Raw genomic sequence first — 242,712 nt, 5'->3', positions numbered from 1 at the left:
TGTGCCAAGCCAATTTTTTATAGCTGACCAAATTTTAAAACTCAGATTCTATTATTTAACCAGTTGTTTAAAAATTTTGTTGTTTTTTGTTGTAATTTCAGTGTGTCACTGGATTTTGTCATTAGTTTGGGACTGTTAGAGAACTTCTTATCAAATCATTTTCAATTGTTTACCTTTCTCTGTGAATTGTCCACTTGTTTTCCCTTTATATTTCTTTTTGACACAACAAAAAATGGACTTTTCATCATTCTCTGGCTCTGCCTGCTGCAAAAAAAAACAACAGCCGCGACAACAGCAACAAGTATTGGATTGGGGGGCTCTGGGCTAGTGATGATCATCTTTAGCAAAAGGTTTTGCCAAAAAGAACAAGAAAGAAGAAAGAAAGAAAGATAAGAAAAGAAGGAAACGAAAGAGAAAGAAAAGAAAGGAAGGAAGGACAGGACGGAAGCGGAAGGAAGGATGAAGGAAGAAGGACGACGAAAGAGAAGAAAGAAAGAAAGAAAGAAAGGAAAGAACGAAAGCACAGAAAAGAAATGATCGTAATCGCAAGGCTTGTTTAAAATAAAAACAAAAAAAAACTACGATAAAACTATAGGGCTGGAAGGGGGCATGGGAGGAGATTTTGTTGCAAATATTATTCTGTTTGCTTGTCCTCGGTGTTAACGAACGTTTCTGTTTAATTTGAAAAATCATAAAGATACACGTTATGATTTTTACTTTTGTGATTAGAACCTGCATTTAACAGATTTTGAAAAAGCATCAACAAACAACAGCCACTATCAACACCTAAACAAATAGAATCTGATTCATTTCAAGAGACACAAAAAAGATACAGCAGAGAGAGAGAGAGAGCAGAAAGAGGATGCAGGCACAGCAGGGAGAGAAGCGGCTCATGCAGGGCGCTCGATGTGGGACTAATCCAGTGGACTCCGGGATCACCGCCCTGGGCACAAGGCTGGCCTAAACCGTGCCGCACTGGGGAGCTCTATCCATGATTTTTGAAACAAAACTCGGTTAAGCTGGAATATAGGAAGCTCCTTAATTGTATAAAGGGAAAGAAAAAAGAAAAAGAGAAACGAAAAGACGGAAGGAGAAAGGAAAAAGAGAAAGGAAGAAGAAAGGAGGAGAAAGACAGAGAGAGGAAGCGGAGGGAGAAAAAAAAAACGTGAATTTAAACAGCCCAACCATATTATTTATTATGGAATGTTGGCAGCTTCTATTTCCATACGAGGGCAAAACTCAGGTCCATTTCGTCCTGTCTCTTCAGCCTTGTGTGGCCGGCCCGAGCTAGCCGGTAGCGGCTTTTGAGAAACACTGTACATTGATTATGTGTTTCGTAACTCACCGAGATTCGTGAAGAAAAAACAGCAGAAGAATGTTAAAGACAAATTATTAGATATCGCAGAGTATTAGCAGGGTGGCTGACTTTAAGGTCGATATAGTTTTTTTACACAGTCAAATGGATTCTATAAGTTTTAGAGAGATACAACTCAGACAATGCCACTTTTTTTAACAGGTATCAGTACAAGAGCAAACAACACTCTAGAATATCTTGGGATAAATGCAAGAAGGATTAAAGATCTGAATGTACAAAAGGAAAAACTAAACACTAACTGACAGGTTAAAACCGTTAAGTGAAAAAACTACCTAACTGGAGAGACATTCATGTGGTGAATGGAGGGGCGGGTGTCCTGAGATAGTCACTGTCCCCTAGCTCATCACCGATTTAAAGAACAATGCAACCCAAACCGTTACAAATGAGGCTTTCAAGGGAAAGTGGCCTGCTTATTCTGCCGTTTTATACGGAATGGAAGACTAGGAAGCTATGCTGACGATTACGACTAAGATTGGGGACTTGCCCAAACCAAGATCAGGATGTTCATAATCAAGAGTAAAGACCGTAAGGTGGTTGTCTGGGGGAGTAAACACTGTGCACAGTTTATAGACAATTTATCAATGTGGAACGAACGGTGATGCTCAACACGTGAGACCACGCAACTGAGTGGAACAAAAGGTGAGCTCAGGCACGCGCCAAATGTATGCCGGCTGGTGGGTACAGGAATCCCCCCACACACCCGGGAACCGGGGAGCACTCCGACCGCTACGCAAGTGGTGCAATGGGGGACCCTGACATGGGGAGTATGGAGATCTTAAAAACACAAAACGTTGAATTTTGTAAAGGTGAGTTACAGATATGCCAGGCCGAGGAGGAATAAGTTAATATGCACGCACAATGTCATAATTTCCATCCAAAGAGAGAAAAGCCTGCCAGCCCTGTGTCCGGGAAAGCACAAAGTTTTCACTTCACTCAACGAGTTAGGTCTGGTTTGTAACGCCTCCACACCAGGCAGAGGAGATGGGGGCGGGGCGGACTTTGTGGAGAAGCTTGATGGGAACTCAAAGCTCAATGGTCGCTGGCCTCAGCTTTGGAGTGGAAGGCAGTCGTGGAAGCTCATGGCTTGTGGGAAGGGCGGGACTACAGATAGAGAGTAGAGAGGAAGAGCGAGTGAGACGAGAGACAGCTGGGTCCTCTTCCCACCATCTTGTCCCTGCTGTTGGATTCTGATTCTATGGGAGCTGAGGTAACCTTACCTCAGTACGGCATTAGGAATGCGGACCCTCGAACCCTTCGACCCTCGTTCTCACCACCTCTTTCACCCCTCCGTCCTTTCCTGCTATTCCTCCCTCCCTCCTGCTTGGTATGAACCAACTGTTTCTTTCTCCTCCACCTCATCTGGGAGGTACCTCCGCCAGCCCTGATACTACCTCGCACTCTGCCCCACTCCCCGCCGCCCCCTCCCCAACCAACAAACCACAAATGCCTTGTGGGAGGCAAACCCTTGCCTCATCCCCCTGACCCCTGTTCCTCTGGAACTGAGGTGTTGGAGTCATGTCCTGCCTTTGATTCTGCTGTGGTAGTGGGCAGCGAATGATTGGCTGCCTGAGATGCTGGTGGTGCACCATGTGTGAGGTGGACCAGGGAGGTGGACCATTGACGTGTGAAGCGGACGAGGAGTTGTGAAAGATTGCTGAGAGGTTGTTCAGGAATACGTGGGTTTGCATGAAGCAAAGAGTGTGTTGGGAGAAGAAGCACATTAGTGCAGTGAGGAGTTTGGCTGTTGACTAGATCAGGGTCGGGCATTGGATAGGGGTCTCACGAGGATCTTGATGAAGTCCCAATAATTCATTTCTGCTTTGTTTCTGTATCTTGCAAGAAGCACTGTGGCCAAGTTCAAAAAGGGTGTTGCCTGTGTTCTTCTCTAGGATGTTGATGGAATCTTGTCTCACATTTAGATATTTCATCCATTTTGAGTTTGTCTCTGTGGATGGTAAGAGAATGGTCTAGTTTCATTCTTCTGCATGTGGCTGTCCAATTTTCCCAGCACCATTTATTGAAGAGACTGTCTTTTTCCGGTGGATAGTCTTTCCTGCTTTGTCTATTAGTTGACCATAGAGTTGAGGGTCCACTTCTGGATTCTCTATTCTGTTCCATTAATCTATGTGTCTCTTTGTGCCAGTACCACACCGTCTTGATGACGACAGCTTTCTAGTACAACCTGAAACCTGGCATTGTGATGCCCCAGCTATGGTTTTCCTTTTAATATTCCCCTGGCTATTCGGGGTCTTTTCTGATTCCACACAAATCTCACAATGATTTGTTCCAACTCTCTGAAGAAAGTCCATGGTATTTTGATAGGGATTGCATCAAATGTGCAAATTTCCCTGGGTAACATTGACATTTTCACAATATTAATTCCTCCAATCCATGAGCATGGAATATTTTCCATCTCTTTGTGTCTTCCTCTATTTATTTCAGAGGTGTTCTGTTGTTTTTAGGGTATAGATCCTTTACCTCTTTGGTTAGGTTTATTCCTAGGTATCTTATGCGTTTCGTGCAATTGTAAGTGGGATTGGCTCATACGTTCTGTTTCTTCAGTCTCATTGTTAATGTATAGAAATGCCATTGATTTCTGGGCATTGATGTGTATCCTGCCACTGCCAAATTGCTGTATGAGTTCTAGCAAGCTTGGGGTAGAGTCTTTGGGTTTTCTGCATACAGTATCATGTCATCTGTGAAGAGGGAGAGTTTGACTTCTTCTTTGCCAATTTGAATGTCTTTTATGTCTTTTTGTTGTCTGATTGCTGAGGCTAGGACATCTAGTACTATGTTGAATAGCAGTGGTGAGAGTGAATATCCCTGTCTCATTCCTGATCTTAGGGGAAGGTTCGCAGTGTTTCCCCATTGAGAATGATATTGGCTGTGGGCTTTTCGTAGATGGCTTTTAAGATTATGAGGAATATTCCTCTATCCCTACACTCTGAAGAGTTTTGATCAGGAATGGATGCTGTATTTTGTCAAATGCTTTCTCTGCATCTATTGAGCTGATCATATGGTTCTTGTTTTTCTCTTGCTGATATAATCAGTCACATTGAATGCTTTATGAGTGTTGAACCAGCCTTGCATCCCGGGGATAAATCCCACTTGGTCATGGTGAATAATCTTCTTATTGTATTGTTGGATCCATTGGCTAGCATCTTGTTGAGAATTTCTTGCATCTGTGTTCATCAGGGATATTGGTCTACAATTCTCCTTTTGGATGGGGTCTTTGTCTGGTTTTGGAATTAAAGTGATTCTGGCCTCATAGAACGAGTTTGGAAGTCTTCCATCCCTTTCTATCTTTCCAAACAGCTTTAGTAGAATAGGTATTGTTTCTTCTTTAAACGTTTGATAGAATTCCCCTGGAAGCCATCTGGCCCTGGACTTTTGTGTCTTGGGAGGTTTTTGATGACTGCTTCAATTTCCTCCCTGGTTATTGGCCTGTTCAGGTTTTCTATGTCTTCCTGTTCCAGTTTTGGTTGTTCGTGGTTTTCCAGAAATGAGTCCATTTCTTCATTGCCTAATTTTTGGCGTAGAGCTGCTCATAAATAGTTTTTAAAATCGTTTGTATTTCCTTGGTATTGGTGGTGATTTCTCCTTTCTCATTCATGATTTTATTAGTTTGAGTCTTTCTCCTTCTTTTTAATAAGGCTGGCTAATGGTTTATCTATCTTATTAATTCTTTCAAAGAACCAACTCCTGATTTTGTTGATCTGCTCCACAGTTCTTCTGGTCTCTATTTCCTTGAGTTCTGTTCAAATCTTTATTATCTCCTTCTTCTGCTAGGTGTAGGGTCTATTTGCTATTTTTCTCCAGCTCCTTTATGTGCAAGGTTAGCTTTTGTATTTGAGTTCTTTCCAGTTTTTGGATGGATGCTTATATTGCGATTGTATTTCCCTCAGGACTGCTTTTGCTGTATCCCAAAGATTTTGAGCGGTTGTATCTTCATTCTCATTAGTGTCCATGAATCTTTTTAATTCTTCTCTAATTTCCTGGTTGACCCTTTTATCTTTTAGCAGAGTGGTCCTTAACCTCCATGTGCTTGAAATCCTTCCAAACTTCTTCTTGTGGTTTAGTTCTAGCTTCAAAGCATTATGGTCTGAAAATATGCAGGGGATGATCCCAATCTTTTGGTATCGGTTCAGACCTGTTTTGTGACCCAGTATGTGTTCTATTCTGGAGAAAGTTCCATATGCACTTGAGAAGAATGTGTATTCAGTTGCGTTTGGGTGTAACGTTCTGAAATATCTGTGAAATCCATCTGGTCCAGTGTATCATTAAAGCTCTTGTTTCTTTGGAGATGTGCTTAGAAGATCTGTCGATTGTAGAAAGTGCTGTTCAAGTTGCCTGTAAGTGTATTATTATCTAAGCATGTCTTAACTTTGGTTATTAATTGATTGATATACTTGGCAGCTCCCACAGGGGCATAATATTCATGATTGTTAGGTCTTCTTGTTGGATAGATCCTTTAAGTATGATATAGTGTCCCTCTTCATCTCTTACTACAGTCTTTGGGATAAACTGTAATTTAACTGATATAAGGATGGCTACCCCTGCTTTCTTTTGAGGACCATTTGAATGGTAAATGGTTCTCCAACCTTTTATTTTCAGGCTGGAGGTGTCCTTACATCTAAAATGCGTCTCTTGTAGACAGCAAATAGATGGGTCTTGCTTTTTTATCCAGTCTGAAACCCTGTGCCTTTTGATGGGATCATTAAGCCCATTCACGTTCAGAGTGACTATTGAAAGATATGAATTTAGTGTCATCATGATACCTATTCCGTCCCTTTTTGTGCATTGTTTCCTTGGGCTTCCTATTTTTTACAGAGTCCCCTTAATGTTTTCTTGCAGAGCTGGTTTGGGGGTCACATATTCTTTCCGTTTCTGCCTATCTTGGAAGCTCTTTATCTCCTTTTATTCTGAATGAGAGCCTTGCTGGATAAGGTATTCCTAGCTGCATGTTCTTCTCATTTAGGACCCTGAATATATTCTGCCAGTCCTTTCTGGCCTGCCAGGTCTCTGTGGAGAGGTCTGCTGTTAACCTAATACTTCTCCTCTAAAGGTTAGGGATCTCTTGTCACTTCTTGCTTTAAGGATCTTCTCTTTATCTTTGGAATTTGCAAGTTTCACTATTAAAAGTCGAGGTGTTGAGCAGTTTTTATTGATTTTAGGGGGATCTCTCTATCTCCTGGATCTGAATGGCTGTTTCCCTTCCCAAGTTAGGGAAGTTCTCAGCTATGATTTGTTCAAATACACGGTCTGGTCCTCTGTCCCTCTCGGCGCCCTCGGGAACCCCAATTAAACATAGATTTTCCTTATGAGGCTGTCATTTATTTCCCTTAACCTATCCTCATGATCTTTTAATTGTTTTCTCTTTTTTCCTCAGCTTCCTTCCTTGCCATCAACTTGTCTTCTATGTCACTCACTCCTTCTTCTACTCTACTTCTACTTCGTTAACCCTCATCGTTCGGAACTCCATTTTGGATTGCATCTCATTTAATTGATTTTCAGCCTGATTAGATCTAAATTCTGCAGTCATGAAGTCTCTTGAACCCTTTATGCTTTTTTCTAGAGCCACCAGTAGCTTTATAATTGTGCTTCTGAATTGGCTTTTTGACATTGAATTATAATCCAAATTTTGTAACTCTGTGGGAGAGAGTACTGTTTCTGATTCTTTCTTTTGTGGTTAGTTTTTCCTTCTAGTCATTTTGGTCAGTGCAGAGTGGCCAAACAAGTTGTACTTGATAGAAGAACTCTTCTCACTGTAGCATTCCAGCTGTTCTCTTTTAAATGTCAGGTTGAATTCGTAGTTTTTCAGGATGATTTGAAAGTTATCTAGGTAAGTTGGTAGGGACAGGTGACTTGGGGACCCTACTCTTCCACCATCTTGCCCCGCCTCCTCTAATTCTATCTTCTATATCACTTATTTATTCCTTTGCTTCCTCCACCCAGTCAGCTTTGAATCTCAGTTAGTGCATTTTCATTTTGGCTTGATTGGTTTTATGCTCTTTTATCTCTGTGGTAAGAGTATCCCTGATGTCTTCTATGTTTTCCTCAAGCCCAGCTAATATCCTTATGGTTGTTGCTTTAAGTTCTTGATCAGGATTATTACTCATATCTGTTTCAATTAGATCTCTGGCTCTGACCTTGTTCTTTCCTCTGGAATGAATTCTTCTGTCTCTGCACAGTGCCTAGGTCTCTGTCTTCTACATATTAGGAAAGCCTGTTTATGTTTCCTGCTTCTGAGAGTAGTGGCTTCATGAGGAAGGTGTCATATAATGTCCAGAGCTTGCTGCTTGGTCCAGGGTCTCTAGGGTATGCTGCATGCACTCTGCTGTTGTGTTATGGCTGCTCTATTCCTCAGGGCAGTCCTCAGCAGAGTTTCTCCTTGCCTGCAGTGGGGAGTTTTGGACCTTGGCCAGAGTGTGGTGATCTTTAGATAGGTGTGCTCTGGTCTGCTTGCTAAAAGAGACCTGGTCCTTTTTCCACTAGAGCTGAAGCAGAACTCTGTGATCATTAGATGTAGTGGTGTGGGGATTTGTGTTGGTCTTCTGGGGGAGAGGCCTGCTGTACTAGTTCTCAGGCACAGCTGCCCAAGGAAAGCAGCACCAGCAGATCACAGAGGGAAGGGGTTGTAAACAGATTAGGCAGCCAGTGTTTTCACTGTGCTATTACCCAAGTTAGTTTATGCTGAGGCGCAGGGGAGTGAAATGGCACCAGCCAGCTCCTTTGTCCCTAGAGAGGGGAGTTTGTGCTTGCTGCTGTCAGAGAAGCCCTCCCAAAAGAGCACACAATTTCTCCCAGTGCATCTTAGGTGTTTTTCTGATCGCTGTTCTCATACTGTCTGTGTCCAGGTTGCTACACAATGCAATTTTGGGCTCTAACCCAGGCTAGCTGAGTTTCAAAACCCCAAGCCTTAGGAACCTGGTGCGGCAGGGATTTGTGCTTGTCCTCTGGAGGAAGGTCTCACTAGGACTGATGCAGGTTTGACCCAGGAGGGCATTCGCACCACGCTTGCACAGGAGCATGGGGTTTGGAGCACGCACCCCAAGGAGCCATGTCCCACTGCCCGCAGCAAGTGTCTCTGTGCCTATGCTGAGGGGTGGTGGGGGAAGGAAATGACGCCCACCAGCTCTTTTATCCCCAGAGAGGCAATGCCACCTCCCTCAGATGTGCTCTAAGAAGGGGGAACTGTCTCTCTCAGTGCATCTCAGGGGATGCTCAGATCGAGCTGTCTGCCCCGGGTTACATGCCTGCCTTCTCTACAGGAGAACTGCAGTGCCCTCAGGCATGCCACAGACCTCCAAAACTCCAGTCTTTGAGCCCCACTAGCTGTAAACATTCATAAAAATCAGCCTCTTTTGTTTTCCCAGTCAATGGCTTTGGGGAAGTGTTTTCCTTGTGGGATCCCCTGTGTGCTTCTCTCTCTTGCCTCTCTCCACTATCAGGGTGCTCTCCCTTGTGCAGTGCCTATGATCTGTTTCTCCCCCAAACCACATCTCCCCACCTCCTACCTTCCACGGTGTGGACTCCTCCCTCCCGCTAGTTGTGCAGTTTGTTCTGTCAGTCCTCAGATTGATGTCTTGGGTATTCAGAATGATTTGATATTTATCTGACTGTATTTGAGGGACGAAGCGAGCCTAGGGCCCTCCTACTGCTCTGCCATCTTTCTCAGATTTTCTTCATCCATCCATCTGTTGATAGACATTTAGATTGTTTCCATGTTTTGGCCATTGTAAATAAGCTGAAATGAACATGACGTGATGACATCCTTTCGAGACAGTGATTTTGTTTTCTTCAGATAAATGCTCTGAAGTGGAATTGCTGGATCAGATGGGAGGTTTATTGTTAATCTTTTTGAACATTATCCATACTGTGTTACATAGAGGAGACACCAATTTACATCCCCACTGATAATGTATGATGATTCTCTTTTCTCCAAATCCTCAACAGCACTTATTCTTTCTTGTCATTTGATAATAGCCTTTCTGACAGGCATGATGTCCTATCATATCTCATTGTGGTTTTGGTCTCCAACGCTCTGATGATTAGTAATGTTGAATGTGTTTCCATGCACCTGTTGGCTATTTGTATGTCTTCTATGGAAATATACCTCTTTAGATTTTCTGTCCATTTTTTTCTGTCCATTTTTTATTGTGTTTTTTCCCTATTGCATTGCATGAATTCATTATATATTTTTGATATTAGCACATTTTTATGTATATGATTTGGAAATATTTTCATGAATCAGTTGCCTTTTCATTTTGTTGACAGTTTCCTTTGCTGTACAGAGGATTTTGATTTGATGTAGTCCCATTTTTTAAGTTTACTTTTTGTTGCTTGTGGTTTTGATGTCAAATTTAAGAAAAACTTTTTGAAGAACAATGTCAGGTAGCTTACTCGTTATGTTTTCTTTAGGGGTTTTATTGTTTCAGGACTTCTGTTCAAATGTTTAATCAATTTGGGGTTGAGTTTCATGTATGATGTAAGATAGCAGTTCTCTTCTTCTTCTTCTTCTTCTTCTTCTTCTTCTTCTTTCTTCTTCTTCTTCTTCTTTCTTCTTCTTTCTTCTTCTTCTTCTTTCCTTCTTCTTCTTCTTCTTCTTCTTTCTTCTTCTTTCTTCTTCTTTCTTCTTCTTCTTCTCTCCCTCCTCCTCCTCTTCTTCTTCCTCTTCTTCTTCCTCACCTTCGCCCTCATCTTCGCCTTCTAGTCCCTCTCCTCCACCACCTCCTCCTCCTCTTCTTTTTCTTCTCATGTGAGACTGTTTGGTTTTCTCAACACCATTCATTGAAGGGACTGTCCTTGCCCCATTGTACATTCCTGGCACTTTTGTCAAAAATTAATGGTCTACATATGCATGGAGTTATTTCTGAGCTCTCTATTCTGTTCTACTGTTGAATATGCCTGTTTTTATGCCAACGCCATACTGTTTTGACTACTGTAGTAGTTATACAGTTTATATAGTAGTGATATAGTTTCAAATCAGGAAGTATAATGCTTCAAACCCAGACGTATAATGCTTCCAACTTTGTTTTACTTTCTCTAGATTGCTTTGGCTATTCAGGACATTTTGTGATTCTACATAAATTTTAGGATTGCTTTCTCTATTTCTATAAAAAGCCATTGGGATTTTGATACAGACTGGATGAATCTGTAGGTTCCTTTGGGCAGCATGGACATTTTAACAGTATTAAATCTTCTAATCCATGACTTCTTCAATTTTTTCCATCGACATCTTATGGTTTTCTGTGTGTTGGCTTTTTAACTCTGGATCAATTTGTTCCTTGGTATTTTGATGCAATCATATTTGGATTGTTTCCTTAATTTCTCTTTCTGATGATTTGTTATTAGTGTGTAGAGGTGCAAAAGATTACTTTACTTTGATTCTGTATCCTGCAACTTTTTTAAAATTCATTTTTTAATTTTTTTTTTTGGTGGAGTCTCTAGAATTCTCAAATGGAATATCACATCATTTGCAAATAAACAGTTCTACTTCTTCCCTTCCCAGTTTGGATGCCTTCTGCTTATTTTTTCTTGGCTAACTGCTTTGGTTAAGACTCCTATTATGATAATGAATAAAAGGGGAGTGAGAGCGAACATCCTTGTCTTTTTATGGCCTTAGAAAATTGCTTTTAGCTTTTCACCATTGAGCGTGATGTTAGCTGTGTTCTTGTCATATATGGCCTTCATTATGTTGAGACGTATTCCCTCTATAGTCACTTCGTTGAGAGTTGTTGCCATGAATGGATGTTGCATTATGTCAAGTGCTTTTCCTGCATCTATTGGGATGGTCATGTGATTTTTTATACTTCATTCTTTTCTCTTTTTTATTAAGATTTTATTTATTTATCCCTGAGAGACACAGAGAGAAGCAGAGAGATAGACAGAGGGAGAAGTAGGCTCACAGGGAGCCCGATGGGGACTTGGTTCTGGGCCCCGGGATCACACCTTGAGTCAAAGGCAGCCGCTCAACCGCTGAGCCATCCAGGCATCCCTATACTTCATTTTCCTAACATTGTATTATATTGATTGACTTGTAGATGCTGAACCATCCGTGTATTCCTAGTGTCAGTCCCTCTTGTTTGTGGTGTATCATTTCTAGTGTATTACTGAGTTTTGTTTCCTAATATTTTGTTGACAGATTTCGCATCTATATTCATCAAAGACATTGGCCTATAATTTCCTTTACTTGCTGTGTCCTTGTCTGGTTTTGGTGTTAGGATCATGCTTGAATCATAAAATGAGTTTTGAAGTGCTCCCTCCTCTTCAATTTTTTTAAGAGTGTTAGGGAAGAATTGGTATTATTTCTTCTTTTCTTTAAGATTTTATTTATTTATTCATGAGAGACACAGAGAGAGAGAGGCAGAGGCACGGTTAGAGGGAGAAGCAGGCTACATGCAGGGAGTCTGATGTGGGACTCGATCCCAGGACTCCAGGATCACGCCCTGAGCTGAAGGCAGACGCTTAACCTCTGAGTCACCTAGGTGTCCCAAGTATTATTTCTTCTTGAAATGCGTGGTATAATTTATCAGTGAAGCCACCTGGCCCTGAACTTGTATTTGTTGGTAGGGTTTGACTACTGATTCATTCTCTTTACTAGAAATTGGCCTATTCAGTTTTTCTATTTCTTCATGACTCCATCTTGATAGGTTATATGCTTTGATAAATTTAACCATTTTGTCTAGATTATCCAATTTGTTGGTTTATAATAGTTCATGGTGGTCTCTTGTGATCCTTTACGTGCTAACATTTGTAACATGTCTCCTTTTTCATTCAGTATTTTATTTATTGGAGCCCTCTTTTCCTGGCGAGTCTAGCTAAATGCTTGTCAGTTTCTTAAGCTTTAAAAAACTAGCCCATTGTTTATTGAACTTTTCTATTGTCTTTTAGCATCTATTTCATTTGTATCCACTCATAATTGATATTTCTTTAATTCTATAAGCTCTGGGATTTGTTCTTCTTTTCATAGTTTCTTGATGTTTAATGTAGGTTGATTTGGGGGATCTTTCTTATTTTCCTAACATACATGTTCATTGCTATAAGGTTCCCTCTCCATCAGTTTTGGTATGCTTTATTTACATTTTCATTGGTCTCAAAATATTTTTTTTATTTCTGTTTTGATTTCTGCTTTGACCTATTGATCATTCATAAGCATGTGGCTTAGTCTCCATGTATTTGTGAATTTTCCAGTTTCCATCCTGTAATCGTTTTCTAGTTTTATATCACTATATCCAAAAAGATGCTTGATATGATTTTAATCTTTTAAAATTTCTTAGGATATACTTTGTGGCCTAATATATGATGTACCTCAGGGATGTTCCATAAGTGCTTGATAAGAATGTTTGTTCTATTGCTGTTGGTTAGAATGTTCCATAAATGTCTGTTAAGTCCATTTGGTCTAATGTATAGTTTAAGTCCAATGTTCTTTAATTGATTTTCTGTCAAATCTATCCACTGTTGAAAGTAGGGTATTAACCTCCCCCGATTATTGTATGGTCTTCTATTTCTCTCATCAGGGCTTTTAATATTTTCATTTTTTATTTTTTTATTGAAATTCAACTTGCCAACATATAGTATAACACCCAGTGCTCATCCCATCAACTGCCGCCCACAGTGCCCATCACCCAGTTACCCCATCCGCCTCCCCTTCCACTACCCTTTGTTCGTTTCCCAGAGCTAGGAATTGGAGGGCATTATGCTGAGTGAGGTAAGTCAATCGGAGAAGGGCAATCATCATATGGTTTCACTCATACGGGGAATATAAGAAATAGTGAAAGGGGGATCCTTGGGTGGCTCAGCGGTTTAGTGCCAGCCTTTGGCCCAGGGCGTGATCCTGGAGTTCCAGGATTGAGTCCCACATCAGACTCCCTGCATGGAGCCTGCTTCTCCCTCTGCCTGTGTCTCTGCTCTCTCTCTCTCTCTCTCTCTCTCTCTCTCTCTGTGTCTCATGAATAAGTATATAAAATCTTAAAAAAAAGAAATAGTGAAAGAGATTATAAGGGAAAGTGATTGGGAAAAATCAGAGAGGGTGACAAAACATGAGGACTGTTAATATTTGCTTTATAAATTTAGGTGTTCATTTTCATGTGCACAAATATTTACACCTATGACTTCTTGTTAGATTGACCTGTTTATCATTATATGTGACCTTCTTTTGTCTCTTGATAAAATCTTTGGCTTACAATCTATTTTTATGATATAAGTAGAGTTATCCCTGCTTTCTTTTGTTTTCCATTTGCATGGAATATTAGTCCTTCCCTTTAATGTGTGTATGTCCTTAAGGCTGAAGTGATTCTTTTGTAAGAAGCATATAGTTGGATCATGCCTTTAAAAAAAAATTCAGTCAGTCACTCTTGTTTTACTTATTTATATTTAAAGATTTTATTTATTCATTCATGAGATACACAGAGAGAGAGGCAGAGACATAGGCAGAGGGAGAAGCAGGCTTCTCACAGGGAGCACGATGGAGGACTTGATCCCAGAACCCCGGGATCACACTCTGCAGCCAAAGACAGATGCTCAACCACTGAGCCACCCAGGCGTCCCAAGCCACTCTGGTTTTAGATTATAATACCTAGTCCAGTGATATTTAAAGTAATTATTGACAATTATGGACTTACTATTCATATTTTGTTCATTGTTTTTGTTTTGTAATTCCTTGTTCTTTTGTTCTTCTTATAGTCTCTCTTTTTATACTTGATTTTTATCTGTAGTGGTACACTTTGAATCTTTTCATCTTTTGTGTATCTACTATAGAATTATGTTTTGTGGCCTTCATAAAGATTATTATCAAACATGCTATATTTATAGCAGTCAATTTTAAGGGGATAGCAACTTAACTTTGAATGCACACTAAAGCTTTACATTTCTATTCTCCCCTCTCAAGACAGTTTATGTTCTTGATGATTCTATGTGGAACTGATTTTTAAATTTTCTTTTCAGATTATTCTTTATTAATGTGCAGAAATTAAACCAGTTTTTGTGTGTTGATTTTGTATTCTGCAAATCTAGTGAATTATTTTATTAGTACTAAAGGATTTTTTTAGATTTTTTTAGGCTTTCTTACATATATGTTCATGTCATGTGTGACAGAGTTAATGTGATATTTACCTTTACAAATGTAAGCCTGTTTTTTTCTTTGCCTAATTGTTCTAGCTAGGTCTTACAAAATATTTTTAAAATTTTATTATTTTTATTTTATTATTTTTATTTTTTAAAAGATGTTTTTTATTTATTCATGAGAGACACACAGAGAGAGGCAGAGACACAGGCAGAGGGAGAAGCAGACTCCATGCAGGGAGCCTAATGTGGGACTGGATCCCGGAACTCCAGGATCACGCTCTGAGCGGGGGCAGATGCTCAACTGCTAAGCCACCCAGGCGTCCCTAGGTCTTGCAAAACTATGTTGAATAGAAATGGTGAAAAACATGATCCCTGTCTTATTCCCAATCTTAGAGAAAAGCTTTTCCATTGTGCTATTATTCATGTGCTTTCCTTATATGGTTTTTATCATGCTAAAGTAGTTTTTTCTAGTCATGGTTTGTTGAGTGTTTTTATCATAAAAGAATCTTGAACTTTTATCCAAATTTTATTTTATTTTATAGTTTTTATTGAAGTTCGATTTGCCAACATACAGTATAGCACCCAGTGCTCATCCCGTCAAGTGTTCTCCTCAGTGCCCATCACCCAGTCACCCATTAGAAAGGACGAATACCTACCATTTACCCAAATTTTAATTTAAATTCTAGTTACTTAACATATTGTGCTATATTGGTTTCAGGAGTAGAATTTAGTGATTCACCACTTACATATAGCAACTTGTGTTCATCATAACAAGTGCTTTCCTTAATTCCCATCACCTTCTTAGCCCATCCCCCACCCGCCTCCCTCCATCAACCCTCAATTTGCTCTCTATTGTTGAGTCTCTTATGATTTGTTCTCCTCTCTCTTTTTTTTCTCCTTCCCATATGTTCCTCTGGTTTCTTTCCTAAATTCCACATGTGAGTGAAAATGAATGAAGCCATATGGCATTTTTCTTTCTCTGAATGACTTATTTCACTTAACATAATACCCTCTAGCTCCATCCATGTCATTATAAATGGCAAGACTTCATTATTTTTGATGGCTAAATATTTCATTATATACATATACATATATATATATATATATATATATATATATATATAATCAAATCTTCGTTAACCATTCATCAGTCAACGGTCACTTGGGCTCTTTCCACTTTTAGCTATGGAATGGGAGAAGATACTTCCAAAGACATATCTGATAAAGGGTTAGTATCCAAAATCTATAATGAACTTATCAAACTCAACACCCCAAAATCAAATAATGTAGTTAAGAAATGAGTTGAATGACACATAGAACAATGGAACAGAATAGAGAATCCAGAAGTGGACCCTCAACCCTATGGTCACCTAATTTTCGACAACGCAGGAAAGACTATCCACTGGAAAAAAGACAGTCTCTTCAATAAATGGTGCTGGGAAAATTGGACATCCACATGCAGAAGAATGAAACTAGACCATTCTCTTACACCATACACAAAGACAAACTCAAAATGGATGAAAGATCTAAATGTGAGACAAGATTCCATCAAAATCCTAGAGGAGAACACAGGCAACACCCTTTTTGAACTTGGCCACAGTAACTTCTTGCAAGATACAGCCATGAAGGCAAGAGAAACAAAAGCAAAAATGAACTATTGGGACTTCATCAAGAGGAAAAGCTTCTGCACAGCAAAAAACAGTCAACAAAACTCAAAGACAACCTACAGAATGGGAGAAGATATTTGCAAATGACCTATCAGATAAAGGGCTAGTATCCAAGACCTATAAAGAACTTAGTAAACTCAACAGCAAAGAAACAAACAATCCAATCATGAAATGGGGAGAAGACATGAACAGAAATTTCACCGGAGAAGACATAGACATGGCCAACAAGCACACGAAAAAATGCTCTGCATCACTTGCCATCAGGGAAATACAAATCAAAACCACAATGAGATACCACCTCACACCAGTGAGAATGGGGGACATTAACAAGACAGGAAACAACAAATGTTGGAGAGGATGTGGAGAAAGGGCACCCTCTTGCACTGTTGGTGGGAATGTGAACTGGTGCAGCCACTCTGGAAAACTGTGTGGAGGTTCCTCAAAGAGTTCAAAATAGATCTTCCCTACGACCCAGCCATTGCACTGCTGGGGATTTACCCCAAAGACACAGATGTAGTGAAACACTGGGACACCTGCACCCCGATGTTTCTAGCAGCAATGCCCACAATAGCCAAACTGTGGAAGGAGCCTCGGTGTCCATCGAAAGATGAATGGATAAAGAAGATGTGGTATATGTCTACAACGGAATATTACTCAGCCGTTAGAAATGACAAATACCCACCACTTGCTTCGATGTGGATGGAACTGGAGGGTATTATGCTGAGTGAAATAAGTCAATTGGAGAAGGACAAGCATTATATGGTCTCATTCATTTGGGAAGTATAGAAATTAGTGAAAGGGAATAAAGGGAAAGGAGAGGAAATGAGTGAAAATATCAGTGAGGATGACAGAACATGAGAGACTCCTAACTCTGGGAAACAAACAAGGGGTAGTGGAAAGTGGGCGGGGGTTTGGGGTGACTGAGTGATGGGCACCGATGGGGGCACTTGATGGGATGAGCACGTGATATGCTATATGTTGGCAGATTGAACTCCAAAAAAAAGAAAGAACTGAGTTGAAGACATGAACAGACATTTTTTCAAAGAAGACAAACACATGGTTAATAGACATGTAGTTGCTCAACATCACTCATCATCAGGTAAGTACAAATCAAAACCGCGATGAGATATTACTTCACACCTGTCAGAATGTCTAAAATTAACAAAAGTGAAAACTGCAGAGGTTGTCAAGGATGTGGAAGAAGAGGAACCTTCTTACACTGTTGGTGGGAATGCAAACTGGTGCAGCCACTCTGGAGAACAGTATAGAGGTTCCTCAAAAAGTTAAAAATAGAACTACTCCACAATCCAGCAATTGTACTACTAGGCATTTGCCCAAAAGATGTAAAAATACAGATTGTAAGGCGTAAATGCACTCCAATGTTTATAGCAGCATTATCAACAAAAGCATTGAATTTTATTTTATCAAATATTTTATCTTCATCAATTTAGATAATCATTTCCCCTTTTCCTCTGCTTATTTGATATAAACTGTATTTTATTTATTATGTTTAACAAACCTTGCATTCCAGGAATAAACTCCATTTGGTCATGGATCCCCGAAGATATGATTTCTACATCTAGAAAGCTAAACGTTTCTTTCCCCATAGCATTTATTATCTTCTAATATCCCTTTACTGATTTATTTTATTTTGGCTCTCTCTCTTCACTAGAATATAAGGGTAATTATGTGTATCTATTTTGTTTTGTGCTCTACCTCACATGCTTAGAAGGCTGCCTAAACATAGAAGGCCCCCAAAAGTATCTGCTGTGTTGAGCCATATTGATACCCTGAGTCCTGAGGTCATCTTCAATAAAACTGACAACTTCCCCTGAATGCTCCAAAAGGCCAGTATTTCACTGCCAGCTTTGTTTACCAATTTATTCTAGCACCAGAATGCCAGACAGATCATATTAGTGCACAATAAATTATTTTCAAATCAATGCATGAAACAGCATTTGGAAATCGTGCAACGTAATTCACTTGGTGAACAAATAAAAGGAGAAAACTACACATATCAATAGATAATATAAATGCATTTGATAATAAGCCATATATATATGGCTCATAAATATATATTTATGAGAGAGAGAGAGAGAGAGAGCGAGAGAGAGAGAGAAAACAGCAGGCAGAGTGGCAGGCAGAGGGAGAAGGAGAAGCAGGCTCCCTGCTGAGCAGAGAGCCCAATGTGAGGCTCGATCCCAGGATCCTGAGATCATGACCTGAGCTGAAGGCAGACTCCCGGGTGCCTCAAAAACCTAATATTTTTATAGCACTCTAATAAGCACTCTGTGTATACTTATTAATTTTATCTCCGCAGGAATCTCACAGTATAGGTGATATTGTTATCCTTATTTTGGAGATGAAGAAACAGAAGGGTGGATAAATAAGTAATTTGCCAATCTACACAGCTGATAAGTGCCAGAGCCTAAGATTTCAGCACAGGGATCCCAGTTCCAGCATCTGTGCACCCAAACTCTATACTCTACTGACTCTCTGGAAAACTATTCTCAGCTAATTCTAAGGAAACCTTCAAGTAGTCAGGTAGGTTATCAGGATGGAAATGCCAGAATCTGTGAGTTAACATTCTTCCAAATGATGAAATTCTAAATCTATTTCTATTTAAAATTGATTAAATGAGAAGAATACTCTATCATCACTCTTTTCAACTTTGTTTTAGGTATCTTGATGACATCAAATTTCAAGAAAAAAATGGCCTTCTCAACCTATGGGACCTATGGACTCAAGGTATACTGGCAGTCCCAAAAACATTCCACCTTTTCTCTTACCACACTGGATCAGGCACACATACATGTATGACTTCTACTCAATATCACCTCTTGCTAATGGTGGTGATGGAGAACTCATATGTCTCCTTGGACTAAGTCTCACCTGGTTATCATATAGACTTATGTGCTTTTTAGGCAGTATATCATAGTATAGAACATGCAGGCAAAAAATATTAGTTTCTGGCTCAAACTTCCTAGATGTGGGTGATTTTAGGCAAACTGCATCATTGACATGAGCCTTAGCTTCTTCATTAGGAAAATAAGGGTACTAACACCCACTAGAATAGGTTGTTGTGAGGAATCAATGAGGTCATGCAGGACAAGGAGAATGTGCAGTGCCTGGCACATGGCACACTCAAAGCAGAACCACTAGTTTGAAATAAAGTCAGAGTAGATATAATCTATTTCCTCCATTCAATACCATATAATGTGTTTTACTTCTCCTTTTCACATTTGTGCAATATGCAAAGAAAACCAAAGTTCTGAGACCTGCTCCTTATTTGACATATGCACAGTTTGGGGACATATTTATATCCACAGATGAGTCTTCACTTTAAGTGAAGGTTTGAGTAGCTTGTCTGAGACTGAGTTGCCTTTTATCTGGGAGAGAGTGAAATAATATTCCATATACTCATTCTGCCTGTCATGGAATATAGTAAGAAATCATTACTTTGACTTGAGAGAAGAGCTGGAAAGAAGACAGGATTCAAGAACACTCAACAAGCTGCAAGTCTCTTTAAAATAGCTCTGTCTTGGGCTTCACACCTAGTGCCTGCCAGAGGGACAAGTATAATGCTAACACATATTTATTTCACTTCCTGCACTTACATTTTCAAATGTTCTCTTTGCTAAATTTGATATTTTGTTTAGACAAAAGTTCTCTCTTTTATAGGACCTGGAAAGACAGGACTGGAAGGGAACAATATTTGTCAAAGGCTTACTATGGTGCGAGACACTTTACGCAACAATACACCAAGGTAAAGGAAGCAGGGATTATATCCAGGAGGTCAATTATAGGAGGATTGTCACTCTGTCCTCTTTGACTGTTGCTATAGTTCTGAACTTTTTTACAATATGAGAAGATATGAATTCATGTTCATGACTGAGATTGATTTTTCAATAAGAACATGCAGGTATTCTTTATCCAGAGTCATATGTTAGGAAACATTTGATGACAGTTGAGTATAAGAATATTTGATTGCTATAGTCATAAGAGGATAAGAGTAGACATAGCTATCCATTTGTTAAATCAAACGGAAGCTGTATTTTGAGGATGTTGGCTCCAAGAACCTATCACCTATAAAGATTATTATCAAAAATCCATATTACTACAGAATTTACTTCCATTGTGCAGGCTACTGAAGGACAATTAATATGAACATAAGAGACCAAGAAGTGTATTTAACAGTTCATTTATGAAAGTCAGGAATTGTGATCTGTATTAGTAAAGTATCCCAGAAAATAAAAATAGTTTCTCTGTCTCTATTTATCTCTCTGTCTCTCAAGATAGAGACTAGATAGAAGAGAGGGGGAGATTACTCTTAAGGAATTTATTCACACAATTGTAAGGCCTGGGAAGTCCAAGTACACTGGCAAGTTGGAGACCCAGGGAAGAGTGGGAATTTGAGTCCAAAAGCAGTCTGCAGGTAGAATTCCTTCTTCCCCAGGGGAGGTCAGTCTTTTCACCTTTTTCATTTAAGGCCTTCAACTGATTGGATGAGGCCCACCCACATAATGAAGGGTAATCTACCTTGTTCAAAGTTTACTGATTTAAATGTTTATCTAACCTAAAAAGTACCTTTGCAAAAATGCACACAATACTGTTTAACCAAATATCTAGATACCATGGCCTAAGCAACTTGACACGTTAACCTTCACATGATGTTCTGTATTTTATCACAGCCTATGAGGTTTTTCTTTTTATTAAAAGTTGTTACAGATAGTAGGCTAGTTTTATTTTTAACTTTTTGAGGAACCTCCATACTGTATCCCACATCGGCTGCACCAGTTTGCAATCCCAACAGTGCAAGAGAGTTCCCCTTTCTCCACATCCTTGCCAACAAGTGTTGTTCCTTATATTGTTAATTTTAACCATTTTGACAGGTGTGAGGTGATAGTGTGGTTTTGATTTCTACTTACCTGATGACAAGTGATGTTGAGTATCTTTTCACATGTATAATTGCCATCTGGATGTCTTCTTTGGAAAAATGTCTATTCATATCTTCTGCCCATTTTAAAATTAGATTATTTGTGTTCAGTGTTGAGTTGTATAAGTTCTTTATATATTTTGGATACTAACCCTTTATCAGATATGTCATCTGCAAATATCTTCTCCCATTCCACAGGTTGCCTTTCAGTTTTGTTGATTATTTCCTTTTGCTGGGCAGAAGCTTTTTATTTTTTATCTTTTATCTTTTTATTATTAATTTTTTTATTTTTAATTTAATTTAATTTTATAAATTTATTTTTTATTGGTGTTCAGTTTGCCAACATATAGCATAACATCCAGTGCTCATCCCATCAAGTGCCCCACTCAGTGCCTGTCACCCAGTCACCCCCACCCCCCACCCACCTCCCTTTCTACCACCCCTAGTTCTTTTCCCAGAGTTAGGAGTCTCTCATGTTCTGTCTCCCTTTCTGATATTTCCCACTCATTTTTTCTCCTTTCCTTTATTCTCTTTCACTATTTTTTATATTCCCCAAATGAATGAGACCATATAATGTTTGTCCTTCTCCGATTGACTCATTTCACTCAGCATAATGCCCTCCAGTTCCATCCACGTTGAAGAAAATGGTGGGTATTTGTCGTTTCTAATGGCTGAGTAATATTCCATTGTATACATAAACCACGTCTTCTTTATCCATTCATCTTTCAATGGACACCGAGGCTCCTTTCACAGTTTGGCTATTGTGGACATTGCTGCTAGAAACATCGGGTGCAGGTGTCCCGGTGTTTCACTACATCTGTATCTTTGGAGTAAATCCCCAGCAGTGCAACGGCTGGGTCGTAGGGAAGATCTATTTTGAACTCTTTGAGGAACCTCCACACAGTTTTCCAGAGTGGCTGCACCAGTTCACATTCCCACCAACAGTGCAAGAGGGTGCCCTTTCTCCACATCTTCTCCAACATTTGTTGTTTCCTGTCTTGTTAGTGTTCCCCATTCTCACTGGTGTGAGGTGGTATCTCATTGTGGTTTTGATTTGTATTTCCCTGATGGCAAGTGATGCAGAGCATTTTCTATGTGCTTGTTGGCCATGTCTATGTCTTCCTCTGTGAGATTTCTCTTCATGTCTTTTGCCCATTTCATGACTGGATTGTTTGTTTCTTTGCTGTTGAGTTTAGTAAGTTCTTTATAGATCTTGGATACTAGCCCTTTATCTGATAGGTCATTTGTAAATATCTTCTTCCATTCTGTAGGTTGTCTTTTAGTTTTGTTGACTGTTTCTTTTGCTGTGCAGAAGCTTCTTATCTTGATGAAGTCCCAATAGTTCATTTTTGCTTTTGTTTCTTTTGCCTTCGTGGATATATCTTGCAAGAAGTTACTGTGGCCAAGTTCAAAAAGGGGTGTTGCCTGTGTTCTTCTCTAGGATTTTGATGGAATCTGTCTCACATTTAGATCTTTCATCCATTTTGAGTTTTACTGTGTATGGTGCAAGAGAGTTGCTTAGTTTCTTTCTTCTGCTTGTGGATGTCCAATTTTTCCAGCACCATTTATTGAAGAGACTGTTTTTTTTATTCTCCAGTGGATAGTCTTTCCTCCTTTGTTGAATATATTAGTTGACCATAAAGTTGAGGGTCCACTTCTGGATTCTCTATTCTGTTCATTGATCTCTGTGTCTGTTTTTGTGCCAGTATTTTCATGAAGTCCCAATGATTATTTTTGCTTTTCTTTCCCTTGCCTCAGGAGACATATCTAGAAAGAAGTTGCTATGGCTGATGTCAAAGGTGTTACTACCTGTGTTCTCCTCTAAGAATTTATGATTTCCAGTCTCACATTTAGGTCTTTAGTTCATTTTGAATTTATTTTTGTGTATGTTCTAAGAAAGTGGTTTCAGTTTCATTCTTTTGCTTGTTGCTGTCCAGTTTTCCAAGACCATTTACTGAAGAGACCATCTTTTTCCCATTGGATACTCTTTCCTGTTTTGTCAAAACTGACTATAGAGTTGTGGTTCATTGATGGCTTTTCTATTTTGTTCATTGATCTACATGTCTATTTTTGTGCCAATAATATACTGTTTTGATCACTACAAGCTGTACCATATGATGTGAAGTCCAGAATTTTGATGCTTCCAGCTTTTCTTTCCTTTTTTTCAGATGGCTTTGGCTATTCAGGGTGTTTAGTGTCACATACAAATTATAGGATTGTTTGATTCAGTTCTGTGAAAAGTGCTGTTGGTATTTTTATAGGAATTGCATTAAATGTGTAGATTGCTTTGGATGGTATAGACATTTTAATTATATTTGTTCTTCCAATCCATGAGCATGGAATGTCTTTCCAAATGGAACTGCCCCACTCTCCAGCAATTGCACATAGATATTTACCCAAAGAACACAAAAATACTAATTCAGAGGGATACATGCACCACGATGTTTATGGCAGAATTATCTGCAATAGCCAAACTATGAAAACAGTCCAAGAGTCCACCCGCTAATTAATAGGTAAAGAAGGTATGGTATATAAATACAATGGATAAAAAAATACAATGGAATATAAGTCATAAAAAAAGAACAAAATCCTGCCATTTACAATGATGGACAGAGCTAGAGAGTATTATGCTAAGCAAAATAAGTCAGTCTGAGAAAGAAAATATCATGTGATTTCACTTACATATGAAATATAAGAAACAAAACAAATAAGCAGGCAGAGGGAAACGAGAGAGAGGCAACCAAGAAACACACTCTTTTAAAAAAAAGATTTTATTTAAATTCCAGTTTGCATATAGTGTGACATTCATGTCATTTGTATAATATAATGATTCAAACTTCTATATAACACCCAAGGCTCATCACAAGTGCACCCCTTAATCTCCATCACCCATCTAACCTATTCCTCCACTCACTTACCCTCTGGTCACTATCGGTTTGTTCTGTATAGTTAAGAGTCTGTTTCTTTCTTTTTATTTCTCAGATCCAGTGTTAAGGTTAGGAACAGGGTGAAGGTTAGGTTTAGGGTCAGGGTGAGGGTATGTGCCTGGTATCCTGCAGTTCAGAGATCTCTCAGAGTGTTAGGTTTAGGGTAGCATTAGGGTAAGAGTTATGAGTAGACATCAGGAGCTATGGGTTACAGCTATGCTTAGTGTTAGGTTTAGGGTTAGGGTTATGGTGTGTGCCTGGTATCATGGTACTTCAGAGATCTCTCCAGGGAATAATACCCTATACATCTGTTAGAGTGAGAGCAGACATGGCAGCTATCTACTGAGCTAAGAAGAGAATTTGGGCCTCAAAATGTTTTTTTAAATTCACATTCAATTGTTCCTTCTGTTTTTATCTCTACCTTCACAGCCATTTTCAGAAATATTACCAATTCTTAAAGATTTAGTATCTTCTCAAGAATGGAAACACTCTTGAGAACAAACTGGTGGTTGCTGTGTATGAGGTGGGTAGGGAGATGGATTGAAAAGGTGATGGGGATTAAGGAAGGCACTTGCTGTGATGAGCACTGGGTATTGTATAGAAGTGTTGGATCACTATGTTGTACACCTGAAACTAATATTACACTATATGTTAACTAACTGGAATTTAAGTAAAAACATTAAACAATCAAAAAATAATGAAAAGCAGAGAAGCAGCCTGGTTATTTTGGAGAATATACAAACATTTAAGAGTAGGTAATATTTCTGAAAATGGTTGTGAAGGTAGAGACAAAAATAGAAGGGACAATTGAGTATCTACTTAAAGAGTATTAAGAGCCTTGAAAACCCCTCCTTGCCTCAGGTCAGTATATAGCTGCCATGTCTATTCTCACCCCAACAGAAGTCTGGGGTTTTATACCCTAGAGAGGAGCCTGAAGTGCTGAATGCCAGGCACATACCGTAACCCTAACCCTAACCCTAACCCTAACCCCTAACCTCTAACCACTAACCCCTAATGCCTAAACCTAACCCTAACCCTCTGGAGAGGTCTCTGAACTGCAGAATACCAGGCACATATCCTCATCCTCACCTTAACCCTAAGCCTAACTCTAACCTCAACTCTAGATCTGAGAAAGTGGTTCCTGATCCTATCATGAGAGAAGGTGAGAAACAGCCTATTTATTCTGGAGAAGATCCCAAACATTTAAGAATTGGAATATTTCTGAAAAATGGTGTGAAGGTAGAGATAAAACAGCAGGAGTAATTGAATATCTATTTAAGAGTATTTAGAGCCATAAATCGCCTTCTTGCCTCAGCTCAGTCCATGAATGCCATGTCTATTCTTACCCCAGCAGAAGTCTGGAGTTTTATTCTCTGGAGAAGTCTCTGAACAGCAGGATGCCAGGCACATATCCTGACCCTAACCCTAACCTTAACCCTAACCCGTGATTCCTAATGCCTAACCCCTAATGCTAATCCTCACCGTAAGCTTCTGGAGAGATCTCTGAACTGCAGGATATAAGGCAAATAATCTTGCCCTGGCCCTAACCATAACCATAGCCATAAACATAAGCATAGCATAACCATAAGCAAAACCATAACTCTGGCCTTAATCTTAACTTTAACCCTAGAACCAAGGGGGAAAAGGATATAGTGTGTATACACACACACACACACACACACACACACACACACAGTGGAATATTACTCAGCCATTAAAAGGATTAAAGTCTTGTCATTTGCAATGACTTTAGATGGAGCTAGAAATTCTTACGCTAAGTGAAATGAGTCAGTCAAAGACAAATACCATATGATTTCACTCATATATGGAGTTTAAGAAACAAAACAAATGAACAAAGAGATAAAAAGAGGAAAAACAGGGATCCCTGGGTGGCTCAGCAGTTGAGTGTCTGCCAAGCTCAGGGTATGATCCTGGAGTTCCGGGATCAAGTCCCACATCAGGCTCCCTGCATGGAGCCTGCTTCTCCCTCTGCCTGTGTCTCTGCCTCTCTTTCTCTCTGTGTCTCTCATGAATAAATAAATAAATCCTTTTTAAAAAATTTTTAAAAAATTTTTTAAAAATAAAAGGAGGAAAACAACAAGAATCTTTTTTTTTAATTTTTATTTATTTATGATAGTCACACAGAGAGAGAGAGAGAGAGGCAGAGACACAGGCAGAGGGAGAAGCAGGCCCCATGCACCGGGAGCCCGACGTGGGATTTGATCCAGGGTCTCCAGGATCGCACCCTGGGCCAAAGGCAGGCGCCAAACCGCTGCGCCACCCAGGGATCCCAAGAAAGAATCTTAACTATAGAGAACAAAGTGCTGGTTGTCAGAGGGGAAGTGGGTAGGGCATGAATTAAATAGGTGATGGGGATTAAGGAGTGCATTTGCTGTGATGAGCACAGGGTGATGTGTGGGAGTGTTGAATTAATATATTGTACACCAGAAACTAATATTACACTATATGTTAACTAACTGGAATTTAAATAACTTTAAAAACAATTATTATGGATACATGTGTATGCTAGGTTAAAATAAAGAGACATCTGGAAAAGGTAGGTGTACTACGTGGGATGTCACTCCATAGGATGTCAACCCCACTCCATGGGGGAAAACGCTGCCAGTAAACTGGTGCAGAAGGTAAGAACAAAAAGGGTAGTGATATCATATAGGAATCCTGTGGTACAGACACCTGTCTCAACCCACCAGTGGATTATTTAAAATATGAAGAATAAACACTGTGTTCAATTGATATGCCTAAATCTCTTTGTGTGTCACTTATTGCTGATGGTGACAACATTCAACTTTTGTTCCCCTCTGTAAACATAAAGTGCTTTCATAGTTGGAACCTCCTTATATCTTACAACATTTCTAGGTGTGTGACAGGGTTAGGTTTTATTCTATTTTACAGAAGAGGTCAAGGAAGAGGGAAAAAAACTAAACCAAAGCTCTAATGATACTGGCACAGGGACCCATCTTTCCTGATAGTTACTTCTGTGTCTCCCTAGCAGGCCCATTATGATGCAGTGTTCTATGGCCAATAAGGTGCAAGCAGATTGGAGTCAGAGTACCTCAGAAATGCTAAGGAAGTGGAGGCACCAGGTATCTTTAAGGAGAGGAGTGGGTGGTAAGTATAAAAAAACCACAGAATTGTTTCAAACTTTATTAAGGAGGTATTAGACCCCCAGATCTGTTCTATGACCCACTCAACCAGAAAAACTGTTTTCCTTTATTCCTCCCAGAAGAACATGGGAGGTTTACCTTCTGGAGAGATTTATTTGGGGGAAGTTGTGGGCTTGGGTGTTCCAGGCATAGAGAAAGCCAGGGGTGAAACATGACCCAAAAGAATTAGGTGAAATTTAGAACCCTGAATGCCTACTGTGTAGCCTGGCTACACAGCCCAGGCTACACAGTACTTTCGTCTGTGAGAACTCACAGGTATACTAGAGCTCCAGGCAGGAATATACGTTTTGCCGATGCAATCTTATCAGCCTATGAACCATGTCTGATCTAGAAAGCCTTGAGGTCAGCCACAGCCTGTTCTGGTTGTATGTCACTCAAACTAAATTAAGCTGAAGGTGATCCAGACGTGTTTTCAGGCCTTGAGAAATCTGACTCACAGCACTACAACCAGCATAATCAACAGTCTACACTTCTGCAATGGCCCCTATAATCCCTAAACCTAAACCTTGTGAGGGGGCCAAGTGTTGTACAGTGTCATGGATACACCTCTGGGGAAACAATAGGTCCACATTACAAGAGTACTGGTTTAATAAATTCTGACCTTCTTTTCTAATTTTTCTCAGACCCATGCAAGAACTCAGGAAAAAGTTAGCTGGCTGTACCTGCTAATTATCATGACTATAATTGATGAAGACACTGGTAACAAATCATTGCCTTACCAGGGCCCTAGACCCCAGATATTAGATAGGGAGCCCCAGGGGAGTTTCTGCCCCCACATTCAGGTTCTCACTGTTACCCAGCTTCTAATAGGTATCACTTGAGAAGAAGGACACTGGATGGTAATTGAAAACTCTGGTTATGTTGACATGTTATTTATTCTCTCATGATTTCTAAGGCATTTGCTTCTTTTCTGACACCCACAATATATGACAGTTATCACAAACGAGACTTAATTTGATGGGAAGAGGGCAAGTAAGTGAATTATACTTACAAAAACCTCAAAAATGCCTTTTATGTTACATACGCATTAATATCTCAATGTATAAAATTTTATCACACACACACTCAATACAGAGGGGCAATAAGGCAATAGAGACGGTTAATAATGATACTATTGAACAATGTAATTCAAGTGATTTTTGTTTAATTGCTTACACTTTTTTCTGTATATCTATGATTTAACAAAGATTCTCCTTTTCAAAATGCAAGAGGTGGTAATTTTTTACGATACTAGAAATATGGAAAAATATGCTTAAAGTTTTAAAAGTCACCGTTACTTCACCTATGAAAGATGTGACAATTCTATCTTTCCCTTTTATTAGGAAAACATAAAAAGATTTAAATTGTACGATACAAATGCTGTATTTCCCTCACAAACATATGCCCAAACCAACATTGTTAAGATATTGGTTCAGTTTCGTCTCTTGTTTCTACTGTGCACCTCTAAAAACTGAGATTTCCGTTATTAAACAATATTTTAATCATGATGGACATTCAGGTTCATCTCATGGCTTTGGAAAGTCACCTTGATCTTCCTCAAATAGTTAAACAGTTGTTACAAAACTATTCACCTAAATAATGTCTACTCTCCTCAGTGATTGAAAGTCTTATTATCATTTCACTAATATTTGTGTGATTTTGCTACTGTTTCTTGTATCTTCTACTAACAGGACTTGTGTCAATATGAATGGATGTTTGTATATGGCAGTGTAAGTGTGGCAACACAGTTATTTTTGCAGTTAGTTGCAAGGGCTAGATTATGTGATGTTGTTTTATCCAAGGTGCTTTATGTGGTTGGCCACACCCTGGGAACTCTTATCTCTTGACTTTGGCAGCAATGTTCTGTCAAAAAGACTCATTATCATACGTTGTGTGTCCTCGTTTTCTTGATTTCCTGGAGCTCAAATATAGCATAGGTGGTAAAATTGAGCAACAAGCAAAGTACATGGAATTTAAAAAAATGTTCTTAATCAGTGTCTTATGTTTCAGGAGCTAGAGGGAGAGGACATCCACGCAATTCATGGGCCTCCAAGGTATCTAACTACAAGTTAAAAGAAGGGGACAGAGAAGCACAATGATTAAGCTGACCTCTTTAGCTTTTAACTTAGGATATAATGTTTTAGCTTTTTATTTTGTGGAAATATTTAAATTTTATATTGTGTGACCTGAGTTTTATAGTTGTGTACTTATACGCAACGGGTAAGAGAAAGACTTGAACAAATTAGTTCTTCATTTTCTACTTTAATTTGTCTTATTAGGGGAAAATGGCATGCCACTGTTTAAATACAAGATAAACCTTGGAATCTGGCTAAATATGTTTCAAAATTGTGGAGAGTCACTGTGTGGAAACAAAGGAATGGAACAGAGAGAAAGGATAGCTGGATAGGCCAAGATCAGCAGTGCCAGTGCAGTTATGGCCCAGGAAACACCTCAAATGAGTCAGCTGAACCAGACAAAATTGAAGAGTAGAGAAGCATTTAGACAGAGGAAGTCTGTTGTATGCAACACATTACAAATGAAGGGGACAAAAATATATCTATGTGGAAAAATGGAAATGATAGGCAATTGATAAAGTAAATTCAGTAGGCATAGGGGAATTCTTCAATCCTCTCAATTACCTCAGACATTTAAATTTACTCAACAATGGAAAACAGACTTTTGGCTCTCACAATGATAGACTGCCACATGGTAAGCACTCAATAAACATTTTTTAACAAGCGAACGAGCAAATACAAGAAAGGCTTTCTGCATTGGGCAGTGGCATCTTAGATCATTTGAAGAGTTGTGGGTTGCCTGGATGAACACTAACAATGATTTATTTTATTATAGAAGTATCCAATTTGTTGGGGCAGATCCCACAGTTGTCACAAAAAAAGATTTTCTATTTTAGTAAAGACAAAGAAATAGACATTTCTGCTTATTTTTCAGAATAGGATCTATGCCAGTAGAATGGCATGAGGACTTTTCCTATTAATCTAGGAGAAGTAAAGTGAAACTATCAAGTGCAACAATTATATTATTTAGGAGATTTAGACTCAATTGATGCATCTATTGTCCAGATTGTGTTTTCTAAGAATAATTTCCAAATAAAAACAAACCACTCTCAAACAGGGGGTGGGGGATGTGCAAAAGGGATCTCATAGCTCAAGAATCTAATGGTGAAGGGAAAGAGCGGATAGACTTCAATTCTAGACTCAGCCTTGTATACACAGTATGACATCACTTAAGGAAGAACCCTGGGTGTCTTTCCCAGGTCTGAGTTGAAGAGAGAAATGACATGGCTGGTAGGGACTACTAGAGTGAGGATATTTCCTATCTTTCTACAGGCTGTCAACAATCCAGATGAGGAACATGTGGCCTTTGTTGTGTTGATTGATATTATGCAGAACCAATCTGAAGACAGTGGCTTGCCAAGCCAACCTGCTGCTCCCCGTGAATCTTGGAAGACCCCATTCAGGAGAACTTTGGATTGTTTTACAAAATGCTTTGGGTGACAGCAATGTCCCAATCTCTAGCTCTCTTGATTTCTCCCTTCCAAACTGTCTCCCCTTTCTGATAAACCAGGAGAATCCCTAGGTTTTCTAACTTTAAGGTTCTCCCAGGACCAGCTGACCTTCTTCTTTCCTTCATAGGAAAGGATATAATACAAACACAAATTCCATGATTTGAGACCATGTATGTTACAAACACAGACCCTTAAATATAAATATTCCTCTACTACCACATTCACCTAATTTTTACCATTATTCTCTTGGTTGTTTTATAATAATGCTGGCATGCTTGCTTATTTTTCCCTTCATCATATTTGTAGCATCTGTTTAAAATAGGCAGCACCCTCAGGGATGGAGGTTGTCAGGGTTGGTGGGAGTGGGGAATTCACTATAGGGAGATACCACTTTACTTAGCCCTCTGAGGCTATACCTCCACCATCTAGGGGCACTACTGCTTGTTCCTGACTCATTCATGGAATAGAAAACTGTGACCAGTAGGCAGTGATTTAGTTTTTCAGGATTCCCCCCCCCCCATACACACACACACACAGACGTCAGTTCTCATACTGAGTGGGACTATTCCATGAAGGGTTAAGAAGAAATAATACCTGTCTACTCAGCTATCAATCTTCAGCGCTATCATCTATCTATCTATCTATCTATCTATCTATCTATCTATCTATCTATCTCTATATGCCGACACCTCATATATAAGGGAGATGAGCAATGATTCAAAAGGAGCAGCGTTAGGAGAGAAGTTGCTTCAGGATTCTAGAGAAAGTTTACCTTAAACTTTATTATTGTAATGAACTCATGACCATCACCACTCCACTGTCAGACAGAATCCCACCAACAACATATCACCCCCAACATCAGGTTGTTCTTTCTTATTTGGGATTTTTTTTCTTCCTCAGCTTCTCTTGAAAGGTAACAGAACATAACATTCTCAAGGAAAGAAGAAAAGTTTTGAAGCATAACTGACCTTAACTTGACAAACTTGGAGGAAGACTCCAGAGAATTCATTTGAGTAATTTTCAAAATATTCTAGAGTGAAAATGTATTATTACTTGCTACATAAAATTATTAAAAGGCATTTAACAACACTTAATTAGAAGTCTAAGTGAACATCACAACTTAAAAAAACTTTTATCAAAGCCTATGTCTCTCAACTCCACAAGATAAAAAAGCCAAAACCATATGCCACCACAATCGCATATATATATATATATATATATATATATATATATATATATATATATGCCTGTTTTTATGCCAATGCCATACTGTTTTGACTACCGTAGTAGTTATACAGTTTATTTAGTAGTGATATAGTTTCAAATCAGGAAGTATAATGCTTCCAACCGAGACGTATAATGCTTCCAACTTTGTTTTACTTTCTCTAGATTGCTTTGGCTATTCAGGACATTTTGTGATTCTACATAAATTTTAGGATTGCTTTTTCTATTTCTATAAAAAGCCATTGGGATTTTGATACAGACTGGATGAATCTGTAGGTTCCTTTGGGCAGCATGGACATTTTAACAGTATTAAATCTTCTAATCCATGACTTCTTCAATTTTTTCCATCGACATCTTATGGTTTTCTGTGTGTTGGCTTTTTAACTCTGGATCAATTTGTTCCTTGGTATTTTTGATGCAATCATATTTTGGATTGTTTCCTTAATTTCTCTTTCTGATCATTTGTTATTAGTGTGTAGAGGTGCAAAAGATTACTTTACTTTGATTCTGTATCCTGCAGCTTTTTTAAAATTCATTTTTTAAATTTTTTTTTGGTGGAGTCTCTAGAGTTCTCATATGGAATATCACATCATTTGCAAATAAACAGTTCTACTTCTTCCCTTCCCAGTTTGGATGCCTTCTGCTTATTTTTTCTTGGCTAACTGCTTTGGTTAAGACTCCTATTATGATAATGAATAAAAGGGGGGTGAGAGCGAACATCCTTGTCTTTTTATGGTCTTAGAAAATTGCTTTTAGCTTTTCACCATTGAGCGTGATGTTAGCTGTGTTCTTGTTATATATGGCCTTCATTATGTTGAGACGTATTCCCTCTATAGTCACTTCGTTGAGAGTTGTTGCCATGAATGGATGTTGCATTATGTCAAGTGCTTTTCCTGCATCTATTGGGATGGTCATGTGATTTTTTATACTTCATTTTCTTTTCTCTTTTTTTATTAAGATTTTATTTATTTATCCCTGAGAGACACAGAGAGAAGCAGAGAGATAGACAGAGGGAGAAGTAGGCTCCTCACAGGGAGCCCGATGGGGGACTTGGTCCCGGGCCCGGGATCACGCCCTGAGTCAAAGGCAGCCGCTCAACCACTCAGCCACCCAGGCGTCCCTATACTTCATTTTCCTAACATTGTATCATATTGATTGACTTGTAGATGCTGAACCATCCGTGTATTCCTAGTATCAATCCCTCTTGTTTGTGGTATATCATTTCTAGTGTATTACTGAGTTTGGTTTTCTAATATTTTGTTGATGTATTTTGCATCTATATTCATCAAAGATATTGGCCTATAATTTCCTTTACTTGCGTGTCCTTGTCTGGTTTTGGTGTTAGGATCATGCTTGAATCATAAAATGAGTTTTGAAGTGCTCCCTCCTCTTCAATTTTTTAGGAGTGTTAGGGAAGAATTAGTATTATTTCTTCTTGAAATGCATGGTATAATTTATCAGTGAAGCCACCTGGCCCTGAACCTGTGTTTGTTGGTAGGTTTTTGACTACTGACTCATTCTCTTTAGTAGAAATTGGCCTATTCAGATTTTCTATTACTTCATGACTCTATCTTGATAGGTTGTATGCTTTGAGATTTTAAGCATTTTGTCTAGATTATACAATTTGTTGGTTTATAATAGTTCGTGGTGGTCTTGTGATTCTTTTTATTTGTGTGCTAACATTTGTAACATGTCTCGTTTTTCATTCAGTATTTTATTTCTTGGAACCCTCTCTTTTCTTGGTGAGTCTAGCTAAATGCTTTTCAATTATTTAGTCTTTTTAAAATATTAGCCCTATGTTTATTGAACTTTTCTATTGTCTTTTAGTGTCTATTTCATTTGTATCCACTCATATTTGATATTTCTTTAATTCTATAAGTTGTGAGCTTTGTTCTTCTTTCATAGTTTCTTGATGTTTAATGTAGGTTGATTTGGGGGGATCCTTCTTATTTTCCTAGTATATATATCTATTGCTAAAAGGTTCCCTCTTAGAACTTGCTGAATCCCCTCAGTTTTGGTATGCTGTATTTACACTTTCATTTGTCTCAAGATATTTTTTATTTCCCTTTTGATTTCTGCTTTGACCTATTGACCATTCATAAGCATGTGGCTTATTTTCCACATATTTGTGAATTTTCCAGTTTCTATCCTGTAATTGTTTTCTAGTTTTTATCATTGTATCCCAAATAGATGATTGATACAATTTTAATCTTTTAAAATTTCTTAAGATATCCTTTTGATCTAATATATGATGTATCTTAGGAATGTTCCATATGTGTTTGATAAGAATGTTCGTTCCGCTGCTGTTATTTAGAATGTTCCATAAATGTCTGTTAAGTCAATTTGGTGTAATGTATAGTTTAAGTGCATGTTCTGTAATTGATTTTCTGTCAGATCTATCCACTGTTAAAAGTAAGGTATTAGCATTCCCCCAATAATTGTATGCTCTTCTATTTCTCTCATCAGTGCTGTTAATATTTGCATTATATATTTGTGTTCATTTTTATGTGCACAAATATTTACATGTATGACTTCTTGTTAGATTGACCCATTTATCATTATAAGTGACCTTTATTGTCTCTTGTTTTGTCTTTGGCTTACAATCTATTTTGTATTATATAAATAAAGTTATCCCTGCTTCTTATTGTTTTCCATTTGCATAGAATATTAGTCCTTCCTTTTGGTGTGTGTATGTCCTTAAAGCTGAAGTGAGTCCCTTGTTAGAAACATATAGTTGGATCATGCCTTTTTAAAATTCATTCAGCCACTCTGGTTTTAGAGTAGAGAATATTGTCCAGTGATATTCAAAGTAGTTATTGACAAGTATGGACTTACTATTCATAATTTGTTCATTGTTTTCGTTCTGTTTTGTAATTCCTTTGTTCTTTTGTACTTCTCTTAGTCTCTTTTTTTTACTTGATTTTATCTGTAGTGGTATGCTTTGATTCTCTTCTTTTTACCTTTTGTGTATCTACTATATGATTATGCTTTGTGGTTACCATGAAGATTATATAAAATATGCATAACAGTCAATTTTAAGATGATAGCAACTTAACTTTGAATGCACACTAAAGCTTTATATTTCTAGTCTCACCCTCCAAAGATAGTTTATGTTTTTGATGGTACAATTTTCATCTTTCTACTGGAAGTGGTTTTTAATTTTCCTTCCAGATTATTAATGTGCAGTAGTGAAACTAATATTGTGTGTTTTTATAGTCTACAAATTCGGTGATTTTGTTTATTAGTACTAAAGGATTTTTTGTAGACTCTAGGTTTTCCTACATATATGTTCATATTATGTGTGACAGAGTTAATGTTATATCTACCTTTCCAAATACATGCTCTTTATTTCTTTTTCTTGCCTAATTATTCTGACTAGGTCTTCCAAAACTGTGTTGAATATAAATGGTGAAATATCATCCTCGTCTTATTCTTTATCTTTTAGAAAAATCTTTACCATTGTGTATGCTGTTAATCATGAGCTTTTCTTATATAGCTTTTTATCACATTGAAGTATTTTCTTTCTAGTCATAGATATTGAGTTTTTCATCATAAAAGAATGTTGAATATTTTTCTTCCAAATTTTTATTTATAATTCTAATTACTTAATATATAGTGTAATATTGGTTTCAAGTGTAGAATTTAGTGATTTATCACTTACATGTAACACCCACTGCTCACCACTAATTTGTAACTTCATTACTACCCATAACCCATTACCCATTACCCCTTCCCTCGCCCACCTCCCTCCATCTACTTCACTTTTTTCTCTATCATTAAGAGTCTCTTATGGCTTGTTCCTCTCTTTTTTATCCCTTTCCTATATAGTCCTCTATTTTGTTTCTTAAATTCACATATGAGTCAAATCATTTAGTATTTTTCTTTCTCTGACTGACTTACTTCACTTAGCATAATACCCTCTAGTTCCATCCACATCATTGCAAATGGCAAGATTTCATTCTTTTTGATGGCATATATATATGAAATATCAGCTGATGGACACTGGGGCTCTTTCCATAGTTTGGCTACAGAATGGGAGAATATATTTGAAAATGGCATGTCTGATAAAGGGTTAGTATCCAAAATCTATGAAGAAATTATAAAACTCAACGCCAAAGAAACAAATAATCCAGTTAAGAAATGGGCAGAAAACAGGGATCCCTGGGTGGCGCAGCGGTTTGGCGCCTGCCTTTGGCCCAGGGCGCGATCCTGGAGACCCGGGATCGAATCCCACATCGGGCTCCCAGTGCATGGAGCCTGCTTCTCCCTCTGCCTGTGTCTCTGCCTCTCTCTCTCTCTCTCTCTCTATCTCTGTGTGTGACTATCATAAATAAATAAAAAATTTAAAAAAGAAAGAAATGGGCAGAAAACATGAATAGACATTTTTCCAAAGAAAACATATAAACATGTAAATGGCCAACAGTTACATGAAAAGATGCTCTATATCACTCATCATCAGGGATATAGCATTTGTATGCTATATCAATATTATTCTGCACTGGGTGGTAGGGTAAGATAAAAGTCTGACTTCGGCTCAAATCATGATCTTGGAGTCCTGGGGTCGGGCACACATTGGGCTCCGTGAGACGTCTGCTTGAGATTCTTTCCCCCTCTCCCTCCAACCCTCCCTCTGCTTGTGTTCTCTTTCAAAAAAAATGTTTAAAAAATAAATTGATGATGTGATTTCACCTCACATCTGTCAAAATGACTAAAATCAATAACACAGGAAACAGATTTTGGTGAGGATATAGAAAGGGGAACCCTCTTTAAATGTTGATGGGAATGCACACTGGTGCAGGAATTCTGGTAAACAGTATGGAGGAATCTCAACAACTTACAACTAGAACTACCCTATGATTGACCAATTGCACTACTAGGTATTTACCCGAAGGATGGAAAAATACAGATTCGAAGAAGTACACGAATTCTGAGGTTTCTGGCAGCATTATCAACAAGAGTGTATAATTTTATCAAATATTTTCTCTTCATCAGTTTAGAAAATCATGCTCCCTCTTCTCTTTATTTTGTATGCTATATCAATATTATTATGTTGAACAAAAATTGCATTCCCAAAATATCCCATTTGGTCATTGTTTATCATCCTTTTAATGTGCTGTTAAATTCCCTTTGGAATTATTTTGTCGAAGATTTTTGAAACAAAGTTCAAAAGTGATAATGATCTGTATTTTTATCCTCTCATAGTATCTTTTTCTGCTTTGAGTATTAGAATAATGCTAGAACCATATTTTGAAAAAATTTTAAAGGAATTTGGCATTAATTTTTCTGTAGATGTTTGGTACTATTCACCTTCAAAACCACTTGTTCCCTGGGGGGTTTCTTCGATAGGAAGTTTCTGATTGCTGATTCTGATTTTAACTAGCTACTCAATTTTGACATAAGTTGTTATATATTTATGATTTATTTGTATTGTATTCTGTGTTTCTGGGGAGGTATTCAATTCTTCCAGGTTAACCAATTTGTTGTCATACCAGTTTTCATACTATTATAATTATTTTTATCACTATTCTATTATTGTAATGCCTTTTCTTTCACTACTGTTTTGGTTATTTGAGTCTTCACCTGTTTGTAAATCTAATTAAAAGATTGCCAATTTTCTTGTAGTTTATGAGAACAAACTTCATTTTGCTGTTCTTTTCTATTGCTTTTATATTTACTATATTTATCTCTGCTCTAATCTTTATTATTGCTGTCCTCCTTGAGCTTTAGTTTAGTTCTGCATTCCTACTTATTCAGTGTGTTACCCGAGACAGTTGATTTAACATCTTTCTTCTTGATTTTTATTTAAAGCAAATAAAACTAAATGATATATGGTAGCTATTACAAGACATGCATTATACTGACAACAAAAAAAATACACAAAACGACTCACCAATTTCTTATTATTCCTACACTTTCCTGTTACCTATGTTCTTCAGGTTATGCCCATTTGTTGTACCTGCCCATGTATTGTACCTGGAAATGCATCCCTTCCCAACTCTGCACTAATTGACCTGGCATAAGTAGCTTGAAATTGGCAAATGCTACAACACAAGGCATTTCCCCCCAAGTCACCCCTTCCTCCAGAAAGCCCGTTGTTAAACACTTACAGGCATACCCCTGGTTGAAATTGATCCACTCTGCAGATACTCTCATGTGGTGGATATCCTCAGATCCAAACAATGCCGTTGTAGAACACATGAGAGTCGAGGCCTAACCCACACTATTTATTCTACAAAGTGATGTTTTGAATCTGTGAACTGGAGGAGTACATGACAAAATAGATGGATATTTCCTCATTTATGACAAAGTCCTAAGATGCCCATAATTTGCCACCATGAAGAGGCTTTTTAAAAAGGCATAGAGCAGTGTACCCACACAAGTGCGCTTGTGTGCATACATTTATGAGGTGTGGGGAAGTGGAGTGGCAGGGGGGCTGAAGTATCAGTATCAGGTCTAAAAGGTTCTGCATAGAAGGACAGGCGGGACTCAGAAAAATGAAAGGGTACAGGATAAAGAGACTCACTCCTTCTCTCAGTCTCCATCACTTTATTTCTCTTTTCCTCCCTCTTCTCATGCCACATCCTTTAACCCCAAATAGAATTTCCCTTTTACCAATTCAGCTGTGAGACTGTGGCGCACCTAGGATGCAGTTGCACAACAGGGCTTTAGTCCTTTTCCACGTGACACAGCTTCCTTCCTCTGTGATTATGTGGGCTTGTTTATCTAATATCTGGGAGAAGAGGGTTTCGGGTCACTGCTTTAAGGGGCAAATCAGGGAAGGGAGGAAAGCTTGAGATGGATGTCAGTCTTCCCCTATGTGCCAAGTGGCTTTGCATGTTTATCTGGCAATAGATAAGATTGATTAGAAGCCTGACTTCTCAAGGCCTGAAAGCGTAAGTTGTCATCACCATCAGTCATCTTGGGTAAATATGAGGGAAGCAAGGAAGGAGGGAGAAAACACGATGGGAAATAGTGATGGGGCATATCCAATTGAGCTTTCTGCCTTTGGGGCAGGGTCGCCAGTTCTTCCTTTGTTTGGAACATCAGCAGAGGACTGAGAAACAAGTGGAGGTAAGATCGGATCCACTACTACATGTTGTTACCTTGAGTACAAAACAAAGAGACTATTTTTGAGACTCTTCTGACTGGATGTCTGCTTTTTCAAACTTTGAGCCTTTCATTCAATGGTTTGGATATATAGAGATAGATAGATAGATAGATAGATAGATAGATAGATAGATAGATAACTTTTTAGAAGGTAAATTATTAGCTAATTCAGGGCCTGGTAAAGAGAAGGGAGTCCTCTCCCACCCATCTTTGACTAAAAATTTCCCCCAAAACACTTGTGCAAGTGGGGGGTAATAATACCTAGCTCAGAGACCTGCTGTGAGGCTATATGTCTTCAGCATACAGGGGGCACAAAATCAAGAAATGATATTGATTCTTCCTCATATTTCATGGGTCCTTCAAAAATAGGCTCTGGGTCTAATTCACCTCCCCTCTTTGATTCTTCTGGCCCTGGTTGGCTTCAGTGTCCCCCACTGTAAAATACACATTGGACTAGAATCAGCCTGGCATTTGCTTGGTCATAGTTGGCCTGAATGGATGTTTTCCTTGGCTCATGTAGAGGTCTTAAAGAGGAAACCAGAGCCAACATTTTAAAATTGAGATATTTTATGTAGATATCTGGAATTCCATTTTCTCTTGAAAAATCAGGAGATGTGGCAATGCAGAGTCTACATTCCTGCATGGCAACAATCGGCTAGAGCCAGATGCCACCTGGCCCCTTAGGTAGAAAATGCACTGTCAGTTGACCAGAGCCTATCTGGGCTGTTCCACTCATTTATAAGACCTGCTTGACCCTGCAGACAACTCAATTTGGGGCCCTATGGACAGATGGAAAGTCTGTGCCAGGCAGAGGGTAGGCACTTACTTGCTCAATGAGTAAAACCCTTAACACCATTTTCTTTTCCCCACTACCATTTTCTTCTCTAGTTGTGTTACAAAATCCCAGTTATTGGTGGTCAGGCAAGATGCCAGAGGAGTAAGATCCCCAAGACACCTGTTCCCACCAACTTAGCTAGATAAGTTTCAAATCATCCTGAAAACCTACGAATTCAACTTGACATTTAAAGAAAGAACAGCTGAAACATTACAGAGAGAAGAGTTTGGGCTTGTAACAAGTACAACTCATTTTGAGCCACACTACAAAGAAGAACTTACCACAAAAGACAGAATCAGTAACAATACTCTATGCCACAGAGTTACAGAATTTGGATTACAATTTGATGTCAGAAAACCAATTCAGAAGCACAATTATAAAGCTACTGGTGGCTCTGCAAAAAAGCATAAAGGATTCAAGACAATTCATGACTGCAGAATTTGATCTAATCAGGCCGAAATTAAAAGTCAACTAAATGAGATGCAATCCAAACTGGAGGTCCTAAAGACGAGGGCTAATGAAGTGGAAGAAAGAGTGAGTGACATACAAGACAAGTTGATGGCAAGGAAGGAAGCTGAGGAAAAAAGAGAAAAACAAAGGCCATGAAGAAAGGTGAAGAAATAAATGACAGCCTCAGAAGGAAAAATCTATGTTTAATTGGGGTTCCAGAGGGCGCTAAGAAGGACAGGGCACCAGAAAGAATATTTAAACAAATCATAGCTGAGAACTTCCCTAACTTGGGAAGGGAAACAGGCATTCAGATCCAGGAGATAGAGAGATCCCCCCACCAAAATCAATAAAAACTGTTCAATACCTCTACACTTAATAGTAAAACTTGCAAATTCCAAAGATAAAGAGAAAATCCTTAAAGCAGAAAAGACAAGAGATCCCTAACTTATATAGGAGAACAACAGAGACATTGAAAGCCAGAAAGGGCTGGCAGGATATGTTCAGGGTCCTAAATGAGAAGAACATGCAGCCAAGAATACTCTATCCAGCAAGGCTCTCATTCAGAATAGAAGGAGAGATAAAGAGCTTCCAAGATAGGCAGAAAATGAAAGAATATGTGACCGCCAAATCAGCTCAGCAAGAAATATTAATATTCCTCTTTCTGTAAAATAAGAGGAAGCCCAAAGAAGTAATCCACAAAAACAGGGACTGAAGAGGTATTATAATGACACTAAATTCATATCTTTCAATAATCACTCTGAACGTGAATGGGATTAATGATCCTATCACAAGATGCAGGATTTCAGACTGGATTAAAAAGCAAGACCCATCTATTTGCTGTCTACAAGAGACTCATTTTAGACATAAGGACACCTCCAGCCTGAAAATGAAAGGTTGGAGAACCATTTACCATTCAAATGGTCCTCAAAAGAAAGCAGGGGTAGCCATCCTCATACCAGATAAGTTAAAGTTTATCACAAAGACTGTAGTAAGAGATGAAGAGGGACACTATATCATAATTAAAGGATCTATCCAACAGGAGGACCTAACAATCATGAATATTTATGCTCCGAATGTGGGAGCTGCCAAGTATATCAATCAATTCATAACCAAAGGAAAAACATACTTAGATAATACTACACTTATACTGGAGATGTTACCACAGCACTTTCTGCAAATGACAGATCTTCTAAGCTCAACATCTCCAACGAAACAAGAGCTTTAAATGAAACAGTGGACCAGATGGATTTCACAGATATTTACAGAACTTTAGATCCAAACGCAACTGAATACACATTCTTCTCAAGTGCACATGGAACTTTCTCCAGAATAGACCACATACTGGGTCACAAATCAGGTCTCAACTGATACCAAAAGATTGGGATTGTCCCCTGCATATTTTCAGACCATAATGCTTTGAAACATGAATTTAGTCACAAGAAGAAATTTGGGAGACATGCAAACACGTGGATGTTAAAGACCATCCTGCCAAAAGATGAAAGGGTCAACCAGGAAAAGAGAGAAGAATCAAAAAGATTCAAGGAAACTAATAAGAATGAAGATACAACCATTGAAAATATTTTGGGATACAGCAAACGCAGTCTTAGGACGGAAAAACATCACAATAAAAGCATCTCTCAAAAAATTGGAAAAAACTAAAATAAACAAGCTAACCTTGCACCAAAAGGGACTGGAGAAAGAACAGCATATAAAACCTACACACAGCAGAAGAAGAGAGTTAATAAAGATTTGAGCAGAACTCAATGAAATAGAGACCAGAAGAACTGTAGAACAGATCAACAAAACCAGGAGTTGGTTCTTTGAAAGAAGTAATAAAATAGTTAAACCATTAGCCAGCCTTATTAAAAACAAAAGAGAAAAGCCTTAATTAATAAAATCACGAATGAAAACTGAGAGATCACCACCAATACCAAGGAAATACCAACGATATTAAAAACATAGTATGAGCACCTATACGCCAATAAATTAGGCAATCTAGAAGAAATGGACGCATTTCTGGAAAACCACAAAGTACCAAACCTGAAACAGGAAGAAATAGAAAACCTGAACAGGCCAAAAACCAGGGAGGAAATTGAAGCAGTCATCAAAAACCTCCCAAAACACAAAAGTCCAGGGCCAGATGGTCTCGCAGGGGAATTCTATTAAACGTTTGAAGAAGAAACAATACCTATTCCACTAAAGCTGTTCCAAAAGATAGAAAGGGATGGAATACGTCCAAACTCGTTCTATGAAGCCAGCATCACCGTAATTCCAAAACCAAAGGCCCCACCAAAAAGGAGAATTATACACCAATATCCCTGATGAGCACAGATAAAAAATTCTCAACAAGATGCTAGCCAATAAGATCCAACAGTAGATGAAGAAGATTATTCAACATGACCAAGTGGGATTTATCCCTGGGTTACAAGGGTGGTTCAACACTTGTAAAGCAATCAACGTGATAGATGGTATCAGCAAGAGAAAAAACAAGAACCAAATATGATCCTCTCAATAGACGCAGAGAAAGCATTTGACAAAATACAGCATCCATTCCTGATCAAAACTCTTCAGAGCATAGGGATAGAGGGAACATTACTCAGCACCTCAAAAGCCATCTACGAAAAGCCCACAGCCAATTTCATTCTCAATGGGGAAACACTGGGAGCCTTTCCCCTAAGATCAGGAACAAGACAGGGATGTCCACTCTCACCACTGCTATTCAACATGGTACTAGAAGTCCTAGCCTCAGCAATCAGGCAACAAAAAGAAATAAAAGGCATTCAAATGGGCAGAGAAGAGGTCAAACTCTCCATCTTCGCAGATGACATGATACTGTATTAGGAAACCCAAAATACTCCACCCCAAGCTTGCTAGAACTCATGCAGCAATTTGGCAGTGTGGAAGGATACAAAATCAATGCCCAGAAATCAGTGGCATTTCTATAAACAAACAAAGAAAGAGAAATTAAGGAGTCAATCCCATTTACAATTGCACCCAAAAGCCTAAGATACCTAGGAATAAACCTAACCAAAGAGGTAAAGGATCTATACCCTAAAAACTACAGAACACTTCTGAAAGAAATTGAGGCAGACACGAAGAGATGGAAAAATATTCCGTGCTCATGGATTGGAAGATTTAATATTGTGAAAATATCTATGCAATCCAGGGCAATTTACACATTTAATGTAATCCCTATCAAAACACCATGGACTTTCTTCAGAGAGTTGGTACAAATCATTTTAAGATTTGTGTGGAATCTGAAAAGACCCCGAATAACCAGGGGAATATTAAAAAGGAAAACCATAGCTGAGGGCATCACAATGCCAGGTTTCAGGTTGTACTACAAAGCTGTGGTCATCAAGACAGTGTGGTACTGGCACAAAAACAGACACATAGATCAATGGAACAGTATAGAGAATCCAAAAGTGGACCCTCAATTTTATGGCCAACTAATATTCAACAAAGCAGGAGAGACTATATCTACTGGAATAAAGACAGTCTCTTCAATAAGTGGTGCTGGGAAAATTGGACATCCACATGCAGAAGAATGAAACTAGACCACTCTCTTGCACCATACACAGAGATAAACTCAAAGTGGATGAAAGATTTAAATGTGAGACAAGATTCCATCCAAATCCCAAGGGAAAACACAGGCAACACCCTTTTTCAACTTGGCCACAGTAACTTCTTGCAAGATACATCCATGAAGGCAAGAGAAGCAAAAGCAAAAACGAATTATTGGAACTCTATCAAGGTAAAAGGCTTCTGCACAGCAAAGGAAACAGTCCATAAAATTAAAAGACAACCTACAGAATGGGAGAAGATATTTGCAAATGACCTATCAGATAAAGGGCTAGTTTCCAAGACCTATAAAGAACTTATTAAACTCAACAGCAAAGAAACAAACAATCCAATCATGAAATGGGCAAAAGACATGAACAGAAATTTCACCAAAGAAGACATAGACACGGCCAAGAAGCACATGAGAAAATGCTCCACATCCCTTGCCATTAGGGAAGTACAAATCAAAACCACAATGCGATACCGCCTCACATCAGTGAGAATGGGGAAAATTAACAAGAAAGGAAACAAACGAATGTTGGAGAGGATGTGGAGAAAGAGGAACCCTCTTGCACTGTTGATGGGAATGTGAACTGGTGCAGCCACTCTGGAAAACTGTGTGGAGGTTCCTCAAAGAGTTCAAAATAGATCTGCCCTACGACCCAGCCATTGCACTGCTGGGGATTTACTCCAAAGACACAGATGCAGTGAAATGGCAGGACACCTGCACCCCAACGTTTATAGCAGCAATGTCTACAATAGCCAAACTGTGGAAGGAGCCTCGGTGTCCATCGAAAGTTGAATGGATAAAGAAGATGTGGTCTATGTATACAATGGAATATTACTCAGCCATTAGAAACGACAAATACCCACCATTTGCTTCGACGTAGATGGAACTGGAGGGTATTATGCTGAGTGAAATAAGTCAATCAGAGAAGGACAAACATTATATGTTCTCATTCATTTGGGGAATATAAAAAATAGTGAAACGGAATAAAGGGGGAAGTAGGTAAAATGAGTGGGAAATATCGGTGAGGGTGACAGAATATGAGACACTTAATTATGGGAAACGGTCAAGAGGTGGTGGGCAAGGAGGTGGGCGGGGGTTGGGGTGACTGGGTGATGGGCACGGGGGGGTACGTGATGGGATGAGCACTGGGTGTTATGCTATATGTTGGCAATTTGAACTCCAATAAAAAAAAACATTAAAAAAAAAGAAATCCCAGTTATTGAGTATGGGGGTTCTCACTTTGGAATATAAATTGAAGAAGTCCGTCAGAGTCACGATGGTCTACATTATACTGTGGTAAAAAACAACACCTATATCTCACTGCCGTACAACAATAAGGGTTTATTATTTGTTCACACACATAATCCTAGACACAGAATGAAAACGTCCTTGTATTTTGACAAGCATGGATACATACATAAGCGCACGGCTATGTTTGCGATCACAAGTCAAATGAAAACTCTTGGATATGAACAAATGACCTTTCACAGAACCCTATTGAGAGAATGATCAGCTTCAGTCGCACAACCATGTTTTTCTAAGAGACATAAAAAGGCCCCAGAATCCAAGGCAGTAAGGGATGGCGGTACAAGAATATCCACCCTCAGCCAAAAATTGCCCCCTATAATAAAAAGGGCCTGAAAAAGCCTGTAAAAGAACCTGCAGGTTAAAAAAAAAAAACATGTTAAGCATACTGGACATTAAACACTTTGCAAATGCATAAATAAGCAGTACTCTAGTGAGGCCTTCTCTTCTGGGCTTCTAGCTCAAGAGGGAGATGCACCCCAGATGTCCAATAGGCAGAGAAATAGTGGTGGCTGGCCTGGGTCTCAGAGAGGGGCTAGGAGGCTGGAGTCCTGTATCTCCAGCAGGAGCTGCAGATAGAAAGGAAGGCATCAGAGCCAGGTCAGATCCATTTCCTCTCCTGGCTCCCCCCTCTTTTTTGTTCCACCCAATCTAGGCTTTGTCACCTGGACTTACAGACTACAGCACAGAACTCTTCCTCGCTGATTTGCTCATCTCAGGTCTTGCCTCCTCCAGTCCCTCCATCAGAGCCACCACATTTCTTTCTGTTGAGCCCAATATCTTTGAATATACTCCTCCCTAGCTCACACATTCCCTGCCTCCTCACCACGCACAGTTTCTGGTCTAGCCCCTAAGCCTGGCATTCCAGACCTCTGTGATTGGCAGCCTCTCCGGCTTCGCCCCCTTCTGTTCCAGCAGTTCCTCCTTCACTCAGGTTGCTGCTTCACTCGTGCACCATACCCCATCCAACATTTTCGTCTAGGAATGACCATCCTTCCCTCTCAGCCTTCTCAGGCATCTACCTCTCCTCAGACTTCCTCTGTTCCTTCCTCTCCAGGCTCATCAATGAAATTTAGCCACAAAACACAAGGGAAGTGTAAAGGCATCCAGGCTCCACATGGAGACTGGAATCAGAGAGCAGATCACCCTCCAGCCTAGGCTCTCATCACCTATGCATATCCTGCCCACCACAGCAGAACTGTAGGGGTGTGGATAGAAAGCTCTGGGCTGGGAGTGAGGGGACCTGGGTGTTCCACTTGATAGGCTGCATGCCCCAGGGCAAGTCCCTGCCACTCACGGGGTCTCGGTTTCCTTGTTTCTTGATGCTAGGGTGCTAGGGGCATTTGCTGTTGAGCACGGAGCTCGATTGAGTGAGCAACCATCAACTGCCATCTCCAGCATCAGACTGAGGAGCTTGGGTGCCTGGGCCCAAGGAGGTTCAACCCACCAACTCTGACCTCCCAGTTAGGCCCTGCTTACCACAATGCCCTCCCATTTCCCAACCATCCCCACCACTCCACGTTCTCCTTTCAAGGACCGGGCTACCTGCTGCCACGCAGGGCTGTAGCAGGAAGATGGAGCCAGAAGACTCCTGGGTAGAGTCTCTCAGAATCAGCAGAGCCTCGGCTGCTTCCAGCTTCCGCTGCCACTCTGAGGCAGAAACCAAGTCCTGGTCAGAGGCTTCAGGAGCCTGCCAGGGAAAGGGTGTGAGAGGATGGGAAGCGAAAACCCACGCCTCCCCACCTCATGTGGCAAGTGCCCCTTCAGTCCCGGGTTCTGCTCAAGGCCCCACCCCCACCCCAAGGCCATCTGCTCTTCCCATTCACTAAGCTTGGCCCCTGCCAGGGTTGTGGACCCCGCTATTTTCCCAGAATCTGTGGCTGCAGTAGGACAGGGCCAAGGATGGCACAGGGCTGGAGGACCAGGGTTGAGCATCTAGAAACAAGAAGAGAGGCCAGAGGATTAAACCCTCTGGCAGGCAGACATATACTACCAGTAGAGAGAGACAGGGCCAGGACTTTGCAATATCTGGATGTGGGAGTCTGAATGCCTGCTGGCTATTAGTCGTTGTGGCTCGCACAAGTCCTTTCCCCTGTTTGGTCTGTTTTCCTTCCCTTTCTATGTCCTTCTTCTGTATCTCTCCTGGAACACTAATTCCTGCCAGCATTTCCAAAACTCCCAGGGCCACAGTGACGATTATGGGAAATCACAGGTGTCTGTGTTTTAATGTGCAAGGCACCTGGAGGGATGTGATCGCTGTCCCTTGTGCAGGGACTGGTTCTCACCTCCATATTCCCCAATCCCCATGGAACTTGAAGGACCAGCTTGGCTCATCTAATGGGCAGGAAGCTTTCTCTAATGACCTCTGGACTCCCCACCCCGGGCCTTGTGACCCTCACCATCGTGGCCCTCCTTTCAGCAGGACCTTCTATCCCATCAATGTGTTTCATGTGGAATAATAGCCTCCATTAGTTGAAGTCCTGCTATGGTGGCACGCCTTGGCTTAGTCCTCTTGTCAGTGCTATAGGTGTAGGATATTGTCCCTATCAGTACACCGCTAGGGAAACGGAGGCTGGGAAGTGTAATGTCACTTGTCATAAGCCTCACGAATAGGCAATGGCAAGGCTGGGAGAGCCCTGCCCGTGCCCGCTAGTCCGATATGCTGCCATCTCCACACGCCCCTCCTCCTCCCCCTGCCACTTCTTGTCCTGCTCCTCTCCTCCCCCTCCTTCTCCTCCTCATTGGCTGCCTCCTCCACTCCTTCCTTCTCTCTCCCACAACATCAAGCACAAAGGCTGGGCACACAATAACATAATATACAACTAGCTCCATGTCCCTTCTCACTTTACTCACAGGCTGCGCAGGGCAGGGATCCTGTGGGTCTTCCTCGAAACAGAAATTGTTAGTTGCATCCTCAAGGCTGCTGGAGTCCAAGATGGAGACAAAGGTTTTGGGGCCTGACCAGTCAGCAGAGCTCCTTGGGTGCTTGCCTGCAGGAGCAGAGAGCACAGGGTGGAGTCAGGCACCAGGCCGGCCACGGAGAGGACATATGTATGGGTATGTTCTGGGATGAGGATAGGAGCCCAGAATGTCAGGGCTGAGAAGACCTGGAAGACCAGCCAGTTCCCACTCTTTATTTTCCACCTGAGGAACCGAGGCCCAGAGAGCAGAAATGGTATTTTCCCAAGGTCACACGGCAAGCTGCAGTAGGGTTAGGGAGGGAACCCCTGTCTTCAGGACACAGAGAAGAGTCTGGGCAGTGGGTGAGATGGGAACCTCCCCCACAGGCCCCAGACTCTCCTTACCTCCCCGGGGGCTGCACAGCGGTGGGCCTCAAGCTGGGACATGAGGTTCTCCTTCCCAGCTGTGGGAAGCTGGGGACACTTTAGGTGAGCCTTTCCCCCTGACCCCACCCCACTCTTCCTCACCCCCAGTCTGAGGTCTCATCTCATTTAGATGGACCATTTAGACCACCCCACCCCCCATTCTCTCCTTCGCACCCACACTTGGTAACTAATATTGATGAAGTTTTATAGGTGGGACAGCTAAAGGACCGAGGAGTAACTTGCCAAGGCGACATCAAAATTGGGTAGTAGGACTGGTGACAGAACTGCTCAATGATCCCTAACCCCAAACTCAGATGTTCTCCCTGGCCAGAGACACTCACTGATGACTCCTGCTTGAATGGTCAACTTTGTGACATGGCCGTGAGCTTTGGGAAGGGAGGCCCCACTCCTTGTCAGTCCTTGAGCCAGATGCCTCTTTAGGTGTGCCCCCTGCTCCTTGTTCAAGGCACTCTCAGCAGGCAAGACACTGCGGTGCTCCCTAAAGTGGGGAATTGCAGGCCTACAGTCAGTCACATTTAGAGGAGGCCCACGCACCCACCCCCCCCCCACACACACACACACCCTTTGTCAGACACCATACTCACGAGAAAAAGGCACACTTGTGACAATCGCAGGCCTGGAAGGGGCAGAAGTGCTCCTGGTCCTTGATTTGCTCAGTGAAGCCGTGGTTGTAGCAGTGGACACAGCGACTTACAGCTCTTTTGGGGCCAAGTTCAATCCCCCATGGGGCTCCGGTCTCAAGACCAGTGGGGGAGTCTGAGGGGCAGCAGGGCACAGCAGGCGTCTCATTGGGATCCATGGTTCTAGGGCCAGGAGCGGAGGTCAGGATGGCTACATGATCCCCTTACCCTCAACGTACTTCCTCTGCCCTTTGAAAACCCCACCTGAGGTGCCTGGCTTTCTCCTTCACCCAGCTCACCGCTGAAATCAGATCCCATCCACCCTTCTTGCTCACAGAGCCTCCTTCCCAGGAAGCCCCACTCACACACAGTCTCATTCCAAGAAACTCTTGGCATGGTTCCTGTAAACTTTCAATCCAATCATTATTCTCGTTGCTTTCCTTCACTCTACATAGACCCCATGTTCAGGCATACTCATGCACTCTTGTGCCCCCTTCAACAATTACTGCCCTCCCCTTCCCGTGTATCATCCTGTACTCAGCCATACTGCACTATTTTTCCTGGTCTCCACCTCCGCAATTGTCTTCCTGACCTCCTGCATTCATTCACTCCCTACTCATGATTCTAGCCCTAGCCCCCCTAGCCCCCCTCCCCCCTGAATTCTATTATTAGTCTCATGTATGTCCTACATTCAACTTTCCTCTCACACCTCATTCGGACTCTCTTCTTGCACCCTACCGTAATCTTAATTATTTTCTCACACACACCCCCTTTAAGCTGACACCCCCTTTGCGCACCACGAAATTATATTATGATGCTGGATCCCAAGCCCCTCTTTCAATAATTATTTTTATTCATCCCTTCCAGTATTTAGTGACCAGATCCTCGTTGAGCCCCCTATCCAATGCCAGACCCTGATCTAGTCAACAGCCAACTCCTCACTGCACTAATTGCTTTCTTCCGCCAACACACCCTCTTTGCTTTCATGCAAACCCACGTATTCCCTGAACAACCTCTCAGCAATCTTTCACACTCCTCTTTCCTCTTCACACTTCAATGGTCCACCTCCTGGTCCCTCACACATGGGGTGCACCACCGCATCTCAGGCAGCCCAATCATTCGCTGCCACTACCACATCAGAATCAAAGGCAGGGACATGAGCTCCACCTCAGGTTCCAGAGGCCAGGGGTCAGGGGGCTGAGGCAAGGGTTTCCTCCCACAGGCATTTGGTGGTTGTTGGTTGGTGAGGGGGGCGGCGGGGAGTGGGGCAGAGTGCGAGGTATATCAGGAGCTGGCGGAGGTACCCCACTGAGGTGGAGGAGAAGAGACACAGTTGGTCATCCCAAGCAGGAGGGAGGGAGGAATAGAGGAAAGGACGGAGGGGTGAAAGAAGGTGTGTGGAGAACGAGGGTCGAAGGGTCGAGGGTCCGATTCCTAATGCCAGCTGAGGTAATGTTACCTCAGCTTCCCATAGATCAGAATCCAACAGCAGGGACAAGAGGTGGGAAGGAGGACCCAGCTGTCTCTCGCTCTCACTCTCTCTCTCTCTCTCTCTCTTTCCCGCCCTTCCCACAAAGGCCAATGAGCTTCCAGCGCTGCCTTCCACCTCCCAAGCTGAGGCCAGCGACCAATGAGCTTTGAGTTCCATCGAAGCTCATCCAACAAAGTCCCGCCCCCTCTCCTCTTGCCTTGGTGTGGCGGCTTTACCAAACCAGACTCTAACTCGTGAAGTGAAGTGAAACTTTGTGCTTCCCAGACACAGGCTGGCAGGCTTTTCTCTCTTTGGATGTGAAATATTACATGTGCGTGCATATTTAACTCATGTCCTTGGTATTCTGTAACTTACCTTTACAAAATTCACCGTGTGTTTTTAAGATTCATCCATACTCCCCTGTCAGGGATTGTCAATGGGCGGCGGGGTCCCGGGTGGTGTGGGGGGATTCTGTACCCCCAGGGTACATTTGGCGGTGCCTGAGTCATTTTGTTCCATCTTTGCGTGTCTCCGTGTCTGAGCTCCCTCTTCTGTTCCACAGATAAATTTGTCTATAACTGTGCCAGTACTACACCATCTTAGTTTTTACCTCTTGATATGACATCCTGATCTATGGTTGGGCAAGTCCCCACATCTTATTCGTAATCTTCAAGCATATCTTCCTTATTCTTCCCTTCCAGTATAAACGTCAGAATCAGCATGCCACGTTCCTTGAAAGCTCATTTGTAACGGTTTGGGGTTGCATTTTCTTTAAATCTGTGGATGAGCTAGGGGACAATTGACTATCTTCAGGACACCCAGCCCTCCTAGTCACCAACATGGCATGTCTCTCCAGTTAGGTAGGTTTTCCTTAACGTTTTAACCTTTCAGTTTAGTGTTTAGTTTTATCTTTTGTACATTCAGATCTTGTACATCCTTTCTTGCATTTATCCCAAGATATTCTAGAGTGTTGTTGCTCTTGTACTTGATACCTGTTTAAAATGGCATTTTCTGATTGTATCTAACTTATAGGAATCCATTTGACTGTTTAAAAACTATATCGACCTTAAAGTCAGCCACCCTGCTAAATACTCTGCGATATCTAATAATTTGTCTTTAGACATTCTGCTGTTTTTCACGAATCTGTGAGTTACAGAAGCACAGTAATCAATGTACAGGTTTCTCAAGCCTCTACCGGCTAGCTCGGGCCTCCACACAAGGCTGAAGAGACATGACGAAATTGGACCTGAGTTTTCCCTCGTATTAAATAGAATGCTGCCAACATTTCCATAATAAAATATGTTTGCTGTTTCACTGTTTTTTTTTTCTCCCTCCCTTCCTCTCTCCTTTCTTTCTTCTCCTTTCTTCTTCCTTTCTCTCTTTCCTTTCTCCTTCCTTCCTTTCTTTCTCTTTTCTTTTTTCTTTCCCTTTATACAATTAAGGAGCTTCCCTATATTTCCAGCTTAACGAGTTTGTTTCAAAAATCATGGATAGAGGCAGCCCCAGTGGCGCAGCGGTTTAGCGCCGCCTGCTGCCCAGGGCGTGATCCTGGAGACCCTGGATCGAGTCCCACGTGAGGCTCCCTGCATGAAGCCTGCTTCTCCCTCTGCCTATCTTTCTGTCTCTCTCTCTCTCTCTCTGTATCTTTTTTGTGTCTCTTGAAATGATCAAGATTCTATTTGTTTAGTGTGTTGATAGTGGCTGTTGTTTGTTGATGCTTTTTTCAAAATCTTTAATGCAGGTTCTAATCACAAAAGTAAAAATCATAAACGTGTATCTTTATGAGTTTTCAAAAATTAAACATAAACGTTCAGTTAACACCGAGGACAAGCAAACAGAATATATTGGCAACAAAATCTCTCTCATGCCCCCTTCCAGCTATAGTTTTCTTAGTTTTTTTTTTTATTTTAAACCAGCCTTGCTATTACTATCATTTCTTTTTCTTTCTTTCTTTCTTTCTTTCTTTCTTTCTTTCTTTCTTTCTTTCTTTCTTCCTTCCTTCCTTCCTTCCTTCCTTCCTTCCTTCCTTCCTTCCTTTCTTTCTTTCTTTCTTTCTTTCTTTCTTTCTTTCTTTTTTGGCAAACCTTTTGCTATAAAGATGATCATCCCAGCCCCCCATCCAATACCTTGTTGCTGTTGCTGCTGTTGTTTTTTGCAGCAGCAGAGAATGATGAAAAGTCATTTGTTTGTTGTGTTCAAAGAAATATAAAGGGAACAAAGTGGACAATATCAAGAGAAAGGTAAACAAATTGAAAATGAATTTGATAAGAAGTTCTCTAACAGTCCAAACATAATGACAAAATCCAGTGACTGAAATTAACAACAAAAACAACAAAATTTTTAACAACTGTTAATAGAATCTGAGTTTTAAATTTGGTCAGCTATAAAAATGGCTTGCTCACACACACACACACACACACACACACACACGCAAACATTTTAGATGGACATATGCTAAGAAATATAAATTTAAAAACTTTATTTCAGTTACAGAATGTATATCAGAAAATTATGACACCATATATTATATTTTACACAAAGCAGAAGATCTTCAACTAAGTCTATATAATACAAGACCTTTCTGACAATATGAACAAAGAATTGATTCAAAATCTGAAAAAAGTCAAATAACTTATTTTTACCACACTCGAGTTATGAGACATGAGACCCTGGCCAATTGATAATTCAGGTACATTTTGTCTCCAAAGGCTTTCCAATTAGCAAAGCCATATTTGTAGCTTTAAAAAATTGAACTCGGGCAGCCCGGGTGGCTCCGTGGTTTGGCGCTGCCTTCAGCCCAGGGCGTGATCCTAGAGACCTGGGATCAAGTCCCACGTTAGGCTCCCTGCATGGAGCCTGATTCTCCCTCTGCCTGTGTCTCTGCCTCTCTCTCTCTCTCTCTCTCTCTCTCTGTCTCCTCTCTGTGTATTCTCATGAATAAACAAAATCTTTTAAAAATAATAAATAAAAACTAAAAATTGAACTCATGGCACAGATATTGTGGAATCCGTTCTATCACTTACAATAGAATTTGAGCTAATATCAGGAGATATTACAAAAAAATAGTTTCTGTCATGAAGGAGAACAATCTAGCTGTTATGCTGGAAATCAAATTTCATTGTTGTTTTAAAGCAAGAGCCCAATGTTTCTCTTACTCATCTTCCCACTGTGTGAACAATATTGAGACGATGGATACTTAAGTTCCTAAAGTAGACTATATGTCAATTATGGATATAATTATTAATGTCATTCAGTAAATATGTGCAAATGCAGTGAATCATTGAAGGTTAATTTTGTCAGTGTTGTTAGAGGTTCGTAAGTTTTATGGATGTTTTCAAAGAACCAGATTTTTGTTTCATTGATTTTCCCTATTATTTTTTGTTTTCAACTTTATTGATCACTGAACCTATTTGTTTATGAGACATATACAAATATACTGTATGTTATTGCTCATATCTGAAGTCTAAAAAAGCTGAATTGTAGAAACAGAGAGTAGAATGTGGTAACCAGAATGTGGTTACCAGAATGGAAGTTGGGGAAAATGGGGAGATGTTGTTCTAAGGATACCATGCTCCACTTAGAAAATGTATTACTTCTGGAGATGTAATGCATAGCATTTTGATTATAGTTAACCATACTATATTATACACTTAAAAGTTGCTGAGAGGGTACATCGTAAATATTCTCATTACAAAAATGAAATTATAATTATCTGAGGTGATGAAGGTGTTAGCTAACATGTTTGCTATATTGCATGTATCCATTGCAATATATATCAAATCAACAGGTTGTACAACTTCAGCTTACACAATGTTATATGTTAAGTGTATCTCAATAAAGCTTAGAGGAAAGAAATAAAATGCACTCAGATTGGAAAGAAAAATAAAAATGTTTCTATTCACAGACACCATGTTTATCTATGTAGAAAATCCAAAGGAATCTACAAAACAAACTAAAATGACTAAGAGGCAAAATTAGCAAGATTACAGAATACATACTCAAGATATGAAAAATGAATTTTATTGTTTATATACTATCAATAATTAGAAATTGAATTTTTCATTTCTTAAGTCACAAAGGAATATAAAATAAATATATAATCAATAATAAAGCTAAAAGCTGGCTCTGGGAAAGACTAATAAAATAGACAAACTTTTGGGCAGGTTCATTCTACAAAAAAGAGAGAAGTCACAAAGAAACTATGTCAGGAGTACAAAGGATGACATAATCAGATTCTGAGGAGACTTAAAAGTTATAAGCAGCTTTGCACAACTTTATACAAATAAATTCCGACCCCCAAAGGATATTTGGCAAGATCTGGAGACTGGCTATTACATCTAGGGATGGGGAGGACGGTACCATGGACATCTAGTTGATAGAGGCCAAGAATGATGCTAAACATCCTACAGGTGCAGGACAGCCTCCACAACAAAAAATCATCAAGTACAAAATGTCAATAGTGCAAATATTAAGAAACCCTGACCTGAATTAAATTGGCAGGCTTCTATGGAAACATTAATAAACAAAGTGACCAAAGAAGAATTGAAAATCTGTATAATGGAATTGAAATAGTTTTCAAAAATCTACCTATTCCCAAAAGACACCAGGTGAGAGAGTTCTATCAATACTTCACGGAACACAAAATTTTCATTTCATATAAACAACTTTAGAAAATAGAAAAGAAGGGGAAATTCCAAACTTATTTCACAAGCAAGTATAACCTTAATATTAAAATCAAACAAGGACTCCATAAAAAATAATATAGGCCAATATAATGTAAAAATTAAAATGAAAAAATCCTAAATAAAATTAGTGAATTGAATCTAGTGCATATTAAAAGGGGAATCCATCTTAACCAAGTGTGCTTTATCTTAGCAATAAAAATATGGTTCACCATAAGGAAACCTAGCAATATAATTCACACACTAACCAAGTAAAGGAATAAACAAATGATTATTTTCAATACATGCAGGAATATCATTCAATAAAATTCAATATTCATTCATAATACTATTAATATTAAAGCTTTAGGAAGCCAAAGAGAAAAAGAAATTATTTTAATGTAATAAATGTTATCTTCTAGAAACCTACTGAAGACATATTTAATATGAAACATTAGAAACATTAGAACCAATCTATTAAAGTCAAGAACAAGGGGCGCCTGGGTGGCTCAGTCAGTTATGTGGCTGCCTTCAGCTCAGGGAGTGATCCCAGAGTCCTGGGATGGAGCCCCCCATCCCCCCACCCCCACCCCAAACCCGGCAGCCAGCTCCCTACTAGATGGGGAGCCTGTTTCTCCCTCTCCCTCTGCTTGCCACTCCCCCTGCTTGTGCTCTTTCTCTTTCTCTCTCTTTGTCAAATAAATAAATAAAAATCTTAAAAAATATAAAGTCAGGAACAAGAAAGTATAACCAGTATCTCCACTGTAAGTGTTCTAAAGATTTGGAAGGTAAAGACACAACTGTTACTATTTGCAAATGATATGCTACCACTCTAGAAAATCCAAAATATCACTTTCAAACATCTAGTGAGTTAACACGAAAAGTGGATATAAGATAAACATACAAACATATTTTCCTATACATAATAACTAATTAAAATGTAATATCAGGAAGAAATCTTAATAGCAGCAGAAACTACAAAGTACTAGGCATTAAACTTACAAAAAAACCCCCTTACAAACAAAAAGGGCACAGCCTTCATGGAGAAAACTATAAAGTTTACTAAAAGAAATAAAAGAAGTCCTGAATAAATATACATTATTTGTAGACAGGAAAGTATTTGATAGTATTTATACTATCAATATGTCCATTCTTCCCAAACAAATCTATAAATTTAATGCAATTACAATAAAAATCAGGATTTCCTTCAAACCTGACCAAATAATTCTAAAGTTCATATGAAAGATTAAAGATTGATAATGGCCAAGGCACTGCAATATTGATGAAGGAATGGAAAAATAGATTAAAGGAAAAGACTAGTGATCCAGAAACAGGCCCATGTGTATAATCAAAGTAGCATTTCAATACAATAGGAAAAGAATAACTCATTAAGTGGCTAACCATTTAGGAAAATACTAAGTTAAATTTCTTTTTTTTTTTTTTTTTTAATTTTTATTTATTTATGATAGTCACAGAGAGAGAGAGAGAGAGGCAGAGACACAGGCAGAGGGAGAAGCAGGCTCCATGCACCGGGAGCCCGACGTGGGATTCGATCCCGGGTCTCCAGGATCGCGCCCTGGGCCAAAGGCAGGCGCCAAACCGCTGCGCCACCCAGGGATCCCCTAAGTTAAATTTCTATCAAAATCCACTTATAAAAAACAATTAGGAATTAAAAGAGTTATAGATAAAAAAGGAAAACAAAGTATTAGAAAACTTGATAATGTGTTAATGATCTTAGGGACAGAAAGGCTTTATTAGTTTTTTAGGGATGCCACTAAAAATTACCACAAACTGGGCGACTTAAAACAACAGAAATGTATTTTCTCACATTCTGGAAGTCAGAAGTCCAATATCAAGGTGTCAGTAGAGTTGGTTCCTCCCAGAAGCTCTAAGGGAGAATCTGTTCTATGTTTCTCCCCTAGCTTCTTGTGGTTGCTAGCAATCTTTGGCATTCCTTGGCTTATAAATACATCACTTCCATCTCTGGCTCTGTCTTCACATTGCCTTCTCCTTCTTATGTATCTTTCCCTTTTCTTTTTTTAAAATGATGTATTTATTTATTCATGAGAGACAAGGACTAAGAGAGAGAGAGGCAGAGACACAGGCAGAGGGAGAAGCAGGCTCCTTGCAGGGAGCCTGATGCGGAACTCGATCCCGGATCCCGGGATCATGACCTGAGCTGAAGGCAAGCGCCCAACCTCTGAGCCACCTAGGCGTTCCTCCCTTTTCTTTTCTTTTAATTCTTTTTTTTAATTTTTTATTTATGATAGTCACACACACAGAGAGAGAGAGAGGCAGAGACACAGGCAGAGGGAGAAGCAGGCTCCATGCACCGGGAGCCCGACGTGGGATTCGATCCCGGGTCTCCAAGATCGCGCCCTGGGCCAAAGGCAGGCGCCAAACCGCTGCGCCACCCAGGGATCCCCATTCCTCCCTATTCTTATGAGGACACTTGTCATTGGATTTAGGAGCCAGTAGGAAATCCAACAGGATCTCATCTCCAGAACCTTAATTACATCTACAGAAGCCCTTTTCCAAATAAGGTCACATTCACAAGTTCTGGGTGGACATATCTTTTGGGGACTCACCATTCAACCTCCTAGAAAGGCCTTCTAAAATAAGACAAAAGTGAAAAGACTCATAAATTTGACTTCATTAAAAAATAAAAAATAAAACACCATAAAATTGCAAATAGACAAACTACTTATGGGAAAACAAGTACAATATCTCTTTTAGATTTCTTTTTAAGAAAAGCTAAAATGCAAAATACATATATTTTTTTAAATTCCTGTAAATCAATAAGAAAAGCAGCCCAATAGAGAAATGACTAAGTATCTAAAGAAGAAATAAACTAAACATAATATAATAAAATATAAATTAAATTAAACATAAAAAGATGCTTAATGACATTAGTATTCAGGTAAACAAGACTTAAAGATACCATTTTGTACCCATTGGATTGCTCAAAATTAAAATCTAATAATATCAAGTATTGGTAATAATGGAGGAAGTGGAGATTCATTCACTACTGGTTGGTACAAGTAATTTAAATGGCTTTTTGGTTATATCAAAATTTTAAATGCCTGTTTTCAAAACACCTGTATGTATTCACAAGACATATAAACAAATTCCTTGAAGTAGTGTTTTCAAAAGCTCAAACCTGGAAACAAACAATGTAAATGCTCATCAATAGAGAAATGCCTAGTTCTATAGCAAAAAAAAATGAAAGGTGCTTTTGAAAAATTTTCAATTCCTTAAAAAGTTCCAAGGTCGAAATATCTATGAACTTTTTGTATTGTAGCAAGTTGTTCTGTTATGTACACACTTTAGTACAGATGGCTATTTTGAGAGAGTGTAAGCAAAACCAGTCATAACAAATGGATTTTGTATTTGCAAGGTTTGTTTTTCTCTCAGCATGTTATCATTTTGAGCTACATTTTTGAAAGCACATATGACAGGTGTACTTACCAACTGTGCCTGAAATAATTGTTTTTTGAAAAAAATCTACCACTGCAAATCTCTAGCTTCCTGTCCTTTCTTCATGTTGAAATTATTCCTGCATAAATTTACTTCATATTACTCAGGTGTATTTATTTATAATTTATGTTCTGCCTACTTTTTGAATGATTTTAAGATAGCTTTTTAAAATTCATAGGTAATAAGACAATTAAAGATAGCTCAAACTCAAAGTGTATGTGAGGGAAGGGTTCTCAGTAGAAACATACATATGCCTTAACTCTTGGTAATTTATATTAAATTTAGTTGTAAACTTCCTGGTAGGAGCATTGATTAAAAGAGGGACTATTACAAGTTAAGGAGAGCTAATAACTATTTTCTTTTTCTCATCCTAAGTTCTGAAAAGTACTTCTTGCATGGTTTTTACCTATCTAGGAAAAATGTCCTCTATAAAACTTTTGCAAAAGCTGCAGAGATGTTCCTCATATCCTAACATACCCTTGATAATGTCTTTTAGTGTAAATGTTAGTTGATTTTTGGGCTTCGTATTATTTTGTTTATTTTTGGTGAGAGTTGGCTAATATGGTCCAGTTATATTGCCTTCTGCTCTGGTGAAAATTAAAATATTTAATAAAGTGTTTATTAAAAGATGGCCCCCTTACCACCTGCAAAATAATTTAAAAAAATAGAGAAATGCCTACGTAAACATCATGGTGTATGATAACATGACTAGATCTCCATGATATAATTTTGGATGAATAGGGCAGTCTGTACAACAGGAAGTAGAGTATAATAGTGTTTATGTTAAAAAGAACACACACACACACACAAAAAAAAGAATACACAGAAAACAAGAATATTTTATATACATTTCTACATATACATTAATCCATAGGAAAAAAAGTCTGGAAGGATACAAGCCAATCTCGTAACAGTGGTTCCCTTTGGGAAGGGAGATAGAGAAGCCCAAGATTGTGGGTGATACACAGAAAGAACATCAATCTTATCTGTAATGTTTTAACTTTTTTCATGAAGAAATGTGTTTATATACTACTTATACAATTTTTCTAAAAATTGAATGGGAAATGATGGAAAGAAGATAGTGTATAAAACTTTTCTTTCGGGATCCCTGGGTGGCGCAGCGGTTTAGCGCCTGCCTTTGGCCCAGGGCGTGATCCTGGAGACCCGGGATCGAATCCCACGTCGGGCTCCCAGTGCATAGAGCCTGCTTCTCCCTCTGCCTGTGTCTCTGCCTCTCTCTCTCTCTCTCTCTCTCTCTCTGTGACTATCATAAATAAATAAAAAAAAATTTTTAAAAAAAACTGTTCTTTCAAGAAATTTAATAATAAAAGATTTATTATTACTTAATAATAAGAGAATAGCTAAGCAAACTGAGGGACATGTACTAGAGGGAAGATTAGTACAGATATTAACATAAACTATAAAGCATGGAAATATTTATAAAATATGAAGTTTTAAAATTTTTGGACTTTTGAAGATTAATACAATAAAAGCTTCCAGGTAATATAAAGGACCAACAATAAAATGTTCCCAGGAACTTGGAAATAAAATTTTATCTGAGAGTTAAACTATAAAAGTAATATACATTGAATCAAATAAAAAAATCACCTTCAAAAAACATAATGGCTTCCAGACCAGCAAGCCTTGGTTATAACTTGATTGATAATTTTGACCTATTTAAACAATGTGTCCATGAACCATGGAAGCACAGAAAAGGGAGAGTTGGCGAAGCCAACATAGAGCTGACTTGGTAGTTACTTAATCTTCCTGTGCCCTAGTTTCTCCATCTCGATATTAGTATTTACTTCATACAGTTACTGTATAAAACAAAATAGCACTTGGTAAGGAGCAAGGCTTATACATTATTTAAGTTAGGGACCCATGGTGATGAAGCCAACATAAACTGTCACAGTTCTATTTCTCATTATCGACCAGCATTCTGGTTTCCATACATCAGTCTCATAAGGAAATCGGGATGAGTCAGCCTCCTGAGTCTGACCAGTTCTGGGACACTGAGGAGATCATGTTTCTAAGGCTGAAGGATTAAATTTTTTTTATGATAGTCACACAGAGAGAGAGAGAGAGAGAGGCAGAGACACAGGCAGAGGGTGAAGCAGGCTCCATGCACGGGGAGCCTGACGTGGGATTCGATCCCGGGTCTCCAGGATCGCGCCCTGGGCCAAAGGCAGGCGCTAAACCTCTGCACCACCCAGGGATCCCCTAAGGCTGAAGGATTAAATACTCAGCCTGTATTGAGGTTGAAAGCACCAAGGTAATGCCATCCAGCCAGACTTCTTGTTAGCCAGCCAGTTATCTTTCTTGGTGTCACCCTACCTTTAGTATTCCTAATCTATTCATACTTCTAAATAATTTGGTGTGGGGGAGATCTGTGCAGAAGGAATAAAAAGACTAGAAAAGTTACACTAAAATATTAGCAGGTGGTTGTGTGTGTGAAGGAATTATGGGTGATTTACTTGACTCTTCTATACTTTCCAAGTTTTCCCTAGTGAGTATTTATTATTTTAATATTTTTAGAACATTTTTAAATTATAGTAATGTGAAGAAAAAGAGCACTAGGTGAAGGAAACAAATATAGAGACAAGGCTTCCGAGGCTACAAGCTGAGGGGAAGATGTCAGGGAGTAATGGCCAGAGCAGGGAAGGTCAAGGACTCTTTCCTCCAAAATGAAGTAGTTTTCTCTGGAAAGACTTTTTATCCCGCTGTGCACTTGGGCCTTGAAATGGCTCTTTATTTGCCAGTCCTAGCATTTGCGTAGCAACTGACTGCAATGGAAACTATTTGCTTGAGAATTCTAAATGTATCACTCTAATTGTAATACTGACTGCCTGTTGAAACTGAAAGTTCCAGATCCGAGTTTTTGAACATTTCATCATTCTTCATCATCAACACTACCAAATATTTGCTAGTCACCTCCTTGGTGCCAGGCTTGATGCTAATTTGGGTAAGGGTGTTCCAGGTGTTGAAAGGGAGGGAGCTTGTGAGAAGAGACTAAATTTAGAGAAATAAAAAGGTAAATGAAAATGAAAAATCACTGTACCAGGTAGGTGGCTAGAGACGCCTTAGAATCACAGATTCTCCGAGTTGGATTTGAAAGGTCAGTCTAATTCTCTTACCCTGAGATTCAGACAGCAGTTGTTACTTAAAGTGAGCTTTGAAAAGGCGTGCAGACTTTGCCTAAGCGGAGATCAGGCAAGGCGGTTGAGGGCAGCAAACCGAGGGAACAAGGGCCCTAAGGCCCCGGGACACTCTGCGGGGTGAGGACCGATTACCATGTGGAAAATGATCAGTGTTACCTGCAGGCCTCTTTTCTATCCTCCCTTTAGCCTCTTTATTTTCGGCTGAGTCTTTGTTGCCTCAGCCCTGTGACCTACGGGTGCCTGAGGAAGCCTTCCAAAGCAGTTATGCAATCTCTGCCAAGGCGGTCCTGAGGCACCGCTCCCTCCCAGCCCAGTTAGGTCCCCACTCCGGGACTAGTTTCCTCAAAACTCACCACTGCCCCCTCCTTCCCAAGCCTGGCTATTCACCAGTTTCTATGGAATAAAGTACCTCTTGTTTGGTTTGGGTCAGAGTAAGGAGTTTAATCCGACTTTTTGTCAAAAGTATAAAATACAGTAAAACCCCGGAGATTCCACTTCTTTAGACCCTGCCGCCATCGTGCAACTTGCCTTTGAGGTCTGAAGTTACCATAGGTTTCTAAAACTAGGCCGACGGAAGAAATGGCCTCCTCAACATCCTGGGTGCACAGCAAGAATGGAAAACTTCAAAAGTCGTTTGGAGGTGTTTCGAAAGTAAACCTCTGGAAGCATATTGCCTACTGTGAAACATTCTCGGCCGCAGAGTGGGCGGGGGTGCTGGGGGTCCGCGCTTGCGGGGCGAGCGAGGCTAATCCCTAGGTCGCAGCGCACAGCTGCCAGGACCCGCGGCGCCCGCCCCGCCTCGTGCTCGCGTCTCCCGCAAGGTGGAGGCGGCGCTGCCTCCGGTGACCATTGCCGGCAGCTGCGCGGGAGCCTCTGGCCGGTAGCGGTGGCCGTGGCCGTGAATTCAGCGGGGGATGCAAGATCCTGGCTTGGAGGCTGGACGGGAGTAAGGGTGGCAGAGAGCAGCCCCGAGGGAGCTAAGCGGGACCGCTGACCGCGGGAGTCTCAAGCACTTGCTTTCGTGCGGTGGGCTCCAGAGGCCGCTATCGCGTGGACTGCTAGCGCTCCAGGCCTGAGCAGTGGGAGGGCTCTTCCGGGGCCTAGCACTCGGGCTTCCCACCGCGGTGGGCGGAGCTGCATTGGAGCCTCCTAACTTGGAGGACCTCAAGCGCCTCTGGCGCACAGGCTGTTTCTCTCTGAGGGGATTGGAAACGTGGCGTAATGAGGAGCCGGAGTAACTCTGGTGTCCGACTGGATGGCTACGCCCGGCTTGTACATCAGACCATCCTGTGCCATCAAGTAAGTGGAGGGGTGTTCCCCCGTAATCTTCTAGGATGTGCAGTGTGATAGCCTAGATGGAGACCGCTGGGTGAAACATTCCCCCCGCCCCGCTCCGTGTGTGTATGTGTGTGTGTGTGTGTGTGTAGCAGGTTCTCCCACACATCCCTAGCTGGGGAAGCCATGGAAGACCCTGAAAAAAAGATAGGTGTTGGGCTGAGAACAGAACTAGGGTCAAGCACCGTTAGCTTGAGCCCTGAGCCTTGGCTTCCATGCCTGCCCCTCCCCCATCTGCTAAGCCACCAGCAGGGCTCCAGGGGGCACAGTTGAAATACGCGTTGAAGCTTGTTTGTTGACAACCCCCTCCTCTGCCCCAGGTTTGGGCGTCATCTTCCTGTCCTCCATCCAGAGAAGAGAAGTAGGGGAACATTTAGCCATCTTAAGACTAGACTAATGTGAAGATTTGAAGTAACTTGTATATACTGTTAATTATATATTTTTTCCTACTCCTTTAATGCTAGTCTTCCATTGATAGTTTATTCTTTCTAACTGGAAAGCTAAAATACTGCCTTTCTTATAACGATACTGACATTTCAGACTCGGCAAGGCTTCAGCTAGCTTTTTCTCTTTATTCAAGATAGCATTTGCTTGCACTTGGTCAGAAGAGGAGGTTATAAAACTCAGGAGTAGTGAAGTAGAAGAAAGACCAAAGTTCCTAAGTAACCCATTTGATAGGTTTGGTCTCCTCATATTATTAACACCGTATGGTTACCTGCCTGTCCTGTTTTTCTTGGTCTTGCAGAATCCAGTAACTGGATTGCTTCCAGCCAGCTATGATCAGAAAGATGCCTGGGTCCGAGATAATGTGTATAGTATCTTGGCTGTGTGGGGTTTGGGCCTGGCCTATCGGAAGAATGCTGACCGGGATGAGGATAAGGCAAAGGCCTATGAACTGGAGCAGGTATTCAGAATAAATATACAAAGAGATCTGGAGCTGTGTGTGCTAGTGGGTGTGGGAGGGGGGTTTGGAGAGTAGGGATTAAAGTAAACATAGCCCCCAGGAGCTAAAAGAACTGTATTTTGCCTTTCTCCCTCCCTCTTCACTTTCTTGAAATTACATTCCAAAAAGCTTTCCTGTATTGTACTGAATTTTTTTTTGGTGTAGTGGAAACTTGAAACTTGCTGATTCAGGCAGAGAGGGCACAGTCTGTTCTGTTATAGTGGAAAAGCCTATCCTAGGATCTTTGCTGAAATTTATAATCCTCTAAGTAAAGGTATTTTGCAGCCTCAAGCATATTTATTCACATCGAGAAGAATGTTTGGGGACAGGTATTTATGATTTTACTTCATTTTTAAAAATGATACGTGATATTTGTCTGAGGATAATGGACACAAATTAGCAGACCTTCACAACTAGACACAAGTAAAGAATTTGTTGATTTTTATACCTATGACCACCATTTCAGAGCCTGTCCTCCTCCCTTAGCAAAATAAGGCCAGAGTTAGCAGATGCCTCTAAGCCAACTTTTAAGGCCCTTCACCTTTATAGAAAGTAGCATCCTTTATAGAACTATTTAGACAGAAAGTGCTGCATTCTCTTGAATGACCCAGAAAATTATATTCTGGGCTATGTAGGTCTCAATGCTGTCACACTCTGTTTCGTAAGGTAAGTGTGAATTCTTTTCCATTGGTGGAGAAGATTCTACACCAGCCATTTGCTCAAGTCTTATCCTTCAGACTTAGGCAATCTGAGCTCTAGTCTTCATCTATAAATCAGAATATTGAGATTTGGTTATTTTTAAGGGTATCAACATATTGCGAGTTTCAGGCCTTGGCAATAGGGAAGTTTCACCATGTCCTCTGCAACAGCAGGTATTTGTTTGTTCCTTCAAGCCATTATTGAGAGGGACTTAGGCCCATCAGAAAAAAATGGCCACTCACACACACACAAAAAAAACTGTTGGAATTTTTGCTCCAGCTCAGGAAGTACAGATCAATATTTTTATGACTTATAAAAATAATACATAACCATTGTAAGAATTTAGAAAAAATGGAGGAGTATTTTAAAAATTCAGTAACCCTACTCCTCCTTCCACCCATGAAATCTTACATCCTACTGTAATATTTTGCTATTTTGATCTCAGTATTTTGTTTGTTTAGCTAGAGATATTAATATCAGTGAAACAATACCCATGATTTGATACCTAGTACAAGTTGACCAATTTTTTTCAATACTATTAGAAGAAATCTTTTGTCTCCTTGATGACTAATCATTCTGCAAAGTTAACATCTTTCCTTCTATGATCCAGGAAGAAAGAATTTTACAGAGGAAGGGGAAAAATTAAGGAAACATTGAATTACTTTAAAATTTTAATGTTTCATTAATTAGTTTTTAACATAGCCCAAAAATATTTTTCCTACTATTTCAGTAATAACTTCAAAATATCTCAAAAACATTATGGCAGTAGGAAACATCTTCAAAATAGAAACATTTCCCTGGGAATCCTAAAATTTCTATGGACTTTCATTGTGAATTAAAATAGATTTTATTATCAGGTCTCATTAATTTTCTTTCTCTGAACCGACTCAGTTAATTCAGACCAGGGATCAGAAAACCATCTCTATAAAGGGCCAGATAGGAAATATTTTTGGCATTGTGGGTCACATGTGATCTCTGCCCAACTACTCAGCTCTTCGGTTATTGCACAAAAGCAGCCAGAGATTTATTTACAAAACACATGGTGAGCTAGATTTGTCCCTAATCTACATGAGTGGTTCTAAACTCTGGCTGTACAGTGAAACCATTTGGGAAGCTTTTAAGAAATACCCTTACTGGACCCCACCCTAAACAATTTAGATAAATCTCTGGAAGTGAAGCCTTTAATATTTTTAAAAGGCATTAATATTTTTTAAAAAGTACTGATTCTAAAGTGCAGCTAAGGATAATAAGCACTGATTTATGGCTAATAAATGAGTATATATTAAATTCAGAAAATCCATACATTAAATTCCCACCTACTGTCAACTCTCCGTTACTGTGTGGATTTTCCCAAACCACTGATGGTTAATCATTTTTACCCTTCCTTCCAACTCTCACTTTGGTTTCTAAGAAACAATGTCAGAGAACTAAAGAGAATTAGGAGACAAGGGTTTAGGTGGCTATTCGATCTTAGATTGAGAATATAACTATATGAAAACATGTATGTTTTCACAAATGCCCTTTGCTCTTAGTCACATAGACATACACCCATAAAAATAAATAGGCACACAAATAAACACAGCTCTTTGGATGCGTGAAGTTCTGCTTCTCCCTTAGTTTTGTTCTCTTTGTGTAGTCTCTTATCTTTTCTTAAGAGTTTAACTATTACCTTTGTAAGAATGACTTCCAAAACCCCATCTTACCTCTGATCTCACTTCTTATTTTCATTGTCTTCTGTTCCATTGCACCTTCATATCCTATGGCTCCTCAAGCTCAGGATGTCTGAAACCCCATGTTCCCTATTAAAAACAAACAAAAGAGACTACCAAAAAGAGCAACTCAGCGTACATCCTTTATTCTCTTATTGGTATCCTTGTTTTACCTTATTCACGTGGGCAACATTATTTAGGAATTTCCTATAGTCTATTCCATGGAACATTAGGTCAACTAAGTTTGGGGATATGTTAAACAGTGGGTTTCTTTACTCCATTATTCCTCAGAACCTTTGATGTACTAATGTGCATTTCAAATCTAAGATAAGGTTGGGTTTTACAAACTTTCCAGAATTTTTTGGACTAACTAGTGTTCTATAAATCAGTGTTTGTGGGGCACCTAGGTGACTCAGTCAGTTAAGCATCTGCCTTTGGCTCAGGTAATGACCCCAGAGTCCCGGGATTGAGCCCACATCTGGCTCCCTGCCCAGCAGGGAGTCTGCTTCCCCCTCTGCCCCTCACCCTGCTTGTGCTGTCTTTCCCACTCTTTCTCCCACAAATAAATAAATAAAATCTTTTTTTAAAAAGTGTTTGAAAAGTGCTGCCGTGTGGGGGATTTTTTACTTGTCCGTTTTGCCTTTTGATACATGCAGACCAAAGTCTGTTGATTCTTATAATTTTTCTTGAATTCATCTCCTCATTTCTATTCCCTTCTGCCTCAACCACAGTCTAGACTTTGATCACTTAACACCGTTGTGAAAATTTTAATTCTATCATTTGCATTCTCAGCAATTTGTGGCTCTCCTTTCCCTACAAGTAAATCCAGATGTTTTAGATTGATAGGCAGGACTCTCTAGGGGTTGGTCCTAGCCTGCTTTTTCAGTATTATATCATTCTGGTGCCCTGCATTGTCGCCCCTGGTGCCAACCATGTTGGTGTCTTCAGTGTTCCTCTAACAATCCTGTAATAAAAATATCTGACATTTGTGTAAATACTGTTTATTTTACTACATATTTCCCCATAATTACTAGTATTTTATTCTCATAACACCCTGTGATTTAGGTATTATCTTCCTTAATTTACAAGTGAAGGGATTGAACCTTGGAGATGAAAGTGGAATTTGGTGGTGCCATGAATACAACCTGGATATTATGACTTCAGATTAAGTCTTTTTGAATTTTTCTCCATAGAAGTCATGGACATTTTCACCTCCAGATCTTTTTACAAGTTGTTTCTTCCACCCACAATGCCTGTTCCCTTCCAATCTGAACTAATAACTCCCCTTTCAAAGCCCAGCACCAGTCCCACTTTTTCTGTGACTTCTGTCCTCATAAGACTACCACTCAATTGTACAGTGACCACTTCTTTCTCGGAACTACTTTCTTGGAACTTCTAGATCACTTGTGATCTGAAACACTCAACATGTTCACTTTTCCATGTAGCAGACTTTGTGTAATTATTATGTGGCAGGCCCTGTACTAGATATAAAAAACAAAATGGGACAAAATGTTTATATTTAGCTTTCATTTTATTTTTAAAATTTTTAATTTATAGAAAAGTTATAAGAATAGTAAAATGACCATATTTACATATACTCTTTATCTAGATTCACTAAATTATTAACATTTTGTCATATTTGCATCCTCCCTCTCTCAAAATGTACACACACACACACACACACAGTTTTTTTGATAAGCGATTTGGGAGTTCTTGCAAACATGGAATGGACATTTTTAAAAATAAAGCCTTCTTGAGGTGCCTGGGTGGCTCAGTCCGTTAAATGACCAACTCTTGATTAAGGATCATCAGGTCATGATCTCAGGGTCATGAGATAAAGCCCCACCTTGGGCTCTGTGCTGAGCATGGCTCTCCCTCTGGCCCTCCCCTGCTCCACGCCCCCCCCTCTAAAAAAATAGTAATAATGAAGTCTGCTTAGTCTGTTGACTTAAGGTTTTATTTCTTAACCTGGTCTCTATCCCTTTTTCTTAAGGAGTTGATAGTCTAATGGGGGAAACAGATACATAAGCAAATAGTTAAACACTACATTAGGATAGATACTATAGGTACTATATCTATAGGAGATAAGTACAGTACAAAGTTCTGTGGGACACAGAGGCAGAAATATCTTTACCTTGAACAAAGCAAGGAAGGATGCACAGAGGAAATGGATTTTAAAGGATAACTAGGAGTTGTTAGGTAGACTATGTTTATAGTTTAGGGTTTTTTTTTTTAATTTTGTGTTCTGTCTCCCTTATTTTTATGTTCCACAAAGTCTGATAGACTGTTTTGTATATTTTAGATGCCCAACAAACATTTGATTGTACATATACCTGGAGAGAGAGATTAATACTTACATAGATATGTTTGTATATAGTTATGTATCCTTATATGTCAGTTTACAAATATATAAATTCATATCCTCAAAAAGCATAGGTGAGAAGAGGGTGTCACTTGATGTGGTTAGAAGCCCTAGCATATTAATGAACATATATAATTAATGCTGACTAGAGCACTGAAACCGAAAATGGCCACTTTGGGGGAACACAAAGTACAGATAGCTTCCTTCATTCCTGCATCCCCATGCTTTCTATTAATTTTATCTTGACTTGTAAGCTAGAACTTGAGAACAGACATGGCTGACAGTGGCCATTCCAGGAGGACAAAAGTGGAATCAGGAATTCCCCACTGGGTCCATGATTCTCACATTTGCTGTTTAGGTTAACAGGGCACCTGGGTGACTCAGTCGGTTAAGCATCCAATTCTTGATTTCACCTTGGGTCATGATCTCAGGGTCGAGTTGTGAGATCGAGCCCCTGTCAGGCTCTATGCTGGGCATGGAGCCTGCTTCAGATTCTCTCTCTTCCTCTGCTTCTACCCCTCCCTGCTCTTGTGTGTATGCACACACACTGTCTCTCTCAAAAAAAGAAAAGAAAGAAAAGAAAAAAAGAAAATGTAGATGGCAGCAGCAGGGCTTGATGGTAAAGAAAGTTAAAAAAAAATGTGATAGAAACCTGTAAAGTATGTGGTAACATATAGAAGATAGTTCAGAATTGAATCAAGTTCCCCACAGAGGAGGCTGTGTTAAATGGTTTCTCTAACAGGGTACATTAAAAGGATGGTCTCTTTCATTAGGGTCAAAGTAGTGTTAGAGATTTTCTTATGGGATTGCAGTCAATTTCATTATTTATAATAAATGCTTCATGCTTTAAAAGGTGACGAGATCATATACTGCTTGCTTGTTCTCTCGTGCGCAGGCACACTCACTTGCTCTCTAGCACACGCACATTCTTCCCTCCCATATATATTTACTTATATATTTATATATTTCTTCCCTTGATTTGTAAGGAGAAGGCACCATTTGTAGACAGAAATTACTTAAGAAAGGGAACTCTCCCAAGGAAACACTTTTTTTTCTCAAAAAAAGACTACATAAGGAGTTGGAGTATAATTTAATAGACACTTATTCTTATCATGCCTATTGCTTATAGTCCCACTTCAGTGTTTTGAAGGGATAACAGAGTGATCTGGCTCCCAAATAGATTAGTTTTCAGAGGTGTCCTGAAGTCACCTCTGAGCTAGCACCTCTGATGCTATGTTTTCCAAAACATATTGCCTACCCATGCCACTGTTGATGGCCCTTCTAGTGTCATGTCCTATAACTAGTATAGCATATTATTACTATACTATTTATAATTAAATATATTATTATTACTGTGTTATAGTATGCCAACTAGTATAGCATATAATTAGTGGTCAGAATTTTGGAATGTGATTGGAAAACTAAGTGCTTTAGAAATTGCCAAGCCCTTGTAAGAGAAAGAGTGGTAACTTGAGACTGAAGAATGACTGTAGCTCTTTTTTTTCATGGAAAAGAAGTTGAGTTGTGCTAACAATTCCCATTTACACTTCTGAATTGAAGTGCATTAATTCTTTAAGGAAAATGTACAGATAAATATATCTGTGAACTCCTGAAGAGAAGTCTTGGCTACTTTAGAAGAAAAAAAAATAATGATATTGACTTCTCTAGGCCATAAGATCTATTATAGAATATCCCCATAGCTTTAGGACTTTTGAGCTGACTTGCCTCTTTTCTCCAGGCAGAATGTCCTCTAACAGGATGGTTGGCTTGGTTTTACATAAGCCTGTTAGAGCTTGGAGTTGTTTTTGTTTTTGTTTTGACTTGAAGAAAGCACCAACTGAGCTTTTGATTCCACTTTTAGCTGCAATTTAGCTCTTCTGTGTACCTATAAAGTAAATGCCATGTAAATAGGAACCCAGGATAGAGTTACTTGTTTTGAAAAGGTCATGTACCAACTGCAGTTGCTGAGTAAGTGTTCTGCATTTAGGGATGTTTATAACAGTCTTGTTTCCATTTCTTTCTGCAGAGTGTAGTGAAGCTGATGAGGAGCCTGCTGCACTGCATGATCAGACAGGTATGGTATTGTTAACAGCTCCCTCGCTAATAAAAGCACATTGTAATAGTGTCTCTATCCTTTAGGAAATGTTTACAGCTTATATTTTTTCAATTTCACAAATAGTAGACAATGATTTCAGAAAATTTGTGGAATGGAGGAGGGAAATGTCACTCATGATCTCACCACCCAGTTACCACTGGCATGTTTCCTTCCAGTCTTTCCACCCCCCTCTATAAATGACTTTTTAAAATACTTCATCGTTACTGTACATGTAATTTTGTACATTGACTAAAGATGATACACGCCTATAAGCCCTCATATGATACCCTTGGGACCAAATAAATTTTAGAATTCAGACTTTTTCAGATTGTTTCAGTACAGTGCAAATACTGTATATTATACCTTCAACAGGTCCAGAACAGCACTGTCTCATCAAAAATATTAATCTCTCCATAGGGAAACATGGAAGCATTCTCACACTAAGTGGAATTAGTAAAAACTACAAATAGCTCCACATCAATTTGAATTAAGTGTTGCCATCAAATGAATTTTGGCACAAAATTTAGAGGAATAACCTTTGTGGCAGTGTTTTGGATTTTAGGATTGGAGATTAGTGCCTAAGACTTAGATCTCCTTGCATTAATTTGCATTTTCCTGACCTTGAATGAAATTGAGCTTCCTTTCCTGTGTAGATTGAAAATTTGCATTTCCTCTATTAATTGCCTATTAGGTCCTTTTTCTATTTTTCTTTTGAGCTGTCTCTTTCTTGGCTATTTGAGGAGTTCCTGTACATTATGAATATTAATGTTTTGTCACATACACTGCAAATTTTTTTAACAGACTGTGGTTTATCTTCTGGATTTGTTTATGTTTTTGTTTTCATCCGAAAGTATTTTACTGAAAAAAAAGTGTTTTACTTTTATCCTAGGAGATCTTTACACTTGTTGCACACATTGAACCTCAACTGACTTTTTTGAGACCAAGATTATATTTTGTTAGAAGAAGCAGTCAAGGCCCAGATTAATAAAGTGACTATCCACAGGCACACAACAAGTCTAAAGTAGAAAGAAATCAACTTCAGACTTCTGAACTTCTTTATCAGTGCTCTCTCTCCTGGGGTATCTCAATGCCATCATTTCTTTTTTCCCCTTCTTTGCTCCTTTTTTTTTTGTATTTTAGATAATTGTATTTTCTACCTTACCAAATAGGTTTAAAGCTACTAACTTCATGAACCTTATTTAAAGGTTTAATAGTTTCTATCATATATCAAATGCACATATAATCAAATCTCAATTTTAGGAATGAAGTCTCTCAGTTGTCCCTTGCCCAGTGTTTCCATTCTGACCTCTCGTTTCAGCATATGTTCATATGTTTTCTCCGTTACTTCATGTATCTTCCACCCAGCTCTTTTCATTACTCCTTCAAAATAGATTCCCTTAATAATCCCCCTGATTTCCCTCAAAATTCCTACCTCTGTTTCAGGAATAAATGTATCTTTTTTATGACTCAATTGTCTCTTACTAGACTGTTAACACCCAACCACTGCATCTCAGTTTATATCTACAGTGTGCCCAGTCAATCATATGAAGAGTAAAAGAGAGGTAGTGAGTAGGAAATAGCTGGCTTTAACTGGCATTATTTTATAACTAATTGCTTAAACTAAAAAAAAAAAACAGCAACAGCAGACTTTCCTACTTGTGTTAGTATGGGGAAAAAGAAGTAACAGTGTATTTTAAATATTCACAATTGCCTGAAAACCAAATGCAATGGTATATGTTAGAGTATTACAAAAGTGTGGCATATGGGATGATTTTTCTACATTGCCTTCTTTTACTGTTCTTGTTTTCTTCAGGTGGATAAAGTAGAATCCTTCAAGTATAGTCAGAGTACCAAGGATAGCCTCCATGCTAAGTACAATACCAAAACCTGTGCCACTGTAGTGGGTGATGACCAGTGGGGACACCTGCAGTTGGATGCTACCTCTTTGTACCTGCTCTTCTTAGCACAAATGACTGCCTCAGGTCAGTACCAGGACAGAATTACTGGGGGCCACAGCAATGTGAAGCACTGACTCTGGTACACATGGTTTCTCCAAAGGTGTTGACCAGAAAACGACATAGCTGTTTACATTGCATAAAGATACATGGTGGAAACACAATATTTTGTAAATTATATACAAGGAAACAACTCTTTGAGGTCTAGTTAGTATTCCTTTACCCTGAAAAACAAGTCTGGGGTACTGATTAATATTTTTTGAATTGAGAACCAGGAAATCTGGAGTGGATTTTTTTTGGATGGACATTTTTATCTTTCATTAATCCTCACATACCATGAGATGGTGAGATGGGAAAGAAGGGCTAGGGTTTTCTGCTTGTTCTCATGCTATACACTGACGATCCTCTAGTATTAATATAAATTGAATTACCTACTTTATACTACTCTTTATGTATATATTATAAATAAGACATCTATCTAAAGGCAATTTAAGTTATATTAGGGGATTAATTTAAGAATTAGAATTAAAATATTTATTTTTTATTATTGAATAATATACCCTTTTCAGATGGTTTTGTTATTAGCCTTAGATGCTTTACCTGAAAAAGGACAATGTAAGAACCAACATAATTCCCTTTTATTTCTCCTAACTTGGAGAGGATAATGAGTTCTGATTACACTCAGTTTGTAAATTAAACAGGACCTTTTCCAGATCTTCCTGAGTAAGTAAATATACTCAGAATACCACAGTTTTGACACTCGAATTTATCTTCCTAGCTGGCTATAGAGCTCCAAAGTACTAAGGACATTCAGGGTAAGAAGTGTCCCGGAATATTCTTATTCTACTTTTCTTGCATCAGTAAATATCTGGTGATAAAGCCTTCCCGTTTTCCCTCTAGAATGCACAGCCCAGAAGTTGAATTACCTTTTATTAAAATTATAACATGGCTACCCACACACTCCCATCTTTTGGAGGGGAGTTTCTTTCCTAAATAAATATATTTTTAGGTTTTATGCATTTAAACAGAATGGAAGCTATAACTCCATTTCTTTTTTTAAGATTTTATTTATTTATTCATGAGACACACACACACAGAGAGAGAGAGAGAGAGAGGCAGAGACACAGGCAGAGGGAGAAGCAGGCTTCATGCAAGGAGCCTGATGCGGGACTCGATCCCGAGACTCCAGGATCAAGCCCTGGGCCAAAGGCAGGTGCTAAACCGCTGAGCCACTCAGGGATCCCCTATAACTCCATTTCTAATATTCTTTTAGTACCAACTCTGGAGTGTTTTTCTACAATGCAAACTGTCTAAATATTTCTGATGGTTTTCATTTTGAGTCCAGAAAGGAAGCAGAAATATACTAAAGAGGCTTGTAGGAGACATATTCATTCAACAAATATTTGTTGATTTCTGACTTAACATTTGATTTTCACCTCAATAAGCTGACTTTGATAGGTACTTGGAAAAAGTTGGATATGATTCAATCAGGCCTTTGCAGAATAAATATGAATAAGTAGAATTTCACAAGTCAGAGAAGGAAAAGGAATAGCATGGCTACAGCACAAAGTTGGAAAGATATTGGCCACCAAGGTAAGACTAGTTATCTTCTATGGCTATAGTGTAAGATAGATCTGGAAAAAATACCAAAAGATGAAGCTAGAAGGTTGGAGCTAGCTATTTAAGAGCCTGTAAATCATGCTAGGTAGTTTGGAGTTTAGTCTATAGTCATTAGAGAACCACTCAAAATAAATAATCAAGAAACTTTCAGATGGTTCACTCCAGTAGCAGGAGGATGGATTGAATAGGGGAGAAAATTAAGATGGAGGACTTAGTTAAGAGGTTAGTGAAATACTTTAGGCAATAAATGATGCAGAACATATATAAGGCAGTAGCCTTGAGAATGAAAAGGATATATATGAGAGATGATCAGTAGATAACGTATGAAAGATCTTCATGGAAAATTTTCATCTTTCATGGGAACAATTCTCTGCACATTTTTGAACTTTTAAAAATCTCAACCTTGGTTAAAAGAGAGTCTTAGAAATTGACTGCCCTTCTCCCCAGCAAAATAACCATAAATTGTGAAAATAAAGTTTAAAAAAAACCATTTAGTCACTAGAAATTGTCTGAAGGGCATACAGCAAGTAGAGAAACATTTATTCAAGCATATCTAAATCTTGGTAAGAACAGTGAGGGTGTGGCATTTAGACCACAGCCTCCCTCGCCCCAACTCATCAGGACAGAAGCACTACTCAGCGTGGATGCAGACCAGAGTATAAGGCTTACTCTTCCCCTAGTTCCCAGTTTAGGACTATGATAGATATCTCCCCAACAGTGGTTGCCAACATTTCCCATCCTCCTCACCTGTGTGTTCCAGAAGCTCTGATCTAGCCAAAAATAACTAAGAGGTCTGGAACTCTGTTCCATTCCTCAGTTCCACTCATGGAGCTTAAATCTAGGCAGAGCAGTCCAAGAATAATAGGCCTGGCCCACCTTGCTGGTAGCATGGAGGGAAAGGCAGGCCACAAGAACAGAAAAACTCCATAGTTCTTCCCAAGAAAACTGACTTTAGTGGGAAAGTTAAAGTCTAAGGGCACTCTGAAAAACTGGAGATTTTTGTTCTAAGAAATTAAGAGGAGTCTGATAGCTCAATAAGAGCAACAAACTAAACTGTAGACTAGCTAGAAGTTTTAGCAGAGAACCAGGGACAGAGATAGTTAAAAAGAGTTATCCTAGGGTTAGAACAAGTATCAAAGTCTGGCCTCAAAATCCTGAAATGGAGCTTGAACTTAATTGGATGAGACTGTGCAACAGTCTGTACCTCGGGGCACTATACAATTTAATAGAGCCATCAGCTGGCAATTGGTGGAGGTTAACAGCTGAGTATGAAGACATGTAATAGATCACAGAAGACTAAACAAAAACTGTGGTCTTCCTTGGGTGACTGTATTATTCCCAAGGCTACGTCCTCTGAAGAACAGCTTCAGAGGCCACATACTGCTAGGAGCCCAATGCAGGACTTGACCCTGGGATCATGCCCTGAACCAAAGGCAGATGCTCAACCCCTGAGCCACCCAGGCGTCCCGAAAAATAGATTTCATTGAAATTGTCCAGCCAATTCACTTAAACAAATAGCAGATAAACATAAACAAGCCCCATATAGGATAATATCAATATACCTACAGAGTTTCTATAACTATGTTATCTGCAATATCTAGTGTTCAACAAAAATGTATGACACATGCAAAAAAATAGGAAAGTCTGAGACAACACAAAAAAAGCAGGTAACAGAAACTGCCTTTGAGAGGAAACATTACATTGAATTTAGAAGACAAAGACTTCAAAGCAGTTACTATAAAAATGTCCAAAAATCTAAAGGATGCCATGCTTAACAAGTTAAAGGAAAATATTATGAAAGCATTATATCAAATAGATAATATCAATAAAGAGATAAAAAATGAACCAAATGGGAATTTTGGGGTTGAAAAGTACAGTAACTTTTTTTTTTCAAAATTTTATTTAAATTCTAGCTAGTTAACCTCTTGTGTAATATTGGTTTCAGGAGTAGAATTTAGTAATTCATCACTTACCTATAACACCCAGTGCTCATCATAATAAGTGCCCTCCTTAATACATATCACTCATTTAACCCATCCCCCAGGCACCTCCCCCATTAACCCTCAGTTTGTTCTCCGTTGAGTCTCTTAGATTTCCTTCCCTCTCTCTTTTTTCCCTTCCCATGTGTTCCTCTGTTTTGTTTCTTAAATTCCACATATGGGTGAAAAAATATGGTATTTGTCTTTCTCTGACTGATGGATTTCACTTAGCATAATACCCTCTAGCATCATCCACGTCATTGCAAATGGGAAGATTTCATTCTTTTTGATGGCTGAGTAACATTCCTATATATGTACATATAAATACACACACACACACACCACATCTTTTTTTAAGATTTTATTTATTTATTCAGGAGAGACACAGAGAGAGAGAGAGAGAGAGAGAGAGAGAGAGAGAGGCAGAGACACAGGCAGAAGGAGAAGCAGGCTTCATGCAGGGAGCCGGATGCGGCATACGATCCTGAGACTCCAGGATCACGCCCTGGGCCGTGATCTCACCGTGATCCTGACTCCAGGATCTCACCGCTGAGCCACCCAGGCATCCCCACCACATCTTCTTTATCCACTCATCAGTCAGTGAACATTTTGGCTCTTTCCATAGTTTGCTTATTGTTAATAATGCTGCTATAGATACCAGGGTGCATATACCCCTTTCCATCTATTTTTTAATTCATTGGGTAAACACTCCCATAGTACAGTTGATGGATTATAGCATAGTTCTATTTTTAACTTTTGGAGGAACCTCCATACTGTTTTCTAGAGTGGCTGCAGCAGCCTTCATTCCCACCAGCAGTGTAAGAGGGTTCTCCCTTCACACCCTCGCCAACATCTGTTTTTCTCTGAGTTGTTAATTTTAGCCATTCTGACTGGTATGCTATGTTATCTCATTGTGGTTTTGATTTGCGTTTCTCTGATATTGAATGGTGTTGAGCATCTTTTCATGTGTCTGTTGGCCATCTGGATGTCTTCTTTAGAAAGATGTCTATTCATGTCTTCAGCCCACTTCTTAACTGGATTATTTGTTTTTGGGGTGTTGAGTTTGATAAATTCTTTATAGATTATGGATACTAATTGTTCTAAAGAGAAAATCCACAGCACCATACTCTCATTTTCAAAGGGGAAAAACACTTTATTAATATTATAAAAATCTAATAAAAACAGAAGAAAAGGGAAATCTGCACATAGATAAGGACAATAATAAACAGAAAAGGAGAATAAGATAGAATTACATCAAATTGGGTACTTAACAACATCCAATCTCATTAGCTGAGGAACTCTCTTGGAGATAGCCAGGCTGGAGACCCAGTTGAGAGGCCTGAGCAGAGCATCCTCCCCTCAGGTGAGAGTTCCAACTGACCATCTCTGGAAGGGCTGTATTCATAGGGCAAATGATGGAGTCTGAAGTTAAACAACTGTTTGCTTATGTACAGTTTGCCTATGTTATTATGTCTTTACATATTCAAGGATCCTGGCTAGGTGTGCTTGCCTCCCCTCCCAGATTCCATTATAGGAGGAGCAGCCCAGCAAGGCAAAATTTATAGCTCTTGGTGTCCAGACCAGAAGGGCCAATTCTGATCTAGAGGCCAGCTAATGTCAACTAATCAGGCTCCCAAGGCCACATATGCAGCACAAATCTCACAAATAACATTCTTTAGCCTACCTGTATATGTGCAGGTTGGGGTGTTCAGTTATGCAGGACAAATCACAGAAACCTCTATCCATACAATACACTAACCCTTTATCAGTTAAGTCAATTTCAAATATCTTCTGCCATTCCATATGTTGTCTTTTAGTTTATTCTTAAGAGTTTCTTTATTAATTTAAGAGAGAGAGTGAGTGCGAGAGAGAACACAAGCAGGGACAGAAGGAGAGGGAGAAGTAGACAACCGTCTACTTTGAGCAGGGAGCCCAATGTGGGACGATCCCAGGACCCTGGGATCATGGCCTGAGCCAAAGGCAGATGCTTAGCTGACTAAGTCACCCAGATGCCCCTTTTGCCTTTTAGTTTTGTTGATTATTTCCTTCACTGTGCAGAAGCTTTTTATCTTGATGAGGTCCCAATACATTTTTGCTCTTGTTTCTCTTGCCTCCGGAAATGGGTCTAGTAAGAAGTTGCTACAGCTGAGGTCAAACATGTTGCTTCCTGTGTTCTCCTCTAGGATTTTGATGGTTTCCTGTCTCCCATTTAGGTCTTTCATCCATTTCTAATTTATTCTTGTGTATTGTAAGAAAGTGGTCCAGTTTCATTCTTCTGCATGTAGCTGTCCAGTTTTCCCAACACCATTTGTTAAAGAGACTTCTTTCCATTGGTTATTCTTTCTTGCTTTGTTGAAGATTAGTTGACCATATAGTTGTGGTTCCACTTCTGGGCTTTCTATTCTGTTCCATTGATCTATGTGTCTGTTTTCAGTACCAGTACCATACTGTTTTAATGACTATAAATTTGTAATGTAGCTTGAAATCTGGAATTGTGATGCCTCCACCTTTGTGCTTGCTTTTTCAGGATTGCTTTAGCTATTCAGGGTCTTTTGTTGTTCCATACAAATTTTAGGATTGTTTGTTCTAGCTCTGTGAAAAATGCTGGTTGTATTTTTGAAAATTTCACTAGAGAGGCTGAACAAATTTGAGCTGCCAGGAGAAAGAATCAGCATACTTGAGGATATATCAACAAAGATTATGCAATCTGAAGAACAGAAGAAAAAAATAATCGAGAAAAATAATAGAACCCAAGAGAAATGTAGGACACAATTTAGAGCATCAACTCATATGGAATGTGAGTATCAGAAGGAGAGTAAGGAGCAGAAAATATATTCAAAGAAATCATGGCTGAATTCACCTCAAATTTGATGAAAAATATTGATCTATATACATCAAAGAAACTCAGTGATCTGCAGGTAGAATAAACAGAGATCTACACCCAGAAGCATAATAGTAAAAATATTAAAAAGCCAAAAATAAACAGAACATCTTGCAAGCAATATGAGAAAAATGACTTGTCATGTACAAGGGAACCCAAATAAAGTTATTAGCTGACTTCTGTTCAGAAAAAAAATGGAGGCCCAAAGGAAGTGGAATGAAGAGACAAACGAAAAAATAGACTCTTAAATACAGAGAACAAACTGGTGATTGCCAGAGGGGAGGTTGGTTGGGGGTGGGAATGGGTGAACTAGATAAAGGGGATTAAGAGTACACTTAACTTGGGGCACCTGGCTGACTCAGGAAATAGAGTTGAGACTCTTGGTCTCAGGGTCATGAGTTGAAGCCCCATGTTGGACATAGACCTTACTTTAAAAAACATAGGTAACAAATTTTTTAAGAAGAGTACACTTGGGGTCCCTGGGTGGCGCAGCAGTTTGGCGCCTGCCTTTGGCCCAGGGCGCGATCCTGGAGACCTGGGATCGAGTCCCACATCGGGCTCCCGGTGCATGGAGCCTGCTTCTCCCTCTGCCTGTGTCTCTGCCTCTCTCTCTCTGTGACTATCATAAATAAAAAAAAATAAAAAATAAAAAATTCTTTAAAAAAAAGAGCCCTGAAAAATGTATAGACTTGTTGAATCATGATATTGTATACCTGACACTAATATAATCCTGTATGTTAATTGCACTTGAATTTTTTATTTAAATTCAATTTGCCAACATATAGTATAACACCAGTGCACTTCACATCATATGCCCCCCCTTATAATTGAATTTTTTAGATGAAAAAATAGAGTAAAAATAATTATAAAACATAATATGATTCCATATATATCCTTTCTTAATTGATCTAAAAATCAATTGTATAAAACAGTGTAATTGTGTTGTTGGAGCTACAGCATATAAAAGTGTAATATATTTGATAATAACAAAATTAAGGAGGTATGCAGGAATGAAGCAATATTGAGTTAAGGAAATAATACCAAATGGTAACTCAAATCCACAGGAACAAATGAAGACCACCAGAAGTGGTAAATTACAAGATTAATATTACAAAATATAAATATCTATTTTCCTCTCAGCTTCTTTAAAAGATATAAAATTATATAGAGAGATTTGAGATGATGGCGGCTGAGTGGGAGGACCCTAAGCTTGTCTAGTTCCACAAGATAGATAGATAACTATCAAATCATCCTGAATACCCCAGAAATCAACCTGAAGACTGACAGATCAAATTCCACAATTAAGAAGAAGCTGTAGAAGACACATCAAAGAAGGTAGGAATTGCATAGACATGCTTTAGGGGAGAAACAGATCGTGGGTGCTGCCAAAGGGAGAGAGCTATGGTTGCAGAGAAAGGCAAGAGAAAGAAAAGAAGAGGGAGGGAGGGAAGTAGGGAGGAGAGAAGGAGAGAAGGGTAATGAGAATGCATAAGGAGAACATTTCCTCAAAGCCATTGATTGGGAAAATGAAAAGGGCTTACTTTCTTGAGTTCTTACAACCATTAGGGCTTAAGGACTGGAATTTTAAAGAGCAGCAGGCTTGACTGGGATGGAGCCATGAGAGCACTGCCCTACTCCTAGATAGAAGGAGGGAAACAACCAGGGAGGGGGCAGATGGCATGGAAGCAGCAATCTGAAGGGCACTTGGATACACAGAGGGGAGATTATTTGCACTTCCTGGAGTGTGTCCCTGAGAGGTGGAGTTCAGGGAGATTCCTCTCAAGGACAAAGGAGTTGTTTGGCACCATTTCCTTCCCCCAGCCTTCACCCATATAAAACAATTAATAATAAACATAAAGGAACTCATTGATAATAATACAATAATAGTAGGGGACTTTAACATCCAGTTTACATCAATAGACAAGATCATCTAAGCAGAAAATCAACAAGGAAACAATGAATTTGAATGACACACTGGACCAAATGGACTTAACAAATATATTCAGAACATTCCATCCTAAAGTAGCAAAATACATATTCCTTTCACATTCACATGGGATATTCTCCAGAGAAGATCATGTACAGAACAGACCTAGGTCACAGATCAGGCCTCAATCAATACAAAAAGATTGAAATCATACCATGAGTCTTTTCAATGCTATGACTGCAATGCTATGAAACTTGAAATCAACCACAAATAAAAATTTGGAAAGATCACAAATACATAGAGGTTAAGCAATATGCTACTAAACAATGAATGGGTCAACCAGGAAATGGAAGAAGAAATTTTTTTCAATACATGGAAATAAATGAAAAGGAAAACACAATGGTCTAAAACTGCTGAGATGCAGCAGAGGCAGTCCTAAGAGAGAAGTATATAATAATACAGGTCTACCTTAAGAAGCAAGAAAAATTTCAAACAACTTTACCTAAAGGAGCTAAAAAAAGAACAACAAAAATTAAAACCAGCAGAAGGAAGGAAATAACAAAGACTAGAACAAAAATAAATTATATAGAATATTTAAAAACACAATAGGACAGATCAATGAAACCAGGAGCTGGTTCTTTGAATATATTAATAAAAATGATAAGCCTCTAATCAGACTTATTAAAAAGAAAAGAGAAAAGGCCCAAATAAATAAAATCACAAATGAGAGAGGAGAAATAACAACCAACAACACAGAAATACAAACAGTTATAAGAGAAAATTATGAAAAACTATATACCAACAAATTGGACAACCTGGAAGAAATGGATAAATCCCTAGAAACACATAAACTACCAAAACTGAAACAGGGAGAAATAGAAAACTTGAACAGACCAATAACCAGGAAAGAAATTGAACCAATAATCCGAAAACTCCCTACACACAAAAGTCCAGGGCCAGATGGTATTACCAAACATTCTACCAAACATTTAAAGAAGAGTTATTACCTATTATTCTCAAACTATTCCAAAAGAAAAAAAATCAGAAAAGGAAGGAAAACTCCTAAATTCATTCTAGAAGGCCAGCATTACCCTAATACCAAAACTAGATAAAGACACCACACACAAAAAAAGAACTACAGGCCAATATCCCTGGTGAACACAGATACAAAAATTCTCAACAAGACACTAGCAAACCAAATCCAACTATACATTAAAAAGAATCATTCACCACCATCAAGTGAGATTTATTCCTCAGTAGCAAGGGTGGTTCAAAATTCTCAAATCAATCAACACGATACACCACAGTGATAAAAGAAAGAACCACATGATCCTTTGAATAGATGCAGAAAAAGCATTTGACAAAGTACAATATCCATTCATGATAAAAATCCTCCACTAGTAGGGTTAGAGGGAACATATCTCAACATCATAAAGGCCATATATGAAAATAACACAGCTAATATCCTCAATGGGGAAAAACTGAGAGCTTTCCCTCTATGGTCAGGAATAAGACAAGAATGTCTATTCTCACCACTGATATTTAATACATACTAGAAGTCCTAGCCATGGCAATCAGACAATAAAAAGAAAAGGCAGCCAAATTGGTAAGGAAGAAGTAAAATTTTCACTATTTTCAGGTGACATGATACTGTATATAGAAAACCCTAGAGGTGCCTAGATGGCTCAGTTGGTTAAGCGTCTAACTTGTGCTTTTGGCTCAGGTCATGATCTCATGGGTCATGGGATTGAGCCCCATGTCGGGGCCCCCACTAAGCAGGAAGCCTGCTTCAGATTCTCTCCCTCTGCCCCTCCCCCAACTCTTTCTTTCTGTAGAATAAATAAATAAATCTTATAAAAAGAGCACTCAAAAGACTAACAAAAAATTTCTAGAACAGATATAGGAATTCAGTAAAGTCACAGGATACAAAATCAGCATACAGCAATCTGTTGCATTTCTATACACCAATAATGAAGCATCACAAAAGAGAAATCAAGGAATCAATTCCATTTACAATTGCACCAAAAACCATAAGATACCTAGGAATAAGCCTAACCAAAGAGATAAAAGACATGTACTCTGAAAGCTATAAGAAAGTGATGAAAGAAATTGAAGATGACACAAAGAAATGGAAAAACATTCCATGTTCATAGATTGGAAGACTATTATTAAAATGTCTGTATTACCCAAAGCAATCTACACATTTCATGCAAACCCTATCAAAATATCAATAGCATTTTTCACAGAGCTAGAACAAATTATTCTAAAATGTGTAGGAACCACAAAGACCCCAAATAGCCAGAGCAACATTGAAAAAGATAAGCAAAGCTAGAGGCATCACAATTCCAGACTTCAAGTTACATTACAAAGTTGTAGTGATCAAAACAGTATGGTACTGGCACAAAAATAGACCCATAGATTGTGGAACGGTATTAAAAAATCCAGAAAAGAACACACAGCTATATCGTCAACTAATCTTTGATAGTGAAGGAAAGAATATCCACTGGAAAAAGGCAGTTTCTTCAACAAATGGTGTTGGGAAAACTGGACCACTTCCATATACCATGCACAAAAATAAATTCCAAGTGGATTAAAGAATAATCCTAGAAGATAACACAGGTAGTAATCTTTGTGACATCAGCCATAGCAACTTTGTATTAGATATGTCTCCTGAGGCGAGGGAAGCAAGAGCAAAAATGAACTTTTGAGACTTCATCAAGTTAAAAAGCTTCTAGGGACTCCTGGGTGGCTCAGCAGTTGAGTGTCTGCCTTTGGCTCAGGGTGTGATCCTGGAGTTCCAGGATCTAGTCCTGCATCAGGCTTCCTGCATGGAGCCTGCTTCTCCCTCTCTCTATATGTGTCTCTCATGAATAAATAAATAAAATCTTTTAAAAAGGATAAAAAGCGGGATCCCTGGGTGGCGCAGCGGTTTGGTGCCTGCCTTTGGCCCAGGGCGCGATCCTGGGGACCCGGGATCGAATCCCATGTCGGGCTCCCGGTGCATGGAGCCTGCTTCTCCTTCTGCCTGTGTCTCTGCCTCTCTGTCTCTCTCTCTGTGACTATCATGAATAAATAAATAAAATCTTTAAAAAAAGGATAAAAAGCTTCTCTGATTAGCAAATGAAACAATCTACAAAACTAAAGGCAGTCTGCAAAATGGGAGAAGGTATTTGCAAAGGACATATCTGATAAAAGGTTAGTATCCAAAGTATATAAAGAATTTATAAAACACAACACCCTAAAAACAAATAACCCAGTTAAGAAATGGGCAGAAGAAATGAATAGACATTTTTTCCAGAGAAGACATCCAGATGGCCAACATACACATGAAAGATGCTAAACATCATTTATCATCAGGGAAATACAAATCAAAACTGCAATGAGACATCAACTTGCACTTGTGAGATTGACTAAAATCAATAACACAAGAAACAACAGGTGTTGGCAAAGATGTGGAGAAAGGGAACTCTCTTGCACTGTTGTTAGTAATGCAAACTGGTGCAGCCACTCCGGAGAACAGTATGGAGGTTTTCTAAAATTAAAAAAAAAAATTACCCTGTGATTTAGCAATTGCAATACCAGGTATATACCCAAAGGATACAAAAGTACTAATTCAAAGGTATACATGCACCCTGATGTTTATAGCAGCATTATCAACAATAGCCAAATTATTGGAAGTGTGCAAATGTCCATTGACTGATGAATGGATGAAGATGTGATATATATGATGGAATATTACTCAGGCATAAAAAAGAATGAAATCTTCCTATTTTCAATGACATGGATGGAGCTAGAGTGTATTATGCCAAGTGAAATAAGTCAAAGAAAGATAAATACCATGATTTCACTCATGTGGAATTTAAGAAACAAAACAATCTTGGGCCTGGGGGAGAGAGAGGCAAACCAAGAAACAGACTGTTAACTATAAAGAACATACCAATGGTTACCACAGGGGAGGTTGATGGGTTGAAGGGTTAAATAGGTAATGGGGATTAAGGAGTGCATTTGCTGTGATGAGCACTGGGCATTGTATGTAAGTGTTGAATCACTAAATTCTATACCTGAAGTTAACAGTACACTGTATGTTAACTAACTGGAATTTAAGTAAAAACTTAAAAAAATGGAATTCAAAAGTGATGTCACTTCCATGACTAGTTTACAAAAGATTGTTACTCCTGTTTTGCTAGCAAACTATTACTTTCTCAGCTTGCACATTTTCATAAAGCAAGCTGCCAAATTGGAGAGGTCTAGATGGCAATTGACAAGAGGAAATGAGGCCCTCACTCCATAACAATGAGGAATTTAATTCTAGCACCAACCATGTGAGTTTGAAAGCATATCCTTCCCCCTTGGAGCCTTGAAATGCCCAAAGCCCCCTAACAACTTGGCTGCAGCATGGGAGATAACTTGAGCCCCAAGACCCATCTCAGCTCTGCCTGAATTCCTGACCCACTGAAACTGTGCAATAGTAAATATGTGTTCTTCTAAGTCAAGAAATACCAAATCATATGAAGTAACAAAAAATGTATTGTTGAGTTTTTAACATATATACAGATAAAAGGATTTAAAAAGATATATTAAAAAAAAGATATATTAAAAAAAAGATATATTATGCCCACAGCAGCTATAAAAAGCTAGAGTAACTAATCTCAGGGAAAAAATAAGAATTTAAAATAAAAACTATTACTAGAGTTAAAGAGGAGCATTTTAGATTGAGAAAAGGATCAATCCATCAAGAAGGTATAACAATTATAAATATATATGCATTTAACAACAGAACCCCAAAATACACGAAGGAAAAACTGGCAGAATTGAAAGCAGAAATAGATAATTTAACAATATTTTGAACACTTCAATACCCCATTTTCAATAATGCATAGAACAACTAGGAAGATCAGCAAGGAAAAAGAAATCTTAAGCCAACCAGACCTAACACATCTATAGAACTCTTCATCCAACAACAGAATGCATATTCTTCCCAAGTACACTTAGAACACTTTCCAGGATGGGCTATATGTTAGGTCATAAAACAAGCCTTGAAAAGTTTAAAAGGATTCAAATCACACAAAGTATATTCAATGACCAAAATGGAATGAAATTTGAAATCAGTAACAGAAAGAAATTTGGGAAACTCACAAATATGTGGAAATTAACACACTCTAAAAAAATTTTTAAGTGTTTTATTCTTTAAGAGAGTAGATTGTGTTCCATATATGCCAAGGTCCACTGAATTCAACAAGTTTGTGAACATGGATGTGTGTGTAACATCATTGGCACTGAATCAGTTTGGTTTCAGAAAGTGCCAATAAGCTGGATAAGATGGCATCATTAGGCAGAGTCTTTTAGAAAAGGATGATAGAGTCCCAGTTACCTGGCAAGAAGTCTTTCCAGAAACAATGGGAATCACCTAAGAATCTCCTCTCATTTTCCTTTCTTTTCCATAAATTAATAACAGCTTACAAAATTAATTCCTTTTTAATCAAGTCAGTGTCTAACACAATGAACCTAAAGAATGAGTATCCAGTAACGTTTCAAACACTGTTTTCAACTAATTTACAACATTTGGTATGCTTGTAATTGTTGTGATTTAGAGTTATTTTTTCTTCTTAAAACATGATAGTGTTTACTTTTTAATAAGCAACATCACTGCAAAGTTACAATAGGATCCCCTAGGAACAAAATAATTTTAAAACATGAATTCAGTTACTTATCACAACAATCCTATGCAATAGGAACACTATTATCCTAACTTTATAGTAAACTGAAATATAACGAGATTAATAATTTATCCAAAAGCATCTTATTGGTCTAAGGATAAACTCCAGATTCCTTAGATTTTTCAATCAAGATCCTCCATAATCTGGCCCCAAATGCCTTTTTAAAATTAGATCTCACTCCTAACTGAAAATAGTACTTATTAGAACCTACCACATCTTCTGCTTCTTGCCTATAAGTCTCAGTCCCACCACTGTCCCACCCAAGATGCCCTCTTCCTTGCCCTTTGCCTACCTGGATTTTCCCCATTACATAAAATTCTGCTCTAGTGTCAGCTCTTCCATGGAGACATCTCTGATCATTCTCACCCAGTGGCATTCACAAGACAACCGACTCTTGCCAGTACTACCTTGTAACTTCTCTTGACATAGTGCCTTATATTGTCATTTAAATAAATAACATACTCCTAAATAACCAATGGGTCAAAGAAGAATCACAAGGGAAATTAAGATTTTGAGCTGAAGCAAAAGGGATATACAACATACCAAAAGTTATGGGAAGTACAAAAAAACAGAGCTTAGAGGGGAGTGTATAGCTGTATGTGCCTATATTACAAAAAATAAGACCTCAAATCAAGTAATTTAATCTTCCATCTTAACACACTAAAAAAGGAAGAGCAAACTAAATCAAAAGCATACAAAAAGAATGAAATATGAAATTTTAAAGCATAAATTAATGAAATAGGGTTCTTTGATGGCTCAGTCGGTTAAGCCTTTGACTCAGGTCATGATCCCAGAGTCCTGGGATCGAGTCCCACATAGGGCTCCCTGTTCCACGGGGAGCCTGCCTCTCCCTCTATCTCTCCCTCAGCCTCTGCCTCCCTCTCTCTCTGTCTCTCATGAATAAATGAATAAAATATTTTTAAAAAGAAATTAATGAAGTAGAGAAACAAATGATAGAGATAATCAACAAAACCAAAGTTGATTCTTTAGAGAGATCAACAAAACTAACAAACCTCGTCTGACCAGGAGAAAAAGAGGACTCAAATTACTAAAATCAAGAATAACAGATGAGACCCATGTAGAAATATGAAGAATTAATACTGTGAACTTAATGTTTACCAACAAATTGGACTTTGATAAGGTGTACAAATTTCTAGAAAGACACAAATTACTGAATCTGACTCAAGAAGCAAAGGAAATCTGAACAGATTGATCATAATTACAGAGATAGAATCAGTAATATAAAACTTCCCACAAAGAAAAACCTAGGCCCAGATAGCTTCACTGATAAATTTTACCGAACATTTAAAGAATTGTTACCAATTCTGCACAAATGCTTCCAAAAATAGAAGAGGAAGCAGCACTTGCAAACTCATTCTATGAGGCCAGTATTTGACACCAAAACCAAAGACATCACAAGAACAATATTATTCAGCCATCAAAAAGAATGAAATCTTGCCATTTTCAATGATGTGGATGGAGCTAGAGTGTATTAGGCCAAGCAAAATGAGTCAGTTTAGAGGACAAATACCATATGATTTCAGTCATATGTGGTATTTAAGAAACAAAACAGATGAACATAGTAAAAAGGAGAAAAATATATAGAGAGGCTAACCTAAGACTCTTAACTACAGAGAACCAAGAAGTTGCTGAAGGGGATGTGGGTAGGGGGAATGGGCTAAATGGGTAATGGTATTAAGGGAGGCACTTGTGTTGAGCACAGGTTTTATATGTAAGTGATGAATCACTAAATTCTACTCCTGAAACTAATATTACACTGTATGTTAACTAATTAGAATTTAAATAATAACTTGAAAAAAAGAAAAAAAATATGGATAGACTAAAAATAAAATGAAAATGAAAAATAAATAAACTTAATTGTTTCTTTTAAAAGCCTTATCTCCAAATACAGTCACACTGGGGATTAGGGCTTCAACATATGGATTTCAGGGTGACACAATTGAGTTCATAACAAGCACTTAAGGTAAATATAGGAGTTAATCTTCCTGACCTTGGATTAGACAAGGCCCTATTAGATATGGCATCAAAAGCATAAGCAACTAAAGAAAACATAAGCTGGAATTTATCAAATTAATAACATTTCTGCTTCAAAAGATCTCTTCAAGAAAGTTAAAAACTACTCAGAATATGTTAGAAAGTATTGACAAATCACATATCCGATTAAGGATTTGAATCTATAACATATAAAGTACTCCACAACTCAATAATAAGAAAGATAACCTCATTTTATTTTATTTCTTTATTTTTTTAATTTAAATTCAATTTGCCAAAATATAGTAGTACATCATTAGTTATTGTACTACATCCAATGTAGTTTTCAGTAATTCATCAGTTGTGTATGACCTAATTTTAAATGGTCAAGGAATCTGTATTGACATTTCTCCAAAGAAGATGTTTAAATTGCCAATAAGTACATGAAAAAATGCTGAACATTATTAGTCACTAGGACCAATGCAGATCCCGATAATGAGATACCATGTCACACCCCCTCCGATGGCTATAATCACAAAGACAGAAAATAACAAGTGTTCCTGAGGATATGGAGAAAATGGAATCCTCATACACTGTTGGTAGGAATGTAAAATGGTGCAGCCACTTTGGAAAATAGTCTGGCAGTTCTCAGAAGATTAAGCAGAATTACCATACGGTCTAGCAATTTCACTCCTAGGTATATGCCCAAAAGAAATGAAACAATAATCACTCAAAAGCTGTGTATATCCACGAATGTTCATAGCAGTATTATTTATAATAGCCAAAAAGTGGAAACAGCCTAAATATCCATCAACTGATAATTGGATAAATATGATGCATTCACACAATGGAATTTTTTTAGTAATAAAAAGATGAAGCACTGATAACATTCTACAACACGGATGAGCCTTGAAAACATTATGCTAAGTGAAAGAACTCAAAAATGAAAGGCCATATATTGTATGATTGGTATGTAAACTGTGGAACTTCTTTGCAGAATAACTTGGTAATGATTATCAACATTTAATACACACATAGTAAAGTATTTAGGGAGAAGTATACTGATACTTGCAACTTACTTTGAAATGTATCAAAAAGATGGATTGATGGATAGATAAGTGATAGAAAAGTATGGTAAAACATTAATACTTGGATCCAGATGATGTACATACAGATGTCCACTGCAAGATTTTGTCATTTTTTTCTGTTTATTTGAAAATGTTCATAATACAATTTGGGGAAAAATAATACACATAAATCTGTGACTCAGCAGTTCTAATAATTTACCTTGGGAAAAAAAGAATTTACTGAGGAAACCTTGAGAAAAAGAGAATTTACTTGATACACTGGTACATGTGCACAAAGGTGTATATATATTCATTACAGCATTGATTATAGTGATGAAGCATTAGGTACAACCTAAATGTTTTCAGTAGGAAAATGGTTATATGATTAGCCATTTAGTAGAATGCCATATAGCCATTAAAAAAATAAGGCAGGTATCTTTAAAATTGTCTCTAAGATATATATGGGAAAAAGTTAGATACAATATAGTATATTACTCTTTGATGATTTTTATATATGCATAGTATTTCTCTGAAAGGATAGAGGAAACTGGTGAGACTGGTTTCTTTCAGAGAAGAGGTTTGGCAAGGGAATGATATAATTCTGGGTGGGAGAAAGACTTTCACAATATGCCTGTTGGGAGGGGTTGGGAGGACAGGACAGGGAGGGGTTGGGAGGACAGGACAGGGAGGGGAGTTAGTTTTGTTTTGTTTTTCTTGAAAGGAGTTAGTTCTTTTTTAAAATATTTTATTTATTTATTCATGAGAGACACAGAAAGAGAGGCAGAGAGAGACAGGCAGAGGGAGAAGGAGGCTCCATGCAGGGAGCCGACGTGGGACTCGATCCCGGGACTCCAGGACCACGTCCTGAGCCGAAGGTGGCGCTAAACCGCGGAGCCACCCAGGGATCCCCAGGGAGTTAGTTTTTAAAGAAAATGGATCATACTGTATATATTGGGAAGCAGTATAACGTCTTGGTTAGGAACTCAGTCTCTGAAGTGAAACAGAAGTTGATAGTTGAGTCCTGCTTCATTATTTATTAGTTAAATGATCTTAGGCAAATATTTAATCTCTCTAAGCCTCATGGAGAAAATACAGGTACCCACCTCTTAGGGTTGATGTAAAAATTAAATAGATAATTCATGCAAAACATTCCATTTGTAAGCTATAACTATCTTTGCATAGTTTATATTTAGAATAATTATCACTTTTATTACAAATGTATAGTTTTAATTTTCCTTAAAATAATAATCTTTATCTACTTCTTGCTTAGTATTTAAACTCCCTCCAACTCTTTTTTGAAATATTTGTCTTTCTTCTTCCAGATACATTAAGGTACATTATAAATTAATTACCTATAGAATTAGAAGTCTGAGGCTTTCTTTTTTTTAAGGATTTTATTTTTTTATTGATGAGAGACAGATGAATCTCTGATTATCTCTGAGAGAGAGAGAGAGAGAGGCAGAGATACAGGCAGAGGGAGAAGCAGGCTCCATGCAGGGAGCCTGAATGTGGGACTCGATCCCTGGTCTCCAAGATCACGCCCTGGGCTGAAGACGGTGCTAAACCGCTGAACCACCCGGGCTGCCATGAGGCTTTCTATGGAAACCTACAAATAATAGTTAAAATTCTTCCATGTTATAATATGCTGGTATCTCACGTAGTTGAAGGCTAGCCTAGGTCTGATTTGTGGTTTCACTTTTATGGTTTAGGAATCAAAGTGCCTTTATTGTTTCAAAAGCAGGAATAGGATTACTTGGGAATAATGGGATCAGTTAGTTACTATGGCTGCCTATAAAGCCTATAGTGATAATTGACCAGCTCTGTATCTTCATTCTCTTTTTACTCAGGACTTCATATTATCCACAGCCTAGATGAAGTCAATTTCATACAGAACCTTGTGTTTTACATTGAAGCTGCATATAAAACTGCTGTAAGTACTCATTTTGGAATTGATCTTAAACATATGATGTTTATAAAAATACTGGACAACCCATTCCTTCTCCTAATGCTACCCCTCATAGTAAACCAATCTATAAGGCTTCTAATAGAAATTGCCTTCAGCCTCTTTATTTATTAAGCTTGATCATCCTGTTTGCCTTCTCTCCAAGGGAGTTACAGAGGCAAAAGGGTCAAGATGCTGTATGCTTCCACTCTGTAAAGTGTGGAAAGTGTCAAACTCTGTAATATCTCATGTTAAGTATTTGAAAATCTGGAGCTAAATTGTGGTCTTATTTTAATAGTCTATGGAGCAAGATGACTAGGGAGTATAATGGGTCAATTAGCTTCTTAGAAATAAAATTTAGTCATGTGTTTGATATTATCTATAGACATTGATTCAGTGCTTACTATACAAAAAAAATGTTTCTTTTTCTCACAACTACCATATGAGGTAGGTTTATGTTAAATCATATTATATTTAACCTCTCCTCTCTCAGGGATCACTGTTCTTCATTGCATAATGTTTGTTGTATTTAAAATGGCTGTGTCCTTTCCCCTTTATTCCCTGTCACTATTTTTTATATTCCCCAAATGAATGAGACCATATAATGTTTGTCCTTCTCTGATTGACTTATTTCACTTAGCATGATACCCTCCAATTCCATCCACATCGAAGCAAATGGTGGGTATTTGTCGTTTCTAATGGCTGAGTAATAATTCCATTGTATACATAAACCACAAAAATGAGTGGGAAATATCAGAAAGGGAGACAGAACATGAGAGACTCCTAACTCTGGGAACCGAACTAGGGATGGGGGAAGGGGAGGTGGGCGGGGGGGTGGGGGTGACTGGGTGACGGGCACTGAGGGGCACTTGATGGGATGAGCACTGGGTGTTATTCTATATGTTGGCAAATTGAACACCAATAAAAATAAATTTACAAAAAAATAATAAAATAAAATGGCTGGGTCATAAATAATCCAGTGTTTTTTTAGTCATTTATTTGCTTAATTTGTTTAGTTGTTTATTTAGCTGTTTTATGTGTGTGGTAAATCCGTGACTTGTCACTCCATATTTGCCAGAAGAATAAGCTTAACAGAGACATATTTGATACAAATAGACATTATGTATTGACTGATCACTTTACCTTCCAGTACCATTGGCCTGCTCTGGTCCAGGGTACAAGTCAGGCTTCTCTGGCCTCTCCATTGCAGCCAGGGGTTGCAGCAGGAGAATTAATTATATGTGCCTTCTCATACTCTAATCATTCTGCATAAATTAGGGTAGAGCTGGGTTTGGGGATAAGTGAGGCTAGCCATGGGATACATATGGCTTACCTTCCAGAAGCTTCCCTTTAACTCAGAGTTTTTATATAAAAGGTAATTTAAGGTAAATATAGAAACACATATAGGTTTATGTGTGTATGCACACATACATGTATACACATCACATGGGTATTTCCAAATTCTGTTCAATGAGAAGGCCTAGAAGCAACACCATAGTGACAACGAGCACCGGTGCACAGGTCTTGGATTATAACTGTTCGTTCTGTAATAAGAGAAACCAGGATTCCTTGTAGAAGAGGCTGATTCTAGGGCTGGGGTGAGGAAACTACAAGGTGAAACTACATTATCTTATAGTGACAGAAAGTGAGGAAGTGTTCAAAAAGAATGGGGTATGTCAAAAGGGTTGCAGGGCCAACCTGCAAGAACTCCCAATGGCTAAAGCTGGAACAACTTGAGCAATGAAACAAATAACAATAATAGTTTATTATAACCTAGAGAAGAATCTAAAGATCTATCAGTTCATGCTGATATAAATAAGTAAATAAATAAATTAGGGAAAAAGGACAGCTCTTCCTTAAAGAAGAATCACAGTTAACAACTGAAGAGGTAATGAAGGAACTAAAAAATCACCATTGTGACACCACTGTCATGACTGTTACAGACAGAATTCACCAATGGATGCTAAATTAGTGGGCAGATGTTTGAGGAGATAGAGGATATTTGCATGGTTGTCAAGTATCATTCTCAAGATAGTTATTAATCACAAAGGGGAAAATAATAATTTACACTTCGGACTGAGAGTACTTGGATTCTAATCCTAGCTCTGTCACTTATTAGCTGTGTGGCCTTGGGTGAGTCACTTAACCTCTCTTTGCACCTCAGTTTCATTGTCTATAAGGATTAAGGAAGATAGTAGTATAAAGTGCATAGGTTAGTGCATGGTACATTGTCAATGCCAATAGAGAGTAAAAATAGAATATATATTTAAGATAAAACACTGGGGTGCAGTTTAGGCTCCATTTTCTAGACCTGAGTATCTGCCTTGATGAAACATTTTGAGAAGCACTTGTCTACATGGACTGAGTTATAGTTCTTAGGCTTGATTAACTGTTGAGGAGTCTTCCAACTTCATAGAGGTCACAATAGAATTTAAAGCTATTAGGGAAAGAGCTACAGGGGCAACCCAACTCATTGGCATCTCCTTAATAAGCATTGTGGGTACATGTATGTATGACAAATTAGCTACTATGTGAGCCTTTTATTCAAGAGTTGTGTGTCTAGTAAGCATTTAATAGTAATGACTTGCTAATGGTATGTTGGTTATTTTATGCTAGGACTTCGGGATATGGGAACGTGGAGATAAGACTAACCAAGGGATCTCAGAATTGAATGCCAGTTCAGTTGGAATGGCAAAGGTAATTTGCTTTGCTTTGTTTGTACCAAGTGTGGGGTCAGGAAATACATCTTTGCCATAGAAAGGCTTAACGTGAATTTGGATCATCATCAAATTGTTCCTTTTAAGACACAGCAAAAATTTGGATTCTCCCATAAAACTATGGACATGTAAGTAAAGAAAGATTCATTTCATAAGCTCCAGATTTGTATGTCCAATGGCTTTTGTAGCATATCTCTACTTATATATACCACAGAAACTTCTCATAACATATATTTTAAAGATTTATTCATTTATTTGAGAGAGAGAGAGAGAGAGAAGTGAGTGCACATACACACAGTGGCTGGGTGGAGGGAGGAAAGAGAGAATCTCCAGCAGGCTCCCCACTGAGGGCAGAACCCAACACGGGGCTCGATCTCATGACCCTGAGATCATGCCCTGAGCTGAAATCAAGTCAAGATGCTTAACTGACTGAGCCACCCAGGCACCCCAGAGAACATACCTTAAACTAAATTCATCTTCTCCACCATTACAAAAATGAAGAGGCCTAGCATTTCTCGTGTGCTGGTGTCATACTTGCAGCTACCCTGCCAAAACAATGGTTTATTATAAATTTATCTGTGTCATGTTCAAATTATTTTTAAAGTATGATGCTTGGCTTGATAATACTATAACTTTATCTTATGCTGTATCTTTTTTAAAATGCAGTTTTAAAGAATTCAGCCACTGGAGATAAAAAAATAAAACAATAAAATTTTAAAAATAAAATGAAATATTATTTATTTATTTATTTATTTATTTATTTATTTATTTATTTATTCATGAGACACACAGAGAGAGAGAGCAAGAGAGAGAGGGAGAGAGGCAGAGACACAGGCGGAAGGGGAAGCAGGCTCCATGCAGGGAACCTGACATGGGGCTTGATCCCGGGTCTCCAGGATCAGGCCCAGGGCTGAAGGCAGCGCTAAACCGCTGAGCCACTGGGGCTGCTCGAAATGTATTTTTATTGAGATGTAATTGACATATAACTTTGTGTAAGTTTGAAGTATCCAACATATTGATTTGATACGTTCTTATTGTAATATGATTACCACCGAAGTGTTAGATAACACCTCTATCACATCATATAATTATCATTTTTTTGTGGTAGGAATGATTAATATTTAGTCTCTTAGCAATTTAAAAATTTATAATACACTATTATTGTTCATATTCACTGTGCTGTGCATTAGATCTCCAGAACTTATTTATCTGCTGGTTGCAAATATTTTACCTTTTTAAAAAAAGATTTATTTATTTTAGAAAAAGACAGAGAACAAGCACATGGGGGGAGAGGCAGAGGGAGAGAATCTTCAAGCAGACTCCCCACTGAGCATAGAGTCCCATGTGGAGCTCAATCCCATAACCCGTGAAACTATGATCTGAGCTGAAACCAAGAGTCAGTCGCTTAACGGACTGATCCACCCAGGCGCCCTGCAAGTTTGTACCTTTAAACAAAATCTCCTTGATTCCTCCATCCCCCAACCCCTGGTAACCACCATTTTGCTGGGTATTTTTAATTTGGCTTTTTAAGTTCCACATATAAGTGATATAGTACAGCATTTGTCTTTCTCTAACTTCTCTCACTTAGCTTAATGCCCTCAAGTCCATCTCTGTTGTCAGAAATGGCAGGATTTCCATCTGTCTCATAGCTGAATGATACTCCTGTGTGTGTGTGTGTGTGTGTGTGTGTGTGTGTGTGTGTGTGATGTCTTCTTTATCCACTGCATCTGTTGACAGTGTTTCTGTATATTGGCTATTGTGAATAATGCTTCAATAAACATGGTGGTGCATATATCTCTTTGATATCCTCTTTTCATTTCCTTTGTTTATATACCCAAGAACAGAATTGCTGGATCAATCAATCATATGATAGCCCTATTTTAAGTTTTTGAGGAACCCCCATAGTGTTTTCTGTAGTGGCAGAACCAATTTGCATTCCATCCAACAGTGTACAAGAGCTCCCTTTTCTCCACATTCCCATGCCAACACTAGTTACCGCTTGTCTTTTTGATAATAGCCATTCTTACAGGTGTGAAATGATATTATATTGTAGTTTTGATTTGCATTTCCCTGTTGATTAGTGACTTTGAACATCTTTTCGTGTACCTAATGGCCATCTGTATGTCCTCTTAGGAAAAAATATCTATTCAATTCCTCTGCTCCTTTTATAATTGAATTTTTTAAATTATTGAGTTGTCTGAGTTCTTTATATATTTTAGATATTAACTTCTACAGTTTGCAAATATTTTCTCCTATTCCATAGGTTGCCTTTTTATTTCTTTCATTGTTTCTTTTCTTGTGCAAGAACTTGCAGTCCCACTTGTTGATTCTTGATTTTATTTCTTGTGCTCTCAGTGTCATATCTAAAAAATCATTGCTAAGACCAATTTAAAGAAGCTCTTTTCATATGTTTTCTTTTAGAAGTTTTACAGTATCAGGTCTTATATTTAGTCCATGTGAAGTTAATCTTTGTGAGGGTGTAAGGTAGGGGTCCAGCTTCATTCCTCTGCATGTGGTTATCTAGTTTTCTCAACACCATTTGTTGAAGAGACTGCTCTTTCTAAATTGACTGTTCCTGGCTCCCTTATCAAATATTGACTGTAAATGCAGGGGTTTATTTCTGACTTTTATTCTGTTCCATTGGTCTATGTGCCTACTTTTATACCCACATAATACTATTTTAATGACTATATCTTTGTAGTATAGTTTAAAATCAAAATGTATGATGTCTCCAGCTTTATTCTTCTTTCTCATGATTATTTTGGCTATTTGGTGTCTTTGTGTGATTCCAGACAAATTTTAGGATTCTTTATCTATTTCTGTGGGAAAAAAATGACATTGGAACTTTGATAGGGATTGCATCAGATCTATAAATGGCTTTTGGTGGTATGGACATTTTAACAATATTATTTCTTCCAATTCATTGAACATGGCATAGCTTCCCATTTGTTTGTGTCTTTAATTTCTTTCATCAAAGTGTTGTAGTTTTCACTGTACAGATCTTTCACCTCCTTAGTTAAATTTACCCTTAAGTATTTTATTTCTTTTGATGCTATTGTGAATGGGATAGTTTTCTGTATTCTTCCTGCAGCCATTTTTGGCTGCTAATGTACAGAAGTGCCCCTGATTTCTATATGCTGATTTTATATCCTGCAACTTTACTGAATTCATTGATTGGTTCCAACAGGTTTTGGTTGAATTTACAATTTTATGTATATAATATCATATCATCCTCAAGTAATGACAATTTTACTTCTTCCTTTCTGATTTGGATGCCTCTTATTTCTTTGTCTTACTTAATTGCTCTAGGTAGGACTTCAGATATTATGTGGAATAAGAGTGGTGTGAGTGGGCATCCTTGTCTTGCTCCTGATCTTAGAGGAAAGGCTTTCAATTTTTCACTGTTTTTTTTATTTGGATTCCGGTTAGTTTCAGGTGTACAATATAGTGATTCAACACTTATGTTCAACACTTATATACAACACCTGGTGCTCATCACAAGTGTTAGCTGTGGGTTTGTTATATATGGCCTTTATTATGTTCAGATATGTTCCCTCTATACTGAACTTGTTGAGGGTTTTTACCATGAAAAGATGTTTACGACCTCCATCTTAACTGCTTCTGGGATAATATGGGAGGAAAAAAAAAACCTTCAGAGGCCCCTGAAAATAAAGAATGCTACATTGTTATTTTCTATTCTGCTGAACATATTCAAAATGACTTCATATGCACTGATATGATACTGGTGTACAGGGAGAAGAAATCTATATCTTTTGCTGAAAATGTCCTTTCTTTCTTTGCTCTTCATAGGCAGCCCTGGAAGCATTGGATGAACTGGACCTGTTTGGTGTGAAAGGTGGGCCCCAATCAGTTATCCATGTCCTAGCTGATGAAGTACAACACTGCCAGGTAAGAGAATAATGAACCACATTATAAAAAGTTTTACTCTTACCCAGACTCAGAATGAGCATGGCCATTAGAATAAGGAGACCTGAGAGTACACAATCTGATTTATTACTATCTGCCAAAAGTATCTTATCCAAGCTTCCTATACTGAGTTAAGTTTGATATAGCGTGAACTATAACATAGATCATAGTCCCGAACCATAGTTCGCTCATCCATGGCTATAAAGGGATCCTATCATAGTATGTGGAATTCTAATTCACAGTTGTCATATCAAGGGTCTGTGGGCTCTGTTCCTTTCCTAAATATACCAAGAAAACAAGAGGTGACTGATTTTGAGTAATCTTCTTGATAGTGGCTTTGAAACATTCTCTTATCTCCAGTTGTCTCTAGGCATAGATGTTTGGAGATTAGACTGTTTAAGTGGTAAATATGTATCCTCAATTTTGTTTAGGGTTACTCTCTGTATTGAAAGAGTAAGGTTCTTCTCGTTGGCAAGATGACTTTCTCCCTGTCTTCAAACCCTGATTAAATACCCATAATAAATATAAACTTATCTTCTCATTTTAAAAATGTGAAATTTTCCCTGGAAAAGATAAATGTCAGCAGTGTAGGAGCTGATCCTTCCACATCCTGCTTCTTGGCAGCTACATCTTCTCTTATCTTTGTACTTAAATGGTTGCTAATGGAGCAAGGGGACTGTGGACAAGATGATGTTTAGAGTATTCTTTATCCATGAGCAGCTGCTTAAGATTCAGGATTAGGAAGCATTGAGAGCAGTATTAAGACGAGGCATGATTTACAGAAATAGCTAGTTTTCTAAGCTCTTACTTAGAAATTATTCTTGAATTATTATCAAATTCAGTGTTGAATATAATTGAACCATTATTATGGTATAATGTTTAGATTTTTCTCCCGAGTGATCCTCTTCCACATAATCTTTTGAAACTAAAGCTGTTTGTTTTATAATCCCAAGTTGTTTACTAATATGCCAGTTTTGACTTCCTTTCTTCCTTTTTAGTCTATCCTTAATTCGATACTCCCCCGGGCTTCAACATCCAAAGAGGTAGATGCTAGTCTGCTCTCAGTTATTTCCTTCCCAGCCTTTGCAGTAGAGGATAGCCAGTTGGTAGAGCTCACAAAGCAAGAAATCATCACCAAGCTTCAGGTATGTCCATATGTGCCCTTCTTTTCTTTAGAGCTTTGACTTTAAGGAGAAACTAATATCACTGGGGGTTCTGAGTCAGTGATATTACCAAATGATCAGTGTTAATACCACCAGTAATAGAACATATTGACATCATGTATCCCTGATACAGTGTACTGAAAAGTGCACAGCACCAATGTGGTATCCATGCAACTAATGCGTTATCTTAGTCTAATCATGAGAAAACATTAGACAAGACCAAATTGAGGGCCATACTACAAAATAACTGATGAGTTCTTTAAGTGTCAAGGTGATGAAAAACAAGACTGAGGAACTGTCACAGATTGGAAGAGACTAAGGAGATGTGACAACTGAATGCAATGGGATCCTGAAATGGATTTGGGAACAGAAAAAAAAAGCCATTAGTGGAAAAACTGGTGAAATCCAAATAAGTTCTGTACTTTGGTTAATAGCATTGTACCAAGGTTAATTTTTTAGTTTTGATAAATGCCCTGCAGTTATGTAAGATGTTAATATAAAGGGACAGTGGATGAAGAGTAATGGGGATTCTGTACTGTTTTTGCAACTCTTCTGTAAGTTCTCAAGTTATCTCAAAATTTAAAAAGATATGTTGTCTTTTTTAAAAAAAAAGCCTGTTGCTCTCTTATGAACTGTGTGAACAGGACCACATAGATTAGCAATTGGGCTGTTACAGACTTACCCTATGGTGGAAAGTGATGGAGAGGATAATATTAGAAATTCTGCTTTAGTGAAGAGCCCTAGACCTCACTTCAACCCACATTGATGGCTGAAATCAGTTTCTGCTGCTGGGCTGATATCGAGGGTTTTTTTTTTTTTTTTAAGATTTATTTATTTATTTATTTATTTATTTATTTATTTATTTATTTATTTATGAGAGACACAGACTGAGAGAGAGAAGCAGAGACATAAGCAGGGAGCCCGATGCGGAACTCGATCCCGGATCCTGGGATCACGACCTAAGCCGAAGGCAGGCGCCCAACCGCTGAGCCACCCAGGCGTCCCTCAGAGGGTTTCTTTTAAATTACCTTTTATTATTTTTTAAATATTTTATCTGTATTGGTGATAGGTTACAATTGCACATGTTGCAATTATATGGATTCATTATATGGATATACAAATGGACATGCTTCCAACTTTTTTCTCTGCATTCCCAGGGTCGTTATGGTTGCTGTCGCTTTCTACGAGATGGATATAAAACCCCTAAAGAGGTGGGTTTCTTTTCCCCAAAACAAGTACAAAGTAGAATGGTCACTACTATCTGCAGTCTCATTCAGAGAAAATACTTAACTCATTGGTGGTACTTCAAATAATCACTAAGTAGGATAACAATAACTGATGTTTGCTCCCTTTGTTGGGGTTAGTTGCCTTTATGTTTTTTGTTTGTGAGCCTTTATAGATCAAATAAAATAGAGGAAGGTGTAGTTCTTCCACTTCTTGGAGCTGGTTGGTTTCAGAAAAAAAAAAAGCTACTGATAGGTGCTTAAATCAGTGGATGAGAGGTTAAGCAGAAACAGAAGATTTTGAATAGTCTCAAAGTATCTCCCTCCCAAATACTGAATAATTACAAAGGGGAAAATCTTTCCTTCAGTATATATTTCTGGCCCCCTTCCACCTTTTGCAGTTGGTTAGTTCTGAACAATACCTGATCTTGAAAAGTTAACATCCTTTTGTTCCACTTGTCAAAGGTTCTCCTTGGAATTATCAATGGAGAAAAATCAGTATTATTAAAGGGAATGAATGGTCAATAAGAAGCACTTTACTGGCAATGTAAACATTGTTTAAGGCCTTTTTTCATTATTGAGCTCAAACTCTTCTGATCTACTTCCCTTATTCTACTTTGTTCTTTAGCCCCATTGATTTCTATCTCTACCAATCTGTTAACATTATGCTCTGAAATATCATCAGAAGCTCCTAAGTGATCAATCCAATAGCCTTTTCTCAGTCCTTATTGAACTTGACTCCTCTGTAGTCCATTACTGTTACCTGCCCTTCCATTTTCTTGAAATTCTTTTCCCATTTCATTTCCACAGTACTACACTATCCTAATTATTCTCCTTTTGACTTCCCTCACTGAACTATGAGGCTTTACCAAGATTCTGTTCTTGGGTCATTTGTTTACTATATGTAGGTGCTACAACGGTAACTTGTCCTTCAAGTGTTACCTCTACGAGGATGATTCCCAAACCCTCATCTCTTGCTGTCCTTGTAAACATTTCTATTTGTATGTTCTTATGCTACCTCAAATTTAACAAATATAAAATAACACTCATGTTTACTATAAACTAATCTCACTTCTTCATATACCTGCCTGTAGCATCATTCTTATCCCAGTTCTACTAGTTACAAGTCACATCACAAAGTACTCGCTAAGGGAGGAGGAGTATGTACTGTGCTCTGCCTTCTCTGAAACAAGCTCTCAGAAGTGAAAGGCTGTATTCTGATACCTCTGAACTAAAGATGTAAGTCTGACTTTGCAGTGATAAGATAGACTTTGTTTATTGTGTTCTTACCAGGATCCCAGTCGCCTGTACTACGAACCATCTGAGTTGAAGTTATTTGAAAATATCGAGTGTGAATGGCCACTGTTCTGGACATACTTTATCCTTGATGGGGTCTTTGGTGGCAATGCAGAACAGGTAATATACTGGGGAGACAGCTTTTCAGCAGAATGTCTTTGTCTTGCAGTTAATGGCTGTGCTGACCCTGTGACAAAATGGGAGTTCCCTATTAGGAAAGACAGTCTTCTAGAGACTAGCAGTTGAGAGCACTAGGTTAAGAGTTGGAAGACCTTTACATTGCCATTGCTCAGACTTGGCTTTTAACAAATACGGAGAGCAAAACAGCAAGCCCTGTCCTCTTGCCTCAGCTGTTAGAGGTATTTCACTTTACTTCCTGGCTTTGTGTATCTTTTATTTTTTAAATTTATCTTGGAAATGATGTTCTAATGTTAGCCCCCTCAAAAACTCCCAAAACAACAACCCGTTTATACCTGTCCTTGCCCCCTGAAAACATGGTCATCATCACTTTTTGAGCTTCATGAATAAAGTAATTTAGAAACCATCATTGGAAAATAAACTGGGATATTTGATCAAGTAAGTTTAGTGTCAGGTGTTCTACAAACTAGCTGTGGTCTAAACTTGGACATAAATCCAACACATTTGGAAGTCACTTATATTTGGCTACATAAAACACAATTTTGTGTAATTTGAATGCTTTGGCCAATATTAATCTGTAACTGCCAACAGGATCTTAAATAATAGGGTTACACCAAAAGTTTCAGGGGCCACAGAGTGCTGTTTGATTCTAAATTTCAGTATTAAGGAATATCCTCTTTGAGAAAGCAAATAAGATAAGTGGTAATAAAAATAGACCACCCTATTTTGACCACCCTATTTTCATTCTACCATTTTTCTCAGTCCTTCTCAAATTCCACAGAATTTTTTATAAAAAAAACTTCTCTTGCTCAAAAAAAAGGTGTATTTATCAGATGTGCCTACTAAGTACAAAGCACAATCACGTTTTTTTTTTTTTTTGGACTCATTGGGGTAAAAAGAGTTGGGAAACTTGGATTCTTTTTTGTTCTTTTTTTTCTGGCTTCCCTCCTGACTCTTGAATAGCCCAAATATAGTCATGGGCTTTTTCCGTTTCTCTGTATACAAATAGTTTTTCACTCTTCTTTGAAGAAGAAGATGTCCCTAAAGTTTTTTGAATTTCACAGATGAAGATACTCCATAAGCACAAAGGACAGTCAATTCAGCTGTAATGAGACATATATGTTTCTTGAAAATCACCATGCTCTGCATATTTGAGAAATAAAAACTATAGGGATCATGGGAAAAGGAGGTTGGGACCCAGCACTTAAAAAGTTTGTCAGAAATACATTTTTAAAAAATGCTAGGAACCTAACAAACACTGTCATAACTTTATGCATGTTAAACAGTTAAGAAATACATGCATACCACAGTTGATATGGCACTTGTACCTTGAAAGGGACCTTAGGTTTGCTTGTGGATATGTGCCAGCTCACCTGATGGGTTCCCACGCCCACCACTCTGTGTGCCAGAAGAAGAGAAGAAGAAAGACAGCAAACAGTGAGGGAAAAGAGAAAAAGAACATAGAATATACATGATGAATAAAAAATAAGCTGAGAAGAAAGGGGAAGAAATTAAAGAGAAGGGAAGGCACACAGAGTGATGCAGCTAGGGTGACCACTAGAAGGGAGCAGCACAGAAGTTATTATGAAGCCATAGAAGGAGTATTGTCTGAAATCGGATGGAAAATTCTAACAGGGCACATGGATGGGTGTGGTTCATTGTCCTCCTGGGGCATGTTCATGTGTAAAGTGTTTTGGGTATTCATACATGGTCAGTTCAGCTGAGAGTACTCTCAGGTCAAAACTGTGCATAAGCAAATGTCAAATTCGTGCTGTGCTCAAAGTGTTCCCTAATATATCAAATGTGTTGGAAAAAATTTGGGTTTTCAAAACAACTGTTATAGCAGAACTGTTTCTTTCCACCATAAATTGTAGTGATTTTTTTCTTTTTGTGTGTTTTTTAAAATTTTTATTTATTTATGATAGTCACACACACACACACACACACAGAGAGAGAGAGAGAGAGAGAGAGAGAGGCAGAGACATAGGCAGAGGGAGAAGCAGGCTCCATGCACCGGGAGCCCAACGTGGGATTCGATCCTGGGTCTCCAGGATCGTGCCCTGGGCCAAAGGCAGGCGCTAAACCGCTGCGCCACCCAGGGATCCCTCTTTTTGTGTTTTGTATTTTTTGCTTTTTATGTATTACTAATCTAATCTACAGCAAATTGTTAAGCAAAAAATGTGAACTTCACTCTACTGAAAACTTAATTTTCTAGTTAAATATGGTTTTAAAAGCCAGTACCTGTAAAGACAAGAAGCTATATTTAGAGTGGTGGATAAAAACAGGCCTGTGAAGGCAGGCTGACTTGGGCTCAAATCTGACTCAACCTTACTATTTGCTGTGTGATCTTCCACAAGTTCATAACCTTTTTGAGCCTTATTTTTTTCAGTAAAAGGGCCTTAATTGCATGTATCTCCTAAGATGGTTATTAAAATTAAATATGTTGAAGCACACAAAATCTCTAGCGTAGTATCTGGCCTTTAATAAACATTTCATAGATGCTTAGTAAATGTTACTTTCTTTCTTTTCCCTTTTACTAAATGAATCCTTTACAATAGGAACTTCTTCGGCTACAACCCTCTGACATCCCCCAAGGGAACTCTATATAAACTTTTTTCCCCCTTTCTTATACTTGCAGGTTCAAGAATATAGAGAGGCTCTTGAAGCAGTCCTCATCAAGGGAAAAAATGGAGTTCCACTTTTGCCAGAGCTATACAGTGTTCCTCCAGACAAGGTGAGTTGGACAGTGCCATAACATGGAGCAGGGAGAAGGAGAGCAGTACCTCGATAGAAGTGCCTCATTTGAGTCAAATAATTTTTAATTTTCTGACTTTAATTATCAAAAAGTTTGTCTTTAGGTATAATGTGATGAAAATATGATTTTATTCCTTTGAAACTAAACTTTTAAAGCAGTCTCAGGTATGGCACAATTGTACAGTGAGACAAGGGCGAGACCAAACATTCCAATGATAGTTTCATGGGTGTATACTTATCCTCAAACTCATCAAGATGCATATGTTAAATACGTATGGCCTTTTTATATGTCAACCATACCTCAATTTTAAAAAATTAATGGTTCAGAGATTGAGTTTTTTTAAAAAATGAGTGGGAAATATCAGAGAGGGTGAGAAAACATGAGAGACTCCTAACTCTGGGAAATGAACAAGGGGTAGTGGAAGAGGAGGTGGGCGGGGGTTGGGGTGACTGGGTGACAGGCACTGAGGGGGGCACTTGACGGGATGAGCACTGGGTGTTATACTATATGTTGGCAAATCGAACTCCAATAAAAAATAATTTTGAAAAAGACAAACCTTAAGGTTAAAAATGGTACGGAGTTCAGTAGGCAGAACTAGAGTGATGTTCTGTGTGAACTCTCAGGATTTGGTATTCTCTGCTTTGAGGCCAGTAATCTTGGATTGTTTGAGTAGATCAGGTTTGGAAAATGAAGTATGTCTCCATTTTCCTGCAATGCTGGTTGGGAGTACCATTGTTCCTCTTCTCCATTTCTAAGGAGCATTAGCCATGGGAGAGTTGCAGTCTTCCACTCTGGTGGCGATGGATGGAATAAACTACTAGCAACATCAGCAGCATCACCTGAGAGCTTGTTAGAAATGCAGATCTCAGGCCTTCCTCCATAGCTACTCAGGCCGAATCTGCCTTTGGACAAGATCCTCAGGTGATTTGTATGTACACACAGTTAGAGGAATACTTCCCTAGACTGTAGTCGTAATGCTTGACTTTTCAGTGCATTGCATAAGTAACTGTTTTCTAAGGCATGAGTCACAATCCAGATTCAGCCTTTTTGTTGTCTAGTATCTTTAACCTTCTATCACCTTTCATGTGGCTTCTTTATCTTTTCTTTTAGGTTGATGAAGAATATCAAAATCCTCACACTGTGGACCGAGTCCCCATGGGCAAGTTGCCTCATATGTGGGGTCAGTCTCTGTACATCTTAGGAAGCTTGATGGCAGAGGTAAGGGGAAACCTCAAGACTCTTCCACTTTTTTCTGCTTTAGTCAATATAATAATCAGATTTGTGAGTAGCTCATTAAATCTGGATCTGTCCTTTGCTTTTATATTCTCCTTTAATTATATATTTTCCTCCAGACCAGGTCGTTAGAGTGGGAGCATGGCCAGTCCTTGACAAAATTCTTTTCCCCCTGGCAACCATGTCTCTCATACTGCCCAGGGCTTCCCACCTTGGGACTGTACTTGGAACTGCTCTCGGATCAGGGCCTAGATCTCGCCCTTTCAAAACACCCTTCACCCTAGTGGCTTGCCTGGTGACTGATACATGCACCTGTGCTTAGATAGTAATGATGATTGATAATGTATTTAAGTACTAACTGTTTCAAGCAACATAATGTTTTATTATTTAATTGAATAAACCAATAAGATCATTTTAGGCACCATGAAAAGTGGTTGGGAACATCATAGTTTTAAAAATTTATTGTTTGTTTACTTTTTGCTGTGGGACTAAAACATTTAACATAAATGTTTTTTATGTTAAATTCAGTTGAAACAGCCCCCTTTTTTGCTTTAAAAAAAAGATGTATCTATTTATTTTAGAGAGCACGTGAGCATGGGGAGAGGGAGAGAAATCCTCAAGCAGACTCCTTGCTGAGTGCAGAGCCCCACGTGGGGCTTGATCCCAGGACCCCAAGATCATGACCTGAGGTGAAATCAAGAGTCAGATGCTCAATAACTGAGCCATCCAGGTGCCCATCAGTTGAAACAGCTCTGAATGAAGCACTTGGGAATTTTGTACTTTATTTCCAGCTTATTTCTGATATTGAGAGCTGTGTTGAGGGTTCGCTTTCTCAAAGTTTTCCAGATATACTGACAAATCTGTTTCCCCATTGTAGGTTATTATGGTAAGCTATAACTGAGGCTCCTAGAAGATCCAGGGTAAGACTTAGCTATCCTTTCTGAGCCAGAGTTTTTGACCTGTTTGTGTATGACTATTTTCCACAGCTGTTTTCTTTCACTCTGCTTTGGTTTTTTTCTCAGTTTTATTGAGATAAAATTGATATACATCAATGTGAATTTCAGGCATAGAACATAAAGTTTTGATTATCTTTAGTTGATATTATGAATAATGAGCAGAAAGATCAGTTAAAATAATCCCGACCTGATGACTTTCTCATTCAATGCTAAAAATAAATTAAATGTGTGAAAAAAGGAGATGAATGGTGTTTTTAAGGGTAAAATGGGTGAGTTTATCCCACTTAATCAAGGATAGACATTCAAGTCAAAAGATATCTACTGGTGCGCCTGGGTGGCTCAGTCAGTTGAGCATCTGACCCTTGGTTTCAGCTCAGGTTATGATCTCAGGGTCCTGGGAAGCCCCACTTTGGGCTCTGCACTTAGTGCAGAATCTGCTGGAGATGCTCTCCCTCTTCTTCTCCCTCTGTTCCTCCCCCTGCACTCTTTCATTCTCTCCAAAACAAATAAATAAAATGTTTTTAAAAAGATATATGCTGAGCAGAAAGTATAGCAGTCACATGAATGACTGAGAAAACAACAAAACTTAAGTTATTGATAATAAGCATTGTGGTCTGATTGTCTAATTATATACACCAGAGGAGGTAGAGGTTTAACTAAGAAAACTTTCTGCTTATCCTTTGTACCCCATCTTGTACCACTTTCTGCCTTAATTAATGAAATTAATTTGGATGTGAATTCAGGAGTTCAAACATTTTTTATATAGTGAAGGTATTTGTTTCCTTTCCATACCTGCCTCTCACATGTTTTTGGCACTGGTATATTGTTTCTCCTCAAACATTAGCTTTTTCTCTGAGAAATAATAATCTGTCTTTTTATGGTTTTTCCTTAGGGATTCTTAGCTCCTGGAGAAATTGATCCCCTGAATCGAAGGTTTTCTACAGTACCAAAGCCAGATGTTGTGGTTCAAGGTATGGATTCTTATTCCCAGCAGTAGAAACTTTATATTAAGGATCTGCTGTGGACCAGTGAATGATGGCTTTATTGTTTAGCATGTGTTTTGTTAGTCTTCAAAAAGTATACAATGGTTTTAAGATTGCTATTAATCTCAATCATGAACAAATGCTTAAAAACTGATGTTATTTGACACTCTTAACCACTTTTTAATTCTAGAAACTCTTTTCATTGTCATGATATTATAGCTTTTAGATGATCTCTGCTTTCTTTCTGAACATTCCTTCTGTGCTTTTTCTGTTAGTACTCCTTTATTCTCATGCCCTTTTAATGGTTGTGTTCTTAATCTTATATTGTTGTCTTTCTGTATTTATACTCTAGTTTGCTAGTGTTGCCTCCTTCATAATAAATTTGCTTCCATGGATCCAACTATTCCTTCTTTGGAGAGTAGTGGAACTCTTCATTTTTTTGTTCCTAACAACTTAAATTTTGAGGTATCTTCTCTATGCAAAACACTGGGCTAAGGTCTATAAACATTTTAAGAATTCTAGTCCCAACGTCTATAAAATATCTTTACCACTTATACTTCAAATGCAAAACTGACCTCTTTTGTATCCATTCCATCCTTTCCCCTCTCCCATGAAAAGTAGATCTTTCTACTTTTCTTATCTCTTTGAATGACCTCACTATTATTTTAGTTTCCTGGGATATAAAATTCCAGGTGATTTTTGACTCTGCAAGGACACAATTCAGTATGGTATTAAGTTCCTATAAAATTTCTCTGGTCACTTGACTTTCTGGTTGGCAGTATATGGCAAATAATCCTGTGCATTTTACTCTTCCCTTCTCATGAGGTACCTTGTTCTCCTTTGAGGCTTATGCCATCTGGTTGTATTGATCTCCTGGTTGCTCTAATTCATTCATTTAGCTTACAGCCTTCTTCTTTGCAAACTCCTGCTCTAGTGCTAGATCTCAACATCAGAAAAAGTGCCATCTAGCATTTTAGCCTCAAAATTCTTGGATACTTATAACCCTAGTCACCTTTCCCTCCACCTCTATGTTACCCACTCATTTTGAGGACCAAACTTTAGAACTATTCCACTTCATATATCGTCCATTCAAAAAAATTCCAGTTTATGGTCATAGCTATATATTATTTCAATTGTCTTCTTCTTCCCATGACACTTGTCTCTATTTTCTCCAAGTCTGCTCTTCCCTATTTGTTAATCATTGAAATATCTTAATCACCCATGCACCATAATTCTACTACACCCACTAGAAAAACCATAGCCCCGCCTCAATCTTACAGTCTGGGAGGGAGGGGCAAGATGGCGGAAGAGTAGGGTCCCCAAGTCACCTGTCCCCACCAAATTACCTAGATAACCTTCAAACCATCCTGAAAATCTACGAATTCGGCCTGAGATTTAAAGAGAGAACAGCTGAAATGCTACAGTGAAAAGAGTTCACGCTTCTATCAAAGTAGGAAGACGGGGAAAAAAGAAATAAAGAAACAAAACATCCAAGGAGGGGGGGCCGTGAGGAGCTGGGCTAAGGCCGGGAAGAGTGCCCCCAGGACAGGAAAGCCCCATCCCAGAAAAGCAGGAGCTTCACCAATCATCCCGGGCGGAAAGGCAGGTGCAGGCAGGGAGTAAGAGCAGGATCCCAGGAGGGCGGGGATGCCCTCAGGCTCCCTGGGACACTAACAGACACCTGTGCCCTGGGGGAGAGTGCGCCGAGCTCCCTAAAGGACCGTAGCGCGCGCATGGCTGGACGCGGGAGAAGCTCTGAGGGGCTCAGGCTGTGGCTACACGCGGAGGGCCTGCGCGGCCCCGGAGCAGCTCCGAGGGGCTGGGGCGGCGGCTCCATGGAGAGGGGGCTGCACGGCCCGGAGCGCGAATCCAAAGGCGCAGGCCCGGGAGCACAGTGCGCTGGGGACACAGCCCAAGATCCTGTCTCACCCCGTAATAGGCAGAGGCCAGGAGGGCACAGGACAGCAAGAACTCTCCCGCCCGGAGCTGAGCAGATCAGCGGCCCCGCCCCCCGAGCATCCAGGCCCCTGCAGACTGAGAGCTCTGTAGTTACTGCCGGAGCTGAATCCAGGGCTCCAGAGCTGGCCGCTGCCACTGCGGTTGTTCCTCCTGGGGCTTCACAGGATAAACAGCTTAAATATCTTTCGCTGAGCAGCTCCCCCAAGTGCTAACACCTGAAAATCAGCACAGCAGGCCCCTCCCCCAGAAGACCAGCTACACGGACAGGGGAAAAACAAATTATTGACCAAGCAGCACTGGAAAGTTCCAGGGGAAGTCAAGGGAATACAGTATACAGAATCAGAGGATGCACCCCCTTGGGTTTTTGTTTGTTTGTTTGTTTTTTCCTTTTGTTTTGTTTTTGTTTGGTTTGGTGTTTTTTTTTTTTTATCTTTTTGATTCCCGTTTGCTTCCCACCCCCCCTTTTTTTTCTTTTTATCTCTTTTTCTTCTCTTCTTTTTTCTTTTTTCTCTTTTTTCTTCCTTTTTTCTTTTTCTTTCCTTTTTTCTCTTCTTTCTTTTTCTCCTTTTGCCAATACAACTTGTTTTTGGCCACTCTGCACTGAGCAAAATGACTAGAAGGAAAACCTCACCTCAAAAGAAAGAGTCCTCTCTCCCACAGAGTTACAAAATTTGGATTATAATTCAATGTCAGAAAGCCAATTCAGAAGCTCTATTATAAAGCTACTGGTGGCTCTAGAAAAAAGCATAAAGGACTCAAGAGACTTCATGACTGCAGAATTTAGATCTAATCAGGCAGAAATTAAAAATCAATTGAATGAGAAGCAATCCAAACTAGAAATCCTAACGACGAGGGTTAACGAGGTGGAAGAACGAGTGAGTGATATAGAAGACAAGTTGATGGCAAAGAGGGAAACTGAGGAAAAAAGAGACAAACAAAAGATCATGAGGATATTTTAAGGGAAATAAGGGACAGCCTGAGGAAGAAAAAATCTATGTTGAATTGGGGTTCCCGAGGGTGCCGAAAGGGCCAGAGGGCCAGAATATGTATTTGAACAAATCATAGCTGAAAACTTTCCTAAACTAGGAAGGGAAACAGGTATTCAGATCCACGAAATAGAGAGAACCCCCCCTAAAAATCAATAAAAACCGTTCAACACCTCGACATCTAATAGTTAAGCTTGCAAATTCAAAAGATAAAGAGAAGATCCTTAAAGCAGCAAGAGACAAGAAATCCCTGACTTTTATGGGGAGGAGTATTAGGGTAACAGCAGACCTCTCCACAGAGACCTGGCAGGCCAGAAAGGGCTGGCAGGATATATTCAGGGTCCTAAATGAGAAGAACATGCAACCAAGAATACTTTATCCAGCAAAGCTCTCATTCAGAATGGAAGGAGAGATAAAGAGCTTCCAAGACAGGCAGGAACTGAAAGAATATGTGACCTCCAAACCGGCTCTGCAAGAAATTTTAAGGGGGACTCTTAAAATTCCCCTTTAAGAAGTCCAATGGAACAATCCAAAAACCAGGGACTGAATAGATATCATGGTGACCCTAAACTCATATCTTTCAATAGTAACTCTGAACATAAACGGGCTTAATGACCCCATTAAAAGGCGCAGGGTGTCAGACTGGATAAAAAAGCAGGACCCATCTATTTGCTGTCTACAAGAGACTCATTTTAGACAGAAGGACACCTACAGCCTGAAAATAAAAGGTTGGAGAACCATTTACCATTCAAATGGTCCTCAAAAGAAAGCAAGGTTAGCCATCCTTGTATCAAATAAACTAAAATTTACCCCGAAGGCTGTAGTGAGAGATGAAGAGGGACACTATATCATACTTAAAGGATCTATCCAACAAGAGGACTTAACAATCCTCAATATATATGCCCCGAATGTGGGAGCTGCCAAATATATCAATCAATTAATAACCAAAGTTAAGACATACTTAGATAATAATACACTTATACTTGGTGACTTCAATCTAGCGCTTTCGACACTCGATAGGTCTTCTAAACACAACATCTCCAAAGAAACGAGGGCTTTAAATGATACACTGGACCAGATGGATTTCACAGATATCTTTTTTTTTTAATTTATTTTTTATTGGTGTTCAATTTACTAACATACAGAATAACACCCAGTGCCCGTCACCCATTCACTCCCACCCCCCGCCCTCCTCCCCTTCTACCACCCCTAGTTCGTTTCCCAGAGTTAGCAGTCTTTACGTTCTGTCTCCCTTTCTGATATTTCCCACACATTTCTTCTCCCTTCCCTTATATTCCCTTTCACTATTATTTATATTCCCCAAATGAATGAGAACATATAATGTTTGTCCTTCTCTGACTGACTTACTTCACTCAGCATAATACCCTCCAGTTCCATCCACGTTGAAGCAAATGGTGGGTATTTGTCATTTCTAATAGCTGAGTACTATTCCATTGTATACATAAACCACATCTTCTTGATCCATTCATCTTTCGTTGGACACCGAGGCTCCTTCCACAGTTTGGCTATCGTGGCCATTGCTGCTATAAACATCGGGGTGCAGGTGTCCCGGTGTTTCATTGTATTTGTATCTTTGGGGTAAATCCCCAACAGTGCAATTGCTGGGTCGTAGGGCAGGTATATTTTTAACTGTTTGAGGAACTCCACACAGTTTTCCAGAGTGGCTGCACCAGTTCACATTCCCACCAACAGTGTAAGAGGGTTCCCTTTTCTCCGCATCCTCTCCAACATTTGTTGTTTTCTGCCTTGTTAATTTTCCCCATTCTCACTGGTGTGAGGTGGTATCTCATTGTAGTTTTGATTTGTATTTCCCTGATGGCAAGTGATGCAGAACATTTTCTCATATGCATGTTGGCCATGTCTATGTCTTCCTCTGTGAGATTTCTGTTCATGTCTTTTGCCCATTTCATGATTGGATTGTTTGTTTCTTTGGTGCTGAGTTTAATAAGTTCTTTATAGATCTTGGAAACTAGCCCTTTATCTGATATGTCATTTGCAAATATCTTCTCCCATTCTGTAGGTTGTCTTTGAGTTTTGTTGACTGTATCCTTTGCTGTGCAAAAGCTTCTTATCTTGATGAAGTCCCAATAGTTCATTTTTGCTTTTGTTTCTTTTGCCTTCGTGGATGTATCTTGCAAGAAGTTACTATGGCCGAGTTCAAAAAGGGTGTTGCCTGTGTTCTTCTCTAAGATTTTGATGGAATCTTGTCTCACATTTAGATCTTTCATCCATTTTGAGTTTATCTTTGTGTATGGTGAAAGAGAGTGGTCTAGTTTCATTCTTCTGCATGTGGATGTCCAATTTTCCCAGCACCATTTATTGAAGAGACTGTCTTTCTTCCAATGGATAGTCTTTCCTCCTTTATCGAATATTAGTTACCCATAAAGTTCAGGGTCCACTTCTGGATTCTCTATTCTCTTCCACTGATCTATGTGTCTGTTTTTGTGCCAGTACCACACTGTCTTGATGACCAAAGCTTTGTAGTACAACCTGAAATCTGGCATTGTGATGCCCCCAGATATGGTTTTCTTTTTTAAAATTCCCCTGGCTATTCGGGGTCTTTTCTGATTCCACACAAATCTTAAAATAATTTGTTCTAACTCTCTGAAGAAAGTCCATGGTATTTTGATAGGGATTGCATTAAACGTGTATATTGCCCTGGGTAACATTGACATTTTCACAATATTAATTCTGCCAATCCATGAGCATGGAATATTTTTCCATCTCTTTGGGATTTCACAGATATCTACAGAACTTTACATCCAAACTCAACTGAATACACATTCTTCCCAAGTGCACATGGAACTTTCTCCGGAATAGACCAATACTGGGTCACAAATCAGGTCTGAACCGATACCAAAAGACTGGGATCATCCCCTGCATATTCTCAGACCATAATGCCTTGAAATTAGAACTAAATCACAACAAGAAGTTTGGAAGGACTTCAAACACGTGAGCTTAAGGACCATCCTGCTAAAACATGAAAGGGTCAACCAGGAAATTAAGGAAGAATTAAAAAGATTCATGGAAACTAATGAGAATGAAGAAACAACCATTCAAAATCTTTGGGATGCAGCGAAAGCAGTCCTGAGGGGGAAATACATCGCAATACAAGGATCCATTAAAGGATTGGAAAGGACTCAAATACAAAAGCTAACCTTACACATAAAGGAGCTAGAGAAAAAACAGCAAATAGATCCTACACCCAGCAGAAGAAGAGTGTTAAGAAAGATTCGAGCAGAACTCAACGAAATCGAGACCAGAAGAACTGTGGAACAGATCAACAAAACCAGGAGTTGGTTCTTTGAAAGAATTAATAAGATAGATAAACCATTAGCCAGCCTTATTAAAAAGAAGAGAGAGGGATCCCTGGGTGGCGCAGCGGTTTGGCGCCTTTCTTTGGCCCAGGGCGCGATCCTGGAGACCCGGGATCGAATCCCACATCGGGCTCCCGGTGCATGGAGCCTGCTTCTCCCTCTGCCTGTGTCTCTGCGCCTCTCTCTCTCTCTGTGACTATCATAAATAAATAAAAATTTAAAAAAAGTTAAAAAAAAGAAGAGAGAAAAGACTCAAATTAATAAAATCATGAATGAGAAAGGAGAGATCACTACCAACACCAAGGAAATACAAACGATTTTAAAAACATATTCTGAACAGCTATACACCAATAAATTAGGCAATCTAGAAGAAATGGACGCATTTCTGGAAAGCCACAAACTACCAAAACTGGAACAGGAAGAAATAGAAAACATGAACAGGCCAATAACCAGGGAGGAAATTGAAGCAGTCATCAAAAACCTCCCAAGACACAAAAGTCCAGGGCCAGATGGCTTCCCAGGGGAATTCTATCAAACGTTTAAAGAAGAAACCATACCTATTCTACTACAGCTGTTTGGAAAGATAGAAAGAGATGGAGTACTTCCAAATTCGTTCTATGAGGCCAGCATCACCTTAATTCCAAAACCACACAAAGACCCCACCTAAAAGGAGAATTATAGACCAATATCCCTGATGAACATGGATGCAAAAATTCTCAACAAGATACTAGCCAATAGAATCCAATAGTACATTTAAAAATTATTCACCACGACCAAGTAGGATTTATCCCCGGGACACAAGGCTGGTTCAACACTCGTAAAACAATCAATGTGATTCATCATATCAGCAAGAGAAAAACCAAGAACCATATGATCCTCTCATTAGATGCAGAGAAAGCATTTGACAAAATACAGCATCCATTCCTGATCAAAACTCTTCAGAGTGTAGGGATAGAGGGAACATTCCTTAACATCTTAAAAGCCATCTACGAAAAGCCCACAGCAAATATAATTCTCAATGGGGAAGCACTGGGAGCCTTTCCCCTAAGATCAGGAACAAGACAGGGATGTGCACCACTCTCACCACTGCTATTCAACATAGTATTGGAAATCCTAGCCTCAGCAATCAGACAATAAAAAGACATTAAAGGCATTCAAATTGGCAAAGAAGAAGTCAAACTCTCCCTCTTCATCGATGACATGATACTCTACATAGAAAACCCAAAAGCCTCCACCCCAAGATTGCTAGAACTCATTCAGCAATTTGGTAGCATGGCAGGACACAAAATCAATGCCCAGAAATCAGTGGCATTTCTATGCACTAACAATGAGACTGAAGGAAGAAAAATTAAGGAGTCAATCCCATTTACAATTGCACCCAAAAGCATAAGATACCTAGGAATAAAGCTAACCAAAGAGGTAAAGGATCTATACCCTAAAAACTAAAGAACACTTTTGAAAGAAATTGAGGAAGACACAAAGAGATGGAAAAATATTCCATGCTCATGGATTGCCAGAATTAATATTGTGAAAATGTCAATGCTACCCAGGGCAATTTACACGTTTAATACAATCCCTATCAGAATACCATGGACTTTCTGCAGAGAGTTAGAACAAATTATATTAAGATTTGTGTGGAATCAGAAAAGACCCCGAATAGCCAGGGGAATTTTAAAAAAGAAAACCATATCTGGGGGCATCACAATGCCAGATTTCAGGTTGTACTACAAAGCTGTGGTCATCAAGACAGTGTGGTACTTGCAGAAAAACAGACACATAGATCAATGGAACAGAATAGAGAATCCAGAAGTGGACCCTCAACTGTATGGTCAACTAATATTCGACAAAGGAGGAAAGACTATCCACTGGAAGAAAGATAGTCTCTTCAATAAATGGTGCTGGGAAAATTGGACATCCACATGCAGAAGAATGAAACTAGACCACTCTCTTTCACCATACACAAAGATAAACTCAAAATGGACGAAAGATCTAAATGTGAGACAAGATTCCATCAAAATCCTAGAGGAGAACAGAGGCAACACCCTTTTTGAACTCGGCCACAGTAACTTCTTGCAAGATACATCCACGAAGGCAAATGAAACAAAAGCAAAAATGACCTATTGGGACTTCATCAAGATAAGAAGCTTTTGCACTGTTGATACAGTCAACAAAACTAAAAGACAACCTACAGAATGGGAGAAGATATTTGCAAATGACGTATCAGATAAAGGGCTAGTTACCAAGATCTATAAAGAACTTATTAAACTCAACAACAAAAAAATAAAAAAATAAAAAAAATAAAATAAACTCAACACCAAAGAAACAAACAATCCAATCATGAAATGGGCAAAAGACATGAACAAAAGTCTCACAGAGGAAGACATAGACATGGCAAACACGCACATGAGAAAATGCTCTGCATCACTTGCCATCAGGGAAATACAAATCAAAACCACAATGAGATACCACCTCACACCAGTGAGAATGGGTAAAATTAACAAGGTAGGAAACCACAAATGTTGGAGAGGATGCGGAGGAAAGGGAACTCTCTTGCACTGTTGGTGGGAATGTGAACTGGTGCAGCCACTCTGGAAAACTGTGTGGAGGTTCCTCAAAAAGTTAAAAATAGACCTGCCCTATGACCCAGCCATTGCACTGTTGGGGATTTACCCCAAAGATACAGATGCAATGAAAAATCAGGACATCTGCACCCTAATGTTTATAGCAGCAATGTCCACAATAGCCAAACTGTGGAAGGAGCCTCGGTGTCCATCGAAAGATGAATGGATAAAGAAAATGTGGTTTATGTATACAATGGAATATTACTCAGCCATTAGAAATGACAAATACCCACCACTTGCTTCAACATGGATGGAATTGGAGGGTATTATGCTGAGTGAAATAAGTCAATCGGAGAAGGACAAGCAGTGTATGTTCTCATTCATTTGGGGGATATAAATAATAGTGAAAGGGAATATAAGGGAAGGGAGAAGAAATGGGTGGGAAATACCAGAAAGGGAGACAGAACATAAAGACTCCTAACTCTGGGAAACGAACTGGGGGTGGTGGAAGGGGAGGAGGGCGGGGGGTGGGGGTGAATGGGTGATGGGCGCTGAGGGGGGCACTTGATGGGATGAGCACTGGGTGTTATTCTGTATGTTGACAAATTGAACACCAATAAAAAATAAATTTATTATTAAAAAATAAAAAATAGGGGATCCCTGGGTGGCGCAGCGGTTTGGCGCCTGCCTTTGGCCCAGGGCGCGATCCTGGAGACCCGGGATCGAATCCCATGTCGGGCTCCCTGCATGGAGCCTGCTTCTCCCTCTGCCTGTGTCTCTGCCTCTCTCTCTCTCTCTCTGTGTGTGACTATCATGAATAAATAAATAAAATCTTTAAAAAAAAATAAAAAAAATAAAAAATAATAAATAAACTGATAGACATCAAAAAATGAAAAAAATCTTACAGTCTGCACATTCTTTTTCTATTAAGTTTTTTATTTTTGTTTCTAGTATAGTTAACATACAATTTTTTATTAGAATCAGATGTACAGTATAGTGATACAACCATTCTGTACATTACTTAGTATTCATTATGATAAGTGTACTCTTTAATCTCCATCACCTGTTTTAACCATACCTCCCACCCACCTCTCCTCTGGTAACCATAAGTTTGTTCTATATAGTTAAGCTTCTCTTTCTTGGTTTCTCTCTCTCTCACTCTCTCCCATTGTTTCTTGTTTTTTTTTCTTAAATTCCACATATGAGTAAAATCACATGATATTTCTCTTTCTCTGACTGACTTATTTCGCTTAGCAGTATACTCCCTAGCTCCATCCTTGTTGTCACAAATGACAAGACTTCATTCTCTTTTATGGCTGAATAATATTCCATTGTGTGGAATGATCAGAAGCTTCTTACTTTGATGTAGTCCCAATAGTTTATTTTTACTTTTGTTTCCCTTGCCTCTGGAGACATATCTAGAAAGAAGTTGCTATGACCAAGGTAAAAGAGGTTGCTTCCTGTGTTCTCCTCTAGGATTTTGATGGCTTCCTGTCACACATTTATGTATTTAATCCATTTTGAGTTTATTTTTGTGTATGGTGTAAGAAAGTGATCCAGTTTCATTCTTTTGCATATAGCCGTCCAGCTTTCCCAGCACCATTTATTGAAGAGACTTTATCCCATTGGATTTTCTTTCCTCCTTTGATGAAGACTTATTGACCATATCATTGAGTTTATTTCTGAGTTTTCTATTCTGTTCTATTAATCTATGCGTCTATTTTTTTTGCTAGTACCATATTTTTTTATTATTACAACTTTGTAATATAACTTGGACTCTGGAATTGTGATACCTGCCATCTTGTCTTCTTCTTTTTTGAGGTTGACCTGCCTATTTGGGGTCTTCTGTGTTTCTATACAAATTTTAGGGTTGGCTGAGTGAAGTAAGTCGATCAGAGAAGGACAAACATTATATGTTCTCATTCATTTGGGGAATATAAATAATAGTGAAAGGGAATATAAGGGAAGGGAGAAGAAATGTGTGGGAAATATCAGAAAGGGAGACAGAACGTAAAGACTGCTAACTCTGGGAAACGAACTAGGGGTGGTAGAAGGGGAGGAGGGCGGGGGGTGGGAGTGAATGGGTGACGGGCACTGGGGGTTATTCTGTATGTTAGTAAATTGAACACCAATAAAAAATAAATTAAAAAAAATTTAGGGTTGTTTGTCCCAGTTCTGTGAAAAATGCTGTAGGTATTTTGATAGGAATTACAATAAATCTGTAGATTGTTTTAGGTAGTATAGATATTTTAACAATATTTGTTCTTCTAAACCATGAGCACGGAATGTCTTTCCATCTCCTTTCATCATCTTGAATTCCTTTCATCAGTGTTTTATAGTTTTTTTTTAAAGATTTTGTTTATTTATTCATGGGCGACACAGAGAGAGAGGCAGAGCCGTAGGTAGAGAGAGAAGCAGGCTTCCAGCAGGGAGACTCAATCCCAGGACCCCAGGATCATGACCTGAGCCAAAGGCAGATGTTCAACCACTGAACCACCCCAATGCCCCCAGTGACTTATAGTTTTCACAGGTCTTTCACCTTTTTTGTTTAGTCACAGATATTTTATTGTTTTTGATGAAATTGTAAAAGGGACTGTTTTCTTAACTTCATTTTCCGTGGCTGCATTATTAGTGTATAGGAATGTAAGATTTCTATGCATTTGTTTTGTGTCCTGGGACTTGTCTGAATTCATTTGTCAGTTCTAGTATTTTTTTGGTGGAGTTTTTAGGATTTTCTAGATGGACTATCGTGTTATCTGCAAATACTGAAAATTTTATTTCTTCCTTACCAATGTGGATGCCTTTTATTTCTTTTCATTGTCGGATTGCTGTACCTAGGATTTCCAGTACTGTGTTGAATACAAGTGGTAAGAATGGACATCCTTGTTATTATTGACCTTAGGGGAAAAGCTCTCATTTAGTCCCCACTAAGGATGATATTACTGTGAGTTTTTCATAGATGGACTTTATTATGTTGAGGTATGCCTCTAAACTTATTTTGTTGAGAGTTTTTATCATAAATGGATGTTGTACTTTGTCAAATGCTTTTTTTGCATAAATGATCATATGGTTCTTACCCTTTCTCCTACTGATGTGATGTATCCTGTTGATTGATTTGCAAATATTGAACCAACTTGCATCCCAGGAATAAATCTCAATTGATCATGGTAAATGTGTTTTTTGAAAGAACTGTTGGACTCAGTTTGCTAGTATTTTGGTGGGGATTTTTGAAAGCATATTTGTCAGAGATATTGGCCTCTAGTTCTCTTTTTCTATACTGTTTTCATCTGGCTTTGGTATTAGGGTGATACTAGCCTCACAGGATGAATTTGGAAATTTTCTTCCTCTTTTAACTTTTGGAATAGTTTGAGAAGACTAGGTAGACTAGGTATTAACTATCTTTAAAAGTTTGGTAGCATTTTCTTATTAAGCCCTCAGGTCCTGGACTTTATTTATTTATTTATTTATTTATTTATTTATTTATTTGTTACTGATCAATTTCATTGCTGATAGTTGGTCTGTTCAAATTTTCTATTTCTTCCTGCTTCGGTTTTGGTAGGCTGTATGCTTCTAGGAACTTATCTTTTTCTTCTAACTTGTCCAATTTGTTGGCATATAGTTTTTTATACTGTGCTCTTACTTTGTATTCCTGTGGTGTCAGTTGTTATTTTTCCTCTTTCATTTCTGAATTTCTTTATTTGCATCTTTTCTCTTCTTGATAAGTCTGATTGGAAGTCTATTAATTTTGTAAATCTTTTCAAAGAACTAGCTCCTGCGTTCACTGATCTGTTCTATTGTTTTTTCAGTGTGTACATTACTTCTGCTCTAATTCTTCATGATTTCCTTCTGTCTGTTGTTTTGGGTTTTACTTGTCCTTCTTTGGCTAGATCCCATAAGTGTAAGGTTACACTGTTTATTTGAGATTTTTCTTGCTTTTTTTTTAATTTATTTTTTATTGGTGTTCAATTTACTAACATACAGAATAACCCCCAGTGCCCGTCACCCATTCACTCCCACCCCCCGCCCTCCTCCCCTTCCACCACCCCTAGTTCGTTTCCCAGAGTTAGCAGTCTTTACGTTCTGTCTCCCTTTCTGATATTTCCCACACATTTCTTCCCCCTTCCCTTATATTCCCTTTCACTATTATTTATATTCCCCAAATGAATGAGAACATATAATGTTTGTCCTTCTCCGACTGGCTTACTTCACTCAGCATAATACCCTCCAGTTCCATCCACGTTGAAGCAAATGGTGGGTATTTGTCATTTCTAATAGCTGAGTAATATTCCATTGTATACATAAACCACATCTTCTTGATCCATTCATCTTTCGTTGGACACCGAGGCTCCTTCCACAGTTTGGCTATCGTGGCCATTGCTGCTATAAACATCGGGGTGCAGGTTTCCCGGTGTTTCATTGCATCTGAATCTTTGGGGTAAATCCCCAACAGTGCAATTGCTGGGTCATAGGGCAGGTATATTTTTAACTGCTTGAGGAACCTCCACACAGTTTTCCAGAGTGGCTGCACCAGTTCACATTCCCACCAACAGTGTATGAGGGTTCCCTTTTCTCCGCATCCTCTCCAACATTTGTTGTTTCCTACCTTGTTAATTTTCCCCATTCTCACTGGTGTGAGGTGGTATCTCATTGTGGTTTTGATTTGTATTTCCCTGATGGACAGTGATGCAGAGCATTTTCTCATGTGCATGTTGGCCACGTCTATGTCTTCCTCTGTGAGATTTCTGTTCATGTCTTTTGCCCATTTCATGATTGGATTGTTTGTTTCTTTGGTGTTGAGTTTAATAAGTTCTTTATAGATCTTGGAAACTAGCCCTTTATCTGATATGTCATTTGCAAATATCTTCTCCCATTCTGTAGGTTGTCTTTGAGTTTTGTTGCCTGTATCCTTTGCTGTGCAAAAGCTTCTTATCTTGATGAAGTCCCAATAGTTCATTTTTGCTTTTGTTTCTTTTGCCTTCGTGGATGTATCTTGCAAGAAGTTACTATGGCCGAGTTCAAAAAGGGTGTTGCCTGTGTTCTTCTCTAGGATTTTGATGGAATCTTGTCTCACATTGAGATCTTTCATCCATTTTGAGTTTATCTTTGTGTATGGTGCAAGAGAGTGGTCTAGTTTCATTCTTCTGCATGTGGATGTCCAATTTTCCCAGCACCATTTATTGAAGAGACTGTCTTTCTTCCAATGGATAGTCTTTCCTCCTTTATCGAATATTAGTTGCCCATAAAGTTCAGGGTCCACTTCTGGATTCTCTATTCTCTTCCACTGATCTATGTGTCTGTTTTTGTGCCAGTACCACACTGTCTTGATGACCACAGCTTTGTAGTACAACCTGAAATCTGGCATTGTGATGCCCCCAGATATGGTTTTCTTTTTTAAAATTCCCCTGGCTATTCGGGGTCTTTTCTGATTCCACACAAATCTTAAAATAATTTGTTCTAACTCTCTGAAGAAAGTCCATGGTATTTTGATAGGGATTGCATTAAATGTGTATATTGCCCTGGGTAACATTGACATTTTCACAATATTAATTCTGCCAATCCATGAGCATGGAATATTTTTCCATCTCTTTGTGTCTTCCTCAATTTCTTTCAGAAGTGTTCTAGTTTTGAGGGTATAGATCCTTTACATCTTTGGTTAGGTTTATTCCTAGGTATCTTATGCTTTTGGGTGCAATTGTAAATGGGATTGACTCCTTAATTTCTCTTTCTTCAGTCTCATTGTTAGTGTATAGAAATGCCACTGACTTCTGGGCATTGATTTTGTATCCTGCCACGCTACCGAATTGCTGTATGAGTTCTAGCAATCTTGGGGTGGAGACTTTTGGGTTTTCTATGTGAGTATCATGTCATCTGCGAAGAGGGAGAGTTTGACTTCTTCTTTGCCAATTTGAATGCCTTTAATGTATTTTTGTTGTCTGATTGCTGAGGCTAGGACTTCCAGTACTATGTTGAACAGCAGTGGTGAGAGTGGACATCCCTGTCTTGTTCCTGATCTTAGGGGAAAGGCTCCCAGTGCTTCCCCATTGAGTATGATATTTGCTGTGGGCTTTTCATAGATGGCTTTTAAGATGTCGAGGAATGTTCCCTCTATCCCTACACTCTGAAGAGTTTTGATCAGGAATGGATGCTGTATTTTGTCAAATGCTTTCTCTGCATCCAATGAGAGGATCATATGGTTCTTGGTTTTTCTCTTGCTGATATGATGAATCACATTGATTGTTTAATGGGTGTTGAACCAGCCTTGTGTACCAGGGATAAATCCTACTTGGTCATGGTGAATAATTTTTTTAATGTACTGTTGGATCCTATTGGCCAGTATCTTGTTGAGAATTTTTGCATCCATGTTCATCAGGGATATTGGTCTGTAATTCTCCTTTTTGGTGGGGTCTTTGTCTGGTTTTGGAATTAAGGTGATGCTGGCCTCATAGAACGAATTTGGAAGTACTCCATCTCTTTCTATCTTTCCAAACAGCTTTAGGAGAATAGGTATGGTTTCTTCTTTAAACGTTTGATAAAATTCCCCTGGGAAGCCATCTGGCCCTGGACTCTTGTGTCTTGGGAGGTTTTTGATGACTGCTTCAATTTCCTCCCTGGTTATTGGCCTGTTCAGGTTTTCTATTTCTTCCTGTTCCAGTTTTGGTAGTTTGTGGCTTTCCAGGAATGCGTCCATTTCTTCTAGATTGCCTAATTTATTGGCGTATAGCTGTTCATAATATGTTTTTAAAATCGTTTGTATTTCCTTGGTGTTGGTCGTGATCTCTCCTTTCTCATTCATGATTTTATTAATTTGAGTCTTCTCTCTCTTCTTTTTAATAAGGCTGGCTAATGGTTTATCTATCTTGTTAATTCTTTCAAAGAACCAACTCCTGGTTTTGTTGATCTGTTCCACAGTTCTTCTGGTCTCGATTTCATTGAGTTCTGCTCGAATCTTTATTAACTCCCTTCTTCTCTTGGGTGTAGGATCTATTTGCTGTTTTTTTCTAGCTCCTTTATGTGTAAGGTTAGCTTTTGTATTTTAGTTCTTTCCAGTTTTTGAATGGATGCTTGTATTGCGATGTATTTCCCCCTTAGGACTGCTTTTGCTGCATCCCAAAGATTTTGAACGGTTGTATCTTCATTCTCATTAGTTTCCATGAATCTTTTTAATTCTTCCTTAATTTCCTGGTTGACCCTTTTATCTTTTAGCAGGATGGTCCTTAACCTCCACGTGTTTGAGGTCCTTCCAAACTTCTTGTTGTGATTTAGTTCTAATTTCAAGGCATTATGGTCTGAGAATATGCAGGGGACAATCCCAATCTTTTGGTATCGGTTCAGACCCGATTTGTGACCCAATATGTGGTCTATTCTGGAGAAAGTTCCATGTGCACTTGAGAAGAATGTGTATTCAGTTGAGTTTGGATGTAAAGTTCTGTAGATATCTGTGAAATCCATCTGGTCCAGTGTATCATTTAAAGCTCTCGTTTCTTTGGAGATGTTGTGCTTCGAAGACCTATCGAGTATAGAAAGAGCTAGATTGAAGTCACCAAGTATAAGTGTATTATTATCTAAGTATTTCTTCACTTTGGTTAATAATTGATTAATATATTTGGCAGCTCCCACATTCGGGGCATATATATTGAGGATTGTTAAGTCCTCTTGTTGAATAGATCCTTTAAGTATGATATAGTGTCCCTCTTCATCTCTCACTACAGTCTTTGGGGTAAATTTTAGTTTATCTGATATAAGGATGGCTACCCCTGCTTTCTTTTGAGGACCATTCGAATGGTAAATGGTTCTCCAACCTTTTATTTTCAGGCTGTAGGTGTCCTTCTGTCTAAAATGAGTCTCTTGTAGATAGCAAATAGATGGGTCCTGCTTTTTTATCCAGTCTGAAACCCTGCGCCTTTTGATGGGGTCATTAAGCCCGTTCACATTCAGAGTTACTATTGAGAGATATGAGTTTAGTGTCATCATGATATCTATTCAGTCCTTGTTTTTGTGGACTGTTCCACTGAACTTCTTCTTAAAGGGGAATTTTAAGAGTCCCCCTTAAAATTTCTTGCAGAGCTGGTTTGGAGGTCACATATTCTTTTAGTTGCTGCCTGTCTTGGAAGCTCTTTATCTCTCCTTCCATTTTGAATGAGAGCCTTGCTGGATAAAGTATTCTTGGTTGCATGTTCTTCTCATTTAGGACCCTGAATATATCCTGCCAGCCCTTTCTGGCCTGCCAGGTCTCTGTGGAGAGGTCTGCTGTTACCCTAATACTCCTCCCCATAAAAGTCAGGGATTTCTTGTCTCTTGCTGCTTTAAGGATCTTCTCCTTATCTTTGGAATTTGCAAGCTTCACTATTAAATGTCGAGGTGTTGAACGGTTTTTATTGATTTTAGGGGGGGATCTCTCTATTTCCTGGATCTGAATGCCTGTTTCCCTTCCCAGATTAGGAAAGTTTTCAGCTAGAATTTGTTCAAATACATATTCTGGCCCTCTGTCCCTTTTGGCGCCCTCGGGAACCCCAATTAAACGTAGGTTTTTCTTTCTCAGGCTGTCGTTTATTTCCCTTAATCTATCTTCATGGTCTTTTAATTGTTTGTCTCTTTTTTCCTCAGTTTCCCTCTTTGCTATCAACTTGTCTTCTATGTCACTCACTCGTTCTTCCACCTCGTTAACCCTCGTCATTAGGACTTCTAGTTTGGATTGCATCTCATTCAATTGATTTTTAATTTCTGCCTGATTAGCTCTAAATTCTGCAGTCATGAAGTCTCTTGAGTCCTTTATACTTTTTTCTAGAGCCACCAGTAGCTGTATAATAGTGCTTCTGAATTGGCTTTCTGACATTGAATTGTAATCCAGATTTTGTAACTCTGTTGGAGAGAGGACTGTTTCTGATTCTTTCTTTTGAGGTGAGGTTTTCCTTCTAGTCATTTTGCTCAGTGCAGAGTGGCCAAAAGCAAGTTGTATTGGGAAAAGGAGAAAAAGAGAGGAGAGAAAGAAGGAAAGAAAAGAGAGAAAAAAAAGGGAAGAAAGAAAAAAAACGAAAAAGAAAAAAAAAGAAGAAAAAGAGAAAGAAAAAGAAAGGAGAAAAAAGGGGGTGGGGGAAGGAAACAAATCAAAAAGCAAAACAAAACAAAACAAAACAAACAAACAAACAAAAAGAACCATGGGGGAGTATCTTCTGATTCTGTGTACTTTAAGTCCCTTGGCTTCTCCTGGAGGTTGTCAGTCTAGCTGGTGTTCTGGGGGAGGGGCCTGTTGTGCTGATTTTCAGGTGTTAGCAGTTGGGGGAGCTGCTGTGCCCCTGCCTGGTGCAGGGCTCAGTGGGGGTTGTTTACCCCGTGAGGCCGCAGGAGGAACAGCCCCAGTGGCGGGTCAGCTCTGGAAACCTGGATTCAGCTCCGGCAGGAACTCCGTCTGCAGGGCCTGGAGGCTCCGGGGCGGGGCCGCTGATCTGCTCAGCTGGGGCAGGAGCGTCCTTGCTGCCCTGGGCCCTCCCAGCCTCTGCCTGTCCCGGGGGGAGGCGGGATCCTGGGCTGTGTCCCGGCGCCCTGTGCTCCGGGGCCTGCGCTGGTGGATTCGCGCTCCCGGGCTGCGCAGCCCCCTCCGCGGAGCCGACCCGAGCCCCCCGAGCTGCTCCTGGAACCGCGCAGCCCCCTCCGCACGGAGCCTCTTCCTCAGCCCGAGCCCCTCCGAGCTGCTCCCGGGGCCGCGCAGCCCCCTCCGCGGAGCCGCCGCCCGAGCCCCCCCCCCCCCCCCCCCCCGAGCTGCTCCGGGTCCCGCCGCCCACGCTGCAGCCCTTAGGGAGCTCGGCGCACTCTCCTGGGCTCGCAGTTGCTCTGTTACTGTCTCAGGGAATCCGAGGGCATCCCCGCCCTCCTGGGTCCTGCTCCAACTCCCCGCGAGCCCCTTTCCGCCCGGGAAGGTCGGTGCAGCTCCTGCTCCTCCGGGACGGGGCTCTCCTGTCCTGGGGACACTCGCCCCGGCCTCAGCCCGGCTCCTCGCGGGGCCCCTCCCCCTTGGAGGCCTTTGTTTCTTTTCTTCTTTTTCCCCCGTCTTCCTACCTTGATAGAAGCGCGAACTCTTCTCACTGTTGCATTCCAGGTGTTCTCTCTTTAATTCTCAGGCCGAATTCATAGATTTTCAGGATGATTGGAAGGTTTTCTAGGTAATTTGGTGGAGACAGGTGATTTGGAGACCCTACTCTTCCGCCATCTTGCTCCTCCCTCCAGATTTTTCTTGCTTTTTGAGGTAGACTTGTATTGCTGTAAATGTCCCTCTTAAAAACACTTTTGTTACATCCCAAAGATTTTGGAATATATATATATATATATTTCTTCATTGGCATTCGATTTAGGAACATATAACATACCACCCAGTGCTCATCCCAGCAAATGCTCCTCTCAGTGCCCATCACCCAGTCACCCCAACCCCCCGCCCACCTCCCTTTCCACCACCCCTTGTTCGTTTCCCAGAGTTAGGTGTCTCTCATGTTCTGTCACCCTCACTGATATTTCCCACTCATTTTCTCTCCTTTCCCCTTTATTCCCTTTCACTATTTTTTATATTCCCCCAATGAATGAGACCATATAACGTTGGTCCTTCTCCAATTGACTTACTTCACTCAGCATAATACCCTCAGTTCCATCCACGTCGAAGCAAATATCCACTCATCTTTCAATGGACACCAAGACTCCTTCCACAGTTTGGCTATTGTGGACATTGCTGCTATAAACATTGGGGTGCAGATGCCCTGACGTTTCACTGCATCTGTATCTTTGGGGCAAATCCCCAGCAGTGCAATTGCTGGGTTGTAGGGCAATTCTAATTTTTAGCTCTTTGAGGAACCTCCAAACAGTTTTCCAGAGTGGCTGTACCAGTTCATATTCCCACCAACAGTGCAAGAGGGTTCCCCTTTCTCCACATCCTCTCCAACATTTGTTGTTTCCTGTCTTGTTAATTTTCCCCATTCTCACTGGTATGAGGTGGTATCTCATTATGGTTTTGATTTGTATTTCCCTGATGGCCAGTGACGGGGAGCATTTTCTCATGTGCTTGTTGGCCATCTGTATGTCTTCTTTGGTGAAATTTCTGTTCGTCTTTTGCCCATTTCATGATTGGATTCTTTGTATATTTGTTGTTGAGTTTAATAAGTTCTTTATAGATCTTGGATACTAGTCCTTTACCTGATAGGTCATTTGCAAATATCTTCTCCCATTCTGTAGGTTGTCTTTTAGTTTTGTTGACTGTTTCTTTTGCTGTACAGAAGTTAAGTCCCAATAATTCATTTTTGCTTTTTTTCCCCTTGCCTGGATGTATCTTGCAAGAAGTTGCTATGGCCAAGTTCAAAAGGGTGTTGCCTGTGTTCTCCCCAAGGATTTTGATGGAATCTTGTCTCACATTTAGATCTTTCATCCATTTTGAGTTTATCTTCGTGTATGGTGTAAGAGAATGGTCTAGTTTCATTCTTCTGCATGTGGATGTCCAATTTTCCCAGGACAATTTATTGAAGAGACTGTCTTTTTTCCAGTGGATAGTCCCAAAGATTTTGAACAGTTGTATCTTCATTCTCATTAGTTTCCATGAATCTTTTTAATTCTTCTCTCATTTCCTGGTTGACCCTTTCATCTTTTAGCAGGATGCTCTTTAACCTCCACGTGTTTGAGTTTCTTCCAAATTTCTTCTTGAGATTGAAGTCACGTTTCAAAGCATTATGGTCTGAAAATATGCAGGGTACAATCCCAATCTTTTGGTATAGGTTGAGACCTGATTTGTGACCCAGTATCTCATCTATTCTGGAGAAAGTTCCATGCATGTGCACTTGAGAAGAATGTGTATTCAGTTGCGTGTGGATGTAAAGTTTTGTAAATATCTGTGATATCCATTGGGTCCTGTGTATCTTTTAAAGCTCTTGTTTCTTTGGAGATGTTGTGCTTAGAAGATCTGTCATTTGCAGAACGTGCTGTGTTGAAGTCTCCCAGTATTAGTGTATTATTATCTAAGCATGTCTTTCCTTTGATTATTAATTGATTGATATACTTGGCAGCTCCCACATTAGGAGCATAAATATTCATGATTGTTAGGTCCTCTTGTTGGATAGATCCTTTAAGTATGATATAGTGTCCCTCTTCATCTCTTACTACAGTCTTTGGGATAAACGTTAATTTATCTGATATGAGGATGGCTACCCCTTCTTTCTTTTGAGGACTATTTGAATGGTAAAGGCTTCTCCAATCTTTCATTTTCAGGCTGTAGGCATCCTTAAGTCTAAAATGAGTGTCTTGTAGAGGGCAAATAAATGGGTCTTGCTTTTTTATCCAGTCTGAAACCCTGGTCTTTTGATGGGATCATTAAGCCCATTCATGTTCAGAGTGACTATTGAAAGATATGAATTTAGTGTCATCATAATACCTATTCAGTCTCTGTTTTTGTGGATTATTTCTTTGGGCACCCTCTTTCTTTTACAGAGTCCCCCTTAATATTTCTTGCAGAGGTAGTTTGGGGGTCACATATTCTTTCAGTTTCTGCCTATCTTGGAAGCTCTTTATCTCTCCTTCTATTCTGAATGAGAGCCTTGCTAGATAGAGTATTCTTGGCTGCAGGTTCTTCTCATTTAGGACCCTGAATATATCCTGCCAGCCTTTTCTGGCCTGCCAGGTCTCTGTGGAGAGGTCTGCTGTTAAGCTAATTGTTCTTCCCATATAAATTAGGGATCTCTTCTCTTTTGCTGCTTTAAGGATTTTCTCTTTATCTTTGGAATTTGCAAGTTTCACTATTAAATGTCGAGGTGTTGAAAGGTTTTTATTGATTTTATGGGGGGATTTTTCTATCTCCTGGATGTGAATGCTGTTTCCCTCCCCAAAGGAGGGAAGTTCTCAGCTATGATTTGATCAAATATGCTTTCTGGTCCTCTGTCTCTCTCGGCACCCTCTGTAACCCCAATTAAACATAGATTTTTCCTTCTGAACCTGTCATTTATTTCCCTTCACCTTTCCTCGTCTCTTTGTTTTTCTCTTTTTTCCTCAGCTTCCTTCCTTGCCATCAACTTGTCTTGTATGTCACTAACTGTTTCTTCCACCTCATTAACCCTCGTCTTTAGGACCTCCAGTTTGGATTGCATCTCATTTAATTGAATTTTAATTTCAGCCTGATTAGATCTAAATTCTGCAGTCATGAAGTCTCTTGAATCCTTTATGCTTTTTTTCCAGAGCCACCAGTAGCTTTATAATTGTGCTTCTGAATTGGTTTTCTGACATCGAATTGTAATCCAAATTCTGTAGCTCTGTGGAAGAGAGTACTGTTTCTGATTCTTTCTTTTGTGGTGAGTTCTTCTTTCTTGTCATTTTGCTCAGTGCACTGTGGCTCAAAATGAGTTGTACTTGTTAGAAGCGCAAACTCTTCTCTCCGTAACGTTCCAGCTGTTCTCTCTTTAAATGTCAGGTTGAATTCATAGGTTTTCAGGATGATTTTAATGTTATCTAGGCAAGTTGGTGGGGACAGGTGACTTGGGGACCCTACTCCTCCACCATCTTTCCCCGCCCCTTTCCATTGTGTTTTCATTTTCATTTGTTTCCATGCAATTTTTTTTATTTCTTCTTTGATTTCCTGGTTGAACCATTCATTGTTTAGTATCATGTTATTTAACTTCCAAGTATTTATGCTCTTTTTATATTTTTTTATGGTTGATGTCTTTCATCAGAAAAGGTGCATCGTATGACTTCGACCTTATTAAATTTGTCAAGACTTATTCTGTGGCTTAATATGTGATCTATTCTGGAGGATGTTCCCTGTGCACTTGTAAAGAATGTGTTTTCTCATGTTTTAGGATGAAATGTTCTGAGAATATCTGTTAAATTCAAATGGTCCAGTGTGTCATTTACAGCCACTGTTTCATTGTTGATTTTCTGTTTGGATGAAATGTCCTTTGAAGTAAGTGGGGTGCTAAAGTCCCCTACTGCTATTTTATTCCTATTAATTCATTCCTTTATGTTTGTTATTGATAGTTTTATGTATTTGGGTGCTCGAGTGTTTGGTGTATAAATATTTAAAATTATATTCTTTTGGACTGACCCCTTTATTATTAAACAGTGTCCTTTTTTGTCTCTCGTTACAGCCTTTGTTTTAAAGTCTAATTTGTCTGATATAAGTATTATTACCCTAGCTTCCTTTTGATCTCCATTTGCATGATAAATGTTTTCCTATTCCCTCACTTTTAATCTGAGGATGTCTTTAGATCTGAAAGGAGTCTCTTGTAGGTAGCATATAGATGGGTCTTGTTTTTTTTATCCATCCTGTCTTCCTAAAACTTTTTATTGGAGCACTGGGTACATTTACATTCACAGTAATTATTCTTAAATATGTATTTATGGCCATTTTGTTGTTTGTGGTTGTTTTTGTAGTTTTTCTCTGATCCTTTCTTGTCTTGCTCTCTCTCTCATGGTTTGTTGGCTTTCTTTAGTGATATGCTTGGATTCCTTTCTCTTTATTCTTTGTATCACTATTACTGGTTTTGGCTGGTGATTACCGTTAGGTTTGCATATAATATCTTCTGCATAGAGCAGTCTTTATTACATTGATGGTTGTTTATGTTTGAATCCATTCTTTATTCCTGGTACTCCAGGGATTATCTCCTATGTGTGCTGTGTATGCCCTGTTCTTGTGTCCTAGACTCTTTTTCCTGAGTCTGGTTGTCTGCAGAGGCTCTCTTTGTCTGCTGTGGGCAGTGTTTGGTCCTCAGCTGGGCGAGGCATGTTTTAGCAAGGTATATGCCTGTCAGCTTGCAAAATGAGACCTGCCACCACCACTGGAACTTCAGTCCCACAGAACATTCAGATCAGGAGATATGGTGTTGGTGGGGTTTGTACCTGTGTTATGGGGGAGGGGACTTGCAGCACCATGACTGAGGCAAGCATGACTGGGAAGGGTGGATCCACCCAATCATGGGCATGACAGGGTTTGGTGTAAGCAAGTTATGTAGCAAGTTTCAGCACTGTGCTGGTTCCTGCAGGTGGCCACGTGTTTATGCTGAGTGCTGGAGGAGAGAAATGGTGCCTGCCAGCTCCTTTGTTCCTAGAGAGGTCTCCCTGTAATCCCTATCTCTCCATAACATATTCTTTTTTTTTTTTTTTTTTATGATAGTTACAGAGAGAGAGAGAGGCAGAGACACAGGCAGAGGGAGAAGCAGGCTCCATGCACCGGGAGCCCGATGTGGGATTCGATCCCGGGTCTCCAGGATCGCGCCCTGGGCCAAAGGCAGGCGCCAAACCGCTGCGCCACCCAGGGATCCCTCCATAACATGTTCTAAGATGAGTAAATAACTCTCCTTCACATCTGTCCCAGCATTTTTTAACCTGCTACTTCCTGCTGTATCCCTGCTGGCTGTTTGTCCTGTAGTCTCATAAAGGGCAGGCATTTGACTTCTAATGCCTTCTGGGTTCTCCCAGAGCCAAGATTGCTGAGTGTTAAAATTCCAGCTTTCAGTCCTACTGGTTGTGAGAATTCACAAAATTCAGCCGAACATTATGGGGATTCTTCTTCCCTGTTCAGGCGCCCTGGTGTGATAGTCTGTTTTTTGCTCTTTTCTGTGCAACTAGCTCCCTCCCCACTGCAGATGGCCATGGTCCATTTTCCTCCCAAACCATGTCTTCACCCTTACTGCTTTTTTGAAATGGCCTCTTCTCTACCTTCAGTTGTGGAGTTTGTTCTGCCAATCTTCAGATTGATGTGAGTGTTATCTAGTTGTATCTATGGGACGAGGCAATCTGATGGTCTTCCTACTCTGTCATCTTCCTAGCCTCTTACAGTCTGCATTTTCTGATCCTGTACCTGGCCTGCTAAAATCTACTGGAAAAAAATCACCAAATGAACATATTATAGCACAGTAATTCTACAGTCTCCAACTCAGCTAGATTCACAGTTCCTCCTATTAATCCTTGTTCTTACTATTATTCAGCATTTTCATTCTTTTCTTAAGATTTTATTTATTTATTCATGAGAGACACAGAGAAGCAGAGACATAGGCAGAGGGAGAAGCAGGCTCCCTGTGAGGAGGCTGATGCAGGACTCCATCCCAGGACCCCAGGATCATGGCCTGAGCCAAAGGCAGACACTCAACCACTGAGCCACCCAAGCATCCCTTCATTCTTTTCAACCGCTATTCCAAACCTGTTTCAACACCCATCCCTTGTTTTTATCCTGTTTCTTGGCCTACTACCAAGGTTAGATATTTCAGTCTAGCTAGATAATCTTGGTATTCTGATTGTTGTCAGTTTCCCAGCCCCCCACCACACTCTTACTTATATTTTCACTCATCCTTGTCTCCTTTTCTCTGGTCTCAGAAGAGGTGTTTCTTCTCTTAAGGGCCAACTCCTCCTTCTATTGCCTGGTCCTTTCCTCTTCCCCATCCTTCCTAGAGACCTACTCTTTCCTGTCTCATCCTCTCTGTTGGTTCTGGGTTTTAGTTCATTTACATATTTATCTTCCTTTATTTATCCTAGCCTTCCTTCCTCATCCTAATTTTGCTTCTTTATATTCCATGCATTCTGCAGTCCTTTCCAGACTAAGCTCATTACTCCTCTGAAATTGCTTTTGCTTAAGTTATTGAAAAATTTAGTAGGTATTTTTCAGTCTACATTTTAGTAGATGTTTCTGTTTCATTTATTGTTTATCTTTCTGGAAACTCTTAACTCCCATGTCTTCTGTGATACCATCTCCTGGATCTCCTTCAACCTAAATTTTGTAATTTTTTGTCACATTCTGGGCTTCCTCTTCTCTTTGCCCTTAACTTTTGGTATTCCTGGGAGTTTTGTCCATACACCTTCTTCTGAAAATATTTGTTCTTGTCTCCCAGCTTCCTCTTATTCCAAACCTTCTCCCTTTTCCTATGTTCTCAGTTCTTCACTCTCAGAAGATGATTTCACCTCCTATATCATAAAGAAAAGATAAGCCTTCGGACAAGAGCTCCTCATTCCCACCCCAGGCTTTTCTTCATCTGCCCATTTCTTACATGTTGAACTTCCTCGAGGTTATATTCTTTTTCTCTATGTATTCTCCTTGCCCATCTCATCTCTTTATATGCTAATGACTTCTGAATCTATATCACTGTTCTTTAAGACAGCCCCACTTGGATGTCTCACATGCACTTTAAACTCAACATGTCTAAAATTACTCCAGCTGCCCCCTCCCATTATATTACTCATGCCTGCTTTTCCCCCTATGTGCCTTGTCCTGAAAGTCACACCATTCTCTTAGTTACACATATAAATACCTGGGGAATCATTCTCAGTATCTCCCCCTCTCTCACCTCCTGTATTCAACCAGTTAACAAATCCTGATTTCTTTACCTTAAATTGATTCTAAAATCCATCTTGTCCTCTCCAGTACCAATGTCATGATCTTAGTCTAGGTAATCATCTCTCATTTGCATTCATGCAATAAATTTTTTAAAGATTTTATTTATTTATTCATGAGAGACCCAGAGAGCGAGGCAGAGACACAGAAGCTGCTCCCCTGCAGGGAGCCCCATACAGGACTTGATCCCAGGACTCCAGGATCATGCTCTGAGCCAAAGACAGATGCTCAACCACCGAGCCACTCAAGCATCCCAGTGCAATAAATTTTTAGGTAGTCTCCCTTTCTTCAGTATAGGCCCACTATTATCGACCAGTTTATTCTTTACTCATCAACATGAATATGGTCTTTTTAAGGTACAGATATGGATATATTAATCCCCTGATTACAACTGCAAAGGTTTCCATTGCCAAACTCCTCCACATGATTTTTAAAGCCCTTTATGATCTGGTTCCTGACCCTGTCTCCATTGTCATTTTTTACGATGGCCCCTTCACACTCCATGCTCCTGCTGTAAAGAACGTTCTATAGTCCCTAGATCTGCCTTGTTCCATGTTGCCCTTGAGCCATTGTCTAAGCTGTTTCTTCCATCTGGAACAACTCCCTTTTACCTTCACCTTTGCCAGATTAATTTCTACTCAGGCTTCTAGCAGAACTCATTGTCAGTGTCATTGTCTCCAGGAATCGTGTCTATCTCTGTACCCATAGCTAGCATTTGGCAGTGCCTAGTATATAGGTGGAATTTTCTACCTTGCCATCAACTTGTCTTCTATGTCACTCACTTGTTCTTCTACCTCGTTACCCTTGTCGTTAGGACCTCCAGTTTGGATTGCATCTCATTTAATTGATTTTTAATCTCTGCCTGATTAGATCTAAATTCTGCAGTCATGAAGTCTCTTGAATCCTTTATGCTTTTTTCTAGAGCCACCAGTAGCTTTATAACTGTGCTTCTGAATTGGCTTTCTGACATTGAATTGTAATCCAAATTTTGTAACTCTGTGGGAGAGAGTGCTGTTTCTGATTCTTTCTTTTGAGGTGAGTTTTTCCTTCTAGTCATTTTTCTCAGTGCAGAGTGGCCAAAAACAAGTTGTACTGGAAAAAGGAGAAAAAGAGAGAAGAGAAAAAAGAAAAAAGAAAAAAGAAAAAAAAAAGAAAAAAGGGGGGGGAGCAAACAGAAAACAAAGAACAAGGGGGAGTATCATCTGATTCTATATACTGTAAATCCCTCGACTTTCCCTGGAACTTTCCAGTGCTGCTTAGTCAATAACTTGTTTTTCCTCTGTCCTTCTAGCTGGTCTTCTCGGAGAGGGACCTGCTGTGCTGATTCTCAGGTGTGTGCACCTGAGAGAGCTGCTTAGCCCCCTGCCCGGTACACAGCTCAGTGGGAGTTGTTTATCCTGTGAGGCCCCAGGAGGAACAACAGTGGCAGCGGCCTCCTATCCAGCCCTGGAGTCCGCTCCCGCAGTAACTACCACAGCTCTCAGTCCGCAGGGGCCTGGATCCTCCGCGGGCGGGGGCTGCCCATCTGCATAGATCGGGCTGCCCAGCGGCAGGAGCATTCTTGCTGTCCTGTGTCCTCCCGGCCTCTGCCTGTCTCAGGGGGAGCGCCAGATCTTGGGCTGTGTCCCCCAGCACCCTGGGCTCCGGGCCTTGCGCCACTGGAATCACGCTCCTGGGCCACGCAGCCCCCTCCGTGCAGAGCCGCCACCTGAACCGCCCCCAGAGCTGCTCCTGCCCCGCCGGGCGCGCACTGCAGCCCTTTAGGGAGCTCGGCTGCGGTGTGTGGCGCACTCTCTCCTGGGGCACCAGGAGAGGTTCTCTGTTAGTGCCCCTGGAAGCCTGAGGGCATCCCCGTCCCTCCTGGGGTCCTGCCTGAGCTCCCTGCAAGTGCCTTTCCATCCGGGAAGATTGGCTTCTCCAGGATGGGACTTTCCTGTCCTGGTGGCCCTCGCCCCGCGGCCTTAGCCCGGCTCCTCGCGAGGCCCCTCCCCCTTGGATGCTTTTTTATTTCTTTATTTTTTTTCCTTCTTCCTACCTTGATAGAAGCAGAAACTCTTCTCACTGTAGCATTCCAGCTGTACTCTCTTTAAATCTCAGACCGAATTCGTAGGTTTTCAGGATGATTTGAAAGTTGTCTAGGTAATTTGGTGGGTACAGGTGACTTGGGGACCCTACTCTTCCGCCATCTTGCCCCCTCCCCTAGGTGGAATTTTCTAAATATTTTATAAAACATAAAGTAAAAAAAACAAAAACAAAAAAAAAAACAAAAAAGCTCAGCTGTTGAGGTTGAAAGTGTTCCTAGCACCCCAGAGTGTTGTTCATTTGCCTCTCTTTCAGTCCTCTCTACTCCTGCTACCAACTGCATTGCCTTTTGCAGATCCCTGAAGCTCAGTAGAATGCAGTTTGGACATCATTACCCAAGGATAAAATACAAAATACTTAGAGTGACATATATGCCCTCCATAAAGATCTAGCCTCTGTCTGCCTTTCCACTCTTTTTTTTTACCACTGTGCAAACTATTTTATGCTACAGCAATATTGAAATGTATGTAGTTCCTCATCTCCCCACCACACACATTCTTTTTTCATTTTCGTGTTTTATGATCATTGTGTACCTTGAACCTAAAATGGATTTCCCCATTCCTATTCACTTCTTTCTCCTGGCTAACATTTATTCTTTCAAATTCAGCTTAGACATCAATTCTTTCAGAAAGCCTTTTCTGAAACTGCTCTCTACCTATCTCAGACTTGATAGATGTTGCTCTTTGGAGCTTACAATGTTTTGTGCATATCTCTAGTTACGTAGCAGCTTATTTTACAATCAGCTTGTGTGTGTCACTTCCATTACACTGTAAGCTCTTCAAGAGAAAGACTAACTTACCCATCTCTTTATCCCTAGTGCCTAGCATAGTACTTCATCCATTTAAGTGCTTAGTAAATGTTTGTTAATGAATGGATGGATGACCACATGTGTTTTCCTGGACTTTCCTTAGCCCACTACCATTCTTCCTTTGTACATTTTTCCTGGAGAATATTTGTCATTTTCATGTTTCCAGTATAATTAATCAAGATTGTGTTATGTCCAGAGGGCCCTGTGATCATCAAATCCTGCATATTCTGATGCAGACTACAGCAACACAATACTATAAGGTTCCCAAGATAGACACACATCACACACACACACACACACAGAGAGAGAGAGAGAGAGAGAGAGAGAGAGAGAGAGAGAAAGAAGATAATTGCAAAGAAAAAGAAAGTAGCACTCTTTTAGCGAGGTTTTTGTCCTAAACACTCAACACAGAAAATATTGGTAAACTTGAATGTACCAAATGGTACCTTCATTTCCACATAAACCCAATTCAACACACCTACCAGCATTGGAGACAGGATCAGGGCACATGTTTGCCTTCAGTGCTTAGTGTCAAGCCAACTGAGGCCCCACTCAGGTTATTAGCCCCAGCCAGGTATCTGTCCCCTAGAGGGAAAGTAAACACAAAAGTCAGGGAGCTGACTTGGCCTCCTCCCTTGTAAGTATGATAAGCATGTTAGAGACACGAATATAACAGGAATAAAAGGGAGCTGTCCAGGCTTGGCAGGCTCAGAGTCTGGAGAAGTGGTATCCCTACCCACCTGCCAAGCCCAAAACGACTACACACAGTTTCAACTATGGCATCTCAATTTTTTATTCTCAATTTACCTTGTCTTCTACCATTCTCTGACTACAGGGTAATTCTTATTATTTGGGTGTTCTTTACTACCCTCAAAATCCTATCTGGTCTTAAGGATATGAAAGAGCCTTGGAGAATCAACTTTTACCAAAGCTGTAACACACCTCATGTTGGATTTTTCCCCTATTTAAACATTGAATCTCAGATATAGAGTGTGGCATTCTCTAGGAGCACATATGTACTTAGCCAAAAAAGCAAAATCTAATTTGTAGTCATGAAGCCCTTTTTCCTTTTCCATTTAGGTAATAATATTATATACCTAGTGTGATATTTGTTTCATCAAAGTTCCTCAATAACTGTTAATTTCCTCTCATTTTCTTTCTCTTCCCTTCAAAAGAAATTATATGGCTTGAGAGATCTTTAGGTTTCTATTGAAATAAAAGTTTCTGTTGACCTCATCTTTTTTCCTTCCCATAGTTTCCATTCTAGCCGAGACAGAAGAAATCAAGGCCATTTTGAAAGACAAGGGAATCGATGTGGAGACCATTGCTGAGGTATACCCTATCAGAGTACAACCAGCCTGTATTCTCAGCCACATTTATTCCAGCCTAGGTAAGGAGATCGGCCTTAATAATCAGTCATTATAATCATCAAAGCATTATTCCATACAGGCTGTTTTTTTTCCTTTTTATTTTGTACTGCTTTGTTAAACTGGATCTGAGAAGGAATTTAGAGTCTCTAGAACCTAAGTTCCTAACCCAATATATCCTGAGCAGGTTTGGTAATTTTAGATGCGTTTATGAGCTCTGGCATATAGGCCATGACTGTTAGCAAACTATTGTTTCTTCATTCCAAGTGCATGCTTAACTAACATGATCTCCCCTTTCTTGAGACTATATTTCCATTTTGAATACATGCTAATTTTATGTAAAGTAATAACCAATGAACATTTTCAAGGTCTTTTACACCTTGTCATGTAGTGAATTGGTTGACAATATTAGAAAATTCCACTTCATCTAATACTTATTTTAATTAATACTCAATTTTTAACATATTAAACTTAATGATAGACTAAGCAGATTACTACAAATTACAAGTTTACACAATTTATTACAAATTTTATATTAAACAAATTGCTACACTGTTAACTTAAAAAAAAAGGATCTCAAATCCCCAAAGTACCCTTGTGGAAGACTGAATAACGGCCCCCAAAGGTATCTAGGTCCTAATTCCTGGAACCTGTGAATATTAACTTATATAGCAAAAGAGACTTTGCAGGTATGATTAATTGAAGGAGCTTGAGAGGTGGAGAATTATCCTGGATTTTCCAAGTGGACTTTAAATGTAATCACAAGTATCCTTTTAAAAGAAAGGCAGAGGGGATTCAGACTATAGAAGGTAAGATGTGTGACAACAGAAACAAGAGATTGGAGTGATGCAGCTATGAGCCAAAGATTTCCAAGGAATGCCCACAGCCCCTAGAAGTTAGAATTGGTAAGGAACAGATTCTCTCCTGGAGATTTCCAGAAGAAAACAACCCTGTTGATGCCTTGATTTTGTTTTTAGTCCTGAAAGCCTCATTTTGAGCTTCTGACCTCTAGAAATGTAAAAGAATAAGTATGTGTTGTCTTAAGCCACCTAGTTTGTGGTAATTTCTTAATAGCAGGAGCAGGAAAGTAATACAGATTTTGATATTGGGACATGTGGTGGTGCTGTAACAAATATCTAAAAAATGTGGAAGTGGCTTTGGAATCAGGTAATGCATAGAGGCTGGAAGAATTTTGAGTCACACGATAGAAAAAGCCTATATTGCTTTAAACAAGCTGTTGGTAGAAATAAGGATGCTAAAGGCATTGCCAGTGAAGGCTCAGAAAGAAATGAGGAACATGTAATTGCAAACTTGAAGAAAAAGATCTTTGCTGTATAGTGACAAAAAGATTGCTAGCTGAATTGTGTCCTGTGTTATGTGGAAAACATAACTATAAATTATGAACCTGGATATTTAACTAAGGAGATTTTCAGGCAAAGTGTTGAAATCATGGCCTGTTTTTTTTTTTCTTGCTGCTTATAGTAAAAGGAAAGAGGAAAGAGATAATTGAGGGAAAAACAGTTAAGCAAAAAGGAGTCAGGACTTGATGAAATTCTCAGATTGGCAAAAATGATAAAATTTGGAAATTTGCTGTCAGAAAAGAAATGCTCTGGAAAAGAATTCAAGGTTATGGCTGGACAACCTTTTGCTAAGGTTGACTAGAAAAACCAAAAGATCAGTGTATTCATTCATACAGCGGGCTCTTTGAAGAGATAAGGCTGTGACTTATGGATTCCCTCAACCATATTAGCAGAATCTAGGAATAGAGATGTGATTATCCCAGGAAAGATCTTGGAGAGGACCCTCTTGTCTAATGGCATGAACCCCCCATGACATATATATAATACCCACAAAGTTTTTGAGAATGTTATATATGCAGAAACACTGACAAACTGTACTGAAAGGGACAGAAAGGGGACAAGATTAAAGAAGGATATTGGACTCTCAAAATTGTATAGCCAGGAAGCAGGCTGATAAAGCTACTAAGCTATAAACAAGTGCTACTCTTCAAGAAAAAGGAAGAACGACTTCAAGGGAGGTGCCTTGGGCCCAGACGGCAGAGCCTCAAACCACAGAGAATTACTACTATGCCTTGAAACCTAATTGAGTAATCCCAGTTGGATTTTAAAACTGTCTGGGGCTGCTGACTCCTTCCTTCCATTTTCTCCCTTTTGGAATGAGAATGTCTATAATTTATATTCTATGCCTGTATTTTTAGAGAACATAACTTGTTTTCTAGTTTCAAAGGTCCACAGATGGAGAGGAATTTTGTCTCATACCCATATCCTCACCCATACTTGATTTAGCTGATGAGATTTGGGGCTTTATAAATAATGATATTCAGAAGAGATTTTGGACTTCAGTTGATGCTGTAATGTATTGAGAGTTTGCGAAATGTTGGGATGAGGTGAATGCACTTTGTAAGTGGGAGGCATGTGAATCTCTAGGGGCCATAGGAGGGACTGTGGAAGGATGAAAAATGCTCCCCAAAGGTATCCAGGGTCTAATCCCTGGAACCTATGAATGTTACCATATAGCAAAAAGGGAATTTACAGGTGATTAAATTAAAGAGATTGAGATGGGAGGGTTAGTCCAGATTATCCAGGTGGACCCTAAATGTAATCAGAAGTGCCCTATTTATAAGAGGGAGCCAAAGGGAGATCTGCCTATAGAATTAGGAGATATGAGGTCAGAAGCAAGAGATAGAAGTGATAAAACTACTAGCCTTATCCTCTAGAAATTGGAAGAGGCAAGGAACAGATTCTCTCCTGGGGCCTCCAGAAGGAACCAGCCCTGCTGACATTTTGATTTTTTTTTTACCTTTTAATACCCATAAAAGATATTAAAGTATTTTGGACCTCTGATGACTTTCAGAGCTATAAGAGTTTAAATGTGTGCTATTTTAAGCCACTGAGTTTGTGGTAATTTGTTATAGCACCAGCTAGAAATTAATACAATCTTAAATCAAGCCAGAAAAGGACAAATTTATAGATTATATCCTAGATAATAGATTGTCACTTATAAATCCAAAGCCTACTTTGTGTGTATGTGTATATATGTGTGTATGTGTGTGTACTTTCTTTATATATATGTATGTGTGTATATACTTTTCTTCTTCACCAAGAATGGTCAGTGAGTAATTACAGCCAAGCCAAGTCTTGTCCAGCTCAAAACCAGTCTCCTTTCCTTTTTACTAACACCTATTTTAGATACTCAGCTTCTACAGCAGTTATGTAGGTCTTAATTGAGTTGGAATCAACTAAGGAGGAGATGACCAACAGTCAGAGATGACTTTATCTGTCTCTCCTAAGCACTCATGTTTTATGCCAATAGGGCCTTAACTCCTCGTTAATATTATATCTGACTTTAGGAATACGCAGATTTCCCCCTTCTTCCATCCTAGCTATAATGTACAAAATTCCTTTTCTTTTTAATTCAAGTGCAAAGTTGAAATTTTCTAAAACTTTACCTTAAAAAAATGGGAAACTAAAATATACATACTTAGAAATTAACAAATTAATTGAATATAGATCTCAGACCCTAATTTCTGAAATCTAGCCACAGCTTAATTTGACTATTACAAAACACTGAACCCCTAGTTCCCTTCCCTTACTCAACTCTATCCAAGATAAATTCCAAGACCCTGAAACTTCTGAGATTAATTTGGGTTGATTCTTTACAAAGTGGAATGGGTATCTTAGTCCTTCCCAGACTTTGCTTCCTGTTTTTTATTTTCTTGGCCATTCCCACTAGCCTCAGACTATAATGTGCTCCTACTTTCCAAATACCAGTCCACTAAATCTGTTGACATAAGGAAGATATTTCTCTATCTAGTCCAAATCTTATTCCAGGAACAGTATAGTTGACCTTCTTTGCCCCTCTTAGAAGTCTTTATGGTTTGGAGTTCATGCAAGTGCTATTGGTGCCTTTGACCTGATTCTCTTTGATTCTCACTCAGAAGATGATAAGTTTATTTTACCCTTTGCTTTTTCACACTTATTATTCTAAATTTAGTGTAATCTTACTAGGATATAGGTAGCTTCCAAGCTCTGGGCCGTCATTCTTGGAATCTACCTGCATCATATCACATCTTTCCAACAAATTGAAGCAAACACCTTACTGGTCACTTTTTCAAAGTGTGCACTTTGAGGCACTGAGAAGTTATTATTTCCCAGTCAAAGGAAATGAAGACAGATGGTCTTGAATTTAATGAGTAATTAACCATTACAGGGACTCCAGTAACAACCTGCCTTTACTTTCCAAATATGTTCCTTCATTTGCTTCATTCATTTATTCTTTCATAAGAATCTGTTGCTCACTTATTATGCATCAGGCACTGGGCTAGATTCTGTGGGTGACATAGACATGTAACCAGCTAATTATAATACAATCTTATAAATGCTATAGTAATGGTGTTATATACAAAGCACAGGAGAAAGAAGATAGATTTGTCTGGAAGTCACAAAAGGAATGATTTGATAACTTATCAAATGAGTAAATCTTCAAAATATTATCATAGCAACAATTTCACAATTACAAAATTGCTTTAAGCATACATCAAGTGAAAACTGTAATACCACCAAAAAAAGAAAAGGGAGAGAGAGAGAGATTTCTTCACCAGGCATGTTCATGTATATATGTTAACTAAATGGGAATGTCTGCCTCGCCTCAAATATTTCAGTTCCATATCTTTATTAAATTTTTTTAAAGGATGAGATTGATTGGGGCATGTAGGTGGCTCAGTCAGTTAAGTGTCCAGCTCTTGTTTCAACTCAGGTCATAATCTCATGGTTGTGGGATGGAGCCCCATCAGGCTATGTGGTCACTGGGGAATCAGCTTCTCTCCATCTCCCTCTCTCTTTGCTCCTCCCCCCTGTTCACCCATGCTCACTCACTCCCTCTCTCAAATAAATAAATAAATAAATAAATAAATAAATAAATCTATCCTTTTTTTTAAGTATGAGATTAATCAACTTTAGGAACATAACTTCACAAATATTCAACTTAAATCTATATAATTCTAATTTTTCTAATGTTACTGCATTTAGATACATTTATAGTTACAGTGTGTGCATATTGTGTTTTTTCACTTATTCTTTTTGTGTATTTTTACGTTTTGAAGGACCTATGTATTATTATTCCATCAAATTAAACTAATTGTTCCCTAGTTATTAAATACTTGAATTGTTTCCAAAGCCCTTATCATTCTACGAATGCCTTTGTATAGGCTTTCAAATATATACTCCTGTTTCTTTGGAGTATATTCTCAGAAAAGGGATTCTGGATAAAAGAAGATGGACAGCTTTGTAGTTCTTGTTTTATGTTGCCCTATTATTCTTTAGAAAGACCAACCAATTTTTAGTGACATCAGTAAATATAAAATATACCTTTTTATTTTTACTACTTTACCAACATTGAATTTTTATCACTTGTTTTTGTTAGATTAATAGTTTTGCTACACATGCTATTTTAATTGCCTTTCTTTAATTCTTGGTGAAGGTATACATTTCTTCATATCTGCTTTATTTTTTTGAAATTGTGTTTCCTATGGCTTGCATATCTGGCAGGATCTGCACATTTCCATATATATTTATCAATCCTTTAAGTATACCTTATGGTAAGCTTTTATCAATGAAGTTTGTAATGTATATATTTTCTGTTCTGTAACTTTCTTTCAGATAATTATTTTCTTGCCTTTGTGCAAATTTTTGAACATCAAATACATCCACTTTATCATCTATATCTTTCATTTCTTCAGGAATTGTAAATTTGTCTCCTAGTTTCATTTGAATAGATGTGCTATGCTCATTCTCCTCAGTTTTCATAAATAGTAAGTTATGGTTACAAATTGATATATATATGTCAAATGCAGGGACCTGGAAAGTAGAGAAAAGTCACCTACAAATATAACATTCATGGGAAACCACTGTTTTTGTTTTGGAGTGTTTGCTTCCAATCACTTTTTTATTAAATAAATACACAGTTGTTTTTAGAAAAATGGTGTCAGAAAGAACAATCTTTGCTATTTGTACTTTGCAACATAATAATGTATGATGAACCCTATTATATTTTCTTAACCTCTTACAACACTATTTTAATATCTGTTAGCATGATTTCAATATTTTTGATGTATGGATGATAAATTGTTTTTGTAAGTTAAGTAGACTTTTTTCCTATTTATTTTGTAAATTATGTATATTCTTTTACCATTTTTCTACTGGAAAATTGTAAATTTCTTATTGCTTTAGACAAGATTTTTTATATATTAGGGATGCTAACACTTTGTCTTCCACAAGTTATTGCAATACTTTGCTATTTTATTATTTGCCTTTTAATTTTGTATTTTATTTTGATATATAAAGGTTTTACATTTTTACATAGTAAAATTGTCTTCTTTTTGTTTTCTTTGCTGTTATGCTTAGAAAGATAGATTCATCCCTAGGTCAAATATATTTTCACTGTATTTTCTTAGTTTTTTATAGTTACAATTTTACATTTATTTTTTTATTTATTTATTTTATTTTATTTTATTTTATTTTAACAATTTTACATTTAACTCTTAGTCTAGAATTTTAATTTTAGTTTACCTTATGACGTAAGAATCATAACTTGCTTGCAAAATACTTAGCCGGTCTTTCCAGCACTATTGATTGAATACTTCATATAAAAACTGTTGAAATGTCACCTTAATCATTTACTGTACATACATAGACTCACTAACACATGTATGTGTGTGTATGTTACTTTTTGGTGCTGTTGGTCACAGTTCCTCCTTTCTTAGCACTACACTTTTTTAAGTTGTCAAGCTTCAGCCTCTTTAATAATTGGGGAAATGTAAGACAAAACAAACAATGAGATAAAAGTTTTTCCCATTAGTTTTACAAAAGTTAAGATTGATAATATCCAGCGCTGGTGAATATGTGGAGAAATGAACAATCTCAGCACTCCTGGTAGTGTAAATCAGAGGCAATTTGGCATTACCTATAAAAAATTTTAATGCACGTATCTTTGACTAACAACTTTACTTAGGAGAATCTATCCTATATAATACTCATACAAGTGCACAAGGATATATGTACAAAGCTGTTCATTACAACATAATTTGTAATAGCAAAATGAGAGAAGCAAACTAATATGTATGAACAAGAATGGCTGAATTGTGATAGGTTGTCACAGTTAAAAAGAATAAGGTAGACTTTCAGCTTCTAGCTGTGAAATGGTTTGTATCAGATTAATCTTCATACTAAGAACAACTACAATGGCTATATTTTAAAAATAAAGGTAAATGAGAGCATTAGAAAATAATTAAGACAGCCAGACTTGAGAAACCAAAATCCTGAAGAAAAGAGAACCTCAGAAAAGTAAGCACCATTCTTTATTCTCTGTGCAGTTTCCTTTGAGGCATTTGCTGATTCTTAAGCTGTGCTTGCATGGGATGAGAGGCCAAAAAACCAAGTACAAAATCTCACTGTTAGGAAAACAAAAATTTTATTTCAGAACCTTTCTTTGTGGAAGAAACTATAATAAACACTCCAGGCTTCCAGCAGAGTCCCTGAAGGGTGAGCTACATGCTAAAAGTAAAGGCAAGTCACAAATAGACCAGTTTCTCTGAAACACAAAGCCTAAAACACAATCTTCTCAATCACTGATATGACTAAGATGATCTGCTGTGTATCTGCCTGCTAAAATAAACTAAATCACCTTTGGAAGAAAATAATATCATCCAGAGCCCCTCCAATGCTTTGTGCAATGTGTTCAACATTGAAAACATATAATAAGATATGCTAGGAAACCAAATAAATGAAGGCCAAAAGAAAAAATACAACCAAAACAGATATACAGACTTCTAATTAACATAGTATTGGAAGTTCTAGCCAGAACAAGTAGGCAAGAAAAAGAAATAAAAGGCATCCAAGTCAGAAAGGAATAAGTAAAAAATGTTTGCAAATTACATGGTCTTACATGGGCTTACGTAAAGAAAACCCTAAAGATTCTACTAAAAAAAGTTAGAACATATTCAGCAAAATTGCAGGATACAAAAGCAACACGCAAAAATCAATTGCATTTTTATACATTAACAATAAACAGTCCAAAAGGAAAATTAAAAGAACAATTTCATTTACAATTATCAGAAAGAATAAAACAGTTTGGAATAAATGTAACCAAGGAAGTGAAAGATTTGTACACTGAAAAGGATAAAATGTTTATGAAAGAAATTAAAGAAGACAGAAATAAATGGAAAGGCAGCCATGCTCACGGATTAGAAGATGTCAGTACTATCCAAAATGATTGATGGACTCAATGCAATCCCTATCTAAAACCCACTGATATTTTTAGCAAAAATAAAAAATTTCATTCATATGGAATCTCAAGGGACCCCAAAACAATCTTGAAAGAAAAACAAAGATTGAAAACATATATTTACTGATTTTATAACTTACTACAAAGTGACAGTAATCAAGAGTGTACTACTGGCATAAAGACAGATCCATAGGAAAAAAATTAAATGGAATAGAAATCCCAGAAATAAATCCTTACAGATATAGTCAAATGATTTTTGACAGAGGTACCAAATCTATTCAGTGGTGAAAGGTCAGTGCTCAAGATACTGTGTTAGGAAAACTGAATATCCATGTGCAAAAGAATGAAGTTGAACCCTAACTTTATACCATATACAAAGATTAATTCAAAATGGAGCAAAGAAAACATGAAAGGGTCAACCAGGAAATAAAAGATGAAAGGGTCAACCAGGAAGTTAAGGAAGTATTAAAAAGATTCATGGAAACTAATGAGAATGAAGATACAACCGTTCAAAATCTTTGGGATGCAGCAAAAGCAGTCCTAAGGGGGAAATACATCGCAATACAAGCATCCATTCAAAAACTGGAAAGAACTCAAATACAAAAGCTAACCTTACACATAAAGGAGCTAGAGAAAAAACAGCAGATGGACTCTACGCCCAGCAGAAGAAGAGAGTTAAGAAAGATTCGAGCAGAACTCAACGAAATCGAGAGCAGAAGAACTGTGGAACAGATCAACAGAACCAGGAGTTGGTTCTTTGAAAGAATTAATAAGGTAGATAAACCATTAGCCAACCTTATTAAAAAGAAGGGAGAAAAGACTCAATAAAATCATGAATGAGAAAGGAGAGATCACTACCAACACAAAGGAAATACAAATGATTTTAAAAACATATTCTGAACAGCTATACGCCAATAAATTAGGCAATCTAGAAGAAATGGACGCATTTCTGGAAAGCCACAAACTACCAAAACTGGAACAGGAAGAAATAGAAAACCTGAACAGGCCAATAACCAGGGAGGAAATTGAAGCAGTCATCAAAAACCTCCCAAGACACAAGAGTCCAGGGCCAGATGGCTTCCCAGGGGAATTCTATCAAACGTTTAAAGAAGAAACCATACCTATTCTACTAAAGCTGTTTGGAAAGATAGAAAGAGATGGAGTACTTCCAAATTCATTCTATGAGGCCAGCATCACCTTAATTCCAAAACCAGATAAAGACCCCACCAAGAGGAGAATTATAGACCAATATCCCTGATGAACATGGATGCAAAAATTGTCAACAAGATACTAGCCAATAGAATCCAATAGTACATTTAAAAATTATTCACCACGACCAAGTAGGATTTATCCCCGGGACACAGGCTGGTTCAACATTCGTAAAACAATCAATGTGATTCATCATATCAGCAAGAGAAAAACCAAGAACCATATGATCCTCTCATTAGATGCAGAGAAAGCATTTGACAAAATACAGCATCCATTCCTGATCAAAACTCTTCAGAGTGTAGGGATAGAGGGAACTTTCCTCGACATCTTAAAAGCCATCTACGAAAAGCCCACAGCAAATATCATTCTCAATGGGGAAGCACTGGGAGCCTTTCCCCTAAGATCAGGAACAAGACAGGGATGTGCACTCTCACCACTGCTATTCAACATAGTATTGGAAGTCCTAGCCTCAGCAATCAGACAACAAAAAGACATTAAAGGCATTCAAATTGGCAAAGAAGAAGTCAAACTCTCCCTCTTCATCGATGACATGATACTCTACATAGAAAACCCAAAAGCCTCCACCCTAAGATTGCTAGAACTCATACAGCAATTTGGTAGCGTGGCAGGATACAAAATCAATGCCCAGAAATCAATGGCATTCCTATACACTAACAATGACACTGAAGAAAGAGAAATTAAGGAGTCAATCCCATTGACAATTGCACCCAAAAGCATAAGATACCTAGGAATAAACCTAACCAAAGAGGTAAAGGATCTATACCCTAAAAACTACAGAACACTTCTGAAAGAAATTAAGGAAGACACAAAGAGATGGAAAAATATTCCATGCTCATGGATTGGAAGAATTAATATTGTGAAAATGTCAATGTTACCCAGGGCAATTTACATGTTTAATGCAATCCGTATCAAAATACCATGGACTTTCTTCAGAGAGTTAGAACAAATTATTTTAAGATTTGTGTGGAATCAGAAAAGACCCCGAATAGCCAGGGGAATTTTAAAAAAGAAAACCATATCTGGGGGCATCACAATGCCAGATTTCAGGTTGTACTACAAAGCTGTGGTCATCAAGACAGTGTGGTACTGGCACAAAAACAGACACATAGATCAATGGAACAGAATAGAGAACTCAGAAGTGGACCCTCAACTGTAAGGTCAACTAATATTCGACAAAGGAGGAAAGACTATCCACTGGAAAAAAGACAGTCTCTTCAATAAATGGTGCTGGGAAAATTGGACATCCACATGCAGAAGAATAAAACTAGATCACTCTCTTGCACCATACACAAAGATAAACTCAAAATGGATGAAAGATCTAAATGTGAGACAAGATTCCATCAAAATCCTAGAGGAGAACACAGGCAACACCCTTTTTGAACTCAGCCACAGTAACTTCTTGCAAGATACATCCACGAAGGCAAAAGAAACAAAAGCAAAAATGAACTATTGGGACTTCATCAAGATAAGAAGCTTTTGCACAGCAAAGGATACAGGCAACAAAACTCAAAGACAACCTACAGAATGGGAGAAGATATTTGCAAATGACGTATCAGATAAAGGGCTAGTTTCCAAGATCTATAAAGAACTTCTTAAACTCAACACCAAAGAAACAAACAATCCAATCATGAAATGGGCAAAAGACATGAACAGAAATCTCACAGAGGAAGACATAGACATGGCCAACATGCACATGAGAAAATGCTCTGCATCACTTGCCATCAGAGAAATACAAATCAAAACCACAATGAGATACCACCTCACACCAGTGAGAATGGGGAAAATTAACAAGGCAGGAAACCACAAATGTTGGAGAGGATGCAGAGAAAAGGGAACCCTCTTGAACTGTTGGTGGGAATGTGAACTGGTGCAGCCACTCTGGAAAACTGTGTGGAGGTTCCTCAAAGAGTTAAAAATAGACCTGCCCTATGACCCAGCCATTGCACTGTTGGGGATTTACCCCAAAGATTCAGATGCAATGAAACACCGGGACACCTGCACCCCGATGTTTATAGCAGCAATGTCCACAATAGCCAAACTGTGGAAGGAGCCTCGGTGTCCATCGAAAGATGAATGGATAGAGAAGATGTGGTTTATGTATACAATGGAATATTACTCAGCCATTAGAAATGACAAATACCCACCATTTGCTTCAACGTGGATGGAACTGGAGGGTATTATGCTGAGTGAAATAAGTCAATCGGAGAAGGACAAACAGTGTATGTTCTCATTCATTTGGGGAATATAAATGATAGTGAAAGGGAATATAAGGGAAGGAAGAAGAAATGTGTGGGAAATATCAGAAAGGGAGACAGAACATAAAGACTCCTAACTCTGGGAAATGAACTAGGGGTGGTGGAAGGGGAGGAGGGTGGGGAGTGGGGGTGAGTGGGTGACGTGCACTGAGGGGGACACTTGACGGGATGAGCACTGGGTGTTATTCTGTATGTTGGTAAATTGAACACCAATAAAAAATTATTTTATTAAAAAAAAAGGAGCAAAGACCAAAACCTAAAATTATACAACTCTTAGAAGAGAATACAAGGAGGAGAGCCTCATAACATTGGATTTTGCAATTATTTCTTGGATATAACACCAAAAGCACAGACAGCAAACAAAAGTTAGATAAATTGGACTTCATTAAATGTAAAAAATTTATTTGCATCAGAGTACACCATGAAGAGAGTGAAAAGGCAACATACAGATTGACAGAAAACATCTGCAAATCTTATATCTGATAAGGAAATATCCAGACTATACTGAGAACTCCTACAATTCAGTAACAACCAAAAAACCATCACAAAACCATGTATAGATTCAATGCAATCCCAACAAAATTTCAAGTGTTTTTCACAGAAATAGAAAATACAATCCTAAAATTCATATGGAACCATGAAAAACCCTTTATAGGCAAAGCAATCCTGAGAAAGAACAAAGCTGGAGGCATCACACTTCCTGATTTTAAACTATATTACAATGCTGTAGTAATCTAATCTAATTCATGGTATTGCATAAAAATAAACACATACACAAATGGAACAGAATCAAAACCCAGGAATAAACCCATGCATATATGGTCAACTAATATGTGACAGTAGAGCCAAGAATACTCAATGAGGAAAGGATAGTCTCTGAAAAATGGCACTGGTAAAATTAGATGTGGTTACATGAAAAATATTGAAATTGGGCCACCATCTTACACCCTGACAAAAATGAACTCACAATGGGTTAAGGGCTTAAATGTTAGACCTGAATCTGAACAACTCCTAGAAGAGAACATAAAGAACATAAAAACATCTCAACATCAGTGTTGGCAAGGATTTCTTGGATATGATACCAAAAGCACAAGTTAAAAAATCAACAAGAGGGACTACATCAACTAAAAAGCTTCTGCATAGAAAAATAAATAATCAAAACATGAAAAGGCAGCCTATGGAATGGGAGAAAATAGTTCCAAACCATATATCTGATAAGGGGTTAATATCCAAAATATATAAGGGAAAAAATCCCAAAATACGTAAGGAACTCATACAACTCAGTAGCAAAAAAGCAAACAATCCAATTTAATAATGGACAGAGGACTTGAATAGACATTTTTCCAAAGACATCCAAATGGCCAACAGGTAAATGAAAAGAAAAAGGTACATCATTATTATCAGTATTTAACAGTGAAATACAAATCAAAACTACAATGAGATATTACCCCACACCCATTAGAATGGCTGTTATCAAAAAGGAGAGAAATAGAGATAACAAATTCTGTCAAGGATGTGGAGAAAAGGGAACCCTTGCACACAATTGGTGGGAATGTAAATTGATATAGCCATTATGGAAAACTGTAGGAAGTTCCTCAAAAAAAATTTTTTTCCTCAAAAAATCAATAATAGAATTACCGTATGATTCAAAAACCCCACATCTAGGTATATATCCAAAGGAAATGAAACCATTATCTGAAAGAGATATCTGCACTCCCATGTTGCTTGTAGCATTCATTAGTCACAATAGCCAAGACATGGCAGCAATCTAAATGTCCATCGATAGATAAATGGGTAAATAAACTCCTAACAAAGGAGAAACAAACTCCTAGAAACAGAATAGAATGGTGAGTACCGGGGGCTGAAGAGTGGAGGAAATCAGGAAATGTTGCTCAAAAAGTACTAACTTTCAATTATAAGATAAATAAGTTTGGACAACTAATGTACATTATGGTGACTATAGTTAACAATACCATATTGCATACTTGAAAGTTACTATGAGAGTAAGCTTAAGGTTCTCACCAAAACAATAACAAAATGGCAATTATGTGAAGTGAAGGATATGTTAACTAACCTTATTTGGTAAACATTTCACAATATATAAATGTATCAGAACATTACACTGCACATCTTAAACATACACAATGTTATATGCCAGTTATATCTCAATAATGCTGAGGAAAATTTATTTTTTAATTTTGTTAAGATTTTATTTATTCATCCATGGGAGACACAGAGAGGGGGGGCAGAGACAGGCAGAGGGAGAAGCAGGCTCTCTGCAGGGAGCCCGATGCAGAACCAATCTCAGGGCCCCAGGATCACGACCCCAACGGAAGGCAAACGCTCAACCACTGAGCCACCCAGGCGTCCCTGGGGGAAATTTTTTTAAATTAAAAAGCCCAAACCCAATTAAAAAGGGAAAAAGACTTGAATAGACACTGCCCCAAAGAAGACATACAAATTGTCAATCAGCATATGAAAACAAGTTCAACAACACTAATCATTAGGAAAATGTAAATCAAAACCACAATGATGTATCACTTCACACCCATTAGTATGGCTATTGTAAAATGAATGAATGAATGAATCCATCCATCCATCCATCCATCCATCCATCCATCCAGAAAATAACAATGTTGGTGAAGATGTGGAGAAATTTCAATCATTATGCTCTGTTGGTGGAAATACAAAATGGTGCAGCTATTATGGAAAACAGTATGGCAGTTCCTTATAAAATTAACAATAGAATTGATCCAGCAATTCCACTTCTGCATATATACCCAAAGGAAGAGAAAACAGGAAATGAAACATAGGTTTGTTCACCAGTATTCAAAGTAACATTAGTCACAGTATACAAGAGGTGGATATAACCCAAATGGCCATTGGCTGTTGATTGAATAAACAAAATTATATATATATATAATATATTATTATAATTGTATATATAATATAACATGTTAATTTATAAATGTAATTTATAATGTATGTTTATATAGAGTACTATTCAGCTTTAAAAGGATGGAAATTCTGACACATGCTAAAACAGGGATCAACCTTAAAGACATGCTCAGTGAAAAAATTCAGATACAAAAGGATAAATATTGTATGATTCCACCTATATGAAGTGCTTAGAATATTCAAACTTGACACAGAATATAGAATGGTGGTTGCCATTAAGGGATTAAATGTTGGTTGCCAGAAGGGGAAGGTAACAGGGAGTTATTGTTTAATAGGTATGAAGTTTCTGTTTGGGATAAAGTTCTGGAGATGGGTAATGGTGATGGTTGCAGAACAGTGTGAATAAACCTAATGCCAATGAACTGTGTATCTAAAATAATACGTTTTATGTTGTATATATGTTGGTACAATAAAAATAAATTTAAAAGTTTAAGTTAAAAAGCAGATAATTCACAATTTGGAGTTATAAAACAGTTTCTATAAACTATGTAGTATGTTTAAGAATAGATTTGGAGATGGATTTCACTAGACAAATGAAAAGTATAAAAGAATCAAATAGAATTCCAATACTAAAGATTACAATAACTGAATTGGGAATGCAACAGATGGGATTAATACCACATGAGAAACAGCAGAAGGGAGGATTGGTGAACTGAAAAATAAGTTAGTAGAAAATATTCAGATTAAAGCACAAAAGAAAGAGAAAAGAATGGAAAATTGAAAGAGCATTATAAGACAGATATAGTGGAAGGTCTAGAGTCCAAGAACAAGAGGAAAGAATGGAACAGAAATTGTATTTGAAAAAATAATGACTAAAAGTTTTTCAAAACTGACCAAAGATATTAATTCATACATTCAAAAAGGCTAAAAAAATCTGTCAGCAAGATAAATAAAAAGGAAAACAGCCTAAGCATCTAATAATGAAACTTCTGGAAACCAAGACAAAGAGAAAAATCTTTAAAATAATCAGAGTTAAGAAAAGAAACCTTGCTTTCAAAGGAAGAATGTTCAAACTTATAGCATACTTTTCAATAAACCAATGAACTCCACAGGACAATGAATGATAAATTACTGGGAGAAAATAACTGCCAGGCCAGAATTTTATATCTGGGAAAACATCCATCAGAAATAAAAATGATGTGGGACATCTGGGTGGCTCAGTCAGTTAAGTGGCTTCCCTTGGCTCAGGTCATCATCTCAGGGTCCTGGGATCAAGCCCCTTGTCCTTTTTCAGCTCCCTGTGCAGCAGGGAGTCTCCTTCTCCCTCTGCTCCTCCTCCCTGCTCACCTCTCTCTCTCTCTCTCTCTCTAATAAATAAAAAGTCTTTTTAAAAAGAAAAACTATATAAAGTCATGTTCAGATAAGTAACAATTGAGAATGTATCACTAGCAGACTCATAGTAAAAGAAATACTAAAGTGAGTTCCTTAGACAGAAAAAAAAAATGATCCCAGACAGAAGCATAGGAAATGCAGGAGGGAATAAAGAGAAAAAGAAAGTGTAAATATAAAATACTATTGACTGTTTAAAGCAACACTAATAACAATGCTTTGTGGACAAAATAAAAGTAGAAGTGAAATACATGACCAAAGTGGCAAAAAAAGGGGGGGGGGCAGGCAGAATGTGAATGGAGTTAGTGTTATAAGTTTCTTGCATTATTCAGGGAGTAGTAAAAGTACAGATTTAAGATACACTCTAATCAGTCAAGGATGTATGTTTTAATCTCTGGGGCAACTTTTCTCAAGCAGAGTTCCATGACAAAATTAGACTTTAGGTTTTTTCAGTTCCCCCAAGGGTTGCACATATTAGTTCCATTTTAAATACAAAGAAAGCAAGTTAATTTCTACAATCAATGTCTAAAAAATTAGAACATAGTACACTGGTGGAGTCTAGTTGAGAATAGCTGTTCTGGAGTAACCATCAAAGGAATAATGAAAGAATGTTTAAAAAGCTGATGGAGATGAAATGATGTAATAAAATTTGTGACTAATCCAAAAGAAAGTGAGGAGCAGAAAGGAATAAATAGAACAGGTGAAAATCCTGTAGCAATTTGTTAGATTTAGGTTGGCTCAGAAGATGATGGAGTAGGAGAACCCTAAGCTCACCTCGTGCATGGATGCCACTAGATAACACTCAGAGCAGCATAAATAACCCAGAAAATGACTAAAGGTAGGGAAGAGGCCACATCACAGAAGTATGAAAGGTGAAGATATGGTTTAGGTGAAGACAGGCCATGACCACCTCTGGTGAGCAAAGAGCCAATGGTGTAGAAAAGGGCAAGAAACAGATTTTCACAATAGGGAGCACACAAACAGGGAAGACGAATCCTCATAACATTTACGTGTGAAAGTGAGGGGGGTTGAATTTCCTGAGTTCCTAAAACCAGTGGAACTTAAAGCCTAGAATTTTAAAAATTAACAGGGTTGTCTCTGGAAAAGCCCCAAAAGCATTAGGAAGCTGAGTCCCCGCCCTTAAAGAGAGAGCACTACAGCCTGTGCTGATACAGCATAGAACCAACAGTTTGAAAAACACCAGGGGCAGATGGAATGGAGAGTGATTTTCTTATCTCAGAGTGTAGCCTGGAGATACAAGGACCATGGGGAGATTCCTCCAGCAACACAGAAGCTGGCAGGTGCCATTTCACTGCCCCAACCCTGAATAAACAATGGCTACCTGTGGAAACCAGCACAGCCCTGACACTTGTTACCTAACTTGCTTGCATCAGACCCCCTCCCCAGTGTGTCAGTGAATCCACCCTTCCCAGTCATGCTGGCCTTGGTCCCCACTCTGTGGACTCCTTCACCCAGAAGACCAGCACAAACCCTGCCAATGCCACATCTTTTGACTCACACATTTTGTGGGTCCTCAGTTAAAGCGTCAGGCATGGCAAGTCTCATTACACAAGCAGACCACCATACACCTTGTTAAAACACACCTCATCCCTAGTGGGAACAAAACACTGCCTGCCCAAAATAGGCAAACAAAGCCTCTTGAGAAAACCAGACTGAAGGAAAAAGAGGCCAAGTTTCAAGAGCAGAGCCCTAGCAACACACATAGGAGACACTCAAGAAGCGCCAGGCCCTGGGAACAAAAGACACTGCACTGCAGGACACTACAGGACCTTTTCTTCAAGGTTATTACCATTAAGAGCAACAGAGATAGCTGACTTTCCTAACACAGAGAAACAGACACAGAGTTAGACAAAATGAGGAGACAGAGAAATATGTCCCAAATGAAAGAATAGGAGAAACCTAAGTGAAAGCCTAAGTGAAACCTAAGTGAAAACCACAGCAAGAAACCTAAGTGAAATGAATATAAGTAATATGACAGAGAGAATTTAAATTAATAATCATAAAGACACTCACTGGACTTGAGAAGAGTGGAGGATATCAGTGACACCTTTAACACAGAGATAAAAAAAAAACAGAGATCAAGAACACAATAAAAACAATAAGAAATATACTTGATGGAATAAATAGCAGGCTAGAGGAAGTAGAGGAAGGAATTAACCTAGAAGATAGATAGAGATTAACCTGAAGATAGGTTATATATAACCTAGAAGATTAACCTAGAAGATACATGTAAAGTAACCAAGCTGAGCAAAGGAGAGGAAAGAAATTTATACAAACTGAGAATACCCCAGGAAGTCAGTGATGGCTACCAAGCATAATAACATTCAAATTATAGGGATTCCAGAAGAAGAGATAGAAAAGGAAGTAGAAATTTTATTTAAAGAAATAATAGCTGAAAACTTGCCTAATCTGGAGAAGGAAACATCCACATCCAGGAGGCACAGAGCTCCCCACAAAAAAAAAAAAAAAAAAAAAAAAAAAAAAAAAAAAAAAAAAAAAAAAAACCCTAGGAGGTCCACACCAAGACACATAAATTAAAATGGCACCCAGTGCTCATCACATCACAGTGTTATTTGCAAATGATAAATTATTGAACACTATATCTGAAATTAATGATGTACTATATGTTGGCTAGTTGAATTTAAATTTTTTTTAAGATTTTATTCATTCATGAGAGACATATAGAGAGAGGCAGAGACATAGGCAGAGGGAGCAGCAGGCATCCCTAATTGAATTTAAATTTAAAAAATGAAAAAGGCCAAAAAGTAGTGATAAAGAAAGAATTTTAAAAGCAGCAAGATAGAATAAGACAATTACATACAAGGGAAGCCCTATAAGGCTATCAGCAGATTTTTCATCAGAAACTTTGCAGGCCAGGGGCACCTGGTTGGCTTAGTCTATTAAGCTTCTGCCTTTGGCTCAGGTCATGATCCTGGAGTCCCAGGATCAATCCCTGTGTTGGGGTCCTGGCTCAGTGGGGAATCTGCTTTCTCCCTCTGCTCATTCTGCTCATGTTTCTCTCTCTCTCTCTCTCTCTCTCTCTCTCTCTCTCTCTCTCTCTCTTTCTCTCTCTCAAATAAATAGATCTTTAAAAAAAAAAAAGAGGGATCCCTGGGTGGCGCAGCGGTTTGGCGCCTGCCTTTGGCCCAGGGCGCGATCCTGGAGACCCGGGATCGAATCCCACGTCGGGCTCCCGGTGCATGGAGCCTGCTTCTCCCTCTGCCTGTGTCTCTGCCTCTCTCTCTCTCTCTCTGTGACTATCATAAATAAATAAAAATTAAAAAAAATTAAAAAAAAAAGAAATGTTGCAGGCCAGAAGAGAATGACATGATATATTCAAAATGCTGAAAGGGAAAAATGATTTTATAGCAAAGCTATCATTCAGAATAGAAGGACAGATAAAGATTTCCTATACAACAAAAACTAAAGGAATTCATAACCACTAAACCAGCCCTACAAGAAATCTTAAATGGAACTCTTTGAGCGGAGAGGAAAGACCATAAGTGAGAAAACTAATAAGCACAAAAGCAGTAAAAATAAATGTTTCTGTAAAAATCAGTCAAGGATTAATAAAGTAAAAAGATGTAAAATAAAACACCAGGTGGTATATCTAAAACGTGGGGGGTGGGGAGGAATAAAGAATGAGTTCAAACTTAATGACCAACTTAATATAAACTGCTCTATGCAGATGCTATATGCAAATTTAACAGTAACCACAAATCCAAAACCAGTAATAGATTATCAAAGAATAAAGAGAAAGGAATCCAAGTATATTACTAAAGAAGGGCAACAACCATGAAAGAGAGCAGAAGAAAGGATCAGAGAAAAACTACAAAACAACCACCAAACAAGTAACAAAATGGCAATAAATACATATCTAAGAATAATTACTATGAATGTAAATGGGTTAAATGCTCCACTCAGAAGACATGGGGTAACACAGGGAATAAAACAAACAAACAAACACATCTATATCTTGCCTACAAGAGATTCCTTTCAGACCTAAGACACCTGCAGACTGAATGTGAGAGGATAGAGAAACATTTTCGTGCAAAAGGATGTCAAAGAAAGCCGGTAGCAATACTTAAACAAAATAGAATATAAAACAAAGACTGTGGGATGCCTGGGTGGCTCAGTGGTTAAGCATCTGCCTTTGGCTCAGGTCATCATCCTGAGGTCCTGGGATCAAGTCCCACATCAGGCTCCCCACAGGGAGACTACTTCCCCCTCTGCCTCTCTCTGTGTGTCTCTCATTAATAAATACATAAAATCTTTAAAAAAAAACAGACTATAGCAAGAGACAAAGAAGGACACATATATTAATAAAGAAGACAATCCGATAGGAGTATATAACAGTTGTAAATATTTATGCACTGAACATGGGAGCACCCAAATACATAAAACTGTTAATAACAAATATAAAGGAAATAATCAGTAATAATACAGTAATAGTAGCAGACTTTGCCACTCCACTTACATTGATGCGCAGATCATCCATACAGAAAAGAAACAAGGAAATAGTGGCTTTGAATGACACACTGGACCATATGGATTTAACAGATATTTTTAGAACATTTCATTCTAAAGTAGCAGAATACACATTCTTTTCAAGTGCACATGAAACACTCCCCATAATAAATCACATATTAGGCTACAAAACAAGTCTCAACAAATTCAAAAAGATTGAAATCATACCATGCAACTTTTCTGAACACAATGCTATGAAACTAGAAGTCACAAGAAAAAATCAGGAAAGACTACAAATACGTGGATTTTTTTAAAGAAAACTACTAAACAATGAATGAATCAACTAAGAAATAAAAGAAGAAATTTTAAAAGTACATAGAAACAAATGAAAATGAAAACACAATGGTCCAAAATATTTGAGATGCAGCAAAAGTGGTTCCAAGAGGAAAGTTTATAGCAATATAAGCCCACCTCAAGAAGAAAAAAAAATTCAAATAAACAATCTTTACATTTAATTTTTTTTATTTATTTATCTATTTATGATAGTCACACAGAGAGAGAGAGAGAGTCAGAGACACAGGCAGAGGGAGAAGCAGGCTCCATGCACCGGAAGCCCAACGTGGGATTCAATCCCGGGTCTCCAGGATCGCGCCCTGGGCCAAAGGCAGGCGCTTAACCGCTGCGCCACCCAGGGATCCCACTATCTTTACATTTAAAGGATTAGAAAAGAAAGAATAAACAAAATACAGACCCAGCAAAAGGAAGGAAATAATAAAGATGAGAGCAGAAATAAATGATATAGAAACTAAAAAAAAAAAAAAAAGACCAACAATTGCACAGATCAATGAAACCAGGAGCTGGTTCTTTGGAAAGATTAACAAAATTAATAAACTTCTAGCCAGATTCATCAAAAAAAAGGGATAGGACCCAAATGAACAAAATCAGAAACAAAACAGGAAAAATAACAACTGACATCACCGAAATGCAAAGGAGTATAAGAGAATATTATGAAAAACTATATGCCAACAAATTGGACAACTTAAAAGAAATGGATAAATTCATAGAAGCACATAACCTACCAAAACTGAAGCATGAATAGAAACTTTGAACAGACCAACAGCCAAGAATAAAATTGAATCAGTAGTCACAAAAAACTCCCAAAAAACTAAAGTCCAGGACCAGGGGGCTTCACAAGCAAATTCTACCAAACATTTGAAGAGTTAGTACATGTTCACCTCAAACTATTCCAAAAAAAAATAGAAGAGGAAGGAAAACTTCCAAATTCATTCTGTGAGGTTAGTATCACCTTGAAACCAAAATCAGGTGAAGACACCACAAAAAAGAGAAATAAGCCAATAACTCTCATAAATATACATGCAAAAAATCCTCAACAAAATATTAGTAAACCAAACCCAACAAAACATTAAAAATCTTAGAGAATGATCAAGTGGGATTTATTCCCAGAATGCAAGAGTAGTTTAATAGTCACAAAACAATCACTTGGTACATTACATCAATAAGAGAAAGGATAAAAACCATAAGTTCATTTCAATAGATGCAGAAAATGCATTTGACAAAGTACAACATCCATTTATGATTTTAAAAAACTCTCTTTAACATAGGTTTAGATGAAACATACCTCAAAATAATAAGGGACTTATATGAAAAATTCACAGCCAACATCGTACTCAGTGGGAAAAAAAAAAATGAGAGTTTTTCCTGTAAGGTCAGGAACAGCATCGTACTGTAAGTCCTAGCCACAGCAATCAGACAACAAAAAGAAATAAAAGTCATCCCAATCAGTAAGGAAGAAGTAAAATTCTCACTATTTGCAGATGGCATGATACTATACATAGAAAACCCTAAAGATTCCACCAAAACACTATTAGAACTCATAAATGAATTCAGTCAAGTCACAGGAAACAAAATCAATGTACAGGAATCTGTTCAATCCTATACATTAATAATGAAGCAGCAGAAAGTAAAATGAAGGAAACAATCCCATTTAAAATTGCACCAAAAACAATAAAGTATCTATGACTAAACTTAACCAAAGAAGAGAAAGACCAGTACTCTGAAAACTGTTAAATGATTAAATAAATTCAAGACAACACAAATGGAAGGATACTCCATGTTCATGGATTGTAAGAACAAATGTTTTTAAAATGTTTATACTACCCAAAGCAACAATGGAATATTAGCCATTAGAAATGACAAATACCCACCATTTGCTTCAACGTGGATGGAACTGGAGGGTATTATGCTGAGTGAAGTAAGTCAATCGGAGAAGGACAAACATTATATGTTCTCATTCATTTGGGGAATATAAATAATAGTGAAAGGGAATATAAGGGAAGGAAGAAGAAGTGTGTGGGAAATATCAGAAAGGGAGACAGAACATAAAGACTCCTAACTCTGGGAAACGAACTAGGGGTGGTGGAAGGGGAGGAGGGCGGGGGGTGGGGGTGAATGGGTGACAGGCACTGAGGGGGGCACTTGACGGGATGAGCACTGGGTGTTATTCTGTATGTTGGTAAATTGAACACCAATAAAAAATAAATTTATTATAAAAAAAGTTTATACTACTCAAAGCAATCTGTAGATTAACTGCAATCCTTATCAACATACCAACAGCATTTTGCACAGAACTGGAACAATCCTGAAATTGTATAGAACCACAAATGACCTTGAATACCAAAGCAGTCTTGAAAAAGAAAAACAAAAGTGGAGGTATCACAACTCCAGACTTAGTTATATTACAAAGTTAATATATAATTATAATTATAAAAAATAATTATATAATATACAATTAAAACAGTATAGTACTGGCATAAAAGTGGACTCATGAGCAATGGAATGGAATAGAAAACTCTGAAATAAACCCACAATTAGGGGTCCTTAACTGGCTCAGTTGGTAGAGCATGCGATTCTTGATCTCAGGGTCCTAAGTTCAAGCCCCATGTTGGGTGTAAAGCTTACTTTAAAAAAATAAGAAAAGAAATAAAAAACAAAACTCTGGCAGATGAGTTAAAAATAATAATAAAAAAATAAACCCACAATTATATGGTCAATCGTTAACAAAGGAAATGGGAAAAAGTGTTCAACAAAAGGTGTTGGGAAAACTGGACAGCTACATGCAAAAGAATGAAACTGGACCACTTTCTTACACCATACAACAAAACAAACTCAAAGTGGATTAAAGACATAAATGTGAGACTTCAAACCATAAAAATCCTAGAAGAGAGTGAGTACAGGCAGCAATTCCTTTGACATCAGCCATAGCCATATTTTTCTAGATATGTCTCCTGAGGCAAAGGAAATAAAACCAAAAATAAACTATTGGAAGTACATCAAAATAAAAGGTTTTTGCACAGTGAAGGAAACAAAGGTTGTTAAACCTTGTTTAAAACAAACCTTTTAAACAAGGTTTAAAAACCCAGACAACAAATAATTTTTTAAAATGGTCAGAAAATTTGGAAAAATTTTTCCAAACAGGACTTACACAAGGCCAAAAGGCACATGAAAAGATGTTCATCATCACTTCACATTTAAGGAAATGCAAATCAAAATTACAGTGAGCTCTCACCTCATACCTGTCAGAATAGCTAAAATCAACAACAGAAGAAACAAAAGGTGTTGGTGAGGGTATGGAGAAAAAGGAATCCTCATGTTGGTGGGAATGCAAACTAGTGCAACCACCAGTAGAAAGTAGTATGGAGGACCCTCAAAAAGTTAAAAATAAAACTACCCTATGATCCAGTTATCACACTATTGGATATATACTCAAAAAATAGGAAAACACTAATTCAAAGCAATACATGCACCCTTATGTTTATAGCATTATTTACAGTAGCCAAATTATGGAAGCACCCACATGTCCATTGGTAAATGAATAGATAAAGAAGATAGGGGAGACTATAGGTTAGCAAATTGAATTTAAATAAAATGTTTAAAATTTTTTTAACTAGAAAAAGAAGATAGGAGAGACAAAGTTGGCAGCAGAGTAGGAGGACCCTAAGCTTGTCCCACAAATACAACTAGATCACTATCAAATCATCCTAAATACCCTAGAAATCAACCTGAAGATAGACAGAACAAACTCCACAACTAAAAGGAGAGAAGAGGTCACATTGAAGAAGGTAGGAAATGTGGAGTTGTGGTTTAGGGGAAAAACAGATCCTGGCTTCTGCATCAGGAAGGGAGTCTCATCTTGGAGAAGGATGAGAGAGAGGGGAGCACCAAGGGAGTGCACAAGGAGAATAGTCCCCGTATACATTGAATTGGAAAGCTAAAGCACATGAATTTCATTAGTTCTTACAACTAGCAGGGCTTAAAGCCTGGAGTTTTAAGGTCAGCAGGCTAAGCTGGGATAGACCCCTCCAAGAGCACTGTGCTGCTCCTGGAGAGAAGGCAGGCAAACAACCCAGGGTAATACAACATGGAAATAATGATGTGAAGATTGTCTACAGCACAGAGTGGGGACATTATTTGCTTTTCTTATATGTCCCCAAAAGGCAACATTCATGAAGAAATCTCTCCAGGAACAAAGGAGCTGGCTGGCATATTTTCCTTCCTCTGCCCCTCAGCATAAACACAGATCCACTGGTTGGAAGCAGCCATGTGCAAACACTGGATATCTAAGTTTCTTACACTAAGCCCCACCCCCTTGAACTACAGTGGAACTGCCTTTCTCAGCCATGCTTTTCTCTGTCCCAGCACAGCTGGGAAAACCAGCACAATACCCAGCCCACACCACATGTCCCAACCAGAGAGGTTTGCAGGGCCTCAGTTTTCATGAAAGCGGTGTCAGGTCTCATTTCACAAGCAGACCAGAGCACACCTAGTTAAAACTCACCACACTCAATACAGGGAGGAAACAATGTCCACAGAAGGCAAAGAGAGCCTCTGCAGATGACAGGCTGGAAGGATAAAGCAACACACACTGGAGGCACTCCCTGAAGCACCAGAATCTGGGCACTACAAGATCTGAGTGAAACAGATAGAAGTAACATGGCTGTTGAGGAATTTAATACAACAATCATAAGGATATTCACTGGGCTTGAGAAATAAATGGAAGATACCACTGACACCCTTACCACAGGGATAAAAAAAAGTTAAAAAGAATCAGAGATGAAGAATGCAATAAAGGAGATTGGAAAAATGCTTAATGCAATGAACAGCAGGCTGAAAGAAACAGAGGAATAAATTAGTGACATAGAATACAAAATAATAGAAAACAATGAAGCCACACAAAATAGAGAAAGAAGAATTATAGAACACAAGAATAGACTTAGGTTATTCAGTGACTCCATCAAATGTAATAGCATTCATATTTATAGGAGTCCCAGAAGAAGAAAAGAGATAATTGGGGGCAGAAAATTGAGGAAATAATAGCTGAAAACTTCCCTGATTTGGGGGAAGGAAACAGACATCCAGGTCCAGGAGACACAGAGAATATTAAAATCAACAAAAGCAGGCCAACACCAAACCATATTGTAATTAAATCTGCAAAATATAGTAATAAACAAAAACCTTAAAAGCAGCAAGACAAAAGAAGTCCTTAACTTAGAAGAGAAGACCATAACACTAGCTGCAGATTTCTCAGCAGAAATTTGGCAAGCCAGAAGAGAGTGGCATGATGGGAAAAATCTGCAGCCAGGAATCCTCTATCCAGCAAGGCTATCATTCAGAATAGAAGGAAAGAGAGAAAGAGTTTCCCAAACAAACAAAAATTAAAGGGAATTCATGACCACTAAACCAGCCATGTAAGAAATATTAAAAGGGGACTCTTTGAGTGGAAAGGGGAGACTAAAAGTGACAGTATACAAGCAGGAAACAAAAAAGCAGTAGAAATGAATATTTCTGTAAAAAAGTCAGTCAAGGAACTCATTTTAAAAGGGATATAAATGATAACTTAGACTTAAAATGTGGGGAGGAGAGAAGAAAATAATGGGCTCAAACTTAGTTGAACATCAACTTACTATAGAGTGCTATTTGCAGAAAAGTTTGTATACAAACCCAATGATAACCATTTATCAAAGACCACTCATAAATGCAAGAATACAGAGAAATTCAAATATATCACTAAAGAAAATCAACAACACAAGAAAGAAAGGAGGATCAGAAAAAATCTCCAGAAACAACCAAAACAAGAATTAAAATGGCACTAAATACATATCTATCAATAATTACTGTAAATGTAAATGGACTAAATACTCCGATCAAAAGACATAGGGTGTCAGGATGGATTAAAAAACAAAACCTATCTGTAAATGCTGCCTACAAGAGATACATTTTAGACCTACAGACAGCTGCAGAATGAAAGTGAAGGGATAGAGAAATATCATGCAAATGGATATCAAAAGATAGCCAGAGTAGCAATAATTTTAAAAGACAAACTAGACTTTAATAAACACACTGGGGCAGCCCCAGTGGCGCAGCGGTTTGGCGCCGCCTGCAGCCCAGGGCGTGATCCTGGAGACCCGGGATCGAGTCCCACGTCGGGGTCTGCTTCTCCCTCTGCCTGCTTCTGTGTGGTGCCTGCTTCTCCCTCTGCCTGTGTCTCTGCCTGTGTCTCTGCCTCACTCTCTCTCTCTCTCTGTCTCTATGAATAAATAAAATAAAATCTTTAAAAATAATAATAATAAACACACTAAGAAGAGACAAAGAAGGTCACTATAATCGTAAAGAGGCAATCCACTAATAGGACATAAAAATTATAAATATTTATGTACCCAATGTGGGGTCACCAAAATATATAAAATATTTAATAATAAATGTAAAGGAACTCATTGATAATATAATAATAGTAGGAGACTTTTACACTCCACCTATATCGATGAACAAACAGATCATCTAAACAGAAAATCTGCAAGGAAAAATGGCTTTGAATGACACACTGGACCAGATGGACTTAACATCTATTCAGAACATTCCATCCTAGAAAAGGAGAATGAACATTCTTTTCAAGTGCAAATGGAACATTATCCAGAATAGAGCACATATTAGACCACAAAACAGGTCCCAACAAATACAAGATTGAAGTCCTATCTGTACCTTTTGTGACCACAATGCTGTGAAACTAGAAGTCAAATACAGGGGGAAAATCTGGAAAGACCACAAATATAAGGAGATTAAATAACATGCACTAAACAATGAATGGGTCAACCAGGAAATAAAAGAAGGAATTTAATGAAGCAAATGAAGATGAAAACACAATGGTTCAATCCTTTGGGATGCAGCAAAAGCATTCCTAAGAGGGAAGTTTATAGCAACACAGACCCATTTCAAGAAACAAGAAAAATCTCAAATAAACAACCCAACCTTACACCTAAAGGAGCTAGAAGAAGAACAACAAACAGCCTAAAGCCAGAAGAAGGAAGAAATAATGAAGATTAGAGCAGAAATAAATGATACAGAAACTAAAAAAAAAAAAAATAGAACAGATTAACGAAAGCAGAAGGTGGTTATTTGTAAAAATTAATAGAGTTGATAAACCCCTAGCCAGACTTATTAAAAAGAAAAGAGAAAGGACCCAAATAAATAAAATCATAAATGACAGAGGAGATATAACAGAGGATCCCTGGGTGGCTCAGAGGTTTAGCACCTGCCTTCGGCTCAGAGTGTGATCCTGGGGTCCCAAGATCAAGTCCCACATTGGGCTCCCTGTGTGGGACCTGCTTTTCCCTCTGTCTCTGTCTCTGTCTCTCTCTCTCTCTCTCTCTGCCTCTCCCTCTCTCTCTCTCTCTTTCTCTATCATGAATAAATAAATAAAATCTTTAAAAAAATAACAGCCAACACCACAGAAATATAATTATAATATTATGAGAAACTATATGCCAACCAACTGGACAACCTAGAAGAAATGGATAAATACCTAGAAACATACAAACTATGTTTGTAAACTGAAACCATTAGAAATAGAAGAGTTGAACAGACCTAACCAGCAAAGAAATTGAATCAGTAATCAAAAAGCTCCCAACAAACAAAAGTCCGGGACCAGATGGCTTTACAGACAAATTCTACCAAACATTAAAGAAGAATTAATACCTATTCTTCTCAAACTATTCCAAAAAATAAAAAGAGGAAGGAAAGCTTCCAAATTCATTCTATGAGACCTGATTAACCTGGTACCATCACTAAATAAAGACACCACCAAAAAAGAGAACTATAGGCCAATATTAGTGATGAACATAGATGCAAAAATCCTCAACAAAATCCTAGCAAACCCAATACAACAATATATTTTTAAAAATCATTCACCACAGTCAATTTGAGTTTATTCCTGGGTTGCAAGGCTGGTTCAATATTTGCAAATAAATCAGTGTGATACATCACTTTGAAATAGAAAGGATAGGGGTGCCTGGGTGGCTCAGTAGGTTAAGTGTCTGACTCTTGATTTCAGCTCAAATCATGATCTCAGGGTTGTGGGGTTGAGCCCTGCATCAGGCTCCATACCGGGCTTGGAGCCTGCTTAAGATTCTTTCTGTCCCTCTCCCTCTGCCCCTCCCTACCCTCTCTTCCTCTCGTAAAAAAAAAGAAAAAGAGAGAAAGAAGAAAGAAAGAAGAAAGAAAGAAAGAAAGAAAGAAAGAAAGAAAGAAAGAAAGAAAGAAAGAAAAAAAGGAAGGAAGGAAGAAAAAGGAAGGAAGGAAGGAAGGAAGGAAGGAAGGAAGGAAGGAAGGAAGGAAGGATAAGAACCACATGGTCATTCCATATATGCAGAAAAAGCATTTGACCAAGTATAACATCCATTCATGATAAAAACCCTCAACAAAGTAGATTTAGATGGAATATACCTCAACATCATAAAAGCCATATATGAAAAATCATTGATGATATCATCCTAAATGGGGAAGCACAAAGCTTTTCCTCTACCATCAGGAAAAAAAACAAGGATGTTCACCTACCCCTTTTCTTCAACATAGTACTGGAAGTCCCAGCCACACCAGTCAGACAACCAGAAGAAATAAAGGCATCCAAATCTGCAAGGAAGAAGTCAAACTGTCACTATTTGCAAATGGCATACTATATATAGAAAATCCAAAAGATTCCACCAAAAATCTGCTACAACTGATAAGTGAATTCAGTCAAGTCACAGGTTACAAAATCAGTGTACAGCAATCTGTTGCATTTGTATATACCAATTATGAAGAAGCAGAAAGAGAAATTAAGGAATCAATGTCATTTACAATTGTACCAAATACAATAAGATACCTAGGAAAACCTAAACAAAGATGTAAAAGACCTGTACTTTTTAAACTATAAAATACTGATGAAAGAAATTGCAGAGGACACAAACAAATGGAAAGACGGTCCATGCTCATGGATTAGAAGAAAAAATATTGTTAAAATGTTTGTATTTCTGAAAGTAATCTACACATTTCATGCAATCCCTATCAAAATATCAACAATATTTTTCAGAGTTAGAATCCTAAAATTTGTATGGAACCAGAAAAGACCCCAAATAGCCAAAACAATCTTGAAAAAGAAAACCATAGTGAGAGACATCACAATTCCGGATTTGAAGTTATATTACACAGGTGTATAATCAAAACATTATAATACTGGCAGGAAAAATAGACACATAGATCAGTAGAGCAGAATAGGAAACCCGGAAATGAACCCACAACTCTACAGTCAATTAATTTTTGACAAAGCAGGAAAGAATATCCAGTGGGAAAGACAATCTCTTCAATAAATGTTGTTGGGAAAATTTAACAGCAACATGCCAAAGAATGAAACTGGACCACTTCCTTACAACAGACACAAAAATAAATTCAAAATGGATTAAAGACCTAAATGTGAGACCTGAAACCATAAAAATCCTAGAACACAGGTAGTAACTTATTTTTTTTTTCACATTTTTAAAGTAGGCTCCATGCCCAATGTGGGGATTGACCTCACTACCCTGAGATCAAAAGTCACATGCTCTACTATCTGAGCCAGCCAGGTGCCCCAAAGTAGCTTTTTTGACATCAGCCTTAGCAACTTCTTTCTAGGTATGCCTGAGGCAAGGGAAACAAAACCAAAAATAAACATCGGAACTACATCAAAATAAAAAGCTTCTTCACAGCAAAGGAAACAATCAATGAAACTAAGAGGCAACCTACAGAATGGGAGAAGATATTTACAAATGACAGATCTGATAAAGAGTTAGAATCCAAAATATATAAAGAATCTTATACAACTCAACACCTAAAGAACAAATAATCCAATTAAAAATGAGCAGAGGGCATAGACATTTCTCCAAACAAGACATCCAGATGGGCAACAGACATGAAAATATGCTCAAATCACTCATCATCAGGGAAATACAGACCAAAACTACAATGGAATACCACCTCACACCAGTCAGAATGGCTAAAATCAACAACATAGGAAACAACAGGTGTTGGCGAGGATGTAGAGAAGAGCAACCATCTTGCACTGTTGGTGGGAATGCAAACTGGCACAGCCACTCTGGAAAACAGTATGGAGTTTTCACAAAATGTTAAACATAGAACTACCCTGCAATCCAGCAATTACACTGTTAGGTATTTGCCCAAAAAATACAAAAATACTAGTTGAAAGGGATACGTGTACCCCAATGTTTATAGCAGCATTATCTACAACTGCCAATTTATGGAAACAGCTGAAGTGTCCATAGACTGATGAATGGATAAAGAGGATGTGGTGTGTGTGTGTGTGTGTGTGTGTGTGTGTGTAATGGAATATTACTCAGTCATAAAAATGTGTGAAATCTTCCCATTTGCAACAACATGGATGGAGCTAGAGTGCTATGTTTCATGCAATAAGTCAGTCAGAGAAAGACAAATACCATATGTTTTCACTCATGTGCAATTTAAGAAACAAAACAAATGAGCAGTGCAAAACAAAGAGAAATAAACAGACTCTTAAGTATAGAGAACAAACTGATGGTTATCAGAGGGGAGGTGGGTGGAGGGATAGGCTAAATAGGTGATGAGAATTAAGGAGTAGACTTGTCAAAATGAGCACACTGGGTTATTTATGGAATTTTGAGTTATTATATTACACACCTGAAACTAATAACTATGTTAGGGAACTGGAATTAAAATACAACTTTTTAAAAATGCAAATAAAGAATGAAAAAATGTAAGATTTAAACCCAAACATTCAGTAATTGTGTTAAATGTAGATGGACTAAATGCTTCAGTTAAAAGATAGAGATTTGTCAGATTAGATTATAAGGTAAAACCCAACTTTATGCTGCATGAGAGTCTCACCTGAAGTATAAGGATGCAGGTTGAAAATAAAAGGATGTAAAACAATATTCCATGCAAATGGTAAACAAATTGAAGCTGATGTAACTATGTTATAATCAAGATATACTAAAGGCAAGAAATATTAGTAGAAACAATGAAAAACATTTTATGGTAATAAAGCAATTCAACAGGCAGCTATCCCAATCTTTAATTTTTATTTCCGTAATAGCATAGATTCAAAATATACATAGCCCCAAAAAAGAGCAAAACTAAAAGAAAAATAGATAAATCTAAATCATAGTGAAAGATTTTAACACATTCCTGTCAGTAACTGATAGAAGTAGACAAAACCATCAATGAAATTAACAAACTTCACCTAATTGGTAAATATCGAATACTATACCAACAACTGCACAATACATATTCAAGAACAAATTGAATATTTATCAGAACAGACCATATGCCATGCCACAATGCAAGTTTCAACAAATTTCAAGGAATTGAAATCAAATAGTGTGATTGAAATCAGTGTGGTCTCTGACCACATTAGAATTAAGCCAGAAATAACTTTTTAAAAGATAGATAGGAAATCCCCAGTGATTTAGAAATTAAGCATTGTACTTATAAATAACCCATGGATTAAAGGAGAAATGAGAAGATGGAGAATTAGAGAATATTTTCAACTAAATTATGCATGAGTGGTTTAACATTTGAAAATCAAACAGTAAGGGATAGATACCTGGGTGGCTCAGCGGTTGAGTGCCTGCCTTTGGCCCAGGGCACGATCCTGGAGTCCTGGGATCAAGTCCCACATTGGGCTCCCTGTGTGGAGCCTACTTCTTTCTCTGCTTCTCTCTCTGCCTACGTCTCTGCCTATCTCTCTCTCTCTCTCTGTCTCTCATGAATAAATAAATAAAATCTTTTTAAAAATCAAACAGTATATTCCAACACAAAGAGAATAATGGAGAAAAAACATGAACATTTCAATAGATGCAAATAATTTGATGGGCACTGAGGAGGGCACTTGACAGGATGAGCACTGGGTGTTGTACTATATGTTGGCAAATCGAACTTCAATTTTAAAAATTTGATACATTTTAATAACCATTCGTATAAAAATATTATAGGAGTCAAAGGAAACTTCCTCAAATGTTATATAATAAAGGATATCTTCTTAAAACCTAACATCAGACTTAGTGGTAAAGTATTAAAAGTTTCCTCACCCTAGTCCCCCTCAGATTAGGAATAAGATGTCTGAGATGCCTGCCAACACCACTTCCTTTTGGCATTGTACCGGTGCTTATAGCCAGTGGAGCAAGGCATGAAAAAGAAATAAAAGTTATTAGGATTGGAAAAGAAGGAAAGCTGTCATTACCTACAGATCACATGATTATGTAAGTAGAAAACCCAAAGTAATATATAGAGAAGCTATTAGAATTTATAAGTGGGGGCACCTGGGTGGCTCAGTCAGTTAAGCATCTGCCTTGGGCTCAGGTCATGTTCCCAAGTTCCTAAGATCAAGCCCCACACTGGGCTCCTTGCTCAGCAGGGAGACTGCTTCTCCCTCTCCCTCTGCCTGTCACTCTCCCTGCTTGTGCTTTCTCTGTGTCAAATAAATAAAATATTTTTAAAAAAGAATTTATAACTGAATTAATAAGTTTGCTAGATGCAAGATCAATTCACAAAAAATTAATTGTATTTCTATATATTAGCAACATTCAATTAGAAAATATTTTTAATTATATCACTGATGATATTATCTATGAACATCAAAACAAAACAAAATATGTAAAAACTAAAACAAAAAATATGTTAAAACAAAATATGCTATAATGCTGGGACATGGGCTGCAAAGCCTAAAATATTTACTATCTATCCCTTTACAGAAAATGTTTACCAGCCCTGGGTTAGAAAAGTCAATCTTTTAAAGATGTCAGTTTTTGGAACGCCTGGGTGGCTCAGTGGTTGAGTGTCTGCCTTTGGCTCAGGGCATGATCCCAGGGTCCTGGGATCAAGTTCTACATCAGGCATCAGGCTCCCCATAGGAAGCCTGCTTCTCCCTCTGCCTATGTCCCTGCCTTTCTCTGTCTCTTGTGAATAAATAAAATCTTTAAACAAAATAAAGATGCCTGTTTTCTATAGTTGCAGTAATTCTATTTAAATTCTCAGCAAGCTGTGCGTGTGCATGGACGTAAGATAAGAGATGATTTTCAAATGTACAGGGAAATGCAAAGGTCTGAAAATAACCAATAAAATCTTAATAAACAAAAATTAAGTTTCAGGACTTTTACTCTGTTTTTAAGATTTATTATTGTTCTACAATTTATATGGCAGAAATATAGACAACTAGATTAGTGGTACTATGCCATAATAGAGTTCAGAAATAGACCCACATGATTTATAGCATGCTGCCATGTCCGTGCAGTGGGGAATAGATCATCTTTTCAATAAGTGATGCCTAGTACATTGTATATCATCTGTGAAAAAAATAAAAGGACCTTGACCCTACCTCACACCATATGGATTGTATGCCCAAATATGAAAGGTGAAATAGTAAAATTTATAGAAGATATAGTAGGAAATCATTTTGGCAATCTTGGGGATAGGCAAGGGTTTTTTAATCACGACATGGAAGGCACTAAACTTAAAGAAAGATATTGATGGGGATCCCTGGATGGCTCAGCAGTTTAGCGCCTGCCTTTGACCCAGGGTGTGATCCCAGAGTCCTGGGATCGAGTCCTGCGTCAGGCTCCCTGCATGGATCCTGCTTCTCCCTCTGCCTGTGTCTCTGCCTCTCTCTCTCTCTCTCTCTCTCTCTCTCTCTCATGAATAAATAAAATCTTTAAAAAAAGAAATATATTGACATTAAGAACTTCTAGTCATCAAAAGAAACCTCCAAGAATAAGAAGGCAAGCCACAGAATAGGAGAACATATTTGCAATTCATATAGCTGACAAAAGACTCAAATACAGAACTTATGAAGGACTCCTATAAAGGGAAGATAACTCAATATGAAAATGGAGTTATTTCACAAAAGTAGATGGCCACTAAACATATGAAGAGGTGTTTCATTATTCATTATTTCACCAGGAAAGTACAAGTTAAAGCCACAGTAAAATACTTCTACATACCTCTTAGAGTGGCTAAAATTAACAATTGATCATACCACTAGCAAAGATGTGGAACAAATGGAACTTGTATACACTGCTAGTGGAAATGTAAGTTGGTACAACTACTTTGTAAAACTACTAGACAGTATTTGCTGAAATTGGACATTCACATACCCTGTGACCTATCATTTCTGCTACTAGGTATATACTCAGCAGAAATATATATATATATTCTAAAAGACATGGACAATATGCAAAAAAAGAGTTAACATGACAGGCTTGAAACAACATCCTTAGAAAGGCCTGCTTGCAAGGTTGGCCCTTGGCTGGCATCTGAAGACTTGGATTTGGGGAAGCTTTCCACCATCTTCCTAATGATAAGTATACTTTACTATATCTTAATTGTACAAACAATATAGCTTGTGCTGAACACCTGCTTTCCTTCTGAAAGTCCGGAGTTTGAGTACCTATTAGGAAAAGGGTGCCTATATGAGCAGTCCCTTAATTAAAATGTTGGGTACCAATTCATGAGCTGATAAGCAGCATTTCACACGTGCTGTCACAATTTGATGCTGGAGGAATTAATCATGTTCCACATGATTCCACTAGGAGAGAGGACTCTTAGAAACTTGTGCCTGTTTTGCTCTAGACTTCTCACCATGCACCTTTTTCCTTTGCTGATTTTGCTTCATATCCTTTTGCTATAGTAAATCTTAGCCATAAGTATGATTCGAGTACCCTGAGTCCTTCTTAGCCTATCACTGAGGCTTAGCCAAAACTGAGGTAGTCTTCAGGACACCCAACACAGTGATGACAGTGGTGAGATTTTCTAGAATGACCTTAATCCACTTAAATATGGCAAAAGCATTGTTTGAGAAAAGGAAGGTAGGGGATGACAAGCCTGTGGTACCTAGGTGGCTGTGGATTTATCCATGATACAAAACAGCAGCTGAACTACTTTCAGTTGTGAGAGGTAAAAGTTATCTATGGAATTTGAAAATGGTAGATCCAACTCCAGGAGAGTTGGCTTGGTGGATCATCTGGCTAATTTTGGCCGTGATGCTAAAGTGAGGGGTAGGGGAAGTCCATCTCATGCCTTTGGTTTTTCTTTTCTTCTCCAGGCTGGAGGAGAAAGGGCAAACATCCCCAAAACTGATCCATGGATGGGACCAAATGTTTAAAAGTTCATGCCCCTTTTGTTCAAGTGGGAGTAAAAAAGGTTAAATCACTTTTCTGAGTTGGAGCAGTTTTATAAATCAAAGGGAAAAAATTCTCTGGCTGCTGCTACATCAGCTTCCCACCCCAACCCCCACATTACAACTGGGATCTCCCTGCAACTATAATGTTCCATAAGTAACATTACTAGAAGTTTGAACTTTCAATAAGGAGGAAAGGGAGAATTTTTAAAATGGTTTTGTTATTTGTGACTTTTGCATCTGGAGATATGACAAAAATTGATGTAAAATGTTATATTCTTATAATCTAAAGCTAGAGGGACCATTCTGATCAGGGAAAGTTGCAAAACAGAAAAAGAGTCTTAGTGGAACACAACCACCTTACTCTTTGCTGCCAGTGGGCAGATCGAAATTAAAATTCTTTGAGTAATGGAAACAAGAACTAGTCTCCATAACTAATGATTTTACTATCATATTTTACCTGTTGGAGCTTCTAGAAAAATGAATACATGAAGAGACAATCTCCAGATGAAAATAAACTTTTTTGAGTTTAAAAAGTAGTTTTTGGTTGCTAGAAGCTTTTATGAAACCAAATGTCTAACTCGTAGGGGGGCTGATCATTTTTTGTCCTGATGTGCATATTTTTGAGTGGTCAGTTTGGACTGAATGACACAATAAAGAGCTTAGGACAGTCTTGCTTATCACTTAGACTTGGACTTAGACCATGGCTGACTGGCCTTGCAGCATCCCAGCTTTGCAGCTGCCTAAGAAAAGCTGCTGTTTTGCCATCCTAATTTGGCATTCACAGATCCTAATTGCCTGGACCTGACTCTCAACTGAAACCCAGTATGGTTGGCTATAAGACTGTTCCCACCTCAGCACCAAATGTGCCGAACTGAAAGCAAGCACAGGCTAAATGAACTCTAAATGAACAAAATGAACTTTAAATAAACTCAGACTCAGATCATTGCAGATTTGGGTCACCCTGCCTGTGGGGCTCTAAATTTATGAAACCATCCTGAGTTCTGGCTGGACCATTTAGGACAGTTGCTGATGCCCACAGGAAAGGGTTTGTTCTCTGATTGGACCATCTGAAGTTGATCTACTAATTGGCTCTTTATGTATGATGCAAAAATTGATTGCATTCTTGTGATTTCTGCAAAAGCTACAAATTGGAGGAAGCATGTCACAGCAAATGTGACTCCTTCCCCACTCTTGGTAGCTTGCTTTTGACCCCTTCTTGGTACCGTGCCACTGCTGTTAGTGGTTGTGTTTGGCTTTCCATATTAATTCCAGTTTACAAAAATAGACTGATAGCTTCACTCCCCTCACCTTTCTCCTGATCCACAAACCTTAGTAATGCAATTTGCTTATTAAATGCAGCTTTCCCCAGAAAGAAAATGATCTTTTCTAGGCTGCTCACTGGATAAAGGAACAGAACAAAGGGAAGAGAGATATGAAAACTCATTTCTAAAATATTTGAAAATTCAGGATTTCATCCTGACCAATTCCTGGACATGATATGTCTTTCTGGCTAAGCTGTATAAAAATGTTTACCTATGAAAATTCTCTTAAACGTCTTGCATGCAGTTCTTCCAGACAAAAGGTCTGGATGAGAGGAGATGATTGTAAAACTATGGTTGCTAAATGAGACAGCTCCCTTCAGGAGACACTCCTATTGGAACCATAGGATGAACTGATTTTTTTTTTTTTGGACTGGACTGGAAGCCCTAGGACAGGATGCCTGCAGTGGAAGACCCTATTGGAGATCCTGTAAACCTAAACTGCCTGATTAATGTATGTTATACCTAACATTTTTGTCCAAGAGTACTGTGTGTGCCCTCTAGAATTGTTCTGTTCTATGAGTACTGACTATCGTGGCATTGCCTCAGCTTTGGAAGGCATTCAGATGAATGGATAAAGAAGATGTGGTTTATGTATACAATGGAATATTACTCAGCTATTAGAAATGACAAATACCCACCATTTGCTTCAACGTGGATGGAACTGGAGGGTATTATGCTGAGTGAAGTAAGTCAGTCGGAGAAGGACAAACATTATATGTTCTCATTCATTTGGGGAATATAAATAATAGTGAAAGGGAAAATAAGGGAAGGGAGAAGAAATGTGAGGTCAGTTTCAATTTACTGGCCAGACTTGTGCTGTGCCTGGATTGATTGATCCCTCAAGCCAGATAAAAAAGGTTAATACAGAATCTTAAGGTGGAAGCTACCTGGCTGTTGAAGATACATATTTTTTATAGTAATGGTTCATTCTATCTGGCTAAATCTAGGGCTCCTGAGGGTATAACTGAGGATGATACTATAGATTAGGCTTACTTTGCTGCATCAGGGACCTACTGACAAAGACACCTTGGCTAACTGCATGCAAGTTTGGCCCTTGGATGACATCTGAAGACCTGGACTTGGGGAGGATTCCACCATCCTCTTAGGGATAAGAGTGGTTGGGACACCTGGGTGGCTCAGCGGTTGAGCGTCTGCCTCTGGCTCAGGGAGTAATCCCGGAGTTCCGGGATCGAGTCCCGCATCAAGCTTCCTACATGGAACCTGCTCCTCCTTCTACCTGTGTGTCTGCCTCTCTCTCTCTCTCTCTCATAAATCTTTTTTTTTAAAGGATAAGGGTGGTTTAATGTGTGTCTAAACTGTACAGACAGTATGGCTTATGCTGAATACCTGCTTTCCTTTTGAGAATCTGGAGTTTGGGTATGTACTATGCAGAACTAGATCACGCTGGGGTGCCTGGTGGTTCAGTCTGTTAAGCGTCTGCCTTTGGCTCAGGTCATGATCCGAGAGCCCTATGTTAGGCTCCCTGCTCAGCTGTGAGTCTGCTTTTCCCTTTGCCCTCCCCCTGTTAACTCTCTCTCTCTCTCTCTCTCTCTCTCAAATAAATAAAAGCTGTATTTTTAAAAAATAAAATAAAAAATGGTTGGAATGGTAAATTGTATGTAATGTATATTTTACTACAATAAAAAGGAAACAAAATGGAAGGAGCAGTGGATAAGCCTGGTTGTGATATCATTCTAAGGTAAAATGTGTGCTTTCCAGAGTGGACCCTGGAATATGACCAAGGCATTGATAGTTCTCTGGTTCTGTCCCTAAAAGTGAAGCAGCACTAAAAATGTGCATATTTGATAAGTTTCATACTTAGGATAAAGCAGGAGCAAAAATAAAACCCCCAAGAAAAATGTGTTCCATCCAATTAAAAAAAAAAAAAGCAGTACTAGTTCTGTCAGTACTAATGTGAAACGATATTCAATATATATTTTGGAGGAAAGAGTTTGAGAAGCTCCTTGTGTATAGTGCTACCCTATGTTATACAATATATTGTGTGTTATAAAAGGGAAAAATGTGTGTGAATAAATGAACTATTTCCTCATGGTAAGAGATATTGATGTAATAACTGCCTTTTGAAAGAAAAAGAAATTCAACTACATGTAACACAGATATCAATTATCAGATAGATTCTAATTTCAGAATGCTAAACAATGAAAAAGAAGACATCTTATACTCAGGGAAATAAGGTGGATGTGTGTGTGTGTATACATATATACATACACACATACATAATATTTAGACACATGAACAGATTTTATATAAATTTTCTCTAAAATTATGCCTTTTGTAGCTGTCTGATAGTTCATGCCGTCCCCTTAAGTTTTCAAAAATGTTCCTCTGCCAAGTAAATTTTGCTCTATGTATAAGATTCTACAAAATTTCCTATCAGACACAATAATATAAAAATTTTCGATTTGTTTGAATAAGATGTGTTGTTCATTGAATTAAAATGAGTCAGTACTATGCAATTGAAGGAGATCAAGATAAATTCATTTCAGTTTTTCAGTTTAGTATGCCATCTTTAAGTTGATGAGGTTTTGTTCAGCTTTATTGAAGCATGGTTTACATTAGTAAGTATGATAGTAGGGACACCTGGGTGGCTCAGCAGTTGAGCGTCTGCCTTTGTCTCAGGGCATAATCCTGGGGCCTGAGATCAAGTCCTACATCAGGCTCCCTGCAGGGAGCCTGCTTCTCCCTCTGCCTGTGTCTCTGCCTCTCTCTGTGTGTTTCTCATGAATAAATAAATAAATCTTTTAAAAAATAAGTTTGATAGTCAAAGTAGCTTTTGCAGTTTTCATGGGATTTAAGGAAATTCAGCATATGAATATCACTAATAGAATTCTATCTTTTGTAGAACTATTAATTTTCATGTGCATGCTTTTCTCTTATATGTAGACTATGTGACTTCTTTATAAGAGCATAAAATCTTTTAAGAACAGAAATAATTTCATACTCTTTCTCTTAGAGAGCTTACAGTGCTTCATATGGCCTTGTACATAACACGGATACTAACTTTGAGACACAAAACTTTGTTCAATCAGGAAGTGTAAATCTAATCCCCCCCCAAAAAAAACCAAAGGTTTACTGATTGGATTTGTGCCCTAGAAAGATCTTGAGCATTTCTCAATTCTACCTCAGGATGCAACAGTAGAATGAAACTCAGTGGACGACCCTACAGGCATATGGGAGTCCTTGGAACTTCAAAACTCTATGACATTCGGAAAACTATCTTTACCTTCACTCCACAGGTGGGTGGAATGAACTTTAGCATGCATTGAGATGAATGGAAGTAAAACAGAAACATTACAGAAATAAAACATTTACTGGAGTTAGGACAAGTATTAGAGTTCATGGGGCCTTGCACATATTAAGTTGCTTAGTAAATATTTGTTGAGTTGGATTGAATTGAAGTTGTAGCACGGAACAATGCCAAGTGGTTGTGGCTACCAAGAATAGTCCTGGGTGTTGCAGAAACAGTGACTAGGAATTTTATACATGTTGGGGTACCTTTAAAAGTACTCCTTTTTAAATGTTAAAAATAAGACTGTATTTGTCCTTCATAAAAAAAATATAGTCTTTTTTTATTTAGCTACTGAATTATGTGTTCTCTTTGTTTTGGGCAAAGGCCCCTTCTATATGCCTGGAAATCATTGATACCCTCTTCTAAACAAAAATGTCAGTTCTGTTTTAGCCATGATTATACACATTGTTAGCTTGATATTTATTAGTTACATTACAATAATAAGCCAAATTATATGTGTGCATAGGAGGAAAGCTTTGTCATCTTACATCTGAAATTGTGCAGCTGAGGTATAGACAAAAGACTAATGGACCATAGATTCTATTTCTGACCTTGCCATTTGCTAGTCATATGACTTTGTTAATCCATTTAATGTCTTGTGGCCTTATTTTCATCTATTAAAAGAAAAGCCCTCACTCATTTGTTATATAATTAAATAAAATTATGTACTTAAAAACACTTTGTAAAGTATATAGTACACTGTAAAAATGTCAAAAAACTACTATATGTACCAAGGGACTATCAGATTATTTGGAAAGAATGAGGCACTAAAGTTGGGGATATTGTTGCCTTTCTGACATGTTATATATCCTTGTGAATATGTGAATACTTTAAAATATTATTGTACAGTTGTAAGAGTAAATTATTCTGAGCTATTATTTTTCCTCTTTTTCTCAGTTTATAGACCAGCAACAGTTCTACCTGGCTCTGGACAACAAGATGATAGTAGAAATGCTTAGAACAGACCTCTCCTACCTCTGTAGCCGCTGGAGGATGACAGGCCAGCCCACCATCACCTTCCCCATCTCACATACCATGCTTGGTAAGGTTGTATGAGGCAAAAAACAAAAGTACTTTTGGAATAAATGATGTGGTTAGTTCCTTCAAAATATTAGAATCATTGGAGAGCTATTCGTTATCATTTATTCTTTCAATAATTACTTATTAGCTCCTATTTTGTGCCAGGGATTTATCTAAGCACTTGGGATACATGAGGTGAATAAGGCAGATGAGTTTTCTACTCTCATGGAGCTTATGTTTTAGAATAAATATGTAACAAATGAACCAATACACAAGAATATTTCAGATGGTTTGAGGGCTATAATTAAAAAATGAATTAGAATAACTTGGGGACTAACTGGTTTTTAGGCCAATTTGCAAAAACTCTGTTTATACAATTCATTTTATTTTATTTTTTATTTTTTTTTTAATTTATTTATTTATTTATGATAGTCACACAGAGAGAAAGAGAGAGAGGCAGAGACACAGGCAGAGGGAGAAGCAGGCTCCACGCACCAGGAGCCCGATGTGGGATTCGATCCTGGGTCTCCAGGATCGCGCCCTGGGCCAAAGGCAGGCGCCAAACCGCTGCGCCACCCAGGGATCCCATACAATTCATTTTAAAGACAGTAATAATACATTCTGCATCTGTCTTACTCCATTGGAGCATCAAGATTTTATAGATAAGCTCCCAGACTTATCCTTGCAAGGCTTGCCTAACTGAAGCAGTAAAATTTAGCAGGGAGAAGTGGAGAGGCTCTCAGTTTATCTTTTCCTTTTTGACCAGGCTTCCTGACATTGCTTATTTGAAACCAGGTGAAAGGATTTATTATTCTCTCAGTTGCTGGAGGACTAGAGCCAATACTGAAGCACTGCTTCCTTTCTGTGTCTTTGCAATTGCTTCCAAAAGCCTGTTTGTACTGCCAAAGTACGTAGAATTCCTTTTCATTAGAGAAGAATCCTTTGTCATAAATTGTTCAATGTCCAGACAGACAATAAGGATATTGGTCACATCTCTAAAGTGCTTCAAAAGCAAAGGAATTAAGAAAGTAGGGTAGATTTATTCTTTTTGCTTTCTATATTTAGGCCAATTAACATGTACCTGATTAATAAACGCTATGTTCCCAGAATTGTCTTCTGAAAGTATAAAGTCTAATTGGAGAGGCAAAGATGATACACAAAAGTAATAGAGAACAACTGAAGACAATATATAAAGAAGTACCAAACCATGAGATTCGTATTTTATAGTGAAGGCGATCACAATTTTAAAGAAAATTTCTTGACTGAAGTGGGACTTATCAAGGCTTTTGGGGATGGGAAGAATTCATATTGGAGAAGAAGGAAAGGCCCTTTAGGTAAGGGAAAAATACCATGAATGAGACCTAGAGACAGGGATGAGCTTGACTTATGAGTGCACAGCGGAGAGGCCAACCTGCATGGAGTGGCTTTGCATGTTGGAATATAATTATCAACAAAATCAGATAAAGTGGAGTCAGATAATGAAGGCATTGAAAATATGCACAGATATTCAACCAGATTTTCTCAGAAGTCTGAAATTATCAGAAGTTTTTGAACAAGGAGTGGCATGATGAAAGGGGTGTTTACAGAATATTGATTTGATGACAGTATCATTGTAGTAAGAATTTGATATCAAAGAAAATAATCTAAGTTTGAGATGGTGAGAAGATATATTGGATTGATGATAATAACAAAAAAGTGGGAAAGAAGAATAAAGGAGTATTTTAGATAACACCTACAAGTCAGATGTTGGCTAACTAGATATGGGATATGAATCAAGGTAATGCAAAGATTTAGAGACTAGGTAAATAATGCTGCCATTGATAGAAACAGAGAAATTCTACAAGAAGATGCCAGTTGTAAAGGGACATGTTGAATTTGTGGCAACAAAGAGATTTCAAAATTAAAATATCTAATAATTGGGGTGAGATACACAGCCATACCTTAGGAAGAAAATTAAGATCTAGATTTAAATCACAAAGTTTTGATACTTGGTACTTGATCACACAACAAAAACAGCAGTAACATAGCAGTAATAATTGAAATGTTTATTGAACACTTTCTCTGTGCTGGGCACTGAGCTAAGTGCTTTCAATGCATTATTTTGAAATCTCTACAACTCTATTCAGGTAGGTCATATTAATAGCCACATTTTATTCATTTTCCAGAGTCACAAAGCTTGGGATAGAGTCAGGCCTCTAACCAGGTCTGTCTCCAAAGCTTACATTACCAACAGCTGTATGTTTTTGTCAGTGACAATTTTGTGCTGGTGAAATGAGAATGAATATGCCAGTGATCACATCAAAATGTGAATTAGTTAAATTATCATATTAAAGATAAAGATTTCCAGAATACATATAAGAGCAAAATCCAGCTAGATGCTACTTACAAAAGATATCCCTAAGATAAGATTATATGGGAAAATGGAAAATAAAAGAATGTATAAAGATAAATCATGTAAATGCTAACAAAAAGAAAAGCCATGGTGGCAACACTAATATCAAAAATAGTAAATATAATTCAAGGCACAAGTCTTTAAAAGAGACAGGAAGGATATTTTATGTTGGTAAGAGCTACACAGACAAAAAGCGGAATCAGATCTATAAATACAGATAACAAACTGATGATTGCCAGAGGGGAGGGGACAAAAGGGTGAAGAAGAAAGAGAGATAGAGACTTCTAGTTATGGAATGATTAAGTCATGGGAATCAAAGGCACAGCATAAGGGATGCAGTCAATGATATTGCAATAGCAATAGCAATGTAATGGGACAGATGCTAAGTACATTTGAGGTGAATATAGCAAAATGTATAAACTTGCCAAATCACTAAGTTATACACATGACACTAATATAATGTTATGTCAGCTATACTCAAAAAGAGACTTACCTTATAAAAAGATGATATAACGGGCCAAAACCTTTATCTACACAATAGTGTCAATGAAATGTATAAAGCAGATATTTAGGAAAACTTAAAGACAAATGATAAAACTATTGTAGAGTCATAATCGGAAACTATAACATATTTCTATTAGAATGGCACAGATCAAGCATAAAAAATAATTAAAGATAAGGAGGATTAACAAGCCCGATTTTTGTATTTATGAGTATATACAAAACTATACCTAAAAAGAATACACAAAGAATTGTTATTTTTTAAAAAGTAGAAATCATATAGGTGATATTGCCAGGCATATGACATATGACACAAGAATAATTTTAAAAATCTGACCATGAAAGAATTAAAGTTTTTTTTACAAATAATTCTTAAAAAGGGCAAAAATTTGAAATTAGATAGTGTTCTAAAATAAGAAATAATACTACTACTTATCAAAACTTAAGATATTAGACCATAGTGATATTTGGAAATATTTATATCTGTAAACACTTTGGGGGAAAAAAGGAGTTCCAATTTCCAGAAAAAATGGAGTGCACTCACTTCTCCCTATTTCTCCTGTTAAGTACAGTTAAAACCCTGGACACTATCTGTAAAACAAACATAAAAAAACTCTGAAAGTCAGAAAATAGAAGGGAGAATGACTAGGGACTTTGCATCTGAGAAATGACACAGCAGTGAGTATAGTGGGTTTTCCTTCGTCCCATGTTTCAGAACCAGATGCTGGAGAAGTTTTTATCCCAGAAATACAAATGTTGCAGTAAAAAGACCCAAGAAAACCCTTTTTCCTCTGGCCAACATAACAGCAGAGGGGCAACCTAGCCAGACAGAAAACTTTCAGACAATAACTGCCTTACTCTAGCCAAACATCATGGAAAAAACTGCAGCCCCACTCCCACTTCTATAATCAAAGTCTATGTGGGGACGCTAGACAGAACCCTTCATATACCTGTGAAGAAGCACCCTTCTTCTTTCTTAGGGGTAGTGTCTAGAAGTGCTAGTGAGGAGCTTAGACTTTCATCCTTGCACAACAATAGAGGAACTTTCTTCTATACCCACTAGCAGTAATAAGGCAGTGCTCCCTTCCCTGCTGCACAGTATCAGAAGAGAACTGCTATATCAGAAGATTCAGTAAGACCCAAAGTTTCATAAGATAATACCCTGCATTTCCAGAATACAATATAAGTCACTTATACCAATGTCCAAGAAAATCTTAACTTCAATGAGAAAAATTGGTCAGCAGACACCAATACCAAGATAACAAAGCTATTGGAATTGTGACAAAGATTTTAAGGTAGTCATCATAAAAATACCTTAACAAGAAATTATTACTGCACTGCACTTGAGAGTAGGAAGTCTCAGCAAAGAAATAGAAATCCTCAACAAAGAATTTGAAAATATAGAGAACCAAATGGAAGATTTAGAACTGAAAACTACAATAACTAAAATGAAAAACTCAGTAGATAAGCTCAATAGCAGAATAGAGATGATAGAGTGACTTGAAGATATAATTATAGAAAACCAGGGGGAATTAGGATGTACAGAAGAACTTCACAGTCAATAAATGCAGAAATGTAAAGAAATGCAATTAAAGTTTGTTTTTGTCTTTTGTTTAGATACCAATCTTTCAAATTCTTACATTTTAGTAATAAAGCTCCCTTTTTATGGATATTAGCAGTTTATTGACCTAGTATTTTAAAAGGTTTGTTTGGGCAGGTACAATTACATAATGCAGTGTTTGAAATGGGAATTGTTTCCTTATTTTCTTTTTTTTAACTGTATAATGTCCCTCCAGCTATGGTAGCATACCTTGTGCCACTAAATTTCCAAAGTGTACCACTTTTTTCAACTGTGCTTCAAATAAATAGAAAAAATAGTTATAAAAATAATAAAATTATAAAAGAATACCAAATTTAATTTTGTAAATCTAGATAAAATTAACAAATTTTCTTGGGGGAGGGGGCAAGATGGCGGAAGAGGAGGGTCCCCAAGTCACCTGTCCCCACCAAATTGCCTAGATAACTTTCAAATCATCCTGAAAACCTACGGTCTGAGATTTAAAGAGAGAACAGCTGGAATGCAACAGGGAGAAGACTTTCCGCTTCTATCAAGGTAGGAAGAAGGAAAAAAAAATAATAAAGAAATAAAAAAGCATCCAACGGGGAGGAGCCGCAGCGAGGAGCCGGGCTAAGGCTGCAAGGCGCGTGCCCCCAGGACAGGAAAGCCCCTTCCAGGAGAAGCAGGAGTTTCACCAATCCTCCCGGACAGAAAGGCACTCTCAGGGAGTTGGAGCAGAATCCCAGGAGCAGGAGGGATAGGGGGATGCCCTCAGGCTCCCAGGGACACTAAAGAGGACCCGCACCCCGGAGGAGACCGTGCCACACACCATGCTGAGCTCCCTAAAGGGCTGCAGCGCGTGCCAGGCAGGGCCCCAGAGCAGCTCCTGCAGCGGCTCTGGCGGTGGCTCCACGCAGAGTGGGCTGCGCGCCCCCGTAGCATGATTCCAGTGGAGCAGGCCCCGGAGCCCAGGGCACTAGGGGACACAGCCCAAGATCCAGCGCTCCTTCCGGGACAGGCAGAGGCCTGGAGGACACAGCACAGCAAGGACCGCTGGGCGGCCCCAAGCTGTGCAGATCTGCGGCCCCGCCCCCGGAGCATCCAGGCTCCTGCAGACTGGGAGCTGTGGTAGTTACTGTGGGAGCTGAATCAAAAGCTGGAGAGCCGCTACTGTTGTTGTTCCTCCTGGGGCCTCACAGGATAAACAACCCTCACTGAGCCTCACAGTGGCCTCACAGGATAAACAACTCCCACTGAGCCATGAACCAGGCAGGGAGCTGAGCAGCTCCCCCAGGTGCACAAACCAGAGAATCAGAACAGCAGCTCCCCGCCCCCCCCCCCCCAGAAGACCAGCTGGAAGGACAGGGGAAAAGCAAGTTATTGACCAAGCAGCACTGGAAAGTTCCAGGGGAATTCGAGGGATCTACAGTATCAGAGGATACTCCCCCTTGTTTTTTGTTTTCTGTTTGCTTCCTCCCTCAACTTTTCTCTTTTTTTCTTCTTCTTTCTTTTTTTTTCCTTTTCTTTTTTCTCTTCTCTCTTTTTCTCCTTTTTCCAGTACAACTTGTTTTTGGCCACTCTGCACTGAACAAAATGACTCACTCTGCACTAAGCAAAATGAAAATCTCACCTCAGAAGGAAGAATCAGAAAAAGTCCTCTCTCCCAGAGAGTTACAAAATTTGGATTACAATTCAATGTCAGAAAGCCAATTCAGAAGCACAGTTATAAAGCTACTGGTGGCTCTAGAAAAAAGCATAAAGCACTGGGTATTATTCTGTATGTTAGTAAATTGAACACCAATAAAAAAATAAATAAAAAAAAAAAGAAAAAAGCATAAAGGATTCAAGAGACTTCATGGCTGCAGAATTTAGATCTAATCAGGCAGAAATTAAAAATCAATTAAATGAGATGCAATCCAAACTAGAGGTCCTAACAACAAGGGTTAACGAGGTAGAAGAACAAGTGAGAAACATAGAAGACAAGTTGATGGCAAGGAGGGAAACTGAGGAAAAAAGAGAAAAACAATTAAAAGATCATGAGAATAGGTTAAGGGAAATAAATGACAGCCTCAGAGGAAAAATCTACGTTTAACTGGGGTTCCAGAGGGCGCCGAAAGGGACGGAGGTCCAGAATATGTATTTGAAAAAATCATAGCTGAGAACTTTCCTAACATGGGAAGGGAAACAGACATTCAGATCCAGGAAATAGAGAGATTCCCCCCCAAAAAAAAAAATCAATAAAAACCGCTCAACACCTCCACGTTTAATAGTGAAACTTGCAAATTCCAAAGATAAGGAGAAGATCCTTAAAGCAGCAAGAGACAAGAAATCTCTAACTTTTATGGGGAGAAATATTAGATTAAAGGCAGACCTCTCCACAGAGACCGGGCAGGCCAGAAAGGACTGGAAGGATATATTCAGGGTCCTAAATGAGAAGAACCTGCAGCCAAGAATACTTTTTCCAGCAAGGCTCCCATTCAGAATAGAAGGAGAGATAAAGAGCTTCCAAGATAGGCAGAAACTGAAAGAATATGTGACCACCAAGCCGGCTCTGCAAGAAATACTAAGGGGGATTCTCTAATGGAAAGAGGAAGTCCAAGGGAACAATCCACAAAAACAGGGACTGAATAGGTATCATGATGACACTAAATTCATATCTTTCAATAGTCATTCTGAACGTGAATGGGCTTAATGACCCCATCAAAAGGCACAGGGTTTCCGACTGGATAAAAAAGCAAGGCCCATCTATTTGCTGTCTATAAGAGACTCATTTTAGACATAAGGACACCTCCAGCCTGAAAATAAAAGGTTGTAGAACGATGTACCATTCAAATGGTCCTCGAAAGAAAGCAGGGGTAGCCATCCGTATATCAGATAAACTAAAGTTTATCCCGAAGACTGTAGTAAGAGATGAAGAGGGACACTATATCATACTTAAAGGATCTATCCAACAAGAGGACCTAACAATCATCAATATTTATGCCCCGAATGTGGGAGCTGCCAAGTATATCAGTCAATTAATAACCAAAGTTAAGACATACTTAGATAATAATACACTTATACTTGGTGACTTGAATGTAGCGCTTTCTACAATCGACAGGTCTTGTAAGCACAACATCTCCAAAGAAACAAGAGCTTTATATGATACACTGGACCAGATGGATTTCACAGATATCTACAGAACTTTACATCCAAACGCAACTGAATACACATTCTTCTCAAGTGCACATGGAACTTTCTCCAGAATAGACCACATACTGGGTCACAAATCAGGTCTGAACCGATACCAAAAGATTGGGATCATCCCCTGCATATTTTCAGACCAAAATGCTTTGAAACTAGAACTCAATCACAAGAAGGAGTTTGGAAGGATTTCAAACACGTGGAGGTTAAGGACCATCCTGCTAAAAGATAAAAGGGTCAACCAGGAAATTAGAGAAGAATTAAAAAGATTCATGGAAACTAATGAGAATGAGGATACAACCGTTCAAAATCTTTGGGATACAGCAAAAGCATTCCTGAGGGAGAAATACATCGCAATACAAGCATCCATCCAAAAACTGGAAAGAACTCAAATACAAAAGCTAACCTTGCACCTAAAGGAGCTGGCGAAAAACAGCAAATAGATCCTACACCCAGCAGAAGAAGAGTGTTAATAAAGATTCGAGCAGAACTCAACGAAATAGAGACCAGAAGAACTGTGGAACAGATTAACAAAACCAAGAGTTGGTTCTTTAAAAGAATTAATAAGATAGATAACCCATTAGCCAGCCTTATTAAAAAGAAGAGAGAAAAGACTCAAATTCATAAAATCATGAATGAGAAAGGAGAGATCGCCACCAACACCAAGGAAATACAAACGACTTTAAAAACATATTATGAGCAGATATACGCCAATAAATTAGGCAATCTAGAAGAAATGGACGCATTCCTGGAAAACCACAAACTACCAAAACTGGAACAGCAAGAAATAGAAAGCCTGAACAGGCCAATAACCAGGGAGGAAATTGAAGCACTCATCAAAAACCTCCCAAGACACAAAAGTCCAGGGACAGATGGCTTCCCAGGGGAATTCTATCAAACATTTAAAGAAGAAACCATACCTATTCTACTAAAGCTGTTCCGAAAGATAGAGATGGGATACTTCCAAACTTGTTCTATGAGGCCAGCATCACCTTAATTCCAAAACCAGACAAAGACCCCACCAAAAAGGAGAATTATACACCAATATCCCTGATGAACATGGATGCAAAAATTATCAACAAGATACTAGCCAATAGGATGCAACAATACATTAGGAAGATTATTCACCATGACCAAGTGGGATTTATCCCTGGGATGCAAGGCTGGTTCACTCATAAAGCAATCAACATGATTGATCATATCATCAAGAGAAAAAACAAGAACCATATGATCCTCTCAATAGATGCAGAAAAAGCATTGACAAAATAAGGCATCCATTCCTGATCAAAACTCTTCAGAGTGTAGGGATAGAGGGAACATTCCTCAGCATCTCAAAAGCCATCTACGAAAAGCCCACAGCCGATATCATTCTCAATGGGGAAACACTGGGAGCCTTTCCCCTAAGATCAGGAACAAGACAGGGATGTCCACTCTCACCACTGCTATTCAACATAGTACTAGAAGTCCTAGCCTCGGCAATCAACCAACAAAAAGAAATAAAAGGCATTCAAATTGGCAAAGAAGAAGTCAAACTCTCGCTCTTCGCAGATGACATGATACTGTACACAGAAAACCCAAAAGACTCCACCCCAAGATTGCTAGAACTCATAAAGCAATTTGGCAGTGTGGCAGGATACAAAATCAACGCCCAGAAGTCAGTGGCATTTCTATACACTAACAGTGAGACAGAAGAAAGAGAAATTGAGAGTCAATCCCATTTACAATTGCACTAAAAAGCATAAGATACCTAGGAATAAAGCTAACCAAAGAGGTAAAGGATCTATACCCTAAAAACTACAGAACACTTCTGAAAGAGATTGAGGAAGATGCAAAGAGATGGAAAAATATTTCATGCTCATGGCTTGGAAGAATTAATATTGTGAAAATGTCAATGCTACCCAGGGCAATTTACACATTTAATGCAATCCCTATCAAAATACCATGGACTTTCTTCAGAGAGTTGGAACAAATCATCTTAAGATTTGTGTGGAATCAGAAAAGACCTTGAATAGCCAGGGGAATATTAAAAAAGAAACCATAGCTGGGGGCATCACAATTCCGGATTTCAGGTTGTACTACAAAGCTGTGGTGGTCAAGACAGTGTGGTAGTGGCACAAAAACAGACACATAGATCAATGGAACAGAATAGAGAATCCAGGAGTGGACCCTCAACTCTATGGTCAGCTAATATTCGACAAAGCAGGAAAGACTATCCTCTGGAAAAAAGACAGTCTCTTCAATAAGTGGTGCTGGGAAAATTGGACAGCCACATGCAGAAGAATGAAACTGGACCATTCTCTTACACCATACATAGAGATAAACTCAAAATGGATGAAAGATCTAAATGTGAGACAAGATTCCATCAAAATCCTAGAGGAGAACACAGGCAACATCCTTTTTGAACTCAGCCACAGTAACTTCTTGCAAGATACATCCACGAAGGCAAAAGAAACAAAAGCAAAAATGAACTATTGGGACTTCATCAAGATAAGAAGCTTTTGCACAGCAAAGGATACAGTCAACAAAACTAAAAGACAACCTACAGAATGGGAGAAGATATTTGCAAATGACGTACCACATAAAGGGCTAGTTTCCAAGATCTATAAAGAACTTCTTAAACTCAACACCAAAGAAACAAACAATCCAATCATGAAATGGGCAAAAGACATGAACAGAAATCTCACAGAGGAAGACATAGACATGGCCAACATGCACATGAGAAAATGCTCTGCATCACTTGCCATCAGGGAAATACAAATCAAAACCACAATGAGATACCACCTCACACCAGTGAGAATGGGGAACATTAACAAGGCAGGAAAGCACAAATGTTGGAGAGGATGTGGAGAAAAGGGAACCCTCTTACACTGTTGGTGGGAATGTGAACTGGTGCAGCCACTCTGGAAAACTGTGTGGAGGTTCCTCAAAGAGTTAAAAATAGACCTACCCTACAACTCAGCAATTGCACTGTTGGGGATTTACCCCAAAGATTCAGATGCAATGAAACACCGGGATACCTGCACCCCGATGTTTATAGCAGCAATGTCCACAATAGCCAAACTGTGGAAGGAGCCTCGGTGTCCATCGAAAGATGAATGGATAGAGAAGATGTGGTTTATGTATACAATGGAATATTACTCAGCCATTAGAAACGACAAATACCCACCATTTGCTTCAACGTGGATGGAACTGGAAGGTATTATGCTGAGTGAAGTAAGTCAATCGGAGAAGGACAAACATTGTATGTTCTCATTCATTTGGGGAATATAAATAATAGTGAAAGGGAATATAAGGGAAGGGAGAAGAAATGTGTGGGAGATATCAGAAAGGGAGACAGAACATAAAGACTCCTAACTCTGGGAAACGAACTAGGGGTGATGGAAGGGGAGGAGGGCGGGGGGTGGGGGTGAATGGGTGACGGGCACTGAGGGAGGCACTTGACGGGATGAGCACTGGGTGTTATTCTGTATGTTGGTAAATTGAACAGCAATAAAAAATAAATTTAGTTTTTTTAATTTTTATTTATTTATGATAGTCACAGAGAGAGAGAGAGAGAGGCAGAGACACAGGCAGAGGGAGAAGAGGCTCCATGCACCGGGAGCCCGATGTGGGATTCGATCCCGGGTCTCCAGGATCGCGCCCTGGGCCAAAGGCAGGCGCCAAACCGCTGCGCCACCCAGGGATCCCCTAAATTTATTATTAAAAAAAAAAGAAGTCCACAAAATTAAAAGACAACCTACAGAATGGGAGAAGATATTTGCAAATGACCTATCAGATTAAGGGGTAGTATCCAAGATCTATAAAGAACTTATTAAACTCAACAGCAAAGAAATAAACAACCCAATCATGAAATGGGCAAAAGACATGAACAGAAATTTCACCACACAAGGTATAGACATGGCCATCAAGCACATGAGAAAATGCTCTGCATCACTGGCCATCAGGGAAATACAAATCAAAACCACATTGAGATACCACCTCACACCAGTGAGAATGGGGAAAATTAACACGGCAGAAAACAACAAATGTTGGAGAGGATGTGGAGAAAGGGGAACCCTCTTGCACCGTTGGTGGAAGTGTGAACTGGTGCAGCCACTCTGGAAAACTGTTGGAGGTTCCTCAAAGAGTTAAAAATAGACCTGCCCTACGACCCAGCAATTGCACTGCTGGGGATTTACCCCAAAGATACAGATGCAATGAAACGCCGGGACACCTGCACCCCGATGTTTATAGCAGCAATGGCCACAATAGCCAAACTGTGGAAGGAGCCTCGGTGTCCATCGAAAGATGACTGGCTAAAGAAGCTGTGGTCTATGTATACAATGGAATATTACTCAGCCATTAGAAATGATAAATACGGGGATCCCTGGGTGGCGCAGCGGTTTAGCGCCTGCCTTTGGCCCAGGGCGCGATCCTGGAGACCCGGGATCGAGTCCAACGTCGGGCTCCCGGTGCATGGAGCCTGTTTCTCCCTCTGCCTGTGTCTGTGCCTCTCTCTCTCTCTCTCTCTCTCTCTCTCTGTGACTATCATAAATAAAATTTTAAAAAAAAGAAAAAGAAACGATAAATACGCACCATTTGCTTCAATGTGGATGGAACTGGAAGGTATTATGCTGAGTGAAATAAGTCAATCAGAGAAGGACAAACATTATATGGTCTCATTCATTTGGGGAATATAAAAAGTAGTGAAAGGGAATAAAGGAGAAAGGAGAGAAAATGAGTGGGAAATATCAGAGAGGGAGACAGAACATGAGAGATTCTTAACTCTGGGAAACGAACTGGGGTGGTGGAAAGGGAGGTGGGCGTGGGGGGTGGTGGGAGTGACTGGGTGACGGGCCTTGAGGGATGAGCACCGGGTGTTATGCTATATGTTAGCAAATTGAACTCCATTATAAAAAAATTTTTAAATGACTTAAAAGGAAAAAAAAATAAGTACTAAGAGTAAAAAAAAAGCAAATTTTCTAGAAAAGTTAATTATGTAAGATTAAACTTAGTAAGAAAATGCATACAGGGGTGTCTGGTTGGCTCTTTCAGTTAAGCATCTGCCTTAGGCTCAGGTCATGTTCTCAGGGTCCTGGGATCTAGCCCCACATCAGGCTTCTGCTCAGTGTGGAGGCTGCTTCTCCCTCTCCTTCTGCCACTCCGCCTGCTTGTGTGCACTCTCTCTCTCTCTATCTTCTCTAATAAATAAATAAAACCTTAAAAAAGAAACTTGCATAGAGTCATATGAGAAAAATTATAAAAAAAAGAAAAATTATAAAACTAATGAAGAGCACAAAAGATTTTAATTACTAGAGACATACCATGTTGCTAAATAGAAATAATTAATATTGAGAGGTTGTCAATTCTCATTAATCTATCAATTCGGTGCATTTCCAAATCAAAATAAAAACCCAAATTATTATTAACAAGCTGAATCTAAATTTCATATGGAAGAGAAAATGTACAAAAATAATCAGATTTTTAAAAACGAAAAATGATGAGAGAAGATCCATTGTAAGTAAAATAATGATAAAGGTTGCAATCCACATAGAAGCTGAAGAACAGGGATCCCTGGGTGGTGCAGCGGTTTAGCGCCTGCCTTTGGCCCAGGGCGCGATCCTGGAGACCTGGGATCAAATCCCACGTCGGGCTCCCGGTGCATGGAGCCTGCTTCTCCCTCTGCCTATGTCTCTGCCTCTCTCTCTCTCTCTCTCTCTCTCTGTGTGTGTGTGACTATCATAAATAAATAAAAATTGAAAAAAAAGAAGCTGAAGAACATTATCAGCAATAGCCCAAGTATCCATTGGCTGATGAATGGATAAAAAAGTTGTGGTATAATGGAATATTACTCAGCCATAGAAGAGTGAAATCTTGGCATTTGCAAGGACATGGTTGGAGCTAGAGAGTATAATGCTATGTGAAATAAGTCAGTCAGAGAAAAAGAAATGCCATATTATTTCTCTCATATATGGAATTTTTAAAATATTTTATTTATTTATTCATTCATGAGAGATACAGAGGGAGAGAGAGGGGCAGAGACATAGATAGAGGGAGAAGCAGACTCCCTGCAGGGAGCCCAACATGGGGCTCAATCCCTGGACCCAGGTTCACTCCTTGAGCCAAAGGCAGACACCCAACCACTGAGCCACCCAGGTGTCCCTCATATGTGGAATTAAGAAACAAAACAAATGAGAACGGGGGGGGGGGGAGAGAGAAGCAATCCAAGAAATAGATTCTTAACTATAGAGGACAAACTGATGGTTACCAGAGGGGAGGTGGGGTAAGGAATGGGTTAAATATGTGATGAGGATTACAGAGGGCAATTGTCATGATGAGCACCAGGTGTTGTATGGAAGTATTGAATCACTAAATTCTACACCTGAAACTAATATTACACTGTATGGTAACAAACTGGAATCTAAATAAAAACATGAAGAAAAAAAGAGCATAAATAAATAAGTTTGGGGAAATCATTCATTTAGGCCTGCTACTTTACATTTTATTCAAAATAAAATTCTAAATAGATAAAAAAAATCTAAGCAAAAATAAATAAATAACCTATAAAAGTATTAAAAGAAAATATGGGAGAATGTTTTTGTGATCTTGAGCTGAAGAAAGCTGTCCTTTGCAAGACACAAAAAAGGAAAAATTGGCAAATTCAAAAACATGAAAATTTAAATCTTTTCTACAAGAACTGTGTTTGAAGTTGAAAGACAAATAATAAAGTAGATAAAGTATTTTCAATACATATGATGGAGAAAAGGTAATAGTCCACAAAATATAAAGAGCCCTTGAAAGTCATTTAACAAAAAGATAAACAATAGAAACATGGGAAAAGGATATGAACAGGCAAATCATAAAAGAACTACAAATAGCCAATATATACATGAAAATATGCTCAGTCTTACTAGTAATAAAGTTAAAAGAGTATCTTTTAAGTATCAGATAAACAAAGAATTAAAAGATCATTATTAAGGATGTGGGAAAACAGTGGCTTTCTATACTGATGGTGGAAACATAATTGGCAAAACTTTTTTAGTGGGCAGTCTGTATAAAATTTTCAGTAAGTGTTTCCTTTGTCCTAACAGTTTTACTTATTAGAATTTATCCTAAGGAAATCACAGAATGAGTGCATAAAGATATAGGTACAGTGATCTTCATCACAGTGTTGTTTATAATACAAAAACAGTTTTAAATGTCTGCTATGCTTTTTAGCTTTTACAAAAGAGAAGTTAGAAAAAGTGGGAGCACCTGGGTGGTTCAGTGGTTGAGCATCTGCCTTTGGCTCAAGTCGTGATCCTGGAGTCCTGGGATCGAGTCCTGCATCAGGCCCCCCGCAGGGAGTCTGCTTCTCCCTCTGCCTATGTCTCTGCCTCTCTCTGTGTGTGTCTTTCATGAATAAATAAATAAAAAATTTTTTAAAAAAGAAAAGAAAAATTGGATCACAAAAGAGTATGTATAGTACGATCCCCTTTACATAAAGTCAGGTCATTGTTAGCCTTCTTTATTTTGTATGCCTACACACACACACACACACACACACAAACCAAGGCTCCTTACATAAGAAAATATATAAAATGTTTAGCACAGTGCTTGGCACATATCGTAAACAAATGATAACTGTTACTGTTATTGTCAGCTTTCAGTAACCATTAAGTATTCTGCCATCAGGCACTGTGCTATGTGCTTATGATAAAATACTGTCTTTGAGGAACTCTTGTCTATTGGCAATCACCCTTACCACGTGCCCATTCTACAGTGTTGTTGGCTCTCAGATCAATTGTTGAAATACAGGGTAAGCAATGAGAAGTGTCTCATCTGTACCATTGCCACCAGAATTTTGGTTTGAAATAATTGAAATAGTCTCCTTATTTTAAAGTTAAAGCCACAAAAAAATTGTTTTAAAATTCTCTTCATTTCAAGATGATGATGGAACCAGCTTGAATTCAAGTATCCTAGCAGCACTCCGAAAAATGCAGGATGGCTATTTTGGTGGAGCAAGGTAAGTGACCTCTACATACTCTTTAGTGAAATGAAATGAAATTTGGAAGCTGGGTATAGTAATGGTAGACTTGTGATGCCTTTCTCTGCATCTCCAACAATATAGTCCCATCCTATTTAGAGGAACTCATTTTTGATAGATTGAATCAAGGAATGTAGTGTTATAGAAAAGGCTTGGAATTTTCCCCACCCTTTTCTTTCCCTAGACCTCATAAACTCGTGGACTGGAAAACGTATTCTTTCAAAAACAAAAAAAAAGTTACTGAACTACTCAATTCTGGCTGCTTTTTTCTCTTTTCCCTAAGTTTTTATCTTGAAAAAATTTCAAACTTACAGAAATGTGCAAGAATGGTATTGAGTACCATATACCCTTCCTCAGGATTCATCTGTTGTTAACATCTGTGTCACTTGCGCGTTCTCTCTCCCTCCTCGTCCTTCATCTCCTCTCACTCCTCCCTCCCTTCCCTTCTCCTCTATTCTCCTCCCTTTCACATATATGTATGTGCACACGTACACACACATACACACACACTTTAGCTGCTGAAGTATGAGAGTTAGCCAGAGACATCATGACAATTTAATTCTAAATACTTGAGTTTGTCTTAAAGAACAAGGATATTCTCACAGAGCTATAATATAATCATCACACTCACAAAATTCGATATTGATACAGTACTAATATTACCTAATGTAGAGTTCAGATTCAAAATTACCCAACTATACTAATAATGTTTTTTCCCCATAGCTTTTTAAAAAATTTTTTATTGGAGTTCAGTTTGCCAACATATAGCATAACACCCAGTGCTCATCCTGCCAAGTGCCCCTCTCAGTACCCATCACCCAGTCACCCCAACCCCCCACCCACCTCTGTTTCCACCACCCCTTGTTCGTTTCCCAGAGTTAGGTGTCTCTCATGTTCTGTCATCCTCACTGATATTTTCACTCATTTTCTCTCCTTTCCCCTTTATTCCCTTTCACTACTTTTTATATTCCCCAAATGAATGAGACCATATAATGTTTGTCCTTCTCCGATTGACTTACTTCACTCAGCATAATACCCTCCAGTTCCATCCACGTTGAAGCAAATGGTGGGTATTTGTCGTTTCTAATGGCTGAGTAATAATCCATGGTGTACATATACCACATCTTCTTTATCCATCTTTCGATGGACACCGAGGCTCCTTCCACAGTTTGGCTATTGTGGACATTGCTGCTATAAATATTGCGGTGCAGGTGTCCTGCCATTTCACTGCATCTGTTATATTTGGGGTAAATCCCTAGCAGTGCAATTGCTGGGTTGTAGGGCAGGTCTATTTTTAACTCTTTGAGGAACCTCCACATAGTTTTCCAGAGTGGCTGCACCAGTTCACATTCCCACCAACGGTGCAAGAGGGTTCCCCTTTCTCCACATCCTCTCCAACATTTGTTGTTTCCTGTCTTGTTAATTTTCCCCATTCTCACTGGTGTGAGGTGTTATCTCACTGTGGTTTTGATTTGTATTTCCCCGATGGCCAGTGATGCGGAGCATTTTCTCATGTGTTTTTTTGGCCATGTCTATGTCTTCCTCTGTGAAATTTCTGTTCATGTCTTTTGCCCATTTCATGATTAGGTTATTTCTTTGCTCTTGAGTTTAATAAGTTTTTATAGATCTTGGATACTAGCCCTTTATCTGATAGGTCATTTGCAAATATCTTCTCCCATTCTGTAGGTTGTCTTTTAGTTTTGTGGACTGTTTCTTTTGCTGTGCAGAAGCTTTTTCTCTTGATGAAGTCCCAATAATTCATTTTTGCTTTTGTTTCTCTTGTCTTCATGGATGTATCTTGCAAGAAGTTGCTGTGGCCAAGTTCTCCCCATAGCTTTTTTTCCCATTCTGGGACCCAATCAAAGATCACACATTGGCATTTAGTTATTATATCTCCTTGATGTCTTTTAATCTAGAACAATTCCCCAGCTTTTTGTGAGCCTTTCATGATAGTTTTTAACATAGTTTTGAAGAAGGAAGGTCAGTTATATTGTATAATGTGTTTCAATTTAGTTAAAGTGATATCTGGTAGATTTCTCCATATCCTTTCTATGACAGTCTTTAACCAATGCTATCTTCCATTGGTGAATAAATTATTACTAATGGGGTTTTAAGTGATGATTCTATGTTTCTATCATCCTGTGCATATTTATTAATTAGAATCCTTCTGTTTTTTTTAATAAATTTATATTTTATTGGTGTTCAATTTGCCAACATACAGAATAACACCCGGTGCTCATCCTGTCAAGTGCCCCCACCAGTGCCCGTCACCCATTCATCCCCATCCCCTGCCCTCCTCCCCTTCCACCACCCCTAGTTCGTTTCCCAGAGTTAGGAGACTTTATGTTCTGTCTCCCTTTCTGGTATTTCCCACCCATTTCTTCTCCCTTTCCTTATATTCCCTTTCACTATTATTTATATTCCCCAAATGAATGAGAACATATAATGTTTGTCCTTCTCCGATTGACTTACTTCACTCAGCATAATACCCTCCAGTTCCATCCACGTTGAAGCAAATGGTGGGTATTTGTCATTTCTAATGGCTGAGTAATATTCCATTGTATACATAAACCACATCTTCTTTATCCATTCATCTTTTTTTTAAAGAGCTTTCCAATATCCCTTTTTATTTTGTAGTTTTAGTGTAGCATAAATTCATGGATTCTGATTTTACTCAATGCCCCGTTCCTGTCATTGTTTATATCAATGTTCAAATTATCCAAGGTCTGGCCTTTAGGAGCCCCTTCAAGCTGGCTTTTTCTTTTTTTAAATCTATTTTGAGTAATTGCCTTCATTGAGCACAGTCCACCAATTCTGCCTTGAGTAAGTTGTTTGCTTGAGCAGCAACCCATGGCTCATCTCACTGAAGGCAGAAGGACAGGCCTTCCAGTCTGCAAAGGGGAAGTGAGAAGTGCAATACTCCTCCTCATGGCTCTAGAGGAAGACAATGTCCTTCCTCTGAGGAAAAGACCAGGCTTAGTCCTCACACTAGCTTTCTTAGTTGATTTTGTCCTGGAATATGTACAGGTCGTAGGTGGCAGCCACAGCAATCGTGTTCTCCACCGGGTGCTGGGCTGTGTTCTTTAGAAAATCGGTACTACTGACTTTCTCTGTGGGTTTTGCAATTGGTTTTATAGATAGGGGAGGATACGGTCTACAATCCTCTATAATTCATAAAATTTTCAAATTTCATCTTTCATTTTCAAAATGATCTTTGAGTATTTTTTTAAACAATGTGATGGATTTGTGATGATTTATCTTCATTCTGTCCCAGCTTCTCTGTTAGCCAATGGAAATTTTGGCCAGATGTTTGACATAGTTAGCAACATAGTATATAGCAGTGAAAGAGATCAAAATTGATCTACTGGTAGATTGTGAACCCATAATTGTAGTCTTTATTAACACATGACCCCAGCCTGCACTACACCATACCTAGGAGTGCTATAATATTTCATATTTACAAAATTTATACCTAATATATAAGCACTAGTAATCCCCCAACGAAACATTCTGGGTATCCCTTTTTTCACTGAAATGTGTTGTTTTAAAAGGATTTCCTCTAATTTTCTGTTTTCAATTTGCCCTGTAACTGTCAGGATTCAAACAGGTAAATTGTCAGAGTTTTTAACAACATCTTGCTGCACACATTTGAGCTTCATGGATCCTGGACCTGAGGGTAAGCTGTACAGTGAAGATTACGATGATAACTATAATGAGCTGGAATCTGGCGACTGGATGAATGGCTATGGTTCAACCAGTAATGGTAAGAAAGCTTCATAAAGGCCATGGCCTTGCTGGGCAAGAATACAAAGTAGTGTTGAGTGTTGAGCATCCTCCTTAATATTTCTCAATGCCAGCAGTCTCACTTTTATTTAATACACCTAGATTTCTACTTTTGTTTGGCTTCATTTTTCATCCTTTGGTTTCTGGTCTAATATCCCTGTGGTGATTGTGGAGTATGGAGTTTGACTATCTCTTATTAAAGCTAAGGAATATTTCTGTCCCGGGTATATGTAATGGCTGGTGATTTCAAAATGAGAGGAATCAATGGTGAGTGAGAGATATTTAATCAAGATATAGTAGGAGAACTATACATATACAGTACTGCTTTTAGACATTTAAAAGCATAAAAATAAGAAACTCAATTAGAATGCTTTTTATATATAATGTTGCTGTGGCCCATCAGAATCTCTGAGAAGGTCTACATAGTTTGAAAAAGCCTATTCAGCGTGCCTGTTGCTTTCATATTGCAAACTAGACAAATAAAACACAACAAATCTAATTGGCTACTAGAAATACAAAGATAATAAACTGAGAAAGCATCATGAGGGCATATATTAAAAATGGCTGAGAAACACCATAGACTGTTAAGACACTAACCAAGGCAAGGCAAGAATTACATTGTTTGAATCCCAAAGAGAGAAGGCCTAATAGGAGCCAGTTCTTCTTCTAGCTATCTAAAATACGGTTTGCCTGCTTTCATTGTCTGGGTATTTGCCTGTTGGCCTATATCTTAAAGCAGCTAATTTCTTTATCTTAAGAGTGGTGTGTTACTGTTGGTGGGAATGTGAACTGGTACAGCCACTCTGGAAAACTGTGTGGAGGTTCCTCAAACAGTTAAAAATAGACCTGCCCTATGACCCAGCAATTGCACTGCTGGGGATTTACCCCAAAGATGCAGATGCAGTGAAACGCCAGGACACCTGCACCCCAATGTTTATAGCAGCAATGTCCACAATAGCCAAACTGTGGAAGGAGCCTCGGTGTCCATCGAAAGATGAATGGATAAAGAAGATGTGGTTTATGTATACAATGGAATATTACTCAGCCATTAGAAATGACAAATACCCACCATTTGCTTCAACGTGGATGGAACTGGAGGGTATTATGCTGAGTGAAATAAGTCAATCGGAGAAGGACAAACATTATATGGTCTCATTCATTTGGGGAATATAAATAATAGTGAAAGGGAATATAAGAGAAGGGAGAAGAAATGGGTGGGAAATATCAGAAAGGGAGACAGAACATGAAGACTCCTAACTCAGGGAAACGAACTAGGGGTGGTGGAAGGGGAGGAGGGCGGGGGTGGGGATGAATGGGTGACGGGCACTGAGGGGAGCACTTGATGGGGTGAGCACTAGGTGTTATTCTGTGTGTAAATTGAACACCAATAAAAAATAAATTTATTATTAAAAAAAGAGTGGTGTGTTAGAGAAAAGAAAAAATAAATTGGCTTTTCTTGAGGGATAGCAAGCATTATCTCATACACAATAGACCAACACATTAGCAGTCAGAGGATGATTTTCTTGTTTGGGCTCAGCATTGACTTACCTAAGTACCATTTAATTCACTCTACGTTTGTTTTTGTAAGATCTAAAATAGTGAATTTCTTGATTGGAAAAATACATTAAATACAAAGTTATTTCCTGTTGTTAATAATTACCAAAGTCATGATATTCATCGTGGCATAAACAAATATTTTGAAAACCAGACCAAAATAATCACATATTGAGGTTGTTTGCTATTCCATGGGTAGTTGTGACTTTCATCTGTCACACTCATTCTCTTAGATTACTTTCTAAAATGTATCTTTTTGATGATATATATTACTAAATTTGATATTATGCATTGTAAGTCACTTTCTCCTCTCTGGTTTTACACGTCAGTGGTCTCACAATGGCTGAGTTTATTGCTTGCCAGCCCTTCTGTGCCAAGAACACTTCTCTCTGTAGTCTTCATAATCCTCCACTCAAGTACCTATGTTATATTCAAGGTTATAATATTTTCATTAGGATATCCCTGAGAATGAGTTCAATTTTTACAGCTTTTTAAAATAGTTTCTATTAATCACATCAGAACACAGAAAAAGAAGTCACTGAAGATGATTAAAAAAGATGATGTATAACTGAATTCGCAGGCTTTAGTATTGACCCAAACACTGTGCTTTTCCAACTATAAATGTTGTGAAAATTCATGTAAAGTCTGAAATGTTAGGATCCATGAGATCTGTGTATGTGTTTTGTTTCCATTACCCATAGTCAGAGATAATGTTACCGGAGGTGTATGGGAGAAGGAGAGTCCAAGAGGACAGGGACCATATCTGTCTTCTTCACCACTGAAACCCCTCAGCACTAGTACACCACCTAGTACATAGTGGGCAATAAATATTTGGTGAATAAATGAATATGGTGATGAAAAAGACCAATGTGTGGCCAGTAATCCTTTTGACACCAATGCCACATGGAGATTGTTTATTTCATTAGCAATTGTAGCTGCCATTTATGGGATATGTTTGTTTTAAGCTAGGTCCAGTGTTTAGTGGAAGATTTTTGCCTTTGCTCACAAGTCTCCTCATACCAGTGAGACTCCAGGGGCCCTATTCTGCTTCTCCGCCACCACTGCTGCCACCACCTCTGCCATCACATACGCATACACAGATTACAAAATCTTTGCTCTACCTGTCCCATAAGAAGCTCATACTGCTTTCAGGGGCCCTAATATTGTGTCAGCAAAGTTGAAGAACATGTAGGTCCAGTAAACGGCCATAGTTTCTAAGTGGTAAAGCTACAAGACTGTACAGTAACCACAACCTTTTTCCCCCTCATGATCTAAAACAACCTACTTCTGGTGCTGTTATGAGCACAGGAGCCAATCATTCTGTTTGGTGGGGTAGATTGTGAAGTGACTAAAATGTTTGTTTTTTTCTCTTTCCCCTATCCCCACTAACCTTGCAGCTCACTGTGGTGATGAAGTTGCTCGTTATTTAGATCACCTTTTGACGCACACTATTCCCCATCCTAAACTGGCCCCTACCTCACAGAAGGGAGGGCTAGATCGGTTTCAAGCTGCTGTGCAAACAACCTGCAATTTAATGTCCTTGGTGACCAAGGCCAAGGAGCTGCATATACAGAGTGAGTAATGCCATGATTCACTGGAGTCAGGCACAGGATTGACGCTAAGCCCAGGACAGGGGTGGGGTGCTTCTTACAGTGTAAGCAGGAACTCTGTTTTGTTCACTGCTCTATCCCCAGCATCTCAGACAGAAGGAACATGTTAGGCTCTCAAATATTTGTAAAAATTAATGAATTGTGCATAGTTTTGCTGTTGATAGTGCTATGTAGTCTGGCTTAACCATTACATTGTGAGAAGCCTCTGAACAGGAGACATGGAGCATTTTAACATCAGCATTAAAATGATGGAAAAAAGATGTTTCCTTTGGCAAAGTTACTCCTTTGGAAGCACTCTGATTTAAAGAGAAAGCACTGCAAACTATTACAAGATAACCTTGCAGCCGAGAGGGAGATATTCTCCCTTGAGTAAGCTACATCTGGTTCCCTTAGGTTAGTTGTAATGTTTAGAGTCAGTTGTTCTAGCACTGTAGAGCTGCACTTCTCAAACTACAGTACTCATGCCTCAACAACTGTGCCATTGTCCTCCCTGTGACCCCTACCCTCCTTCAGTAGTATTTGCAATGGAAGATGTCTTCTACCACACATTACCAGGAGTAGTCATGGTTCCTAAGAGAATTCAATGCTTCTGTGGTAGCTGCATATAAAGGGACAGAAGGGCTCCTTGGCCACACTGAGAGGACCTAAATGGTAACATTTTACAGATGATGAGAATGATTGAGATATATGTTCTTGCTGTCTAAAACTTTATTGACCATTACTAACCATAGATATTAAGCATAAATCATTTAACATTTAGAACAGGGAAAAGCTTAGCATACCCTTTGAGTATGCTTCCTTAACAAAGGGCTTACATGAAGAAATGAACTTTATTAAGTTACACTTCTAGATTGTGAATCAGGACACTTGAGCTTAATTCTCGGCTCTGCTGCTTACTTGCTTGAACAGTTTTTTGAGATCTGGACCTTTCTTTCTGTATCTGTCAAATGGTGAAAGTGACAAGACAGTCTCTCCTTTGAGGTTATGTTAAGTATTTGAACTATAAATAAAAATATTAATATCTCAAAGTAGGTCAGTCACTACGTTTTTTTACTCCCTACATAGGATCATCCATTTCTCTATTCTCAAGAAGTCCAACTGCTGACAGCCAGGCATTCTCCCTTGATAGTCCAGAAAATAGAAAGCATAGTTGGGTTCTGTTATATATAGTATTCTATCAAAGTGTCAGTGATAGTACCATTGTGGTATTGATTCCATGTATAGGACTTAATACCTTAAATGTCCACTTAATGCTACATGTTTGTTTGAACAGACTTTAAATTATCTGATATTCATATTTCCTTTCTGTGATATTAGCAGGAAAGGATAAATTTCTCACTCTTGTTCTATAAAGAATAGCTCCTGTGCAACTTTGTTTTGAGAGCAACTATGAATTTTATTTAGTCTCCTGAGTTATCTAACCTTTCCCATAAATGTCCACCTCTTGCAGATGTTCACATGTATCTTCCAACAAAGATATTTCAGGCTTCTCGGCCTTCGTTCAACTTACTTGACTCACCTCACTGCCCACGAGAGGACCAGGTAAACCTGCACATGAGTTTTTCTGTCAGCTTTTAGCAAAACTGCCATCTGTATGGCAAATAACAGAACTAGCTATTATAGGTTCTGCTAGTAACTGGTGGTAGGCAAAATGCTACAATGGTGAAGATAAACTCCTTTTTAGTTCACTTTTAAAATGAGCACGTTTTTCTAGCCAGACTCTAAGAAAACTAAATTGCTATATCATTCATTTTGAAGGTGTCATTGTTTTTGTTTGACTTTTCATCAAAATTCAGGGAATTCGTATGGCAAAGGTTTGGAGGTGAAAAGATCAACACTCTAGGGTATTATTTAAGCTGAACACTTGTGAACTTAAATTTTTTTGTCCTTTCTCAAACTAAAGGTTCCCTCTGTTCGTGTAGAAATACATCTTCCTAGAGACCAGTCTGGGGAGTTGGACTTCAAAGCACTGGTTTTACAGTTGAAGGAGACCTCCAGCTTACAGGAGCAAGCTGATATCCTTTACATGCTGTATACTATGAAGTAAGTGATAAATATTATCAATCTACTTTAATGTTCAGGTAGAGAGGAAGTGTAACATAGTAAATACAGCACAGCTTTGGAATCTTGTTGACCTGGATTTGAATTTCACAACCTACCCACTGTGTAACTTTAAGCTCAGCTGTCCTCATTTATAAAATTTGGATTATACCTACCTCATAGAACTGTTGTAAAGATTAAACAAGATATAATGTCTGCAAAGTCTCCAATGCAATGCTTGGTACATAGTAGGTGACCAAAAACTGCTATTATTATCATTATTATGGTTATTTTAAGCCTCAGTTATCTGGTAAAATCCAAAGGTAAATAAACTCTTAGCTCAAAAGAATTATGAACATGGAGGCTTACAGAAAAAAAATAAACCAGCATTTTTGAGTGTTTGTTATGTGTCCAGAACCCTGATAAGTACATCAATATATAAGTACCTCACACTCAGTATGCCCAAATTGAACTCTCTCCTATCTCTCACTTTCCCCCAAAAATAACCTGAACCTCCTCATTTATTCATGTACTTATACCTGGAGAGACAAGAATGGTCTCCCTCCTCTAAATTTGGCTTGGATGTTGAAATTGATGATGCCACACATGTACCAAAAGGATGTAAGATGTTTATTACACATAACGAGACTCCTGGGGAGAGTGAAACAGATTCCCAACTTGGTAAAAAAAAAAAAAAGGCTTATGGAGCAGAGAGCAGAGAAAGGAGGGGATTTATTATGATTAGGAGGTGAGCCTGGGGTACTGATCCTCACCAGCACCAAAGAAGGGAACACTCAGATTTCCCTGGCACCTTGCCCAGGTGTAGGCTGGGAGGGAAAGAGGAGTGGTGTGACTTGAAAGTGGTCAGCAGTCAAGCATTAAAAATGGAGCCACGTTCTGAAATTTTACATACTTGTGTTCAGAACCAACACTGACCTAATCAGCACGCTATGCCCCATGTGCGGGTAACCACCAAGGCTATGAAGTTTTACCTCTAAATATTTATCTTCTGCATCTCTAGTATTGCTGCCTTCACTCAGGTCTTTGTCTCTCACCAGGATTATTGCGATTGCTTTCTTTTCTTTTTTAAGATTTTATTTATTTATTTATTCATGAGAGACAGAGAGAGAGAGAGAGAGGCAGAGACACAGGCAAAGGGAGAAGCAGGCTCCATGCAGGGAACCTGATGTGGGACTCGATTCCGGGACCCCAGGATCATGCCCTGGGCTGAAGGCAGGTGCTAAACTGCTGAGCCACCCAGGGATCCCCTTGCTATTGCTTTCTAACACGTCTTCCTATTTCTACCTTGTTCTCCTCAAGCCCAGCCTCCACAGAGGAGGGAGAGCAGCTTTTCTTTTTTTACTTTCTATGATAGAAACATCCAAATTTATACAAAAATAGAGAAACTAGTGTAATGAACACTTGGGGACCCATCACCCAGCCTGAAAATTATAAAAACATGGTTAATCTTGTCACATCTATGTTCTCACTCTCTCCCAGGTTATTTTGAAAAAGAGACCAGACGTTTTATCATTTCATTCCTAAATATTTCAGTATTATTGCTAAAAGTCAATGAAGCTCTTAAAACATAACCACAATGGGACTTCGGATTCCAGACAAAATAGAGTAGTACATGTGTCTCTCTGTGTTCCTCCTGCTAAGGACAGGAGGACATTATTTAGAAAACAAACATAACAAGGAATTAAAAGGTGGAAAGAAGAAGACAGGATAGCTAAGGACCTCAGGATTTGAGGAATGACAAGATTGTGATGTACCTGAGTTTTCCTTGTTGTCTCATATATCCTGCATCTGGTGTTGGAAAAAACCAGCACCCTGAAAATGCCAAAGGGCACAGATGACAGAAGCCCTAAAAAATACCTATTATTTCTAGACAAAGGACTAGGAAAGGGCAGACTAGAGGGGAGGGGGCAAGATGGTGGAAGAGTAAGGTCCCCAAGTCACCTGTCCCCACCAAATTACCTAGATACCTTTCAAATCATCCTGAAAACTACGAATTCAGCCTGAGATTTAAAGAGAGAACAGCTGGAATGCTACAGTAAGAAGAGTTCGTACTTCTATCAAGGTAGGAAGACGGAAAAAAAATAAAGAAATAAAAAGCATCCAGGGGGGAGGGGCCCCACAAAGAGCCAGGCTAAGGCCGCAGGGCGAGTGTCCCCAGGACAGGAAAGCCCCATCCCGGAGAAGCAGGAGTTTCACCAATCTTCCAGGACAGAAAAGGGCTAGCAGGGAGTTGGAGCAGGACCCCAGGAGCGGGAGGGATAGGGGGATGCCCTCAGGCTCCCAGGGGCACTAACAGAAGAGGTGTGCCCCGGGGAAGAGCCTGCCACACACCGAGGCGGAGCTCCCTAAACGGCTGCAGTGCGCGCCCGGCTGGGCTCGGAGTCGGCTGTGCGTGGAGGGAGCTGCGCGGCCCCAGGAGCTCGATTCCAGCAGAGCAGGCCCCGGAGCCCAGGGCACTGGGGGACACGGCCTGGATCCGGGGCTCCCTCCGTGACAGGCAGAGGCTGGGAGCGCACAGGACAGCAAGGAAACTCCTACCGCTGGGCCGCCCCAAGCTATGCAAATCGGCGGCCTCCGCCCCCGGAGCATCCAGGCCCCTGTGGAATGGGCGCTGTGGTAGTTACTGCGGGAGGGGACTCCAGGGCTGGAGAGCTGGCCGGCTGCCACTATTGTTGTTCCTCCTGGGGCCTCACAGGATAAACAACCCCCACTGAGCCTCACAGTAGCCTCACAGGATAAACAGGATAAACAACTCCCACTGAGCCGTGCACCAGGCAGGGGGCTGAGCAGCTCCCCCAAGTGCTCACACCTTGGAAACAGCACTGCAGCCCCACCCCCTGCCCCCCAGAAGACCAGCTAGAAGGACAGGGGAAAAGCAAGTTATTGACCAAGCAGCACTGGAAAGTTCCAGGGGAATTCGAGGGATCTACAGTATCAGAGGATACTCCCCCTTGTTTTTTGTTTTCTGTTTGCTTCCTCCCCCCTTTTTTCTTTTTTTCTTCTTCTTTCTTTTTTTTCCTTTTCTTTTTTCTCTTCTCTCTTTTTCTCCTTTTTCCAGTACAACTTGTTTTTGGCCACTCTGCACTGAACAAAATGACTCACTCTGCACTAAGCAAAATGAAAATCTCACCTCAGAAGGAAGAATCAGAAAAAGTCCTCTCTCCCAGAGAGTTACAAAATTTGGATTACAATTCAATGTCAGAAAGCCAATTCAGAAGCACAGTTATAAAGCTACTGGTGGCTCTAGAAAAAAGCATAAAGGATTCAAGAGACTTCATGGCTGCAGAATTTAGATCTAATCAGGCAGAAATTAAAAATCAATTAAATGAGATGCAATCCAAACTAGAGGTCCTAACAACAAGGGTTAACGAGGTAGAAGAACAAGTGAGAAACATAGAAGACAAGTTGATGGCAAGGAGGGAAACTGAGGAAAAAAGAGAAAAACAATTAAAAGATCATGAGAATAGGTTAAGGGAAATAAATGACAGCCTCAGAGGAAAAATCTACGTTTAACTGGGGTTCCAGAGGGCGCCGAAAGGGACGGAGGTCCAGAATATGTATTTGAAAAAATCATAGCTGAGAACTTTCCTAACATGGGAAGGGAAACAGACATTCAGATCCAGGAAATAGAGAGATTCCCCCCCCAAAAAAAATCAATAAAAACCGCTCAACACCTCCACGTTTAATAGTGAAACTTGCAAATTCCAAAGATAAGGAGAAGATCCTTAAAGCAGCAAGAGACAAGAAATCTCTAACTTTTATGGGGAGAAATATTAGATTAAAGGCAGACCTCTCCACAGAGACCGGGCAGGCCAGAAAGGACTGGAAGGATATATTCAGGGTCCTAAATGAGAAGAACCTGCAGCCAAGAATACTTTTTCCAGCAAGGCTCCCATTCAGAATAGAAGGAGAGATAAAGAGCTTCCAAGATAGGCAGAAACTGAAAGAATATGTGACCACCAAGCCGGCTCTGCAAGAAATACTAAGGGGGATTCTCTAATGGAAAGAGGAAGTCCAAGGGAACAATCCACAAAAACAGGGACTGAATAGGTATCATGATGACACTAAATTCATATCTTTCAATAGTCATTCTGAACGTGAATGGGCTTAATGACCCCATCAAAAGGCACAGGGTTTCCGACTGGATAAAAAAGCAAGGCCCATCTATTTGCTGTCTATAAGAGACTCATTTTAGACATAAGGACACCTCCAGCCTGAAAATAAAAGGTTGTAGAACGATGTACCATTCAAATGGTCCTCGAAAGAAAGCAGGGGTAGCCATCCGTATATCAGATAAACTAAAGTTTATCCCGAAGACTGTAGTAAGAGATGAAGAGGGACACTATATCATACTTAAAGGATCTATCCAACAAGAGGACCTAACAATCATCAATATTTATGCCCCGAATGTGGGAGCTGCCAAGTATATCAGTCAATTAATAACCAAAGTTAAGACATACTTAGATAATAATACACTTATACTTGGTGACTTGAATGTAGCGCTTTCTACAATCGACAGGTCTTGTAAGCACAACATCTCCAAAGAAACAAGAGCTTTATATGATACACTGGACCAGATGGATTTCACAGATATCTACAGAACTTTACATCCAAACGCAACTGAATACACATTCTTCTCAAGTGCACATGGAACTTTCTCCAGAATAGACCACATACTGGGTCACAAATCAGGTCTGAACCGATACCAAAAGATTGGGATCATCCCCTGCATATTTTCAGACCAAAATGCTTTGAAACTAGAACTCAATCACAAGAAGGAGTTTGGAAGGATTTCAAACACGTGGAGGTTAAGGACCATCCTGCTAAAAGATAAAAGGGTCAACCAGGAAATTAGAGAAGAATTAAAAAGATTCATGGAAACTAATGAGAATGAGGATACAACCGTTCAAAATCTTTGGGATACAGCAAAAGCATTCCTGAGGGAGAAATACATCGCAATACAAGCATCCATCCAAAAACTGGAAAGAACTCAAATACAAAAGCTAACCTTGCACCTAAAGGAGCTGGCGAAAAACAGCAAATAGATCCTACACCCAGCAGAAGAAGAGTGTTAATAAAGATTCGAGCAGAACTCAACGAAATAGAGACCAGAAGAACTGTGGAACAGATTAACAAAACCAAGAGTTGGTTCTTTAAAAGAATTAATAAGATAGATAACCCATTAGCCAGCCTTATTAAAAAGAAGAGAGAAAAGACTCAAATTCATAAAATCATGAATGAGAAAGGAGAGATCGCCACCAACACCAAGGAAATACAAACGACTTTAAAAACATATTATGAGCAGATATACGCCAATAAATTAGGCAATCTAGAAGAAATGGACGCATTCCTGGAAAACCACAAACTACCAAAACTGGAACAGCAAGAAATAGAAAGCCTGAACAGGCCAATAACCAGGGAGGAAATTGAAGCACTCATCAAAAACCTCCCAAGACACAAAAGTCCAGGGACAGATGGCTTCCCAGGGGAATTCTATCAAACATTTAAAGAAGAAACCATACCTATTCTACTAAAGCTGTTCCGAAAGATAGAGATGGGATACTTCCAAACTTGTTCTATGAGGCCAGCATCACCTTAATTCCAAAACCAGACAAAGACCCCACCAAAAAGGAGAATTATACACCAATATCCCTGATGAACATGGATGCAAAAATTATCAACAAGATACTAGCCAATAGGATGCAACAATACATTAGGAAGATTATTCACCATGACCAAGTGGGATTTATCCCTGGGATGCAAGGCTGGTTCACTCATAAAGCAATCAACATGATTGATCATATCATCAAGAGAAAAAACAAGAACCATATGATCCTCTCAATAGATGCAGAAAAAGCATTGACAAAATAAGGCATCCATTCCTGATCAAAACTCTTCAGAGTGTAGGGATAGAGGGAACATTCCTCAGCATCTCAAAAGCCATCTACGAAAAGCCCACAGCCGATATCATTCTCAATGGGGAAACACTGGGAGCCTTTCCCCTAAGATCAGGAACAAGACAGGGATGTCCACTCTCACCACTGCTATTCAACATAGTACTAGAAGTCCTAGCCTCGGCAATCAACCAACAAAAAGAAATAAAAGGCATTCAAATTGGCAAAGAAGAAGTCAAACTCTCGCTCTTCGCAGATGACATGATACTGTACACAGAAAACCCAAAAGACTCCACCCCAAGATTGCTAGAACTCATAAAGCAATTTGGCAGTGTGGCAGGATACAAAATCAACGCCCAGAAGTCAGTGGCATTTCTATACACTAACAGTGAGACAGAAGAAAGAGAAATTGAGAGTCAATCCCATTTACAATTGCACTAAAAAGCATAAGATACCTAGGAATAAAGCTAACCAAAGAGGTAAAGGATCTATACCCTAAAAACTACAGAACACTTCTGAAAGAGATTGAGGAAGATGCAAAGAGATGGAAAAATATTTCATGCTCATGGCTTGGAAGAATTAATATTGTGAAAATGTCAATGCTACCCAGGGCAATTTACACATTTAATGCAATCCCTATCAAAATACCATGGACTTTCTTCAGAGAGTTGGAACAAATCATCTTAAGATTTGTGTGGAATCAGAAAAGACCTTGAATAGCCAGGGGAATATTAAAAAAGAAACCATAGCTGGGGGCATCACAATTCCGGATTTCAGGTTGTACTACAAAGCTGTGGTGGTCAAGATAGTGTGGTACTGGCACAAAAACAGACACATAGATCAATGGAACAGAATAGAGAATCCAGGAGTGGGCCCTCAACTCTATGGTCAACTAATATTCGACAAAGCAGGAAAGACTATCCTCTGGAAAAAAGACAGTCTCTTCAATAAGTGGTGCTGGGAAAATTGGACAGCCACATGCAGAAGAATGAAACTGGACCATTCTCTTACACCATACATAGAGATAAACTCAAAATGGAGGAAAGATCTAAATGTGAGACAAGTTTCCATCAAAATCCTAGAGGAGAACACAGGCAACACCCTTTTTGAACTTGGCCACAGTAACTTCTTGCAAGATACATCCATGAAGGCAAGAGAAGCAAAAGCAAATACGAATTGTTGGAACTCTATCAAGGTAAAAGGCTTCTGCACAGCAAAAGAAACAGTCCACAAAACTAAAAGACAACCTACAGAATGGGAGAAAATATTTGCAAATGACCTATCAGATAAAGGGCTAGTATCCAAGATCTATAAAAACTTATTAAACTCAAGAGCAAAGAAATAACCTAATCATGAAATGGGCAAAAGACATGAACAGAAATTTCACAGAGGAAGACATAGACATGGCCAAAAAAACACATGAGAAAATGCTCCGCATCACTGGCCATCGGGTAAATACAAATCAAAACCACAATGAGATACCACCTCACACCAGTGAGAATGGGGAAAATTAATAAGGCAGGAAACAACAAATGTTGGAGAGGATGTGGAGAAAGGGGAACCCTTTTGCACTGTTGGTGGGAATGTGAACTGGTGCAGCCACTCTGGAAAACTATGTGGAGGTTCCTCAAAAAGTTAAAAATAGATCTGCCCTACGACCCAGCAATTGCACTGCTGGGGATTCACCCCAAAAATACAGATGCAGTGAAATGCCGAAACACCTGCACCCCGATGTTTATAGCAGCAATGTCCACAATAGCCAACCTGTGGAAGGAGCCTCGGTGTCCATCGAAAGATGAATGGATAAAGAAGATGTGGTATATGTATAAAATGGAATATTACTCAGCCATTAGAAACAACAAATACCCACCATTTGCTTCGACGTGGATGGAACCGGAGGGTATTATGCTGAGTGAAATAAGTCAATCAGAGAAGGACAAACATTATATGGTCTCATTCATTTGGGGAATATAAAAAATTGTGAAAGGGAATAAAGGGGAAAGGAGAGAAAACGAGTGGGAAATATCAGAGAGGGAGACAGAACATGAGAGACTCCTAACTCTGGGAAACAAACTAAGGGTGGTAGAAAGGGAGGTGGGTGGGGGGTGGGGTGACTGGGTGGCGGGCACTGACGGGGGCACATGATGGGATGAGCACTGGGTGTTATTATATGTTGGCAAATTGAACTACAATAAAAAAAATACATTCTGACACCCTAAAAATTTAAATAAATAAATAAATAAAATAAAAAATAGAAAGGAAAGATAAGAAAATAAAAAAGGAAAAAAAGGAAAGGGCAGACTAGCAAGACAGACAACTTTTAGATGATTACCATTATAACCACCATGGAAAAAATCTGCAGCTCTGCCCATGTCAACAAGGCCAAGTGGAAAGCCTACTCTTACCCCCTGTAACAAAAAGGGCACTGCTTCACCTTCCCCTACTGCCAGGGTATTGTAAAAGAGGACCAAGTAAGGGTCTGGATCTTTCATCCTCTCTAAGTGGTAATGAAGTCCTCTTGGTCTGTCTGACTCTGAAACCCATGTTGCTTCCATCAGATCATGGTATTTAATGAGTAAGTTTAAAAGATAGCCAAAAAGCCCACCAGCACCAAAATCAAATTTTTATGCATCCAATTGTATCAAAAGTAGCCCAAACATATTTTTAGCCATTTAGGGTCTGCTTGCTTTGCATACTCCTTAAAACCTACCCCACATCTGCTAATAAGAGTTAAGCCCAGGGTCACGAATACCCCAAACCACTGCTGCCATTTAATGCTTTCTAACCTAGAGAATCCCCACAATGCTACTGAAGCAGATCACCTAAGCATGTAACTTTCACTTCCCCTCTCCCCTAGGAGTTTCCTTGCCCTCCACCCCCTGTGGATGGTAGAGCTTATGCCCTCGATAAGCCTCTGGACAGTCTCATGCTGTTAGGGACTTCCCTTCTCATACAACCCTAAGTGCCACCCAATAAATCTTGTTATGTGCTCCTGCCAAAAAAAATGACATGGGGTCTTATTATTTTGATACCTTTGTTTCTTTCATTTTTCCTTTAGGGTAAGACACTCTATTCAACAAATCTCTGTTGCGGGCTTATTATGTTCCAGGCACAACGCTAAATGAAATATAATGAAAAGATAGGGAAGGTAAAACAAGATAAGGAGTAAGGACAGAAGGACTATAGCTTGAATGAATACTGAAGATTCAGCCAGGTGGTTGATAGGGGCAAGCAAAGGGAGTCGTACCTGAAAAGCTCATACTTTCCCACCAGTTCAGATGATCCACGGTTGACTGCCAACTCTTCTGCTCCTAATGTGGGTTTTCTTCATCTAACCCTGTATTACTAACTTCACCATAACATCTGATTGAACCTGCAATCTCCCTAAAAATAGTATTCCATGTAATGTTAAACTACTTGAGTATAGAGTGTGTATGTGTATGATGTGTTGCATGGGTTTTAATACACTTGGAATTCTGCCCAATATCCCTCATGGATTTAAAAGTAGAAGTTGGGAGGTGGAGTTTCCAATCTCTGTTGATTAGCATTCTTTCTGCAAATTGTCTGTTTATAACCTTTGTTCTCTATTGAGTGATTTATATTTTTCTTACTAATATTAGATATTACTATTTTCTTTGTTATACTTGTTGCAGATGTTTTGTCTAATTTGCTAATTATTTATATACCTTTCTCTATGCAGAAGTTTAGTTTTCATATCATCAAATCTGTCAGTCTTTTCCTTTTTGGCTTTTGGGTTTCTTGTCATTCATCCCCTCCCAGAATTTGAAAAATATTTGAAATACCTTTAATAATTTTAAAGAAATTTTTATGTTAGGGTGTCTGAGTGGCTCAGTTAAGCATCTGCCTTCAGTTCAGGTCATGATCTCAGGGTCCTGGGAACAAGCCCTGCATTGGGCTCCTTGCTCAGCGGGGAGTCTGCTTCTCCCTCTCCCTCTGGCCCTTCCCCCCACTCATGCTCTCTCACTCTTGCTCTCTCTCTTTCTCAAATAAATAAATAAATAAATAAAATCTTTTAAAAAATAAATTTTTACATCTTTGATTCTACTTAGAATTTATATACGTCTAAAAAGCAAATCTAAACTCCAGTTCACTGTCTTTATCAGAAACCTACTACTTCCTGACCATGTTCATAGTATCATTCTTTTAGTCACCCAGACTTGAAATTGTGTCATAATCTTCAACTCCTCTTCATCCCCTGCCTCTCCCTGTAACATCACCACTACCATTGAGAATTAATGGCCAAATATACATTCTCAATGATCTGACTTTCAACCTCTATGTACTACCATCACTCCTCCCTCACAATGTGAATACTTTCACCAAAACAGCCCACTGTTGCTTATCATATCCAAAACACACCATATACATGGCTACTTTTGTACCTTAGCTCATGTTCTTCCCTCTGCCTGAACTATTCTCCTACACCACACCCCATCTCCCCTTGTTGGAATTCTAGCTGTCCATCAAGGCCTAGTTCATCTGTCATCTCCAGAAAGCTTTCTCTGATCTCTAGGAACAAAAAGGATCATCCCTGATTGTGAGATCTCAAAGTACGTCCTTTCATATTATTCATTTATCTATTTTTATTTTGACCATTTCAAACTTAAAGAAAAATTCTAAGAATAATACAAAAAAATTGTGCTGGATATCCTTCACCCAAATTCCTGAGGTTTAATCAATCTCTCTCTCATTCTCTTTGTCATAATAATCATCATCATCACACATACATGTTTTTCTGAGTCATCTGAGACTAAGTGGCAGACATGATCCCCTTCTACCCCTAAGTATTTGGGTGTGCATTGTGTATTTCCTAAAAACTAGGAATTCTCTTACACAAGCAAAGTACATTTGCCAAAATCAGAAACTTAGGGGCACCTGGGTGGCGCAGTTGGTTTAGTGTCCAGCTCTTGATTTCTGCTCAGGTCATGATCTCAGGTTCCTGAGATCGAGCCCTGCGTGGGGCTCCGTGCTCAGCATGGAGTCCTGAGATTCTCTCTGCTTCTCTCCCTCTGCCTCCACACCTACTTGTGCACTAAATAAATAAATAAATAAATAAATAAATAAATAAATAAAATATTTTAAAAGAAAGAAAGAAAAACAAAATTAATGTTAAAACAGTACTATTATCTAACCTACAGATCAGGTTCGCCGGTTGTCCCAGTAAGGTCTTTACAGCAGAAGAAAATCTAAATTGTGCATTTCATTCAGTTCTCCTGTGTCCCTTGTCCCCTTTGATCTAATACAGTTCTTGAGTCTTTATTTTTCATGTTATTTGACATTTGTGAAGCATGCAGATTAATTATTTTTTACAGAATGTCTCTAAATTTTGGGTTGTTTGATGTTTTCTCATAATAAAATTCAGATGATGCATTTTTGGCAGGAATACGACTGACATCATGCTGAGTTCTTTTCAGTGTGTCATATCAGGAGGGTACATAGTGTTGATGAGCTCCATTGCTGGTTTTATCACTTGGCTAAGATAGTATCTTCCACATTCCTTCACTACAGAGTTTTAATGTTGTACCTTGTAATTCAAAAGTATCTTGTGGAGATATGCTTTGAAACTGCAAATATCCTATTACTCTTCAAACTTTCATTCCCTGTTTTGTTTAATCCATTGTTGACTCTTCCTATGGTATTTTTAATTTCATGTTTTAAAAAACATATTTAATATATTTAATTAATGTATATTTCTTATTTTTAACATATTTAGTATGTTACATACATTACATAGAATATATATTTACTGTAATTTAATGTATTGAATAGATAATACATTATCATTGTTCAAACTTTTTGAAGTACAAAAGGATACAGTGAAAGGATAAAAAGTCTTTCTCCCACCTCTGGTCCCCCAGATACCTTGTTCCCTAACTCACAGACAGTCACTGTTACTGGTTTGTTGTGTATCCATCCAGGGGCATCTTATGCATATGTAGGTATAAATAAAGCATATATGTGTATAATTTCACACCTGTTTCACCAAATGGATGTATAGTATATACACTGTTCTGTACCTTGCTTTTTTCCACTAAAACCATTTATCTTGAAATTCATTACATATATACATATATATTCCATTTTTATGACTGCTTAACAAATATCCCCAAAACTCAGTGACTTAAAATAAAAGCAAAAAGTATTTAAACTATTTGTCACAGTTCTGGAGCTTGTCTAAGCTCAACTAAGCAGTTCTCACTTGGGATCTCATTCAGTTGTGGTCTCACAGTTTCTGGAGCTGAAGTCACCATGAGGTTGTCCACTCATATGTCTAGGGTTTCATACTGGTTGTTGGCTGGCATCTCAACTGGGGCTGTCACCTGGAACACCTACAGTTGACCTCCCTCATGTGTCTCTCTGCTTCCCGACAGCCTAAAGCCTAGGTTCAAAGAGTGGCCCATAAAAGGATCCAGTGGAAGATGCCCTAATGTTTACAACCTAGCCTCAGAAATCATACAGCACCACTTTCAACTTAGTCACAAGCATGCCTGGGTTGAAAGAGAGAGAATGCAAACCCACCCTCTTCATGGAAGGACCATAAACGTCACGCTGTAGGAAAAGCATGTTAGAAGTCATTTTATTTTTTTAATCTTTTATTTATTTACTCATGAGAGACACACAGAGAGAGGCAGAGACATAGGTAGAGGGAGAAGCAGGTTCCCTGCAGGGACCCTGATGCAGGACTAGATCCCCGGACCCCAGGACCAAGACCTGAGTCTAAGGCAGGTGCTCAACCACTGAGCCACACAGGTGCCCCTTGAAGTCATTTTAAAACATACAGTCTGCCACAATCTAGATCTATATCGTATTTCTGTAATAGTTGCATAGCATTTCATTGTTTGAACATACCATGATTTGTTTATGCAGTCTCCTATTGATGGACACTTGAGTTATTACCCATCATTCACTATCACAAACAATGCTATAGCAAATAACCTCAGAGCATATATCATTTCTCATGCATGGATTCTATCCTACAGATATGCCAGAAGTAGAATTCCTAGATCAAAGAATATAGAGATTTTTAATATCAGTGTATATTTCCAAATAGCTCTCCAGAGAGATTGTCCCAATTTTCATTTCCATCAGCAAGATATTGAGAGTATTTATTTTCCCAAAACCTTATCAATGCAGTGTTATCAAATTTGGGGATTTTGGACAACATAATAGATTTCACAAAGTGTTATCTTAGTCTAGTGTTAATTTTAATTTTTCTTATTGTGCATGAGATAAATCTTTCCTATATTTAAAATCCATCAGTATTTGTTTGACCATATTTCCTTTGTGTCTTTTTTTTCTTATCTATTTGTTCCAGTTCTTTCTTTCAGAGAGACAGAGAAAGCATATGTGGGGGGAAGAGCAAGGGAGAGGAAGAGAGGAGACTCCCACTGAGCATGGAGCCCAATGCAGGGCTCAATCTCATGACCCTGAGCTGAAATCAAGAGTTGGACACTTAACCAACTGAGCCACCCAGGCACCCGTGTTGAAGTTCTTTATATATTAGGGAAATTGGCCTATGAATTGTAAATGCTTTTGTTTGTAATTTGTCCTGTGACTTTGCTTAGTGTTTTTTTTGCAATATGAATTTTGTTGTTTTATGTATATAAATGCATCACTATTTCTTTTATGGCTTCTGGTGTATAGGTTATAGTCAAAAAGTCCTCTTTTTTAAAGATGTATTTATTTATTCATGACAGACACAGAGAGAGACAGACAGAGACATAGGCAGAGGGAGAAGCAGGCTCCTGGCAAGGAGCCCAATGTGGGATTCGATCCGGGACCTCAGGATCGCGCCCTGAGCTGAAGGCAGACCCTCAACCACTGAGCCACCCAGGAGTCCCAGTTAAAAAGTCCTCTTGCCCTCAAAGTTATTAAGTAGTTCTCCCATATTTTTCTAGTACCTTCACATTTAAATCTTTGATATATTTGGAACTCTGATGCTCAGTGTAAGGCATGAATCCACCTTCTTTTTCAGATGGCTGCTTGATTGTCTTAACATTGTTTAATGAATAATCTACCTTCATCATATATTAAATTCCCAATTTCATGGCACTTTATTTATATTTTATGATACTTCACAGTTGACGTGTGTTATGGTAATCTTTACAACAATAATGTATATGCATCTTTTGCAAATAAGCACACATTCTTTTTATCTCTTTATTAGTTCCCTAAGTGTAGCATACTTTCTGAGCTTTCAATACTTAAATTAAATATTTGACCTTGTTTTCAGCAACAATGAAGAGGGTGAAGAGGGTAAAAATGTGTTTTGTCAAAGCAAAGCTGAAACTAAGACTTGTTCTTATCTAGGTATTTGGGTTTCAGGGCCAACTACTAATCATAGGTTTACAAGGATTCTTAGTAAACAACATTTATTTCCTAATGAGATAGACCTATCAAAAACAGGCATATCCATTATAACACTGAAACAAATTATTGTTGCCAGCAGTTTTCCTTATAATTAATGTAGATCTCTCTTTAACATTCCAGAGGACCTGACTGGGACACTGAATTATATGATGAAGAAAGTGCAACAGTCCAAGAGCTGCTTACTGAACTGTATGGCAAAGTTGGAGAAATTCGTCACTGGGGCCTGATCCGATACATCTCTGGAATCTTAAGGAAGAAGGTGGAAGCACTTGATGAGGTACTATGAATTCTTCTTGAATTTATACCAAATCTAAATGGAGATGCTTTTTAAAAATTGGTTTCTGTAATTGATTTTTAAGGCAACCACAGCATCTAATCATTTGAGATGTCTTTCTCACACAAAGTCGCTGATACTCAATTAGCTTTTTATTTTTGAATGCCAAATATACAATACTGAAGTTTATAAATGATAAGAATTCCATAGCTTAAGAATGAATTTACAGTAGGTTTGAAGTTCCTACCTCTTAGGAGATAAAAATACCTCATTGTTTCTTCCTAAAAATCTCTTTCATCTGGTCTACATGGTATTTCCTGGAAAGAGGGTTTGATATGTCAATAAATTAAGCAGGAGCAAAGGTCTGTAGGCCGAGAAAAGTAATTGTCATGGGAAGTGGAGGTGTTATGGGAAGGATAATGCTATTATGCTATCCTTCTTAGGCCTGCACAGCCCTTCTCTCCCATCAGAAACATTTGACAGTGGGACTCCCTCCAGAACCTCGAGAGAAGACCATCTCTGCGTGAGTACAGCTTTAGGTTGGGTTTGATCGAGCTGCTCTAAACCTTTAAAGAGCTGTGTGGACTGATCATAATTCTCTTGCTCTAATCTGACAGTGGATGATAATGTCCTACATGTGTGGGCTTCTGTCAGAGACACTTGGCATGAGAATGTTGATAATGACAGGGCACAAGTAAATGGAAGAGTAAATTCACAGAAAGTAGTACACAAATATAGTTTGCTTTTTAGGGTTTTGTTGTTGTTGATGTTGGTAGTGGTGGTTTTGGGTTTTGTGTTTATTTTTTACTTACTGGCTTTTCCAACCTCCCACCCAAAAGCAGTCCAAAACAGGGTAGGCAACTAGAATTAGCACCCACAAAACATCCACTATACTCTAGGCTCTCTTCCAGGCCTCTCTTTGGCTTGTAGATGGCTGTCTTTTCACTATGTCTCTTCACATTTCTTCCCTCTATATGCGTCTTTGTGTCCAAATTTCCCAAATTTTTATATAATAACACTAGGCATATTGGATTAGGGCCACTCAATGACCTTACTTTAATTTAATTACCTCTGTAAAAAAAAACCTCATCTCCAAATAAGGTCATACTCTAAGGTACTCTGGGCTAGGATTTCAACATGTGAACTTTGACAGGACACAATTCAACCCATAATACCTTACTCTAGGCAAACAGAACCTTTTTATCACAAATCAGATCAATTTTGTGACTACCATGGCAATCCAAAAGAACATGGCATGGTCCAAGCTCCATTCCCCCAGGGCGCTTAGTATGAGCAGGAAAGCCAGAAGTGTGGGAAGACATATGCGTGTGTGTGTGTGTGTGTGTGTGTAAATTGATGAAACATAATCAATATAACTAAGGTGGGATCATAAAGTAATAAAATGGTTTCCAAAAGGCACAGCTTAAATTTAGTCTATTACTTTCTAGCCATAATAGTTACTTGTCATATGTTAAGAATTAACCATGAAAGACTGATCTGGAATGACCTCATGGGGTGAGTTTTAAATAAAATTTTGAAGTAGAAGGGCAATCCAGGTTTAGAGAGGAGAGAGTAGAGCTCTCCTGAGTTGATAACAGGCCAAAGTGGAATGGGGAGGCAATGAACTTTAAAGACTGAAAGAACCAAATGTAGTGATGATGAGATATTGAAGCAGTGACTTGAACTTGGAAGATTTTTTAATTTTCTTCGTGTATTTAAGCTAAATAGTCACAGAATTTTGTCTTTCTTCACTGTCTTCTCCCTCAGACCTCTGCCCTATGAAGTGCTCACTCGGCTGATAGATGAGGCTAGTGAAGGGGACATGAGCATCTCAATCCTTACACAGGTGAGCAGAATTATGACACCTGATATGGTGATCAATATTTTTGTTTTCAATTGATCTGGCAATTTCCAAAGACTACAAAGTGGGCTTTGTGAAACTTGGACCATAATTTTTTCTATACTCATTCCATGCACAGGAAATAATGGTATATCTAGCCATGTATATGCGAACTCAGCCTGGCCTCTTCGCTGAAATGTTTCGACTTCGAATTGGTCTAATCATACAAGTTATGGCAACAGAACTGGCCCATTCCCTTCGATGCTCAGGTACTTAATGACTATTTTCGGCAGAATTCACTTTTAATGTAGGTCTATTGAATTTTGGATCAGGAGGTAAAGAAAGTGAAAACATTTTATCAGTAGCTCAGAAGCTGCATATAGCAATCTTGTTCCCATGCTAGTCAACCTGTATACAAATCATGAGACTGATATGACAAATTTATGTATTAGCTCTGCACTTCAATATTTCACCTCTTGGGGGCTCTGCACTCCACATTACGTTCCTTCTAACTCCTAGAGTGAGCCTAAGTGTGCATCAAATTTGAGTGTGACAGACAGTTTGATTCTGACTCAGTCAGTGCAGCTTCTCGACCCCAGATTAAGTCACTGAAGCAGTGACCATACTGTCATTATTCTGTCTAGTAAACAACAGGACTGAATAAAGGAATGCCATATTTCTATTAATATTTATCTGACAGAACTCTCTTTGAAATTAACTATAGTAAAAAAAAAGAAATTAACTATAGTTATATTTGGCAAGTTAACAGGTTTAGTTAGAAGAAAAGCAGGGGCCTGTGGAAGCTGTGGCACAAAATTGTATAAAGTGTAAGGGAGGGAAAGGGACCCCCCCTCCCCGGCATGACAGGATTATTTTTTCCATTGGTATTTATTTGATTTCAATAAGAATGGTACAAAAATGAAATCGGATTTGCAAAACTCAATTTTAGCCATTATTTCTGTTACATTTCCCTGAAAGGCTTTTTAAAAAAGATTTTATTTACTCATGAATGACACACACAGAGAGAGGCAGAGACAAAGGCAGAGGGAGAAGCAAGCTATGCGATGTGAGACTCAAACTCAGGCTCCCAGGACCCTGGGATCAGGACCTGAGCCAAAGGCAGATGCTCAACCACTGAGCCACCCAGGTGCCCCTCCCTGAAAGGCTTTTAATTGAGCTACTAACAAATAGCTAAATTTATTGGCTTGAGTCTAACCTAAATTACATAAGATAATCTATATTAAAATAACCCTTTAAAAGAGCTAATGAAAAATAAATAAATAAAAAATAAAAGAGCTAATGATGATTTTCTACCTACCATATGTCAGACTGTGCTTTTTGCTTTATGTTTACATACATAATCTTTATGACCACCCTCTGGAGAAGGTATATACATGTATATATATACATATGTACACACACACACACATATATATGTGTATATATATATATATATATTCTCTAGCTATGATATGCAGGGGTGTTTTATTAGGGTCTAATTATTTAATAATAAACCTCAACAAGGGAAAAAATCCAAACATTCTTCACTTTTCTTTAATTGCCTATTACTGATTTTTTTCCCTGTGGATTCATCAAAACTATGGCTCTTTACTTCTTATGCAATAAAGTCAAGATCCCTGGGTCTGATATTCAAGACCCTCGACAGTCTGACCCCTACCTTTTACTACTTTCACAGTATTTTATCCATCACCATCCCTGGAGATTAATGTCTCCTCTTATTTCCAAAACGTTCGTTGTCTGTACTTCTCATTTGGCACTTAGTATAGCCATGTTTTATTGTTGTTTATCTTGTTTGCATGTGTAATCTCTCCCAAATAGTCGTTCAGCTTCTCAAGGTCAAAACCCATGTCATAACTGTTGGTTACTAGCATTGCGTAAAGTCATGACCTACATGTAGTAAGCTCTTATTAACTGTGATTTTTTTTCTTTTTCAAGTTTTTTTTTTTTGAAAGAAATAGGGTTTTTATTTTATTTATTTATTCATGACGGGGGGGGGCAGAGACACAGGCAGAGGGAGAAGCAGGCTTCACGCAGGGAGTCCGATGTGGGACTCGATCCGGGGTCTCCAGGATCACGCCCTGAGCTAAAAGCAGCGCTAAACTGCTGAGCCACCCGGGCTGCCCCTTTTTAAAGTTTTTATTTAAGTTCCAGTTAGTCAACATACAGAGTAATATTAGTTTCAGGCCAAGAATTTAGTGATTCATCACTTACATACAACACCCTGTGCTCATCACTATAAGTGCCTTACATAGTACCCATCACCCATTTAACCCATCCCCTGCCCACCTCCTATCTAGTAACCCTCAGTCTGTTCTTTATAGTTAAGAGTCTGTTTTCTCTTTCTTTCTCCTGTGTTCATCTGTGTTGTTTCTTAAATTTCACATATGAGTGAAATCATATATTTGTCTTTCTCTGACTGACTTATTTTGCTTAGAATAATACTCTCTAGCTCCATCCACATCGTTATAAATAGTAAGATTTGATTCTTTTTGATGGCTGAGTAATATTCCACTATATATGTATGTACATACACACACACACACACAAAGATATATACCACTTCTTTATTCATTCATCAGTCAATGGATATTTTGGCTCTTTCCATAATTTGGGTATTGTTGATAATGCTGCTATAAACATCAAGGTGCATGTATCCCTTCCAATCAGTATTTTCATATCCTTTGGGTAAATACCTAGGTAGTGCAATTGGTAGATCGTAGAGTAGTTCTATTTTTAACTTTTTGAGGGACTTCCATATTATTTTCCAGAGTGGCTATACCAGTTTGCATTCCCACTGGCAATGTAAGAGGGTTCCCCTTTCTCCACATCCTCACTAACACCTGTTGTTTCCAGCGTTAATTTTAGCTACTCTGTCAAGTGTGAGGTAGTATCTCATTGTAGTTTTAATTTGTATTTCCCTGATGGTCAGTGATGTTGTGCATCTTTTCATGCATCTGTTGGCTATTTTTATGTCTTCTTTGGAAAAATATCCATTCATGTCTTCTTAACTGGATTATTTGCTTTTTGGATGTTGAGTTTGATAAGTCCTTTATAGATTGTGGATACTAACCCTTTATCAGATATGTTGTTTGCAGATATATTCTGCCATTCCATAGCCTGACTTTTAGTTTTGATTATTTCCTTTGCTGTGCAGCACCTTTTTATTTTGGTGTAGCCCTAATAGTTTATTTTTGCTTTTGTTCCTCTTGCCTCAGGAGATACATCTATAAAGAAGTTGCCACAACTGATGTCAAAGAGGTTACTGCCTGTGCTATCTTCTAGGATTTTTATGATTTTCAGTTTCCCATTTAGGTCTTTCATCCGTTTTGAATTTATTTTTGTGTATGGTGTAAGAAAGTGGTCCAGATACATTCTTTTACATGTTGCTGTCCAATTTTCCTGACACCATTTGTTGAAGACACTGTCTTTTTTCCATTGGATATTCTTTCTTGCTGTGTTAAAGATTAGTTGACCATATAGTTGTAGGTTCATTTCTGGGTTTCCTATTCTGTTTCATTGATCTATGTGTCTATTTTTGTGCCAGTACCACACTGTCTTGATCACTACAGCTTTATAATATAACTTGAAATTGTGTTGCCTCCAGGTTTGCTTTTCTTTTTCAAGATAGCTTCGCCTATTTGGAATCTTTTATGGTTCCATACAAACTTTAGAATTGTCTGTCAAAAATGCTGGTGGTATTTTGATAGGGATTGCAATAAATCTGTAGATTGCCTTGGGAAGTATAGACATTTTAACAATTTTTGTTCTTTCTAATCCATGAGCATGGAATGATTTTCAATTTCTTTGTGTCATCTCCAATTTTTTAGTGTTTTATAGCTTTCAGAGTACAAATCTTTTACAAAATATGAAACAATTCACAAATTTTGCATGTCATCCTTGCTGAGGGGCCAAACTAACCGTCTCTGTGTCATTCCAATTTTAGTATATATGCTGCTGAAGCGAGTATTGTCTGTTAATGATTTTTTTTAAAAGTCCAATCTTCTCGATATTCTTCATGGTTTGAGAGATGCATATCTATTCTCTTTTTAGTCTCTATATTTGCAGACTGAGTTTTTATTATTTTAATCCATCTGCATGTATATATTCATTGCTTTTCTCTGACTGGCTTTCAGTTCTATATTTCTCCTTTCATTCTTTCAACCTTCAAATAAAGATTCTGCTGAGTACCCTAATGGTGTGGAAGGAGGATGAAGAAGAAATCAAGAATCTGGTTAACCTGTAAACTGGATTAGTCCTTAAATTACTAAGAATCTATTGCAGTACTAACAGTATGGTGCTAAAAATTAAATCTATCTATTTTTCCAATCAATCAAGTGACTCAGAAGTTCTAAGAAAGATAGGAAATAGAGAAAAAATAGGGTGGATATGGCAGACCAACTATAGTCCTCTGTCCTAACATTTCTTTTTTTAATTTAAATTCAATTAATTAACATATAGTGTATTATTAGTTTCAGAGGTAGAGTTTAGTGATTCATCGCTTGTGTGCTTGTTACATCAAGTGCTCTCCTTAATGCCCATCACCCAGTTACCCCATCCTCCCAACCACCTACCCTCCAGCAACCCTCAGTTTATTTCCTATAGTTCAGAGTCTCTAATGGTTTGTCTTCCTCTCTGATTTCATCTTATTTTATTTTCCCCTCCCTTCCCCTATGATCATTTGTTTTGTTTCTTAAATTCCACATATGAGTGAAACCATATGATAATTATCTTTCTCTAGTTGACTTACTTTGCTTAACATAATACCCTCTAGTTCCATCCATGTCGTTGCAAATGGTAAGATTTCGTTTTTTTGATGGCTGAGTAATATTCTATTGTATGTATATACCACATCTTCTTTATCCATTCATCTGCTGATGAATCCACCCATCTGCTGATGGACATCTGGGTTCTTTCCATATTTTGGTTATTGTGGACATTGCTGCTTTAAACATTGGTGTACAGGTGCCCCTTTGAATCACTATGTTTGTATTCTTTGGATAAATAGCTATAGTGCAATTGCTGGGTTGTAGGGTAGCTCTATTTTTAACTTTTTGAGGAACCTCCATATTGTTTTCCAGAGTGGGTATACTAGCTTGCATTCCCACCAAGTATGTGAGAGGGTTCACCTTTCTCTCCACCCTTATCAAAATCTGTTTGTTTCCTGATTTGTTAATTGTAGCCATTCTGACTAGTATGAGGTGGAGTCTCATTGTGGTTTTGGTTTGTAATTCCCTGATGCTGAGTGATGTTGAGCATTTTTTCATGTGTCTGTCGGCAATTTGTATATCTTCTTTGGAGAAATGCCTGTCCGTGTCTTCTGCCCATTTTTTGACTGGATTATTTATTTTGGGGGGTTTGAGGTTGATTAAGTTCCTTATAGATTTTTGGATAAAAGGTTAGTACCTTTTATCTGGTAAGACATTTGCAAATATCTTCTCCCATTCCGTAAGTTGTTTTTTAGTTTTGTTGACTGGTTCATTTGCTGGGCAAAAGCTTTTTATCTTAAGTCACAATAGTTCATTCTTGCTTTTGTTCCCCTGGCCTTTGTTCCAAGGGTGGTTCAACATGAGCATATCAATGTGATATACCATATTAGTAAAAGAAAGGACAAGAACCATATGATCCTCTCAATAGATGCAGAAAAAGCATTTGACAAAGTACAGCATCCTTTCTTGATTAAAACTCTACACAGTGTATGGATAGAGGGAACATACTTCAATATTATAAAGGCCATGTATGAAAAAACCCACAGCGAATATCATCCTCAATGGGGAAAAACTGAGAGCTTTTCCCCTAAGGTCAGGTACATGACAGGGATGTCCACTCTCACCACTGCTGTTCAACATAGTACTGGAAGTCCTAGCCTCATTAATCAGACATTAAAAAGAAATAAAAGGCTCCAAATCGGCAAAAAAAGAAGTCAAACTTTCACTCTTCACAGATGACATGATATCCTATGTTGAAAACCCAAAAGACTCCACCCCAAAATTGCTAGAACTCATACAGGAATTCAGCAAAGCGGCGGGTTATAAAAATCAATTCACAGAAGTCAACTGCATTTCTATACACTAACAATGTCCTAACATTTCTGATGACTAGCTGAGGAAGCCACAGACAGCCTAATGAATCTTAGTCCTTCAGCCATGAAGAACCTCCTGCATCACATTCTCAGTGGCAAGGAGTTTGGAGTGGAACGAAGTGGTAAGATTTAGTTACAGCATTTCCATTTTAGAGTGTTAGTTTTGTCTCATTGATTTTAAAATATGTTTCTTTTATCAGAGGAACCTTTCCCCCAACTAAATAGAACCTCAATATATGAAACAGTTAAAAGCAAAGCTGTCTTCTGTAACAAGATTTGGAAACTACTCTATGTCTCTTTTTTCTCCTTAAATGATATATCATCAAAGTAGATTACTATCATGTTTTGCTTTGAACTGTTCTATCTATTCCTTTACATTATCCTAAATCCCTACTGTAGGACAACAAACAAGCCCATCATTTGGAACTTTTTTTGTATTCCATTTGGCAGTAATTCAGTAGCAATTACAGTGGTATGTCTATGAATATGTAGCTGTTACAGTGCATCTGATATATCTTTTTACCTTTGAATTCAGATACATCTTGGGGTCCATCAAAAATTAAGCCTACACCTGCACTTGGTGGTTTGGCAGTGGTATTTGATATCAAGTATCTAAAACGGGGCAAATGAAAAAGGTCATGCTCAACTTTTAGGCTTAGGATAAATAAATACTTAATGTCAGATGAATGGATATTAGACCCTAGAGTGGTAACGGAAAGTTATAAAGCAGTGCTTCTTCAGCCTTACTGTGCATAAGAATCACTTGGGGAACTTGCTAAAATGCAAACTGATTCAGTAGGCCTGGAGTGTGACCCAAGATTCTACTAACAAAATCCTAGGTGATGCTGATGCTGCTGGTCTGTGGACCACACTTTGAATAACAAGGTTGTAGTTGATTAGTTGTATTTTATTATTATTAACCTAAAAGGAGGACATATATCTAAGTCTTTTAAGCATGGTGGAGAAAGTAATTTGAACCTGATTATCCTCTCACTTTCTGTTTAATCTGTCGTGCTATGTAGTTCGTCCCACTGATTCAAATGTTAGCCCTGCTATTTCTATCCATGAGATTGGTGCTGTTGGAGCAACCAAAACAGAACGAACTGGAATAATGCAATTAAAAAGTGAGATAAAGCAGGTAAGACATCTTGGGCTATCTTGAAAGATTAGCTGGGATATTGTCATGCTTAACATTCTTTTGAAATCAGACTTTGTTGGGATCGTGTATTTTTTTCACATCCTGCATTTAATTGGAGCCATTTCTTTTTCAGGTAGAATTTCGTAGACTATCTGTCTCAACTGAGAGTCAGGTGAAACAACTAGGGATCCTTTAACATAATTTAACCTGCCTTTATTCTATATAACATGCATGAGCCCATGGCCTTTTTACAAATAAGATAACAAACTACACAGTAGCTTGTTTGATTCTCTTTTGTAGTATTCATTTTATGGATAGCTTTCCTTTTCTGGACCAAACTATTTTGCTAATTTTAGGAGGAAAGTAATTTGTTTTTGATAACAAGAAGTTGTTCCTCTTTTTAGAATTAACATATAATTTTGGAATTAATTTTCTTTATGAAACTAGACTCCAATTCCTTGCTTTTAAGAACAGATACTAGGGAAAACCCCAGGATAGGGGAGGGACTTTTAAAAACTCTACTTTCAGGTCCTGTCCTCAAATTAGATTTTTATCATTGTCATGATAGAGGTATACAAAAGGTGTACGGACACATACAGGAAAAAACATCTAAGTCAGTCTGGGAGTTGGTGGGAGTCATCAAACATCATACTGTAGCCTAGTCACTACTTTTTCACTATGGATGAAAATAGGCAAATTATTATGCTCTACAAAGAAATACTTAATATAAACCTCCATAACTTCTTTCAAAACTCTGGGAAACGTGATTTCAGAGTATCTAAGCTGAGAAGGTACTGATTTGGTCTCCCCTAGTAGCACTTCTTATGAAAATCTTAAAACTACTCCTCCTGCCTTCAAAATTAATTTATGGTAGCTTGAAGAATTGAAGCACATCTGGAAGAGGAGAGACAAAATGGAAAGTTTGTTTGTTTGGGGTTTTGTAGTAGTCAGAACCATTTAGGACAAGAATGAGACCAATGCTTGAAGTTCAATTTGAAGAAAAGTTTTCATATTTATATTATGCAAGGGCAAGAACTGAATGGAATAAGAAAGGGCCTTGTAATAGAAAAATGTTCATCACTCCAGGTTTTTTCGCAGATAATTTGGATAATCTGAACATTTTCCAATCTGAAAGGTGAAAGAACTGTGCCTCATACTAAAGAGTTAAACTGATACTGTTGGTAAACAATCCTTGTTTTGGCTGAAGATGATTGGCTAAACATTTCCAGTTGTTTAGAGTTGCACAGTATTACTTACAAGTTCATTATATATTTAGAACTTGAAGTCTGTGTTCCCAGCTAGATTACTATGATATTAAGAACTTGACCTATCCAGCTATATCATTTAATTCTTTTTTTTTTACACATCCACTATCTATAGGACTTCAAGAAAGCCCAAATCATTAAGAATGTAATTTAGAGGATTGAAGGCCGTAAATTTTCATTACTTTCTAATTTCTAATTATTGGTTTCCACACTTACCTGCCTCTCTGATATTTTATGTTGTTCTAAATCTTTGTCTTGGGCAGCCTGGTGGCTCAGCAGTTTAGCACCGCTTTCAGCCCAGGGCCTGATCCTGGAGACCTGGGATCGAGTCCCACGTCGGGTTCCCTGCATGGAGCCTGCTTCTCCCTCTGCCTGTGTCTCTGACTCTTTCTGTGTGTGTCTCTCACGAATAAATAAAATCTTTTAAAAAAATAAATAAATCCTCGTCTCTACCACTCACCAATTCCCTTTTTTCTGATCATGGAAAACATATTTTTAAAGGAAGGGTTTTTTTACCCTTTACCATGACTTCTATCTAGAGTAAGGCTCTTTCATCAGCTTTTTAAATATCATACTGGCTAGTTACTTGAATTATCTGTAATTTTACTCTACTAATAACTTTTTAAAACACAAAAAAATGTTTGCCTTGCCTCATCACTCTTAAAATCTTATTTTCTCAATTTTTTTTATAGTCCAATGGTGGTCATCCCTTGGGTATAGATTTGATGTCACCGTCTTTTCTGGTAACTGCTGTTATATTATATACCAATCACAAGTGCTTTGAGTGTGCTGTTATATAATTCATGCCATACCCTGACTGAAAAAGAAAACAAATGAATCAAAAACTAAAATAAGTATAAATCAACTTCATGTATAGAGGTAAAATCTTTCCATTTGTTTTCCCAAAAGGGCAAGGAAGGCAGTTCAACTCCAGCCTCTTTTCCATTTCAGAAAGCAAAATTCAATTTATTAAGTATTTGTTAGGTGTCTGTTTATGCATTTATTCTTTCAACTAATTAATTGCATGCCTACTATGTGCCAGGCACTGTACTAGATGGTATCAGCATCCCCTGGGAACTTCTTAGAAATGTAAAATCTTGGTCCCCACCCTAGGCCTACTGGATCAGAAAGGCATGAGTGAGGCCTAGCAATCTGTGTTTCAATATGCTTTCTAGGTGATTCTCATGCACCTTTAAGTTTGAAAACCACTGGATTAGCTATTATTCTGATTATTAATTTGTTTAGTAAATATTAATTGACTAACAATTTTATGCCAGGCACTGGAAATAAAATAGGGAACAAAGCACATATGGTCCTTTCCCTCATGAAGTTTACATTTTAGGAAGACTGATCTTGGATTAAATTTCCTTGGTTTAAAGTAATGATTTCTTAAATCAATTTCTTAAACTGAAGAGATTAAGGCAACTCCAACTTTGGTCTTTCTTTTTTTTTTAAGATTGTATTAGCTCTCATGGGTCCCTTGAATTTCCATATGAATGTTAGGATAAGCTTGTCAATTTCTGCAAAGAACCCAATTGGAATTATGATGAAGATTGTGTTCAATCTGTAGATAAATTTCAAGAGTATTGCCATCTTAACAATGTTAAGTCTTCTGACCTATCAACCTGGGATATCTTTCCATTTATTTAGGTCTTTAAATTCTTTCAACATGACTTACAGTTTTCAGAGTATGTGTTTTACACTTCTTTTGTTAAATTTATTCCTAAGTATTTTATTCTTTCAGATGCTATTTTAAATGAAATTGTTTTCTTAATTTCATTTTCAGACTGTTGATTGCTACTATTTAGAAATACAATTGGTTTTTATATTGATCTTATATTGTGCAATTTTACTGAACTCATTTATTAGTTCTAATTGTTTTTCCATGAATTCCTTCTATATATGATCATGTCATCTGCAGATGTAGTTTTACTTCTTCCTTTCCATCCTGGATGATTTTTATTTCTTTTCTTGCTTAATAGCATTGGATAGAACCTCCAGTGCAATGCTGATTAAAAGTAGCAAGAGTAAAAAACTTTTTTTTGGAGAGTAAGAGAGAGCACACGTTGGGGGTGAGGGAGGAGGGGCAGAGGGAGAGAGAGAAAGAAAGAGAGAGAGAATCTTAAGCAGGTTCCATGCCCGACATGGAGCCTAACACAGGGCTTGATTTCACGACCCTGAGATCATGACCTGAGCCAAAATCAAAAGTTGGATGCCTTTTTTTTTTTTAAAGTTGGATGCTTACCTGACTAATCCATCCAGGCATAATAGAAGCATTTATAACGTAAATTTCTCTTTAAGCACTGTTTTAGTGCATCCCTTAAGTTTTGATATGTTGTATTTTCATTTTCATTTATCTCAGAGTGTCATCAAATTTTCCTTGTGATTTCCTTCTTAAGTCACCAGTTATTTAGATGTGTATTGTCTAATTTCCACATATTTGTAAATTTCCTAAATGTCCTTCTGTTACTGATTTCTAAATTTAATTTCATTGTAGTCAGAGAACATGCTTTGTCTGATTTCAATTCTTTTAATTTGATTGAGGCTTGTCTTATAGCCCATAAAAGCAACAAACTAAACCATAGACCAGCTAGAAGTTTAACAGAGAGATAACCAAGGAAGGAGACACCTAAGAAGCTCCCAGATGATCAGTATTTTTATGGCTCTTTTGTAAGTATCACTAGATTGCTTTCTAAAAGGATGGTACCAGTTTACGTTGTTTCTAGCTATTCAGAGGTCTACTGCTTCACTGTGACTTATTTATCTTGGGTATTATACTTAATATGTGGTTTCTAATTCTAGCGTGTTCATTATTCACCATGCCTATAATACTTTATCAGAGGAACAGAGATGACTTTTGCTTTCTATTCTTTCCTCTCCTCTTCTCCCAAGTCACCTGGACCATCTGTGGCTCCAAGTATTGGGTCCTTTCCTAGTGCATATGGTCAACAGACATCTAAAGATCGTCAAGGTCAGTGGCAACGCCGAAGGCGGCTAGATGGAGCACTGAACAGAGTCCCAGTTGGATTTTATCAAAAAGTATGGAAAGTTTTACAGAAGGTGAGCATAACACATTGCAGATGTCTATTTATTTTCCCCCTTGATATCTTCAGTCTCCTTGGCTGAAATATGACATGACTGTGACATCACTACAATTATGTAAATGTCATATACTCCTATGGACAAAGCCTAGAAAAAGACCTAATCAATGAAGTTGATTTGTTATTTTGATATTATGTAAGACTTAGTCTTTTTTATATTATTGTTTATAAATTAGATTTCAAAAATCATCACTTCTCTGCTTTTGGCCATAGTTGAACATTGTTGGATACTGTGATACATTTGCTCTGTATCAAATTTGGTGACAAAGAGCCCACTTTTTGTAGCTATTGTAGAGTGGAAAATGTTATTTGTAGCAATGCTCTGATGCTATTGTAAAATGACTGTGGTATCGTGGGAGCTAGTGTAAGAAGGCTTAACTTCTATTTTTTCTTGGGTGAAAACTACTAAATAAATGCAAGATCATAATGATGCTAATGGTCCGAGGACTCTGTTGGTGTGACCAATTTTTGTTATTCTTTCAAAGGCCTAGTTTGCCAAAGACACTTAAGGGGATGTCACACCACTATGATTGTGACAGTTTTAGAGGGCCAAGAAGACCACTGTACTTGTTCATAGGTTTCATTTATAGTCTCTTAGGTGCCACTTCATCGCCCTTGGCAAGGACCTGAAGAAAATTTCATCCAGGACTTCAAAACCTTTAGTTATGTTTCTCCTTTTAGCACACTGATATTCTTCCAGGTACAGAAACAGGTGATCTTTTAGAAAGGTAAAAGTTGATTCCTCTGACTACCAGCTTTGGCAATCTTCTTTTCTTTTCTTTTTTTTTTTTTTTTCTTTCAGACACTGATTATCTTTTATTTATTTTTTTTAATTTATTTTTTATTGGTGTTCAATTTACTAACATACAGAATAACCCCCAAGCCCATCACCCATTCACTCCCACCCCCCGCCCTCCTCCCCTTCTACCACCCCTAGTTCGTTTCCCAGAGTTAGCAGTCTTTACGTTCTGTCTCCCTTTCTGATATTTCCCACACATTTCTTCTCCCTTCCCTTATATTCCCTTTCACTATTATTTATATTCCCCAAATGAATGAGAACATATAATGTTTGTCCTTCTCCAACTGACTTACTTCACTCAGCATAATACCCTCCAGTTCCATCCACGTTGAAGCAAATGGTGGGTATTTGTCATTTCTAATAGCTGAGTAATATTCCATTGTATACATAAACCACATCTTCTTTATCCATTCATCTTTCGTTGGACACCGAGGCTCCTTCCACAGTTGGCTATCGTGGCCATAGTAACTTCTTGCAAGATACATCCACGAAGGCAAAAGAAACAAAAGCAAAAATGAACTATTGGGACTTCATCAAGATAAGAAGCTTTTGCACAGCAAAGGATACAGTCAACAAAACTCAAAGACAACCTACAGAATGGGAGAAGATATTTGCAAATGACATATCAGATAAAGGGCTAGTTTCCAAGATCTATAAAGAACTTATCAAACTCAACACCAAAGAAACAAACAATCCAATCATGAAATGGGCAAAAGACATGAACAGAAATCTCACAGAGGAAGACATAGACATGGCCAACATGCACATGAGAAAATGCTCTGCATCACTTGCCATCAGGGAAATACAAATCAAAACCACAATGAGATACCACCTCACACCAGTGAGAATGGGGAAAATTAACAAGGCAGGAAACAACAAATGTTGGAGAGGATGCGGAGAAAAGGGAACCCTCATACACTGTTGGTGGGAATGTGAACTGGTGCAGCCACTCTGGAAAACTGTGTGGAGGTTCCTCAAACAGTTAAAAATATACCTGCCCTACGACCCAGCAATTGCACTGTTGGGGATTTACCCCAAAGATACAAATGCAATGAAACGCCGGGACACCTGCACCCCGATGTTTATGGCAATCTTCTTTTCAAAGAGTACTTAAAACTTGCTTTCTTCCGTCTAACTTCTACAGACAGGTAGTTTACCTGTGCAGTGATGCCTGGGCTATCACAATTAGATTCCACAGACATGTAGTAAGTGCTGTTCTACCCCAGATACCATGGAAGGTATCTGTTCTGGTCACTAAGGAGTTTAATCCATACTTATCTTCTTAAACAGGAGCTATGATGCAAACCCAAAATGTGTTATGATAAAGGTGCAAAACCACAAGGCCTTGAGAATATAAGAAAAGGAACATTTAAATATGACTAGGAAGACTGAGTATTTTGTGGCATAATCAAAACATGAAATGAAATCCTGATGTGAGAGGAAAAACAAATGTCCTCTGCTGTTTCATTCCATTCGTTTTAAAGTATGAATGTAACATAATTACTTTGCACATACATTTGCAGACTAGTAATTCTCTGTGCAAGGACTGTTATTTGGCATATGAAACTTGGGATAGAAGTGTCTGGTACCAGAGTCAGTAAACCTGTGGGATTGGAATCTTTGTCTGTGGCTTAATATATATTGTTTTGATTTATTTGACATCTAAAAGGGCAAGTCATTAATTCCTATTGCTTTTTAATAATTGAGTTGATGGTGAGAGAGAAGATAAAATATCATTCATTTGTATATTTCTTGAGCATTTACTGTGCACTGGACACTGTCCTAGCTGCTCACAGCAATACAGTAAAGAACAAAATAGACAACAGTCTCTGTTGTTATGGAATTTACATTCTGCTAGGGAGAGACAAGCAGTAAATAGTAAACATAATAAATAGGTAAATTATGTAGAATGTTAAAAGATGGCAATACTATAGAAAAAAGTACAGTAGGGTGAGGGCATGAAGAATGCTGATGGAGGGACCCTAACTAGAAAAAGCAACTATGCCTGTCTGAAGATGCAGATTTTGAGTTTTATTCAGCCTAAAAATCTTTCTGAAAACCTATTTGTGATGAGTCTGGGACCTAGCATGATATTCTCTCTGGTAGTCTCTGAATGTTTGGGGCTAGCCTCTCCCAGAAGGTAGACTGTCTCTATATCCCTTCCACTCCTTTAAATAGAGGGTAAATCTTGCATGTCTTGTAGTCCAACCCTGCTTATTGCCACATAGTAATCATAACCCCTTGGCAAGGACACTTGGGCTATAGTGCTCTTCACTGGCCTATGATTACTCAGCATCTACCTCATGGAGTACACTTAGAAATACTAAGTGTCTCCTTACAGGCCCCCAGTTGTCAGCATATCCTTGGTGACATCATGTTTTTGCTGTTTTGCAGTGTCATGGACTCTCTGTGGAAGGTTTTGTTCTTCCTTCTTCAACCACTAGAGAGGTGAGATTCTGTGTCTTTCACATATATGTGATTGATGGTTTGTGTAGCTAACGCAGTGATCATTTTTAAAAATAATGGTTCTATGAGTCTAAATAAACATGAAATGCATTGAAGAAAAGAGAGAATGTTCTTTAAAAACAGAATGGGAATATGAGAGAGCAATTATGTATTATATTAATTATATAAGGACAGCCTTGCTTAATGGTTGACTAAATTAGGCTGGTTTATGTGAGTGTTGCCAGATTTGGAGAGGGCAGACAAGATAGAAATCTAAGAATGGATGACATCTCATGCCCCCATCCTTCTAATCCCCCACTTTTCTCTAGTAAGATGCTTCTAGACTTTTAGATTATGAACTAGTAGTCCTCACCTCTAACTCTGTGCCACAGCAACCTGAGCTCCCAACTCCAATTTAGCAAATTAAAATCTCCAGAGATGGGCCTGAGCATCTGTACTTTAAAAGAAATCCTTAGAATGAGTCTGATTTATAACCATGGTTGGAAAACTTGCTATAAACCACAGACATGTATTATCGGGTGGTTTTATATATTCCTTTTTGCCCAGTCACATAGAAATTATAAAGAAATAGCCTTGGGGCACCTGGATGGCTCAGTAGTTGAGCATCTGCCTTTGGCTTAGGTCGTGATCCCAGGGTCCTAGGATCGAGTCCCGCATCAGGCTCCCCTCGGGGAGCCTGCTTCTCCCTCTGCCTATGTTTCTGCCTTTCTCTCTGTGTATCTCATGAATAAATAAATAAAATCTTCTTAACAAAAAGAAATTGACTTTATACAAAATCAACAGAGGAACTAGAATTAGCAAATTAGGAATAGTAAGATTGGAAAGAAAATTCTCAAAAACACTGGAGTTGTTGCAGATAATGGTTGGAGGGGCGGGTGCAAAAAGCTAATGCTATGCTTCAGGGCTTCACTCTTGCCTGTAAGCCTCTCCTCTAATAAAGAACACTGTGTCCTCTATTTGTCCTTTCTCTGCTTTTAAGCAAGGTTGAAATGTTAATATAATTAATAACAATACATACCTGAATGGTACCTTTAAGAATCTTCAAAGTACCTTCACACATTCTTTAATTTGATCATCAACACAGGTATGTGAGACAGCTAAGGAAGGGATTGTAGTTCCCAGTTTACAGCTAAGGAAACAAATTTAGAGAAATGAATTGTTCAAGGTCATAGGACTAGTAACTGACAAAGATAGGACTTGAACCCTGGTCTTTAAAGTCCAAATCTACAGTTTCACCCTAAAGTCTATACTCACACAATTTTACCAAAAACTATTCCTCAATCCCCTTCACCCTAAAATAACTTATTTCTTCATGCCCATTTTAATCTAGCAGAATATAAATGTTTTTGCATAACTCTAGTCATCATGTAAATACAATTTTAAGTTCTGCATAAAATTTTCTTTTATGCACAGTTGTCCTACTTATTCTCTTAAATGGCTCTATAAAAACTCAGGAAGTTGCTGTTCCGTGATGTGCCATTATTTACACAACCAGTCCCATGTTTAGATTACTCTCAGTTTTATACTTGTGACTAATGCTGCTATAAATACTCTTGCACATAGGGCTTTTTTCTCTCTTGAATTATTAACTTAGGATGAACTCTCAGAAATAGAACTGTGGGTTAGAGGGCACTAGTGCTTTTATGACTCTTGTTATGCATTGCCAGATTGGCCTTCCAAAGAGATTGAACCAATTTACTCACTCCAGTACTTTAAAGAAGACTGAGCAGCGCTCTTGACTCCAGTGCCTTTACTGCCTTTCAGAAGAGGTGCCTCCTGGATGATGGGCTCTTAGGAATTGATTTTCTGTTTCTCTATCACAGATGACTCCAGGCGAGATTAAATTCTCTGTTCATGTGGAGTCTGTCCTGAATCGTGTACCTCAGCCTGAGTACCGCCAGCTTCTGGTAGAAGCCATCCTTGTCCTCACCATGATGGCAGATATTGAAATTCATAGTATCGGAAGCATCATTGCTGTGGAAAAAATAGTGCATATTGCTAATGACTTGTTCCTTCAAGAACAGGTAGGCAAACTGCAAACCTGTTGTTTTCTCAAAGGGGAATGTAGGACACTAACCTAACTGCATTCAGAACTCTTCACGCAGCCAAAGTCACTTTCTTGTGCCCTCTTACTCATAGCTCTTCTCTGGGCCCTCTTTGTAGTGGCTCTGAACACTGTTTGCAGAAGAAGTGGGCGGTGGGACGACCTCCATCTTTCACCAAGTGTTTTTATGATTGTGTTAGATAGTAAAGTTGCCTGGAACTCTGCAGGAGGTTTCTATGCTTTTCATCATATTTCAATCTTCTTATCCCATGACTTTCTATAGCAAGAAGGACTTAATAAGAGTCTATTGGATAGCATATCCTTTTTGGATTATTAAGGAAAAGAGAAGATTTGATTTTGCCTTGCTTTGGTTTTGTTTTTGCATTTGCTACTAACCTATATAGGAAAATATTAAAGGGAGCCTTTTAATTCTACATTTAAAAAGTTTTTCTCAGTGTACCTTCTTCCAGGAAATTAGCCACATTTAGGAAATGCAAACTATTTAATCAAAAGCTTTCCAAAAGGTTCCTAGATAAAGAATAGGACTACTAAGGTGAAGGGCATGCACTGTTGTCAATAGGAAAATCTCCAAAATATGTAATAGGCATTTCATCCTGTTAGGCACTGTGGGGGCAGTGCAAAAGAAATCAAAATTATTTTGATTTTCCAGGACGGTCCTAATTTTAAATATTCCAGATTGCTGTTAGTCTGTGTAATAGAAAATGTGATTCCTTTTAGGCATGGACTCTAGTCTGTTTGAATTAAGTTGACTTAGAAAGAAATAATAACCAAACACAAGATAAAATAATACATGCCAAAATCAGTAGTACTAGGAAGATTCAGACCAAAGTTCCTCTGGGATGGTTTATAGGTATTAACAATTGACTCTACAACTCGTTTAATTGTTGTGTTTACCTTTCAACAATTTTAAGCAATTAATACTTTTAAAATAATGCCATAGGATTTGGGTATCTAATACAAAATGCATGTACAGAAATTAATATTTCACATTTTGTACATAACTCTGGTCCCTTCCTACCTAAACAGCCTAAGATCCAACTAGTTGGTGATGGGGTGGAGGCTCTGAGTTATCCTAATCAGGACTTTAAGTAGTGGGATTAGTAATTTTTCCTTTCCCTTGTGTTCTCCCACCCTTAAAAACCAAACAGAAAACCCTCGGTGCAGATGATACCATGTTGGCAAAGGATCCTGCGTCTGGCATCTGTACTCTTCTGTATGACAGCGCACCCAGTGGCAGGTTTGGCACCATGACCTACCTCTCCAAGGCAGCTGCCACCTACGTACAGGAATTCCTGCCCCACAGCATCTGTGCCATGCAGTGAGGCCTTTGAGCCCTGGCTGCTGGGAGCCTTTTGACAGCTGGTTCCTGCCTCGGTTGATTGTGCATGGAACTGAGATATGTTGGCCTGATCACTCCTACCCTGCCCCTTTCCATCCCATCCCACCCAAGAGGCGGAATGAATTTTTCCGATAAACCAATTGCTTTAGAAGTGAACCCCTGGCCTGGAGGACTATGCTCACCCAGGCACTTCATCCGTAGGCCTTAATTCTTTCATGAACCATGAGAGTTTGCATGTGTTTTTTATTCTCTAGGTCTATTAACTACTGTGTGGAGAGCAGGTATTAATAATAACTTACTACTACAGTTCGGTGGTTCTTATGTATAGTTTTATCATGTGAATGAGTGGTGGGCACTTTGGGACATTATCTCAAGTGGGTAAACCCTAAATTGTTGGATTTTATACTGCCATAAATTGGAAATGTCTGTTCTAAGTGCCTTCTCTGGGGAAAAGAGAATACCAAATCATGGTTTCCTTCTTTACTCACATGTTGCCCCCACTGAGTGATGAACTCCTCTCTGTATAGAATTATTGTCCCTGCTTTTGCCTTCTCTGTATCTGCAGACATAATTGCTACTCTCCCTTTGGGGAAAAAGCAAAAAATGCAAGTTCAGTGTCTATATTTAAAAATTTCTATATCAATAACTGAAATCACACTTTATGAAGATTGTTGGTACTCAGAGATGTATCCACAGCAGAAAATGCAGAATAACCCAGGAGCCAGGAGTCCAATTCCAAAAAGGAAGGGAGAAGAGAAGATGCCTGTGTGCTGTCTTACACCTGGGGAGCAGAGAGGGAATCAGGTAGGTTAGTGCCCCGAAGAGAGCCTTGTGCACCAACTTTCGCCTCTGAAGAGTTGGCCCACACACAACACGCACAGGAATTGAAGTCTGTGTCTTTGGCAAAAAGGAATCCAGCAGTCCAGTCTACAGGTGCCTTACCAAGCAGTCCTTCCTTGGTGGTCATTACCTGTTTCTGTCTCACTCACCTACTCACCTTCTACAGCATCCAGCACCCCACCCACCACCAACTCCCTGCCCTCCCATCTGTTCTTAAACTCCTCACCTGCACTCCCCCCCCCACTTGCCTCTAGTGTTCAGAGCTATGCATATTTTGATATCTGCTTCTTGTCAATACCTGCATTTGGGTACGTGTCTAAGCAGACATGGGAATTTTTGATGTGTCTGTATACCTATCTGTATCTACATTTGGCTGACTATGTAAATATGTGTTATGTGGATGGTAGTGACTGTGGCCTTGGGCTGACAGAGCAGGTGCAGTAGAGGAATCCTTGAGTCCTTTTCCCCAGTCCCGGGTTTAGATAGCCTTGTTTGAAGAATGTTTCACCTAACTCTGTCTTATTTTGGGCTGCTGTAACAAAATACTGTAGACTGGGTGCCATCAAAAACAAGCATTTATTTTTCACGTTTCTAGAGGCTGACAGGGCCAAGACCAATGTGCCTGCAGATTCAACACCTGGTGAAGCCCATCTTCCTGGTTTGCCAAAATGGCCACCTCCTTGCTGTGCGACTTCACATGGCAGAGAAAGGGGGGAGGGCGGGCACCCTCATCTCTTTTTCTTCTTAATGAGGCCACTAATTTTGTCATGTCATGACTTCATCTAATCCTGATTACCTTCCAAAGGCCTCCACCTCCTAATACTATTGTATTGGGGATGAAGGCTTCAAGATACGAATTTTGGAGGGAAACCAGTATTTATTGCATAGCACTTTCCTTGCCCTTATTTATGTGAAAAGACTCTTCTAATTTTCCTGTTTGCACTCAGGTAACTTCCTACTTTAATTATTTCCTTTCTTTCAGATCCTTCAGATTTTTCTCCAAGACTCAGGGTAGGGATGGGGAGTACTCTAAGAAATTCTCACAGAACCAGTGACAATCTTTTGTGTACATGAATAGGTGAGCATAGTAAGTAGGGTAATAGAAAACAGGGGAAATGAGAGAGGATGGCCAACCTTTTTTAGTATGTCTCTTAGAACAAATGGAAACACACAGTAAGTAGCTTTCAGATTATGTGATTTTTTTGGTCCCTTGTAAAAATAATTTACAATTTGTTCTGAAACTGTTTGTCTTTTCACTGGCTGCAAGTGTACCCCAACCACAAGAAGTATGTCTGGAGCGGCACAGGTGAAAACCCCCACTCTCTTCCATGCTAAGTTGCCTGAACTGACACTGATGTCTGCATTTCCCCTGTGTTTAAAGTTGCCTGTCACTATGCTCTCCATGCAGTGCTACTTGACATTTAAAGCAACTTTTTAGAAAACTTAATTTGTATTTTGTTCATGTTAAGCATGTGATACTAAAAGACACTTCGGACTTTTTTTTAAGCCCTTATGTTTTGAAAATAGAATTAAAAATTGGAATGTCCAATTAAATTATGTTTGATGCCAGTGTGCAAAACTTTGTGTGTTTTTGTGATTGGAGTTTATTTCGTGGCTCTCTTTTATATACTCTAATTGTACAGTACAGTCAAAGTTCATTAATAGGGTCAAAGTAGGGGGGACCTGTGTGGCTCAGTAGTTGGGCGTCTGCCTTTGGCTCAGGTCATGATCCAAGGGTCCTGGGTTCGAGTCCTGCATCAGGCTCCCCACAGGGAGCCTTCTTCACCCTCTGCCTATGTCTCTGCCTCTGTGTGTGTGTGTTTCTCCTGAATAAATAAATAAAATCTTTTAAAATTAGGGTCAAAGTAG

General features: G+C 38.6%; 2 protein-coding genes, 1 long non-coding RNA gene and 1 other non-coding gene across 21 annotated transcripts in view; 1 reads left to right on the top strand and 3 right to left on the bottom strand.

The window, feature by feature from the left end:
- Positions 1-51,953, bottom strand: part of LOC112671849 (doublesex- and mab-3-related transcription factor C2) — a 62,339-nt gene extending 10,386 nt beyond the window's left edge. The window contains exons 1-6 of one of the 7 annotated variants that reach the window (XM_035712021.2): positions 50,966-51,953; positions 49,084-49,302; positions 48,820-48,977; positions 48,006-48,142; positions 46,698-46,842; positions 45,217-45,721 (exon numbers count right to left, since the gene is read on the bottom strand). In XM_035712021.2, the coding sequence (XP_035567914.2) occupies positions 45,609-45,721; positions 46,698-46,842; positions 48,006-48,142; positions 48,820-48,977; positions 49,084-49,298 (768 nt within the window). In that variant the 5' untranslated portion in view covers positions 49,299-49,302; positions 50,966-51,953 and the 3' untranslated portion in view covers positions 45,217-45,608. The other 6 variants (XM_035712019.2, XM_035712022.2, XM_025466202.3 and 3 more) reach the window with 6 other exon arrangements.
- A 10,739-nt stretch (positions 51,954-62,692) lies between these two features.
- On the top strand, positions 62,693-242,422 carry PHKA1 (phosphorylase kinase regulatory subunit alpha 1). 12 transcript variants are annotated; one of them, XR_003143883.3, is made up of 34 exons: positions 62,694-63,185; positions 63,967-64,125; positions 70,961-71,008; positions 72,843-73,011; positions 92,015-92,097; positions 94,726-94,806; positions 98,637-98,735; positions 99,752-99,898; positions 101,074-101,127; positions 102,433-102,555; positions 105,212-105,307; positions 106,439-106,546; positions 108,410-108,488; positions 138,828-138,962; positions 179,502-179,611; positions 180,562-180,706; positions 196,224-196,302; positions 199,920-200,086; positions 203,058-203,234; positions 204,721-204,812; positions 205,174-205,313; positions 219,737-219,893; positions 220,334-220,413; positions 221,658-221,736; positions 221,870-221,999; positions 227,851-227,952; positions 228,853-228,968; positions 229,102-229,140; positions 230,926-230,976; positions 233,126-233,293; positions 236,528-236,581; positions 238,423-238,623; positions 239,813-240,807; positions 241,439-242,422. XR_003143883.3 is itself a non-coding variant. In XM_025466194.3 (33 exons), the coding sequence occupies exons 1-33, from the start codon at positions 63,108-63,110 to the stop codon at positions 239,984-239,986; spliced, it is 3,720 nt and encodes a 1,239-aa protein (XP_025321979.1). In that variant the 5' UTR covers positions 62,694-63,107; the 3' UTR covers positions 239,987-242,422. The 12 variants fall into 12 exon arrangements, 9 of the variants coding, with proteins under 9 accessions (XP_025321983.1, XP_048963890.1, XP_025321979.1 ...); XM_025466194.3 differs by having other exon boundaries at positions 239,813-242,422; XM_025466198.3 differs by lacking the exon at positions 238,423-238,623 and having other exon boundaries at positions 62,693-63,185; positions 239,813-242,422.
- Positions 225,611-225,718, bottom strand: LOC112671957 (U6 spliceosomal RNA). Its single transcript, XR_003143943.1, has one exon. It is a non-coding gene; the product is annotated as a U6 spliceosomal RNA (small nuclear RNA).
- LOC118353710 (uncharacterized) lies at positions 234,272-238,440 on the bottom strand. The gene is made up of 3 exons (XR_004813049.2): positions 238,303-238,440; positions 237,618-237,728; positions 234,272-234,604 (listed from the first exon to the last, which is right to left on the bottom strand). It is a non-coding gene; the product is annotated as an uncharacterized LOC118353710 (long non-coding RNA).
- Positions 242,423-242,712: the final 290 nt, after the last annotated feature.

The sequence above is a fragment of the Canis lupus genome, chromosome X (assembly GCF_003254725.2).
Source record: "Canis lupus dingo isolate Sandy chromosome X, ASM325472v2, whole genome shotgun sequence".
NCBI classification, from domain to species: Eukaryota; Metazoa; Chordata; class Mammalia; order Carnivora; family Canidae; genus Canis; species Canis lupus.
Note: the sequence above shows the minus strand (reverse complement) of the source record. Positions and strands in the feature narration are given on the sequence as shown.

What these genes read in the sequence shown, in the direction of transcription:
- PHKA1 (XM_025466194.3), top strand. Translation starts at nt 63,108, where the DNA reads ATGAGGAGCCGGAGTAACTCTGGTGTCCGACTGGATGGCTACGCCCGG. An exon ending in AGGCCTATGAACTGGAGCAG is followed by an intron (nt 64,126 to 70,960) that starts GTATTCAGAATA and finishes TTCTTTCTGCAG; the next exon opens with AGTGTAGTGAAGCTGATGAG. An exon ending in AGCACAAATGACTGCCTCAG is followed by an intron (nt 73,012 to 92,014) that starts GTCAGTACCAGG and finishes CTTTTTACTCAG; the next exon opens with GACTTCATATTATCCACAGC.